The 217,638-nt window shown below is 42.8% G+C and overlaps 4 protein-coding genes across 8 annotated transcripts; all 4 read right to left on the reverse strand.

The window, feature by feature from the left end:
- Nucleotides 1-11,361: 11,361 nt before the first annotated feature.
- LOC128808704 (acyl-coenzyme A thioesterase 1-like) lies at nucleotides 11,362-20,199 on the reverse strand. 2 transcript variants are annotated; one of them, XM_053980143.1, is made up of 4 exons: nucleotides 19,692-20,199; nucleotides 18,159-18,361; nucleotides 17,255-17,707; nucleotides 11,362-11,499 (listed from the first exon to the last, which is right to left on the reverse strand). In XM_053980143.1, the coding sequence occupies exons 1-4, from the start codon at nucleotides 20,143-20,145 to the stop codon at nucleotides 11,443-11,445; spliced, it is 1,167 nt and encodes a 388-aa protein (XP_053836118.1). In that variant the 5' UTR covers nucleotides 20,146-20,199; the 3' UTR covers nucleotides 11,362-11,442. The 2 variants fall into 2 exon arrangements, with proteins under 2 accessions (XP_053836118.1, XP_053836117.1); XM_053980142.1 differs by lacking the exon at nucleotides 11,362-11,499 and having other exon boundaries at nucleotides 14,995-17,707.
- Nucleotides 20,200-21,278: 1,079 nt separating this feature from the next.
- JMJD7 (jumonji domain containing 7) lies at nucleotides 21,279-29,616 on the reverse strand. Its single transcript, XM_053980144.1, has 8 exons — nucleotides 29,546-29,616; nucleotides 28,859-29,012; nucleotides 27,695-27,948; nucleotides 27,164-27,220; nucleotides 26,759-26,854; nucleotides 24,492-24,568; nucleotides 23,275-23,434; nucleotides 21,279-21,891 (listed from the first exon to the last, which is right to left on the reverse strand). Exons 1-8 carry the CDS (start codon nucleotides 29,610-29,612, stop codon nucleotides 21,803-21,805), a joined length of 954 nt encoding a protein of 317 aa, XP_053836119.1. The 5' UTR covers nucleotides 29,613-29,616; the 3' UTR covers nucleotides 21,279-21,802.
- A 4,237-nt stretch (nucleotides 29,617-33,853) lies between these two features.
- MAPKBP1 (mitogen-activated protein kinase binding protein 1) lies at nucleotides 33,854-130,626 on the reverse strand. 3 transcript variants are annotated; one of them, XM_053980237.1, is made up of 31 exons: nucleotides 130,539-130,626; nucleotides 129,412-129,755; nucleotides 101,456-101,547; nucleotides 77,335-77,397; nucleotides 76,704-76,761; nucleotides 73,581-73,751; nucleotides 70,566-70,703; nucleotides 69,781-69,963; nucleotides 68,484-68,644; nucleotides 67,906-68,095; nucleotides 66,785-66,931; nucleotides 65,707-65,891; nucleotides 65,505-65,596; nucleotides 65,009-65,134; nucleotides 63,273-63,343; nucleotides 62,708-62,829; nucleotides 61,742-61,817; nucleotides 59,094-59,205; nucleotides 58,474-58,537; nucleotides 55,301-55,426; nucleotides 48,692-48,840; nucleotides 47,937-47,986; nucleotides 47,156-47,392; nucleotides 46,026-46,195; nucleotides 44,295-44,440; nucleotides 43,715-43,885; nucleotides 42,741-42,819; nucleotides 40,867-41,177; nucleotides 39,163-40,074; nucleotides 35,773-35,858; nucleotides 33,854-34,758 (listed from the first exon to the last, which is right to left on the reverse strand). In XM_053980237.1, the coding sequence occupies exons 2-31, from the start codon at nucleotides 129,526-129,528 to the stop codon at nucleotides 34,465-34,467; spliced, it is 4,899 nt and encodes a 1,632-aa protein (XP_053836212.1). In that variant the 5' UTR covers nucleotides 129,529-129,755; nucleotides 130,539-130,626; the 3' UTR covers nucleotides 33,854-34,464. The 3 variants fall into 3 exon arrangements, with proteins under 3 accessions (XP_053836212.1, XP_053836211.1, XP_053836213.1); XM_053980236.1 differs by having other exon boundaries at nucleotides 39,013-40,074; XM_053980238.1 differs by lacking the exon at nucleotides 39,163-40,074.
- A 17,135-nt stretch (nucleotides 130,627-147,761) lies between these two features.
- Nucleotides 147,762-205,513, reverse strand: MGA (MAX dimerization protein MGA). Of its 2 annotated transcripts, XM_053979537.1 has the most exons (28): nucleotides 205,386-205,513; nucleotides 204,616-204,731; nucleotides 202,743-202,855; nucleotides 202,537-202,651; nucleotides 192,592-193,733; nucleotides 186,440-187,373; nucleotides 186,026-186,113; nucleotides 185,764-185,859; nucleotides 183,563-183,691; nucleotides 182,071-182,169; nucleotides 180,042-180,685; nucleotides 179,061-179,418; nucleotides 177,936-178,159; nucleotides 176,945-177,085; nucleotides 176,512-176,617; nucleotides 174,621-175,141; nucleotides 172,837-173,134; nucleotides 170,484-171,116; nucleotides 169,586-169,882; nucleotides 166,481-168,177; nucleotides 160,818-160,942; nucleotides 159,421-159,472; nucleotides 157,581-157,763; nucleotides 156,782-156,893; nucleotides 155,042-155,275; nucleotides 154,232-154,408; nucleotides 153,669-153,707; nucleotides 147,762-152,696 (listed from the first exon to the last, which is right to left on the reverse strand). In XM_053979537.1, exons 5-28 carry the CDS (start codon nucleotides 193,653-193,655, stop codon nucleotides 151,387-151,389), a joined length of 9,561 nt encoding a protein of 3,186 aa, XP_053835512.1. In that variant the 5' UTR covers nucleotides 193,656-193,733; nucleotides 202,537-202,651; nucleotides 202,743-202,855; nucleotides 204,616-204,731; nucleotides 205,386-205,513; the 3' UTR covers nucleotides 147,762-151,386. The 2 variants fall into 2 exon arrangements, with proteins under 2 accessions (XP_053835512.1, XP_053835513.1); XM_053979538.1 differs by lacking the exons at nucleotides 172,837-173,134; nucleotides 174,621-175,141 and having other exon boundaries at nucleotides 153,669-153,821.
- Between the last annotated feature and the right edge of the window lie 12,125 nt (nucleotides 205,514-217,638).

Consider the following 217,638-nt stretch of genomic DNA (forward strand, 5'->3'; position numbering starts at 1 on the left):
TACCTGAGCACAGCTGTTAGATGTTGGCTGAGAAAGAAATAAAATATATAGAATAATTTATTTCAAATAATATGGAAGTCATTAAGGGTTCAACTAATGCATTCCTGACAGTAACTTGTTGTCTAAGAAGCCCTTCAAAAATAGTAAGACTAAAACAGTAGCAGGCATCATCACCGTGCTATTCTGTAGGTTGGTATTGCCAATGGTAGGCTTCTTAACTAAAGCTAGCATCAGCCAGCTAGCCAAAGCTAGTCCTGGCCTAGGTAATCTGGAAGATTTTAGTCAAGTGCAAATGTAAGAAAAACACTGAACTGAGCATAGAGGCAAGGCAAAGAAATATGGAAACAGCCAATTCAGGGAGAACTGAATGCATTCAAGTATATCACCAGTAGCTCTGGAAATATCTGCAAAGTGTGCCTTTACAGCAGGCACACTGACCACTAAGAACAAGTGAATACTGACACAGAGTGCTTGGTAAATATCTGAAAATGCTCAAGTCTTAAAAATACCTAATGGTAAAGTTTCATGCTGCAACAGGAAATCTAAGAGCTAGCTGCTGCTGAAACATGACATTTTGCTCCAATCAACCCTCAAGCTTAGAAAGCCCTGCTCCTACTTTGCAGTACTGGCTTTGGAACTCCTCTGGCAAAATGCTGAACTCAGTTGAGGGGCTGAAGCAACAGAAAACTACTCTTCTCCTTTTCCTGAGGAATTTCCAGGGCTGCCCTTCTGTGGTGGCATGCAGCCATTACCTCAGCTTGAGCTCAGTAGTGGTAATCTGACCATGGACAAGCAGCATTGTCTGTAAGAGCTGTCGAAAGCATCGGTACTCCAAGGGAAATTAATAACAGAGGTGGAAAATGCATTAGAAAATTCAGTGCACATTCCTGCAAGTGGATCATTACCCTCCACTGACCCCCACTACCAGAAAGTCACGGGGCTTTTCACCACCTCTTTGTAGGCAGTGTAGGTCTTCTACGTTTATTGAAAGATCATTCAATTTGAAAACAATTTTTTCCTTTGTTCACTTATGTCCTTTTTTTTAAATACAAAAACTCTAGACATCAACCAAGCTATATGAACAATTTAAAATAGAATAACCAGAGTTTGACTTAGTCATTAGAGTTATTATGAGCCATGCAAGCTTATTTAAAACAATTAAGAGCCCTGTGACTCACTTCTGGTGAATTATAACTTCTGACAGCAGAAGAAATCTTCAGGGGTTCTACAGAGGATTTGAATACAAAAACTCCTTCTGCATTGACGCTTATTCCTGTAGAAAATACTTCTGATGAGAAAAAACTTCTCGCTTAGGTATGTTTCTCTTCTTCCACTCAACTTGTACTATTTCAGTGACAAAAAGAAGTAAAAATTTTCCTAATACAGCAACTGGGAATTTGCCTTGCTGAAAGCACTCTCAGCTTAATTCCAGTGGTATGAAAGCAGCTTTCTGCCACCTGCTCCCCTTAAGCCAGCAGAGAAGGCAGATAAGTGTAAGCAGAGAGCCTGGCACTTGAAACACACTGAGCATCTCAGCAGGTCTCAGGAAAGCTGCTCTAATCTGTGCCAAAGCAGAGTCATCCACAGAGCCTGATATTATCTCTGAATGTCTCTGTGTATGCATATTAGGTCAGGGTTAATTCCTCTGTTTCAGCAGCACATAAAACATGACACTTGCATAACACTGCAATTTTAAATGCTTTTGGTCTAGTAGAAAAAATATTTTTGCAGGCACAAATCTTATTTAACCTCTTAACTTATATAATACCTTGGGAATTCTGAAACTCTGAAGATTTTTCCAAAGTGCTTCTTGAAACCTGAGAACCTAGAATAGAAAATCATCCTAAAGCCAAGAGAAATGTATAGCCTTCAGCATCTCAAGGAACTAGGGTGCTTTTAACTGTAGGCCTCCCACATTCATGGTCTATGTGGCAGGTAAGACGTGATATGGCCAACAAATGAAAAAAAATTTGTGTAGGTCAAGAAAAGCATTGAGTCTGTTCAGAGCAGAACATTAGATTAAGCTACCTACACTGCCTCATTTGGCAGAGGATTCCAGACCTATGTGCCAAAGGCCCAAAATTAGATTTCCTGGCCGTAGCCAGGAAGAGTCTGAGCTGGGGGAGATGCACTCACTCAGAGATTCTAACATCCAGGGGCAGAGATCTGATGGCAGACTAGATTTTAGATGATCACCGCTCCCATAAACAGCTCCAGGAAGCTCACCCACAGCCTGCCAACGCAGCAGAGCACAAACCACTGCTGGTGCCCTCCCTGCAACACGCACAATTTGTACTCTGCAACCCTTCCCCACGCAATAGACACATTGCAAAGTGGCAGAGACCCTTGCTTTGTATGATTCAAATCCACTAATTGTTGCTCTTCCCTACTGTGTAGTTACACACATACTGAATGCATTTGTCATCCAAGTACTAGCAAGCAAAGTGTGAACCACAAAAAGGTAAAATGTCCTGCACCAGTGCTGGGAACTGGAATGTTCATCCCACAGAGGAAATCATGTTGGCACACCTCCCTAAAAAGATTTCACTCCCATATATAAGAAAGATTTTGAAACATTTCTGGGTTTGTGCCTCAGCTGACATGCCAGGATCCGGCCCACACAGCTGTTTTGGCTCAGCGGCCCCCTGGGCATTCTGGGAGCTTCACAGCTAAGAGATCTAGGAAGCTGGAAGCAAAGGAATTGACAAACAGCCTAAGAACATCTAATGGGCATCTCATTCACCTGCTGACCAGCCTGGGGGGCAGCCCCTGGTAAGTGGGAGAAGCCAGCAATGTCCTGTCATCACAGAATGATGGGTAGCCAGAGGAACAGGCCAGGTGGGTCAGCAAGGCGTAGGAAAGCACAACCGCTTTCCAAGCAGGTTTCCGTGAAGCAGGAGAACCAGCCAACCCAGCAGTACAGAACCCAATCAACATTTTTAACCAGAGAACTGTTGCATCAGAAAATGTATGATCAGCTCTGTTCATCAGACACCGCTTCCTCACGTATGCTACATCTGGGAATGGGAAGTACCTGACTGTTGATAACACACTGCATATTTCCTCCTCCTCCTCCTCAGGCCTGATACACAAACAGCTGACAACATGGACAGATATGTGGAGCATGGAATGCCTTGTGCAACGACTTGCTTACAGTAAAAAGAGGAGAGAGGAAATAAGACCTAAAATGGTCTTGTACCCCCTGCTCTTTGACCCTATCATAAATCGCTCTTTGACCCTATCATAAATCCTTTGTACATCTTAGGTAAATTAGTGAGAAATTTGTTGTGTGAAATGGAAGTAGCAGCAGCCAGTTCACCTGAGATCACAGAAACTGCTGCAAGTCAGAGGAAAGACAAATAAATATTGTAAAGAAAAAAAAATATTCTGTTGTTGTAGAATACACCTTCCATTTATGAACACAAACATTGTCTACCAAAAAAATGAGTGTATTCCCCATCAAGTGTCTATATTTTGGGAGGCATCCAAAGGTCTAGAGAGCACCAAAAGGTCCACTAGTCATGGTATAGATCAGAAATGTGTCCCACCCTCTGAATTAATACTGTAAGATGCTTCTTGTTCCACATTGTTTAACCTTATGTGGTTCTGAATCAAATTAAATGAATGGTTGCATTACATTATTACAGATGCAGCTAAATGCTCTTCACTTGTCCCAAGCAAAACATCCTTCAGCTCTGGAGGGAATAACCTGGGAGTCAAAAAGCTAATTAATGGTTTCACATAGCACCAGGGACAGTCTGTAAGAAGCAGTGAGCAGGGCAGCTTAATTTTCATTCAATATACTCATGTAACTAGGAAGCCTGTATTAATAACTCCAACAGAAGATACTATGGTCTCCATTGCAAAACTAAGAAACAAAGATACTGTAAAGCAATTTGATGCTTTCCTAAATAGGAGTAGATCTTAACAGCTATTAACAGCCCCTTTCATCCCCAACATTTGAAAGAAGAACTGTACAGGTGAATCCATGCCAATCCATTTCAGACTCTACTGACAGGAATATCTATTTGATATTTTAATTCTAGTTCTGGTCATGATCATTTGAGCTCCGCTTCCTTCCTTCTGATATTGTAGTCATCACCATTATGTGGTCTGTCTGTGTCAGGACGGGGTTCAATGAAAAACATTCTAACAGCAGAGCATCTTGGGTTTTTATTGCTAGCTGTGTAGAGTTCAGCACAAGTAAAACGCTCATTCCTTACACTCTGTCTCCTGTCCCTCACCACTCCAGATTACTGAGGGGAGCTAGTCAAAATTCAGCCAGTCAAAAAACAATCCACACTAAAAGGCTGAAAGTTCAAAGCCATGTCTTTGATGCTGGAAAAGATGTGCCAGAAAGAGTAGGAGACATCTTCCTGATCTGCAGCTACTGGTAATTCACTACTAGGTCTTGTGCTTAGACAATTCCAGATTTTCTGCTATCCATTTAGTAGCTAACATATGCATTTAAAAAGCCAAAAGCTTTGATCTTCTCAGACACTTGCACACATTCCTCTCAGGAACAGTCTAATTGATATTAATAGGATAATTCACAGGTAAAGTGCCACCTCAGATGCACCAATGCTTGATGAACTGGAGCACAACCAAACAGACAAAGCAATATGCACAAAACATTAGCCCATTTTCCCCTCTCTGCTGCCTGTGAAAACCAAATGTATCACATTTTTTCATAGGTTTAATTATCGTTAAACTCCTGTTCCTTCTATTTTTTCATATGTGTTGGTGTTTGTGTTGGTGTTCATGCATTCTATTTAGACTACAGGTCCTTTTTGGAGCAAGGTCTACAGCTTTTCTGAAAACTTCTATCACTTTTAACAAATCACTTCTCTCTTGGCTTTTCGCAGTGCCACAGTGCCACAAATGTCAATAAATTCTATTTCTGATCTTGAAACCTGTGTTAAAGCTAAACTATGTATCTTTCCTCCTACACTTTCCTTTCCCATGGTGACCCCTGACTTTTCTCAGCCTCCACACCACATTTCCCCCCCATGTGATAACTAAATTTAAATCAAAAGTGGATGATTCTCTTTTATGTGTAGCTCAATCAAACATGAGGAACTTGATTCAGCATTACTGGGAAAAAATGAGTACATTGGGTAGGTCCAACTAAATATTCATAGATGCCTTTTGTTTTTAAAATATTTTTCTTCCATATTCAATGTTTTCCTTATATATCAAACTCATTTTAGAAACTTGTCGTTGACCTATATCCACAGACAGTGATGGTCTCTCTGCTTCATAAAAAGCTTCAGATGAAGAGACAAGCTGTTCCTTTTATTTCAATAAGACTTGCTTTTTAATCTAACAGTGTTAGAAACTAACACCGAAACACCCTTGGCACTGATATACAGTGCACCTCTTCCAAAAAATATGGAGTACTAGAGCTTCCCAGATAATACCTTGCACAAGACAAGACAAATGTTTCCTCAGAAGGAGCCTTGGTTGCAGGGCCTCAGGTTCATAAAACCACAAGGGAAGGAAACACCCATCCTTCCCCTGTTTCACAGCTTTCTTCCCTGAGCAAACATTTTGAAGGCAGTTCCTGGAGACAAACTTATTTCTTATTGGTATTCCTATAGCAGAGGCACCAACACTTCATTTGCATCTCATCTGTGTCAGAGGGTTTCAGTCTTTCCTGTTTATAGTTTATATACCATCATGGCAGCAGTGCCATTAGGATAATTATAGTTATGTTCGGGATTCACCTGCACACTACCAGGAGACGCTTTGTGTCTTAGATAATGAGGTCAGCAATTTCCAAGATTTGCAGAACAAGGACAAATTGTTTTGGCAATATGCCCAACTTACTCCCAAGCTTGACCTACCACCTTCCCCTACAGGAGACCCCATCTGCTCTTCTGCATTACTTTCCATACCTTTTGCTTTAGGCTCTTCCTCCAGGATGAATCATAGCATGTTTTATCCTCTTCAGAAGCTCCCATACTGAAGGCCACCACCAGCACAGAGGCCAATGGCAAATTCTTCCAGTTAAGATAATCACAGAAGCAAGGGTGAGGGGGAAATAGAAGAAATCATAGGCCAAAATCATATTTGAGTAAGTTTTTCTGAATAACCATCGGTGGAACGTACTTCTTAACTGGCTTTGCATTGCAAGTAGCAAGAGGAAAAAAAATAATCTGCTATTCCCAAATGTACACACAAATGGACTCACAAATGGTCTTCCAAACCCACCCATTGCACTGTTGCTGCCTCTGCAAAGGACAGGACATCTCAGCTCCACTGTAGCTTGCGAGATCTGACAGTCCAGGTTTTATTTAGCATTTAATCTCAGATCACATTCAAGGCCAGACTAACACACCTAATTCCTCAATTCATACCATTGCACTGGAATTCATACTGAGGCACCCAAATTTTCAGAGCACCATGCTTTATAGACCTAATAATTCTAAATATGACTTGACTGTGCGCTTGAATTGAAGATATGTCCCTCAGAACAGACATATTACAAGTGAATTCCTGGTCCAAACAGAATTGGTAGTAAAACACTAAGAAATACACATCTTAAACCAGTGCTATCGCTCTCAGCAGCTCTGCAGAGAGTAAGCTCTATACAAAGCAGAGCAGCTGGCTTAGGGAAAGCATTGCAACTACCTAATGTGCTAACCAGCAAAACAAAGCACCACGCACCCTCCGTGGGTGTTAAACCAGTGCCAGACATGTATGCTTCCTATAAAACAATAATCCACCCTATGTGGTCTTATTGGGATGTTAACACAGGGCCTGCTACCCCAGGCTCACTTGTCACTCACAGAAGAAATAATGCACCTCAACACTTAGCACTGCATGAGATTTTGCAGCCTTTTGACACACCCTGAGCCAGATATAATCTCCTTGGCTAAGGCTTGTACTGTATCTGTACACAACTGTTTGTCTCACTGTTGCTATAGCTGTACATTATGAAACCCCTTAAATACGCAATACATCAGTTTTTGACACAGCTCTCTTGAGCAGCTGTGTTGTGCAATGCATTCTTCGGAGCTAGCAGGGATTAAACAGCATTTTGTGGGTCCCAGGAGATGCATTTTATATTGCTCTGAGCACTGTAAGGCCAAGTTTGCTCTATTCAGCAGAGCCAAAGGCTGTTGCAAATTCAGATACACAAAGACAGAAGGAGAAAAGAAGAACTATGACTGAAATTTAGGACGAGTTCAGCACAGATGAATTTTTAAGTTTCTAACTTGCAACAGTTTAAGATAAAGCTTTCTATACAAGCATGTTCCAAAATGCAGACATTTGGAGAAAAAGTGCTTCTGGGCTAAAAATTTTCTGACTTATTCCAAGAAGGTGAGAAAGATGTTTTGTGTAAAATATCTTCCTAAAACTCTCCTACTGTGAAGCTTTTGTGACCTTGTCACTTTTTCTGAAGTGTCTCCTTAGATAATACCACATGGTTGGGATACTTTGAAAACTTGGAATTGCTAGGCTTTATTGCCAGATGGTTTGGTGCCTTGAAACACAGTGACACCACGTGGCCAATCGCTTAGGATGGAAACAACATGCTGATGGAAAGGGCAATGTACAATTTTCTCATTTTTCTTTGGCTTTATTGAATTTGTCTTAGGCATGCTTGAAACTATATTAATTACTGAGAGCAAACTAAGTTAGAATCTTCATCTGGACAGGTAAACAAAGCCAATGACTATTTTGGATTTCAGCACATGTTCAAAAGTCTCAAGTTAACAAAATTGTCCAGTAAAACCTACCTGTAAGTTTAGCAAGTAAATACCCATAAGAACAGTTTGCACATATGTCAAAACATCATATTCACTTGGCAGATGCAAGAAACTTGTAGGACTATGATTCAACATTCTCCAAAAAGTGCATCTGAAAGTTGCACTTAAATATCTATGGTTTAATTCTGCAGTAGTATCACAAAAAAAAATGCAATTAATTTTGAAAATGGCTTGGTTTTCTTCCAAATAGATGTAGTTACCCCCACTTATTTTACAGATATTTCTGCACTAAGTATTTAAAGTCACAAGTGGGAATATTGCTGCTAGGAATGTTCTCAGTAGGTTTGTTATCACTCTGCATTATATAATATGGTGAGTGATGTGATGAATCATCTCTCCCTAGCACAGTCCTTTCTTCCAAATGAGGTGCTGCACACTGGAAAGGTTCAGCTCATGACAAATGGTAAGAATGGGCAGATCTCTTTGAAAGACAGAGACACACACAGGCAGGCAAATAGATGAAAACTGAATACAGAATACCCCTCAAAAGAAAGAGAATAATATATTAATTAGCTCTTCACAGGGAATATATTCACTCAGCAGTACTATAAAAATATTCATGTCCATTAAAAAATGTGTATTTTGAGGTAGCGTTCAAAACACCTTGCTCTCAAGAGCAGAAAGGAAGTGAAAATACAAAAGTATGACTCCCAGTTGCACAGGCTTTGCAAAGTCAGTGTGCCATCAATGTTGCCTTTTTTGCTGATTAGTTAGATAACATGCTGGCTTCATTTTTTCTATTCCATATTGAACTCCTGGTGAGCAATTTATGTCAATACTATCACAGTGCATATGAATGTAAATGAAACAGGTTAGTTTGAAAGGTGATCTAACAGGCTTTTCACCTACATATATAATAGTTTCACCTATATACATAGCAGTTAGAGCCTAGGAAGCACCACCTAATTAGATACAGGACTTTCTGACTGTTCAAAACAGGAATTTGAGTTGAGGAGGATTACTGACCTGACCCTTCAAATTTTGTCACCCTGACTAGTGAGATGATGCTGCCATCTGGTGACCTGTAAATCTTAGCTACAAGTGACAGAATTTTTCCCCTAGACTGGGAGGACAGTGTACATGATCTCCCTGGTACAGAGGTGCAGTAATGATGCTTTAAGCAGCCGAGCCCTCTTTTATATTCAGACTCACATTGGCTCTCCTTAGCTTTCTTATCTGTCTCTCATGGGCTGCACCCTCAATGTCAACATGGTTGCTAAAGGAAGTGCTGTCCATGGACAGGCCAGAGTGGAGAGTAGAGGCAGCCCTGCAGAGGGGATGAAGCCCACAGTTTAAAGGACTAGAGGTTTGTAATAAAAGCTAAAGAACATCCCCCTGCTGCCAAGAGAATCATATGTGCTGGAAAGCAAAACACACACTTAGCCAGCAGTTGAAAATTACAGTTTACACTGAAAAAAAGAAAAAAAAGACATATTCTTTACAGCTGGGGAGCATTATTATAAATTAATACATAGTTTTGTATATTAAGGATAAAATTTTCCTCTCGCATAAAGTTTGTATATTTATGGTAACATTTTTCTTGCTTGAAAAAAAACCAGTGTTATGATTCACTGAATTCTGAATCTAAATAGCTCTGATTGTCTCACATGGAATCTCACACTGGAGAACTGGGGAGTGAACCAAGGAGAAACCATCCTTACCATCCAAAAAGACTCATCTGCTCCCAGAAGAACTGTATTTCACACACTAAGTAACATTCTATCTAGAATATCCTTGACTCTGGGATCTGTACATATGGTGACCCTCAGAAAAATCACTGGTTTTCAGGTGTAGCAGGAGGCTCTGTCCTCCAGGTACACCACTTCATGAGGAGAATTCTGCACTATTCTACAGACAGAATAGCAGGAAAGCAGCTGAGATATGCACAGGCACTGCTCAAGTCATGACCATATGTACACTGATGTACTCTGAACAGCCTGCTCAGGGGTCACAAAAGAAACACGTTTTACTACGTGAGTGCTACATGAAATGACCCTGTTGCCAAACTTGGCTAAGAGCTGGAAAAGCTGCAGAGTATACACAGGATTTATGAGACTAACCTCTGGATTCCCTCCAGAGCCCAGGAAATTGCATTCCTTTGGTATATGGACTGATGTTCATTGATAGTGCAAAATTATGTTCTTCTGCAGGGAGAAGAAAAGCAAAGCAAAAACACTGGAAAGCCAAATAGCCTTATGTGGAGAACTGAGAGGAATGAAGAAGGATAAAACAGTCTTAAAAACTTCTACTCTCCTCTCAACCCAGCTGAAGGGAGAATCTGCACATGCAAAGTGGGAGCAAATTACTTAAAAAGTCAAAGCTATCTTTCTTAAATGTGTAATTTGAAAGGTAGAGTGGTATTACCTGTCTCAGCCCATCATCATCCTCTGTGTGGTGTCTGTTATAAGGCTACTAAGGCAAACAGAAATGATAAAAATACCAGAAAGCAAATGGAACAAGCAACAAATGAAGGAGAGAAAGACAGCTGTGGACTGAGTATGACTGAACTCTCACTGTGTGGTGACTATTAGGCACCAGCATTCTCTCAGGCTTTGTAAGGAGATGAATGGGTTTAGCTTTTTCCAAGCAGTTCTTTTGCTAGTGGACAGTGATTTTTAGGCTATACAAAACATACCTTAGTAGCCAGAGACAACTGGGGGGAAAAAAAAGAGAGAAAAGTTATTTTTATATCTGGTCTTCCTCCCTCCTCTTTTGGGCACAGTATTCCAGATGAATCAAGGGAGAGGCAGACAAGGCACAGCTTAAGCCATACATCCTAAGGAAGCTGAATACCAAATTTACTAACTTTGCTTTATATTATGTGAAAGGTAACTCTTGGTAAAATAAAGCTCTCATCTCATGAACAAAACAACAAGATTTCAAAACCTATTGGTCTAATGTGGGATAAAATTGAAGCCCTTTTCCTGAACCTGTCATAAGCACTAATGTACCAATAAACAACAACCTGCTGATCAGAACACAAATCTGGGAAATGGGAGAACCTTCTCAGGCAAAGCCAAGGCATGAGTTTCAGCCTTCTAAACCCCATGGAGAGCCCCTGCTTTTAGGTTAATAGTTATTTCAAGGAGACTTTTACCACCAATCCTTAAGAGGATAAAAGTTACACAACTAAATGCTAATCTTCTCCCCAGTGGGAGAAAACCTATTTTTAAAAATATCTTTCTTACCTCAGAACTCTCTAGGAATCAGAGAACAAAAAACTACATTATTTGCAGGTCTGATGAGTGACCGGAAAATCGGAATGGAATCAACAAGAGATAAAATAAATAAAATTTGTTCCTTGGTTTCTACATTGACCTCAAAGTGAGTGAACTTGAGAAAATTTCTATAACCCGTCACTAGAGCTTCAGTAGTGGAAAGCATTTATTACCTCTTCATAAAAGCATGTGTTCTCAATGTTCCAAGACAATAAATGTACTAATAATAACTGATTGCAAAACCTCTTAGTTCAGAAAGCAAACAAAACACAGGTTTCAGTGACTTATTTATAAGGAGATCCTGTGTCCTGTGTTAGGATTCACCCTGTGGCTCAGTAATGGGCACTATGCTGAGCCCTGGAATCCTGGAGCAGGCAGGGCTCACGTATGCTCACCGCTGGCACTGCACAGTGAAACCATCTGGTATGTGGATCTGAGCCATGGCGCTTTCACTTGCACATGTCTGTCGTCTGCCAGAAGGAGATTTCTGCTGGAGAACCCACATTCTACAGAAAGAAAAAAAAAAAAAAAAATTACAAACCAGATCTTTTTAATCATATAATATCGCTACTTGGAAGTGACCCATAATCTTTTGGTCTTCCTTTGTTTTTCACTCCCTCACCTCCTTTCCAAAAGATATTTATATATGCCCACACATTCACATACTTCTCTTGATGAGGGGGAGAAATTTAACAATTGATACTCCTTGAATGCACACTTTATCTTTCTTTTCTTTGTATTCATAATTTATGTACAATTTATACCTCTATTTTGGTTAATTTTTGATTTGTCTAGCTGGGTTACAATTTTGATTTTGGGTGCCCTGGAATTGGAATGGCCTGGTTCATGGTCAGTGGGACAGAAGAAAAACTGTTAAAGATAGAGAAAAAAAAGAAAGCAGACATTATATCCTCAGGTGAGAGAAGACAGCCATAGAAAGAACAAGATTCCCTAAAAGGCTTGAAAGAGCAGAATTGCCCCTGCACATTGCTGATCCAAATGGAGCCTAGGAGGTCTTAGCTTTACAGGGAGTGGTATCAGACTGCCATGGAAGCAGTTAGTGCTGAGCTGTTTAGAGATTCGATATTTCCACCAAAAAGTACAGACCACTGACCTCCTTTTCTTCCACTACAACACTAGTGATATCCTTAGGTATCAAAGTAGTTTTCCTGCTTCAAGATGACATATCTCTGATCTGAAATAACCCAGAGATGGGAGAATAGCTGAAGTCAGAGCACTGTGCAGCCAAAAATAATCCAGTTTGAGTTAGTGCTAGATGTTTGAGGATGTCAGAGTGACACTGTCCAGGGACAGGCTCATTGAGATGGCACAGGATTATTGATTCAAAACTACCTTGCTGAATTCACAGCATATTAAAAAGATAGCAGGGCATTTGAACTTCCTCTTCTAGATGAAAGCAGAGCTATGCACATGCTCTTTCCCTATGCAGAACATTTCCTGTGAACCATCTATCCAGCTCATCTCTTATCTGACATCCATATTTCACAATTTTCCCTCTACTGTCAAATACCTCACTCCTCCAGGACCAGATCCACTGTAAACAGGGGCAGCACACAATGCTACCAAGCACTCACTTCACTGGACACAGAAATGGATCCACGATTTACAATCAGCTGGACTAGTTGTTACAGACATAACTAAAAACTGTACTAGTTTCTTATTTATCTTGGCACAGTATGGCTCACCCCTGCTTCTCTTGCTAACCCCACACATGTTCCTGTCGTTTCCTTCTTTGATCCAGCAGACCATTTTAATCTTATTTTTGTTCTGTTTTGTTTTCCACAGGATTACCTCTTAGATCACTAACCAGAAAAAGACATGACTGTCCCTTTCTGCAGCAAGGTACTCTTAAAATATTTTTAAAAATATAACCACACTTTTTACTGATTTTAATGTAAACATAAATTCCAAGTCTAAATGCAAAATGTTGAAAGTTCAGCAGCTTAAGTAATTGAAAAGACACAATCCCAAATAAATACAATGTAACTCATTTACTTATTTTTCTCTAAGTGGTATCCAGAGTCAGGGTACAGACATTTTTAAGTTTAATGAAAATTTTGCACAAACAATTTTTTAAGACTCAGCATTTCTAATTTTTGTCCTCAATAATGAAAAATAGCAGGGATATTTTGCAGTAAATGCTGCAAGAAGCATTAGATTATTGGAAATATTAATATTTCTTCTCCCTAAACTTAAACAAAGCATCTCTTTCTCTGTGCTTAATACTACATTTGGCTCAGATTCCATTTCTGAATAACATGTACATAGCATTAAAGAATGCAGAGTAGTGATTTTTTTCTGAAATGAAAGAATTATACATTTTTTAGCAAAATACTAATATAGACAAATTTTTTACTATTTGTATGTTGTCAATAAATACTGATCTTATCCCAAAGCTTGATAAAACATAATTATAACAAATACATCTGGTAATGTATTAAAGAACTGACTAAGCTCTGAATTAAAAAAAAAATAAATCTTTAGACTTTCAAACACACACAGGGAACAGAAACCAGAAATGGAGAAAAGTGACTCCTAAATTACACCACACAGCATATATTCTCATCTTTCACTTCATTCCTGTTCTGTGGCCATGAAACAACCTTGCTTGCAGAAGCCACCCAGAGACACTGCTTCACCTAAAGAAGCTCCTAGGCTTAGAGGACATTTGCATTGAAATCTCTTTGCTCAGCATAATCCTTACTAAAATTCCACTGAAGCCTCAAATACCCACTACTTCTGCAGAGACAGCCACTTTCTCAAAGATGTTTCACTTCCTCTGCACCTGTGGTTCACTTTTTTGCTAATAAAGGCCTTTTGACTACTTTCATTCTGCAGTTTCCTTCGAGTTATACTGTATGTGTATCAAAATGCTTCAGGGTCAGTTTTCAATGCAAAGATGGAAAATTTTAAGAATGCATTGGGCAAATCAGCACTCTCCATTGTTGTCTGATTCCATGGTAGCTAGGGAAATCATCCTGCCCTAAAAAAAGCATTGCAAGACATACTTGTAAACTTATACACAAGATATACTTGTACAAGACACACTTGTAAACTTATAGTAAACTTGTTCATAGCAGCTTACATGTGGGGATATTCTCAGTTCTTAAGAGGCTTGTCACAAGCTTTTCTTATTCTCAAAATAGAAATGTAGTGCAGAGCTAAAGAGTAGGTGACTAAGAATAAAGACGAGATCTTTCAGTTCAAGCTTTGATACTCTATTTTATCTGAAGCACTTTTCAATTAAGCAGATTACAAGAACAGACTTTCCCATTTTATTTCTATTAGATTTATCAGTTGTGCTTGGCAGAGGATCTCTTGCAGCTAAAGGTCTATTATCTTCAATTAAATTATAACTTTCACATTGTTCTTGAATTATGTTGTCTGTTTTCAGCAGGCCTGGAGAGACTATATAAAGCACTCTGACTCGACAGCCTGCAATTAGCAGAATATTGTCTTGAAAAAAAACCTGTGATCTTAGCCCTACTAGTCTAAATCATCTCTTCAGTAGAAGAAACATTAAGTAGTCAAAGTCTCCAGCAAAATGCTGAAGAACATGCCTAAGAACAGGCAGAAGTGTGTTACTGAAATTAAGCCATTTCCAGTTATTTTGTGTTAGTCTGAAATCAGTTTCCAGTTTCTATTTTCTGAAGATAAGCTTCAAATTTGAGTTTAATTTTAAAACTATTCTCAGTACAACTGAGTTGCCTTGAATATTTTCCTGTACATGGCATAGAGCTGCTCGGCTACAGCAGCTTTCAGTCTGTTTTGTCAGATGTCATCCAAGTGATAAATAAAGGGCTTTTAAGTGGGTAGCAAAGCTGTGACTCCAGAGCATCAAAAGAAAGAGGCCCTATATGCTGTTATTATTGATGTCAGTCAGCTCCCTTCATCCTCTATTTTCAACACTGTTTTCCATGAACCTGACTACCAAATGTGACAACATAACTGGATGGAAGCATCACTGACCACACTGTTGATTACTGATGGAAAGCATTTTTATTTGTAACAGTAGTTTCCTATAGATAATGTATTTTCTTGGAAGGTCACAATTTTGTAATTCAAAGTATAGGTCTGTAAACTGCCCATTGAAGGCTGGGAAAGCTTGGTTTCCCCTCAGAGGGGATTAAAATAGATGTGAGTTATCCCACAGGCTGGAAAACAACACACTGTTTTGTAAAAATCTCACAGTGTTCAGTAAAAATAAAATAATTACTTATACCACAGAGAAACTCGCAGCCTAAGGCCCTGAGTCTGAGGAAAATGTCGATCAGCAGCCCAGGGTTTTTTGAATGCTTCAATAAAACAGAAAAATGAGGGAAAAGAAAATGTCCCTTACTCAGATGGAACTGCTTAAATGTGTTTGATTTTCCTTGTTGTTGTATGTTACTCTGCTGCCAGGTCCCACCCACTCACTAAACATCTGCAACAACCAGTCCATGCCGGACATAGGCATAGAAGGGACAAACAGAAATCAAGTAAGAGGCAACAGCATAAAACTTGATGGATGACCAGTATGGGTGAGCAGGAGAGAGATGTCCCCACTCTAACTACTCACACCTTCAGCTATGTGGCACCCATCTAGCAGTCTGAGGAATAGGGGGTTCAGGAAAACCAGAAGTACCTGAAGGGACAGTCTGTACTGAATTTATTGGATGAGAGAGTCCCCACCCCACTGATGCCCAAAGTGCTCATTTTGAGTAACCACTGCTCCCTGAAGCAAGAAAACGAAGGGCATGGTTCCTCCCTCAGCAGGATCCAGGCTCCTACAGGGATTTTGTCTCAGCAGGAGCTGGAAACCAGGGACTACACTGTGGCAAGATTTTTCTACCTCAGTGAAATGCAGAGACTTCCAGCTCCTGCTTGCTTCTGTTGTCAGGGTGTGTCTTGACTGCTCCAGGAGGAAGGATTTGCTCCACTGATGCCATTTGATATGTAGCTGCTGTTAGCCACTATTCCACAAAAGCACAAGGTAGATTACAGCCCCCCCTTGGCATGTTTGGACACTGGTAAAGGGTAAGAAAATGCACATTCTTCCCAGAAGGTGAGGTCAGTCCTCTTGAAGAGTGGCATTCCTTAGCTGTCACTGAGGTCACAGCTGTGTGCAATAGTGGCAGGACCACTGAGGCAGCCCACCTCACTGGGTTCCTGGGAACTCAGCAGCAGTGGCTTTACTGTTCTTCCCCCAGAATGGAGGCAAACTAACTTTCACCATATGAGAGCAAGTACTTGGCACATCTGTATCACCCACATGTTAAACACTGCACAAAACCACAGACTCCATCACTTGTCTTCCCAACAGGAGGTGAGGAGTTCTGCTCATGACCTCTTCAATCAGTGAAGTAACAGCTTGTGGCTACACCAGGATTGTTCCTTAATGTATTGGCAGGTGCACAGATGGTTGAAGGTTTCATTCAGATAATCTCAAGCAAACTGTGCACACACAGATACACCGCACATTGCACTCACTGAGTAGTGCAGCAAAAACTTTAACCTAATATGGAACTTACATGGAGTCAGCAGGAGATACAACCAGGGTAACCTGGGTAAGATTCACTTCTGGATTTTGAGGTACCAGAAAAAAGAATGTTATCACGGCACTTCTGATTAAGCCAGAAGAGTGCCTCTTCCATTAGCTGAGATCAGAACTACTGCAACCTTTTTACTAATAAATGGGAGAAAACAATATACCAGGAGGAAAGATGAGTGTACTAATGTGTTGTTCAACAAAAGTGCTGTTTGTATCTACTAAACCATTCAATGGATAACTCCTCCTGTGAGAGTATTTCCTCTTATGAAAGGAGATGGCTGCAGATTGAGGGCAAAGATAGCTCAGCACAAATGTGATTTAGGTGATGGGATGCTGGGTTGTTTTTAGACTACAGCACAGATGGTGCCAATCTACTGTGATGCCGGGGTCAGAGGTCAACTGAAATTCAACTAAAAAAAATGTGAAATTATTTCGGGAATGAAAATAAACAACTATGCAACAGTGGGGTTTAGAGGAAGGCAGTCTGGGAAACTTCTGGTGAGTTTCTATCCAGTGAGTGCTGAAATATCATCCCTGGCCAGCATCTACGACAGCTTCCACTACAGCTTGCTCTTAGGGATGTCTGAGTCCATCAAATGTTGCCAGAAAAAGGTCTGTATCCTGCGCCATGCATCTTCTTGGGCTTTAGCATGCTCTCTCCACTGCCCTCCCCAATGCACCAACATCCCAAGCACCCTGTGGATTGAAACCTTGCACAGAGGCAAGTATGGTGGCTCCAAGAGGTGCCCTGCTCCAGAATAGGAGTAAAACTCCACTTCCCGGCCGTGCTGCTGAAGGCGCTGAACAGCATCCCGGCAATAGAGGTCACTTTTCCAGTTCTTGTCATCCAGTCCAGACAGGAAGAGGAACTTGGCTAAGGACCTCTCCACAGGAATGCGACAATCCCAAGTTGCTGGGTCCATGTGATCATCTAAGACATCTGAAAAATCTACTATTCCAGACTCATCACCAATCTTCATCCTCCCCAAGTCATATGGGTGGACAGGAATAGTGAAGCCATCCCCCTTCAGGGGAACGAAGGAATTAAAACTACTTCCAGATATGCTGACAGCTGCCTTGATGCCAGGTAGAAATGTGGCCATGGAAAGGGCTAGATCACCTCCTTTAGACAAGCCCAAAACACCAATGCCAGTATCCTTCACCTGAAACAGAATTATGAAAACAGTGATATTAACTACTCTTTATTTCCTGAGCTGACATAACCTCTCCAGTTCTGCTTTCTCACTCATCCAACTATGACCACTCATATTTTGCCCCTTTCTTCTCTCTGTTCAGGTTATATTACTCCTTCATCTATCCCTCTGCTGAGCCTCCAAAAGAGTGACTATGAATTCTACAGTGCTACAACTGTAAAGGATACTACTGTTAGAGTGTTTTCTTACTGTCCTGCAAAACTTACTCAGAATCAAAAGCCTGTAATATCTCAGAAACAGTAAAAAAGCCAATGGATTTTTTCCCTTCTAAAATCTTAAGAGATGCAAAACTAGTACAAAATTACTGTTTCCTGCTTAAGCAATTTTATACTTCTAGTCTAGGAACCAATTAGCAAACTGGAAAATAGTTTCAGGAAGAGCACTATAATTTGTCTCTTACCTGCTGCTGCTTCTGCAAAAAGTTCACAGCCTCCTCAAAATAGCTCAGTTCAAGGATCTCTGGCATAGCAGGGATATCTTCAAAGGACATGTAAGCAAGAGCCAGAGTCACAAAGCCCCTGCTAGCCAGGAGACTTGCTCTGTATTCAATAAGACCTCCTCCAGATCCATACAAATCAATAAGTCCAGGAAATGGGCCAGGTCCTGCAATGAAAGGAGGGTGTATACATAACCAAAAGAAAAGTTCCTCTGGGTGTCCTTTTGTGGTGCCTCCTCAGCACACATCAGGACAGTAGATACCAGAAGAAAATCATCCTTTGAAGCTTTCCATGATGAGTATCATTCTCAGGAACACAAAAAATGACTGTAAGGACATGAATTTGCACATTCCTTTTCTCTCTTAGGAACTCATTATAGGAAGTTCACATGTTGGACATCCTTCTCTCATAGTGAATTTCAGCTGGCATTGGCCTACAAGTCCTCAGGCCATTGAGGATCAATGAAGAAAGAGTGTTACTGCAGGAGTGGCTCTTCCTCAGGAACTACGCTAGCAGGTATGCCATGGAGGGAATACTTGGGTTATGAAATACTCACAAATGCCAGAACTGACCTGTGCCAATTCAGGCTTCAGTAAGATCTGAGTAACTATCCCTGAGCTCTTCAGCTCTCCCACAGCAATAGGACCTTCCTTTCCTCATGCTGGTCTGCCCATTCTCATAGCCAGATTTCCCTTACAAGATGTGATGTTGCCGCAGCTGAAAGGGACTGTTTGTTAATTACAGAGAAAGACAGCCATGTTTAAGTGCCATTCAAGGAACAGAAACAGTTCAGGCTTAAAGCAGCTTTGCACAGGATCCATTCTCAGCACTGTCTGTGTACAGAGTTGTAAAATATGGCACCTGTTTAATTAAAGACCATTTGTCTCCTACATCCCTAAGTATTCAATGCAGTCCAGCTGCTCAGACAGGAAGAGACTTCTGTCTTTGGCTTTTCCTTAGCTAAAGAGAACACAGAGACAGGTCCAGAACCTGCAGGAAGACCTGTAGGAGCTGCTGAGGGCATGGTTCTTCAGCCTAGGCTGGCTGCAGCCTGAGTCCAGTGCTCCCACCATGCCTTGTCATTCTTCACCCCATGGCCAGAGCTGTCACACATCACAGCTCTGCCAAGGACCAGGGGCCTCTTTGTCCTGTCAGCTAAACAGAAAAGCTAAGAAATAAACACACTGCTTGACAAAGCTCTCACTGCAGGAGAGGTCAAGACACTCAACTAGAACAACCAGGAGACACCTGGTTACCAGCAGTGTTACCACTGCTGCCCTTCCTGCACCACCATACCCCTGCCTTGGCCCTTGCCCTGCCTGGGCAGCACCTGCTCCTCTTTGCTCTGCCGTGACAATCCAGGTCCCTGCACCAGGCACAGGCTGAGGGAAGTGCTTGCTGAGGCTTTGCTCAGGGTGGCTGAGTGCATTCAGGGACCACGGGGAATAATATGGTGTCAGACATACCTGGAAAACCAGAATGGAATTGAAACTCACCAGGAGGGAGGAAGAGGGTTGCTCTGAGACGACCTTCTCTGACCGAAATCCTCTTCACCCCCTCTCCTAAAAACCATCGTTCATTGGTGCATTTTCCCAGCAAGCGGGTCGTGTCCCCATGGCCCTCATACACTTCCAAGTCCACACAGAAAGGGGTCAGGACGTTCCTCTTTGCCAGCCGCTTATAGGGCGTTTTGGACTGCAGAGCCCAGAGCAGCCCCATCGGCTCCACTCCCAAATAGCTGCCCCCCAGCGCTGGGGAGCGGCTGAGGTCCAGCTCCCCGCTGCTCCCAGCCCTGTAGAGAGCGTGGGATTGGAAAAGCTCCCCGCTCTCGTCCACCAGGCTGGCTCGGAGGGTGACCGCCTGCTGCGGCTGCAGACCGGCCACACGGATCTGCACGGGGTCATCGAACAGGCACCTAGGGGAAGGCAGGACGGACACCCGCGCCGCCATCCCGGCCCGGCTGCACGGAGAGCTGCGGCACCGACCGCCTGGAACTGCGTGAGACACGAGCCTCAGCAACCTGTCCCTTCTCGGGATTAAAATCTCTGCTCAAAGTCCAGGAGGAATCATCGTGAGCACTTCCTTCATTCGGCCGCACGGGTTGCTGGGAGACGTAGTTCAGAGCACGCCTCCCTCCAGACTCTCCGGCTCGGGTGGCACGGTGACACCGGCCACTTGCAGGGGCACAAGCTGTCACTTGTTCTTGGCGAGTGCTTTTACTTTTGATTACAGAGCGAGACTAAATTAGAAACCACAAAGCAGCAAAAAGAGATGTCCAAATTGCCACGCCCCCCAGCTGCAGGAAATCCCAGATTTGGAAGCTTGGGAGCCTTTGACAGGGCACAGTAAACACAGACAAGCTGGAAAGCCTAAGTAGCATGGCATCTTAATCTCGCCACAAAACAAAGCCTGCTCTTGATCCCTCTTTTTTGGACAAGCACCACAAGTTAAAGTGAAACTTTATGCTATAACTATGTTTCTTTTAAAAAGCAAAAGAAACAAAGTCAAACAATTACCATTTTTTTTCCTTCACAATAATTAATTTCCCCCATATTGATAATATTTCTAAAGAACTATTTGAAGATTTGACAATAAACACCAGCTTTTGGTTTTCATAAAGAACAATACTACATTTTTGCAATGTCTGTGTATTTAATAGCCTTCTTGTCCTACCCTGGGGGTCTCAGACACATGAGTAGTCCCATCCTATTCTGTGGAAATACAAATGGGAATTATGGCTGGTTGAACCAGCCTCTGGTTCAAACAACTTGCCTGACCATGCACTAAGCAGCAAAGGAATGAAACAATGAGCTTACAAGCTGCAGAATCACACCTCATGTCATGAGACCACAGATGATATGCAGATTGACTGCAGATCTGGCAGAGCAACTCTAAAATCATCCCTCAGGATGCAAGAGAAGACAGTTATGTTTAAATACAACAGTGAAAAGAAATAAAAAACAGCACTAAAAACGTGTCGCTTGTTATTGAAAAATAGCCAGCATTGACCTTTGCATGTCCTCCTAGATGTCCTTCAGCCATTGTTTACTTTGGAAAAAAAGTAAATTAGTACAGACATAAGCTTTAAACTGACCTATTTATTGCAGAAATTGTAGTTACTCACCATCAAAACACCACAGTCACTGAACTTAAAGAATTACAACAGGACAGACTTTTGCCTTAAGCAGAATACATACGTTGGATTGTTGCAGCCTGATGCATGGAGCAGATCCTTCCTTGTCCACTTGGGTTGTAATGAAAACAATCTGTAGATCTGAACAAACAGTAGGGCTTCCGTTTTGGGATTTTCAAAACCTGGATTGTGGATTGTCTCCCTTCACATTTTATTTTGCTCACCATCACTGAGGCAACATGCAAAGGCCTAAAAATCCTATTATCAAAGTTCTACTTACAAGCCAAAAAATCTGGCCAACTGGTCGGGACTCTGAAATCAAGAAAAATAGCCATGATGTATTCAGCAGGCACTGTTGACCACAATTTAATGTTCAGTTCTTTTTGGGGGAATCACATTTGTACTCCAGTCACAGATGCTGATGATTGTGTCACATCAGAAACAGACATCACAGGCTCGAGTCTCCCACCTTTGCTATAGCATTTTCACAGCTTTTGTGAGACAGTCTAGTAGTTGATAATAGCTGTACTTAATGTCATATTCCATGTCATACCAATAGTTCACTGAGGAGACAAGAAAAGGGAAAAACATTTTAAGGTTAGAACGTAACGATTTACAAATGTGTTCACAGACTGTTTTACACAGCTCAGTCAGTATAGGCTTTTCCTTACTACCGACTGAACTTTGAAATGAGCAAATCTAAGACTACAGCTAAAAATAACAATGGAGTTCTTCAAAAGTGCTGCAAATGTAACTCTGTCTTAACCCAAACCAACATCAGACTCTGTAGTGGAGATTCATTGGAGCAGAAGATAGCAAAACAGCTTAGGAACAGTATGTTTCTATTTAGACAAAAAAATACCAAACTGCAAAGTTTAATATCTGGATGGGAACCTCTCTTCCTGTGTAAAGGATGGCAAATTCATCACTACTTCACAGTTGTCATCAATCAGACAGTGCTTTAATTCTGCTTCTCTTGCTAATTTTGGGGTAGGTCTCCTAGGAAAATTAAGCCATACACTGTAATATTATACCAATGCTTCTTGGAGGAGGATATGCTCCAGCTTCAGACATTCACTGGACCAGACACAGAGAATATTGATTTCTCAAGTGTATTCAGACTGTACTGCAGTTAACAGACTAAAGGACAAATAACCTCAAACTCTTTGGTATTTCTGCTAAACAGAGAAAAAAAGTGGCCAGGGGCTTGCAGCTGGAAACAACTCTACTTTTTAAAAAAAAATCTTTAAGGACTGATGCAGCAGCACTGGGAAAAACGAATCAGAATTACTGCTTCACTGCTAGATTGTCTTATTATCACAGAATCACAAGAACTGAAAAAAGGGCTTGCAATACTTTCAGTATTATACAAATACTAACATTACACTGCTCAAAATACTTTAACAGCATTATCAGGATTATTCCAGACAAAGGACAAGCAAAAATTCCAGCAAAAATCTCTTCCTCAAACCTTGCAAAACTTGCATGACATAATAATAACTTGCACCATCCCCAGCCCTCCACATGTATCAAATAAGCACTGATGGAAATTCTGGTATTCACTTGGGGAGAGAAGAAAAAAAAGAGATACAGAGATGATGATAAATCCTACAAAGAAAGCGATGACAAGACTTCTGGTAAGTGCAGGGGAACAGTAACACAAACACTGTGTTACTTACTAGCAAGGCAAGAGACATGGTCAGAGCAGATTTAAGCTCATATGACAACAGACTATCTTCCATGTTGTGTCAACAAAGCTATGAATTATAAACAAAACAGGCTGCAAGAAGGCAGTCCCATAGGATCTGTCAAGATTGTTATTCCCTCCTGCAGAGAGACAGATAACCTTAAAGGAACTTTTGCTCCCACTGGTGCTTTGCTGTGGGATATCTACCTGCACACCCACCACAGTTCAAAACTGTATCTGGAAATACTGGCTATTTTACCTGCAATACAGCCATGTGATTGCTGAACATGATGGAACCAGAGAGAAGGCAGATATAACATCTCACCAGCTTTCACTGTACACTGCAAAGGTTTTGCCTGAGCATACTCTGGATACAGTTCTAGATCTGGTTTCAAGGGGTCCAGAGGGATCCAGGGCACCTAAAGGCAAAAGAGTGTGTATATGGTACTGACCCTGGCAAAAATTCCAGCAAGCTTCCAGAAAAACAACTAAAAATCAAACTCACTAGGTTACAAAACATGTACTTTGTCTAGCAAAACATGTACAGCTATACAGCTTTCCACATTCAATTGGGAATAGGTCAAGGATGCAAAGATGTGCCTCCTTCAGTGATGCATTTCTAATTAGAGAAAAGACAATAAATGTCATCCATGAAACTGCAGTCTCGTGGCATACTTTCAAAACACCTCCAGCCCCTTAAGTTGCTTGTTCCTCCTACATTCATCCTTTCTTCTTCTTAGGCTCTCTGGTGTAACATTTACTCCCAGCAGCTGAAATATCCCTCCTTTCTGGGAAGTCCCTCTTGCTTGCATTAATTCTTTCTCTGCCCAACAGAATTATAAACCTCAGCATTCCAACTTTGCTGCATTAAAGGAATGTGATTCCATGAGCACCACTCTGGAAACAGAGAACAAGCCCCAGTTCAAGTTCTATTGTAACATTACTCACACTTTACAGAGGCAAAAGGCAAGGGATTAAGATTCTACTAAGATTTGCAAAGTGCCTCCAGAGCAAAACATTGTAATCAAATAAATCAAATAAATTTTAATCAAATAAATATTGCTACTACTAAGAAAATACAACTTATTCATTCAGACAGGTATGTTTTATTGCACTGGGTGATACTACCGTGGACCTGAGTAGAGGGCCAAAAGAAAGTGAATGTAGAGGGGTCTATTTCAGGCATAATGAAATAAATTCCTTTATTGTCAATGCATTCAAAAGTTCTTTAGTGGATCTATTCAAGTCTGGTGCAAGGCAACACTTCATGATAATAATCCTTCCAAGCATGCAGTAAAAGATTTTCCTAGAATCTGGGTATGCTTTGCAAATTGTAAAATACAAGTGAAATATCTGGGCATTCTCTTTCCAGTAATGAAGGATTTCTAAATATCAATCAATATGCTGAGTTTGAGGGCTCAACAATGCCCCAAACTCCCCCTAGTGTATTAACTGCATTCTATATAAACTTTTTACCTTCTCTGCAGTCTTCTCATCCACAATTTCAAATGAACCATCTTCTGATATGTGGTAGGTGGCTGGCTGATAGAGCTCTGGAACCAGAGAAAGAATTACATTACACAATTCAGAGAACCTAATGGCAGTGAATGTCATACTTTCACCAAGAAAAATTAAGACAAAACCACTTTCAACTAACTGTACTCACTATCCTTCCCTTTTTCCATTTCAAATTTTATCCAGTTTCTTAATATATTTTTTTTTAGTCAGTCTGAATAATACTTATTGTCCTCCAAGCCCATTTGTATCCCAGTCCTATTTTGTTCCAGTAACTGTTTTCTTTCCTTTTCAGAAGGCATAAATGCACCCCTGACTTATATATCATTCTATAGCTGGGTGTTTCATCTTAGGTCAGTCTGCCAAAGAAGCACTCACAAGAGTTATTTCTAATTCTAATTGACAAGGCTCATTAATTGCTTCAGATACTGCTAGCTGCTTTTCTTTCATTGCTTCAGCACATGTGGTTTTCCGAGCCCTCCCTTGAAACAGTTTCTCTCCATTAATTAAAGTAATGCTCAAATTCTCTTTTTACTACACACTATGAAATGTAAGCATTATCTGTTTTAGGCTTTAACAGTAACTTGTTTTACAAAGCAGGACTCCTATAACACATATATATTTCATACATTCACATACATACAACACCACCTGTCCAAGAAAGGCTGAGATGGGATTGTTCAGCCTGGAGAAGAGGGTGCTGGGGATTGTGGCCTTCCAGTACATAAAAGGGGCTTATAAGAAAGACAGAGAAGGACTTTTTACCAAGGCCAGGACAAGGATTAATAGTATCAAACTGAGACAGGGTAGATTTAGATTAGGTCATGAGGCACTGGAACAGGTTGCCCAGAGAAGTTGTGGATGCCCTGTCCCTGGAAGTGTTCAAGGTCAGGCTGGTTAGAGCTTTGAGAAATTTGGTCTATTGAATGGCAGGGGCATTGACTCAATGATCTTCAAGGTCCTTCCAACCCAAACCATTCTGTGATTCTGTGACTTCACGGTTGTAAACAAAATAATAACAGTATAAATAAAATATTGTAGCAGCACACATCTAGCCAAAATTATATTTGCATCATAGAGCACTCTGCATTCACTTTGTCTGATGGTTTGAAAGCCAAGGAATGGGAAAATTCTTATGAGGCACAAAGTTAAGCTGTCCATCTTTTAGATGACACTGCAACAGTAACTACTGCTATGCACATAGGAAAGCCACAAAGAAACAGAAAACAAGCAGTGTGAAGCAATGCTGCCATAAGAATCTCTTTCTTCATTTCTCAGTTTTCAGAGATTCAGTTAGTAGCTTGAATATTTCATTAAAATACAAGTCACTTTTTAGCTTCTGGCTTTTTTCTTTCCTAGAGAAAAGCAGGTAGGCAGAATCCAAACCTGTAAAACATCAACGATTACATGCTAGAACACTGACAATATACTTAAATAATTTAAACATTCTGAAGCTGAAGAGACTGCCATAAGTATCACAGAATCAATTAGGTTGGCAAAGACATCAAGAGATGAGATCTGAGATCACGTAGTCCAAGCTATGACTGAACACCACCTTGTCAACTAAACCATGGCACTAAATGCCATATCCAGTCTTTCCTTAATCACCTCCAGGCACACGCTTTCACCATCCTCCTGGGCAGTCCATTTCAATATCTAATCACCTTTTACGTGAAGAAATTCTTCCCAATGTCCAATCTAAACCTCTAGTCTAAACAACTTGAGACCATTACCTCTCCTTCTGTCACTGGTTGCCTGGGAAAAGATCCTGACCCCCATGTGGGTACAACCTCCTTTCTGGGAGCTCTAGAGAGTGATAAGTTCCCCCCTGAGTCTCCTTTTCTCCAGGCTAAAAATACCCAGCTCCCTCAGCTGCTCCTCACAGGAATTACCCTCTGGAACCTCCACCAGCTTTAATGCCCTTCTCTTGACTCACTTCAGTATCTAAATGTCCTACCTGAACTGAGTGGCCCAGAACTGGACAAAGGACTCAAGATGTGAACCAGTGAGCTTATTACTTTACTGGACTGGAAAACCTGGCCTCAGAATAACATTTGTATTACAAACTACCTGCAGCATGAAGTAGAAGAAATTTCTGTTCACACTGGAAAGCATAACACTGCATAAGCATCAAAATGTTACCACTGCTTCCTTTTTTTCACAACTTTCAGTGTTTTAGTCTGTCCTCCTTCCAACCTTCCAACACACTGCACAGCAAAATGATGTACCATATGGGATGAAGGGACGGTCACTTGGTGGATGCAGTAGAAAATATTTCTCTCCAGATACCACACAGTACAAGTTCTCATAATGATCTTTATGCACTAGGATTGAGGGAAAAAAAGAGAAATGGGGAGAAAGACAGAAAATCATAGCTATTTCCTTCTCTGCAGCAGAAACTACAGTAAACAAAGTATCAGCTTTCCCTATTATTATCAGACTGCTTCTTCCTCCTGCAGCCAGTGGGAAAATCACAGTATCATGCTGTAGCAAAGGCATTCAATGAAGCAAATTGTCAGTGCCTTGCCTGACACAATGCCAGGTAGATGCACCCCGAGACACAGCAGCAGGAGGCTGCAGAAGGGCAGAATAAAGAATGCAAAAAAAGATTTACACCGCCATAGGATACATACAAGATGTCACAGCAGCTGACTCCCCAAGCCAGAAATTCACAGCATCAGGCTTCTTCCCTGTATGGTTAAGGAAAAGAAATATTATGACAACAACAAACTGTCATTTTAAAAAACCATTTCAAATAATTTTCTGCCAAATTCTGTCCTATAATTTACTTCATAACTATCACAGATTTCATTGCAAATAGCACTCTGTGAACAACAGCAACTGCCTTCTACACTGCAAACACTAAGCCAAAACATGACTCTAGATCAAAGAAAAGCCACTCAATGTAAAGAAGTGTTACATGACATCTTTTCAGTTGTGAGGGTCCCAATACACGCAGAGATACTGTTTTCAGAGTAATACAACCCCAAAACTTGGATTACTTTATTAGGTATTTTACCACAGCTGCTTTCTAAGAGGATGAAACCAAACAAGAGCTGTGGCATTCAGAAAGAGAACAAGTATTCACCATGTAGTACCTAGTGTGATTGTTTTAAAGCTCCATGCAAAATATTTACTGAATACAAGAGAAATTGAGGGCTTACCCAGTGCCTCGCTCATCCATGGTATGTCAGGCTGCACATCACAGACAAGTTCAGGGAACTCCTCAGTGAGGTTTGAACACTGCTTCTGCACATAGAATACGTTGGGAGAGGTCACTTTCTTCTCCACAATGTCCAAGAAGTCCATGAAAGGCATTTGGCGCTCCTCTGGCATGACAAAACGGTCCTGAAACACTGCATCTGCATAACCATTTGGTGTCACTGCCACACTCACCACCTTGGGACCTACCACCTCCCTGCAAAACAAATCAAAGGTTTAAATCCAGGCCTGCAATTAGCTCTTATATTACATACTGGTTATTTTAAAAACATGTTTCAAGGGCAGCAAAAATAAGATGCCTATCTTTCCATGGATGGGTGTCTCTAGATTAAATTTTCTGCTATCTGGTAAGGACTCCAGCATTCTGCTCCAATTGCTCCCTGCAGTCAAGGCAACTCTAGCTTCTTTTTCCTCTCTGAATTCTCTCTTAACAAGACAGTTCCAAGAGAGCTCCCTTTTCTTCCATGCAGACAGAGGGTTCTCTTTGGCCACTTCTTTTCACCAATCATGGCAGAGCTTGATATTATTGTGGCTGTTCAACTCAATCAAATTCAAGGGTTCTCATGTTCAAAAGCAACTGAGCAGTGGGAAGGAGTGGACAGAAACTGATATATACACACCCCATGAGGCTAACAGTCCTTAGCTCCATAAGATATTTAGCTTTAAACCCCACAGAATTAGATCTGACCCACAGATACTAGGTCTAACCACAAATTCTCTCTTAAAAGAGGATATTTTGTTAAAATTTCAGTCATTATTAAAATGCTCATCCTTTAGTTTTTTGAAGAAAACAAGATGTGCTCAGTCACAAACAAGTCCGTCTGTTCTTACAGCGTTACAGCCCCACTCCAGCTGTGTGGGTTTCAATAGCCTGAGTCTGTTGGTTGCACACAGCCAAAACACCCACCTTCCCGGCTGCATCGGAACTGGGAGGGCAGTATGTGTGCAAAGAAGACACACCTGACCTTGAGAAGACTGAACACCTTCATACAGAACCAGGAAGGAATCTGGGCTAATGTTACAAATAAAAGCAAAGATTAACCAAGGGGTTTTTGGTGAGGTCACCTGAAATTGAACACCAGTCCTGCTCCACAGCTCGCTCATACCTGAGGTACGCCGAGTTCCATTTCTGCAGAGCCGGCCAGTGGTTGATGGCGTTGCGAATTACACAGGGTTTATTCGGACTCACCCACTCTCGATAAAACTCCAGTGGGGATGGAGGCCTATCAAGATAGGGTACAGACTCCGGCCAGCCCAGCTCTGTCCAAGCAAACAATAAACAGTGTTACTCAGCATCCCGGGACAAGCATCTCCTGGCAGCACACAGGCTGCCGGTGCCTCACCACGCTGACACCAAGCCGTGCCCCCCACGGATCCAGAATCCCTCTGCTAACACCCAGAGAGAGTTAGGGTGGTTTCAAGGCCAGCGCCTGAGGATAAAGGGATAAAGGGCCTGTGCTACAGGAAGTGCACCTCCCATACAGAGGCGATACCGCAGGATGATTTTTTGGAAGCTGGAATAGTGCTTTGTTTTGCTACTTTATACACAGAAACAACCATTAAAGGACCGTTTTATCGAGTTTTGCTTTCTTCTTGCGGCGGCCTTTCTTCTTCACCTTAACTTCGGAACCACCATGCCGGCAGCACAGTGGGTGCCACTGATCGCCCCACGCCGCTGCCGCTCGCCGAGGCGGCAGCACCGGGCGGGCCGGGCCCCGGGGCGGCGGCGGGGCCGGCCCAGCATCACTGCCCGCCCCGGCCTCCCCCGCCCCGCTCCGCGCTCCGGCGCTCACCGCGGGCCTCCCGCGGGAAGGCGGCCAGGCAGCCCCTCACGGCCCGCAGCGCCGCGCCCTCCGCCATGCACGGCCCGGCCCCGCAGGAGGCGGCCCCGCCCGCTCCCGCCCCCCCGATCTCCGCCCGCCCCTTCCCCCGGAAAACGAACCGCGGGCGCAGCTCCCGAGTGAGTCGCGCAGCTCGGTAACAAATGGTCACGTTTTTATTGAAACAATTTAAGACACGAAGTACAAATGGATACAGAGTTAAAAACAGCTCCCCAGCTCCCGGGGGAGCCTCACAGTGCAAAACAAAACAAAACAAAACAAAAAAACAAAACAAAAAAAAAAACAAAAAAAAAAAAAAAAAAAAAAAAAAACAAAAAAAACAAAAAACAAAACAAAAAAAAAAAACAAAAAAACAAAACAAAAAAAAAACCAAAAAAAAAAACGGAATTTTTAATTCTTTCCCCAAATAATAATTAAAAAAAATACAAAGTATTATTTTACCTAAAGCCGAAAGTATAAAAACACGCATTTATAAATAAAGCAGGAAGGGTTTTTTTTGTTTGTGTTTTAAAGGAGTGAAGGAGAAGGGCAGTGCAGGAAGGGGGAACAGGGGTGAGGAGGTGCCTGCCCGGAGCGCGGGCAGGAGGGACGCGGGGCGGACATGGCTTGTTCCGAACGCGGCTGCCCCGCGCGTGTCCCCGTGCGACACGAACACAGCCTCAGCCTTTCACACGCACGATCTGAAACATGGGACACGCCGGACTTACCCAGAGAAGGAACCACCTGCTCTCTCGGGGGGCTGCTAGAAGACCTGTCTACCATTTCAATGAGGTTTTTATCATTTAATGTCCTGGATGCTACACATCCAACGGGCTGGGGGGGGAAGACTGTGTATACATGCATTAATTTACCAAGGGTGTTTAAATACCTGCATTTCATCTTTTTTTTCTTATATATAATTATATACATATTCGTTCTTAAAAAATTAAGTTGGTATGTTTCTACTCCCAGAAAGAAACGTCCCAATTCCTCTGAGTCATGATGAAGTCTGAAAAACGGGGAGGCTGGGCAGGGGGCTGCTGTAAGGCCATGCCCCAGTCATCACCTGGGAGGTGGCATGGAAAGGAGAAGACAACCTGAGAGAGGAGGTGGAAGAAAGGTGGACTCCCATACACACAGCTCCCGAGTGCTGCTGAGGGATGGGGAGGAGGAAGGTGTTACCTGCTCGCAGCAGGAAATACAAGTTTGCTGCCCTTTCAGGTTGCAGCCTTTCCTACTGTCCCAGTTCAAGAGAACCCTTAAACAAACTGAGGGGGTCCACAGGCAAAGCAGTACTATTTGCAAGATGGAAAAGAAACCTAAAACTTCTCATTTTGACCAGGAATGTTGGGTTGAAGAGAGGAAAACATATGTAAAGAGGATAGGTAGATCCAAAATATTTTTTCAGGTTTTATGTTAAACAAATAACTTATCTTAATATAGGTATCTTGCTGTGCCTATGCTAACACCCACACAAAGCAGTAAGAGGGATCACGAACCATTAAGAGGGATAGACTCAAACTTATTGCCTCCTCTGACAAGCCTCTTGACTTCCCAGGCAGTTACCATTCATTATTTCTCTACCTGGCCCAATGGACAGCCTGCAGTGAAACATGTTCACAAGGTGCAAATGCAATGCATTTATGCTCTTTTTGTTCTGTAAACTAGAGGTTTTAGGAATATTTCCTACTGCCAGCAATAGGAAGTTAGCAGGGAACAATTAGTTAGATCAGTCTTAAATTATACAGAGCAACACTATCCTCTCCCCTTCTCAGCAACAAACTTGTGGCACCAGCATCTCCTTTACTGGGCTTCTAATCAATTCAGAACATCAAAGCCTTGAATGAGCAGCTCAGGACTTTGCCATTTAAGAAAAAAAAATAGTTGCTTAGAGAACAGTTGCAAGAGAAGAAGCAAGAGGCTCAATAGAACATATTTAAAAACAAACTCCTTCCCATTCATCCTTCAATTACAGATTACCATCTCCAAGTCCTATATCTACTTTCCTGAAGCCTTTTAGTATTGTATCATTCACAGGTATTGACCAAATGGTGTTCTTCAGACCAAGACCATCTCTACTTCTACTGTTTTCCTGAGTCTCTTACATATACTATTCTAAATTTATTTTAAACTACATAACCATTCTCCAACTGATCTACTTGCCCAAACTTTTCCCGCCATCATTCTGATCAGATTTTATGTCTGGTTTCCTGTATACAGCCATGACCCCAAGTAAAATCCATTCCAGGAAACAAACCCCATTCTGATCAGCTTAAAAATCAGATTTACTTCACACAACTTATTTCCAAGGAGCTTTGTTTCATATCTCTATGCCAGCTTTGCTGGTTGTTGCCCTTTACCTTCTTAGTAATTTCATTCTCACCACTTGGCTCTTCTGTATCATCTCTGACCTTTTTGTCACTACCTCAATGTTTAAATAATAAAATGGTATAAAATTGCACAAGGAAGTTATATAAAGGACCCTCAAACCATTATCAACAGTACCAAAATATACCTGGGTTCTAGGGGCTGCTATTTTTCCTGAGTGTCTTGTGGCCCCAGTACAGCAAGAAATTCCCTGTATACTAGGACATATGTTCACAGTCTGAAAGTGGAGGAACCAGTCACCTCAAAAGCAAGCTTGACCCACACTATCTCCCATCACAGACCCAACATGACTGTCAGCACACATTCCACTCGTGGCATCTCCAGCTCACCTTCTCACTGCCAGAAACTTCCTCTCTGGTTTCCAACTTGCCTTCCTTTACAAAACCTGTCTGTGCAGGAGAAGCTGCCCATGGGACTGAGCACACCAGCTGATTCAGCAGAATACAGTGCAGAGATGGGACTAGAAAATAAAGTTTCAGTACAAGCCCATGGAAGGAAAGGCTAGCAAGGACACCTGAAACATGATTAGGCAGATTTCAATTACAGGCAGAAGGAACTGGAAAGCTCTCAAAGTGTTTCCCATACTGCCATGTCCTGAAGCACTCAGCAGTGATCAGGCAGCAAACCTGTTAGGGGAGAGACAGAACTGCAGATTATTCAGCCCTAGAGTTACTCAGGAGAAACAGGTCTGTCAGTCTGGCCAGACCAGCAGAAAAAAGGCTGCACTGCAGATCTGCAGTCACAGAAAGAGAAGTCAACAGACCACATTTCCAAGTGCCACAGGGTTTCAGAGAAACAGCAGCCAGGACAGTAAAATTAAAAAAAACCTGCTTCCACCCTGTAACCTCTGTAACCAAGTGATGCAGTCTGGCTGCCTCTGACTGACTTACACAGATGTTAGCAGTCTCTCTCCCACCAAATTCTTGTTTCTTGTATTAGTTTTATGAACTCTGATTACACTACACTGTCTTAAAATAAATGCAAGACAGACTGGAGATGGAAGAAATAAAACACTTTGTGTATTTTCCCCTGTTGTTGAAAGGAGTGGGAGTAAGGGGGAAGGTGCTGAAGAATTTCATTGGTTTAAATTTTTTTTTTTTTTTAGCTTATATCATTGACCTAAAAAACATCACTGGACAATTTTAAGCCACATGAGACACAAATTAGCATGGGTTTAGAGAAGCTCCACAGGGCAAGAAGAATATTGCACATACAAATGCAAGAAGAGAAGATTCTGTTTTTCAGACCAGAAATTCATGAAAAGCAAAGAGGCTAGAGGCAGCAGAAATGGTGATCATCACACCCCAAAATATCTCATTTGAAGTTTGTAGGAAGTCATTTTGTGAGGGGATTTGAAACAGCTTTACAAAAGGTAAGAGAATGCTTCTTGGGATGTAAATATTCTGTTTTCATGTAAAGACAAGGAGAAAACATTTTCCTGTCACAGTGAAATGAACAAATGACACAGAAGAGCCATGGCACTCAAGATCACTCAAATCCATAGTTACACTGTACGAGATGGAAACCAGCTTTTCCATGTCACTTCTCCAAAAATAAATCATAACAACAAAGTCAATATCCAATTCCTAATCATGAAAGCTGGCTGAAACAGACTTTTGTGTTGTATCTAAATCCAATTTTTAAAACATCTGCAGAAAACCCAGTCTGAAGTTTTCAAATTCCAGATTAAAAATACCACTGATGAATTCATAAAGTAATCTCCAAAGCATGGCCCAAGGGATACAGAGACTTTCCCTGGAGGTGAATGCAGATAAAATACAGTGTGAGGACTGTCTTGACACAATATGAAAGCAGACAGGGTTGTCATAACAACAGCAGGATTACTGCAGGGAACAAAACTAAGGCAGGAAAAGCAAGAACAGCAAGACAAGATCGAAGCAGAGAACAGTTCATTAATTGCACAGACACTCCAGCCTGTCTCCCTGTTGGGGATTTATAATACAGAGATTGTTTCTCGCTGGGATATGGCAAAGGGATTGACAGTTTTTTAAAAGGACAAAGATAACAGCCACAAATGTGGCATAGAACAACAGTCAAGAGAAATAAATTAATAAATAAACCCATAAAAAGTCTGATTCTTGATTCTTATGGAGTCTTGAAGAGGAAGGGATTGACTTCACATGGACTCCTTTGCTTTTAGCCAGCAGTTTCTTGGATAAACTGGATTTTCTTTGTATTTTTAGGTGTCAAACATCCTGACCTCCTGGCTATGAAGAAATTTCAAGGCAATTTCTCCACACTCCTCTTTCAAGACTTTGTTTAGAGACAGGAAGTTGAAGACCATTGGGAAACAAATATTAAAACTGTGGCCAGCACATTGCTAAGAATTGAAACAAGTTAGTTGTTGGAGCCTGAGGAATCAATTTATACAGGTATCCCCACCAGCCCTAGACCAGCTGATGGTAGCATTGGTCTGAAGCTCTCTCTGTGGTCCTCTTCTTGCAATTATTTCTGTGTTCACAAACACCTGAAAGCCACCCCTCTTAGAGTTTTTTGTCCATGCGTCGTTCCACAGCTTGCAGCAATAGCTCCGAGTACTGTTCCAACAAAGCGAGTGTCTGTTCATCTCCCAAACTCTTGGGACTCGGTGGATTGGCACCACATGCCTCATTCAGTGGGCTAGTGTTATCTTGTGGCTTCACCAGTGCCTCCTTGTCTTTTGGAAGCTCTTCTGCATCCTTCAGAGAGTCCAATTCTTTCTTCATTGAGGAGAATGTTTCTGTCAGGAGGCCTGCTATTTTATCTTTGTCAGTAGAAGATTCCGTATCGTTTAGTACCTGAAAACAAAGAGGAGGAGAAAACAAAGAATGCATTGGGGTTCAGGTAGAGCACCAAGTAAGCAATTTTAGCCCTTCAGGGAAGTAAAACCATAAAGACTTGCAGACCAATCAAGTCTACTTTTCTTCAACATTCGAGACTGCCCATTTAGACATATAGCAGGACATGTATCCAATACTCCCTAGCTGCACAAAATCCAGAGGTATTAGTCCAATAGGACAGAGATGGGAAGCACTTTTTTTGGGTAGTGTTCCCCTTATAGTGGGCTTAAGGAGGTACTGTGTTTTACTTCCTCCTCCCTGCAGTACAGGGCCACAGTCTCCTGTCCCTCCTGTCTGCCAAATGCAGCTGGTCCCAGGAAGAGAGCAATGTCAGAGAGCTAATGCAAGTGCTGTGGCCAGAGCTGCAGAGGACCATGTGGCAGATGTTCACCATCAAAATCTCACACTCATTGCAGGAGACCTGACAGATCAGTGCTAAGAAAAGGAACAAAGAGCTGTTATATTACTCTGCATGTAACTCTGGTCTGGAGGTGAGGGACAGGCAAACAGCTGCATGTTCTTTTCACAGCTGGATTCCCATGGTATCCCACATTTGCTAATCCTTTTCCCAGGCATCAAAGACAAAGAACAGATGGGGCAATAAAACTCAAAGCTCCTGTAATATTTCATATTCCTGAAATACTGTATAACCATTAATTAATTCCCTAATACCACTTTGAAAAAGAGCATACTGTTATCTTCAATTTACAGATAGGCTAAGCAGACTGAAAACTTAATTGATTTGCTCAGAGTACCATAGCAAACCATTAGAAAATCCAAGAGCTGGAAATCAGGAACTCCTGCATCCCTGGTTCAAGTTGAAGGTGCAGTCAAGTGGACAGCCAGGCAGCTTGTGTCACACAGTCAGGCACCTTCAGGCAGCAAGCATTTACACTCTATTTAAGATGCCTGTGGGCTGTAAAGCCCAGCTACTGTACCAGAGTCCGTGTGTGAGGTCACTCAGTCACTCACCCTGCGGTAAAGGTGAAGGGCTCTGCGCATGCTGTCCTGGAGCTCGGACACCACGTGCTCACACTGCTCTATGCTGATGCCTGACTCTGGAGGGAGGAAAACATAAAAGCACAAGTTAAGGCACAGACACTCCACAATCCATAACCTCATAGTTTGGTAAAAAAACGAGTTTTTTAATGCATATCTGAAAGACCATGCACACACAACTTGTCATTCAATTTTTAGGGCTGGTTTGAACAAATGATTAAATAGGCACATTCTGTATGAACTTTCCTTCATACTAACTAGACATGCTGCTTGCTTCAAACACCCCTATTTCTCCAGCCTTTAGACTCTCCAAAGTCAGCAATGTTTTTCCTCAGATTGCACATTTTTGTTACAGTCACAGATAGTCACAGATTACCCATGTGATTTCCAATTAAAGCCATGTTTGTATGAGGGCTTCTAGTGGCAAGAGGGCCTGATCCAAGGAGCCTCTAACTTAGCCTCTACCTAGTTAGAAATCTACAAGCTTCCCCTCACACATCCTTCTGCACATGTATTGAAAGCAAAGAGGATGACGGATTATACTGAATTATTGCAGTGTTCTCTAGTGAGGACCGAGTTCCAGAGGAGCTGTGACAAGCAAACTCAGAACAGAATTGCATTGCTGAGCAACCCATGACATACACTGCTGATACACCATAATCCAAAACTAAAAAATAAAAGCAAGCAACTGAAGGACAGCATCTTCTGCCTGTCCCCATCAGATATCTCCAAAACACGAGTTGAAGGCCTGCAATCTTTTTACAATAAACATTTTCATGAGTTAGACATAAACAATGAACAAAGACATAGACACACAAACACAATCTTCAATTTGCAAAGGCCTGGACAAAGGACATTCAACTTTCTTTAGTTACTCAAACCCAAAATTTTGTCACATTAGCACTGTAATTTCTGCAATTCTAAGAACGCCATCTTTGAACAGACTGGAGAGGACCTAAGCTAATTTTATTAATACATCTAGATGATGCATAAACAAATACAGCTAGAAAAACATCTACTTATACATAAACAAAAACCATCTGCATCCTTTGATCCTAAATCACCCGTGGAGTCTGAGCACAGTGGGCTTCAGTGCAATCCAAGATTCTTGATTTCTGCCCCCCTCCTTCCCTCTTTATGTTTGAAACCCAGCTGTTTCTTCTCATTTCTCTTTTCTGGATTTCTCCTCTGATCATTGTTTTTATGCTGGTCTCCAGCTCTGGGAGGCTCCAGTAAGGAGAAAGATCACAAAACCTAATAGAAATGCTTAAGTAACAGGCATTTTCTGCCTCTCGGGTGTGCAGAGCAGAGCTGTTCAGAAACTAGCAGAGAATATTAAACACAGCAACAGTGTTAAGCACATCTACAGCATTTTAACTGTAGATGTCAAAATGCTTTAATAAGAACAATTAAGTCTCTTTATTTGTAGCTGTTATACAAGTAGGAAATGGAAGGACAGAAAAATTAAGTGGAAATCCAAAGTAGCAGTGCAAGTCAGAAGCAGAAAAAGTCTCCATCAACCCTACAGTTTTAATCTAAACTGCTACATTGTGATTCCTAAAAGCCACAGTAAGTTGTTCACAGCAACAGTCAACAGCTTTTCCAGCACCTACCACTAAAAATTTGGGAAATGTGGTCTGTAAGAAGCTTAAGGCTGACAGCTCCCTACTGAGAAAAAAAACATTGCTATCCACAGTACTGTATCATTCTAACTCACTAAAGGATGCTGTTAAATATTCTGTCAGGATGTGCTATGTCTTGGGAGTTGTTAAAAAAAATAAAATCAATACTGAAAAAAACCTTGCTTTCTCTGTGCTACCTGTGTTAATTCTGCAAACTGACCAAAAACCATTTGCTATGTAGCCTGATTCACAAATACAGAAGAGAAAACTCAGCCTAAAGAGCACAGACAACTACAATTCTGCTGTAGAATGTGATTCCACAGATTCAGGCTGCATCTGGTGCTAGAAGAAACCTCACCCCTATAGGGGGAAGGTCTGAAAATTTCAGTTGCACTCACTATTCTTCAGAGCAGCAGCAGTATGATAACTGCAGGTCCCTTAGACAAAATATCACATTTCCTATTTTACATAATAGTGCTTCAATCTTAAGGTGTTTGATCCCTCTAGAAATGCAAAAAGAAAAATAACAGTGCATCAAAACTAGATTAAACCTTCTGCAATGTTTTGGTGCAGAAATGTGCTTAACCATATTGTGTTGCACCATTCCAATGAATGGTGCAGCAGCCTGGCACCACAGAAGGCAACTGATCACAGGATTACAGAGCTATCCCTTCTCAGATATGAGTAAGAACAACATAACAAAAGGGATAAAAGCTGTATAGCCCCTTAAGGTACAAGTTATCAGTGCAGTGGTTAACATTCAGCTTCCTAATGCACAACTCAGGTGTATTTCCTGTCTGATTGTGACACAAAAGAAAAACCTCAGGAGATGATGTGGAACTAAACAGTGCCACAAACTCTGCCACTGGAGATTTTCCTGCTTTGGAGGGCAAGATTTCTGCTTCAATTTTAACTTATCTGCTGGTTTTCGTTTGATTGAATTACCTTAAACTGAGACTTGTAACAGATCTTAGAGCTGTTTTCAGCAGGTGGAAGTTTTTAATCTTGTACCTTTTTCTCCACAATAGTGTTAATCCAAAAATTAACACGCATTTTTTATGTTCAAACCCTGCACATATTCAGTTTGCAGACATGCCCTCAAAGCAGTGATAACAGCACAAAGACCTGCTTGCTCTCACAAGTAAGGAGCTACAGTAAGGAGCTCACTTTTGTGAGCTTTATCTCATGAGAGAAAATTGTATATAAACCCTTCTGGACCTTGTATATAAACACTTCATATTAACAAAGGAAAGTTTGAGCTGCCTGGCATAACTTCACTGTCAGTATTATCTGGGCTTGCTTGGTTCTGTTAGCACATGTTGCCCTGCACCTTCATTTGCTGGCCAAACATGCTCCAAGAGGAGGGTGGGGGAGATGTGTCACCTACACACTTCAGGAGATTCCCAGCATATCAGCTTTTAGCATGGACCACAAAGAGGTTTGAGCCCCTAAAGGTAATTGTACAGCTAAATCACTAAAATACAATTCTGAGGTCTACAAAGCCAGCTAAGAAGTACTGTCAGACATAAGACCCAGAGGAAATGGAAACTAAAGACTGAGAAAAAGATGTTAGATTGAAGAAGTGTCTCACCATTGAGGGGATGGTTTATGGAACGAGACAGGTGCAGACAGGACGAGACAGGCCAGAAGCTGGACGTAAAGAAATGTGATGGGATCGTGAGGCGATTCACAAAGACAGGAGACAGAAGGGGGAAGATAAGAGATGGGTATCCATGCACACCTGAGACCTGTGCCGAGGCAGTTATAGCTGTAGGAGACCTCGGCCTGATGGGGTCTAGTGGGCAAAGTCCAGGTTGGCTGTCTAGCACACAGGCGATGCCGGTGATCCGCTCCCTGCCCCTGGGCAGTGTGCTCTCAGGAGACCTTAGGTGCTGGCCCTCTGACACTTCCCTTAGTTTTAGACTAGTGACCCCTGGCTCATCCTGGCAATCTGTCCTTGAGACTGGATAATCCACTGGGCTCTCCTTAGCAAGCCCTGTTGAGACTTCTCTACCAGGAACCAGAAACCCAGCAGTTTGATTCTCCCTCTTGGAGGCTCGGACCTCAGGAAAAGAGGGCTTCTTTTTAGAGGCCCCAGCAGGTGACTGTGGAGACTGTGGCTCAAGCAGGGTTTTTGTTTTGGTAGTGGGTGAGAAGGAGGCCAGTGTGGGTCTATCAGGCAATGGCTTGGGAATGTCAAGAATCAGATGTGCTCGGTTGGATGATGCCAACTTGCTGTGGAAGGACTTGGGAGATGAGCAGTTTACAACTGGCTGGAGTGCAGGTTTCACTGGAACATTTTCTTTCACTGGCAGCTTAATCTTCTCAGCATCTGGTGCGGAACTAAATTGTGTCTTCTCTGTCACTGGAGGACTAGTCCTCCCATCAGTCAACATTTCAGTGGAGCAACCAAGGTACAGATTTTCCCCTACTGATATGCTCCTTGACATCTTAGCCCGGAAGCTGGTTGTGGGGTTCATGTAGGACTTTGGTTTTGCAGCCCTGATATCTTTGGCCAGCAGAGCACCAGATCCATCCATCTTCAACATACTGGCTGATAACACCCTGCAATTGTTAGGTCTGGGATCCTTCTCAACCACCAAAAGAGTCTGAGGACGCTGCTTGGCAGAGGATATCACTCCTGGACCCTTATCTGTGAAAATTAAACAGATAAACATACCAAAAATAGGCAAGAGCCTGCAGTGAATTCCTAAATTGGAATTTAACACTGCTCAGCTCAGCCCCTGTGAGATGTGTACAAACATAACCACTAATTAAGGTTAGTATCACCAAGCCTCAACAGCCTTCTTTTTTTGCCATCCCTCATCCTGCTCAGATTGCTGCTTTCCTCATGAGAGAGATTTGTTCTTAACGTCTATGGTCAGAAGACCTCAGACCACTGTGACTCTTAAGAGAGAGGCCAGAAGAAGCAGGCAAAAACTTATACATGCTGTTGTGGTGATCATGTGGGTTGTTTTTTTTTGTTTGTTTGTTTTTTAAACAAACTTATTAACAGTTAGTGACTTACTTGTTTCAAAAATAGAGTTAATTCACACAATGGGCATGGATACAGTAAGTTCTCTGTTACTGACTCTCCCCTCTCTCTCCTCCCCACCCTGGGGAGCTTCAGTCTTAGTTTGGAGCAACCACTCACAGCAAGGGAGAATATTTTTGCAAATACTTCATTTCACCCTTGCCAGTGCTTCTCCCACAGATGCCAAACAAATATCAGAGACTGCTAATTAGAAGACCAGCATCTGCATTACAAATTTAAAATATTAAATAATATTTTAATTAATAATATTAAAAATGTTTTCCCTTGACAGGCTAGGAGTTAGAAGACATGTAAAGCCTGTATTTCAGAATGCAGAAAGACAAGCTTAATTTAAATCCTCCACTCATTTCATTCTTGGCTCCATACCATCTTTCCAACAATTGTCCTTACCCTCATGCACGAGGTCATGCACTGACTGTGCCTTCCTCATGACTGCATTCACAGGGCCTTCTGGAAAGGAGGCAATAACCCGTCCAGGAGCCATACCAACTCTGCTGGTCTCCAAAGCTGATCTGCGCTTTTTCTGCACACAGGTAGCTCGATTTGAATTTATATTCTCTAGGAGCTGGCTGTTCTCTGATGCATCACCAGGATGGCTGCTGCCATTTTTCAATAGGTTTGGTGTAAACTGACTGGTCTGGGTTGATGGCTCAATGGGCTTTGAATCCAGTGTCAGATTTGATGAAGAGAGTGACAATCGTCTAAAGAACACAATAAAGAAATCCCAGTTAAAACAAGAAAGTGTGTTCCCCTAGATAGACAGGAACATGCATTAAGTTTCTCTGGAATTAAGAGCTCCTACCTGTCTGAACTTTTTTGAGTCAAAAATGCCCTAAGCTGTTACCACTTAATTCTACTCAACCCTGCAAGCTCTGGTCTTCAGGCATTTGACTAGAGACTGTGCAATCACAGATAGCATTGCGTTGTTGTTTCCAGGGAGGACATCATAAAAAGTGAAGACAAAAGGGAAGGAAAAATTCCAGGCATAGGAAAGACTGGGCAAAGTCCGGTCAGGTCTTTTCTCTCAGCTCACCTTACTAAAATTTAAATCTTTTAAATTCTAAGATAACCCTAAGAGGAAGTAAATATGTTTTCCTAACATTATGAAAGCATAAAGACTAGGAAAGCTGGTCAGTATCTCCAAGAGGAAAGCCTAATTTCCTCCTCCTCTCCACTTCAGACAAGCACAGTGAGCTTACTTAAGAAAGGAGGCAACTTCCAATCAGGCATGTTTAAACAGCTGAACAGATTCAAAGCCCAGAGGTTTTCATAATCAAAAACTACCTCCCCCGATACATCTCTAGAGCACCAGTGACTTCCTTCACTCATCACTGCAACTCTCCAGAAGCTTACACAATAGCTACCATGGTTTTCTTCCCAAATATACATGAGTCAGACTAAGAAGCACTCCTGACAGCAGCAACAGCAGCTGAATACAGCAATAACAAACAAATTTCCCTACCATGCTGAATCTGGACACAGCTGGTGAACCTTAGAAGATATATTCAAATCTGCTTAGTCCTAGATAATGAAATTCCTTTGAGCTAAGATTTTAGGTTGTCATTTTAGAGGAATACAGGAGTATTTATTTGTTTGTTTTTAAAATTAAAAAAAACATGTTGAACCCAAATCAACAAAAGCATTTACCTAATTTATAAATTGTTTAAAAAAGTTATTTGTTTTGTTGGGATTTTTTTAAATAACAAGGAAAACAGCTTGCAGAGACCTTTTGGAGTGCTTTAGGGTTGAGGGATTTTTGGAAGAATAATAGCCCTGTGAGGCTTTTTGTGAGACACCAGAACACCCTGTGAAGGCATGGGACCGAGAAACAAGGCTGAGTAAGAAAGGACTGTAAAAGAAAGGAAAAGTTGACAAATCTACTTTCATTGTCCAAGCTGAATGAAATGCAAAAGAATAAGCAGAGCATAAACAGTGAAGAGTAAATTAGATTATTAGTGATTCCTCCAACTTAATCAACCAAGGCATTAATCATGAAACAATTAAGCACGATGTTGAAAGAGGGAAAAGAACAAACAATAGTGTTACGTTAGAATAAATAGAACAGCTAAAGTGATCCAGGATAACCTGTCCAAATCACAAGAGTCTGCAAACAGCCTGCCAAGGGCTGTGCTAACACTTTGCTGTGCCTAGGCACATCAAGGCCAGAAGTTTGTTCAGCTATTTTCACCCAGAACCTAGCGTGAGACCTACTCATATTAATAAAAATACACAGACAGAAACACTCAAAACAAGCAGAGCCATACCTGAGAGCCGGGGACTGGGAAAGAAAGCGAGAGGAAATGCTGAGGGTTTCGGTTCTTTCCAGATTCCTACATGAGCCACCTAAAAATTTTGGTTAAAGGAGAAAGAAAAATGAGCAGTTTATTTACAGAGCATTCTCTGTAAATTTTCTTATCATAGAGACTATCAAGTGTTCCCTGATATCCAACGGGATTTTTTTAAGCTAAAGCCACAGAGAATGAAATAATTGTATTTCCTTTGCCTTTAGTGTTCTACTTAGATTACTCTGCCTTAAGCTGCTACTCTCCCTAAGGGTACGCCTCCTCCTTTTTTGCTTCCCTTTGTGTCCTATCCTGCCTATAGGACTGTGAGGCACTGCCATGAAGCAGAAAACAAACCCATCAAAGAGGAAAAAAAAAAAAAAAAGGGAAAAAAATAAAAGGGAAAAAAAAGAACCCGAAAAACTCATATAGATATTGCTGCCTGCAACCATTATCAATTCTAAAAAGATATGCTTTGTTCTGGAGTTGGTCGACAAAGACAAACCAGCTCCTTTGCCACTCTGATGTCTCCTCTCATTCTCTCTCTCCACCCAGCATTTCAGCCTTTTCTTTTGTGACACTGGCTATGCCTTGATGCACCACTAGAGGCCACTGCGTGTCACCTACGCGGGGGTGAACGCGCAGTCAATACCTTCCTTTGCAACAGGAAAAACCAGTCCGGGAGCAATGTAACAGCTCTTTAGGATTCCAGGGACAATACTTAACACAAACTGACACAGAGCCCAATCTCATCTACAAAAATTAACACAGAGACCAATGAAGTTAACAGATGTCACTCTTCTTTAAGCTTCTTACACCGTTTTCCATTTTTTCCCCTCTCCCCATATGCACACATCCATGAAAGCCTAGCAGAACTTGTAGCCTGTTATGGTTTATACTGGGGAAAAAATAAGGAGTGACCTTAAAATGTCTCCCCACTGAAAATAAAGATGTACCTTTTCCATCAGTGTTGCTCAGGGTCCCAAAATGCTCCTTGAGGAACTTTTCCTGATCAGGTATCTGAGGAATTTCTCCCTCAGGCACATTAGTACCCACATCCTCCTCTCCTTCTTCTCCCTCCAGGTCTGAAACACCATCTACACTTAGAGGCTCAGTGCCTTCAGAATCTGGGAAAAGGCAAAAAACCCCCAGTGCTGTAAAAACTAAATCAGAGTAACATTAGCCAAATTAAAAAAAAAAAAAAAAAAAAAACAAAGATGCTAAATTGAACCTAGAATGTTAAAGTCAGTCAGCACTACATGCAGTAATTCTCTACTCTCCTGTATCTCAAAAACAGCTTAGCCTATGGCATAATCAGTATTAAACCTGCCTCCTTGGCTAGCAAGGTAAGAGAAAGCCAAAGGTACACAAGGAAAGAAGGAAAGTGCACCAACTCCTGCTTCTACAATGGTGTCTGTTCAAATGGCCCCAAATCTGTACAGCAGTACCAGTGTGACTAATGGGAGTGTGACCTCAGGTCAGCTCACTAAGAGCTCACGTATAAATAAACACATTTATAATGGCTTTGCATCTTACCTTCATTCGGATGGTCTGAGCTGGACAGACGACTGCTGCTGTAATCTACAGAGCAGGCACTGTCTGGACTGTGTTTGTCTGGGCATCCATTACTGTGATAACCTCTACAGGGCTTCCCATGGGGCAATGCTTTTACCTGGAACTCGCTACAAGAGAGACAGGAAGATACAGCACTATTTGTTTACATGTAAAGAAGCGCATTTTAACTTTAATAAGGCCTTACCTGTGTTAGTAACACCTTTTATTACAAATGTAAGGCTTTAAAGAGAAAAAGAAGTTGATTTCTCTCATCATTATACAGTATATTTTTTGCATTTCATTAAGCTTGGACATGGAAGTCCCAAGGGGACTGTCTGATTTTCTGGGCATTGTCAGTTCCCATGATTACCAGGCACCAGAAGCACTCTGCTCTGGCTTGATTTCCAGCACAGGTGAGGAACAAATGTACAAGTTTACAAGATGAAAAAGGGACCAAAACCAGGCCTACAGCTGCAGGAGAGAAACTCTAGTTTGCCATAGATTTAAGCTCTAATACACATTTTTCCCATGTTCATGACCTGCTTCTTTGGGCAAATTCTGTGATGCAAAATAGACAAGATTCTGGCTTTGAGAAAGACTAATTTACTGAAGAACATAATACAAAAATACAATCTTGTATAACAGGGTTACTGATTTCTGTTGTGATTTCATGGATCTTATTTTGTCAAATGTTACCAGCACTGTTCTTTTGCCTGATACCTAAGGACTTCCGTTTTCCACTTTTTAAGATACTTTGGTTTCAAATGTACTCCAAGGCAAGGTAGGATGCAGAAGTCAACCAACAGAACTGAATGGCAACTACCCCTGGCAGCTCCCATACGCTGTAAACATTGCCATGTGTCCAGTCTGTATCCAACATCACCAGAGGGTCTCCCTTTCTTACATGACGGAGCAGCACACAGGTCTACTCTGTCCAAATGTTATCATCACTAAATTAAAAATGAAAAATAAGCTAGACAAAACCTAGCAGCCTCAACTGCAAAATCTTGGCATGCACTCTTGCATGAAAGTCTGTCTAAAGCTATCAGCCCTGCTCTCTGTAACATGACAGAAGACAAAGGAAATTAAACAGCTACTAGCATCAGGTTAAGAGGGGAAGGAAAGAACAAAATTTGGGGAAGAAAAAACAAAAGGGAGCACAGAAAAATTAAATTGTGTAAAATTAAAACAGAAGAAACAGCAGAGGAATAAAAAGGGTCTCCACTGTCTCCAGTGTCCTTTTCAATTCCATCTGTGAAAGTCATTCTATTTCCCATAGAAGAGTAATCACACACTACATTTGCTAAATTCTTGCCCAATTTTCATAAATAAGTGTCCTGTCACTTCTCCTGGGTAGGCATTTCCCTGCCACATACGTGTCACTGTCAGTGAGTTTTCCAGCTTCCAAGTTTTCCCTTGCTATTTTCAACCCAGATAAGGCAGAAAGCAAAAAGGTTACTCTCAAGTTGTTTACTCAACAAAAAAACAAACTTGGAGGAGACTGTTAATGTGCAGTTTCCTCAGAAGAAAATTATTTTAATGGTGCCTTCTTAGTTTCATATTCCTCTAGCATCCATCTGACATAAAACTCTCAACTAAACATGCCTGACATCAATTAGGCAGTAAGTCAAGTCATCAAAATTACCACACAAGCTGCAAGAAAACCAGAACAGAAACATCTGAGCCATGCACAGCAGAGATCTTATTTTTAACCTGCTAGAGTCTGTGGGATGGATTTCATCTTGCTCAGGGTAGATTACACATTCCTCACTCTCAGAAGGTTCCAGTTCCTGAGAGAAAATTCCCTCTTCACAAGACACAAGCCGAATCACTTGGGGACGCACACAAGACCCATTATCTTGGGAAGGTATTGAGCAGCCAACCTGGTTTAATTAAAAAGAGAAAAAACTCGATATTACCAGTGTTTTACCTTACATCAGCAAGTGCTGTGCAGAGCTAGAAAGTATGCAATACAGCACAGATTATACTTAGCAATCTGAGATCAGAAAACACAGCAATCCTATGTCTTTTCTGTTCTTTATTTAATAAACTTGTCAGAATACTGCTGTACTTGCCTGGTTTGTTTCCTGTTTGCCATTCCCTAAAGTTCTTTGGTAAAGTACTCTTTGATCACACATGAGGAGTGTAAGCTATGTGGCAGCAGGTTCTTCCATTACCTTCTATAGACTGATCGGATAATTCACAAAACTGGGCCATTTCAGCTCAAAAACTGAATTACCACACACAACAATCTGAATCCTCTTCTCAGTCACACAGTTACAGGGGAGGGAAAGCTTCTAATGAAGCTAGGCACCAGACAGACTGCTACTGGAAAATGGGCACTAGCTTTCTGAGGATGAGAACACATTACTTGCTGTGACCCATCAATACAAAGATCAATGAGAATTTACTAATCTAGCACAGCCAAGAACTAAGGGCTTCATGTGAGCCACATTCCAGTGGTTACTGGAGTCAAGAAACTGCATCCCAGCAGAGTGAGCTAACAGGTCACCAAGTTTTTACACACCTGTATCTCCAAGCTCAACTTCTCAGCTTGTTTTTGACATAAATATTCAAAGAACTAAAAGAAAACATGAGGTCTTCCTCTCATTGAAGAGAAACCTTGACTCCATACGATCTCTGCGATAAGATAGCAGAATCACACATTGCAGGAGTATTAATTACAATAGAGTTATCTCATAAAGTTCCTCAAAAGTCATTTAGAAGACCTTTAACTATAAAAAGAATGGCATCAGGTAGTAATAAATGTAGGTAATAACAAATAGATGCAGGACAGATGCACTCAGAGTGGGGTCACCTCCTCAGAGTAGTACTGCCCTTACTTTGTTGACGTGCACAGGAAGGTCAGTGTGCTCTTCTCTGTCGTCCCCATTGCTGTTTTGAGACAGCGAGTCTCGACTTGGAGAACGGGAAACGGAGAAGGACTCCAGCTGGCGCAGGTCAAGCATGGATTTCACAGTCATCTCTATGCTGCTGGTTGGCTGGGACCAGCGACCACGCTGCCGGGGCATCTTGCTCATTGGTGCCTCTGAGCGCTGGATTGCTGCTATCTCTTTGGCCTGAAGGAAATTAAAACACAGTCTATCTTAGATACTGAGTTTGGCTGGTGGAAAAACAGGAAAAAAAAACAAAAGACCCACAGAAAAACAAAATTATGTCCATCTTAATAAAAGCCTCAAAACTGTCTAAGAGACAGCTTGAAAGGGCAGCTTTAATCATAAAAGCATCAAGTAAAAATTATACTTTTGTTGCTGTTTCTTGCACAGTTGAACAGTTAAATGTCTTGGTCAGATCCAAGTATATGAACAGCTTCAGCACCACATGAGATTCAGATCAAAAATGAAAAGACAAAAGCGTAACATCTGATGGAAAAAGACTGATGTAAAAATCCCAAGTGCAGCTCTAGACTCCAAACACCCTAGTCTCTTAAACTAGGCTCTATTTTACTGTCTCCAAACCATTCTTCAGAGAAAGGCTTCTCAATGGTTTCCCACCACAGCTGCACCTTTCCCACACATGCAAATAAAGTTTTTAATCTCTCTGGGAATTTCTTCTTCATTTTCCTTGTAACAAGAAATACAATCTGAAGGTTTAGTAACTCACCCTCCTCATTTCCCAGTGGGAAAGGCTTCTTGAGAGGGTAAGGTCTGGATCTGCAAAGGTAAAGAGATATGCACCTAGTTGACATCCTGGCCAGCAGTCCAGCTTAAAAACAACCTCTTCATCTTTCAACAAAAGCAGTATTCCTAGACCTTTTGAACCACTGTCAACACATGCTTTCCCACTGACTACCCAAATCATTGTATCAAAATTTCAATGGAAACATACAGTTTTATGTAAGATTTTCATTGAATCAGCAGACCACTGCAGAACACTTGCCATAGTGCAGTGCCCTCCCAAAGGCTTGGGAAAAAAAAATCTGCTCCAATACACTGTACCATGTGGTAAAAATACATCAAATTAGTAACAGCAATCTCTACTGTAAGTTTTATCAGACGTCTCTAAAATCCTCTCTTTTGAGGAGATCTCTTGATCTCTTTTGGTTTCTGCAGAATTTTAATAGCTCGTAGACCCCAGCCCATGAAACTAATTCAAAATTTCGTTATCCAGTTAGAACTAGCAAGAAACTTGCCAATTTAACAACTGCATTTCTACACAGAGAACTCTGAAAGGCACCCCTCTTCAGATGCAGGAATGGGCAGCTCCATATTCCCCACTGGTATCTATCCATCTGCTTCTGTTTTGGCCTCTCTCTTTCTGCCCATACCTTGTTATCTCTAAGCCAGTGTCTCTCATCTCCTCCCTTCACATCATGCCATTTTCCTCCATCTCTGCTCATGTCCCTCTCCCATTTATACCTGAGTCTCTCTCAGTGTTGCAGTTGGACTGAATATGGAAAGACTGCAGCCCTCGTAACTCATCTTCATCATTGCCTTCATCTTCACCATCCTTATCGCTGTCTGATGAGAGTGCAGGCACAGAGGCCAGGGCAGAGATGGACTCATGCCTGGAAGGGAGGAATTAGGAGGATTATTATGGTTTATGCACGAACTGCCCACCATTTCAATCCTTACACCAGTTCTCCACCTTATCTCCATCCATATTCAGGAGGCTGCCTCAACTCTCTCAAACAGCCCTTGCTCTAGCACAGCCCACCTCTGAGAAACAGGGCAAGCTAAACCCTGCACAAAGATGTGCAGACCCTGCCACAACAATGTTCTCATACACATGGAAGGCTGACAGAAATCAGAAGTAAACAAGTGTGAGGAAGTCAAATGGAATGAAACTGGGCCTTCCATTTCAGGCTCTGTCAATGGATAAGGTCAAGATGGTAGATTATATTTGAAAGGCAAATATTTTTCCCACCCTGAAGCATTTCTTCTCTGGAATTGATTTACACATCAAAAACGTCAGAGATAGTCTCTGTTTGAAAATAATTGGGTTTATGGCAAATTATCCCATAATAGACAGGTTCATTTCAAGGATTGCTCCAGGCAGACCCTGAAGGCACAGCCCACACACCATAAGAGCACCATGCTGATTATTTTAACTTTCAAGCACAAGGATCATGTAAAATATATCTTGCTCAGATCTTCAGTTTAAGGAGATCAAGACAAGTTTTACCACCCACACCTCAGAGGCACTCCAGCATAGAATTGCCCACCACCAATTAAGGACACTCAATAACATCAAATTTTACCCTCCTTCTTTCTTCTCCTCTTCCCTTTCCTCTGCTCACTCCTTCAGTGCACAGAATCAAATGAACAAATACACTTTCAGACAATAACTGAAGAAAGAAGAATCCCCAACAAATACATTTGAGTAGTCCCCACTCCATGGCCTTGAGCTAGATTGCCAAATTCATCGTAAGTAACATTTATAGGATATCACTGGTGGGTGTTGAGTGCCAAGCATTATTCATGAAATAAAAATAGCTCATCCACCAAATACGGAGCATTCTGGCAAGGGATCAACTTCTCCTGCAGCTGACAGATCACAGGCAGTATTGAAACATGGTAAGAAGCAGTTAAGGTATTTTAATCTTTTATCTTCCTGTGTAGTGGCAGAACATCAATTTCCATTTCATTAGGAGTAATAACTACTCAACCATTTCAGATGAGCTTTGAAGTGTTCTGGCAAAAAGAAAAGTGAAACTGACTGTAGCCTGCAGAGTTCTCAAGTGAAAAAGTTTCATTTTGATCATCCACATGTTCTTTTGACATTTGAGCTTGTCAGTCTCTTCATATTTTCTACTGTCTCCTTGTATACTCATCTTGTCACTCTCAGGTTCTTGTGTCTAAGCAGGGGAATCCTAACAAAGCCCAAGCACCACAGTATGCTTGAGGTTATGCCATGTTTCATCCTATGATATATATTAATTACATTTATTCATGGTAGGCAATATTAACTTTGTATCAGTAACTTTGATAGCATCCTTCTGCTTGTGTTCATCATGGTTGTTTGAGGAGTTTGAGACAAAAGGGTTGGATTATTAGACCTTTAAACATTGAGCTGATTGAATGCCTCACAATGATGAGGTGATAAGGGAAGGCAATATTATGTGTTTACCCAGCTCTTATGTGTACTGCCATTGGTGTAAATGGAGAAGGGAGGATTGCCATCCATGTGTTTTATGTTACAAATAGAAAGAAGGCTCCTGTCCATCAGATGGTGATCGAAAAAATTGGTGGGGGGGGAAAAGGTATGTTCCAGTGTCTTTAAAGTAGCAGAGTAAGAGAATGCAAAACATATTTGGAAGTCAGATGGTTTTTTTCATACTTCACAGGAAGTGATAAACAAATTATGAAGTAACCTATTTGATATAAACATAAGGTTATCTTGCATTATCCCAGCAAAAATTCATGGCCCTTTTCCACATCCTTCTTTTTAAAACTCAAGTATGCTTTTCAAACTCAGTTCTGTAACTTGAAGGGACCAGATGAATGAATGATATTTTCAAAATTATCCTAGGCCCACTGTCTTGAAACTGAGATACTCCTGAAATGAAAACTAGGTTCACAAGGTCTTGAGTGTTTTAACTGTTGTTCATGCCCAAGTCAACCCTTCTATTCAGACTTCATTATTTCTCCTCTCTTTCCCTGCCTTCCCCCATATACTGTGGATTTTCCCCTAAGCCCCCTGTTGCACACATCTCCTCAATACTCTTCCTCAGTTCTTTTTCATGCTTAGATGGGAGTAGGTGTAATGTACAGTGAGTTTTCAAGCACAGAAGCTGTTTCTAAATAAGCATAACATGAGAGCATTTTGAAAATTAAGGAGTAAGACTTCTGGGTTTTGCTGAATTCCTCCCGAGAGCCAAACCCCAAAGCATCATTATACCAGAATGAATGTTTCAGAGTAGCTATTCCAGAATAGTGTGTACAGACATGTCCAATTCTCGAGATCCACATGATTCAGAGCAAATGATTTAATTGTAATTGTTCATCTTCTTTGCTGAGGAACTATCCCGTTCTAATATCATAGAATCATAGAATCATTAAGGCTGGAAAAGACCTCCAAGATCATCAAGTCCAACATTTGGCTTAATATCATCATGACCAACTAAACTATAACATGGAGTTTCATGTGTACTCATTTCTTAACACTTCCAGGGGTGGTGACTCAACAATTTTCCCTTGGGACCCTGTTCCAATGCTTAACCACTCTTTCAGTGAAGAAACTTTTCCTAATGTCCAACATGAACTTGCCTTGGCACAACTTGAGGTCATTTTCCCTTGTTCTATTGCTAGCTGCCTGGTTGAAGAGGAAAACTCCCAGCTCACCACAACCTGGATCTTGTTCTATACAGGGCAGCAGTGTCAGTTGCTCTTCAGCTCCCAGTTTTTGAAGGGTCAGACAGTACAGGGTGAATAGAAGGGAAGGACCTTAAATTAGAAAGTTTTCAGGACACGGTATAGACTTAAAAGTTCCACATGTCATTATGGAGTTCTAGTATTCAGACATCTGATAATAGGTACTCTGTAGGCTTTTCTATGACCTGAACCCAACCCTGTTTTGCTTGCTCAAAACAAAACAAAGCAGACAAGAATGGCAACTATCCATTTAAAGAGGTATGTCATCAGTATTCCCACTCTGATCTTGTGCTACTTAAACCCTCAGCTTTAGATAAGTATTTATGAAACTGTAATATCCTTTGTGGTAGGTATCACTGGAAGATTATATCCTCCTGCTTCCCCCTCAAATGCTGAAGTGTTTTAAAAGGAAAGTTATTCTGATTTTCCCCACAGAAGGATCACAGTGCACTGACTTCAGAGTTTCCCATGTGTTATAATTGCAGTAGCTCATCACAGACTGAGGCACCATAAGGCATCAAAAGCCTGCCCCATTCTAAGCCCTGGAAACAGCACAGCTTTCCTGGGCTGGACAAGACCCACTGAGAAATTGATAAGGAGCTCTTCTTTCCAAATATATCTGACAGCACACAGTACTTCTTCAGTGTACATATATAACTTTTTAGACAATTTAATTTGGATAAATTTTTTTCTTCTGCTATTTATACTAAAGAGCCAAGGAAAGCCACAGAAAAAAAGATTTTTAAAACATGACTATAAGCCCTGCAAACATTCCACAGTAAAATCAGTTTAAAACTTGAGACAAGCTTTTCTAAACTATAAACACATACTTGGATCAAAACCAAAACCCTACTAAATGGCCTTCACATGATTCCTTCACTGAAAATATAAAAGCCTTAAAATCAAAATGTACGCAACATCAACTGAGTACAAGTTCTATTATCCTGGACTATCAAAGCTCCTCGTGTTCAGGAAAAAAAAGCATACATCTGCAATTACCACAACCAGAGGTAGAACTCAAAGGTTCTCAGGCACACTATGGAGAACTGTGGGTCATACAGGTCAGAGCAATTCCAAGGTAATACAATGTCCCATAAACGTGAGTCAGAGAAATCATTCAGAGGAGAAACTTTAGTCTCTAAAAATTTTTGGAGGGACTGAAAATGCTGGGACTCATCAGTTCAGAGAACAGGTTGGATAAAAAGAAGTTATGAAGAAGGTTTACAAAACCATGGGCACTACCAATAACTGGCTGCAGAACAAAAGATCACCAGAGCTCACAATACTCAGAAGCAAAGGACTTTCAACAAAACTGGTAGGAAAGTGCTTTAACAGAGACAAAAAAAGTCCTTCTTTCCACAGAGAGCAGTGAACTCCAGGAAGTTGTCACCAAAGCAAGCTGCAGAGGCAGGCAATATTATGAAGTTCAAAAAGAATTTATACAAACTCAGTGGACAATTGGTCCATGTTCAGACAGTAAAGGAAAAAGGCAGAAATGTACCTCCTAACATCCCTGATATAACAATGGAGCATGAGGCAAAGGGACCACAAAGGTTCATACAGCAATACTCACAGAGTGACAGAGTGTCTCACTAAATAGCGTCTTCCATTGCCACACACACAGGCAGAATACTGGGCTTTGTGGAGCACTGATTTGACCCAAAAAGGCATCTTCTGTGCATTTATACTGCTGATGTTACTCACTTGGGTCAATTCCTGCCCTGACAGTTGCAACTGGATAGACTGTCCTAAATTAGAAATCTTCATCTCCCATTGTCTCCTCAGATCAATTTTGTTCCCCCAGCATTATTTTGATTATTCATCCTGTAATACACTCATACCATGGAACTAAGGCAGAAACTGTTACTTCCCTCACCAAATTCTAGCCATACTGTTCTAAAGAAGATCTAGTAGAAGAAATGACTTATCACAAGGCAGAGAGCTTTCTCATACTACTGCCAGTCTTTTGAGATAACAATTTTATACCACAAGTTTCAACTCAACTCTCTACTGCAACCTATACAGACAGGCTTTGGAAACAATCAGAACAGGTACAGGGCACCTGGAAAACAAATCTCACTCAGTTCATTAGTTTTTCTTCTCCCACCTCAATAATGCTGTTCCAATAGGCTCTTCTTCCATTGTCAGTACCAATCCAAAATGCTCTGGGAATTACGTCTTTGCTGATCTCCAGTGTCCACAGCAGACGATCAAAACAGAAAACAAGCTTTCAAAGCTGACAAGTAGATTCCAGGCTTGCAAAGAGGCTACCAAACAAGTTTACTAAAGTTCTGGGCTTGGCGTGGCACTAGCACCGCCCTTCAGCGAGCGTCTGTGATGGAAACAAGTATCACCTCACAGGGAACAGGACTGGGATTATCTGTCACAGGCTGAGCCTTGGTAGGGTAAGGCTGCAGCTGCTGGAATAATAGAGAGACTGCTATAAAAAGCACATTGCTTGACAGATCCAGAACTTTGGCTAGAAAAAAGGCTTCCTGAGTTTTCCCAACATTGTCAGCAAAAGTACTTACTAGACAAGACTCATTTCAGGAATGAGCAGATCAAGCCTTTCCAAAACAAAACTATGTAGACAGACTTGTTACATTGCTTGCTACCAAAGGGAGTGGGCAAATCCTCGTGATACTCAACAACCAGTGTGGTAATTCCTCCAATGCTTTGGTACTTTTATATCCAGAACTCCTTATGTAATCATTCGGGACATAGGAACAAAAAAAATCTGCATTTACCCTTTTTTCCCCCGCTGTGATCTCATAACAGGTTGGTCAGGACTCTCCTCTGCATTACTTACAGTCCAACTAGTCTCAGTTACTTACAAACTACAGAGAAACCAAACACATTAGACTAATAATCAAAAATACCCTGTCACTCTTGTTCTGTTTAAAAACAGAAGCACCACTTTTAAAAGAAAGGTCACTAGATAAATTTAGATCTATTCAGCTTGTAAGCTGCAGTAATTTGTTTTTAGATATGTTGTTTACCTAGCAAAAAATAATATTATTCAGCTAGCAAGAGCTTTTCCCATTTAATTTATTTTTGTATTTATTATTAATATTATAATATTATTTATTATTATCTTATTATTACTATTCATATTATAATTATTTTAGTTGAGTTTTTTCACAGCCTCCAGAAAATAGTTAACAAAGAAACAGCAAAAGCATGTAAGGACTCTTTCAGAATTATGACAAGATAGCCAACTCATTGAGCTCACAGGTATACTTCAGTGCTGACACCACAGAAAACAGCCTTTAAGTTGCATTCAGCTTAGATCTAGAGAACTTTACTCATGAAGGATCACAGCTTCCCTGGTGGAATTCTGTGTACCATCCTCAGTATTCCTAGGTGAACTGCTTATTAAAGTTTCTGACCACATCATTAAACTAAATTAAGACACAAGAGGCATTGCATACATATTGCAATCAGTGAAGCGCACTAAGTCTGGCTGGAAGGTCCCAGTCCGGTTTCTATATCCAAAGAAGGGGGGTACAAAACCAAATTCAACAGAGGAATAAGAGAACTTTTGGAAGAACACTATCAGTGAAGACAGCAAAACCTTACAGTTGAATCCCAGTGCCACCCTTTCACATTCCACCCTACACAGCCAGCCACCTGTTCTCAGTCTGCTCTGCTCACCTCATAAGTCCAGCTGCCTTGTGAGGAGGAGACTTCTCTGCCTGCTTCCCTCTCTGTTTCATGTCCGACAGGCGCTGCCGCATGTTGATGGTCATCTCTGAGCTCAGACGCCAGATGAAGATGCAGCTGAAAGAGAGAAAGGTGAGGCTGGGATCAAGTCTCAGTTCAGTTTATTGATACTAACTCCCACTGCAGAGACAAACAAGAGCCCTTCTGTCTGTGGCAGAGACACACGCAGAAACAACTTCACAGAAACTCAATCCCATCACAAGCCTCATGATGAAAGGGTTAAACCTGCCTGTCAAAGCCTCCCTGTGAGTGAGAGCAACTGCAGAGATATTTACACAGACTCATCTCTGATCCTATACCATTTTTGACTGTCTGACCAGCTGCTGAAGGAAATGCCGTAACAAGTCCCTCCATGGTCAGCAGGATAAGTGGAGCCTACAGATGTCCCTTGAATCCTCTAACAGTGGCTAAGCTGAAGTCTCTGATTGCCTCTACCCCAAAGGCAAGGCCTTCCTAATGCCCACCATCCAGAGGAGTCTCTGTGCAGTATTAACAGTTAAGCTCATGTGGAAGTACTTTTTGCAGCAGGGTGCTCCTAATATTTTACTTGGGACTCCCTAAGGACACTTGCACAGAATTTACACAGCCATTAGCTCAGCTGGTCAAAGCACAGTGCTAATAACATCAAGGCCATGGGTTCAATTCCTGTATGGGCCACTCACTTCAGAACTGGATTTCATGAACCTTGTGGGCCCCTTCCAATTCAGAATGTTCTGTGAAATATTCTCTGAAATTTGAGTGAATTTCATCAATGAACTCAAAAGCATTTGACAGAAAGAAATCAGTGTGGTCTCATTTCATTAATTTCTTCAGAAATTCAACTTAAAAAATATTCTTCACCATGTTAAAGAATGCTGTATCTCATCTTCAGCTACTAGAAAGTAAAATGACCAGCACTGTCTTTGAAATTTAACCTCAGTGCTAACTAATTCTTTTCATCTCAGTCATCTTTCCTGTCTAGCTGGGTATACCTACACTGATGTAGAAACAGACATGGTGCTTTGGCTATCATTTATAAAATCTTGCATCCTACTTTGGAATCCAAAGAGGATTTAATTCAGTTCTTCAAGACCCATCAGTGCCAGTATACTCATGGGTACTCCAATACACAGAAGATTTTTCAATGACTGACTTTTCCTTCTTTCTTGATAGCATGTAAACATTAATTTGCTTTGCCATTTTGAACAATGACCATGAACTTTGGTCTCCCTGACCTGAGGCAAATGTCAAAAGTGCCAGGATCCTGAATACCTGAATCTTCATTTTTTTTTTCTCTCTCATGAAAAAACAATTTTAAAAGTTTAAATTTCTATATCCCACCAAAAACTCCTGATACCATCTTTGAAGTCTGAAGATTTTAAGGCAAAACTAAAAATTCCCTTCTTGTGCTCAGTGCCATGCTCAGGAGCGTCACTCCCAGCTACTGAAATCACATATACTTTGCACTGCCTGTGGACACACTCTCATCCTCCCACTGGAGCTTTTCAACCAGGGGAAAGGAGTGAGGCATTGTGTCTGGGAACCATGGCAACCCAAGGCTGTTTTCCCTCAAGGAGCAGCTCTCTCCAAGTAACAGCAACCATAATCTGCTGCTGAAAAAACACTGAAACAAAGGGAACAAAATTCTGAAAGCAAATCTGGCTTGTTCAATTATCCCACCCCCACAGTTATCATACCTAGAGACAGGCAGCAGACAACCCAAGCCTGTGACCACATTAGCATCCAACACAAACTATGCAGAAGCAAGCACCCACCTACCCCTTTTATTGGGGTTGGGGAGGGGATTTTGTTTTGTTTTTTCTTACCTTGCATTACTTTCCTCACATGAATCTCACAGTCCTTGTGCCCTTTCTCATCCCTGTTTTTCTCTCTATTCTCAGCTCTATCCTTCACACATGCTGCTGTGTGTGAACAGACTATGTTCCCTGTTCTCCTTTGAGAAAGATGCACTCTCATCTCCTTACAGCAAACTTCTTCAGGAATTCTTTCCTCACTTCTCATCCACCTCCTGCATACCCTTAATGAAGAAAATAACCCTTTTGCTCAAGGAAATGTCAACAAAAGGATGTTGCAGTAAATCACAAGGCTCACTGAGGACTTCAAACCTTCCACATTTCTGGAATTTGTCAGAAGTCCACAACAAAAGGACTCTCTCTCCTACAACTTTTGTCCCTAATCTATTTAAACACATAAAAGAGGAAAACTAAATTATTTATTTATTACTGAAAGACAGAAACAATAAACTGATGAGATACAAGGTGATATATTGTATGTTCTACAACAACTCACCCTCTAAAACACTCTTTCCAATTCAATTGTGTTTTATTAATTTGAAAAAAAAAAAAGAGAGAGAATCTGGGTTGCTCTGAATTTGCAATAGCACTCCAGGAGCCATCTTTCTCAAAGGAAAAATTTTATTCAGTTCAGCTGATTTAAGCATTCACTGATTCCAGAAATAGTGGCTCCACTCACCTGTACAATCATCATATTAGGCATGTAGTCTCCTTTTTTCCTTGGACTCAGTCTGATGACTACTTAAGCTTATAGTGAACTGATTTAGCTCACTAAATGTGCAGAAAACTCATCTCAGGGGAGTAGTGATGCAGTGACCTGAATTAGCTGAATGAGGGGTCAGCTGTACCACTGCTGACTCAGGGGAGCGGGAAAAGGACCATATGGACAGGACCAAAAAGTGAGGACAGGCCTGTCCCTTTTGCTGCTAAACAGACTCTTTCACCTCACTCACCAACAGGAGTATTGCAAGAAAATTTTTGGCACCACTAGCAAAAATAGCCCAAGATGACTTATATTATAGCCCTGAAGGCTGGTCAGGAAACAGGCTGCATGTCTGTCTCCTTTCCAGCTCAGAACAGTATTTACTCCCAGAAAAGGGAAATACTTCACATGGGTCTCATTCCATGGAAAGATAACATAAGCTCTGTGAGCTTTGCCAACAGCACACATTCAGGATTCAGAAAACTCTGAGATTTATTTGGAATTCATAAAACATCCCTAAAAAAAAAAAATTCTACCTTTCCTAAAGAGATGTTACATCCAGTATGAGATGGCATAAACCAGTATCACAAACAAGCAAAACCTCTTACCTGTCACCAGAAACAGAAATCAGATGCTTGCAGTCATTACTGAATTTCATCCCAGTTACAATCTCTGTAAGAAATAAAGCACAAAAAAACCAATATTCCTTGAATTATTCAAATGGACAGAAGAGATCATTAGCCAAATAGCCTGTCGACACTCAGTAATTCACACTTCACAGATCAATATGCCCCAATTACCACAACCATTTAACCAAGAACCTAGGGTTGACATGGAAAGGGTACTCCATGGCAAAATATACATGAAGACTGAAATCTCTTTTTGCCCATAATAGAATAGCTCCTGCATGATAGGAGCTGAAGGTATGTCATAATGAAACTAAATATACACTGAAAAAAAACCACAGACTACTTTACAGGCTAGAAAAACTGTGTAAATAAATACATGGCTTGACAGGTGGGTATGTCTCTGTGTGTGTGCTTGTGTGCAAAATGCAAAAACTGAACTTGCAATAAAATATTACAACTTCATCCAATTACAATCTATTCAAAAATAGGTAAACTTTGGTGGGGAGAAATCTTCAGAAAGCTTTGACTAGTATCAGACCCTACTGATGATATAGTCATCAGCAGAAAAAAATGAATTTCCAGAAGTTTATATGTCTTACCTGAGTGTCCATACATGGTTGCAACACACTCGCCAGAATAGAAATCAAAGATGGAGAGGTTTTTGTCAGAACAACTGGTTGCAATATAAAGACCAGAAGGATCTGTTTGCACCTGGTTTAGGAGACCAGAGGAATGCAAAAGATCTGATGAGAAACTACCTTCAAACAATATAAAAATAGTCCAAAATACCCACGACAGTCAGAATAAAATGCAAGTAGTCCCCACAGGAGTCCAACTGAGTACCAACCTATCCAGTATCCCAGGACAAATCTCTAACCTGACTAGACTTTTAAGAATCAGAGACTGAAGGCACTTAAATTAAATGCCTTCATGACTGTGAAGGTATTGCCACCAATGGACAGGTTTCTACTTCTCTCCTACTTTCTTTTAACCATTGGGGTCTTACTTTCTTCTATGTTAAGATCAAAACAAAACAACAAGAAACTCCCATCCCAAAACACACACACACCATAAAAAAAGAAAAAAACATCAGAGCTGACAGAGTTAAGTGAAATATTAAAGGATTCAAGTCTTCAGGAGTGAAAGCAAAAAAAGAACTCAACACTGCCAAGAAACTGTCTTTGATAACGATGCTGTCGCATCTCCAGTATTTGCAACTCACATTTTTCAGCTATTTTGTTTGTTGTTTGTTTTTTCATATGCACCTATTTGTTGCTTTATCTTGGATCAAATACAAAATTCCCTGCAAATGCCTCGCCAGGTCTAAAGCAGCACTACACAGCAAATAGAGTTACTGTTACCAAATGTCCTGCTCTGTCCTTTATAGAATTTTAAGAAACTGAGAGGATAAACTGTGTTTTTCAAGGGAGACACGGTATTTCAATAATGGTAATTCTTTTGTTTTGTTATAGCTCTTGTTAAGGCTCTTTTGGTTTGTTATGTTTACTTTGTTGATGTTTGCTTCCAGTGTCACTGTTTGAGTTCTGCTCATTAAACTGCAATGTGTATTATGATCTCAGAATAACATGCCAAGAAAGTTTAAATTCCAGAGACAACCATAATCCCTTGGTTACATAATTGTCTTAAAAATGAACAAAGCAACAGTAAAAGAAATTGAGATTCTCCACTTAAGATACACATTAAAAAAAAAAAAAAAAAACCACAAAAAACCATAAAGGATATAAAAAACAAAAAGTCCAGCTCACAGAACATGTCATGGTTTCTTGTCTGAGAAAAATCTAATCAAGCACCTAAGCTTATCAGCAATTTAAAGTGTAGCATCAATTTTTCATTTTCTTTGCTCTGGCTTACAAAAATTTTGTGTGAATTATAATAGCAAAGAGAAAGAACTTAACTTTCTCTGTAAAACAGAAGAGCTGGCACTGTTTGTTTCTCCCCTCCCTTTTTACCCAGTTATTTACACCCATCAATAGTTTCAGCTAGAAGGGAACTACAAGTATCATCTACTCCTGCCTGACCAATTCAGAGTTGACCAAAGATTCATCAAGCTTAGTCTCTTCCATAAGGGCCATATGTTTAAAGTTTGTTATTAAGTGCATTGATCAAATGCATCTTCAACACTGTCAGGCTTGGAATATTGACCACCTCCCCAGGACTCCTGTTCCAGTGTTTGAGCAAACTCGCAGTAAAGAAATGCTTCCGAATGTCCCTGGTGCAGCTTTGAACCATTCCCATATATCCTGTCACCAGATCCCAGGAGAAGCACTCAGCACCTCCCTTTGTGTGTCCTCCCCTCAGAAAGCTGTAGAGAGCTTCACCCTTCAGCCTCTTCCTCTCCAAACTAGATAAGCCCTAAATCCTCAGCTGCTCCTCACAGGACATTCCTTCCAGTCCCTAATAATAATACTTCTGGCCTGTGCAGCAGCAGAAAATTATCAGTGAAAAAAAAAATACAATGAAGAAGCTTGTTTGGCAACTTGAGAGATATGTTGATTTTGTCAGCTGGCTTTCCCCCTTTATAGACAAGAATGCAGTTCTTCCACTGCACTGTGAATCTTGAACACACCTGATTTACCAAGGTAAGCCCTGGATAGTGGCAGAAGCAGCTGTGCTCCCCTGGCCCAAGGCCTGGATGCACTCAGCAGGTGGGAAACTTGAACAGACTCTCTCTAAGCAGTACCATGCTTGTCCAGAACTCCGAGAGCCAGGCTTTTCGGGTCCAATATCATTTAATTTTATCAACTCAAAGAGTTTCCCTTCTATTTGCCCTCTGAAATCCACTTCACAAACACTGATCAACAGGTATTTCCACTTTAAAAATCCTAACAAAACCAGTCAAGAAAACCAGAATGAGCTCTCTGGAGTAGAAAGTAAAGGATTAAATTAAATCATCTCCTGACAGATATTGGTGCAGTTCTACTTGTTTTTAGAGCACAGTCCTGTGACTCACTTCAGAAACAGGACAGAGAGAAAAATCAAAGATCAGCTTCAGCATCCATTGACTCTTTTCCTGTTTTAGCCTGATGAAACCCAAATATATTACCAACCCTTAAGGGTGGAAGTAGGAGGAAGCAGCAGCAGGGTAAAGAACAAAGTATAGAGCAAGAAAAAAAAAAAAAGAAAAAAGAAATTACTATACTCCGATTAGTATTTCATTTTCTTGTCCCTGAGCTGCATTCACAAAAGCTGAAAAAATTGAAAAAGGAAGGAAAATAAAACAGCTTACTTTGATAAGGGTGCCATCTTCACCTTGGGATCCCTTGTAAAGCTTCTTCTGCTTTCCACTGCTTATGTTGAAAACCCTGAGGAGATGACATAAGATAACATGGCTCATTGTGCCCACTACTTGGGGCTGTTGTCACCAGGGTCCTTTTCTCTCCCTGTTCCTCATTCCATATACAATACAGGAAACAGGGACAAACTACAGGAAGTGGAGAAATTATCTCCATGAAGTATTATCATCAGTCATTTAAATGGTTCAAGAAACAACCTCAAAAGTAATGCAAAGGCAGATTATCTGAATTAAAATTGAGGTATTCTCAAGTCAGTAATCAATCAATCTTCACTGCTGTAAAAATACCTGGGCTCCTTCATATTAGAGCAAAGGATTAAGAGAGCAAGACACTTTATGTTAGAATACAAAACCAAATTACAGCCAGTAGTGATATTTAGCTATGACCAAAACTCTTAACATCTCACACAGCTACAATAGGAGGAGATACACAACTACAGAGAGATTCCTTTGCTTTCAAGCAGATAGATTGGAGAAATGGATAAAAATAGAGAAGAGAATGGACTCCACTTGTTCAATGACAGTCACATCTAGTTCAGTTTTAGGTTCCCAGGTATTCCACAGAACCTCACAGCTTTTCACTAAGTACCTTCAAAACCAAAAATTACCACATTGCAGCAGTTCTTGCCCCACAGTTCAATGATGTGCCAAGGAAGGCACACTTGCTCCCCCAGTAGAAAGCCTTTGCTCTGCAGAGCAGCCCAGTAAGAAGCCACAAGTCCCATGGGAATTGCACATATACACAGCTTTTTATCGGTGAGAGGATAGACAGAGTTCAACCTCACAGTGCCTCAGGTCTGTCTGAAAATGCTGTATCAAAGAACTTAGAGGAATATGATGGAGATGGGGCTGCTTCATTTATGACTGGAAAAATATTTTCAAATTGAAAAGGAAACTGACCTGATGTTACGATCCTGGCATCCAATAGCTGCATATTTCCAGCTGGGGTCCACATCCATGTCATAAAGTGTGGTCTTCCTAACAATGTGATGTGTTCGGGTAAACTGGACCCCTTCTCCTGTCTAAACACATGGGTAACAACTGTGTCAAAATCAAATAGTTAATCCATTATTAAAAGCAAATAAATACAGATGATTCTTCTCATACAGCCAGCACAAAACAATCTTTCCCAGGGAGATGCTGGCAGCAGATGGGACTGGAGGCACAAGAAACTCTTCCTTTCAGCCCATACTCTTTCACCAGTTTTCTCAATAACTCTGGCGGTGAAAGAAAAGCAGATATCCCAACAGTTCTTTATTTCTGCTATGAGAGGTCAGGCTGGGAGTAGCTGCATGCTTCACAGAACTAGTTCTCTGAATGTAATCTCTGCTATCAAGTCAGTGGGAGGCACTGAGGCTGAAATAGCAACAAGCTCATACAGAAAACTCTGATATCATTCTTTGAAGTAACTCCTTTGTGGAGAGATTATAAATTAGAAGTGTACAAAAAGCTGTGATAAGGTTACCTTCTGTGCAGTGCGGAAATAGATGCTCTTGTCTGCCCCACAGCTTATCATTCTCACTTTCCCATCATTGGCTGGAATAAAAAGGCAGGAGACAAAAGATAAACACATATACAAGGTGGAGGAAATGTTTCAATTTATACCACTGCTCATTTATTCCAGTCCTGATTAGATAAGACTCACTTCTCCCCAAGCAGCAAAACAGAAGCCCCTTCTCAGGGACAGCATTTGTCTTTCATGCTCAGAGAGCATGAGGCTCCAATACAGAGTCTTTTCAGAACAGATTAGGATGTAATTCTGTCTTTTCCCTCACCAATATGCTCATATCTCTGTGTGCCACAGCACTCTGTGGCAATGTGGCACATTCACACTCAGTAGAAGCTGAAAACAGGCAATAGGTACTTTTCAGACCTTAGAGTTGGACACATGTTTCTTGCTGCCCTTTCTTACTGCAGGGTCAGGCTTCCCTTCTTCCCTTAGGACACTTCTGTAACCAAGCAGTAAAGCAACACCTGATAAAACTCCAAGTAATGACAATGCATCCAACATCACACAGGTCCTTGAACTGCACCCACTTAGAGCAAGCCAGCATTTGGCTCATAGACCAGCAAAAAGGCCTTAGCTGCCAGGCCTTGAGCCCACTTCCCTCATCTCCTGGGAGTTCAGCTGGGTGCATTAAAGGCCAGCTCACTGATAAGACAGATGTCAGAGAAATTATTGCTGGCCTTGGAGCTCCTCCAGAAAAAAAAACCAAAAAAAACAAAAAAAACTTGAAAAGCCACACAGTTGCTTTGGGGAGCTCCTGCTATGAATCTTCAATAAATCCCTCCACTCAGGAGCAGTTTTCAAGCTGAAGTTCTCATCCTGCAGCCCCAGCTGAGCTACACTGCTGCAGCATTGCAGCCACAACTGTGCCTGGACATGCACCCCACTGACCCAAAGCCTGACCAACCCATGGACTCACCTTCCTGATCTGAACTACTTCTGGCCTTGCTAGTATGGACTTGTCTGGCAGGCACTGAACTATAGCTGACCCTGACCACTCCAGACTGATCAAGACATTGAATTGCTTGAATCTGTAGTCTTATCACTATGGATTTGTCTGGTGACCTGGACTACTGGCTGTATCTAGACTTGATCTGTTCCTGTTCATATCCTGTGGTACTTTCCCACAGCCAGTGGAAAAGGCCACTACCTTTGTCTGCTTTCCTGTCACCCCTGGCTGCTGGCTTCCCCTGACAGAGCAGCCAGCTCTTGTTGTTCCTGACTGGTGTCTAACCATTGGTAGCAACTGAGTGCTGGGGATAAAATGAGCTCCATTACCAGGAATGCAAAGCCTTACAGTGGCTTACAATCACAAATTTACTTCACCCAAAACTTCTTTTTTGGTGTGTTTTGGGATTTTTTTTTTTTTTTGGACAATGACTGCTCAGAGTTCCCCTAAATTAGTTCTCTCTGAGATCAGTTAGAGGAAGTAAATCATTACAGAAAACAGTTTTCCAAAGAAATGCTAAGGAGAGGTTTTCTTAGGAGGGAGGAAGGAGAGGAAATGAAAGCAAAATCAGAAAAGAAGACCAGTATCATCTTCTGCTAAGACTGCAACTGAAAAAGATGACCAAATGACCCAGCTGCAGCTTCAGATTGACCTAGTCCAGTATTCAAGTAGATAAAATTACAGCCACAAGGGGACAACAGCAGTGCTCAAATCCAGCTTTGATTGGGAGGCCATGATTTGCTACCTGCAAACTTCACTGCAGTGATGGAAGAAGAATGTTCATCCAGGGTTTGCTGCAGGCTATAGTCCTTCCCAGCATCCAAGACATGAATCAATCTATCCCGACTGGCTGAGGCTAAGAGCTTTAAACCTGAATCAGAAGTTGAAAAAGACTGCAAGATCATGACTTAAAAAGTAATTTTTAAAACATCTTCCCAAGTTGTCTTAGGAACAAAACATTATACTGTAGCTAAGTACCTATATGGACACAAAGTAACACACCTGAATTTCACATTATAATAATAAACTGAACAAATTGCAATCGCAACATACAATATTCCAATAAAAAGTAAGAGAAAGAAGACTTTCTCAAAGCCTGGCTCTACTGGCCCAACACTTGAAGCCTGCTCTGAAATCCAGGAGTGGTTCAGCATGACAATTCTAACATACCACAGTTGGACATTCTGACTTGCTCAACATGACATTCATAGGCAAAGAGGAAGCAACTCAATTGCATTTACCTGTGTCAGGTTTGGAGTATTCCAGACATAGGATCTCGGAGTCATGGGCTTCCACCTTCAGCATTTCCTTCAGAGACTGCAACTCATATATTCTAGGACATAACATGGCTCATTTCAGTATGTTTAATAAAATTAGCAAGACCTGGTTATTTTCTCATGCCTGAGCAGTCTGCAATCTGCATAAGAAGCTTTATGGGATTACCTGAGAGTGCCTATCCTGTCCCCCGAGGCCAGGTGTTCCCCGCTGGGACTCACACAGACAGTTCGTATCCCCACCTTCGTATCCAGCACTTGTGCATCAGCTTTGTCTGCACTTCCTGCTGAGTTGTAATCAGTGTCCAGAAGTACCTGAGTGTTGTCATCTACATAGATGATTTTCATCAAGTCCTGGAGACACAATACACCCAGAAATATTTACTAGTTACAAAATATTAAAGCAAAGCATCTGCCTTAGAAACTGAGCTCCTAGCCAACATAAACATTTTATTGGCAACAATGCTGTAATCGGTAGGACCTTTTAGTTAGGAGCAAGCCCTAAGCCCCTTCAGATTGCAGGATGAATGTTTCACAGCTGTGCCTCACAATCACCCCTTTCAAAAGATTCAACCTATAAACTAACAGTATCTCCTTCACTACTGACAAGTTCTGGGATTAGTGATTACAACGTATTAGGACACACAGCAGGAACATGAAAGGCTTCTAGGGATTATCTAAGTCAGCAGTCTGAGTACTGACAGAAAAAGCAAGAATTTTTTCCACCTTATTCCTGAGGTCAGGGCTGCTGTGTCCAGAGGTCTTCCAGCTCAGATGAGAACAGAAGCAAGTGTCCATATGTAATCACTGCTCTGTATGATTAGCCTCCCTCTTATATAGATGAAGTGAGTGCAAACTTTTTCATTCAGTTTCCCAAACCTCTGCTTCATTTAATGCACCTTTTCAAAACAAATCTTAAAAGTGGTTACACATCACAGAGATGCAGAAAAAGAGAACCAGCTCTCCTGAAACGTATGGCCCTTATGGAAGAGACTAAGCTTGATGAATCTTTGGGTGGTTTATGAAAACAGCAATAGTCCCTAGGACCATTTCAGACAACCTATCCTTCCACCCAGTACTCCTTTCGCATTTCTTCAGGTTCATATACTTAACCAGATTTATGCTCAGTTTACAGAAACCTGTGTTGACTTGGAGATACAAAGAAATTTGGGCTTTAACTTGGGAATCTGTGTGTGAAGAAGAGCAACTCCCAAGGACAAGGAGGTGAACCAAACCTAGGATCTTACATTGCTGAGGATGTTGCGGTGCAGGGCTGTGCCGTGGATGTTGGAGCTTTCAGTGTTCCACAGACGAATGGTGTTGTCAGAGGAGCAGGTGATGAAAGAACCAGGGGGGAGGCAGGGCTGATTGTTGTCCTTCACCTCTGGATACATCTATGGGCAAGTAAAATCAACCCCTGAATAATATTGCCTGGCATCTGGCACCCTAGACACTGCTAGCAAGTTTCAAAACAAAATGCGACAAAAGGGATGTCCTCTCTGTTTTCTAAAGGTAAAAGCCAGACAGTTCTAACAAAAACCTATTTGCAGACCAGTGCTTCATACTGACTTCAAACAAATGTTCACTGAGCTTCCTTCATCACAGAAAACCTCCTTAAGAAGCATGCAACAAACCAGTATCTTTTGTTTCTAATAGTTCAAAGAGAGCACCTCAAATCCCAAACAATGGCCATGCAATAACCACCTTGCACTGTTTGCAACTTTCATCTACTACTGTCAGTTTATAATTCAGAAGGAAAGGGTGAGATGCAATTAATAAATAAAAACAGAGTTCTCAACCTCTTCCCACTTTCTTTCTACTTTCCCCTCTCCTGACCACTGTTAGACATATTTCAACATAGTAACAATTCCATTGTTTCCTATACTTCCTTTCCTTCCCTCTGAGGGAACTAGACAGACTGTAAGATGACAGACACTTGAGAAGCTATTTCCACATGTTTGGATGAATATGTTAAGAAGGACTAGAGTTGAGATTTTATCACTTATTTCATGTTTTTGACTTTGAAGCAATTGCTCAGCACAGATCTCAAACAGTTTTTTGAGGTCAGCAAAAAACTCTTGTGGGTTTTCTAAAAGGATGCTCTGTATTCAGGTTTGTTCAATTCTGCTCCTTCTCCCACCTTTTAACTGTGAGATTTTTTTTTTCCCACTAGCACAACACATTTGGTCAGCCATTGCAGTGCAGCCAAAGAACTGTTCCCAGGCCCAGCAGCAAACACACTAACCACAGGTGAAAACCTGAGTCAATTTCCTCTACAGTCAGCTTTTGCATTCAAATTTGGCAGCTTGTCTGATGACTTTCTCAGCTGCAACTCATAATCCAATGCCTGTGAATGCAGAGAACATACCTCAATGTTCCACACACAGGAAGAGTGATACAAAGCAGAGTACACCTTGCCCACTTTCTTCGGATCTTTGACATCCCACACATACAGGCTGTGGTCATTGTATACACAGGAAAGCCACTGGTTGGTGGGGTCAAAGGTCAAGGCAATCGTGTCTGGATACTTCGCATCAGCCACACCAGAGAAAAGACGGCTGCACAAAGAGAGAACAACAGCCTGATTAACTTGTGCTCTCTAGGAGTTGGGGCAATGCTCAAACAGGAGAGCTCAGATTCTCCACGGGGTGCTGTTGAGATGAATAATGGTATCTGCAGGTAGAGAGAGTAGCTGGCCAGGAAGACCTGTCTCTTGAACAACCAAAGTCCCAAAAGAAGCCTCAAAGTCCCATGGAAGAAGTCTTTCTCCTTGCCAGACAACTGTAGTCCAGCCATACAGCGGAAGCCTGCAACAGCTCACAGAGATCTGCAACAGGCTGCCAATTTTAATCCACAAAAAGAGCATGCTCCAGATGGCAAAAGTCTGGAGAACAGTTCTAACCCCCAAAAGTCTCCCTTGCTCCCTTCCACCCTTCTCCACAGTACCTGGCCTCAGTCACACTCGCAATGTCAGTTCCCAGGAAATGTGGCTTCGGCAGAGTAGTGACAAAGTGAAGGTTCAGAGGGTTAAAAATCCGCACGGTGCCATCAGCACAGCCACAGAAGATGTAGTCATGATTCACAGAGATGCAGTTTGCCACAGTGGTCTGAGGAGGACACAGCAGATGAGACAGCAAATGAGAAATGTGCTCTCACATCAAAGGTCACCAGACACACGTAGGGAGAACAGCAAACTGACAGACAAAGGAGTTATGGTCAGAAGAGCTGTAGTGAAGTTGAGCCCTGGGAATAAGGAAAAGCCTAAAAATCCATTTTTCCTTTCTGAAGAACTTCCCAGCCAAGGTCCACTGCAGATCTCAAGCAGTTAGAAAAAAAGCCCAGTTTCTCTGCCACCCACTATGATGGGAGGCCAGCAGAGCTACACATTTGCTCCAGCTGAGTCCTGCTCTGAACATTGCTTTTATTTCTGTGACATTCAACAACACTGGCAGGCAAGCAGCACTTCACCCTGTACTAGCACATCAACACATTACCTGTCAGGAGGGATAAGAAACAGAACAAAATGGATTTTCTTCCCCTCCCTTTGGGATCTGTACAAATGGCTGAAAATGGCACAAAATGGAGTGTAGTGAAAAGGGGATGAGTTCAATGCAAAAAGGTTTTTCAACTTACTGTGAAGCTGTCTGTATTCTGAGCGAGAGTGAAAGGCAGATTTTAGAGAAGAAAGGAAAGGAAAGAAAAGAAGAGGCATTTCACTTGAGTGAAAGCGTGGACAGACTTTTCCCCTTGATTTTAATAGAATGGATCCTTGCAGGTGGGCATGTTATATTAAATTGAAAGGAAAACAAATGTGATCAAATTCTTAACTATGGGCCAGTCTGGTGGTTTAGAATAGCCAAATCAACTAGCACCTTGGGAACCTGCATTTGAGATGCACAAGCCAAGTAAGACACTGCAGAGTGGATAGAAAGCAGAATCCTTCTAAAACTCCTACTTGCCCCAGCCAAGCCCGGAGGGACCATACAGGAGTTGCCATAAGGGCATTGTTTTGCCAGTAGAGTAGTCATTGTAATGCTGAGGCGTGAGAATGAAAGAGCTTCAGTGATCAGTAAAATCCCTTTGCCAAGAAATAACACTATTTTTGCCCAGCCTTCTAGAGTAAATCACAGGCTTGCAGAGGCACAACTATTTTCACTGCTTGTGGTCAGCCTGTACCTCTGAGTGTCCTTATGATTTGTTGTTCCTGCTCTACTTGAGCAGAATAGGAGGATGTAAAACTCACCCTCAGCTCCACCCACTTGTCTAGCAGCCTTTTTTCATTGAATTCACAGAGCAGGCCTGAGGATGTGATACAGAAAGTGCTGTCAGCTTTTTTGCCCCTTCCACAAGCCACGTCCGCAAAGAAGTTGTTCCTGAGTTCTCCAAGCAATCCCGAGCGACCCAGCAAGGGGACTGTGGCATTGACCTACCAACAGAAAACAGTTTGCTACAAACACAGCAAGACACTTCAGGCAGACAGTGATTTTTTAGAACATCAACCCCCAAGTGCTGAAGTGATTCAAAGAAAGAACTGTAAACAGCCTACTTGCTGTTCATGTTTACAACTGTTCATGAGCACACAGAGAAATCACCATAGGTGGATTCTGCCTCCCCGAGAATAACACAACAGTTAAAAGTTTAAACACTTTGGCTGATGCTTCAAAATTACACTCACAACCTTTTGAGATGCTCATACCAATGTCAAAGAGCTCTCTTCACCTCTGTGCTCCAAGGTGTTAAATGACTGCAGCTCTTTTCTAGCTTATTTGTTCTTCAGTATATGTGACTACTGAAGAACAAGCATGCTGCTATGCAGCTCCAGGAGTGACATCCCTACATCAGTGCGAGATAAGACAAGCTTTTGGTGCTATCAGCCCATGAGACTTGACAGCCAGGGGTGGAAGGCTATCTTTGCATCCCAGAAAAATAAAAAAATTTCCACTTCCCACAGCTCACTGGGGCAAAATCCACCCTGCTCTAAGACAGAAATGCCTGTTTACAGGTTGGCCTTGATGCACTTTCTCTCACCTTGGAGGTTTTGCTGTCATCCAGGTACCAGAACTTGATATGCCGATTTCCAGCAGTGACAAAGTAACTGCAGTCCTCTGAGAATGACACTGCTGTCACTTTACTTGAGACTTTGTTGGCTGCCACTACGATGTTTTTCTGGAAACACAATTGTTTAGATTGCTTAATTTCTTTGCTTAGAAGCAAAGGAAACTAATTTCAATTACAGGCACATTTCCAGTACAAGCAGGGCAGCAGGGAAAAGATGAAACCCAAACTATTCCCCATTCACCTCCGTATACAACCTCCCTAGCATTAGCTGGGAACATTGATTTGGCAGACAGTGTAACTCACATTTATATTCAATTCCTCTTCCACATTAACTATGATCAAGAACAAATCAGCAGGCACTACTGCCTGCAGGAACTTGGTATCTGAGCCATGACAAACATGTGGGTTTCACAATCACCAGGAGCTCAGAGCAAACCCATTTCCCTTCCTAAACAGCAAATGCAGACGTAGGCCAGCACAAGGAAGAACTCCCCCACCCCCAGGCAGCAATGAGGGCATTGCACTCAAGATGAGGAATCGGTATTTTTCACAGAGAAAACTGTACTGGTTCTTCCATAAGTTCTTCGTTCTCTTGAAACACACCATACTTTATCAAAAGACTCAAAATACACAAAGACCGTCCCTTGTACTGGAAGAGAAAAAGCAAAATCTGTTATACCTCAAACGTGCACCTCAAAATGTCAAAGTTTGGGAAAGGAAGAAGACAACTCGGGGACAGAAAACAGGATGGACACTGCTCAAGCAGAGTGGTCAGACAGCAGCACCACACAGTGCCATTGCTCAGTTTTCCTCTCCCTGCCTTTCCCCAGTTAGAAGTGAGAATAAAAAAGTTTTCTGCTTTGTCTGTTGTGGGTTTGCAAGCATGCAGCACGCGGCTGATAACAGTGCACCCCTTTTCATTCTTGCTGTGTTTCCTTCACCCTTCCTTTCAGGGATTCAGCTGCTCCCAGTCTTCCAGACACAATGCCCTCGGCACACAAACCACATCACTCCAAGGGCCCCGTGGACTGTGTGCTGGCAGAACTGAAGAAACCGGCATGAGGGGAGTCTAGCCTGCTGCACCATCACCATGGAGGATCCCCCAACCCAGAATGAAGGAAAGGCAGCAATTATAACTTCTTTCAAAACAGTGCACAGAGAAAAGCTTAGGACTCTTGCACACCTCAACATCTGAATCATAGCTGTGGTCTTTATTTAGGGAAGCAAGGGAATCCTACGGACAACATGGATTTTCTTTTCCATCACAGTCAAATGACTAGGTCTATCAATCAGGAGAAATGGGGAAATCAAAGCAGCAGCACAGAGGATAGAAGGGTTGTGGTTAAAAGTAAAGGAAAATGCTTCAGGAGATCTGTATTCTCAGTCTTTATTGACTTTGGCCAGGTAAAGTATCTCTAGTTTTGGTGTCTGGCCTGCAAAGTAAAGGCCAGCGAGAGCTCCCATCATAGGCTGGAGCATAAGCTTAAAGTGTGTGTTCTTCAGCAGGGAAGAGTCAGACAGTCCTTACCTCAGAGGTTCTTATGTCCATAATTATACAGTGAACAGAAAAACCCGGATAAGCAGGGGAAAGCAAGACTACTTGTACTGTTTCACACATGCCATGCACTGTGACCCTGTCCAAGTCACTGCTTGCATTTGTATAACTAGAAATAATCCAAAGGCTGAGCACTCAAATTTCAACGCGGACATACACACTCAGGTTCCTTTACTACACACAGTATTTAGCTATATGAAAAAATAGCAACATCAAACTTCAGCTCACACAGAAGATAACAGTGAGATCTTAAATTACAGTGCATGTGATGAAGATTAAATTACAGCAAATGTGATGAAGAGAGCAACATACAAAATGAGTATGGCCTTAGAAGCTGCAAGAGAAGAGGAGGCTCTAAGTACCTAAAGGAGGCCTACAGGAAACATGAGGAGGGACTTTTCATCAGGAAGTGTAGTGATAGGACAAGGGGTAATGGTTTTAAACTGAAAGAAGGTCGATTTACATTAGCTATTGGGAAGAAATTCTTTACTGTGAAGGTGGTAAGGCACTGAAGCAACCTGCCCAGAGAAGTTGTGGATGCCCCATCCTCAGAAATGTTCAAAGCCAGATTGGATAGAGCTGTGATGGGGTTTCCATCTGGTCTAGTGGGAGGTATCCCTGCCCATGGCCGGGGAACTGGAACTAGGTAATTTTTAGGGTCCCTTCCAACCCAAACCATTCTATGATTCTATGATCCTGTGAGATTTAATAGATGCATTGATTTTTTTTTTCTTAAATCATATCTCTTTTAGAGAGGGTAACAGTACTTGAAGAGGTAGCAGGAGCATCTATTAATACAAAAAACTCCTAGCCTACTAAAAATAAATGTTTATTTTCTCATCTACAAAAAAACAAATGCTTAAATGCTTACTAGAGGATAAGACACAGGCTTTGTTTCTACCAAGAGTTTCCTCAATCCAGTGACAGGCAGAGCGACTTTCATCAGCTTTCACCCATTATGAATTCCCTATATTCCTCTCCTCACCCATCAAGGATGGGATCAGAGTATCAAAAACTCTGACATTAAAAAATCAAAACAAGCCAAGAGTATCCACTACACTACAAAAGAAATCTCTGGCTGATGAGAGTTTCCTTCCTTAACCTCATAGTTTTTTAATAAGCCTCTAAAAAACACAATGGTTTGGCAAGGTTTCAAAGTCCAGGCTTTTCTGGCTGGACAGAAAAATTTAACACATTTCCAAGCATAAAGAACATCCCTTCATGGAAATGACTTAGACATTCCCTAAGGGACCATAGCTTTCTCTCTTGTCCAAATTTGTCTGTGTTTATGAATGTCAAAAACCAAAGACTAACTACAGAATTTAAAAAAACAGAAAGCAAGATGGAACTGAAGTAGTTTACAGTCAGACTGGAAGTTCTTTCTGATTTAGCAGCACCATGGGGTCCACCCAACCTCCTAGAAAACTTACCTTCCATGACCACACGTTGACAATCATGTCATGCTGGTACCCCACTGACACAATGTACTTGGAGCTGGGGGAGAAGGCCACACAGGCCACACCGTACTTGTGCTCCTGGAGCTCCGCCACCTGGGTTCGCTCAGCCACGTCCCACACCCGAACTGCTGGCATGTGTCCGCTCTGGAAGGGACAAGAACGGACACAGAACAGGAGGGGTAGCCCCAAAATCAGTTCTGACACATTTGAGCATGTAAATGTGCAAGAGTTTGGAAAAAAATGTCTAGATGGTGCACTCACAAGAGGTTTAGCAGTTCCTTTGATTCTTTAAAGCCCAACAACCTAAGGAGCATATGCATTTCAACAGCTGTGCAAATTAATACCACTTCCCCTGCTTTAAACCTCTTCTTATGCTACTTACAAAATGCTAGTCCCTGTTCTAGCCAGGGACTAGAACAATACTTTTGATGCACGCCCCTGGTGTTTGTAATGGGAACTTACAGCCTCCTTGTGAAAAGGATTATAATAGATTGTTATCCCTAGATACAGTGAGTGAAAAGCTCTCACATCCTCTGCTCCTAACACAACATAGACATCTGACATATCAAACCAGGTCATGCCATACAAAAACATGACATGGCTGCTTGTGGGAACTCTCACACACCATCTGAGAGAAACCTCTGAGAGACTAGCAGCATCATTTCTGTCACAAGGTAACACACAGATGCATTCTGCATGAAAGAGTGCAGGCAGGGTAATGTCAGAGTAAAAGAACAGAGCCTCTGGTTTAATGTTTGCCCTCCAGAGAAACAGAAATGCCAATTCAGCACTTTCTGCCAGACAAATCTATTCTTTGGTTTAATTGTTTGTTATTAAACTAAATTAAAACAAGGCACACAAGATGAGCTGAAATGCTGGCCAAAAAATGTGCTTGATGGACAAATCTTACTCAAGTAACTGTTCATGATTCCACATTGAAGTCTGTCAAAACAGTGGCTTGTAAGATAACATATCCATGGCAACATGGCAGAATGGTATCTTTTTGATTGGTTTTAAGTTAGTCATTTAATTGTGTGGGAGAGTCTCATCACAAGTAGAAGTCAAAGCTTTAAAAGCTTGAAACTGTGCATGTTTTAATTGTCTTGTTCAAAAGCTCTGCTAAGCAACTGCGTGTGGCCTGGAAAAATGCCATGGTCAGGATTAACTGCAGTTGGTACAGCTCTCCCTCCTGCAATGCACACCTCAGGTCTCAAGGTGGCCGGCAAGATATTACAATGAGCTGAATCAGCTGCTCTTCAAAACAACTGCTATACTTAAACACATACATATATATATATATATATGTGTTTCCCAGTAACTTAGCATACACCCCAGGTCCTTACAAACTGAATTTTCATTTCATCTTTTAAGAAATGCTCACCAAAAGGCAGCTCTGTGTGAGCCCCATGCACAAGGACTCTACAACTCCATGCGGAGAAATAAAAAGTAATCATTAAAAGAGAAAAAAAAGAGTTTTCTTATGAATTTGAGATATGGAAAAGACATTTAATATGTATGGCAGCCAAGGACTAACCTCCATGCTCTCCTCCCTGAAAAGCCAGCCATACAGTAAACTAAGGTGTTATTAGGCAGAATTAGCATAATGCAGCTACAAGGGAGCTTGACAAAGTGAACTCAGAAAGCACTTCCCTGTGGGACAGGGGATGAACTAAGACACGACTGCTGACACCAGCAGGGGACACTGCTACACCAGACACATGGGAGGATACTGAAAAAAATAAATGGTTTTACAAAAGGGCAAGAGGAGACATGTTTTGCAACAAGGGGGAAAAAAACAATAAAAAACAACTCAAAAACCCAAACCCCCCCACCAACAACAAGAATAACAACAAAACCCCTACAAATTTCAAGTGTTAATGGAACAGCTTTCTTTTTTAATAATTTTAATTTGCCATTTACCCCAATGAATTTTCAAACAGAAAAGTTTGGTAGTAAGAAAAGTTCCCACTTCATTTTTTACCATTTTTCTTACTCCTCATGAAAAGCATCAGGGACCAGAAATTTTAAAAAAAAGGAAAATAAAAGAAGGTACCAGAATCATCAGAACTGAATACTATGAGCTATAAAACCTTGTGTTTTCACAAAAAAAAAAAAAATCACAACATCTAATGATGGAAAATTTATGCTAACTTTTTTTGTGTCATGCTAGCCTCCATCCAAAAAAACCCACTCTTGTTTCTACCATCAGTCTGATCCATACAGGATTCAGGCCCAGGTTTGGAGCCACCCTGGTGTCATGACAGCTGCCATCATAGTGACCACACTGGGGACCTCTGGAGAGAACAGTCTCCACCTTGACAGCTCCAACACAGGATAGTAACACAGTTCTCCTCCCTGTGGCTGAGGCTCAGGAGGAGACCTGTCTCACACATGCTCCCTCCCCATCTCTTACAGAAGCACAGGGACTAGTGGTAAACTGCCATTAATCACACACAAGAGCAAACTCAGCCCAACCATATGAAGGTCAGCATTTCTGTGGATTTTTAACATTCAGCAATTCCAGCCTCATGACACAGCCCATGTCTTGAACTTCTAATGTAGAACAGACACACAGTGTACTCATCCTTATTCTCCCCCTTGGGCATGTTGGGAAAGAGGAAGCAATTGTTGCCCCCAGCCAAACAAACAATGCCAAACCACAGGCACCAGCATCTTCTGTGACTATTCCTAAAACTCCACTCCATGTGCACTTTTCATTTTTTCCTGCAACACTTTCTGGCTTGAGTTACTTCCTGAAATCCTGAAAGGACAGTGCTAAGCTCAGGCCAATATTCTGGACCATCCAAGTGCTCTTCATTGATGCTAGAATAGAAGGATGTTGCGTGTCCTTTTGCTTATTTTCACTCTACCTTCAGCTCACAGATGCCACCCCAGAAGAACCAACCACCAAGCTGATGTGTTGAAAAACTCCCAGCAGGAGCACCGAGTGCCACCCATAAGCCAGCAGGTCCACTGAATAGTGAGGTAACACTGGAACTCATTTCTCTGTTTGAAAACAGCCTGTGTCTTCTAAGCCCCTCTGCCCTGCTTCAAAATGCGACAGACAAGATGTGCCCTCTCTCCTCTCACACTTACCTCTCCTGTAACCAAATATTTTCCATCTGGAGAGAAAGCGAGTGCTGTAATTGTTTTCCTAAAACAGAGAAAATAACACTGAGAAACATTTCCAACATGTGACTTCATTTCAATACATCATGACTGGGGAGTAGGTTGGGACGAAATGAAAAAATGCTGAAGTCACCCATAATAGCCTAACATAATGGTTTTGCTTTGCCATGCAGATTCCCTGCCCAAGTCTCAAACAGCAGCTTACAGCAACAGAAAAACTCCAAAACTTAAGGCTCATTGCAGCACCTTTATTCCAGGTGCAGGACCATGTCACACTGCTGGCTTCAATAATGAGGTCATCATTTTAGGTGGAGAAAAAAAAAATGTCAGATACCATGGAGCTGTAGTAAGATCCCCTCCATGTCATGACCATTACAAGTTCCTCTGGGGATCACAATGTTTATGAGGTGGTACTTTGCCAGCAATAGCACCTCATGTGAGAAGGAGCTGGAGTCAAAGCAGCAGGCAGCCTGTCCCCAAGGCGACTCTAACCGAGGGGATTTAGCCTGAAGCAACAGCAGCTCCTGCATTTAAGTCAAGCCATAAAAGTCTTGAATTCACCTCACAGAAAGCAAGTCCAGCTTAAAGCTTTACTCACCTGGAGCTGTTTAAAATATGGTGTTGCTTATTTTTTCTAGGGTTGAACAGCACAACAACACACCTAGACGGAGGAAACACAAAAACAAAGAGACTACATCACCACAAGCATAAAGATAACCAAAGAGCTATCCTTGTTGGAAAAGCAAGAAAAAGCAGCAAAAGTAGACCCAAAAAGCTGTTTTATCCCCTACTCTCAGACTGAGCTGAGGTTAACTAAAAAACAGAAAGCAAAAGAACAGTCCAGAGGGAAATGATGTCTCTCCCATGTTGAGGAATACCATTTGCTAGTACCATAAATAATTACTTTTCCACCTTCCAGGAGCCCTGAGTCTTACTGTCCAAGCTGGACAGAAAGGCTGACCATGAAAGCTTATGCAAAGCCCTAATGGATTATGTCTCCTGCCATAAATTTGACCCTGTGTGCTGGGCACCAAAGCCCTGTGTCTGATATAAGAGTAAAAAGGTAGGGAAGTAGGAAAGAGGGGATCTTTTGGAAAAGATTTCAGGGGGGATGAAGGGAAATGAAAGGCATTAAATTTCTGTGCCTGACCTTAACAATAGACAGGACAGAATCCACTGAGTATAGCACAAGAAGTGACTGGCCAGTTGAGAAGTGAGACATACAATGCCAAAAAGCTATTGCCCTAAGAAGTCTATCTGCAAAAACAGCTTGCTCAGGGGCCTTGCAGATATCTCTCAGTAAGATGAACTGCTAAAGCAAGCAATACTAAGCTCCTGGTAAGTGATATAATCAGCTCCACTGTGAGCAAAACACCTCTATTGCTGACTGGGGGGGAAGGAAGGAGAAGAGGCCCCATCTCCCACTATTCTTGCCCATAGCACATTGCCTCCGTGCCTCAGCCCACCACAACTAGACCTACAACAGTCACAGGTACTGCAGCTTCCCCATTCTCCACAAACACCCTATACACCATTTTTAAATCTTTAAGTAACAGTGCTTGTCTTGCAGCAGAGCACAGTAACAACCAGTAACAGAAAATGCTGTTATGGGAATAAAAATTGCTCTGATGACCTCGTGCCACATTTTTCTCTTCACCTCTAAAACAGAAACTGTGGGTTTTGCCTGTCCCTCTAGAAGAAAACACTGCTGGAGTTTGGAGAGTCCCAGCTCCTCCTTCACTGCAGTGTTGGGGGAGCACTGCAGGATGTCCCTGCTCCACTGCCAGCAGCCTTTGCTGCACTGAGGATTTCACTCACATACCAACGTGCTGGGGCTTGCTTGCAACACAAGCCAGGCTACAGACATCAATCACTGCGAGAAACATGCAGGACACACAGGAGAAGTAGAGGAGTTGGCCTGGAGTAAGGGAGTAGAGGAGTTGGCCTGAAACAGCCAATCAGAAGGGCAAAAAGCTGAGGCACCACAGAAATCCACTGCAGAACCTCACCAACATTCCAAGACAGGCGGCGCACACTCACACACAGGACAAAGCACTCCTTGGCACGACACTGCCTAGAGCAAGAGCCACATCATTCCAGGCCCCGCTCCACATCCCCAGCAGCACGCAGGGCCAGGAGTGCCACAGGCACAGCTCAGGGTAGACAGGGCCCTGCAATGTCTCTGGCATCTCCTCACCTAGCCCTGGCAGCTTTGGTCTTTGGTCTGACCAGGCTACACTGCCATGAGGAGTGTCAATTTTGAAAAGAGGGCAGAAAAGAGGAGTGACACACCAATACCTTAAGGTGAGAGTCCTTGGCCAAACCTTCCACGCTCCATTAGCATTGCTAGCTCAAAGCCAGCATCCAAAGCACCAAGGATGCACAGGATATGCACTCCCCTCCTTTAGACTACTCTCCAGCCATGCGATTTCATACACCCCTATCCACTCATACCTTACCCTGAAGGCCAAGGAAACAAAGGCACCAAACTTTCTTGACTTTCTTGCCTTTCTTAAAAGGCAAACAGCCATGGTTGGAGATGTAACCTTGTGGAAGAGCAGAGAAAGTGTAGATAAGCAGTTTGTTCAAACCAGAATTGATCCTTTTGCACTTTTTACCCTGGGGAACCAAACTGGAGAGTTTCAAGTCAAAGCCATGCTACATATTTCTGAGGGATTAGTGCAAAGAAGCAGGTGGTTTGTGTTCCATTAACAAGTCAGGGAAGGTTAAGCCTTGCAAATCACAAGATATGAAATAGGAAGTTAGCAGATGTGAAAGTCTATCTAATCCCAAGCTTCCAGCTAATCAGGAAAGCAAAGCAAAAACCCCATTATGGTTGGATAGGGTTAATGGACCAAAAATCCTGCAGAGTTATAGTAAGGATGAATTTTGCTTAAAATAAGCTTCAAAAAAACAGAAAGAATAAAGGGAAGACATGAAATCTTCGTAAAGACTTTCTTATGCAGCTCTTAAAGTCAAGTTTCTGTTTTATTGTGAGGAACTCAGCAGAGAAACAGAACTTCAGAAAAGTGAACACAGTTTAAAAAACAGAGGAAAGATACAAAATATAAACCACAGTCTTCAAACCAGGCAAGTAAACAAACCACTTCCTAGAATAGGGTAGTGAGCCACAAAGGTCCAGGGCTTTGCCATTATTAACTTACAGGGCTGAACTTTTGGCCACTTACAATCATAAATTTTAGCATGAATTTTAACCCAGAACAGCCTGTGTGCCAGTAGGCTTCCTCCCCCCTCTCCAGACTTTGGCCAAATCCAGAGCCTACAGAGGAGGTAAGAGCCACCACCCAGCTCACACACCAAGGCAAATCAGACCATTTCAAGATCCACACAGCTCCCAGTGCCAGAGCAGCTATCACAAATGTGGATGTTTTAACTTGTCTTAAGACAACTCTATGCTTGATTCATGAGTTTGACCCATATTAATAACTGGAGGAGCAGAGGGATAAATCACAGTATCTCCTTACAGGTGAGCAAGCACTGATTCACATCATGAAATAGTAATTTTAACTCTTAAGCTCAGCAAAATAAGACATTTTGATTTGTCAGTTAATAATTAACATAACTTAGTAATTAGTTATGACCTTCTTGCCAAGCTATTTAGCCAAGATTAATTAGTCTTCTGAACTTGTTTTCTTAAATTAACTGCTACCCAACAAAAGCTACCATACTGCAATGCTGTCCCATGCTGATTTTCCACCATTCCTCCCCTCTCTGCCACACACAAGGGCAATGAAGACTTCAGCCAACTCCAAGGACATCCCATTAAGCAAGATGGCAAACCACAAACCATCAATCATACAGTGGGGCACAGATCCTTTTCTGGGAGTCAGGAGCATCCAAGTTTGTAAACTAGCTCCCTCTCAAAATGCTTGGGAAGGTTTCTAGTCCCTTCCATCCTAAAGAGCACATTTCCACAACAGGCAAAAACTATTTTTAGTTCTTTAATCTCTTCTGAGTGTTAGAAAACAGCCTCAAGTTGCATCAGAAAGGTTTAGATTGGATATTAGGAAATATTTTTTCACAGAAAAGCTTGTCAAGCACTGGAATAGGCTGCCCAAAGATGTGGTTGAATTGCCATCCCCAGAGGCATTTTAAAGATGTGGAGATGTGACACACGGGGGCACGGTTTAGTGGTGGCTTGGCAGTGTTAGGTTAATGGTCCATGGTCTGAGGTTCTTTTACAACCTAAGCTGCTCAATGACACAGAGTGGCCTCCATTGCCTGCTCAGACACTCACAGCTCAGCTCAGTCCAGCAGAACCTGCAGCAGATTCCTAAATAAGGTAGTTCAGAGCCCATTCATACTCTGGGCGCCCTCCATTTTAGCAAAGGAAATCAGTCTAGCAAAATAAACTGAATGGAGACACTGAATGATCAGGTTACTGACCCACCTACTCCAAACTGCCTCCTATCCAGTAAGGCTATCAAGCCCTCGAGAGAGTCAAAATATCTACTCCTTTCTATTTATGCTTGCTTTAATCTTATAGCAGTTAAAATAATAAATATAACTACCATGGAAAATTAGTTGCATCAAAGAGCATACACCCATATAACCATCCCAGAGGGATAGGAAAGGATGAATGGTAAGAGAGCACTGATCTTTTTATTCACAGCTTCCAACTGTGTATGTAGACAAAGCAAAGTACTTCAAACCCAAAGTTCCACAATGGTCACATCACCTGTTCCACACATTCCACCCTTTTCCCAAACTGAAGCTTTCAAAACAAATTCAAGTGCTCAAGAGTCCTTTGTCTGAAGAGATATTTTTGAATGCTAGTGCCAACATGCAAACTAAGGCTAGCTCCAGAAACACCTCATGAGACCTACAGAGCCTGGCACACATTAGCTGTTGAGAACATCAACATTGTTAGCACTCTTGTTTCAGCACAAACCCTACCTTCTCTGCAGCTGCAGACAAGGCTTGATGATCACAGCACCTTTTTAATCCACAAGTATATTCTGATTTCCAAGACATTTATAGAAACTATTTGCTGCTGTATGGATTACTGCTGTACAAACCATACATCAGCCAGCTGAGATCAAGTGTCCTGTTTGTTTGCGTGCTGGTTCCTGCAGAGGCTGTTGGCAATGGCACACATATTGAAAGGTATTGTTTCTAGGTCTGTGGTGCCACCTCACAACTATTAAGCACACGTTCCTGATGCAAGCAGCTTTTATAAACAGCTTAGCTGGGCAATCTTTCCCAGTATGCCTTTTTCTTGTGGGACATCCAGGTAACACAAGGGAAGGACAGAATTAGCTCTCACAGCAGTGTCAAAGGTTTTTACCGAAAACATGAGCATTGTCCATCAGGGAGCCCATTTGTATCAGCCAACAAGAAGTTTCTTGCAGAGCTTTCCAAACCTCCATGAAGGTTATATGTTCACAACTGTGCATCATATATGATGGTGCAGATAAAAAACAAGGAGGGAGGGGGGAGAGGGACAAGGAGAGGAAAGGAGGGGGTAGGCATGGAATGTCACAGTAGTTTCCACCGGCTCCAGCAAAAGCAAAAATACCCACAAAATATAAAATTGAGCCATTTTCCTAGGCTAAATATCATATAAGGAGTGGAGAGGAATCAGATGTCAGTATCACATTTACACAAAGTACTTGACTCACTAAGTCAGTGGCAGTGGGTCATTCCACGCAGCTCCTCACCTTTACTTCTGACTTTTCTTCTACTGGCTTCACTTCTGCACTTACCAAATCATAGTTTCTGGACATTTTACTCTTCCCATTGTCCTCCTGTTTCCCAGAACATCCCTCTATTATCAGCTGCCTTACCCCAGCCATCTCCTTCCTCAGCAAGCTGACAAAAATCAAATTTCTGCAGAAGTCTGTTTTCCCTTCTCCTTCCTCTACAAGTTCCCCTTACAAGGGATTTGGGAAAATTAAAATGCTGCAGAAAATTAAAATGCTAAAAAAAATGCAAGCATTCCTTTCCAATCTACCAGCCAACTCAGCATTGCCCTATTTCATGGGACACATGACTGAAGGCAAAGCTCATGTGGCAAGTCCTCCTCTCCCAAATGCATGGAGCCTATGCTATGAAGAGGATGCTGTACAGAGGAAAGAGAACTCCATTAAGACATGAAAACAAACATTAGCTTTCTTTTTTTTCCCCACAATATACTCCTTTCATGCCACTACAAGAAAAAATGAAAAGAGCAAGCAGTCCCATCCCTTCAAAATTGGTCCTTTTCTCAATTTCTGGCTCATACCTTGCTCTCTTCCCCTCACCCAAAGCTATTCAAATGAGAGTGCAATAGCTTTCTATGCACTAAATGCATGGGGGAAAAAAAGACTTTGATAAGACCAAAATCTTTTTTACACTGCATTGGTTGCCATGGCAAGTTTGATCAGAGCAAAGCAGTGTCTACAGAAGCTGGTGTTAATTTTCTATGTGGCAATTCTTCCTGCCAAAAAGCTTCTTTAATTCATAGCCAGTACTGGGAGTGGGTTAACAGTGATGAGAGGATGTGCACACTGACTATGTAACTGAATAGGTATTTTCATGCAAACTGTATTAATTACGTGCATGCTGAGAAGAAAGATCTATCTGTTGAGAGGTTAAGAGCTGGGTGTCACTGCCTGAACAGAAAAGCCTCCAGAGCTCCCTGTACCAATCTGTGATAGAGAGAACTAAAAAGGTGGGAGCCTGAGAGGTGCAGCTAAATTCATGCTTCAGAAACCAACGCAAGCCACAAATACGGAACAAGAAACCCACTGTGAAAAAGAAAGTCAGTCTTATATTTAGTGTAACTAAACTAATAGGGTAAAAATTTCTGATTGCCACCAGGGACATACTTGCTCTATTTAAAAGGCTGCATGGCACCCCAATTCTGCAGGAGTGGGAGCTCAAACAGATCACAGAATAGGTTCTGGTCCAAAAAACCACAGGAAGATCTGTGACAAACTGAAGTCCAATTTCTTGCCTCCAATAGCCCAGTCATAGGGAAGAATAGGGCATATTTTAAGATACTTGTCCAGACTCTTTTCTCAGCCTCCAGAAATTTGACTTTCAGAGACATCTTTAAACACACACTGTGTGCACCCACACTGAGAGGAGAGAAAGCAGTAGAGGAAATTGCAGCAGAGCTGAACTGACAAGTATTTATAGGGATAATCCCCAAACAGACAAGGGCAGCCTCTGTTCTCACCACCATTTCAGCCTACTGAATTCACCTTGTCCATTACACTAACTGAGCTTCAAAGCTGAGAGCCCTGCAAAATCTCCACCAATACCTACATCCGGAAAAACAGGCAGCTTTCTCTCCCTGTCATCTGGCAGGGATGCTACCATCCTCATGATCTTCTGCTGCCAATGTTATTTGTGCCTGTCTACCTGAACAGGCCCTGCTGCAGATGAGGGGACAGGGCTGAGTGCCCAGAAAGCTTCTCCTCAGTTCCTGCCCTGCACAGGGAGGGCTAACACGAACTCCTGCTATGCGCAGCTGACAGCTTCCACTGGCTGCTCTCAGCAGCCCCTTTCCACCTGCCAGACTACATCTTTAAAACAACCAGCTGTGTCTCAAGCTGCAGATGGCAGAGAACAGATGCACAGATCTGAAACAGCACCCGAAACACTTTAGAAATACTTTTAAAAAACTCAACACGTGAACGGATAAAAGATCCAATAACGAGCAGAGATTGCGACTGAAACATCGATCTGCCAAGGCCTCTCTTCTTGCATACACAAGGCACCATTGAAGTTTCAGCTTTACCAGGACCACAGATGAGAAACTGCAGAAGTTTTCCTTCCTGCCTCCTGCCAAAGTGAAGGTGCTGCCCATCCACATGGGCTGGCTACAGTGATTTCTAGTAGGTCCAGCTGATCTCAGTGCAACATATCCTCACCCCTGCAACCATTCAATGTGGAAAATACTTAATCTACCATTGGAGGTTTTCATGCTATTTCAAGGTCTATTTTTAAGGAGGCAGTGCAAAAGAAGAGGAGGATTTTTAAAATTAGCAACCCTTCTGACACTGGGCAAATACAAGGCAGGGTGATGACTCAGGAAAACACTTCACACGAAATGGATGCAGAGAAGAAAGACAGCCTGGGTCCCATCTCCCACTGGATAAGTTGTACACAACTCCAGAGGAACCATACTGGAGCCAGAGACATGGCAGTAGTGCCCTCAGGAGAGTGATCTCTTTTTACAGAGCTGTCACATTAAGGAGGCACCTTTCCTGGGAGGCAAAGAGCTAAGCCAGACAAATTGTGAAAGACTTGGGCAAGAAGTGCATGTAGGGAAAGCAGAGGGGGAAAAAGGCCTCAGAGGAAAACCATGAAATTTAAACCAGCTTACTAACTGGGAATCATTACAATTGCAAGGAAGATGAAAATGTTTCCAGTTAATTGTTATGGCTCACAGCTACCTAGTCACCAATGATTCAGCAGGAACTTCACCTTCAAAACAACCCCATTCTGTTCAACAAGTCAAAGCCGGAAGAGGGGAAAAAAATCCTCATGAATGAGAAACGAGGAATAAAACCCTGTTCTAGCAGAACAAGGGACAGACCATCTCTGCTGCATTGCAGAATATTCCTGTCTTCCAGCCTGCAGCAAAGGTAGGTAGAAAAATGAAGCCACGCAAAGCAGCAGCTGTACTTACACAGACTGAAATGTCTGTCAGTCTGCACATCTGACAAGCTTCAAAAGAGACAGGGCACCGATGACAAATGCCTGTACAGACACATACACACACACACGTAGGTATATACACAGACACATGCATACATATGGCTCACGGCTGACTATAACATTTACACACACATAGAGAGTGCATATTTCTCCTTCTCTCTCTCCAAAACCACTCACTTCCCTAGGGCAGGGAAGCAATGCCAGCAATACACCTACACAAAGTGTCAAATCAACTGGGCTAGGAGTTGCAGAGCTGCATTTTATTTCAGCACTCTTGGCAAACACCCACGGAGTACTGCAGATGAGCAGCAGCCGCAGGGTTTAGAGCAATGGGCAACTGATGATAGGTAGGCTGGAGGAACAAAAGGATAGTTAATGACCAGAAAATGTGCTGATCAGACACACAAGAAAGACTGAGAAGAACTAGGAAATGGAGCCTTGAGCAGCACCTGGCTGGTTCCAGGTGTGACCAAGAGAGATGAAACAGCCAGAATACAGCTCAAAACCTGAACAGCTTCGCATGAAAGACAGAGAATGCAACTTTTTCCGGGATGAACACTACAGAATCACAGCATACTATGTTAATTCTTGGGAAAAGACCTGTTTCCATATGCTGAGATCTCCCAAAGTTGCAGCTGTCCCAGGAACATCAACAAGGAGAAAAGAACAATTATCTGTCCTGACAGACCAGCCAAGACACCTGCTTTGGGGATCTCTTGCTCCCCAGTTGTGCTCCACCCCTCCACTTGCTCTCAAGATCCAGTCCCTCTTCAATCAGTATCTGGCTAACGGCCCCAGATTTGCCATTTTCAGTAACAGTCCACAAGCTTTTTATTGAGTCTCAAAGGCCTTGGGCTGCCTGGGTTTGCCTGCTCTGAACTCTTCTTGACCTGCTTGTAGCTCTGTTTTGGTTGAGCTGTGACAGCAATTTCTGTAACTGACCAGGTGTCTATAGATGATTTGTTTTACTTCTGTTTATCTTTTGTGGAGTACAACCATAGTTCTATATAAACAACATTGACCAACAGCTATTTTATGTAGCCTGAGACGTTTACAACTAATGACTGCATAGTGGAGAAAAATGCAGACATGGTATGAGAGCAGAGACCTTGAGAAGTGGAGAAGCAGGACACAGCACAGAGGAGTACAGGAATGGGATGGTAAGAGAGGAGGCACGTGCTTGCCATTGGAGACAAACTGCTGCAAACAATTCACCCACTGTCTGTTAAAAAAACATACAGACCTGGAGCTGAAAAAACCCAACTTTTAGGGGTAGCAAATAAAACAAAGAAAAATTATCCAACATGCATTAAAGACACCATACATAGTGAATTCTAGAAGCATTGTGGAGTTCTACAAGTGCAAGATGTGAAAGTGTATTAGTAAACATATAAAAAAATACCGAGATGAACCCTGCAGTAAGGAAAAATCCAGTAAAACCCACATCATACTCTTCCCAGAGAAGGGCTACAAAGCGGAAGATTTACCCTCAACAACTGACTTTAAGATCCACAGAAGCAGCATAAGGGTGAGCATAACACCAGAAAAACCAAACAGAAACAAAGAAATGTATTACAGTTTTAATTGCACTATCACAATTATTCAGATATTTTTATATAGAATTACTCTAATGCATTATTAGTCCTTTTTTTTCTTTCATAATTAGTGGTAAAATGATTCATGAATTAGAGTGTTATGAATTAAGTTATACCAACAATAAATTCCTGCCTTTTTTTATTTATGCACATACACAACCGATATATAAGGGGTGCTTCCTCTTTGCCCATGAACAAAAAAACCCAAGGCAAATACCTCAGAGAAAAGACGCACATACAGGGGAAGAGAAAGCAATGAAAGACAAGCTAAAGAAAAAAAAAATTAAAAATTTAAAAAACAGGCAAAGAGCAGTTTAGAGGGAAAGGCAAGAAAAAGATAAAGAGAAGCAAAGTTTACAATAAAATTACTGCAGAATAATCAAATCTGCCATCACATGCTGAGCAAGCTCAGCTTTCGAGCCCAATGGTATAACAAGAGAAGATGGGAGCTCTTTGAAGGTACCCTCCTGGAATCAAGCAGCTCCTTGCAGAGATTTGCAGACCCAGCTGAGATTACACAGAGAAATCTGGCTCTACACTTCAGGTTTGCACCAACTTCCCTGCAAGAGCAGCTGACACCATGCCATGAAGCCTCAAAAGCTGAATAAGTGTCTTCCTCTAAAACCAAGTCCCAAAGGAAAAATATATCCTGCTTTCAAGCAGTTGGCTAACACTTCTGTTTCCAGCAGCATGCACAGCCAGAGTATTCCCTCATTGTGCCTGGGCAACTCAAGAGCAGGGAGAAAGATCCATACATCAAACTAATCATCTGGGGCAGACCAACATGACAGCTCATGGCTGATGCCTCAGGGCTTTAACTGTTTTACCATGAGTACAAAATGTATCAATATTAAAATGGCATCATTCAAAGAAGCAAAACAAAAAAGCAATGAAATTTAACCTTGTCTGTCAGCCGCCTCTCCACCATCACACCTGGGGTAAGGTACTGGGCAGACCCCTCCAGGGTCCATTGACCCATTATTGATCTCTCCTACATTCCAAGCAGGCAGCAAAAGCCCCCACTGCAGCAAAGAAACTGGAGCAGCTTTTCCCCTTGAATGCTTCAGTAAGCATAATCCAGGCCATATCTCTGAAACATTGTCAAATTTAAAAAAAAAAAAAACACCACCAAAAATAAACAAACAAAAACCCACACCAAACACACACACAGAAAAAAGAATGCTTCTTGGAAAGCATGAAGTTAAAGAATCACTTGCTCAAATAGCCAGTTGTTTTCCACTTCTCTAGACATGGGCAAAGATCACAGTTGCCTTGAGCAGCAGGCTGCCAGATCCACAAAAAGCCACTAAAGCCTCCTGCCAACCTTGCCTACTCAGCACCCTACAAGGTCAGGCTGGCAAATGCTGAAAAAAGGGGCAGGGGGAGCCTGCTTCTCCCCACAACTGTCCACACCACAATGCACAGGAAGCCTGCTGCAGCTCCCAGGCCCAAACATCCACAGCTCATGCCAGCTCCCTCTCCCAGCCTTGCCACTTCTCACAGAAGGAACAGCTCAGACACTGCCAGATTGGCAAAGTTAAATTCTGCCCATGTTATCTTTTTAGAAGCCTTGTGACAGCCCTGCCTTTAACAAAAGATTAACACTTACTTCTGCTTTACCTCTATCTCAGCATAATTCATAGTATTTTAAATGCACTGAAATTTTTCTTCAGAGTAGTTAATGAGCATCAGTTGTCAGGAGATCTGAAAAGACAGCTTTCCTGGAAGGAGAAGCAATCATGATAAAACTCAGTTTTGCTTTCTTGTATATGTCCTGTCCCAGAGAAATATTGTCACGTTAGAGTCCAAGACTAAGAGTACTTCCTAAAAAGTATTAGGTCAGCATTGCAAAAGCACAACAACTACAAAGGCAAGAAATTGGCTGGTATCAGCTCTGTCAGTCCTTGGCTGCCAGCTGAAAGAACCATGTTCAGATGCACAACAGACCGATGTGTGCATGCCTTGCAGGGCACATCTTCCAGTGCAGCAGGGAGGGGGCCAAGTCCTGCATCTGGTTCCTAAGCAATAGTCAGGGCATGCTTACAACAAACAAAATACACCATTTTCTTGGCACTTCTTAGCTATCCTAATACGATGCTCTTTCACCTTTAACTCACTGCCTTCTGACACTGAGTGAAACCCAAGACCATCTACAGTGCCAGGTTTTCCAGAAAGAAGAAAAGGAGTGACTCCTCGTTGTTCACACCTACTGATGGGATATGTCCTTTGGACTGTATATACTTCTTTTAACTTAAACTCTGTGATTTGTGTCAAGGTTGCCAGGAGACAGTGCCTGTTTTGAGATTCTTGGAAAGGGTGGAGCTCAGCTGAGGCAGCTGGTATCTCATTTTCATCCCAGACTTTGCTATTCAGTCCCCACTCCCCCCCCCCCACCCCTTGCTCTTATGCAAGCTCGGGACTTGGCTCACAGGCCAGTGGTGTTGCTGCACCAAGGCACTGGTTGCTAGGAGGTGTAACTGGAGAGATGCAGAGCAGGTAGAGCAGAGAGCAGGCTGCTACCTGCAGGTACACAGGCTTTTGGGCACTCGTGCTCTCTGCCACCCCCCTCCTTTCTCAGCTAATGGGCAAACCCCAGCAGGTTGCAGAGCTTCAAGCTGAGAAAAGGCCTACATGTTCCAAAATAGCTGAGGTACTGAGAGTTTTGCAACACTCCTCTTCCCTATTTCACTAGCATGCAATAGCTTTCCAAACCTGTCAAAGCTTCCCACTTGCAGAGCTCTACCTGAGTGTTTAGCTCTGTTATTAAATAAAGCAGTCATGCTTATTCTCTTGCTTCCATTTCTTTGCACATAAACTGCAAGTTTATGACCCTCACCACGAGACTGCTTCCCTGGCCTACTCCTCCCCCCATTTTTTTCTTTTCAATAGCAACTTCCCTTTAGTTCACATGCTGGTTAATGAGATCAAAGCACAAAGTAACAAACCAGCCATCTACATGGGATTATTATCAGCTTGCCTCCCAATTTAAAAATCCAATTGACACACTTTAAGATTGAGGACAGTCAGGGTTTCTCTTAAGGCAGGTTAAAATCAGAAATTACCAATACAATCATTAAAACAGCAACTGCTGTAGATATTTTGACAGGCATGATGGCACTTTCCTTTTGAGGGAACTGGAATATTTGCCCTGGAACTAGGATGGCAGCAGTAAGAAGCATGTAGTTTTCCTTAATATGGTTTGTTAGGCAACCCAAACAGCAACAAACTTGAAGGACTCCTCCAAAAAGCCCTACCTTTCCCTGCTCACAGCCTCGGGAATCCAGCACGGGGAAATTTCAAAGGCAGTTAAATGCTTTTGCTGAATGTTCATTGCAGCATTGCACAGATAACAGCATTCCCATTTCCTGCTCTCACCTTCTTCATCACTAGCATTTTTGGCAACAGCAAGCATCCACACTAACATTAATGTTCTTGAGGACTCAGCTAATACTTTTGGCCCCCCAAGAAACATTGCACAGGCAGTGCCTGGACCTGCCACACCAGTTGTGTAGGACAGTGTGGGACAGAAGCTACCTAACTACTTGCCCTACCCACAGTACCCAACTTCATTTACAGCTCACTCACACCACTGAAGCACCACATACAGAGCAAAACCCCTCTCCAAGATTTTCCATCACTGGTAGGAAGAGCGCATGCACACTGCCTACACAGACAGTGCAAGCAAAGAACCTTCTTTAGCCCATATAAGAGTCCTGCAATTCATTCTTACACTAAAAACCATCCCCAACTTCACCATCAGTTAAACTCAAAAGTTTCTTACAGCTAACACAATTGTGTGTCATGCTGTGGTACTGAAAGGTCAGAGTCCAAAAGCAATTAGTAATCAAAGAATTTGCATGTAAAAGTATTCTGATGTTTAAAAAAAAAAAAACAATAAAGGGAAAATGTAAAACATACCACTGAAGGGATGCTTATACGAACTCCATCCCATTTCCTTCTGCAAAGCATTCTGAGAGCATTTCTTTCCAACACTGCCCCATTTTGTATCCTCTCTCTAAGAACCAGGCTTGCTCAGTAATTAGAACAGGTGAAAGCAAGGACACAGAAGGAGTGAAGCCAGTAGCATCTGGGGTTTTTTTGCCATAATCATGTCCTTAACTTTATGCATGTGTACATGTACCACAGCATCAGCTGAGCTCGTGTCCCATTTGTGGAACCAGCTGTGGGATTTCAGCAGGAGAACCACGCTGCAGAGGCTCTGAAAGGCAGCACAGCCTGTCTTTGTGGGCTTTACCACCTTGAGGGAAGATTAGTGCGTGGTCTTGGGAGAAGAGTATCCAAACTAGCACAGGTAAGGATTGATGTACAACACAGTATCTTTCCCAATATCCCTTTTTTTCTTTTTTTTTTTTTTTTTAATATAGTCATTATTTAATATCTAACTCCTATTATCTATAAGGCAGAAAATAGAAAATGTTACTTTTCTTTTTTAGGAAATGGTGCAAGCTGAGAGAAACAAAGTGATTTTCTCTACCATCCAGTCCCATGACAGACTATAAATATAAAGAAAAGAAGTCTGTTCCCCATGCCCTACAATAGACTGGCTCTTCCCTATTGCAGGCTTTTTTTCAGAAAAGTCGTCCTGTCCTTTGGACAAACCCTCAGTATCATTCCCAATATAGAGCAACATAAAGAATACAGAACAACACACTTCTGGTGAGAAGTATCATTCAGTATCATTCCCAATATAGAGCAACATAAAAAATACAGAACAACACACTTCTGGTGAGACCCCACCTGATGTACTGCATCCAGGTGTGGAATCCTCAAGACATGAAAGACATGGACCTGTTAGAGCAGGTCCAGAGAAAAACCACAAAAATTACTAGAGGACTGGAACACCTCTCATTTTTTAGTACAGCCCATTTTAGTAGGAAATGAGCTTTAAGCTAACAGAGAATAGATTCAAATTAGAATTTTTTTAACAAAAAAAGTAATGTGGTGAAACACTGAAACAGGTTGTCCAGAGGGGTGATAGATGAGCAAACTGGTTTAGTTGAAGATGCCCCTGTTCACTGCAGGGCAGGTTGGACTCAATGGCCTCTAAAGGTCCCTTTCCAACCCAAATTCTATCATTCTATGACTCTCCTGGACACAACCAAATCTGAAGCAAATTTGGTGCAAATTTGAAGGTGAGAATGTGAAGAAAGAATAGTTACCAGCTCACCTCTGAATTGAATTGAGTTTTCTGTTCAACTCAAAGCAGGGTTCCCATATCCTAAGGAGATCCTCAGGCTGCTCTTTCTGGGGAAAGGTATCTGCTTCCTCTCATACAGTACCTTTCTCTACAGATTTCCTGTGAACACAGATTTCCTGTGAAATGCCCCAAAATGTTTCATTTCAGTTGGACCATTCCTTTGAAAAAGTCTCAATTCTATCTAGATATCAAAAACCAGTCTAAACAGTCTAAACAAGTCAAGGCTTCCTGTTGTGGCTTTTGGGGGTCTGGTTGGGGTTGGTTGATGTTTTCTGGCTTGTGTTGTTTTGTTTTTATAAATAGCAGTAAACTTTTACCAAGGGCCACCAGACTTCAACTTTGATTCACCCTGAGTGCAGAGAGTGGGTACTGCCTGTCACAGGTCCTGGCACTGGAAGGGCTGCAAGAGGGGTCACAGATTATGCTCCTTCTGGGACAGGAGGTTTTGTAGCCAGACAGGGATGCAGCAATGTGCTCCTACACTGAGCTCAGCTGCAAAGTCCAGCTTTTTCCAGGTGCCTGACAGAAAGGAGGAATTACAAAGGCATGGATGAGCACAAGCTGCTCCCAGATAGTGTGGGGTATACAAAAAAAAATTTAGGAGAAAGGGCTCATATCACATGGCTTCTCTTGAAAGACAGGGAATAAACAGATACATTGGTACCTGGAGGCTTGAAGGAGGATGCCATATCAGACCTATTGCTGATGCCAGATCCTCAAATAGTAACTGTAGGACAAAGCATCACATTACATCTCTATCTGTCCCAAGTTGTAGAGGCTGGCTACAGAGCAGCAACCCACCCCTTGTAACCTGAAGGCTGGATTAGTGTGTGGCACTCAGGACAAGTACCCAGAAGCTCTGTGCACAGGGGAACAGCACTCTGTGTACAGCACAACAGCAGCTTGTCTCAAAGGGACCTGGCAACACCAAAAATCAGCACTGCCCTGACTCATCTTTCAAGACCAAGAGTGACACAACATAGAAGTCACACAAGGTCTGAAGCCAAGCATTCCACAAGATTCCCACTGTCCACCACAAGAGCTATTCCACAGCTGGCAAAGATGGCATTAACCAATTCCCCATCCAGCAGCTGAGCTCTCAGACTCAGGGGCTCAGCTCCCAACATGTTCCCTCCCGCTGTCTGACAGCACCCAGTGCTGTAGTCCTCAATGTATGCTGCAGTACTTTTGGCAGACTTGACTAAGTCTCCCTCTGGTTTAGTAAGAAGCTTTTCTGCCCAGCTATTTTGAGGTTTTGTCCTATTTTTCTCCCTTTTCTGCTGGGCAACAGGTTTGCTGCAGGTCTGAAGCTTCACAGCTTCCTCATTATTTAAGATTCTACCAAATGTTATGTCCTCCGCTGGTTATCAAAGGTAAAGAATTTTAATTAATTAGGCAAGAGAGCAAAAGCAGCCACACACACACACACACACAGGGACTGGCTGGAAGTCAATTTAACAGGTTTGACTCCAATTCTGGTAAAGTCTTAAAGCAGGGGAGTTTGCCTACAGCTCCAGGTGATTTCTACTACTGCTTTGTTTGCTTATTTGTCTTCTCTTCTGCCAAACCAAGCAAGCTTGCAGCTGAACTGATCAATACACAACTGTTCAGCAAACAATTTACTTTTTAGGTGCAGTTTTGTTAGAGACGTGGATTCAATGTGGAAGAGTCTCCAGTACTCACTGGAGAGACCAAAAAGGGAGACCAAGAAAAAAAAACAATGTAGAAATTCCTGTCTAGCGGTTATGGACATGTGGAAACAGCTCACACAAGAAAGACTGCCCCTACTCCAGCAGACAGGACCTTTTCTGTCTGAAGTGTAATGATGGGGGATCCAGAACTGGATCCAGCTGCTATCTAGATTTGAAGAGGGCAATTACTCCAAACTGCATGACTGTTACTTGTGAATGTCATGGGTCAACTGCAAGAGAACAGAGGAGAGGCCATAGACCCCTTAAATCCACCTCTGATAATTAAAATATCAGTTACAATTATTTGGCCTGAGAATAAAGCAATGTTGCAAAGCATATCTCCATTGTTTTGTCCCAAGTACAGACTTCACTCTCTTGCCGGAAACTACGACTGTGTCAGCCTTCTTCAGCCCACCCTTCTTCCCTACAGCTAGTTCTTCAGCTACACCCTCCTCTCCTCCTAATCTGCATTAATAAAGGCAAGTAGTGAATGAAGTCTTGTTACACCTTGGTCTTCTTGCCCCATTGCAGATACGTTCCTTTCTCTCCAGTGGGTATTTAGCAAAGGAAGATTTGAGACACAAAGTATCCCTTCTTCTTTCTGAGAAATCTGCTACTGCTGGGGAAGGAAAGGGAACAAAGGGCTTGGCTACTTTTTATCATCTTTTTGGACGCATCTTTTTGAAACCCCCTGTTGTTCACTTTTGATACAAAGTTTTGCTTGGTCTGATTGTAACAGCCCTACTTAAACCATTCTGCAGTACAGATTCTAATTACGTTTAACAATCTCATTTAAGGGGATTCTTATCTTCATCTCTGAGCCTATGATCACAATTGTGCCAGCTGGAAAATCTCCCCAGATGGCATGGTAAGCACAGTAGCCTCACAGAAGAAACTTATTAACAACTCCAGATTGCTGGGAGATGAACGGAAAGAGGTCTAACTCTTGAAAGGCAGCTGTCCTGTTTCAAAGAGGACAAAGCAAGGTGCTTCTAATGTGACCAGATGCTGAAATCTGCTTTGAAGCACACACAAGAACTTTTCTTCATTTTACGGTAGGTTTCTACATCTTTACAACACCACAGGATTCTCCTCTACAAAAGATCATAAAAAGAAACCACAGAGCTCCTCCTTCAGAGGTTTTGGTAAGTAAACTTAAAGGAGGTAACACCAGCAGAAGTGGATTTATCTACAGGCAACCCAGCAGCTTAAGCATTTCAAAATCCCTGTACCAATTCAGGCTGCATTTGGGATACAGCCCAATAGCATTAGTGTTTATGCTAAGCTAGTGAAGGACTGTACCTGCACAGAGCAGTAGAGCTGTGCCCAAACTGCACATGTACCATGTACTGGCTCTATAAGGAAGTAGATTGCTTCTGTGCACACAGAGTTTTCTAAAGGCAACTACCATTGTGACACTCAAGCAATGTGATCAATTAGTTAATAAAAACAGGCACTGAAATAAGGCAGGAATACTTGTTAACTTACAAATTAGGATTTCATTGTCCATGTCACCACTAATTCTAAGCTGGCCAAAATGGTCATAAGTCCTGGAAAGATCCCAGTTCAGAACAGCATTTTGCCTCATTCACCATCAGTCACCTGTTAGATTTGCCTCTCAAAATTTGTTACTGCACCTCATTGACCAAAACCTTCCACTTCAAGGAAGAAAGAAGGAGCAAGGCAACATCATACCAGCTCAACTTACATCATGTTTATCCTAAGTCTTATTCTTCCACTGTGGGTTATATACAGCTTAAGGTAAAGTGAAATTTTTCTAAACTGATAATTTATTACCTTGTGCAGTAATCTATCTATATAATGATGGAAAATTATGACTAAAAGTTTCCAAGAGAAAGTTTTCCATCCACATGTGGATGGGCTGGAAACCACTCAGCCTTACAGCCTATCTACTGGAACTGGAAAGAAATATTTGAGAGCAAACCAACAATCACTTATGGAAAAGAAAAATCTCCATTCTTTCAGCTTCCAGAGGGATTTACCACTCAGCTATGTGAGACAACTACACATGTGTTGAGCAGGCTCCTAGATGGATTAAAACCAATTCACTCATTTCCTGTTCATCCCCTTCCTCCCTTTGCTGTGATAGAGACCATCATCACTGCCAGTCAGCACAGGACCTGACAGCCAGGAGGGGTATGACTCAGAAGGGCTGAGGAGTTAAGTGGCTTCCACTCCATTCTGCAAATCAGCTGAGGATGAGGGGGGAAACAGGGGAAGACACAGTGAAAAGAGATGAGACTGTGACTGGATGTTGCTACAGTGCAGGTTGGCACACGTGAAGCTGCTGCACTGACATGCAGTGTGCACAGTAAAATTGCAGTAAAATAAAATTTGACCAAGAACTGTGCAGTTTTCTGGTTTGAACACTCATACAATTATTTCTTTTGGAATATTACTTGTCCTATCTCAAAAAAAACAAAACAACTAACTAAAACACCAAGGTGACAAAGCTGAAGAAGGAACAAGACTGACTCTTCAACCAGATCATGCAGCAAAAAGTAGCACGATAAAAGACTCAGTATCTTCATTTTAACTTTGATCGTCCATCTCCTATTGTCCCTCCCTTCCTATCTACAAATAAGGATGATTCATTCCAAAGTGGGTCAGAATACAGGGGCATCCAAATCATGTGTTCAGCAAATGTACTGTGCACACACACAGAGCTAGCCAGGGACCTGTGTCTGTACTGTCTACAGTAATTTCTGAGAGAAAGCCAGAGAAACTCATTTCACTATGTCTCAGAGAGAAACTCTATATTAAACACATATCTGCCTTTAGCAAGAGCTGCTGTATGTAAAAACTATTCAAGAGCTGAAAGGAGGAAAGAACAAAAGAATACGCAAGTTGAGATTGATGAACTCGGCACACATGCTATGTATCAAATACCAGTTTTCCCAGCAAGGAACACTAATGTAAAAAATCCCTGAAATCCATCAGAGTGGCTCCAAATTGATGAGCAGAGCTAGAGGGATGCTTAAGCTGACCAGAGTATGACAGCATAGTGTTTAAAAGGCGTTGCACACTAAAGGCACAAAGTGCTACGTTCCTGCTCCTCAGAAGAAAAAGCACAGGATGCTTCCTCAAGCAGGCAAATGCCTGAAGATCAGGTTCCCAACCAGCTATCAGGATCAGCTGAGAGCCAAGAAGAACATGAGAAGTAAAATCAATCAGTCATACCAAGCTACAAGGCCTAAAAAACAACAGTAAACAAAACACCAAAACCAGATAAGCTGACTAAAGCTATCCTAGCAACTGGTCTAGAATTTAAATGATAGACATTTTACACACCCATTTTTTTCCTTTTTAATGTTAGTCATACTCCGATGATTTTCTTAGTTTTGTTTCTCTTCTTGTTTCTAGGAAACAGAGCCTCAACTAGCTACTGAAAAAAAAAATAAAATTAAAAAAAAAACACACAGAAAAAAGCCTCAAAAAACAATAAACTGAGAAGAGCAGGGAAAATGCAAATCAGGGGAATTGAAACAAAAGAAGGCCAGAGCATTGGTCCTACCATCTTACCACAAGGGGTAAAAAATTTGGAACATTTCTGTACTCCCCTCACAAGAACAACTTCATTACTCACTGCAAAACCCAAAGATCCAGTTAAGCAACTTTGGGTTTCTTTCACTTGACAATATAAAAACAGGTGAATGCAGGCAGCAGATGCAAGACCTTTGCAGAGGATACAATTTTCTCTTTTATGTTGTCTTATCTCCCAAGACAAGAGCTTTACATCAAAGTGGTAGACTGGAATATCTGCAGCACTCAGTGCCTTTAGCCCTTTACCACTGACATGAAGAAAAGGTCTCCTAATAACAAAAGCATCCCACAAAAAACATACCAGGATCAGCACAGCTGCTGTCTCACACTGCCAGAGAGGGAGCCTCATTAGGGTCAAAGCAGAGAAAGGGTATGTGCAAAAGCCATTGGGAAGAAAATGAAAAAAATAATGTAACACTCAGCTTTTTGGCACAACAGTGGAGTTGGAATGAGTTTTGTTGCATTGGGAATTGCTTCTTTCATCAGTTTAAGAAACTTCCCAAGAGATTCAGAAACTCCAGGAAAAGAGAAAACTCAGAAAAACAACCACATAAAAAAAAAAAAAAAAAACACAATAAAAAAAAAAAAAAAAAAAAAAAAAAAAAAAAAAAAAAAAAAAAAAAAAAACAACCAAACCTATTTTAGGCAAACCAGAGACCCAAATTAATATTATGCTCAAAGAATGCCAAAGCTTCGTATGCACAAGTCCTCATTCACATAGTTGCTTGTATACCTGGATGAAGTCACAATGCCTGGGGCAACTGTTTTGATCTCAACCAAATCAATCTAGGTATGTTGAAAGTGTTCTTAGGAAAATACAGCATTGTTACATAAATTCAGCTTTTAGGGGTAGGACTGGAGGAGCAAAGCATCTGCATGTCAGCATTGCAAAACCTCTGTACACGAGCAGTATGATGGGGAAATCACTGGAGTACAACTGAGGATGACCAAGTTGCATGCACAGGTCATGAAACAATCATGGACATGAGCCATGCCCAGTCTGCTACATCACACTCATATAAGTAGTTTGGTGTCCAGTAAATGCACAGATCTGTCTGAGCAATGGAACCCAGATGGTCATAATCACTGTCACAGGCTCTGGTTGGAGTCCTGTCACCAGTGCTGTCCCCCAGGGTTCAGTACTGGGCCCAGTGTTGTTTAACTTGTTCATCAGTGACTTGGATGAAGGGGCAGATGCCTCCTCAGCAAGTTCACTGATGACACAAAGCTGGGAGGAGTGGCTGATACCCCAGAGGGCTGTGCAGCCCTTGAGAAGGACCTCAACACGCTGGAGAGGTGGGCAGGGAAGAACTGTCTGAAATCCAGCCAGGGCAAATTCAGGGTCCTGCACCTGGGAAGAATAACCCCAGGCACCAGCACAGGCTGGGGGCTGACCTGCTGGAGAGCAGCTCTGCCAGGAGGGATCTGGGGCTTCTGGGGGGCAACAACTGAGCCAGCAGTGCCCTTGTGGCCAAGAGGGGCAGTGGGAACCTGGAGTTCACCAGGAAGAGCATTGCCAGCAGGGCCAGGGAGGTGATCCTGCCCCTCTGCTCAGCCCTGGTGAGGGCATATCTGGAGTGCTGTGTCCAGTTCTGGGCTCCTCAGTACAAGAGAGACATGGAGCTCCTGGAGTGGGGCCAGCAAAGGGCTACAAAGATAATTAAGAGACTGGAGCATCTCTCTTACGAGGAAAGGCTGAGGAGGCTGGGCCTGCTCAGCCTTGAGAAGAGACAACTGAGAGGGGACCTCATCAGTGTCTACCAATGTCTCAAAAGAGGGTGTCAGAGGATGGAGCCAGGCTCTGTGCAGTGATGTCGAGCAACAGGACAAGAGGCAAAGGGCAGAAACTGATGCACAGAACTTCCACCTGAATATGAGGAAAAGCTTCTTTACTGTGCAGATGACAGTTCAGTTCTTTACTGAACAGGTTGCCCAGAGAGGCTGTGGAGTTACCCCCACTGGAGATATTCAAGAACCATCTGGATGCAATCCTGTGCCATGTGCACTAGGATGACCCTGCTTGAGCAGGGAGGTTGCATCAAATGACCCAGTGTGGTCCCTTCCAGCCCTACCTATTCTGTGAGTCTGTGTAATTCAAACAGAAACAGAAATATACAAAATGAAGCCAGTGTACCAGAAAGGCCAGGATTCTTCCAAATCAAGAGACATTCACTGGAAATCAGAATGGAGAAAAAAAAAAAAAAACAACACAAAGGCAACCAACCAAACTAAAAAAAAAAAAACAAAAAAACCAACAAAACCCAAACTGAACAAGATGATTAGATTGTTAACTTGAGACTGTCTTGACTGCAGCATACCACAACAGTATCAGGCCAGCCATGGCCCAAAAGCAGCAAGTCATACAAGCCTTTAAGCTTTTAGAACACACATCTAGTATATTCCTGCCCAGGCCATGAAATGTTAGCACCAACAAGTAAGGACAGGAATTCCCCTGTAAAGCCCTAAGGAACCACATAACCTTTTAATTAGCCAAAAGAAACCCCAGGTATACTCACACTTTATTAAATCAATGTCAGGCATGCTCATCAAAGGACATTGCTATTAACAAAACTAACCTACCTTCAGCTATGCAAGAGCCCAAAATACCCATTTAGTGCACTCATTTTCTTCTCTCTCTCTTTGCTGACCTCAAGTGTCAACATATTCAGTGTCAGAAAAGATACACAGGAAGATGCAAAACACACCAGAATATATTTGCCTGGCTCCAAAGAGTTCAAGCATAACAGATGCTGTTGAACACTGATGTGGACCTCAAATTGTCTGCAGATTAACAGACTGTCCACTGACAGAAAAAGAGGCAATAGGCAGAAATTAAAACATATTATACTCCATTTGAACACAAAGGAAAATACATTTTAAAAAAACCTTTTTTTTTTTTTTATTTTGTTTGTATTACTTTGAGAGTAGTCAAACACTGGAACATGGTGCTCAGAGATGGTGGCATCTCCATCTCTGGAGATATTCAAAAGCTGTCTGGCCATAGTCCTGGGCAATCTGCTAGAGGTGACCCTGATTGAGCATGAGGGTTAACTAGATGATCTCAAGAGGCTCCCCCAGCCACAGCAATGCTGTGATTTGGTGAACTAGGATATCACCAGGTCACGCAAAAATTTCTGGCCAGTTTCACTGACTCCATCTCTCATTTTAGCCACAAACACAGAATCTTTAAATGCTGCTAGCACACTTACGGTACCCTTGAAAACATAATTTATAACTGATATGGAAGATCTTGTCTTCTAATTCCAGGTTTCATGTCTTAAGAGTGCAATATGCACTTGGAGATAATGCCCTTTGACTTCTCTTTTAGCTTGCTGACCAGCAGAACAAGCTCAAAGGAGAGACAAACTCGTATTGATTCCTGCATCGCAGCAGACCTCTCCAGCCCTCACCCATGTCCCTGTAGGTAGCTCTTTTGCTTTCCACCAAAGTCTCCTTCTGGATACCTCTATTTGAACTTAGACCACAACTGAAAGATGTGTTCCACTCCAAAGAACCCACATATAAGCAGGTTCAGGCTGTAAGCCTGAATCTTTTCTCACATTTGGCTGAGGAACACAGCAAGTCATAAACTGCAGGGCATCTACAAGAAGGCTTCTGTCAATTCATTGAAAGAATCATCTGCTCCATTAGGTATTTATTGGATTGAGAATCACACTGAGTTATGCCTATGTTCATTGCACTACAGAACACAGTGAAAAGTCCACAAAATGTATTTAACTCTCATCTTAGAGCAAGAAAAATGAGAGGAATTCCATTAAAAGAGATCTCACTAAAATTTGTTAATGCAACCCTTCTCCCTTGCCAATTACACTAACAGTGCTGAGTCTCATCCTTCTCTGGTATTTAAAGAGCAGTAAATAGGCTTCCTATAGAAGATGATAGTGGAAACACCCTGAATCTTTATGTTAATGCATCAGTCATGGTTTATTTTAGCTTTGAGGAATGTGGTTAGTGACTCACCCTGCTGGATAAGCAACGAGGCCAGTTCTGGGGTCGCAGGCTAATCCTCTGCCTCCTGATACAGTTATGCCCAACACCTTCTCCAAAGTCACCTAGTGCATACAAGAAAGAAAACAGGAAGTACCATGAAATGTGAGTGCAGATCAAATAGACCCATAACACAGATGCTGATGTTCTGGTTCCTAGAAATCCACTGAGAAGCACCAGGTACAAAAGTAACCCCATTCAACTTTCAGTATAGGCATAGGAAAATATTGCTGGGGCACAGAGAAGGAGTTAGGAACCCACTTATTACTTTCTCTATGCCAGAGCGTTGCAAGCAGCAGATAGTACTGGTGAAAAGCTGGGATGCACATTCATCAGCCACCGATTCCCGTCCTTCCAATAAGAGCAACATACCACTGTCTCTAGAGCTTGGCTCTTTCCTGAAAACAGTTTCCAGGTTGACACATTCTCTTTGTTGCCTCCATCCAGTAGTAAGTGGTTCAGCCTGGTTTCAGCCACGTATTCCTAGGACCTGAATAGTCCCTTTTTCCTCCAGTACTGGAGGTGGAAATCACAACTAGTGGTCGAGGCATCCCTTGCCAGGAGTGGTGAGACAGAACACCATAAACATTCACAAGCCTGCTGCATACCAATGACCCTTGCAAGAGACTCTTATCTAAATGTCCTCATACTCCCCTCAGGCAAACATCTTCACTATTTTTAGGAAAATAAAAGAAATGCAACTGGGAAGAGCTGCTTGAAAGATATAAAGGCCTCAGTGGTAATAAGCTGATAAAAGAAGGGAAAAAAAAAAAAAAAAAAAAAAACCAAACAAAATGGGAAGGACGGGTGACAAATGGACATGACACAATGTTTCAGGGAGCACTCCCTGGCAGAGAAGGCCAGGGAGGATTCAGCGATTACCCCAAAGCAAAAGGCTGCAGTGGGATTACACTGCACAAAATCTGGTTTGTGGCATGAAGGACTCAACCTCTGAGCACAAAGCAGTTTTCAACCCTGGGGTTATTTTGACCGACACAAAATTATTCTCTTTCCTTTACATTTGCACAGCTTCATTTTATTTATTATATATTTGATGCATACATTCCTCCTCAGCATTGCTGTCTGTGCCAAACTCAAGGATTTTACTGGGTCACAGTCTTCTGTTTTTAATTATCATCATCTAAGTTATATTTGGTTAAGGCCTTAGGGGCATGGACACAGCATCAGAAGTTACTATTGTAATAATTACTACTGACTTTAATAGCTGCCCTGAAGACGAACATCTTGCATTTATACCGAGGTGGAGCACAAAAGGCAGGGGCGGGGCAGGTTTCCCACGCCACCCTGACCACACACCTTACCAGACCTGAGGAGTTTGACTGCAGGGTGAGACATAAGGTCTCACTGAGCTCAAGGCACAGGTTACTAGGTAAGGGGCCAGAAATAACCCCACACAGAGAACCACCTTGATTCAGCAGGTAAAACAGGGCTGAGGTGACATGGCTTAACATGAGCCATCCATACTTTCAGTTATTTCAAATTTGGCCTGCCTTCAAACAGTGACATGGAAAGTGGAAGATTTCATATTCTAATCTCTGGAACAACTTGGTCTTTTTTTCCCCTCTTATTAATAATATACCCCAGGTACTTTAAGACATTATGAGAAACCACCAAATTCTCCCCTTCCCTTGCAAACTGAGAATCTCTGAAAACATGGCTTTTACAAAACTCCACTGGATTTTTGTTAAGAAAGAACATGCAATTAAAAATGCAGTTACAAATCCACTGATAAAGAAAGGAACTAGTCTTGTTTCAACTTCATATTGGAACAAGGTTGGGGAGAGGAGTGGGAAAGGCCAGGGGGATACCTACTCTTCCAGACTTGTTAACAATACTTCAAAAAACATCTTTTTAAAGCAGCTCAAAATCATGCAGAAAGAACTCAATGCTTCTGCTGCTGAGATTCTGGCTCTGGCTAATATCAGCAGTTCCCAAACTAGGAGAGGTTTAAATTCCTACAGAAAATGCATTCTTGACAGTGAAGGAGGAAGTGGAAGAGACATGTGCCATTCAAGTAGTTCCATCTAGGTAAGGCACCAATTACTTGATGCCGTCAGCAAACATCAGTTTAGCAATGCTGTGATTACACTGCTCAGTGCAGGCTTTAGTTCAGTCTGGGTGTAATTGCCACTGTCCTAAAAGGCACTGCTTGACCTTGGCTATGCAGATATCCAGCAACAATTCAGCAACCTACTTTCACCAACAGGTACGTTTTTGCTCTGCAAGGACATTTACTGAGCCCTTCAGTGTGCAGTCTTACACCACAGCTGAGCTGATCTTACAGCGGCCTGTCTTGGAGGGGACAGTTCCTTCCTCCCTCATCCTACTCAGCCCAGTGATACCCCCCTCCATTTCCCTCACTCCAGACATGTCCAGAAGGCCAAACCAGCAGAAAATCATGCTCTACTTGTAATTTTCTGCTTGTTTCCTGTTTGCCAGCCTTGAGAAAACCACAGAAAGACCAAATTCACGGGGAATTTGGGAAAAAAAAAACCCAAGCATACCCTTTCCCTGCAACTAGATCAATCTAGGTGCACATCCAAAGCCCAATTTGAACCCTCTAAGGCTTTAAGAAGAGAAACCAAACAGGAGCACTATCTGACTTGTCTTGACACCCTCAGCTCACCAATACCAAAATATTACCCTTACTCCAGTCTCCTCTCTCACTCTAAAGTCAGTGGAGGTCCTCTGCTGCTTTGCCAAGAGATTTTTTGTGGTAATGCTAGGATGTGGAAAGTCTACCTTTCTCCTATGGTCAGCATACAGCTTGACATACAAGGAGAAGCTCAGTCCTCCTGTCTAATTATTTTACTGCCAATGAGTATCTTCTGGCCTCCAACAGACCATCTGTTCCTTTAGAAAAACATAACTGTCACGGCCATACCTCTGATATTGACAGAGCAAGTGCCACAGAAACAGATAACTGTTTCTAGACTAAAGATTCATAACTGGATTTCTAAAAAAGGCTTCGCCTCTTTTGCTCCCAGTCTTAACTTCAAAAGTTTTCTGGTGTAAAGAACTTGAAAGGCAACCCCACAAAGCCTATCCAAAGGCAGCACATCCACTTGATAATACTCAAGTATTAAAACCAACTTGTATCAAAAAGGAGTGCCTATAAATTTAAAATGTGATCTTATGAGACTTGTGAGCTCCACCTCCACCAAGCTGCCCACAATACACCACAGCTTTTCCCCCATGATCAGCTTCCAGACTAGGTGACACAGGAGAAAGAGATAGTTACTTTGTCACAAAACTTGAGAATGAAAAACATTTCAGAGAGAAAAAACAATAGGTAACAACACAGTATGAGCTGGATTCTTCTCAATTTGCCAGCTAAAACAAATGAATTCTTAATGTGGATAATAAGGACCAAAACACATCAACCTTAACTTCCTAATCTGGAATTAAGATTTGTCAGCAAAGGGCAGATCAGTCGATACAGGTCTGCCATTATCCCACCCCTGAAGTTACCAGTTCCTCCTGTGGTAAGGGCAGTTACAGTCCTACACAGCCATAAACACTGCCATTCATACAAGTCTCCCAAGTAGTACTTCAGCACATCCCAGTCAGAAATACATTATTTTGCACACCTTCCCAAGTCTGATCTGAGCTAACCACAGGACCTGGAGAGTTCCCCTGCAGATCTAAGACACTGTTCATTACCAGTGGTTCCTGTGTTTGCCCAGTTTGCATCCTACAGTTGTCGGACATGTCACTGCTTGCTCAGGCCATCACAGGCAACTAATGGGCCACCTCAACACCCTCAACCAAACCTGGAAACAACTGCATGATTAAACCTATAATTTGTACTTAAATTAGAGGCAGGAGAGGAGGCTGACAAGCTGCATTTGTTACTTCATCTTGAGGCTTCTATTAATAGCTTTTGGCACTTTCAGTCAAGGTTCTCTATGCAACTTGCGAGAGTTGTTGAATTGATCCACACACAAAACACTTCTGCAGCTCATTTTGCACTGCCACATTGCTATCTGAAACCATCCCATCTCCATTCCCTTAAGGTCAACTTTTACTCAAATTTCGATGCTCAGTATACACTCTTAGGCACCAAAACCTGTGCAGCTAACACCTGTCTTGCAAAATCTGATATTCAGCCATTTTACAGGCTTAAATCTAAATTTGGTTGCTTGGAATGGCACAAATGTGTGTAAAGAAATTTTTGTGCCTAAGCAGATCCCTTATCCTGTTCCTTCCACATCAAATCCCAACACCATCAGATAGGTAGGACCAAACCAGCAGAGTCCTGAATTGCAGGACTCAAGGTACCAACAGGTATTCACAGCAGCTGGGCCTTCCCAGTAAGAAGGGTCTCAATGCAACCCAAACCCACCTGGAAGTCAAAGGGCATATCTGACAGCAGCCCTTGCTTCCATCAGGCACATCCCACACAGCACTCAGAGCAAGACCATGCTTGGGGAAAGAAACCATGTCATCCCTGCCTTCCTGCTGAGGTGCAGATATTCATTCCAGAAAGACTGATCTGAACAGCCCCAGCCAGCCTCGTCTGGCTTTTCAGAAAACTCGATGTCTGACCAGCTGCACCCAGGTCTCAGAGTGAGTTTTGTACTTGCGTGAGCTCTTTCTGTTGCTTTGAGGAAGTTATCACAAACAATTGTTTCCATATGCTATAAGGACAACACAGAAATCCTTGAAGGATCAGCCCAACTTAACCCCCACCCACAAACACTTTCCTCTTTCCCATCACTTGCATTCCTTTGGGACCATCTACACTTGCAAAGCCACACGGGAGTACAGGAGACAAACACTGTTGCCTGCACATCCAGCCAGTACTCTGTTAGAAAGAAGTAGTAAACACACCCAGAACAGCAATAATTTCCACCAGAATGGGTGCCAAAAGGGACAATCTTGTCACACTGACAGTCCTGCCTGACCTGTCACAGGCACTCTGCCTACAGCTGCACTGTTTCACTACTGAACCCCTGCTGCTAGGTAAGAGCTCCTGCATCTGTGCCTGTTTGCACACTAGCAAATTTCTGTGGTCTGCCTTCATCTTAAAGCAAAGAGAGAAAGAGACATTTTCAAGAGAAAGCCATCTTTAGGCTTTAGGTCACCAGGCATCCCTCAGAGTTTTGACTGTAGGCTGAATGATAGCCTGCTGCCACTCACCCCACCATTCTCCCCAGGCCAGCAAAAGACTATGTAGGAGTTCAATAGTATTTCAGCTCCTCATCCTCACACTCATATGCTAAAGAAATTAGAGTTTTCTGACTTGATTATCTCACCTCCTGCCTTCTTATGCTATCTTCATTCTCTTTTGGGCCCAAAATCTCATTGTTCACTACAAGCACAATTTATTTAAGCATGGAAATAAAAAAAGCAAAGCATTTGAAAGGATCAGTGCTCAAAATTACAACTAAAGAGAGAAAACTGCTGTTACTGTACAGGGCTGCCCACACACTCTAGTACCTACAGCATTAGGCAGGAAGCTACAGCCCAAGAAAACCATGTCCAGCAAGCAGATATGCCTGTTCCAGACTTCACAAGATTGGCCACCTTGGATCAGAGACCAATATCTAGCCCTGGTTTCTTTTTCCATTTGCGGTCAAAAGCAAAGGAGGAAAGTCAGAAAGAATGGTATAAAGAAATGTATGGATAAATGTTAAGATCAAGGAAAACAAATTTGATTCTTTCTCACCTCCTGTCAGTCTTCCAGTCTCAAAATAGATATTCTCCATTTTTAACTTATTTCAGTAAAATTCTCCACCATGAGCTTATCCACTCTGTCTATAAAAGCTTAGCATTCACCACATCTTTTGGCAAGGAACTCCACCGGTCTTGTATATTGCAAGATGAACCATCTTTCATTATTTGTTTTAAACCTCACTTCTAATAGTTTCATTTGACATGCCTCAATCTTTGTATGGGAAGAGACAGTGAACAGTCAGTCCCTACCCACCACCTTTAGGTGGTTCATGATTTTGTAAGGAACTATACTATCACCTCAAGTCATCTGCGTTCCAAGTATAAGAGTCTTCTTGAAGTCACTTTATGGCTCTCCTGAAAGCCATTTCATATCCTTTATCAGGTCTTCTGTGAAGCTTCTTCCATGTCCCCTTCATTGTTCCTGAGATGAAGGGGAAACACCAAGACCACATGCAGCTTTCCAGGCATGGCCACAACAAGTGTTTACAGGATAATACAAATGTTTTGTTTTCCATTTTCTCCCATTAATACCTTATTCTCAATCTGCCTTTCTGAAATCTAAGATCATTTACAGAGAGCAACAAAGAGGTCACCCTACTCAAAAAAGTCAGAGATAAGACCTGCTGCTGCTTTGCATTTGGAAATGTATCCCTCATTCTGTCCTGTCTGCTCCCCTATGGAATGGGAACTCCTATTCTTGAATTAATCATTTGATTTCAACCTGCCCCTTTCTCTCCATGCTGATGTGAGCATTTATGATCAAGAGCACCCTCAGAGAGAGTTCTTGCAGCACAGCTATTCCAATCCACTCCAGAATGGCTACTTCAGTAAATGTCCGCAAGCAGACAAGTTCTATTTTAAAAGCCTTCCCATGGGCCTATGTATAACACAGTTAACATTCAAACCCATTTAATTAAGTGGCGGCATCGAGTCAGCATGACAAGACAATATCCATCAGAGTTCTTCTACTGTCCACTCTGCAATGTGCCTGCCCTCATCCCTCTCTCCTGCTTGAAAATAAGCATATGAATAATGCATGTGCAAAGGCACGTACTCCTGAAAAAGCAAAGGACACAGAAATCCCTGAGATACATGAGCCAGGAGGGTTACTTCCAAAAGCCTTCCCCAGCACATCAAGTAATGAGTTGTAACTAAGTAACAATATTGCAGGGGTAAGGGAAGGGAGGGGAGTGGCTATATAATTATCTGTTCTTTTGCCTGAAAAAAAAAAAAAAGCCTTTACTGATCAACTTGAGACCCCAATTCTCTTTGGTCCAATACACTGACACAGGGAGCTCCAACATCAGGCCTGAGTTTCACAACAGCACCGCAGTTTGTGTGTCTGTCTCTCTACATTCTGCTCCCAGAGTTTTCAGCACCTCTGCATGCACTCCAACGTGTTTTCCATGCTGCTACGCAGCAAAGTCGTATCAATGCGCTCTGGCATCCAATACGTGAAAATGCTGAAAATGTAGCTGTACATTGTCAGCGTCAGCATTTAAGAAATAGCTGTCTATCTTATATAAGTGAAATTCGATACAGAGAGCCAAATCTCACAGCTGGCCCTGTTTGTACATCTCTGCTGCTGCCTCCGAGGCCCACCGCAGAAAAGCACGTCCAACCTCCAGGGAGCAGTGCACACGTTGTAGGCACTAATCCATCGTCTGAACACACTGTCTGATGTCCTGTTACTGCTGCAGAAAAACAAAGGCTTGAAGTTTTACATTTAGTTCTGCTGAGCTTCGCTTGGCACATAAAACACAGAGCACTAATTACAGCATACTGTTCTACTTAAGGGGCTGTCAGCATTTCCACTGCAAAGCCTTCATTTCAGGGCTTTATAACACAGATGTGAAATATTCATTTTGCACTTCAGCTTAACATGTAAAGGTCTGGCTTTGGACCAGGTTCCCCTGCCTGATTTTTTTTTTTTTTTTTTGTGAGGGGAGGGGAAGTTAGGGCTTTTATTGTTGGTCTGGCAGGGGAAGGCTGAAAATAGGTGGATGGAATTAATTGCAGGAGGTGTTTGACTTACAAAAGCACACAAACAACAAAACCACTCAGCTCCAGAGTTGGTTTCTGCCCCTCACCTACCCAATGTGTTCCCCTGCTTTTGTATATTCATACAGAAGATGCACTTTTAAGTTTCGTTTACATATATGTATTTTATATGTTTCAAAGAGGTTTTTCTATACTCTTCTCCAGCCAGTCTTTCTTCCCTCAGCAAACAGTGCTAGGAAAGAGTAATGTCTTGACAAGCCTAGAGACTGAAAATATTCCACCTACAAAAGGCTACAGTAGCAAGCCAAGCTCTAACACATCACCCATTCAGGAGGTCTCTGGCTGACAGAGCAGTCTCCATTTCTCTCGCTGCAAGCCCCCTAAGCCTTGCCCACAGCCACCATTGCATACCCACACCAACTGCCCAATTGACCCTCCAGGAACTACTGCAAAACCATGAAACTGGTTTCATGCAATCCACTACACAGATATGTTCTGATATTGAAGGTGTGTCCAGCCAGTGCCCAGTATAAAGCAGTATTCATGGGAAAAAGGATTAAGCTATGAGCAAGCCCTCACAATTAACCAATTAAAAAAAATAAAGTGAAAGAGGGAAAAAAAAAAAAAAAACCCAAAACCACAAAGCAAAACAAAACAGAAAAACACCTGACCAGACCATCACAGTATGACACAAGCAGTTGCCAACTTGATGCAATTTGATTTCAAGATAACCACTTTAAGAACATCAGGGAACAATCTCCCACAACACAAGTTATGAATGGCACTCCTTGGCACAAGAGTGGCAAGAGTAGGAATTGACTTGCTGAAAGGTTTTGAATCACTGAGTTATGGGAAACATTACCTTACATTTGTAAACCTGCATAAAAGCAGAGATGGCATGGGGGGTATTCCAATGGAAGTGCTGAGCCTCAGCTGTAATGGCTCTGCCAGGTGTGTTGCACAGGGGTTGCAACTGGGGTGTGCACACATTTATTAAAAATTATCCAGACATTTGGACAAACAGAACAAATCCGGGATGAAGGTGGGAGAAATGGAACACAAGCAACCCGGGGTCCCCACAGGCTGTCTTTCCATAGTGTGTGTGCATTTGTCCATCTCTCCACAGAGTCTCTCTTGCCTGCTCTCCCTTCCTGGCCTCCTCATCGTGCTGGCCGCCTTCAGTCCAATTCCAGCTGTCAGGGCTGCATTCCTGACCCCTCAGCCCCAGCTGTCAGGGGCTACGTGCTGAATCTGCACTCTGCCTTCTTCTTCATGCACCTGAAGAAAGGCAGTCCCAGGCAGGCCATAAATACCATTGCACAGCCCCGGGGGGTGGGTGGGAGGCTATTAAAAGCACCTCTACCAGCAACCATAGTGAGGGAACTTAGAACTGGCAGCAGAACACACCTGCAAGTGTTCCTGCAGCCTGCAAACAGGACATGTAGAGGATTAATTTCCTACCAGCTTCAACAGCACAACCAAGCCATCATTCAATGATCTTCTGTTTCTTCATTTAACAACAGCCTGGACTACCAATTTTCTCTTCCCCACTCTCACACTAAGTTCAATTTCTTCCTAAATACTGCAGGGAGGAGGAGAGGTCCATGTAACCTTAACAACTCCAGCCAAAGGCATGACAAGCAGCAGTTTCTCCTCCTTCTACCATTCAGTCATCATTTGCACTCTAAAAGCAACAGCAATTCAGACTTTAATGAGATTTCACAAAACTTTCAGAAAAACTGAGCTTCAGAGATACAAGTGTGGTGAAGGGACAGAGAAAAAGAGTGTGTAAGTTGTCCACCATTGTCAGTGTTGTCATGATGCTATTTCGCCTTTGATGTGGGAAATTCTTTTTTGTTAATATAAGCAAAGTTTGTGAACACTGAGTGACGAATGCATGAAATGAATGCAAAAAGAAAAAGTGACATAAAACAGGCTACAGGTATTCCTGGTACATAAAGAGTCAATCCTGATTTGTTCCAGACTAAGCATCTGCACATGGAGTCAATCGGACCAGCTCCACAGGCAGTTAAGCCCCATGGAACACAACAGAGACACCTCTGTGTGGGCAGGCTTCAAAGAAACCCTTCCTTAAGCTCTTGGGACCTGGAATTCTGCAGGATCACTCCTTCACAAGAACCAGATTTTTCCACTTTGCAAATGCGCATTACTTTTTCATAAGGAAAGAGAGCAGACAAGATACCAGACTTTATATAGGCTATGCTTTTGCCCTCCTACATATGCAATTTGTCCAGTGATTCTTTTTCTTTGTAATAGAAGATGAAGCCAATTCACTTTTCCCTGCATCAAGAACTACCTGTACAAATGCAAACTTGCAACACTCCCCTAATCTGTCCCAACACTGGAGATCAGTGGAAGCAACTTCTGACTTTCTGGCAGTCTTACATACTGGTCTCCTCCAAATCCATGCACAGGGGCCTGAATATAGGCAAAGAAAGTGCTTCAGTGAGAAGAAAAAAAAAATCCAATATAGCTCCCTTGGGCAGAGTTTCAGTTACTCATATAAGGGTTTGAAATCAAGCAGGAACAAACGGTTCTCTCAGCATAAGGGTCACTGTTCATCATCATTAATCATCACTTCCCAGATAGGAAAGGCTCCTTCCCCTGTTTTGCCCAGGCTTTAGCACTCACAAAAATCAAGAGACAAGAAAAATGAAAAGAACCAAGTAGGAATGTGGCCATAGGCTGGCAAGGTTGCTCCCTCTGTGGCTCTGCTGAAGTCCCTCCTCTTGTTCCCAACCCTGAGCTGAGCCTGCTCCTAAATGCAAACAGGCAACAGTTAAAAGTCCACAGCTTCCCAGGCATACACTCCAAGGAAACTGTGGCAGCACCACATAATTCTTGACTCTGAAGCAGTCAAACACAGGGGCCGTAACACAGCACTGCTAACACTGATACCGTCACGGCAAGTCGCTCCCTCCTAAATCACCTCCTGCTGAACTCTATAAACAACGCATACGTTCAAGCTAAACTTGGACACAGGGAAGACAGACTGAAAGAGAGGGAGCAGAAAGCCTTCCCCAGAGTCAACCCTGCTGAGGGGAGCCACAGAAGGAAAGCCACATCTCAGCACTTCAAGAAAAGCGTCATGTTACAATCTCCTTTCCCTTAATTTCTTCTCTGGGGCTTATTTTTGGTATAAATGCATCTGTGAACTGTTTGACAAGGCTTGGGGGGCAACTTAGTGGTTCATCTTGAGTCCAAGAGTAGAAATACACAGAGCTATGCAGGATGAAGAAAAGCCTTTTGATCAGCCTGCCTGAGGCAACACACATAATTCATTTGTGATTTCTTTATTCACCCATGACCCCATGCCAAATCAATTAATTTTCGTCCTTCACCAGTGATTTACACAGCCATTCTGCCCTACAAGTCTTCAACTGCCATATCTCATACCTGTCTTACCCACCCCACATTGTCATGAAAGCAACTATGCCTTCTAGAGAAGAGCACAGTAGTAGGAAGTCTTAAAGAGACTGTAAGTAGTGTCTTAAAGAGACTCTCCGTATGTAAAAGCCCCACCTTTTCATGCCCAGATTCCTTACACAGAGCAGGAATCTCAGAGCTCACCTCTCCTGTCACCTGAAGGATCTTGCCTGTAACTCCTGAACTGCTCCCAGACAAGACACCTTGTCCTCCTATGCATGCATCTCCCTAAGATTTCAGTGATGTTATGGGGGAAAGCACATACTTGCATCCTAAGGGAATGAGAAAACGGATTTGTTGTAAGCTGATTTAAATGATGGTAAAAAATTACATACCAGCAATTTAAAAGATGCTAAGATGGGAATACATACAACAGGAAGGACAGAGTAAGAGCAAAGCATTTATCACATAGACAACATCCCTATGGAAGGAGGCAGGAGGTAAAGAGAAGAGTATTCCATCTCTCCCTAAACATTGTCTGAACTATTTATTATTTGTTTCACGGTACTTGCAAGAAGTCCCAACAAACACAAAGCCCTCCTGTACTTACAGCAGGCAGCAACATGTACTCTCACACAGCTGGCAATCTACAACCAAGTATAAGAGGACTAGGGGGCAATACCACACAAACACTGAGGTTAAATGTCTTGAACATGCAACAAATTAGCAACAGAACTGGAAATAATCTTATTCCCTCACAAATTTCAGCAGCTATCTACTGCATAGATTATACTGCACCACTGCTGTACCTCTCTCCTGCTTGAGGTCAAGGACAGTATTTTTAAAGAATGCTTAAAAATTAATCAAAAGAAAGCATAAGAGATTTCTCTCTTTTGCCCAAGCCAATCAGTTTGTACAGAAGGTGACATTCAAGTTTCCTGTCTGCCCCCTGACAACACTCACTGCCGAGCTCTAGGCAGTCCCTTCCTGCACTCTGTCCCAAAGAATAAGCTTCTTACAGAATAGACTTTATCAGCATCTTGCCCTTCAGGCATCCTGGAATTAAGCTCTTCACATCTGTCCATCAACATGCATATTGAGCACCCAAGAGATTTGTCCTGTCAACCAGAAAGGAGACCACATCCCCCAGGGGAATCAATACATAGGAACATGGGCCAAAGATTGAGAAAGCAAACCGAAGAGAACAGCACAAGCACTGACTTCCATCATTTCCTCAACAACCCTGTTGCCACTTCCCCTCCTGTTCCAGTACAGGGGAAAGCCCTTCACCTGTAACACAGTGTCCCTGTCACGTGCCCCTGCTGCTCAACCACCAGCACAGACAACTCCAGCAAACCCCTATGGGCTCAGTCAGGTACACACCACTGAGCCATCTTTCTGCTGCAAAGATGCAAAATAGTACTCCAAGAGAAGCAATCATCATCCAACAGTCACAGCAGATGCAGAATTCAGTTTAGTCTTTTCCAAATAGTTCAAATTTCTTACAAGTTTTATGACATAGACCCAGCATCCCTAAGACCTGAATACTCCTACTGTAAGTCAGCAGCAAGAAACACCATCAATCCTCACACTTTTGCACACACACGCACAGGGAACCACCACTAGACAATAAACTACAGAGAGACAAAAGATTATAAAGGTAACTACAAAGCAATCCTAAACAAATTCATTAAGTCATTCATTCAACTTGCTTTCATTCTTCACTTACTATGCCCTTAAATCATTTATTCCTGTGATTTTTCCCAAGCATCTTTCCAGTTTATTTTCCTGAAGGAAACAAAGTCTGTAAACGAGGTGTACAGTAGACCAAGATAAGGTGACATATTTAAGTAGCTGTTAGAGTGACTTAAAAAAAGTGTAGGCTGCCATCTAAGCCCCTTAAAACCCTAAAAGAGGGAGTAGCTCTGGAAAACAATTCTCCTCTAACTTGCACTTAGGTTCAGGAGCATGGGTAACTGGTAGAATTACCAAGTGTGAGAACTGAGGAAGTAAAACCATACTCAGAGGAAACAATTTTTATCCACAGACTTTAAAAAGCCTTGGTTTTGTTACCATGTGGTTTCTGTCACATTTCAAGAAAGCAAACCTTTGCAATAACCACCATTTCTTTACTGCTCTTGTTTTGAAATTCAGAAAGCCCTAGATCCAGGGCAAAACCAACTCTTGTTGCTTCAACACATCACAAAGCACTGCTGTTTTTACATTCTTAGTTCTTAGCAATTGTTGCTGTAAAAAGCAGAATGCAAAAGTAAAGATTATGGAACTCCAGTCTTCAGCAGAGAGGCAACCCTCCCAATTTCCTAATAAATAGCTTTAGGCACATCCACCTACTTAGAAGCATTTAGCAGAATCTGTCTGGATAAGAAATAACTTTGAGTGACACATGTAGTTCAGAAATACCTGAACTAAGTACATTTCTGCAGTTTAAACAAAGGAGATAATAACCAGGCAAACACTTGAAGAGCAAAGCAACACAAGAGAGAACATCCCTGTTGACTGACATTTGTGCTGAACCACCATGCTAACTCTGGTCAAACTGTATTTTTCTCCAGTAAAAAGAGAGCTGTAAAGCTTCTATGCAGCTTGTGTGCACTCCCTGCTGTGGTGCATTGGCAGAGAAGTAGTGGGCAACTGCTGGATACAAGTTTTGTTGTCACCCCTGCACCGGAACGGGCTCCTGCATGAAGCCAGGCTGCAATTCCCATCACCGACCAGAGCAGAGGTGTTGGATGAAACAGAGCTGATGGCCTGTCAGAGTTGAATGAACGCAGCTGATGATTTGGACTCTTAAACAAAAATGCAGAAAGAAATTACTGTAGAATTGTTTGTGGAGCACTGAAACCCCAAAACGTTCCCACATGTACACAGTCTTGTCTGTCTTCTTCTAATTGCATCAGTCTGTTTAAGGAAAGACAATACCTCCACATGCAAACGTTGCTGCAGGTCGATACCTGCAATAGAGCACTCAGGAGACAATACTGTGTTACTGTTTCTGTTTACAAATTGGCTAAAGACAAAAGAAGTACTTAGAGTTTAAAGATGGAATTAACATCATCCACGAGCAAAAACTAAAACTGGCTGCTCAATGCTTATCAGTACTTTCTGCTTTTTCTACAGAGGTCATTTCCTATATTTCCTTTAGGTGAGATACAAATCTATTAGTGACAGGAAGGACCACAGAAGTTGGCACAATCTGCCACAGCAGCCAAGCTGACTGAGCAAATACTTGCACTAAACAATCTCAACAAAGAACCAGAAAGCTACTTTTAAATTGCAAGAGTTATGTTCACATACTCCCCATGGTTCAAAAGATGATAGCAGCATCCCGATGCACCCGTGAAACTGCAGATGATGCCACTTCAAAACACTGCTTCCTACAATGTGTGACATCACGACGATCAAGGCAGCTCCACAAGTATCCAAACTACCTAACAGTTTGAGGAGGAAAACGTCCAACAGTTCAAGCAAACTCAGCAACAGTTCTGGAGTCAGAAAAAACTAAGATTGTCACAGACCAAATTCTGTGGTGTTGGGCCACCAGGTTCCTGCAAACTGAATCCTATGGGACTTCTGCCAGATGTTTCACCACAAGAGAAAACAGCTGAGCAATCTTCAAGCAGGAAGCCAATGCTCCAGACCCAAGCACTTATGCTCTTCCCTGAAGGCATGCCATATGGCATTTTGTTGTTGCTTTCAGCCACCTTCCACAGCCTTTCCCACTGAAGATAGAGTATCTGGAAAGTCTTCTTGAATCAGCTGTAAGGAAGGGAAGCCCTGGGTCTACCACTTTCTTCTATTTATACCAACAACATTACTGCACCAGTTCAAACATATTTTATATATAGCTCTGTGGCTTATTTCCAGGCAGAAGTAACTCAATGCTGGTGTACATATGTTTAGACCACAGCAATTGGAAACAATGTCCCATAAACTCTGTTAACTGCTGATCCACTGAAACCAGAACAGGCTCTACAACAGCAGAAACACAAACCACTATAGGAAAAAAAAATTTAAAAGTTATCCACCCAGAAGATAAATACGCCAGTTGCCACCTGCACAGCACTGACAGACCTCCACTGTAGCCCCAACAGATTTATAGCTGTAAGTTAACAGCCAGCTCTTGTCACATCAAGATACAGTGTCTGACTGCCAAGACACCACATGGAGGTGACCAGGGTGTGGGCCAGCATAAGGCAGACATGCAATACGCAGAGCATCTGCCAGTATCCACTTGCATTTGTAAACTTAAGAGTGGACAAACAGAAGATAGTTAGATATACACAGCTCTATTTGCAAGCCTTCTACTGAAAATACCAGCAGTGTTACCATATTTTAATGAGTCTGACTTGAATCCAGTACCCATAAGCTCACACACTGAAAAGAAACAAGAATGGCAAGGAGCAGCACGCAAAGGGTATTTACCTCAGTACTGGTTGCAGGGGTCTCAGTGACACTTAGACGAGGAAGACACTTGCTAGAAAGCTCGCAGGTTACTGATGCCAGTGCTGAGCCTAGGCTTTGACACGACCTCAGGTGAGCCAAGCTGCAAACAGCAGCCCACATGCAGAAAAGCAAGAGGTGATAATTACCATGCCTTTCACCAGACTGTCCCTCTTACAGGCTTCAAACACAGCTCTGTCAGTCTTCCCAGCACACATAAAAACAACTTTTCATCACATTTTTCTCTGCAATAGCTAAGTACTGGAGGGTGGAGAGGGGGGGACAGATATGCGATTAACATGTTTTTAGAAAAAGCTTGCCTTTCTTTTGCCTGAACCCAATGGGACTGAACTTTAAAGAGGAGGAAAGCATAATCAACACTTCAGAAGTATCTAAAAAGGCACAGCACCTTTGGTTATGGGAAGTGGAAAAGTTAATGACCACCATCTCAGGCCTCTGAAGAGATAGGCGTCTCTTCTCCTGGGGTGTAAATAACCCAGCTTTATCCTGCACAAACCTGTTTGTAACTTTAGGGATGGGACTGCCCTTCCTGAACATGCCAGGTCAGTATCTTGCTTAGATCAGAGGAGGCTCTGTCACTCTCTCAGAGAGCTTCTAGATGGGGAGAAAAGGGGAAACCAATTTCACAAGTACAAAATAAAAATGGAATTTCTCTGGTCAACTGCTTACTTGGAGGATGTGAAACAGGGAAAGAGAAACAGTCTCCATTCCATGTTTCACAGGACTGGTAAGCAGCACGTTCAGGAAATATGGATTATTGGACAAAGTGCAGCTGAGCTGGTCAAAACATGATGAGGACAACTGCATGATATACATATAAGGCATGGACACAGATACAGTTACGTGCATTAAATGAATCATCACACATAGACTCTGATCTTGCAATTGGCCACAGAGACACTTATCTTTACATCCATTGGGTGAAATGAACCACTCATACTACCTCACCACACAAAATTAAGCACATGCTGAAGCACCCACAGGAATGGTGCCAGAGTTTGCATTCAGTTTTCTTTTAAACCTTTCAAGGTCATCACGACTCTAAAAATGCTACAAAGAGTTGTGTAAGACTGTGTACATTACAGCTGTAACATAATACCACTGTCACTTTGTAAGCAGGGGAAAAGAGCAGGCTGTGAGTTACTGTACTAACAGGCACAGTAAGAAAAGTGATGTACACTCAACCAGAACAGAGTATGATCTTCGTATTAAACACACACACACAGAAAAATAATCATACCATGATCCAACCAGGCCTCAGCATTTAAGTACACTCTACAAGGCAAAACCCCTTGCTTGGCAGCTCTGTACAGTACTTTCTGGGGATCTGAGAAAAGCATCCAAATGAAATCACAGTAGAGAGTGGGAGAGCAGGACATGGGACAAAACACTGGCAGCAGACCTGGAAGCAAATTCTTCTTCCAGAGAGATGGCTGCAATGCACAGGCAGCATTCCCTCTGCTGTCCAGAGACAAGACCCTCTCCCCAGCAAGGGAAACCACCCACTTTGACATTCTATGAAGGATTTTGTTTCTAAGCCCTTCTTTCTGTCCTAACTGCTTCTGCAGCTACAGAGATCACTAATGATTTATAGTTCTGCCTTCTCCTCAGTATGAGAGTTCCTCAATTCAACTAATCCCAAATGCTACACAAATATGTTTCAGGCCCCCAACTCCCTCCCCCACAACCCAGGGTAGGAACACCAGCGCATCTATGTCTGGACACTTATAGTACTCTTTACACAGCCTCCTCCTCTCAGCCAGGGCTGCCGGCTAAGGAGGGCCAGGTTGCTCTTCCCAGTACAACAGGCCCTAAGTGCCAGAAAAAACTAGGAGCAGAAAGAAAGATATTATTTTGCTTGCCAACAAACCTTTAGGCAGTAGGTGATGAGCGTTCCCAATTGTTTTAAACCTCTGGAAAATACTGACAGCAAAACTAAATGCCTTATTGCAACAAGCACTCTTATTTTCCCAGGGGAACATCACATGACTGTCCACAGCAAGCAGCATTTCTCAACCCCTGGTAACCTCAAAGGTCCCCAGGTGTCCTGTAGAACACTCATCTTTCACCAAAGAGGCAGATTTTTCCAAACTAATGAGACAATTCAGTTTCCCTGGCAGAAATGCAAAGCCAGAAGCTGCCCAGTGCACCATATCCCCTGCCATGGAGGGCAGTGTTACTACCCACAGCAACCTGGTGGCTTTTCCCAACCTTGCTGGTCAGCCTAGAACTTTGGTCACCAGAGTTCCACTATGGTGGAACAACACAGACTCCAAGTATATTATAGAGGGTTATTTTATTATAGACTGGGAGCTTGGCTGTCTCCTTTTCCCAAACATATGTTTAAACTAAGCTTTGCAGGCTTCCCAAGGGCCACAGGCCCCAGGCAGTGCAGGGCCCTCCCCAGGCACTGGATACCCACAGAGCCATAGGCAGGGTCACAGTGTCCCTTCCCAAGCACACCACAGCATGTCCACAGCCACGGGAGGCTGAAGGACCTGGAAGAAGCCAGGGCAGAAGCCGTGAAGTTGCTAGCAGGCAGGCAGACCAGACCATGCAATTGTGGCCTGGGTGCTGTGCTGGCTCTCACCCTGGCTGCAGCAGGGCTGTAGAAATTCATTAATCAGCCCCCTGGCCATTTTATTAACAGCCGTGTTTACACACTGACACTCCTGGGCAGAGAGATTCATTCCAAGGGCCTGGAGCAGCTTCGACACACAGCAGAGATAGTCCAGGCACTGCACCTTCTCCCCCAGCACCACACTCATTTTTCCACTGATGGCTCCATCAGAAAAGTATTTTTTGCAGGTCTCAGACACCAAATAGCTTATTTGCAGCCTGCTATAGAAAATGGGCCAAGAACTTCACAAAGCAAGTGCCCATAAGCCACTCACCACAACGGTGATGCAGGAGACCTGTTCTTTCAGAAGTTACAGCCAAAGCAGGCAGTGGCAAGGAAGCTGAAGAAAGCTGCCTCTCACCCAGAGCACCTCATCCTCATCCTCCCCCAGCACCAGTTATTCACGCTGCTGATTGCGTGTTAATACATCTCAACAGCTTAGCTCAGGAAGCCTGCAGAGACAGGCAGCACAAACCATGGATTATCAGGGAGGAAGATTATCCTCCCAGTGCAGAGGACAGTAGAATTCCAATTCCAGCCTCAAAAGCCGCTCAGGCTTCTAGAAACAGCTACGTTCATTGAGGCCTACCACAGACTCAGAAATATTTGTTCATGCATTTCATCAAGAACACTTTATGTCATCTTGTATCCATTCCACTCAAACACCACTCCCATAGCAGAGTTTGGGGCACACACTGGGCAAACACTCTCCTGCCAGCCCTCATAGTTTGGAAACAGAACCATATCTAAAGCCTATCTGGCCATGATTCAGTCCAAGAAAAGTAGATGAGTTGAGACAAGATGGGCTTAAGCAAAAAACGCGGATCCCAAATTTGTCAGTTCCACTTTACAGTCAGCAATGCTTTTGGACCCAGCTGCTCGAGAAGGATGATACCCCAAAGCAGGTTTGAAACAACTGTGCTCAAAACCACTGTATCTAGTTCAACACTGGGAGATAAGACCAACACAAGGAGTTATGCAGCTGTTTTAAAGCCCTGGACACTGGGACGCTTTGCAGACAGTGGAAGAGTATCCCTGTCTGTTTTACACTGAGAGAAAGAGGCTCAGAGACAGTCTGAAGTGCAGAGCACAGAATCTAAAAACTTTAACATCATTTAAAAAGAAAATTACACAGCTCTATTTCAAGGTTCACTCTAACTTTACAGAATTCAGCAGCACCGAAGCACTGATTAAGAGCATGAAAAACATCACTCTTAGCCCACACAAAGCTCTTGCAGAAAAGACTAGTATTGATGAAACATAACTGGCAGAAGTCAGTCATTTCACTGATATAGCCTGTTTCTCTGTGGGACAGGATCATTCAATAGACCCTTTTGATACTCTGTTTTGATTAAGACAGCTTGGTTTTGAATCTCAGCTTGCTAATTCTTTGTAGCACAGGTAAGTGCTTAGCCAAGTACATCCTGACACTCATGCCCCCTCAGGATACCTCTGACACCATCCCTATCCCCTCATGGTTCTAGTCACACCATGGCACAGAGCGCAGCAAGTTCTGAACACCAAGACCTGCCACCAAATAAGGAGGTGCCACCAAATAAGGAGGCAGGTCTCACAGACACTTCTTTTACCCTCAGTCTTATTCAATGCATTAGGGACTGTGCAATGAACTCAAGCTCCTTTGGTGCAAAGCCTGCTCTGAGCAATGGTGCTTTTTTTTTTTTTTTTTTTTTTGTAAATGAAAGCATCCCTAGTACACATAAGACTTCAAAGGCAAGCAGCCCCTTATGTGCTACTCAAAAGGTGAGCAGCCCATTTCAAAGCTCTTGGGAGACCTCAAAGGCTACCACTCTGAGCACAGGAGAGGTAGCTAACACTTCAATACTGGCACTTCAAACAGCTGCCCTTTGCTGGGCCTGTTTGTCAATAGGGAAGGGTTTCTGAAGAGGCAGCACTGTTTTTCAGAGTGCCTACTTGGGAGAAAAAACAGGAGGAGAAAGCTTTATAACTCTATATCCTTGAATCCACGGGCACTGCCTTATAGTTGCTTTCTCCTTTCAGAAACTCCTCAATGTGCCTGCTCTCAAGACATTTGTTAATGTTATGACTCTACTATGATGCAACCTCAGATAATCTACCTTTTTCCTGAGAAAGGAGTCTCTCTAGATCCATGATGGGGGAAATTTCATACTAACTGTGCAAAGTGTCAGGGAGATGCAGAAATTAAAGAAGCATCACTGTAAGGAAGGAACGCAATTGTTAAAATTTCATTGGGTAAGAAATCTTCTATTAGTTATTATATCACATTAGCTATCTTGACCAACTGTGAATTTTAATACTGTATTTGGGAGAACAAGCAGGTCTGACTTTTATAGCTATTGACTTGGAAACTCTGAATACACCAGCAGTTCACAGTCCTCTACAGCACTATTTTCAATCAGCTTCCTCACAGTAACTAACAACAGTACTGGTCTCCTGGGACACTAGCAAATTTACAAGGCTTACTGGGGTTTCTACAGCTCTAATTCTTATGGTGCTTAATCTGCTTGAGCTTGTTGAAAAGTCATCATCACCAGAGCTACTGAAATCATTAGTGACAATGGGACCAAGTCAGCATTTACAAAAGCATAGTTTGTGGACTTTTAAGCAAATCATCTTAAATGAACACAAGTTCCCCTCACATGGGAGAGAAACATCCCTGGTAATCTCCAAGAGGTTGGGCTTTGTGACTAAGGCTAGGCCTTGGCCTTAGAGGATCAAGATTCAATTTCTAGGTCTGCCTCAGACTTCCTGTGGGAGTTTGGAACCATGTCTGTATAGACAGATTCCATTCCCTCCATCCCTTTAGTTTTTTAAGCCTGAAGCTCCTCTAGGTCTACTTTATCCCATCTGTCCAGTGCTCACCAAAGCAAGGTAGAGAGATGGGATGCTCCTACAGTCTATGGTCATACAAATACTAGTAATGAGTCACCTTTGCATTGATATTTTTGAATACAGATCACACAGCACAGCTGATTACAACAGCTGCAGGCCTCAGTTGCATTTTCCTTGCACAACACATGAACATGCTCAGGGCAAGGATAAGCAGCCCTGTGGTGAAGGGCAATAGTAGGAGGGTTTTATGAATTGCAGTAGCCACCCTTTGGTGGATACAGCCTCAGCAGAGCCTGCAGGGTTTCAGGCACAGGGACCAGCCCACAAGTGGAGCTGGGAATCAGAGCAGCGAGCGTGCCGCAACCCTGCTACGCACATACCAGAGCCCTCAGAAACTTCCAGCTATGCGGAGGCAGGTACCTCAGGCACAAACACAAGCCTGAAGTAACTGAAACTGGGCTTGGTGATAGTTAATTATTCAGTCCTTAGCTGGGATCACTCAGCATTAATGTCAGCGCTAAGCACTGTTTGAGTGCCATGTAAGCACCATTCCTGGCACCAAACATCAAAACCTTTGAAAAAAGCCAAAGAGTAGCTAGTATGTGTTGTTTGCTTTCACTCACAGAGAAAATTGTACCAAGGCTAATCAAGCAACTTCTCCCCAAGACCTGATCAACAGGAAACAAAATATCTACTTCAATTTTCCAGGCCATCAAAATGCTGACCACCACTTTCTCAGCCAGAAATGGAGGTGGTGATCTGTAGTTTCTTTCCACTAGACACAGAGGACAGTAAAATAATACACAAGTCACAGGTGCTTACAGATCCTTGATGATGGAAAATCAGATGTTGGCCCAGCCAGGTCTGACTCCCAAACAACATCTCAATTGTTCTGCCCTTCTGAAATAGATGAGGTGATACACCACGTGAAGAGCTAAGCATGCAGCTAGTGAAACAGATGGTACACTCTGAAGGAGGTCTCTTTCCACTGTGTCTGAGGATGCCTTTCTTCACCAGCTCCCTCAGCACCACAGTGAACAATAGCTCTGACTAGCAAGCAGCAAATCTACCACCCGCAATGCCTCTGAACAGCCCTGACCTCTGCTATCTTACTGTCCCAGCCAGGTCTTTGGCAAACACTACACACTTCACAGCCCATGGACAAAAGGGGGGATTCTGTGCACAGCTCACCCAGCACAGCAGGGACAGCAGTGTGAAACCTGCTTATGAGCCTCCCCAGCCAGGTTAGCCAAGTCCCATGTGCCCTCTCAGAGGACCCAGCTAATCTGAAGGAGGTGAAGAACAACATTCAAGGCAGGACCACAGCAGCTCTGAAAGGCTAACCAGGTAAGCAGTGTATGACCATCCACAGGAAGCAAGAGCTATTAAAACCCACGAGGCAAATGACCTGGTTTGTGTTATTTATGCTGACTTCACCCCAGCACATCATCATGCTTCCCCTGCCATGAAGATGTCTTCCTGATGTCTTTCACAGTCAAGACAGCACATGACTTAGGGGTGGCTGGAAGAATGGATCTTGCCAGCAATCTTGCCTCAAGATTGGCAAAAAGTATCCATATTTTATGGATACAACTGCAGGCTACAAGACCAAATACATTGAATTGTTTTATGCTTTTATATCCACTATACTTCAAGAACCAAAGTCAACTGGCACTGTAGTTCACCAGCAGAAAAACTCTGGCTTTGATATGCTCTGTGAACACAAAGTCACATTTAACACTCATGTTTAGACCAAGGGAGCTAGCCAGATCACCCTGTATTTTCAGGACAAGGCATTTCATTCACAGAGTGAAGAATGGAACAAGAAAATGCTGTGTGTGAAACTATTCACAAACATAAGAGTCACCCTGAGCACCACATATCCAAGGATGGAATAAGGGGGGACCAGAGCAACCCAAGCAGGGAAGCATTCAACCCCTGAGTTATGACATTCTCACTTGCTCCACTGACTCGATCTACAGATACAGATATGCCACTGAAATGCAGGTCTGGCTATGGAGAACCCAACCAGCCTTTGTCCTGTGCTTTAAGGGACACTGTTATAAGCCTGACCAGAGACAGATATGAAATCCTTCTATGTCTGAACAGCAGGCCCTAAGCTGAGGAAGCAATTGGGTGTGTTTAGACTGAGCAGTGCAGAGCTGTAAGAGAGATACCTAGCTACCATCTGGGGTCAAGCAATATTCATGGATGCTGAAGCAGAACGGGCACAGTAGCAGACATCCAGACCAGGGTTACAGGCATTCCCTCAGCTGTGCCCCTGGCTGCACTGGTCCCAGAGATGGGCTGAGCACTGTTCAGACTGCAGTGGAATGAAAAGGGTGAATGGGGCAATACTGCACTGACTAGCTACTCAAAAGTACCATCATTTTGTAGAAGACCCTTCCAAATCCTGCCAAAAGAAAAGCTTACGTCAGCATCAGACAGGCTGCTCCCTACCTCACCCTCACAGTCAGGCTGTTCAGCCCCACATCCAGCTCCCTGGGAACCCAGCAGGTTTTGCTGCTGCAGGACCAAGTTGCTCCCAAAGACTTACAAAGAATTTCACTCTGCAACAAGCCTCAGCTGCACCTGAAGTGATTTAATAAGAGGTGATGATTTTTGATGCATTTATATCAGTGAACCAAACTTGTCTGACCTTTGTTTCTGTTACAGTTCAGGTTCAGCAATTCCCAGCTGATGCAGTTAAGACCAGCAGTGGTCTGATACCAATTCATGTTGGAAGACACGGCATTTTCAAACAAAAAGGACTGTGTGCTGAAGGCAAGACGCTACAGTCAGACCAGAAACATTACTCCATTCTCCTGTGTCCAGGACAGCCTGTGGTCCCAACTGAGCCCTCCAGCTTCTCAGGGGATTAAGAAGCTGGAGAACTTTTTTGGAATGACAAGACATGAGAGGTCTGAAGTTTCCATAGATCTGCTTTCCTCTTAAATCTGTGCAAGCTCACTGGCAGGACACAGAAGTACTTGTTTCTACTGGCTAGCAGTAAGAACAGACCATGCCTCACCAAAGGAGGACAGGAAACCCTGTCCCACTAGGAGCAACTTAGTCAGGGCTCATTTTCAGAACAAAAGCTCTCAAGAAGGTTTTGCAGAGCCACCCAGTCCAATTCAGCATCGTGGGGCAGGAACAGGCACTCCAGCTGCACGTGTTTGCATGCCACTTGGAGAGGGGAGAGACCACAACACAACAGCTCTCTGCTGAATGACTTCCTGCTGAGGAATTCAGGTTTTAGTCAAAGCACGGTTTTAAACAGGCAACTTAAAATATTTCTGGCTTAGAAAAAACAGCAGAGATCAAAGAAAACAGCAGCAAATTCCAAATGTGTTTCTTTGATTCGCTGGCTTCCTGTTTCAGGGAAAGCCTGTAGCAGGTTTTGTAGCAATTTGTTTCTACATTGACATTCTCAATCTGATTTGACAAAGAATACCCGCACACACCATCCCCCCTGAAACAAGCACAGCGACATCAGCTAAAAAGAGGTTTATATTTACAAGTGTAGAGCTCAACAATACAAACAACCCCTGCAGGAACTGTACTTGCTTAAGTACATTACTTCTGTCAGCAGGGTACTACAGCAACCAGGACATTTTAACAATGGGAGATGGGTCAGGCCTGAGCTTCCCCTCTGTCCTGATAGTGTTGCTCTGCAGGGTGATTCAAAGGCACTTAGTGCCCAGCCTTTAACCCCGTGTCTCTACTGGAATCACAAGCACGGTGATCAGATGCACGGCTGGATTTCTGGCAGGGCTAGTAGTCCTCTAGAAATTGAATGCAGGCCAATCAACTTATCTGAGGAAATTTTAGCTTCCAACCGCCACACCAATACATTACAAATCCCAACCGTCAACAAACCTTAGACTTAAGTCACCGTACTCTAGGTCTATATTGGTTCAACACAAAAAATAGAGATCTAGAGAGCACAGCAAAAGTGGATACAAGCCATGAATATGGGAAGACACACAAAAAAAAAGAAGTCTAAACACAAAACTACTCAGACAGCAACAAAAATCAGGACTCCCACAAAACAAAAGCTGTTTTCAAAAAGCAGTAACAAAACCAAACACCACATCCCATTTGTCAACAAGCTTTACTTAAAGCTGCCATTCCTTCCCCTCTTTTCATTTTTTTTTTTTAATTTCCATGATTATCTATTGGCTACTTAGTTTTACTTCTGTAGAGATCTTCTGGAGCTCAACAGTAAAACCATGCATTAATTACAGCAAGAAATTAGTCCTAGTGGAAGTCACAAAACAAGTTCTCTCTTGTACAGATCCCAAGTAACACCCTGCATGTCCTGCACAGCCATCATGCAAAATATCTCTACTTACCCACACTCCCCCTTCCACAGCAATGCACAAACAGGTCTCTGCAGAGCCAGCCTCCCACAGACTGCCCACGGCCAGCCCAGCAGTACACGGCTGCTTCACTGAAAGGAGGCAATTTCACAAGCCTTCTCTTCAGCATGACAAACTGCCCGAGGGGCCTGTCCCTAACCACTGGGACAGCCTGGCAAGCCTCACATGCCCAAAGGGTTCTTTAGGAAAGAGCCAGGACACTTCCCACTGGAGGGGAAAAAACCCAAATCACCACAGTTCACGGAAGTTTAAGTAGTGCCACTGAGGGTGCTTGTCCACCCTAAATTGAGCACCAGGTTGCAATAAAAAGTTGAGGGACTCAGAGGGCTGTTGAGGGCTGGGTCTTCACCTACATCTGCACATGCAAAGCACAATATCATCTTCCAGGCATTAATTTAGGGCAACAGTCCATCTCCATCCTACGTAACCAAGAAGCATCTCGCTGAGATGACCAATTTCATTGGTCCTTCCATTCTTCCACCTGACCAGCTTCATATAGCTCTTAGAGCAGTTATTTCTCAAAAAATCCAAGACACAAAGATGCCTCAAAGACTCCTTCCTGCAGGTCAGAAAAGATCCCTCAGGAATTATGTGTATGATGGTCACCATTAGCCCCATGGGTTTTTACACACAGCAAATAGCAGACTGAAACCTGATTCTGCTATTTTAGAAAAACAGAACTGCTTCTCACCTTGGAAAGCAGAGGAGCACACATGTAGCAGAGGGAGTATATCCACAGATACTCCAACATCTATCAGATCTTTGATAAAGGGCCCACTCTTTTTCACCTTGCCCCCTCCAGCTGGCCCACTGATGGCAGACCCTAACTCATCTGAGCTAATTCAGAGCTGATCACTTCAGGAAACCAACACCTGCACCTAACTCCTCATAATGCCAAACTGATTCTGCCAGCAAACTCCCCATCAGTTCCTTTGCACCTCGCTGATTAATGGCTCTCACTAATAAGACAGACAAAATCCAACCCTGAAATTTGATGGTGCAGAATGAATCCATTACATCCCTCCCCAGGGCTTCAGGCTGCACACTGGGAGACAGCATGAAGGATGAAATGGAGCTCTCCCAAAAGGCACGTGTAAGGAAAGCAAAATGAAGCATGTACCACAGAATACCCAGGGTATGTAGCAGTAGGTCCCAGCCCTGAAAAGTGTGCAGACCACAGAGCCAAAATCAAATGCCCACCATATGTGGGGGATACAAGTGGCTTTTGTCTCTTCCAGTAGAAGTCCCTGCAGAATACAGAATAACAAACACCAAAAAAGTACGTTTCACTGGCAGTGACAGGTTCCATGAAATGCACATACATGCACATGCACACACTGAGGTCAAGTACAAGCACCAAGGACTTTCCCCTAGACAACTTTGAGGAAGCCAGGCAGGTTTTTCTCTTGCTTGGCAAGAGAAGAATACTGTGTTCCTTGGTATTAAAGAGCCATCTAAGGGGAACTCTGACCTGAACCAGAGTTCTGAGAACAGGATGTCATGCTGGGGAAAGACCATTTTTAGGTACAGTGTCATTTACTTCCCCTGAAGTTTTATATCTACTCTTCACTTCAAGAGAGAAATTTAGAAGCATTACTGTTTTGAGACCAATGAATACACTTTTCAGACATGTGTTACAAGCACTTCTTATTTATTAGCAAGTCTTTGCAAAAGGGGAGGGATTAAGTTTTCTATTTATGGAGACAGAGAGCTACACAAAGGCTGAGTGATTTGCCCAGGGTTACAGGTGAATCAGTGGCAGGGACAGAACAAGGTGCCCTGACTCAGAGGCACCTGCTGTCAGCACAAGGCAATGCCACCCAGCTCTTGTGCTCCCTGAAGCCAGGCTTAAGTCATCCTCCCCTCGTGACACCAGTCAATTCCTAGTCAGTGACTGTCTGTCAGGAATTCTCCAAAACACCAAGAAGAATGATGGACTTTAAGAACCAATTATACTCAATAGAAGATAACCCCAAGGAAAGGTGGTCTGAGGCACACAAAGGAAAGCACATGCCAACCTATGGAACACAGATGCTATCTGAACAGACACCTCCAAGACATGTTTCACATCTTTCATATAATCCTTCCCTTCCCCACACGCTCACAGAACTCTCCTTTGCAGGGTAGGAGCAATTGCTTATACACAAGAGGTGTTTCTGGGTCCTCAGCTGCCAGTAATGCAGGTTAGCAGCTGGTAACATGGAGGAAGAGGCAGCACTGCATTTATTCTGTCAGTCATCTGTAACAACTCCATACACCACAGTGTGGGAAATCCCAAAAGCTTTCTGATACAGCCTGGGTTCATATCACAAAAGCAAAAAGAATGCTTCAAAAGAGGGGCACAAGCTTCAAGAAGGATCTGCAGCAAAGCAAAGATCCCAACTAAAAGACAGATCAGTCATGGATCAGTTAGTTCCTCTGCATCGCTCTACAGTTATATCAAGTCTCCCAAAGCAGCATCATCAGTACAGATGGAAACTTAGACAACAAAGTTAAAGCATGCTGCTGCACCACACAGCACTCACCTTGCTGCCTATATCTTCTCGCTTGTTCCCAGGCTTGCTTCTCCTCAGCTTAATGGAAGGGGAGCGAAGTAGATTTTTGATCCGACTTGTTATCGTAGACCCTTCGACTGACATCATCTCCAGGTGCCACGGAGGTGTTCACCCCACACACAGACTGTGCCTGGGGAACGAGCCCAGGTTTGAGGCAGAAACACCGATGTGCTCAGCTTGGCTCCCACGCATTCACATATCTCTCAGCGATTCTGCCCGGGAACTCCACTCCTGTTACACTGCAAAGCTATTCACAGGGGCTGGCAGACTTTCCTTTTGCGGATTCCAGAGGATCAAATCAGCAGCAATCTAAACTGAAAGATGCACCGTGAGTCAATACCATATTCACAGTAAATTGAATTCTTTGCAAGAAATATAAACGCAAGACCTTATAGGATGGAGGCAGCATTACTATTTTCAGAGGTTTCCACACAAATTATCATCCATTCAGTATCAATTAACACATCTACACCAATTCCCAAATCCAAAATTTAGATTTTGCAGTTCAATATCATCTTATGACAAAGACAAAAATTCCCACCCCTTGCTTTAGCTCCATACACGTCCATTCCTCCTTATGCTTCACAGCCTGGAAAGCACAATGCTGTACTTGACTATTAAACACCGAGTAGCAGAAAAACCCCGAGAAAACACACGGGGGAGTTTTTAACTCTCACAAATCGATCTCTGTTTTAAGTCCACACAATTACATAGTATGTGATACCAGATAATAAAGGCATTTGATGTTTCCACGTCCCCCCACCCCTACTTATAAAGTGAATCAAGGAGGCACTACAGCTGCTGCCAAGGATTACAGACTCCCGGCCAACACCTTCACCTTTCCCGAAGCAGCTGGTGGTGGCCGGGGGGAAGAGGGATGCACTCAAAGCCTGCAGTGAATTATCCTCCCGGCTTTTGTGCAAAATGGGGGCGGGGGCAAGAAAGAGAGAGACAGAGAGAAGGGGAGACAGAAGAGAGGAGAGGAAGAGAGAAACGTCCAAGCCAGCACAGCCGGCAGCCTCCTCCCTGCGGCGGCAGCACTGCGGGCGAGGGGCCGCGCCTCCTCCCCCCGCCCCGCCGCGCTGAACCTCTCCTACCTGGCGCCCAAGAACGGCGATCCCGGCGCCCACGGTGCCCCGCAGCGCCTGCCCATGCAGCCGGCCTGCCCCGAGGAGGGGCCGCGGCGCGGGCCGCCCCCGCGGGCGGGGCGGGGGCCGTACCCTGGGCGGCGGCGGCGGCAGGGAGGGGGTGGCAGCGAGGGGGCGGCTCCGCAGTGCCAGGTGCGGGCCAGGCGCCGGGGCCAGGCCGGGACCCGCCCGCCGAGCCCGGGAGCGCAGGGGCGCGCGCCCGCCCGTCCCGCCGCGCCCCGGCCCCGGCCCGGCCGCCCGGCAGCGCTACGGCGGCCCGCGCGGGCCAAACCGCGGCCCGGGGCGGCGGAGGGACACGAGCGGCGCTGGCGGAGGGATCGCGGCGCGGCGGCCGTGCCGGGCTGTGCGTGTGGGGAGCGTGCCGGGCTGTGCGGAGAGCCCGTGCCGGGCTGTGCGTGTGGGGAGCGTGCCGGGCTGTGCGGAGAGCCCGTGCCGGGCTGTGCGTGTGGGGAGCGTGCCGGGCTGTGCGGAGAGCCCGTGCCGGGCTGTGCGTGTGGGGAGTGTGCCGGGCTGTGCGTGTGGGGAGCGTGCCGGGCTGTGCGTGTGGGGAGCGTGCCGGGCTGTGCGTGTGGGGAGCGTGCCGGGCTGTGCGGAGAGCCCGTGCCGGGCTGTGCCTGGGGAGGCCGCCGGCGCTGGCGTGCTCTAATGGGGATCCGAGGGTGCGCCTCCCACACAAGAGCCAAGTGAGACCCGGGGGAAGGTCAAAGGCGCGTTAGAGGCTCGTTCTGCCGTGCCCGCCGCCCCTCAGGCCCCAGGGTTGTGCCCTCCGCCTCCACCGTGCCCTGTCACCCTGTCCATCTTTTCCCTGGTTGAACCTGTTACTGTAGTGTCTCTGGCAAAATGGAACGCGGGTTTGCTTGACTTCCAAACTTAATATGGTAATTCCGAAAAATAACCAAACTACACTTGCCAACAACAGCTAAGCAAATATGGAGCATCCCTTGAACAGCGACGCCAGAAATGTGGAAAATTGGCCCATACATAATACAAGAGGTAGGACAACAGCAGATGTCATGTAACCCATCTTGGTGTCTCACACAGGTTGAGTTGTTGGTGTGAATTAGTGTGTCTGCAATTCAGCCGCACTGTTTGCCGACCCTCTGGCTGTGGTTGTTTCTTTCGAACAAAAGCGTTTACAAATCCTGGGTGCTTCCTTCCCCTTCAGAGTGGGTCGGCACACCACGCCTGGGGTGTTGCTGTCACTGGGGGTGTCACGGTGTCCTGACTGCCCCACACACCTGCTTGGCCATTACTGGCTGATCACCACATCCTGCCTGTGCCACAACAGGAGCCTCCTGAGGAATGACAGGGCAGGGGACCGTGAGACTGTGTCACTCTGCTGCTCTGGGGTGGGAGAGGGGACAGAGGATGTCAGCTTGTGGCCCCATAGTGTGGGACGGCTGACACTTCACATCTGGTGTGTTTTTACTGGGGCTAGGATGTTCACAGAGGTGGTGTGCAGGCTGCTGGCAAAGCCATACCCATAAGCAGCTCAGCTGGGTATTCCTGGATGACCACAGGAGCCCACAGCCACTCAATGGCAAGGAAGGGCTCCACTGCATAGGTTCCCAGCTATGAGGAAGTCCTGGAATTCCTTCTCCCCTCAGCTCTTCAAAGTTTTTGTTAGGATTCTGGCAGCCCACTGGCACATCAAGACACCAATGGAGTCAAAAATTTGGACACTTTTGTGCTGGCTCCTAGCAGGTGGGAGCCTAGAAGCAAATACATGCCAGGCAGCAAGAGGGTTTTGCCCTGGAGCTGTCTAATACCCATTCTCCAAGGAAGAGTTCAGAAGCCACTGTGCTAATTCCTTTGCTTCCCAAGTAGGAAGACAGCTGCCCTACCATGCCATGGCAGCTACTAACCACATGAGAGGAGGTGGAGAGGCAGATTTCACAAGCCAGCAAGCCTGAATTGCTGTCAGAGGGCATACATTTAGGATGTATCTCTCTCTCTCTCAGCGCAAAGAGACGGTGTGTATCAACACTGGTCACACCACAGCCCTAAAGGGGGAAAGGAAACCAGCCTTTCGTAGCATGAAAGTCCTGCTAGCTCCCCCCTCCTTAACATGCCCTGCCATTTATTGCAATTTGTCCTACATCCTTGGAGTATCTTTCTGGCTCCCTGTTGCCTACTGTGGGTAACCTGCTCTCTTTTCTGTCTTTGGTGACTCTCCTGTCTTCAATGACTAACTCAAACCCAGACTACTCATAGCAATTGGAGATTATCCTTCCAAAAATACAGGCTGTGAAAATTTGCTGAAGTTCAGGCAGAGATTTACAATGACAAATGATCCACAATGGGTTATGGTCTGCACACTGCCAGCATCACAGCTTGTGACTGTGTGAACCTTCACCACCAGAATTTCAGGAAAAGTTTGTTTGCATTCCAGGTTGAGATTTGGAGCAGGCCCAAGGGCTTGCAGGACTAGGATCTTAAGGCTTATCTGGTCAGAAACCTGCATAAATTGATGAAAACACCCAGAGGTATAATAAGGCATGCTTCTAATCTCTATCAGTAACTTGCAGGAAGTGAATTTAAAATGTCAGTGTCTAACCTTTGACAGCTTTTGTTTTGGTACATGTGCCAGAGAGAAATCCATGCTTGTTGCTGCGTCAGAATGTCATAAGGTTCTGGGAACTATGGCGCTTTGAAAGATACCAAATTTCGTGGGATTTATAATAAAGTTGCAAGAGCTGGTAACATTGCAATTATTTCTAAAATGGAAGTAATTGATGTCCATGGAGCTAAGAGTGTATATATAGAATCATGGAGTCATACAAGTGTCTTAGCTTTCAGCCCCAGACACAGTCTACAACCCCAGAGGTGGCACATAAGAAAAGGATTCTTTTAGAAAACATGAATATTGTCCATTCCCACCAAACTTGTTGTCTTATTGCTCAGTAATAGTGTCTTTATGTTCAGGGTGAGGAGAAACTCATGAAGGAAACCAGGCCTGCTGTTGCAGCAAAATTAAAATCCCTCTTCTAGGAAAAATTTACACATATGCTTAGCTTAATCCAGACTATCAATTCTAGTGAGTGGAACTACTCACAGAGGATATGGAATTTGAAAAGGGCACCAGCCTGTACAGGACTGGGACCTGGCACTGCACAGGAAAAAAAAAAAAAAAGTAGTCAATAGTTCTTAAATTTCTGCTGCTCAACACTAAAACCTCAGAGTCATCACATTTGGGAGAAACATGTATACATTTGAGAAAGAACTGAGGGATGTCTTTGAAAACAAGGGACAGCTGAGATGTATGCTTGGGAGATGCTGTTAAATGCAAGTAGAATTGTTCCCCTTTTGTTGGAAGCTGAGCACAGCATAATGTGATTTGTGATTACAAGTCTTTGTGGAGTGACTGAAGAGACAGGCTAACTCTGAAACATCACTGGACTTCTAAATTCACTGAAAAGGAACTGGGACAGGGAATGGATGTTTCTGATTTTCAGACTAAAGCATACTACCTTTCTACTTATTTTTGAAGCAGCATGAAATGTCACAGTTTCTTCAGTTTGTTCTAAAGAGAAAGATCTTACCAGTGGTTTTTAAAGAAACTTTTTCTATAGTTTCATTAATAAAAACACTTGCTCTTTTTTCCTTTGATCTCAACAGTACAAAAGGGAAACAGGCAGGAAACACCAGTTTCCTCTAGGTTTTGCAGTACAAGACTTACCACACACCTGTTTCATTGTTAGAGGTATACAATTTTCCAATTGTAATATCAAATTTATGAAAGGTTAGTGTAAAACCCTTGCACTGACTCTACAACCACCAGAGCTTTAGCTGGAGAGAAACCAGAGCAGATGATGCTGTCCTGCCTGGCTTCTGTTCTCCCAGCCCTATCCTCCAAGAAATACCAAACCACCTGAAATGGAGAAACTGCTTTTCATCCAGTGACGTGACTAGAAGCAATTGGTAGACCTACTGCTCCATGACAAGCTTCCTGATGTTGCTCTTGCTCATGGTGTCCAAAATAAGCTTTCCTATGGCAGCAGTCAAGGTAATCTGCTGACCAGTCATTGTGTCAAAGTTCATTAAAAGTGCATGTGTGGCTTGTGCTGGGGCAAGTGCTTCACTCTGTGCTCATTCACCCCAGCACCTGCTGCTGTTTCTTTTTTGTGCCATTATTGCCTCTTCACTATTGTCACAGATTACCTTTATTTCTGAACAAGGCTTGTGTTTTTACAGTATCTCCCTATAGGGTCCATCTCCACAGGGCAGCACCTTCACTGAGATCAGTTAATGATAACCAAAAGCAAAAGGACTTTCAGCTTCACTCTGGAGTCATGAATTCTTCCTTGACAGAAAGGATAATGTACCATGAATAAATTATATCATTTATCTTTGACGTTTCCAGCATGTGGTCTTGAATTATGTGTTCTCAAAGAAGTCTTTCTGAGGAATGCCTTAAATAATGAAAGAGAGATGCCTCAACAAATTAAATGCCATATGTTTAAGCACTAGGTAATGAAGTATCTGAAAATGTTTTTCTCTGCTGCAGAAATCCTCTGTGCTTTTCTAAGAGATAGCATTTTGCAATAGTTCTGTAATCCTGTAGGGCTCTGAGCAAAAGGAACATTTTGGAAGTGATTAAAAAAAAATATATATATATACTTTCCTAGTTAAGAATATAGTGATAAAATAAGAGCACATAAAAGAAGACACAAAACAACAGAGCAGAAGTGCTACATGAGCCCTCTCAGTGTGATATTAAACATTTCCTTGAATTTGTTCTCCTTACAAGCTCTTCTCACTACCTGTGGCCAGGCAGGGAACATGGGGTGAGTCTCCAGATAGCTGTGCCGACATACTCAGAGCAGATGTAGTCCCATGACTGGATACACTAAGTGCTTTCCAGACTCTCTGTGTGATGGGGCTGCAAGGTGCTCTGTGCCTCTGAAACCCTGACGTGCTGATACCATGTCGCAGCCAAGCCCCTGGGTGGCAGCTTCGTCAGCTTGGGGTTTTGCCATTTTAAATTTGTTTTCTTTGTCAAAGAAACAGATCTAAGAAAGGATTTAATTTTTTCAGACACCAGTGTGCTGGAGCTGACCTGCTCTCTGGTACTAGAGGGAGCTCCAAACTGGAAGCTGTGGCAGCCAGCATGAGCAATTGAGGCCAGTTCAGTGACCAGGTGAGTTAGTCAGGGAGCAGCATCACACTCATGCGGATTCATAGCTCCCACACAGCTCAGAGGATGGGTTGACCACCTTCACATGTGCCTGCAGAAATACTGGGGACAGACATTTTGCTCCATACCCTCACTGCTATGTTCCTGAGCAGCTTTCAGGCCAAGTGAAGAGCAGAGAACACATTTTTCCCACAGGCTTTAAACTCTGTGGAAGAAAAGCATTTGGTCTTCTTCTATAAGAGCTGCCTACCCTCCAACTTCCAAAGGACCATAGTGCTGCTTTCCAGTTAGGATAATGATTGTCATTTCAGCCTCACAGGATGTTGATTCAACAGGGCCATTATGGCTTTTTCCTCATGTTGACTTCTTGTTAGAGTAGTGAAAAGCAGGCACTCAGATGTGGAGAGAGGGTGAAGGAGGAAAGATAAACAGCTTTGGTCTAGTCCAGAATAAAAATAACATATATGTACAATATATGAGAAACTAGACAAGTAGAGTGTAAGAGAAGAAAAGCAGCTACCAGGCAGTATATAGAGGGCATTTCAAGTTTAACTTTTCTCCAGCCATGAAAATGACTGTGAACTTAATAATAATTTCATTATTAGCCTCTTAATTAGATATGAATTTGCCCTGGCAAAAGGCACCAAGAATTCTTTTCTGGACATACAGGGGCCTCCAAAGCTCAATGTACAGTGTGTCAGGTGATGAAACCCAAGCAGAGTTAGTTGCTTTTGTTGCCTTGTTTGCTGGCAGTGAGCTTTGTCCCTTCCTCTCATTTATTGCCACAGCTACAAGGGATAAGCAGAATAAATTTCTGGAAATTGTTTCCTACCATAGCTTACACCTTTTTATCAGGCTCCTGATACCTGACTTGAAATGTTTAGAATCCAGCCAGCAGTTACACAGGATCTTTTCTTCATGTGTTCCCATTGAAAAGCCATGTAGACATCTATGGTTCATAACACATCCAGGGAGAATGTGCTTATATCATAGATCCCAGCTGTGCTTTAAAAAAAGAAAAACATACATGCATGAATGCCATTGAACTGGTTGCTAGGAAATTGTGCTGATAAAGAGAAACTATGGGGAATGCAAACAAAATGTGTAGTATAGAAAGTCCAGCTGAAGACATAAAGTTACTGCTTAGAAAAGGCTTGTATCCACTAAGGACTGATAGTTTCTGGAATAAGGCAAAATGTGTAGAGATGTACTTGTAAATCCCAGGCACAGCTACACTCATTTTTTTTCTGAATTAGAAGAATGTCCCCTAAACTGAAGGAAAAAATTACAAATCCATTTCAGTTTTGACTCTGTTATTGTAACAGGTGAACTAGACTGCTTATGTCTCACTCCTGTATTTCAAGGGATCAGCAAAACCCATGTCCTCAATTAAAACAATTTTTAACATAATTACCAAAGTGCGCACAATTGTCCATTCAGCTGTCAAAGCAAGGCCATGTTCTGACTCACCTGGTGCCTGAGGCACACGTGCATCCGGTGCACAGTGAGGTGTGCTTTCAAGCCTGCTGTGGTGTGGCAGATGTGACTGATAAAAAGAAGTCTGTGCTGGCTGACTGAAGGCTGGAGGAATGGCTGCTGGGCTTCCCACAGCCACCTTGGGCAGCACATGTGGTGAGCGGTGCTCAGGAGAGCCTCACCAGCACCTTAGTGCTGCAGGGGCAGACAAGCCTGGCAGGGCAGTGCAGAGGCTAGTGGCTCCCTAAGAGGAAGGCCACAGCCCCCACTACTTCTGTTCCAGCCCCTCCACTAGTACAACACTAGTTGTATGAACAGCTATTCCCACTAGCTCTGGCCTGGCCCACACATTCGTGCATTAGCCAGCTTGTGAGAGATAAATGATGTTGTTACAACTCTATTAAATTTGCACCAGAAGCAGGACCTGTCTTTGTTGTCCATTTCTCTGGGGCTGGGGATGAGAATGCTATGTGGTAGCATTAATGTAAATGTGAATGAGTGTAAATGTGTTGTGCTTCCTGCTGGCTGCGTGGAGGTTACAAGGGAGGATAAACATTGAGTACTGAGGCAAAACTCAGCTCAGACACTGCCTAGGCCAGTGAACTTGGCATATCACAGCTTTGGCTGGTCAGACAAGCCATGACATGGTACCCAGGCTAATCCACAGGGTCCTCTCAAGCTTAGATCCAGCAGAGTCAGGCCCCATTTACACACAGGACCAAATGGCTTGACAGTCTCAAAAGCCCTCGGTGGGACTGCAGTGTTGCATGAACTCTGTCACTTTTAGACCGCAGTTATCTGGGACCTCAGATGTGGGTAGAGACAGGAGCAGCATCATACAGATAGGAGAAGGCTGTCTCCCATTGATTGGACAGGTGCCAGGGCTAGCAGGCACACAGAGATTGGATGTTGGATACTCCTACTTGCAAGGGGAGTCCAAATCTGAAAACCACATGATAGGAAAGCATTTGACTGAGCTGGTACTTAAATAGGGGATGCCAAATCCTTGTTCCCGTTTGTAGGAGTTATTTGTGTTCCATTGTTCTCCCTAATTACTGCTCTCTGGAAATATCTACCACAGGTTGAAATTACCATTGAACTCTGTGAGGAGGGATAAAGGCCTCCCTTAGAGCAATCACTTTATACCTCTCCCAGTTTTGGGCCCATAAACTTCTTGCAGTGAGCGGGGCTGCAGGCATCTACACACTTCATCTTGTTGGCAGTGGGCTTAAGGTGTTTGTGAAAGGTAGTCAAGAAGAGCTACTTTCCACAAATGTTTTAAAAATACTTGCAAGGGCTCGCTGAGAAGAGACTGAAAGCTGCTGCTTGACTGCTTTAAGATCAGCCAGAGGCCAGTTCACTGTAGAAAGGGTTGAGTTGAGCTATGTTATATTGGGCTGGGTTAGGTTAGAGAGAGCTCCTTACTGTTACAGTCACAGAAAGGGGTCACAAGATAGGTTTTCCAGCATGTGTCTAAACAACTCATTGTCCTTCACTTGTCCTCCCTCTGGCAGTGAAAGCAAGAGCAAACAAACTAACCATCTTCACTCCCAGACTGTTCTGCAATGGAAAGCAGTTATTTTCCAGGTTCTGCCCTCACAGAAGAGGCCATGCAGCTTTCTATAGGACTAAACATCAGACGGGAACAATGCCACTGCATCACTTGGCTGATGTCTGCCTGAACGTTCTTATGTGTTTAGGCCAGCTCTGCACACAGACTGCACGGATGGCACTCAGTACAGAGGCTGGCCCTGGCCCAGGGACCTGAAAGGAGAGATGCTTGCAAACCCCTCTCTGCTGAGCTGGTGCTCCCAATGGCCTGCTGTCTAACCTCCCCCCACTCCCCAAGAGAATGTAGGTCACTGTTCACATTGTTTTCCTCTGAGCCTCGACCGTTCCTGTTTTGTCACTTTGTTTGCAATTAGCCCGTACTTTTGTAATTGACCTAAATAAGCCTGTTTGTTTCATTTTCCTCCATCCCATGCCTTACGTTTCCAGAGAGTTGTAATTAATAAGAACGATGCAGCATGAATATCTTCTGCAAGCCCAAAGCAGGCAGTGCCCTGGCTGGAGTTAGTCTGCTCTTGGTGCTCAGCAGCAGCTGACAATGTAAACCAGAACTCAGGCAGCTTTGAGTTTTGCCCTAAGAAAGACAGCATGACAGATCTTACAGCCTGACTGTGCTATATGGCCTTCACAGATGCCTTTTATTGTTACTACTGTTAGCAAAATTAAAGAACTAGAGCAAAACTGTGAACAATCAAATAAGAAATCCCTCCGATAACAAACTATGTCCAAGCGCTATATTGCAAGCCGTGAAACCCACCCATTTGAATCAGTTTTCACAGCTGCTCACTTTACTCCCCCAATCACACTTAGCACAGTGATGATGCTCTAAATTTCCTCTGATGTCACAACCCTGCCCTCCCCATGAGGTCTGAAGTGTGAATGCTGGAAAATCAAATGCAACAGAACATGGAAGTTATCCCACTAAATCTCTCATGCTGTTGGGCAATACTCAGCTGGATGGGTTTCAGGCACTGCTTTTTGCCTCAGTTTTCCCATCTGTTCTCATGAACTCCCGCTTGGAGAGGAACATTTCATGAATGTTTCCTTTATTTTGCACTACTTTTCGCCCTTTGCATCCTTAAAAGACAAAAGTAAACATCAAAATAAAACCTTGCAAGAGAGCTTTTCCCAAAACTTCCTGTTGTGTTCCAGACCCTCCCACAGAGATGTTCTGCTGCTTTCCTCTGGGGTGCCCATCTCCGTGTCCCCATCCTGCAGGCAGGGCTGTGTTGGGGTCCGTATGTCAGGTTGGCACAGAAGTCAGTACTGAGGCCCATGTGAGTCACAGAGCCTGTAGAGGGCTTAGCACTGTGGCATCCCTGAGCACCAAGCTCCAGCCTCCCACTTTAGAGATGCTGGAGGAAGGCACAGGGAATGAAATGCAAACTCTATGTCATGCTGATTGGAAACCAAATACCAGAAATGCTGGCACTGCATCTATTTGTAGTTTACTGACATGTAGCCAGGATCCTTCCTAGCAGTATGCAGTCAATGCCTGTCCCTTTGCTTGTGCTTGGCTCTCTAGAAAGCCTTTGAGAGGACTTTAGTAGGTGTCAGACGCAAAGCACAACTTGGACCCAGGGTAGACTCTGTCCAGCAAGCCGAGAGATGACATGGAGATAGGCACAACAAGAGCTGTGGCACAAGGTTGTGGAACTGGGGTTTTCCAATAAGCCTAAATTTTGTACCCAACTCTAACTTAATTTCCTTGGGAACTAAGGCAAAAATTACCCTAAACCCCTTTTAAAATCCTCTCCATTTAACCTCTTGCTCCTTGACACAGACTTTGATATGCTGGTTTCCCCCTTTCTCTGTAATATACCTTGGCTTGCAAAATTCACCATTCAGAATGAAATCTGAACTTTCCACTCCCCATGGCAACCATAATTCAATTAAACAAGACAAACCTTGGACAACAGTTGGTCCTTGGACTGGACATGGTATACTAAATACGATACCAGCAGGAGGAGAGTGAAACACAAAACTTGTGAAACAATCCTGTTAAAAGAGAGTTGGCAAGTGGGTGACCTTCAGGACAAGGACACACAAATATACACCCTCCCCTTTCTTTAGTCCAGCACACTTCACATAGATGACAACAAATAAGAAGGACTGGGATTAATGGCAACTTTTGCATGCTTGCAAGTCTATCTGAAGAGCACCAAAGCACACATTTAACTTGTATGGATGGATGCATTTGTTCCCTTTTCTAATGTGCAAATATAGGTCTGACTAGGGATGCTTTCCTTAAGCAGTGCCAATGTGGGCAGAAAACAAATGTCAAATACAAGAAGATTGCACACAGCCCATTAGTCGTCTGGCAGGACAACTGACTGAGAGGGAAATATAAAAGTATAACTTAGATCACACTCTCATGGTGGTGAAAAAGAGAAAACACAGTGACTAAATACCAAAGTCACAGCAAACCCAAATATTATTCTCAGAATGACTAGAATTAGGAAGGCTAGAAGGCAGGTAGCAAGAGCCTAGAAATATTGCCCAGGAAGAGGCACTATCTCCGTCCTTTGAGGTTTTTAAGTCCTGGATGGAGAAAGACCTGACCAGCTTGGTTTGATCTCATGACTGCCCCTGCCCTGGACAGAAGTCTGGACTATAGATCTCCAGAGGGCCTTTCCTATGTGAATCTTTCTGTGATCCTATGTGTGCCTATGATTTGGCATACAGAGAAGGCAACTACTGACATTGCCATGATAACAAACTGGGTTTCTGCTGGTGTTGCAGCTTCCTGCAAAGAGAAGAGTGCACACTTCCTTGAGAGAAATGCTCACAACCCCCCCAGGATTTATAGCACTAGATTCATTGGAGCTTTGCTTTCAATCTAATGAAAGAATTAATAGGTTATCAGCTTGTTGCACAGTTCATTTCTGCTTCTGCTTCCATTTTCCTTTTTTTTTTTTAAGATAGTGAAGAGAAAATTACATGCAATCTTGCAAAAAGAAGATAATTACATCCTCCCCCTTGGGGAGACAACCAAAATTACTTCAGCAAATACTCCCAGTGCCAATGGGAGGCAGCCAGTCAGCAGCCAGGGCCAGCTGCATGTGGCTCAGCACAGCCAGCCCAGTGCTGTAAAACATTTTCCTTCACCATTTGCCCTGTGGTCTTCCTAAATAGAAGCACATGAAGCGAAACGCTTCCAATGTTTTGTTCAAATACTGCAAATGAAATCTCAGCTGCAGCAACCAGGAGCTGGAAACTGGGAGCTGGGCAGATTCGAGGCAGTTGTGCTGCTGTGGTCGGTCACACACCCGGGGGTGATGGTAGGGCTGTGTGACCTGCTGGGGTGCTGGCCTGCCCGAAGCCCCTGTGGGCTCCTGAGACTGCAGGCAGAGGAAGGGGATGTGGGACTCTGCTACACAGATTCTGCCCTGGCAATGCCCATGGGGGAGCTTGGGGACATGAGAGCACTGGGGTCTGAGGCAATGCAGCTGCAGCAGCAGCTCTGTCCAGCCACACAAGGGCTCGGCTCTCTGCCACGTCCATCTCGCACCTGCGTGCCGGCAGCACAGAGCACCTTCAGAGGCAGAGGAGTGCTTGTATTCCTGCACTCTTCCCACTCGCTCTGTCTGCCTCTCAGCCCGAGCCAAGGATCCAGCCCCCTGGGACTCACCTTCAGCCAGGAATAACTTCTGACTTGAGGCAATTTTAGTAGGTCACCAACGCCACTGCCTTTTTCCTTTGGCAGTTATGATTTTCTTCCTCACCCTATGAAAATTGAGTTTTCTTTCAAACATGAATGTGCCCCTTGTAAGCTGATCTGCAATATAATTATTTTCTCCCTTGCTCAGCAAACTTTGCGAAACTGGACATTTTCCCCACCAAAGCCAGACAATGAGGCCTTGTCTACACTGGAGCACAGTAGTAACAATTCCCACTGTGGCTGCCATCAGTTCAGCTCGCTTGGTGGGAGCCGTTTATTAAATTTTTTTCCTGAAGACTAAGCCTCCCGGTTCAAGTTGATTGCCCCACATGTCAGAGCCACAAAACATTTGTGGGGTGAGATTTTTTTGCCATGGACATTCAAAAGCTAAGGAAGCAAATTCAAAGCTTTGCAAAAGCAGTCACAAGCTGCAAGTCTGCTTGAGCCATTTTTTAAAACCAAGTAGCCATTGTAATCTAGAAGAGCAGACACTGATCGGGGAGCAGGAGTTAATCATTGTCCTTGCAAAAGGTTTGCCAGCACCTCCTTTTCCTGTCATGGTTTTATATCCAGTCACCTTAACAGAAGTTAAAACACGATCACATCAGACCTACACCATTACAAAAGGTATCAAAATAACCAGAGCAGGAAAATTGTACAGCTGTATTATCCATCTCATATGCAGAAACCTTCACATGTGCTTGAAGTTTGCTGAAGCTTGGCCCATCTGAAGTTATCCAGCCCCATAACCTGTCCCCCCATCAGAGGCCACACCACCACCTTCCACACAGCCCAAACCCAGCCAGCCCCAGCCAATCCAGCAGCTGCCCCCACCCTGAATCTGAGGCACGTGTGGGGCTCCCACCAACCTCCATCCATCCCAGTGTCCTGCTCCCACACAGGGCTGCCCAGGCAGGGGGACCTTGTCCAGGCCTGCTGCCTTTCCAAGGCTGAGCATACAAATGTGGCTCCAGCCAGGCCCCAGAGGGAGCACTAATGATTGATCAAATCATGTTTTACTATAGCTACATAACGTTTTATAGTAACATCTAGGTCCAGCACGTCTCCAAAATAAGGCACAGCATTAGTTCACACCTTCTCAAAGCTCAGCACTGCCCGTGCCTCCAGCTTAGGCAGGGACAGACAAGGCTGTCTTATCAAGAGCTGTGCCCCCATGGGGCCACAGGGGGCCACGGGGGCCAAGGGCTCGTGGCCAAGGACAGCACAGCTTCACCCGTGCCAGGCAACAGCTCCTGCAGGAAGAGGCACTTTTAGCTGCTGTTTACACAAACAGCTCCAGCCTTCATTGAATACAAAAGAAACCAGACACCTTGTCTCCATTGAGGTTTTTCCTTCAGGAGAAAAGAAACTCAGCAAGGAATTCCATGATCCCTTCAAAAATTTTACTGCTGTTTTAGGACACCTTAGGTTGGAACATGTTTTGTGAATAAAAGAGTATAGCTGGCAAGCCCTCAGCCGTGCAGAGGGCAGGGCGAGCCAGAGGGAAGCAGAAGAGGGCAGCGGGATTGGCGTGACACTGCTGCTCTTCAGAAGAGAAAACCCAGCACGTGCTTAGCAGTTGACTTGGTGCCAAAAGGCGAGTGTAGCCACAGGCCTGGGCTTTAAGGTGCTGGTGTGTGTGTGTCATGGCAGGCCAGGGAGCAGTGTGGGAAACAGCAGGGTCTAAGCCCCTTTTCCTTACACAGAGGATGAGGCTCAGGAGTCCAGGCCTGAGCAGGCAGAAGGACTGGTGGAAGGAGAGAAAGAGGAGCACCTGCCCCTCAGGCCAAGAGCAGCTTGTGCAGCTCCCGCAAGGGGCTCTGGCACACAGGCCACTGTGAAGGCAGCAAGGGATGGGTGGTGCAAGCGCTGGCAGCAGCTTCCCCAGCTGCTTCTGCCAAACTACTGAGTCAGCTCCAGTGCAGACCCACCCTTCTCCTCTCACTGCTGCATGAAATCCTGGCCAGGCACTGAAATGGAGGCTACAGCAGCACGTGCTGCTGCAACAGCCTTCGGTGGACAGTAGTGTGCTGTCCTAAAAACACCTGTAAAGCTCTTATTGTCCTGCTAATGAGGTTCTTGTTAAACAGAACAGTCAAGCTGCTACAAATCAAACAAATCTTGATCATACTTTAACTCTGAGAAGGTCCAGGAGAAGGGGAGGTGGTCATCAGTCCCCATCCCCATGGCCTGAAAATACACTGTAGTGCTCCATAAACCAGTGAGCTTGTGTCATGCATTCATCCTCCCTTTTGGTTTTTTATGTAGATTAGATCCAGCACAATTTAAAAAACAAATTCTGGCCTCTTTTTTTTAAGATGATTGGTATTAATACTGGGGTTACTTTACATTTTTATCTAAAAATAATCACAGATCACTGGATCTGAAAGTTCAGGGCATCAAAGTCCATTTTCCAGATCCAGTGGCACCTCAGAGGCATAAAGAGTTTTATATTCTTGCAATGCTCAGTAGCCTCAGTTGCAAACTGGAGCCCATTGCTTGGGTAAGCTCTGCAAACCCACGTGAGCCTACAGACCGTGCCCAGAGGCTTTGTGCCCATACAGCCCCATGCCCTGGAGAAGCCAGGGAAGAGCTGCACCCCCACAGTTTTGCTGCTCTGCTGTGGGCTGCCACAGCCCTGCCCTAGCAGGCCTGGTGTTTGGCCAGCAGGACAGACCAGGAGGAGCTGGGCAGGCTGTTTCATACAGCTGCTGAGGAGTTAATCGGTGCTGAAAGCCGCTAAAAATGGCACAGCTTATGTCTACGTATCTTTTTTTAGCTGCTATTTAATTGCCTGGTTGCAGCCCACAAGGCACAGCACGGGCCCTTGCCAGGGGCACCGCTCTGCGCCACACAGGGGAACTACAGGGAGCCCTGTGCTCGGCAGGGACAGGAAAGGAAGTCAAAGGCAGCAGGAAAGCCTGTCCCCTCCTCCTCAGAGCCGGTCCCAGCAGGCTGGCAGAAACACTGAGCCCTGCTCTTACAGCACAGCAGCCTGCCTGCTCACACCCACGTAGCTGGGACTGCCCCTTGATACACCCCGCTATCACATCCACATCTTACACAGACAGGGATCCTGGTCCCTGGCAGCTACTCCCATGCTGAGAGCTGAGACAGCTAAGGCGAAATGCTGTCTTCGGGTTCAATCCGTCCACTCTGATTTCCAGCATCTACCTTACATTAGAGAGCCAGGGCCAACAGCTGTAACAGTGAGGAACCATAGTCCTGTACACTGACAGCCCTACAAAAAAACAGGGAACCCTCACAAGAGCAAGATGAACCAGGTAAGTGACCACCATAAAAGCAAGGACAGGTCTTTGCGCTTTGTGTCACAGCAGCTCTGCTGGCAGCCCGGGGCTGCTGGAGAGCGGCCCCACCCAAACAGGGAGCAGCGGGGACATTCCCGAACACACCAGCAAGGTGAGACACCACAGGCTGCTGGGCTGGATGCATAATTGGATTAGACAGACACAGGCATAGGTCCCAAAGGCCTCCCCGGCACCGGGATGTGCTCGCGCTGATGAGCGTGCGGGAGGTGGTGTGGCTGGAAGCCTGGGGCAAAGGGCTCTCCAGCTGCCTCAAACACTGCACGGGAGGTTCATGCTGGCAGCCTGCAAGGCCCAGGCAGCTGGTCAGGAGGATATACTGAGGCTTTCCTCTTCATCAGAAAAGACCCAGACAAGTGGAGACTGCTAGGGGTAGAATCTTCTAGGAGTAGAACTCTATTAACAGAATGAAGACAGGGACACCTCCAGAAGAGCTCTCACCTGGTCAGATGCCTCCAACTCCCAGGAGACACAAGATGGACAACTAAAGTGCAAGCTGAGGCAACACAAACTCCAAATGAACAGGAACAGCCAAGTACTCTATGGTGAAATGATGCCTTCTTGGTCTGTGTAGCAGCAGTTAAAAGAGCAAATAGATGAGGCACTGAGCTCAAGTGACAACAAATGACATTACAATTCCTCCACTACCACGACCCCAAATGACAGTTACTTAGATTCCATTAACTGCCAATTATGGACAAACTGGTCCTGCACATTTCTGGATTACATTTACAGGCTCAAATGTGGCTGTAGCATCAGTTACTGCACAGGCTCCTTGTAACTCTGTATTGTCAACAGAGTTTATTTGTACCACCATCTGCATCTTCAAGAACACAATGAATATGCTGGAAAACAGATCCCCAGCAGAGACTGTTGGCCTCTATTAGAAAGTTCTTTCCATTGCAAGGCTGACTGGATATACTTCCTGCTTATATTTCTTCCTATTTGAAGAAAAAGCTTGGAACTTTAGCCCTTAAAAAAAAAAAAAAAAAAAAAAAAAAAGCTTTAACTTTAGTCCTTAAAATAAGGAGTAATAGGATGAGGCCTGGCTGAAGGGTTTAATGAGAAATTTCAGAAAATATGTTGACTGTGTCAACCATTTTTCTTAATTCATTCCTCTAAGGTCTGATGTTTCTCTTTAAATAAAAATAAATTCCATGACATGTCTTCGCCAGTCAATTGCTTACCGTCATGTGTAGTTGTTCTCTTAATTGTATTTTCTTTTGTCAGATCTGTAAGACTAACTTCTCATTTGTAGAAATGTACTACGTAATGAAGAAAAAGAATACCACCAAAAAAAAGGGGAAAAAAACTAAACAAAACCAACCAACCAACAACAAAAAAAACCCCACCAAAACCCCCCCAACCAACCAATCACCAAAGAACCCCCACACACTTGCAAGTGTTATCTTCCAATTAGTGCATGTGGAAGCCATAGACAGCTACTTCTTATGAGCATTTTATCTATTTCTTTTTAAAAAGCTTCCCTCCTCTGACACTTCACTTAAAGGCAGATCTGCAAAGCTGTTCCCATTAGGACAGCCTTTGTGTTCAACTTTTCTAAAGGAAACAGATAAAAAGGATAAACCCAGGCTTGGGATTGAGGTAAGGAATCTCAAGAGCGCTTTTCTGTGGGCCTAATCTCTCAGCTCTCATTTTTTTTCTTTTTGTGCCACAACCAAGTGTTAACCCCCTCGGCTTCCTACTCAGGGTACATCTTGTAGAAAAGAAAGTCCCTTTGGTGCCTTTTCTGCACTCAGCAAGTGAAAATTCCCTCTTATAAGGGATGACATTTCCTGCATACTGCTAAGACTAAAGGGAGAAATCTCTGAGTTGTCTGGTCACTTGAACCAAAACCCAATGTTTGCGCTGCCAAAACTTGGGCCTCAGAGCATTCATGTACCACTTGCTCAGGTCCAATGCCACGTGTCACCAACAGCCCACCACCACATCATTTCTGCTTCCTCTCTCTCCCTGTAACAAACTTGCAGAGCCAGTTTCTAGTTGACCTTGATTGGTTTATTTTAGTTTTACACTTTGTCTCTCACATACAGTTAAGAGTCTTGTACTGTTAGATTTCTACAAAAATATCAATTTTCCAAAAGCAAAAAAGAGGGAAAGATATATTTTAATATATAAAAGGAAAAAAGCTAAATCTGACATTTCATTATATTCTTAAAAACATTCCAGTCTATTTACAGATGTGTAAAAAAACAAAGAAAATCTCCAGGTCTCTTGGTCAAGCAAGAGCGTGCACCTTGCAGGGGTTTCCTTGTTTCTCCTGTTTCCAGAATCTTCTCATGAAGTGTTATATTCTATGATTATTGCCTCAAATGACAGCATGTGTAATTTTTAAAATGGTTGGGAGCTTAAGGGAAGAGCAAAGAGTCAACATTTAAATTCATAGCAAAATAATGTGCTGCAGACACAAGACAGTGACACGAGCAAAACCCAAGAGCATTTCAAACATGCTTTGTTGGCTGGTAGAACCCATCAAAGATCTTTCTCGGAACCACACCAAATGCCACCTTTTACAGACAGACTGGGGGGCTGTTCTTAGTTAATTTACCAGTAACATTTAGGGACCAAAAGGTTTTGCTGTCATCTTGACATCATTACATTTTTACTGCAGTAAATTTTTTTTTACTGCCCAGTGTCAAACAGTAATTCACACACAGAAATTTTATACTCCCAGATAATAAACAGAACATCCTCAAATGTACATTATTTCTTTTAGATCATGTGTGATCAGTTATCATGTTATAGCCTCTCTGTCCCACAGAGAACACACAATTCCATGTGCTAATTAAAACTGGCTGTTGGGAAACATAAAAAAGTGAGGTGCAGAAACAAGGGTTAGTGATTAGGAATTTAAAAGTAATCACAGCACAAGTCTTGCTGCTGTTTCTCACACAGGAGGAATGAAATCTATTGAAAAAACAAACGACTACAAGTTAAAACAATAAGCAATTTCAGCCTATTGGAAATACTCAGAACCAGATTCCCAGGTAAATAAATTTGAGTCTAGTATTGCTAGTAAAATAATTTAGTTACTCCAGATTTCTACTAGTTTAAAATAAGGTTTAAATCCTTAATAATAAGCAACAATTGTTTCTACTAGTTTAAAATAAGGTTTAAATCCTTAAGAAGAAGCAGCATTTGTTTCTACTAGTTTAAAATAAGGTTTAAATCCTTAAGAAGAAGCAGCATTTTTTTCTACTAGTTTAAAATAAGGTTTAAATCCTTAAGAAGAAGCAGCATTTGTTTCTACTAATTTAAAATAATGTTTAAATCCTTTAGAAGAAGCAACATTTTTTCTACTAGTTTAAAATAAGGTTTAAATCCTTAAGAAGAAGCAGCATTTGTTTCTACTAATTTAAAATAAGGTTTAAATCCTTAAGAAGGAGCAACATTTGTTTCTACTAGTTTAAAATAAGGTTAAAATCCTTAATAATAAGCAACGTTTGTTTCTACTAGTCTAAAAAAAGGTTAAAATCCTTAATAATAAGCAACATTTGTCTAAGTACTTACTAGGATTGTAAATCCCCTTTCCTAAGGCATTAAGTGACAACTCTAAGACTCTGCAGGACTCTTCTAATGACCTAAACTCTCTTTTCCAAATCACTAATACTAGACTTGTATGAAATATTAAAATAGTAAATATGCAAAAGGCAATAGAGAGTTGTATGTAACTACTTTAAAACACACTGTTTAGAATGGCCAGGTGAAAAATCTTTTTTAACGTAGTCTCTGGAGTAACTTTACACACACTGAGCTTGAAGGGCTTCTCTCCTCTGTGGCATAATATAAATAATAAAAATACTGAGGAAACACACAAGGTATGTTTATTCCCTGATGGATCTAACCTAGACATGGATCCAGAAGATGCAGGGTACTGAACAGGGCTATGGTTGTACAAACACTGCTCCCTCACTGTGGAAGAACATCACTCGCAACACCTGCACAACCTCAGTGCTGGAAGCATGAAATTCCTGGATTACTGCATCACCGAAGATGGGCAATTTGGAGGGCAGGGGGTAATCCCAGCTGCTGTTGCTGGAACAGTTAAGACATGAAATTACATTCCTAAACATAAAACAAAATGCACCATCGAAATTCTGTATGATTTTCAATTTTCATGGCAACATTTTTTACCGTTTTGGAGTAGTTAAGAAGCTCCCCAAGCGCACCGTAACTTATATTTACAAACTTGATAGGAAAAGATTGTGTATACTCATTAACAAATCATCTCTCTGAGGCTGAAAACTTCATTTGTCAAGAAAACTATGAAAACAGAAATTGTGTACAAAAATATAAATATCTTTACAGTCTGCAGGCCCCTCACAGTTCAACAGCTGAAGAGTGAAGAGCATCTACAGGTTATTGAGTAAGCAGTGGCAGAGAAGAATAAAAAATACATCTTGTGATTCAATACTGCCCTATTTCCCTGGTAATGAGCATTTTTGTTGACTTTTTTGCTATACACAGCTTGTGCAAATGCAGTGAGAAACCTCTGAGTACCTTTCCTGAATTTATAAAGAAATGAAAGGTTTGGAAAGCTATACACGTATTTTCATATTTACATTCACATGTACACCTCGCTCACTAATGCCAGGCTACAAGACTCCTGAAAGCATTCTGTGTTTTCACAAAGCAACACTTGATATTAACATTCCCAGCCACCACAAACATCTTGAAGAATGACAGAAGGAAAGAAAATAGGACCTGGGAAAACACTCGAGCTACTTCAGCAATATATTTAAAGACAGAGCAATAGGGTGTACATTTTCTTTCAACTATCTGCAATTTTTCCTTACGGATGTCCTAAGCATCAGAGGGGGAAGTATTTGTGTGAGGGCAGGAGGTGGGAGTGAGAACAGTATTATTAATACTAATTTTCTAATTTCAGTATTATTAATACTGTCCTCCTTCTAATTACATTAGGAAATGTGTTTTTCTTCCCCAGCAATGAGAGTTATAAGTGTTTATTACAATTTTCTGTGCATAAGCTCCTAAAAAGTCTCTGCTAGAGAACTATCTAGCACCAAAGAAAAAACCTTTTCACTTCAGCCCTCTGCAGTCTCAGATTTCTCTTCTGCTGCTCTAGGTATCAACTTTGGGAGTAACTATAACCTGATTTCTGCATACTTATCATATTCTGCAAATATTAAAACAAGCAAATATGAACAATGCCATTTCTGCATAGATAATTTGCCTGGTACAAAAACAGATAGTATTTTTTTTTTCCCCAACAAGACAGCTGCCTCCCTATTGGGGAGAGAAAAAAAATCTCTTTCAACAGCCTCAGTTTCTCAGTCCCTTGATAAACTATTTCTGTGAAGAACCCAATTTTGGAAGGGTACCATGTGCCCAGCAATGGTTACAGATCATCTTTGTTGTCTTGAGAAGGGAAAGGAGAACACCCAGAATACAACAGTGAGGTAAAAGTACATCAACATGCTTAACGTTTCCTAACACTTACTTGACAATTTGGGGCCTGCCCCTCAGATGAACACAGTACTGATGCTATACAGAAAACAAGTGTTGCAGACAATGGAGGCTGCTGAACAATGACACTGGCCACACTGCTCTAGATCTCTGCTCCAGTCCGATAAAAAACATCTGCACTTATTTGCCTGCTGAACTTGAAGGCAAGGTCCCAGTAGTATTCAACTTCACAACCAGAGGGGCTAATGTGGGCATTGCTTTGTTATCTTGTCCTTCTTGAAGAGTTGCAGGTAATGAATTTTTTACCCCACTAGATGCCAGTTTTGCAACTACAGGTGCCAGTAAGGGCATCACTTTATTACTCTGCCCTTCTGAGTCCACTGGCACACTTGCCACTTTTAAACCAAGTGGTGCTAGCTTTGGCATGGGCCTCCATGACTTGTCAGCATTACTGGCTTCTGGATTAGTCTTCATCTGCAAAACTGGTGGAGTCACATTAGTGGCATCTGACAAGGTTGTTACTGTTTTACCATTCCCACCACTGGTTACAGACAGATTGGAAAGTGGATTCTTCATTTCAGTACCTATCACTATCTTTAAAACATCTGCCTCAGATGAAGGCTCCCCAGAGTTCTTGTCCCCATCATTAAGGTCATCATCTTCCAGGTGCAGCAGGAGGGGGCTTAAAGAGCCACCACCTCCTGGAACTTCAGAAAGCTCCTTAAAACTGCCTCCTAAATGGCCAAACTGGAAGGAAGACCCATCTGCAGCCAAGAGATCATTGGCTGTTCCCCGACGAGCTTCTGCATCTTTATGAGAGAAATCTGAGCTGAGGGCACCAGGCAGCTCAGACATGGCTGAGGCATCATCGTTCAGCTGCTGGTTGAGGAAGGTAATTTCATTGAGCAGCGAAGTGAGGGTTTCATCGGTGTCATCACTCTCCTCAATGCTGCTCAGTATCTCACTTGTATCCAGGTCTGCTTCCTCCATTGCCGATGCTACTTTCCTCAATTCCATTTCTATCCTGGAATCTTTGATCTGCAGCTTGCGGAATGACAATTCTTTGGATTTTAATCTTTCCCCTCCAGAATCACCATCTTTCCTCCTGGTTTGGCTTCCTGCAAACTCACCAATGCAGAGCTTTTTGCTGAAGGACTCCTTTGCTGAAGGAGGTTCCTTTGTACATGATACGTTCCAGAGCTGTGGAAGGGCATCTTTATTTTCAAAGAAAACTTTCTTTGGACCTGTGGTATTTCTTCCATCTCCACCACTGTCTCCCAGACATGGTTTGGCTTTTTCTTCTGAAAGGACATTGTCACTATTTGTAGTTTCAAGGGGTGCTGCAGCCAAGGATTGTTCAGAAGCTGGAGTACCTGCAGCTGCTGTTGCATTACAATTTTTGTTTCGGTTCAGGTTTAGATTCATGCCTGCTTCAGCAGCCAGTGATGTTACATTAACAATCTTTGGCATCATGAATGAATCTTCACTTTCTGCAAAACCACACAAAGCAGTATCCATTAGGGTATGTGTTAACTGTGAGGTAATTCCTAAGTAAGTATAATTAGCTCACTTTCAGGTCTTCCTCAAGTAAATTGCAATTTAGACTGCTTACACAACTCTGGTCAACTGAAGCTTTAACACACCAATAGCATAATTTTCAACTTGTAGAACAAGAGCAAGCTCCAGTGCAACCAACTGCAATGCCTACAGTTCAGATGGTGATGCACAAGGCAAACAAAATGAGAATTTTCCCTCTGCTTTTTTATGCTTTGTTTTTATGATCACATCTTGCAGTACTGGTTTTGTGCACTACAGAGACATTCCAGGGACTAAATGATTACCTATTTTCTGCCTCCAAGCCATGCCCTGTTAATAGCACTCCGATTTTTCCTTGCCCTACATCTGAAGTGAACTTTCCTTTTTCATTATGACCAAACAACTACAAGGAAGCAGAAAGTGAGTGGCTTGCTTTCAGCACAACAGATGGCAAGCAGAACCCTGTTGCCAGGATCCACCCCACACCAAGATCCAATGTACAGCATGAGGTCCTGAAAAATAGCCCTCCCATAGGCAGCAGAGCTGGCAGGGTATGGGAAGGGGCTGTGCCAAAGTCAGAGTCTGGATGTTACAGGCAAAGATTTTCAGCAGCCCCACCATCACTCTGAACTGAAGTTTCCCTAGGAGGATGCATTACACCACAGACACATCCCTGTATCTACTTATCCTGACTTTCCTGAGGGGAAGCAGGCTCAATGAGATGAAGGAAAGTTAAAAAGCTCTAATCCATAATCTCCTAGATGCCCCCCTAAACTGTTCAAAACATTTAATCGTGATTTTCTTTGACTACCCACACAATAACACCTATGATTACTCCCTAGTGAGAAAACAATTTACCTTCAGCTTTGCAAGGATAATGTTCCCTACATGCAAGCACAAAGATCCATGAAAAATAAAGAGCTTACCTGAATGGGGTGCTGTAGCTGATACCACTGTTGAGGGCGCTGGATTTCCAGCAACAGATGACAATGTAATAGGAATGGTAGAGTTAGTAAGGATTCCTTTTACTTGGACAGGAACTGTTGATCCTGGCAGTTGAATCATCACAGAAGTAACACCTTACCCAAGAAAAGCAAAACAGGGGGTAGTGGAAACAAAAGCCTTTCAGATACTCAGATACAGTACTTTGAGATACTCCTGGAAAACAGGAGCAGTGCATTTCAAGGCAAGACTTCAGTAACATCTTAAAGTTGTAAAAACAGAAGTGCAGAGTGGTTGTGTGATTAGGAATTCTTCTCTATGTTTCCCTAATTTCTGAATAACAAAATTTTAACACATTTTACTAACCTGTTGATAAACTGACAGTTCGAGTTACTGACATCTAATCTCTCTTATCAGAGTCAGGTCCTACCTCAGCCAAGTTGCAAAAAAATCCGAAATATTAAAGCAAAATGTAGTAATTTCATAAACTGCTCTGTAGATCTATGAACAGCATTATACTGATTACCATAATCCCACGTGATCCTACCTGGCTGTGTTGTCATGGTAGTACCAACCCCTCGAGGCTTTAATTCAGCCTGCAGCAGCGTGGAAGGAACAGCTGCCACCTGCCCTGGGACCAGGGGGCTCTTCAGCGTAAGCACCTGCCCCTGTGGAGTCATCACTACGCTTGCAGCCGTCAGCGTGACAGAGGCTGAGGAGTCGTCTAAAAGAAAAGAAGTATGCAAAACACTCATTTATTCTGGCACAGCACCCTGTAAGCCAGCATTAGGTACAGCTCTGGAAAGAGTCATTCTTTTGTTCCTTTGTACATTTATGACATGAAGGTCTCCACAAATGTTGAACACTTCTCTACAAATTCTCAGCTACCAAAAAAAACTCTCCAGTGTCTGACAACTCTGCCATTTAATTTAAGAGCAAACTTCCACCATGTTGAGAGAGGGAGGAGGGAGGTTTTAAAGATTCTGTTCTAGCAACCCCAGCATTCTGGGGGTTGAACTTCAGGTTTTGAGTCAGCAGAAAAAGAACCACATTAGAAATTACTGCTGGATTGTAGTGAAACTCCCTGAGATTAAAAGACAACTTATTAAGAATTACTTCCCATCATTCTGAAACTCTGAAGTCACGTTCACCTGAAGACCTCAGTCGTAGTGGTCTCATCCTTACTGAAAGCAAGTGGTTTCCACACCTATCATATGGACATTTCCCAGTCCTATGCACAATTCTGTTTCAGGAGTGAGGCTGCCTGCACAAGCCAGCTGGCATTTTGCCTTCCCACAGGGTGCAGCTTCAGTGGCTGTCTCCCCTTGTTGCAGGACATGCACCACTTGTAGCCCACCTGTGGCCCGGACTCCTCTCCTGGCAAGTATCAATGGCTTGCCCCTTCTGCTGGTCATTGGTATCAGGGTTGGCTCTCTGGGGGCAGCAGAGGATCCTTCTTGCTGGGTGCTAGCAGTGGAGGGTGCAGCTGATTTCTGTGGCTCAGGTTCTTTCTTCTTTTTTTGTGCTTCTGTTGCTTTTTGTTTAGCATAAATATATTCCAGCTTCTTCAGGACAACCTCTTCTGTCTTTCCTACAGAAAAATTATCAGAGTCACCCTACTTTCAAATTCTCTTTCCAAAACTAAAATGCTGAAGGTAGAACTAATAATGTGTTACACTGACATTATTCAACTCCTATAAAGCAGATAACCATCATCCTCACGAAGTAAATAGTATACTTAATATCAGAGTGAAGCAATTTCCTATTTATTCCAATGGTTTTTTTTCCCTTCAGAAACATCCACACATTTTAGAATTTTTCCGCTACTTTGATAAGCAGAAATCAGCCTGGACAAGTACAGGCTCTTGCTGAACAAGTACTAGTAAAAAACACCCATAGCTATAAAAAATCCTCCCACATCTCCTAATGATAAATATATGACTACTGGATAAAATGTTACCTTTACCTGGAATGAAATTTCTTGGACTAATGAACCCTGTTACTCAAATGACATTTGAATGTAAACTCACATACAGTTTACTATTGCCATGAAAATTCTAACCTTGGACAAACAGATTTCATAAATTATTTGTTTTCTGCATATACACACAGTTTTATATGATCCAAGTTCAAGTGACTATACTAGCTTGTTTTCTGCTTAGTGTTTATGTTCTAACACCATGGTATGTCTTTAATTAAGTCTATATTTAACTAACTGTCCTGAGAGAGGACTTTTTCCTCATCAAATCTGAGGTCTCACTAGGAATGCAAAAGATCAGATAACTACTTTGTGAAGTTATTTGCTTTCATTTTCTGCTCAATAGGCCTCTCATACATTTCTAGATTACTAGACTTCACTACAATACCTTTTACTTTTTATAAATCAAATACATGAATGGATTGATGTAAATACAAAAGGTTTAAGTATCTTTCATTTCTACTTTACAGGTATTCCACTGTTTATAGTCCCAGACTGTGAGATTAGAAGAATATTTTGTTTGTTCACACATTTTGACACTGGTTGAAAATGTGTTACAGCTTTCCTACCCTTCCAAATGAGACAGAAAGACATAGTAAGTACAAGATGTAATGTCTAGATGAGCAGCAGCTTAGAATCTACTGCAGTTTTGTTCTGTGTACAGAGCTGACACCTAGCCCATAGGAGCACTGGTTCTTGGGAAAGCAGGACAAGGAGTCTTTTGCAAAGCTCTGCAAGGAACTGGAGGTTTCGGTACTGATCCGAGATAGCTGCATGTGACTCTGAAGGGCTGAGCAGAAAAGGCATTTCAGGAAGTGACCAGTGACAGAGTGAAGTGACCATCAGCATCACCCCACCCTTCCAAAAAAACCCAAGCCTGTGGCTCCCAGCACAGAGAGCGTTCCACATTTTGTTTAGGCATGCAGGAAAACAAAAGCCATTTCTATCAGCATGATAAGCCTATCACTGATTCAGAGCACAACTTCGTTTGGCATCACACATCTGAATTTTCTGTGAACTAATGACACACCTGGATCCACCAATTACTCCATATATTCTCACTCCTAAAAGCCTCTTCTTTCATTATTACAGCTAATTTGCATCCAAAACCAGTCTCACCTGAAAGCGTGGATACTTTTCGGATCAGACCATCTCGTTTGCGTGTCAGTAACGTCTTCTGTCCAATAAACTTATCTGCCTGATCTGTCAGTCCTTGGATTTCCTCAAAGGCCTAAAATAGTATCAGGGAACTGATTTATAAACCAATGACACACAAAATAATTTTCCTTCACAGAAACCTTTACAAAATTTATTTTCAAATTTTTGTAATCCTGAGAAAATAGGATTGAGAGAAAGCATGTGAAGTACCATGAATGCTAGCTTTCCCTAAATGCTAGTTGAAGACTGATAAACATCTTGTTCGCCCTTCCTCCAAAGGTCAGCAATTTTTAAGAAAAACCCCAAACTTTTATCTTCCAGTTTCTAGGTACAGTTGAGAAGCATAATTACATACCTACCACTCATGTTTCATTTCCTGTCATTTACATCTTTACAATTAAGCTTTTAATGTCTGTATAATGCCTAATGGAATGCTATCTTCTCAAGCATGAAAAAAGTAATGGATTTAATGGATGAAAAAATTTCCTTATGTACACAGTAAACCACTAAAGAATTAAGACATAACGTTCCACAATTCACAAAGAATACAAGGGGAGGGCCAATCCAAAAATATACGTTCATGTCATCAAGACTAAGCTTTTCAGAATACAGATTCTTCTGGGTATTGTTTTGCTCTAGAGAGTCCAGCAGACATGACAGAAGTTCCCTCTATGGGACTCACCTGAAGAGTTCATACTAGCATAATTACTCTGTCCAGATTAAATGATTCTCCTGCTCACTTAAGCTCCAGAATACCTACCTGCTTGAGAATGTAGCATTTGGAGACCTTGGGAAGGTTCAGCAGCCCCAAAACTTTCTTCAACTTGTCAAAGAGACCTCTAATTTCATTACGTCGCCGACGTTCATTTGCCGTGTGCGTCTGACGATAATGAGCAAAGGCTTCAGCGTGGGACTTCAGCTTTCTTTTCCAGGTCTGATGCTTCTGCAGGAGGAGCAACCAGATTGACCAGTTTAAGCAAAAAAGGCAATGTAATGGCAGACAATGTTCAAATGCATGTGAGATTTACAGCCTTTCTACAGACACCTGAAGATTCCACGTCAGGCTATCCTGCTACTATGTTTTCCTGAAAGTTCAGAATTAGAAGGACACAGAGTAAGAAATGAAATGCTGACCAAAGAAGTGACCAACATAATCACATCAACCCTGACGGAAAAGAGCGCGAGTCCCTCCAGTTCATGAGCTTTTATTTTTTGCAACACAAGGCTACTTAGATAGAATCACAGCATTACAACAAAATCATGTATGTTTGAGCCAAGTATTTTTTGTTTGCTTGTCAAGAAAGTCTACTAATGAATGAAATAATTACATCAAATACAGGAGACCTGAATATTTCCCTGGAGTTAAACTAGTTTGATTTCCATTTTCTTTCATAGGTTCATTATGGGTTGGTGACAAAGAGACATTGTAAGTCAGAATGTGAAAGATGGCATTGATATTTATCACCCCAGACATCCACCAACAAACCGAATGCGGCCAAGATTTGAATTTGCTTAAGTTTCTAAAAAGATTGCCAGACAATAAGCAAAATGACTGATCTCCACAGATTTAAAAGTTTGTTATATCATCATTACTCTTCCAGGTTTTGTACAGCTATGCTATTTATTTAACGGGGAAGTAATGAATACAGCTTTTTAGATAATTTTAGGTCTGCTTCAAACCCCAGAGCATCAGCGGAAAGACTCGTCAGATTTAGCGATACTTTTTTTGAGCCTGCTGGACTAGGAGGAATCTGAAGACTTGTCTCCTGGAATCTGGCTCTTGAGAGCCGTTTTGCTCTCCCAGTCAGACTTGAGCACAGCACAGCTGCAACTGCTCCTGTGTTGGCCATGGTTGCCAAGGGAGGGTTTTACAAAGTAAATTCAAGGGCAGAGAGGAGGACACATGGAAAAGGTGAAGCAGACAGAGCATCCTGGACCCCATCCAGGGGTCTCAGGCAAAGGCATACATCCCATCCAGCTCTAATAGCTAAGACATACACCAGGTTCCCACTGCACTCAAAGCCCCACCCCACCACAGCAGGAAGCCCTAGAGCTGATGTCAAGTATATCACAGACAGTTATGGACAGAGAAACTGGCTTCAGAGCCACCCAAAAATACAGCACAAGATTCTGAATGACTGCAGTGAGTTTTGGTTTGAAAGGATTCTGTGATATCTTTAACTTGCCTAAACACATATTCAAACTTCTGTTTTTAGAAATCCTTCATCCAGTGCTGTGCCTACATAATTCTACATACTGTCTTCAACACATGAAAATATTGCTCATTTATTATTTTAAGTGTGCTGTAAAAATTATTCATGCTAAGAACACAAAACCTAAGCAAATGCAGTCATAAATAAAAGGCAGATCTTCCTCCCGAGGCTAAAGCTGAATCTGAAACCCACTGATGCCAGCACCAGCCCTTTGGCCTTAAAGGAGATTTGGACTGAGCACATCCCCCCCAGTACGTTTGGCTTCTTGCATTTAATCACAAGTATCCGCAAGGTAGATAAATCACATTAAGAGCTGCATGTGAGATGAAAGTTTATCTTTAAAATGGAGGTGTGATACTAAAAGGAAAGAGGAGAGCAAACATATACCTTTGAATGTTTTTCTGATAATGTTTCATCCGAAGAATTACGAGGATGGTATCTGGAAGAAAGGTAAAAAGTTTTTCCCAATGCTACTCATCTCATATACTCTATCCTCATTAACTACATTCCAACAGTCTAGAATTGCTCATTTTTATGCCTTGAAATTAGCTTTTCTTGTGTAACTGCATAAAAGCACGATACTGTTGAGTTTTCTCAAGAAAGTGAACTCTTATCTCCAATGCCATTATTCTGGAAATAACTGAGCTGTTCTGAAAGCTGTGAAATTATCTCAGAGTGCAAAAGACAAACTATTTTACTATATGTCAAAAATAATAAATTTAGCTTGTGACTGTTAGCTGCATAAAGTATCTTTTTAAATTATGTTTTGGTTCTGTTTATAATAAACACGGATTTAATATAGATGGCAGAGCAATCCCTCCCCCACCAAGAACCACCAATCAAAATCCTCACATTTATGACTATCCTAATATATAACAACAGCAGCTTTCTCATAATTCAGGAGCTGCAACAAAACAAAGAAAACACACATTTGAAAACTGTTTTTTACGAAACATGACATCTGTTTTTCTCTCTCACTGAAAGACCTTCAAAATTTAAAGCAAAGTCACCACCTAAGGATAAAAGTTGTGCTGTTATCCTTAAAGAGGAGGAAAAAAGAGGTAACTGTCTGGTAGACATAAAGTAGCACCAAACAGTTTTTTCAAAGTTTCTAAAAAAAAAAAATCTTCAAACAAAAATGATAGATGCAACATTCCCCATTCTTTTGTTTGATGCAACTGAGAAACAGCCACGACTATCATTATATTCCTCAAGTAAGCCATATTTTTATTTTGCCTTTGTCATTATAAATGCAAGGGCAGAAACAGTAACAAAAATAAACCAACCAAAAAACTTAAGCCAAGCTATTCAACCATGGCAGACTATATGACAATAAGAAAATACTTTCTTTGCTGGGGCAGTGGTCCCAAAGAAATCTTTTATTTACAGTGTCAGGAATTAACATAATGACTGTTCCTATTCAGAAGTGCACCAGCAAGAATAAACAAAGGTTGCAAAATCACATTTAAAACAAAGACAACCCTACTAATTTTCAGTTTGCAGGAAGGGAGGCTATTCACTCATTAATTTTACATTACAAGATGCATCCCCATAAACAAATTAATTAGAGGGGAAAAAGAAAAAGGCTAAGACACCTTGAAACTACTCTTAGTGCTGCCAGCACCATCCTTACAGACACTGGGAAGCACCAGTGCTGAGGAAGGCATGACAGAAGCCTTGCTTTATCTTGTCATTGCATTACACCTGCTGTTTAATGGGATCACTCGACGCCAGCCCAGCAGTAGGATACACAACTGCGTGCAGTGCTCTCCAGGAGTGCTTACTTCTGGTCGGAGGGATCGATATGAGCAGCTGTGGCCTTCAGACGGGCAATGTTAATCTTCTCTGAAAGCTCCTCCACGGTCTCAATGTCCACCTGCTCGTCATCCTCTCTGTATTCACACGCATCCTGGAACAGGTTTTGTTTTGGTTTTTTAAAATGAGTATCTACTCAGAAATAGCACTCAGGCCAAAACAGTTTGACTTCAGTCTCAAATGAGATTACATTGTAACACTTAGAACCATCAAGGAATCAACATCTCCAGCTACACTGGCCAATAAACAGTGCTAAGCAGGGGGTTACTTTAACTGTCACCTCCAAGAATTCCTCCCACTAGCAACTCTGTAAAATGCGTTTTCATAAGGGCAGAACCCATCTCTGTCCTTAATGTTCTTATTGTGGGTGAGAGGAAAGCTTTCACGGGGCAGAGCTTTCCTGCCACCGTTTTCAAGTAAGATTAAACTGCCTTTACAACCTAATACCATAGACTCTTGCTAATTGACTTTTTTTTTACAGAATTTGAAACAGTTATCACCTTAGTAATGGTCTCTCATACCTAACACAGCAGAAGTCAGGATATCATACAGTCAGGCTTCTTTGGATCACATAGTAAACTGCTTACATGATGAAGAATGAGATTTTGGCTCTTTCCAAAATGCTGCCCAATCATTTTACATGTTTATTATATTCTGAAGAGTACATCTTCTCCATGCTTGCCGGACCAAGAAAACTTGCTAATTTGTGAAGAGAGAGATAAGGAACAACTGCAGTTCTGTAGCAACGACAAGAGCTAAATATCAATCTTGTGGCCATCTGTAAGTCCAAGTGATACCCCTCTCCCAAGAAAACGTGCATATTCAACAAATTGGTTTGTATTACAGTTTTTAGTGAAAATTTTTACATTATAATCTTTGGTCTGATTACAATGAAGAATGAAGAACTCCTTCTCCTTAATCACGAAAATGTAATTACACTTCCATTCTCTATTTCACCCAGTTCCGTGAATTATCCCGACTAAACAAAAACTATTCAAACAAAGATACTACTTAAATCACAGAACTACTGAACAGATACTGCCATTATGAAAATACTGCCTATACAAGAGGTACTGGCAACGTTTATCTACTTCTTTATACAAAGAGCACTTCACATTCTTGCCTGGTCCCCATGGTCATTCATAAAACCACCTTGATGCTGAAAGCCTCCTGATACTTCCTCTAAGCTTTTCCACTTTATACAATATCATTTCTGTGACGCTTATGTGCAAAAGATGCATACTGGTTTTGTTCAGTGGGCAGAACTACCCTGTCTTAACAACATTTGGACATCATTACATTGCAGGAAACATGGTCAGGCAGGGTAGTTCAAAAAAGATGCTACAATCCAGAGAGAAAGAGGAAAAGGACCCCAGGAAATTAGCTTACCATTAGCTTACTATATAAACACTTGTCATAAAGTTTTCCAAGTGCTGGTTAAGTTATATTGGGCTAATCAAATTTTGATAGCAATTATCCAGGCTAGAGCTGCTCTAGCCTGAAACAGTCTGCATGCTATATTAGAAAAATGGCATTCAAAACCTTCAAAACCCAATATGTGGCATCTTTTTCATGAAAGATGGGGAAAAAAAAAAACAGAAGTAATTCATTTTTTCATTCTTACATCTAGCAACAAAAGGGAAAATGCTTCTGGTTGGTAAATCTTTCCTCTCTACCCTGAATTCCTAGCAACAGGAAAAATATCGCAGTCTTGAAGATCATCAGAAGTAAGTAGTTCTGACGTTAAGTACAGCTATTCCTATAGAAGTACTGCCAACCTGCCATAGGCTGAACCTTATCCATAGTTCAGCATGATTCTTGAAGATGCTTGTGGAAGCCCTACCTTTCTAGCATCACTCAATCCATACTACTTTCAGTCTTTCCAAACTACTTCCTGTAGTTACATAAATTCTAAATGCCTTTGAGTAAGGGTAAAATACCTTATGGGATGAAGACACCAGAGGAACAATATCACTCTACAACAGAGTTCTGAAGTTGTTATGGAAATTACTGCATTTTTTCCCTCTCTTCATTTCAATGCCTGTTTCTAAGCCCTCTCCTCTGATTTTTGTATTTTCCAGGCAGTCTAAACCCCTATTGCTGATATCTAAAGAGCAAATTGCCTGATGGTAGAGGACCCTCAGCAACAGTGCTGAGGAGGAGGCTACATGACAGTAATGACAGGATGCCATTACACACTACCCCAGTGAATGTGTAATTTCTCTAGCTGCCTTCTATGAAGATTTCATACGTGCTCTGAACTAAAAGCTGACAATATGCAAGAGATTGTTAGAATTTATATTGTCTGCAAAATGTATCACCTGCACTTTGTATTAAGCTTACCATTTTATAATAACTGGTAACCGTCCTTATAATTTCAATATTATTTGTCTCAGAAAAAGAATGACTGAAAAACACTTTTAAACAACACTTACAATGCAGTATCTTGCCAGAAGAAGATGTTTTTAGAGTAGCAAGCTGAACTGTGGGACTCTTACCTGTAGCATTACAATACCAGAACAACCCCGGCATGGTCTTGGCTTACGCCAACAAGGACTCGTGAACAATTAGGAGCCACAGCCTGGGACTTAGCCCAGGCCAAGCAGTCCTTCTCAGCAGGAACAACGTGTGCAATCATCATGCCTTGGAGATCAAGAGTTTAGCATTGCCTCCCAAACCATTGCACTTGAATTTGTTCAGACAGCAGATTCTGATACTCATTAGTCTGCTTCTACAGATATTCCCAGAAGGTTTTATTCATATCACCAAACCCACAATGATTAACCATCCTAAGCTTCTCTTGATGCAGCTCAGGGTAGGAAATGCAGAAGGGCAAAAATACCATCTCAGGAACCTTTCTGTTGAGCAGGGGAGACTAGAATAGTCTCTACGTCAAGGATACGAAGTCAGCACAAGGTAGGAAAGTAATCTGAGGGGCATTGATGTGCAAAACAAAGAACAATTTACCAGTGTGGGAAAATGTGCTAAAAAATAAACAGTAATAACTACTACAGGTAGGCAGCAACCTTCCTGACTCTCACTGGAGTTCTCTAAGGTTTTAAATGGCCATTTGCTGAGCAACCAAAACCAGTCGACATTCTGAACTAATATAAGAAGAGCTGTCTTAAGTATTTCCACTAAACAAAACTATTAGTGGACATGCATGTAGTCTTTGTTTCTTTGTTTCCACTCGTTTAATGAAGCAGATAAACATCCTCTATTAGCCTGTTTACATGATCTGACTTAATCCAGTCTGACAAACAATACCAGTGCAGCACTACGATGAGAGAAGAGTACATCCCAGAGAAAAATAACATGTTTAAATACAAAACTGATTTCTCCATTAGGCACTGACATGCTAACTCAACTTGACGGCAACAGCGATTAACAAATCCAAACTCCAGACAGGTTTTTGCAGTCCCCTGAGACTCCACTCCTCAGCTTTACTGCTCTTGAACCAAAGCTACCTTATTGTATTTGTGTGAGCTTGCAGTGAAGACATACCTTAGATGGCTTTCCAAACCATATTAGTCAAAACCTGTGCAATATGTTTCTTCCAAAACAAACATTTCTTATAATCTCTAATATTATACATTTGCTTCATCATCCTTTTGCAGGATGAAAGAAAACAGAGTTTTCAAACATCAACCTTGATAAAGACTACTCTGTGACCTAAACACTATTGTTGGTTTACCAACAAATTCCTAAGACTACCATCAGGCATCAGGAATGAATTAACAGTGGTTCTCAAAACTTGATGATAACTCTGCTCAAGTTATTAAAGGATACAGGATGTATGAAACTGCCACCACCCAACTGAAGGCAAGGCAGCAACAATTCAGTTTTCCACTTAAAAGAACTTCCAAAAACAACATCTGTATTCAGTTTTTTTCACCTTCATCAGCTGAGATGCTATCATCTTTTCTGAGAACAGTGAGATGGAATATGAACTGATTAGTCAATTTTTCTGGAAGTTGAAGAGATTCTCCAAAAGCCAGAGTTGTCCACTTGGCTATCATGGAATAACAGAGTATCCTGAGTTAGAAGAGACCCACAAGGATCACTGAAGTCCATCTCTTGGCCCTGCATAGCACCATGTTCAAGAATCACACCACGTGCCTGAGTGCATTGTCCAAGCTTTTCTTGAACTCTGTCAGGCTGGTGCTGTGACCACTTCCCTGGGGAGCCCTGCAGAACCCCACTAGTGATCAGTCACCAGTCTGATGCCACCCCATTCACTATCAGCCTTCACACCTGACCCATGATCCAGTTGCTCACCCATCACTTGATGTGTTTATCCTGGTGAGTGCTGGATATTTTGTCCAGAAGGATCCTGTGAGAGAAACTATCAAAAGCTTTACTGAAATCCAAGAAGATTGAATCAACTGGCTCCCACCAGTCAGCTAGGTGGGTAACCTCAGGGACCTTCCTAACTCATTACTTGAGCAGCCTGAACTCTGCTCTCCTCATATCCAGGGCTGAAATCTTGCTGGCACGTTTCCTCCTGTCACCAGAGATTTGAACTCGATTGTTTCGTGTCTGCTGTCGCCACAACAGCAGCCATTTCACTCACAGGCCCCTCCCTGTTACCAAGCAGCAGTTCAAGGAGGGCACCTTTCCTAGCTGGCTCCTGTAGTACCTGTACCAAGAAGTTATTGTCCAGATGTTCTAGGAATCCTCTAGACCTGTTTGTACCAAAGAACTCTAGTCTGATTTTCAACTGCAAGAGGACTACATTAACACAAAAGGACTAAAAGAATTCTATCCTGAAGACACAACAATTCTCTCCTATTTTTAATTTGTCTGTTTTTCAACTCTTCTCCAGTTTAACCTTTCTCTTTTCACTTGTATTTCATTCCAAGAAAAGGCTATCTTAGTTCATACGTCCATTTGACTGATTCATAAAACAACAGCTTCATAATTTTAAGTAACAATGCACTGTTTCATAAGTCTTGTAGTAATATGTAAGAAGTAAAGGAATTATACATTGGATTACTTTATTTTAAATTTTGGGTTATATTTGATGGGGATTTTATGAGCATTAAAATCTAAATGTATCTTAACTACACTAACCACAAAGTTTTACCTGTTTCTGTGACTTCTGGAGCAATTTGCTTTCTATCAAATATGGAATGACAGCTCTCACATACTATTCAAATGCATTATTAACTTTAAAAAGGAATTCAAGGATGGATTCAAATACTCCTTCCAGAAATAAATGTTAACTAAGGCTACAAAAACTAAATAGAAGAAAACATCTTAAAGTAACAGAAATACTAGATTGGCCACTAGGTTTTTGGATCATTAAGTCACAATACAAGTAAGCAAATTATTTGAGTAAATACTGGAGGAAGACAACCTGCAACAGTTCTATTACAAATTTTTCAATATAACTCCTGTTGTCTGAAAAACAGGCAATTTCTACAAGGCCACTACACTGCTACCTAAAAAAATGCAACTAAGAATTAGAGGATATTTTCACTTGGAAGCCCAATTTACACTTCCTAAGGAAACTGAAGTCCAAAACACAAACATCATACTCTGTCTTTCAAATCCATGGGTTATGACATGTTAGTTGGTCAATTAAAACAAAAAAGAAAAAATATCCCTTCATAAATAGCTAAATGCTTACCACTTTTTCAACATCAATTTCCTCTTCACTTGGGAAGTCAGAAGCACCATCCAGCATCTCATCAGCAGAATCATCAGTTTTTTCATCCTCTTCTTCCTCCTCCTCCTCATCTTCGTCTTCATCCTCTTCCATATCATCAGAAGTTATATCAATAGTGGGCATGTAACCTTTTTTGTGTGCTCTCTGTTCTGGTGCTGTCAGGAAGTCACTTTTCTCTGATGTATCAGCTTTGTTATCTACTTCACTTCTATTTTCTAAAGGGGGTACAATGCTAGATATTTTGCTCCAAGAACTGTTAACATGTGTTAGAATATCATGGCCTGTTTTAATTTCTTCCACAGAATCACAAGCACCTTGCTCTTTGCTGTCACTGCCTTCCTGCCTAGCTATGTTTCTTTTGCCTTCCTCCCTATCAACTGTATGCTCTTCTCCTGAAGCATTATCCCATTCTTTTGCAGAACCAATTTCAGACCTACTTCTTGTTTTCTCACCTACATTTTCTACTTCTACAGAGCCCTTGTACTCCCTCCTTTCCACATCTGGCTGTGCAGCATCACCCTGGAATTCCTGTTTGTTCTCAAACAGTTCAGTCTCACTTTCTTCCTCCTTGATCTTCACCTGTATATCTTGATCTTGTTGACTGTGTAGCTGCCCAGAACTTGCTGTGTTGTCCTCGTCCATCTGTGTCTGAGCATCTTCCTCCTCAACTTTTATTGGTTTCTCCTCCCATTCAGCATTTGTTTGTTTCTGCCCATGGTTCTTCAACTGTGCAGTCTCCCGATTCTCAAGAATCTGTGAATGTGCATTATCCAGGGGAGCAACTGAAGACTCATCTGATGACCCACAAACAGAGTTAGCTGAAACTGCCTCCACAACAGTTTCAGAACTGACAGAATCCTCTTTCTCTTCTGAAGCCCCTTTTTCTTCCTCATCATTTGGCTTCTCACTGATGTACGAATGGTCAGATGATATGACATAAGCAGAAACATCTTGCTGAGGAGGAAAGCTGTCATCACAAGAACTCTCTAGCACCTTCGAGTTCTTCTCCACTATCTCTAATGTAGTGGAATTTCTATCACTGCTAGGTGTGACTGTGCCAGATGCTGACCCTTCAATAGCATTTGACTGGTTAACTGACAACTCATTTTCTTCTTGTTTCCCATGTGGCACTGTGACACCAGACTCTGTAACTTCCGTGTCACTTGAGCTTGGAGTCTTCCCATTCTCCTTCTGCTGAGCAGCACCTGAGTCCTCTTTCTTGCATATTTTCCTGTAGTCCTTCTTCATCTGAAGAGATGCAAAATGATGAAGAATAGAGTTTGGTACAGTCTTCTGTCCTGGGAGCTGAAGTAAAGCAAAATTTCCAGACTGTAAAGGTATGAGATTAGCAGTGGTGGCTGACAGACCACCCGAGCTGCAGGTTATTTTAGACTCGGAGGCTGTTTGGTTTGTGACACTGCTGACAGCAGAGGAAGAGATCCTAAGAGTCAGAGTGCCTGCCTGTGACACAAAACTTGTTACTGAAGGAAGTAGAGAAGATGCTTGAGTGGCTGGGTTGGATGGAGGGGACAACTTGGGTACTGCAGTTTGTACAGCTGAATTTGCAGCAGGAGAAGTGGAAGACACAGAAGAAGTGGGAGAAACAGGTGATTCAGGAGGCTTGGAAGGTGCAGGCAACCGGATCCCTACAATAGATCCTGCGAGGAAAACAAAACATCAAATGAGACTTTCTCAAAGCAACTTTTTTCTTCCATTTTTAGTATTTGATTCTGTACTAGAAGCAGACTTCACTCTCAATGATCATAACAGAATCAGGTTTTTGACCATAAGTTCTCAGTGGAAAAGTTGGTCCTGCATAAAGACATATAAACTTGAATTTTTTTAAGTAACACCACAAGAAAACACATGAATTGCCCACTCTAAAACCACAGACTTAATGTTAAGTTCTAGCATTAAGCTTTTTGATGAAAAAGACATAGCATTGAAAGTCTTGCACTCTACTTTCCCATTTTACATTTATTGGAAAACAAGACAATTGGGTTTTTTCAAAGTAAAAAAGAAAGTTAAAAATAGTATTTAATTTTAAAATATTTTTGTTTTTCTCTCAGAAAAAGACTTCTAAAGAGAAAAAACTATGTCAAAATTACTCAATTACACCACCATCTTTTTTTACCTTTATGAACTCTTCTGCAGCATTTTAACACCCATAAACAAGGGGGAAAATATTACCAACCAGCAACTAGTTTATTTTGTTCAGCAAGAGCCTCAAAACAGAAAGAAATTAAATAAACTTGTTGACTGATTCTTTACTATACCACATGCTCAAACCTCAATTAAAGTGTTTCCTCTCCTCCCCATAGTTTTATCTACTGTGCTTGCTTCTGCTCTCCCTTCCACCCCACTCTATCACCCTGTCTTTGAGGTGTGTTTTGAAACAGGGAGAACAGAAGAAAAGGTCTTACTACAGAGCAAACCTGCATTTTAAGTACATTTGGGTCAGAATTTATAAATACATACAACAGCATACCCAACCTGCAATTTCTAACTCTTCCAACCCTGTCTTCAACTGTGTACTAGAGAAATAGCTGAAAATCTATTTTCAGCTTATTTTTCATCTCACACTCTTAAGGAGGAAAAAACCTGGCAATTTTGTACTGTAGTGTAACATTTCATCTGACTATCTTCTGTGTACACACTAACCAACCTGGAAACCTAACAAAAACAGAGCAGTACATCCAATGAAACATGAGTAACAGCTCATTCTTTTAAGAGAATCTCCAGCAATAATTGTTTTTGAATCACCAGGTCGAGTCTTGTAAGTTGCGACAGTACAATGGACATGACTCCACTGCCACACATCCATATAGGCTCTTTTACTTGCTCCCAAATTTTGTTGAGTTAGCTATTAACTGCACTTTCTGAATATTATACACATGGTATTTAAGTTGCATTTCATCTGAATAATTACACTATGTTCTTCAACTACTCACACAGAACCAAATTAGACCCTGTTCAATTTCAGCAGGTGAAAGCAACACGTTTACCTCATTGTTCATTTCTGAGTAACACACCAGTCAGTAACGAAAGAAGCACTGGACTTTGTACCTGGATTGCGGAGCACCACTGGCTGCACACTGGGCTGAGCACCCGCAGTTCGAACCTGCTGCAGGGGAACAAGCTGAATGATCTGCCCATTGGGATGTCTGAAGAGGTTCACAGCCCCAGGGCTCCTCAGAGGCTGAAGGACCATCTTCTGCCTCTGTGCCACCTGCGTGTTCAGCGGTCGCAGAGCAGAGGCTGTCTGGTGCACTGGAATCAGCAGCAATCGAGGCCCAACACGTTTGTCTGTTCCAGGAGCTATCTTTGGGGGAGTCTTACTTGCAGCTTGTGGAATAGTATCTTCTGAAATATTTTAACAAGTTACAAAAAAATCACTTTAAGAGACTGCCTACAAATCAGGCATTATTCTTAATAAATACAAGTGCAAATATTTTGGAAACAACTGCATCTCTTTTAAATTTATTTGAAAGCGAGTTTTTATCTTTTTATCCACAGAATGCATGGAACCAACCAGGTCAGAACAGTTTTGGGTTTTTTCTGTGTAGCTCCACTGACATTTTTCAACCACAACACAGAATGGTAATTCCCTACCTAATTCCTGAACTCTGGGCCGACGATTAAATTCTAGCAGTCATAACTGTGCTATGTATTTCTATAGCTCAAAGGATGATGTGAAGCTTCCAGCTCACTTCACAGCAGTCACTAACCAGATAGTTACATTTTTTCCTTTCCCTACCAGTTCAGTCTGGAATGCAAAAAACAACTTAAAGAGATGACATTAGGGGGATGAATAGGGTTTTTTATCCTGTTTTGGAAAGGGGGGCAAGGCAAATGAGTCCATATTTAAATTGAAACCAGATGCAGACTGTATTATAGTTGTGAAAAGAAGCAGAATTTAAAAAACAAGTGTTTGCAGTAATAACCCAAAGCACCTAAGCATTACCTCTTTTTGGATTCTGTGGAGGACTTGAATTAACTCCTGATAGTATCACTGGAACAGAGACAGCAGAGGAAGTCAGTGTGGTCACCACAGGTGTAGCTGCTGCAGCTGTTGTCAGTACAACTGTGGAAGTGGATGTTGTGACAACAGCACAAGTAACGGTTGGTGGTGTTACTACAGTTTTTGGGAATGACGTAGTTGCTACTGCTGCGACAATCCCTGTTGTTTTTGTTGTGCTCACAGTAGCAGGAGGAGTGGTGGATGGAGTAGTACAGGTGCTGATTCCAGGTGTTGCAGGAGCAGTTGTAACTGCAATTGCAGGAGGAGAGCAGGGAGGTTCACCAGCTTTTGTCTGGCAAGGAGTGGTCACAGTAGATGCTGCTACACTGGTACTTTCCACAGTAACTGGAGAAGTGGTGGTGGCTGCAGTGACCGCAGGACAGACTGTGCACAGAGCTGGAGATGGCGTTGAAGGAACCACGGGAGCAATAACCGTGATCGGTGTGGGCTTGATACTGAGTAACTGTCGCCCTGAGGCAGCTTGGCGTGTGCTCGCTCCAGGAATCTTCTGCTGTAGAGCTCCCGATTTGTTTATCACAAACTGGGCAAACACACCACCAGGTGAGGGTCGGGTAGCTGTAAATAAAAACTTGCACGTCAAAATTTTAATAGATTTCCTCTTTGCCTTTCATGAGGTGCTACAACTGTAATTTCAGCATGAATTTGAACTTCCTTTTTCTACATACCTTGTAATTAAGTCAAAACCTTTATGGCAGTCCTGGATATGCTTTACATGTTAGAAAGACCTCTGCCTTATTCCACTAATGTAGCTTTTTATTGCATTTCTTCCCAGATACACAAAAGAATCAGCTTTTGAAGGGCTGCTCTTCATCATGCATCTATGGACAATCCTAACTAACAGTACAGGAAAACAAACATCTAAGTGAAATAATGGGCTCCAACTATTTTCTAAATCTCAAATTCTTTGTGTAACAGTTTGTGTTATCTTTCGGTTTTTACTGCTTCTTGATTTTCATCCCCCTTCTACTGTATTCATCTTACACAGGCACAGGGGAAAGGGATGGGAAGGATACAGAGCTTCCGCTTCCAACTGCACTGACATTCGTGCAACTGCAGACTAAATGGAACAAATTTAACCAATGGAAATTAATCACTGTTAGGAAGATCCTTTACCTCATCCCTTACTCTCCAAGGGACCAGAACACTGCATTTACATCACCCCAGATGCCTACAGATGAGTACAACAGAATAGAGATTATGGAACAAGACCAACTTAAACACTGCAGTTACTTATGCATACAGCATTTTTAACCCAGACTATGCTAGAACTGGTACTTTTTACTTAAATCACATATGCTGCAATGACTTAACCCATCAATGAAACACAACCAGCTCTTTCACACTGCATAAACACACAAAACAACAAGTTTTATTACAGGACAAAAAAAACAACACACCCATTTATGCGGCAAAGAAAATTTAGGCAGAAAGAATAATAGATAATCAATCAGAAATTAAAGTTTTTCCAGGACACAGGTAACATCCTTTTCCCTTGCAAAGTTTCAGATCTTTAAATAAGGTGTGGGAATATGTGGATGGGTACTGGATTTCTCTTTTTAAACTCATGCAAGATGTAATAGTTAAGGGCAACTTCCTCTCCTGCCACACTGGGGTAACCATTTCAGTACCAACACAGATACACAAGTAACTCATGAATCTTCCAGTTTGGGTTTGTTTTTTTGTTTTTGTTTTTGTTTTTTTTAACTCAAAGTGCTGTCTAAATCCAACCCTGTTTAGCTTGTGAAAGTCAATGAGATTAGAGACTGGCGTGGTTATTGGCTGCACACCTGTTGGTTCACTAATCCAGATTTGGACCATCTCGTCTTTCACTGCTGCTTCATACATCTTTGGCAGTCACAAGAATTATGAGTGCAACATCAGCAGAAAATCTAATCAGTGAAGAACCACGTATTAGTTATACTTTACTAATTTGAAGTTAATCTGTGTTTGAGGAAAAGCAATTAAAAATTACAGTAACGAAACTCCAAACAAAAATTCCAGTTTATATTTGGAGAGTCTCCATCCACTCTGGTCTCTTCAAAATATGTTCTAGTAGCATTGATAAAACAACTAATAGTCAATATCTGCAATCTTATTCTGAAGTCAAAATAAAACTTTCTGCTTTGAGGACGTTATTTATTGCAGAGACATCTTAGGTGGGCAATGCAGCCAAAGGCAGCATGCACTGTTGCACAGACATCAACATTAACGCTGTACACTCACACTGTACTTCAGCTTCACGCAATTTAAAACACAGTAATAAGTTCCAACCTACCTATCTGTCTCTGTGCTGGGGCATGGGTTTTCAGAGTCGTCACAGTGGGGGTTGAAGTAGTGCTGGTGGAAGATGTAGTTTTAGTAGCTGATGTTGTGGGCCCCTGGACTGATGGTGTCCCAGAAGCAGGAGTTTTAGCACTGGGTGCTACCTTGGAGATCACAGTACTGAGGGCTGCGATATCAAGTACTGTGGGCTGCAGCCTGCCTGTGATATAAGCTGCTAGCCGATTGGCAGGATGTAATGCCCCCATCTGTCCCAAAAGCAGTTTGGCCTGAGGATACCTTTTATCATTAACCTGAAAAAAGGGGAAAAGGGAAACTTTGTGAAAAGAACGCTAATTCACCACTTCTGGAGAAGTGTTTCATTCCGTGGGACTTCTAAATGTCCTTTTCAAAAAAACATTGCAATTCCAAATGGGAATTCCTAATTTCCTCATTGCTCAGGAGAACTTCAAATAAGTCTTGTTTTATCTTTGTAATACAGATTTTAAATGCTGCTCAGACTCTTGCATAAAACCAGAGTCCAAGGAACATGTGAAATCATTGAAATTAGGTAAGAGTGAAGCTAGCACCTGTTTTTCCTGTCCCATGCTTATGATGTAGTCCTGAATAAAAAAAGGTTTCCTAATTAAAGGACAATTTTGGATAAAATTCTCAAACCTAATTAAGACCTAGCATCACAAAAGAAAGAATACTGCTGACAATATACAGTGAGACAAAACTTTAAAGAGCTTGTAAAAGCTGCATCAACTTTTTCCTCATTCACACTGTTGTCTGATACTGTAATTAAGGTATGATGAGCTCCCTAACTTCAAATTCCAAGCTGTAGTGGTAACGGACTGCATGGGAAAAAAACAGAACATCTTGCTGAATGTCAGGCTTTATGCCTAGTGCATAATGGGAAGTTCTGGTAGTGCAGCATTTTGCTTTCACATTGTTCGATAATACCTTCTAAAAGCCAAATGTATTTAAGACACTACTAAATAAACAGCAGTTTTTATTGATCGACTTTTATTGAAGGTAAGAAATCTCCTCATCTTTTTCTCTCCACTAGCTTCTCTTTCTGAGTGTGTCATATCCACAAAGCATCATGAAAGCATATTTTACTCTCATTTTCTAATTCATATGAATTTCCTAAAAGTGGTTTTACTATAACCACAAATAGCTGTGATGGAAAGAAAAAGATCTTCATCCTAATCCTGTAGTTCCTACTATTAATTCTTAACATCATGTCAGCAACATAAAACTGCAGGGAAAAGACCCTTTGAATTTAGGATTATGAAGTCTCTTGATGAAAAATATATATTCTACAAAGAGGATTCAGGCTGTTAGTGAAGATTAACAGTAAACTGTAGCAAAAAGCAATTTAGTATTTCCATTTTCATTTTAAAGTTTTGTCCCAGTGTATAATTCCCCAGAAAATATTCTTTCTGTGGATTCATACAGTCATTCATTTAGAAGAATTATATGTCAAAAGCACCTTCAGGGGGGTTCCAAAAGAATTAAAAAGACCTTGAAAGAGATTCTGCACTTGGGTCAACAAGACCCAAATTGCCAAAAAGACAAGTTAAACCATCAGATTTCAGGATTCCAATCAGATTTCCTGTTATTGAGTAAATCTTGAAAGGGATAAGCTTATGGAGAGGAATGCCACCAGATATCAAGAACTCTTGTCTGGACAGGCAAAAGACATATTAAAGAGTGTTCTCCCCTTCAAGGAGTTCTGGGATAGTACTGGATGAAACTGCATCTAATCTCCCCAGTAAAGGCAGAGAGACCCACCTGAATCGAGCCCGAGGGGCTCGTATTAGCATTGCATTTGTAGACAACCAGCTTTCCCGCAGGAGAAACCCCTGCAGAAAAAGGCAAGCCTTTGCCCCCATGCAGCTTCTCCCGCAGTTTGTCCACTGGGTCTGCCCGCATGACCTTTATATTTTCTGAGTTACTGCATGATGCCACTGTGCTATCAGGAGTCTCCAAGACAGGGATCTCAGGCTTCTCCTCCTTGTCCTGGTAGGACGGCACTGAAATTTTCACTCTGGAGGAGCTGACAGAAGGATGGTTCTCATCCTGGGCCTTGTATTCCGAAGCCAATTCAATAATGAAGCTACCCACTTTGAGGCACTGTGGCGTGTTATTGTTGATATGCTGTGATAAGATGGTCAAGATCTTATTGTGATCTTCCTCCAAGTTGCAGTCAGAGATAATCTCGATAAGTTTGGTTGGTTCACCTTGAGTGGTGTGATGAACATAGGAGGTGGAGAAAGAGTCCCCCTCACTACGGGAAGAACACGAGCTTTTCTCTGAGAAAGAATTGAAATAGGTTTCTGCAATACTATGGCATTTTAAGCACCTGGATAGTCAAACAATTTCATTCTGCCCACACCTCCACCCTTAGCTCAGCTCAGCTGCTGGCCAACAGCAAGTAAAAGAACTGTTCAAAGCATCACTTTCCCTTGCAGAACTTCACAAACACGCAAAAACTCACTGCAAAACTAATGTAATTATTTCTCATGGTTCAATCCCTGCAGCCATACCACGTCACATGGTCTCCCATTGCATCACAAGCTAAACAAAGCTGAGTTGTTTCAATACATGGGTGAAAATTCTCCAAACACACCAACACGGTAGAAAACATCACTGGTTATTCAAGAGATGGCACTTTTCTCTGAGTCAGAAAAGCACTCATGTCCTACAATGGCATAAGTGGAAATGCCACTAGCAGAACTGTCTTTTGCAGAAGATGTGTAAACAGAAGCGTGACCTTTTGTTGTCATTAGAGCTGCAATGCCCCTTTTTGCAAAACTAAGGATGTTGAGCCCTGTGTCCTGGCCATTTTAATTTCACCTACCAATGCACCAGCATTTTCAACTAATTGTATTATTTTTCCATTCCCAGCCTTAAATGTAGCATGTGCTGTTGTATACATTAAACAGTAAAAAGATCAGCTCAAAAGGGCAGATATGGTTCATTAGTGGATGACACAATGCCACTACAGTATATGTCTCATTTATAGCTTGTAACATGATTTGGGCCGCTTCAAACAGAAAGAGAACATGGATGTCTAGCCTATTTCTTCACAAGCTAGAAACTCAAACCCAGTATCACTAACACAGCAAAATTTCAATTTTTCAACGTGAACTAAACAAATTCAACATCAAACAATTCCAAATATAGCATAGGCACTTCCTTGTCCCAACCAGTTCTATGTGAAGAACACGAGGATCCCATCCTCTCAGTACTACTTGGATATTTAATTCTTCAGTAACTACAAAATGGTAGTAAAGAAAAAAAAGTGGGAGAAAAAAATACCCAGACAAAGCAAAGCCATTCATCTCCATTCCTTTCCAAGTATCTAATAATCTGTCTTGAAGACAAATCTGCTGTGCAGTTTTATACTTTATTGCTAAACAAGCTACTGGTAGCACTTGTCATTTTACACTTAGAGCAGCAGCACGCGCTGGATATTTAGTCTGCTGTATCTCCATGTGTCCCCCTCCAGCTGCTCAGAAAACAGGAAACTGTATGCATGTCGTAAGATTTTTATTAACAACTGTAACAACCCCCCCAGCAAACACACTTCTGTTTCATCAGTAGCTACTTTTTTTTAAGAATTACCACAAAAACATCTAACTACCAAGAAGTGGAATTATACTCCAGACTCAGCTCTTACCTCTTGATGTGTCTTTGTCTTTGTCTTTGTCTTTGTCTTTGTCTTTGTCTTTGTCTACCTCACAGGTTGCCTTCTCAGGAGACTGAAGCTCTGGTTCATGCTCCTGCTGGAGGAAAGAAATGCAAGAAAATACTCACCCTATACATCTTACTTCCACACTAAAAATCACAGCACAAAATTAACTAGGTCACTGCAAATCATAGAAATATGTTCTCTTTGACTGTGTTACAGGCTTCATCTTAGAAAAGAAAATGTGTATCACAGTAACAGGGTAAGTTTACCAGCACTGCAAAGTGATTTAGGCTCCACCTTCCACCACCAAATGCAAGTCAAGCCCTCATGTCATGTAGTTTCTGGGGGAAAAAATTACTTCACTATTTTCAACATTTCTGCCTATTTTATAACATACACTAGTTACAGTGTGACTTCTTACCTTTACACTACAACTCTGTGAATCACTTTTGTCTTTTTGCTGCTTTTTTTCCTCTCTCCTGTGTTCATAGGCTCGCACCCTTGCACAAGTCATTAAACTTTCAAAGTACACGTAGACAGGATCCTTGTCCTCCTCTCGAATCTAAAAGAAAAAATAAAGAGACAAAACTCTCTTTTCTCTGTTCTGGATGCACATCAGATTCACAAAACAGCTTTGCTTTCTAAAAGAACTTCAACATAAATGCTTCAATAGTAAGGGTCAAAAGAAAAGTCTAGTATTTAAAGCTAGATCTGACTTCTCAGTGTCATCACATAGCCACCAGCAGCGCCCTGAAATTCAAACCCATTCAGATATTCTTCTAAGTGAAGAAACAAATCCTAAGTGCCATGCATTGTTTAACATTATCTGGTATACATTAAATAGCTAATCTGGTATGTTTGTTCTTCAGATATAAGTACGCTCCACTCTACAGCTGTTTTTCCTCTACTGCTGTTGTTGCTTTTGTCTGATACTAAGGTGAGGGGAGACACAAAGCCAGATTCTTAGAACACTGGCAGTGAAACATGAAAAAAGAACAAAAAAAAAATACTCCAGAACTACACTGAACACTCTGTATCTCAACATTTTTTGCAAGTAATTCATACTTAGATAGGCTACATTATGTAGCTAATAACTTTTACTAACATTACAGGACTAAAAATAATTTTGACAAAAATAGCATCTATTATTATATTTTTAAATGAGGCTATTAATGAATCATAATCACCTTCCACCATCTCCATATTGCTATAATAAATTCTCAACAGAAGAGGGACATAGTAAAGATCTATATACAATCAATCCATCCTAGCTTATCAACACACCTATAGGCAGTCAGTCCTAGGCTTTCACCTCAAACTTCTCTACAATTGCCTAGTACAGAGGCAGTATTTGTTTTAATTTTCAGTACAAGGAAAAACATGCATCTCTTTTTTTTTTTTTTTTTGCTTACCACGGGATTGGGTCTAGGAGTATATATTCTGCCTGGTTTTGTTCCACTGGAAGGTCTGTTCTTACTAGGAAGCCACACTTCTGGGTTGGGCAGTACCATAGATTTAACTGGTTCAATAACGGATGGTGTTGGGACATAAATTGGCTCTGGATCTACTTCACCTTCCACCCTCACCCACAATGGACAATTCCTAACAGGTTGTTCTGGCTCTGAATCACAGATAGCTGAAAAAAAAAAAAGAAAAACAAAAATTACTTACAAATAAACCACCATCTAACACAGCAGTAACAGAATTTTTTGTTTGAGTCTGAGGTCTAGCCATGCAGCAAGCACTAATCCAAACTGCCAGAAAACACTTCTGGATGCTTTTCTTGCTTCAAATTCTAGTCAAAAATGATTGGGATTTGTCTACAAGGAAGAAGAAATAAAAATAAAGATGTTTCTATACTAATCCTCATTTCTCACTTTTACTGTGAGATCTGCAAAACCACTGAAAATTAGTGACCTCCGCTGATGCTTCTTACTGAAAAATCGCAAAACACAAAAAAAAAAAAAAATCCCAGACCTGTATACTGCAGATATATGGAAGAATTGATTTATTCCAGTAGAACACCGGAGAATACTTTGTGTTAGCTATTGCTAAAAGTATTGTTAGGAAGAAACTGAAAATGTAAATTCATGGGCAGTTTCTACCAATTTGGTTTTCTGAGCATACCTTAGGCCAGACCTAAAATTACTACAAATAACTATACTTCCAAGGAAGTCCATGAACTCTACAGCTATAAACAGCAACTGAAAATGCAGCTCTAGATACTGACTTGTTTACAGGGAAAGATAACAGCACTGTAACAGTCAACATTACCAACAATGGCAGCAGTAATTATCCCATATCCATCACAGTCTTTAAAGACATTTGGAGAGTTGAAGAGTTTAAACTACCAAGAAGAAATTCCACCTATTTGATTCAATAAATAACTACACAGACTGATCACATAAGAATTAAAAAAAAAAAAAAAAAAGTTATTTCCTGTAAGTAAGCTGGATTTAGAAATGGCATCCTACATACTAAAAAAAATGCCCACCATGTTTGGTGGTTTGCTATATGTAATCTCCACCAATACTCACTGTATTCCACCCTTTTTCTCTTCTTCCTATCCTTCTGCTTTATCTCCTCTTCTTCCCCATCACCCTCTTCTTCCACGTCTTCATCCTCTTGCTGCTGTCCTTGTGTTCCGAACAGTACAAGATTTCCACGCACAGCCTTTTTCATCATTTTCTTATGTTTTGATCCTCCCTTCACCAGCAAGACCCTTCTCTTGAGGCAGGTACACCCAAACATGCAGTCTGGCCTGCGGCAGTGGGTCGGCTGACGCTTCTCCTGTGCCAGACTGGCACATATGCAACCCAGTCGGCAGAAATCATTGTTACAAGGAGGTGCTCGTCGTCTTATTATCTTGTGGATAGGTTTGCTTTTAAGAGATGCCTAAAAAAAGTTTTGAAGAAGCATGAACTTCAAATTTTAATAAGAGGAATATTTTGGTAAAATGTAATCAAGCATATGCAAAATTGCTATTCAAAGTTCATTTAGAAAAGCTCTCAAGCTACATTGTTTACGTACAAAACTTGTCCCCTATACCACAAAAACCAAAAAAAACCCCCACAAACAGAGTTTGGATTTGAAGTCTTTTGAGAGGCAACTGGAGACAACAAAACCATCCTGGTAATAAGTAGTATGTGAAAAAAGCAAAAGTTATTATGTGACAACCAAGTTACATGACCAGAATTTTCTTGCAGTTAGCTCAACTGAAAACATACAAATGAAAATAGCAAGGAGATGCAATTACTGAATAAGAATTGTTTTAATCCTAATTTTAATTGTGAGAATTTTTAAAAATTCAAATTATTTATAATTTCTATCAATATGCTATTATCACAATTAGCTTTTTCTCATACTGCTAAGTCAGCACTCCTCAAGTTTCACTGCAAAGACCACACCACAAAGGAATCTCATGATCCTTAGAAGCTTCAGTCTTATCTTCTGCTTCACTATGCAACATCCATAAGTGGGCAGATTAAAAGAAAAGAAAGAAACTATGACAGATGTACCTGAGCTGTAAGTAGGGTTACCAAGGAGATGTCAGCTCGCTCTTCTGTAATATAGGTCCGTGGTTTCCCATCCCAGAGAGCAGAGTCTTCCAAGTCCATTAACTTCACTTGAGATTTAGACAAACCTGGTGGACGAGGTGCTTGGTGATGCTGTGGTGCTTGACGCAAACTGATCTGTTTTGGAAATGTATTTTCATCCACAGTTGGCAGCACAGAACCATCTGCTTGGTTACTCAAACTGCTAGCAGACTTAGCAGCCTTTTCCCCTGATACTGATGAGATCTGTTTCTGCTTTGGAGGAAAAGGTGAAGGTAAAATAGGTTTGTAAGATGATTTTACTCTACTGTTTGTAGATGCCTGTCTAGTTTGAGTCTTTGTTTTCCTAGAGGTAGAGGATGGAGGGACAGGCTTCAATGTGTAAGATGTTGATGGAATTACAGTGGACTGCTTCTTTAGAACACTGTCCAGTGTTCGAACATAGCTAGTGCTCTTAGTGGGAAGCTGATATACCACAGGAGAAGTGGGAGTGTTAGACGAGAATCCCATACTTGTTTCCATCAATTTCCCTTCATTTTCCAGGTACTCATCCAGCTTGTCACTACAGAACGCTGAGCGATTCTTCAATGAACCTTCTGAACTGCCACCTAAATAAATAGAGAGTACTTTAACTCCTGGAGTTAAATTTTATAATAATCAAACATGGTAGATAGGTAAATACATCTCTCAAAAATGCACTCTTCTACAAGAATAGTATATAATATACGCACACCAAATATAATCCATTCTGAAATACAACCAGCAGCCTGCACAACTATTTTTGTGGAGATCTTGTACATGTATTTGTGGTGGGCTGGCCTTGGCTGGACTCCAGGTGCCCACCAAGCCACTCTATCACTCACTTTCTCAGCAGAATTGGGGGTTAAAAATAAGCTGCAAAAAACCTCATGGGTCAATATAAGGGTAGTTTAATAAAGCAAAAGAAAAGGCAGTGTGTGGAAGGAAAGGGAAATAAAATATTTACTCTCTATGTCCCATCAGTAGGTGATGTACAGGCACTTCTCAAGAGGCAGGGCTTCAGAACAAGTAGTAGTTACTCCAGAAGACAAACATCGTAAGTAACAAGTGTCCTCCCTCCTTCTCCATCCTCTTAAAATTTTATTGCTGAGCAGACATACAGTATGGAATATCCCTTTGGTCAGTTTGAGTCAGCTGTTCTATGTCCCTTCCCACCCACTGCTTACTGCTGAGGGGGGAATGCTGAGAGGCAGCCTTGATGTCTTGTGAGCACTGCTCAGTAGTAGACCAAACACTGGTGTTACCAACACCTTTCCAGCTGCCAGTGCACAGCGCAGCACTGTGAGAGCTGCTGTGGAGAAAACTAATTCCAGCCCAGCCAGACCCCACATAGCATTTATTCACAAAAACACTACAAGCCTTCTCTGCTTCTATTCTTACTTTATTTGTCCTAAACACCTGGCCTACCTGGTATAGCACAACATATATTCCAGATAAGTATAGAAGTGCAGAAAGCACAATACAAACATTTAATCTAAAGTAAAATATTGACAAATTTTCAACAATCCATTTGAGGTATGGCAAAGTAATCAAATATGTGAGGAATACGTGCTCTAACTGGAGTTAAAAACACACCAATATAAATGAAAATTACTAAGGTTCATTAGGGTCCCTGAGGCAACAGAATTCTGGAATTACCATACTTCCATATGAACTCAAAACTCAAAAACAAAACCAAAACTATTACAGCTTTGATCTTCACTCCAGCCTGCTATGTAGAACAGAACACGTATTTTTATTTTACTCAAAGTTTCTCTCTTCCCTCATTAATCTCCATTCTGATTATGGAATCAGTAGTAAAAAATTCTTTAATCATAACAATCTCAATATTAAAAAAATGCATCTCTTATTAAGACAGACACAAATATCAAATAGCAAGGTCTGTGAAAGGTCAGGAAAATGACCACATGTTGGAAGTATGTACATTGATCTCTCTCTTTTTACTTTTTTTTACCTTCATTTCTAGAAGCACCATGAAGCTTCCCTCGCCAGCCTTTGATTTTTGTGAAATCATTTGTCTTTCCTGTCCTGGAAACAAAAGAAAATCCAGTATCTGGAAAAGAAGAAAGCTAGCCTCAGTTTATGAACCAAGTTTAATTGCATCAGTGCCTTAGCAAACTCTGCTTATTCCTCTTCAGGGATAGGTGAACAGTAGCAAAATCAAAAGGTGTGAAGCAACTTAATTTTTCCTATGTTTTTTTTAAATTAACAGAATACTTAACAAGAAGGCCAAGTTTCCTGTAGAGTTCTGCTCCATGGCCAAGCATCTGCAATCCCACACAAAAAGTGTTTCCTTTATTTTCTGTTTTAGTCTCCTTGGCAATGAGCAAAAGCAGTTGGCTCCAAAAGTTTAATGGGCCAATCAACTAATGAGTAGGCTAAAACAGAAGAGGCAGACTTTGAGCTCATACTACAGCTTAACTCTGCAAAAAGAGTAATTTGATTCTCTCCCCTCAGTTGGGCCAATGACTTTTATAACACCTGCAGAAACTTCATTTAATGTTTACTGCTCTGTCAAATTCAGATGAGTATCTATCCGGGACATGGCCAGTAAATAACCACAAAAGGCAAACAGTTACATCTCTGTCAAGTTATGCATCAACTGTGGGAGCTAAGATGGAATGTAAAAGTATTAACAGGGATCTGTGTGGCAGTTTAACATATTCTTAGGCTAGAAATAATTGCATTGGACACTAAGCTGACTGAGGTCTTCTGAATTGAATCTTCCTCTCCTGCAGTGTAAACAATCTGAAATTCAACGTCTGCCTCTACCAGCTCCTAAAAGTAGTAGATTAAGAAAGACATAAGTAATCAGAATATTACAGTGGGAGAAACAGTTAAGCAGAAGACAAATAAGCATATAAGATAAGCTATACTTTGTTCATCCAGTTCACTATTGAAAACAGTACCTACCAACAGTATGAGAATCATAGTCACAGTGTGATTCACAATATGAGAAACACACTTGTTTGGATACCAAGCAAGTTTAAAAAAGAACGATCAGTCACAACTTTTGTAATAAATAATTATAGTGAAGTTATAGGGTAGCCCCCATGTGGCATCTCAAGGCCTTCTTCTGGAAAATTCTGATACTCAGCTCTGTGAAAGACAACTTTTTTTTTTGTTTGGTATGTGAGCAACATCAGACAAATTCAGATTGTTTAAGCTTTTTCTGAGCAATTTGAGAGGTCAGTATAAAATAGACAGATACTATTACTGGATCACAACCATCACAAAACAGGAACTCTCAAAATAATCCAACCACAATTACTCAGGACTCCTTGCCCAGTAACCACAAAATGATCTATGGAAGTTCTCCTATTTTGTCATTTTAGTATCATTTTAATCTCTTTAGATACCAAGTTGAACTAAATACCCATTCTCTCCTTCTCATTGATAATAAAAAGGCGACACTTGAGGTTACAGCAAATTCATATTCCACCCACCTGGAGAATTGGGGTTGGTACCTGGATAGCTCCACAAAGAGTAATTTGAGTAGGAAAGAGGAAGTTGCACACCCAAATATTTCAAGTCAATGCTCATTGTTGGGTCCACAGAATTCAGCTTCAGTCCCACTACAAGAAGCATGTAACAATAAATGTCTCAAGGAAGCAAGATGTTAGGAAAATTAAGATATTCACTAAAAGATAAACCATTCAGTGACCATGGGCTTTTCTGGCATTTCCCCACCATTTTAAGAGACCTGAAAAAAAGCATTAGTGCCATAACAGTTACTTACATTGGATTTATAGCAGGTATAAATTGAAGAGCGTGGGAATTTGAGAAAAAAACTTAATTACTTTTCATCAGTTTTTTGACTGCTACTGAAGTTTTCACAGAAATTTATTAACCACTGTGCCAGTGTTGTAATAAATCTCAAAACCTTCTGTCTGTTTTTCTGAATGAATCACCATTTACATCTTTGAAGGCTAGAGTTACTCTCTGAACCCAACTCAGTTGGTTGACATTTCATATCCCTAAGTTACCAAGCCTGCCAGCAGTAGTTACACATCCCCTTTTGTACTGAGCTAAACTCGTGCAAGAACATATATCACTCATACATCAGCTTCAACCAGCAATAAGAGACAACAAACCACACCTTAGCTCTGAAGAATGTGTGTGTGTGTGTGTGTTTGACTGTTATGATACAAGTATGAGTTTAGACAGCAGTTTCAGGACTCATTTGGTCTTGAAACAGGGGGGGAAATGGCTATAAAGAAATTAAACAATCTGTGTCATTAAAGGCACTGAAGCATTTGTGGCAGCATCAATATTTTCCTTCATTATCAATCCCCAATACTCAAATGGAAAAATTTACTTGGTAATAAAAGCTATTTTTGTCAATGGTAGAAAAAATATAGATACAGAAGTGATGAGAAAAGAAAAAGCTAGGAAAATTGATATTGCACCTTTTCAGGAAATATTTTTACACTGAATTCAAGAAACCATTGTCAATAAAATTCAGCTCACAGCTGGGAGCTGAGAACTTCTCTTTTGACTTTTAGCTATAGAAACTTTCAAATGTTGCTCCTGTTGCCCGCAAGTTTGAAATGAATACATTAAATGTATGCATCTTGAAACTGAGAATGTACGGCTTGACAAGACTCAAGAAACAAAGTCGCATTTGCACATACAGTAGAAACCTTGTGCTGGCCGTAGACATGCATGTTCACAAGTGGAAACACAGAGACCAGATTACCAGCAGCCTGAAAACAACTGACATGAAATAAATCTCAGGCATGGTTATTGAAACAGATACATCCAACATTGGATGTATCAATCAATCAAGAAAATAAAAACTCTTCAGATGTCCTCTTCTTAGCCTAATGCTTGCCATTTCTTTTCCATTTTGTAGTATCTATGAACTGCTCAAAGCCCTGCAGAAGGCACCTCACACTTCAGATGGAGAAAAACCATGTGGGTTGTACATGTTCCCAGCTTGCAGGATCATCTCGAGTAAAACAGACCTCGCCAGTGCTGTAATAGCCAATGTATCACACAGCTGCCAACACAATGTAATTTTATACTTTTTTTGGGTAAAGGTAACACCTAGGAGGTCCACAATAAAATCCTAAAATGGCTTAACATTGCTAGTTCTCATCATACACCATGCATAAACCATTCAAGACAATCCAATGTTCTTCACCACAGAAGCCCTGTGAGGGCCCAGAACAGCTCATATCAGAGCCAAGATCAGTATTTGGAGACTCAGTGCCTATAGTATTACAGTTATGTGTTTGAAACATTCAGGGTCACAACCTCAGGAGAATGAAGTACAATGTTTCCATGTGTATCAATAATTTCATCACCTGCTCTGATGCCTACATTAATGTCATTGGTCTCATGACTACCACTGCTGATGTCTTTCAACATCATCAGAAAAGAGAACTTGACTTTCCTCCATTACCTCAGGATAACATTGTATATAAATAGAAGATCACAAACTACAAGTACCCTACTGGAGATTCAGGAGTCACCTTTTGCCACCTTCACATTTTCTAGTTTGCAACAAAAACCTGTGCAGATGAGAAGCCACGTCCCAGCTGTATTAGGCATACACAGTGTTGGCACCAGTAGGAAATTATCAGCTGAGTATGACTAAGTGTAATGATCAATCAGGCTTATCAGTATGTACATGACCACTTACCTTCCTGAAGGCTAGGATGTATTACTTGTTTATGCCTCAAGGTCTTTAGCTCTTCCATCAGCTCCTTTTCCAGTGCTTGTATTCTTGCTTGACAATCTACTCAAAAAAGAACATATAAAAAATATTTGCCATGCAAAAAAACTGACCTAATTACTAATTTTTCAGTGTGTCTTTACAAATTCCCTTATTGCAGGAAAGAGCCACTCACAAAAAAAAAAAAAAAAAAAAAAAAAAAAAAAAAAAAAAAAAAAGAAATATGTACCTGGATCACTTGTAGTCAACAGGGGAGCCTGAAGATTCTGTGACTCTTCTCCACCAGCTCTATCAACAGTGTTAATGTCAAGAGCTTCCTACATACATGAAGAGCCTTGAGTAAGTTAAGATACCTTAAAACAGTTATATACAAAGTAGGCCACATCAAATATCACCAAATTATTCAAAACATGTTTTGTAAACAAGCATGCATTCTTTTATACAGAACTCTAGATTCCTCTACTTTTCTCTAAGCTGCAAGAAGTAACACCATGTTATGAATAACACAGGGTCAAAATAAGAACAGATTTGGAAAGAGGCCACAAAACTCCAAATTCAGTTTAAAAGAAAATATAACTTCAGCTGTAAGCACAAAGGCTTTACAAGGTTTTTGAATTTTACTCCACAACAATGAGATTTTTACCTTTGATGCAAAGGACACAAAAAGAACACCATCAACATCTTCAAGGTCCGGTTTAACATCTGGAAGGATATTCCCAGGCTCCAGAGAAGTGTTCTTGCTGGCTACTACATTTTTCCCTATACCTTTAGGTGGTCGACCAGCCTTGGAAATTTTCAGTTTCCGGGGCCTTCCTCTTTTATTTGTAACTGATGATAGGGTGCTTTGATTGTTACCAGAGCCTTTGAGGGACATAGGGTTCTTCACTATGCCAGGCCTTTTTCTGCCACAGATCTCTTTATCTGGAAAGTCACAACTTACTGAGCCCCTGAGATTAAAATTAGGTGATTTGGATAGAGCCCACTGGGCCTCTCTAATTGAACAGTATTTCTGTGACATTTTACTCCCAGGAGATTCTTTCTTCATAACTAACTCCTTGGGCACAGTGACTGTGCCTGAGCAAGAGTCTTTGTGATTTTCGAAACACACAGGGGGCAAGGAATCCAGGATTGCGCTCAAAGGGGATTTATCCTTCTTGCAAGAGGAAAGCATGGTCTGCGGCAACTCAGATATCTTCACTGTGCTCTTTGTGACTGTACAAGGCTCCAAATAGACCACAGGCATCTTACCACTGTCCAGTTTTAACATTTTTGCTTTGGCAACACCTGAAAGACTGGTTAGCATACGCTTCCTAGATGTGAATTCTCCATCAATCCCATCTGTTTCACGGCGTCTCATTAGGTGTTTTTGTACAACAGGATCATCATCGTCAGTGTTGGAATATTCATCGGTTTCTTCATCTGTGTCTTCCTGTTTCACAGTTATTCCTTGTGTGCAAATATTTGACTCGTAGTCATAGTCATCTACTGGCTCCTCTTTAATGACTACATTAAAGTGTCCATTTGGGTCCAATGGAGATGCCACATGGGAATTGCTTTCATAACTGCTAGCAATGGGACTGGGGTGATAGGGAGGAGACAAAACCAAAATACAACATAAGATTTTTATTTTATCAAATTTCCTTACCCAAAATTGCAACACCTCCCATAATTCTTGGTTATATTGTAAAAAGCTTCTAAAATGCTCCCAGACATAAGTCTGTTAAATAAGCTGACATTTACAAGCTTACATTTTTAGAAGTACTCAAGAAACCCCAAGAAATTGCCATTATTAGGAATAATCCAACTTCTTATCTGAAGGCAGCAGCACAACTTCCTTCCCTACTAATATCAGGGTGACATTTGCACTTTTTCCTCTTTTACTCAACATGAACTCATGCTAAGCTGTCATAGTTTGCTGTGTATCTCGTTAAAACACTAAAACCATTGTGCTTGCAAATAAGAAGCCAAGTGAGCCCTTTAAGCACCAAAATTTTAGTTAATGCACCCTGAAGCCACATACAGAAATTCCTAAATTCAACTGTTGTTTGAACAAATACAGAATACTAATATCCTACTGAATTCTGCTGCATTTCCACTAGGTCTAAATCCTAACTTAACCAGAATTCAAAATACCATGCATTAGATACTGAAGACTAAAAGTACAGGCAACTCATAATGGGCTTCTTTGAGGGCCAGACCCATTAGTCAAAGAACTACAGTCACCAGTTTTCTTCAGTGTACCAGAACCAGGCTCCTTGTCATAAGAAAAAACTGCTAAGGTGTGAAGCCAGAAACTCATATCCAGAATAAAACTCAGGAAAAAAAGTCAAAACTTATGTACTCAACATATCACATAGTATTCCAATAACACCTTTATACTTATTATATGATGCACTATGTATAATTTAATTATATTAAATTATTGTTGTCAACTTTGTGTCATTAAAATGTTATTAGAAGTAAAATTATTTGTTAATGACAACAATTTTGAGTAAAATTTAACATAATTGTAGTATTAATATATTATATAGAGAGTAAATATTGCTTTATATATACTGGAAGTATATATGTATGTGTGTCTATTTTATCATTAATATTATCATCTCTACCCCTTTAAAGAAGTGCTAAGCCCCTTTGAACCCACAGCTGGGACTGAGAAAGGGAAAAAGAAGTGGAGGAAGAAGCTGCTTCCTTCTTGTGTAGACTGAGGACATACTTCACGGAGAAGAGCTGGGACACACAAGAATCACAATATGGAGCTGGGAGTATTCCCTCCATGAAGAAATACTGCAGTATTAAAACAGGGAGCTGACAGTCAAGATACAAATGTATATATTTACATATAAAATTCTAAAGAGAAGCTACCTAGAAAATCTGTTGCAACTCATAAGGACACTAAGTAGCCAGCATTAAACTTAAAGCAAAAACACTACTCCTGAGAGAACAGTAGGCAGTAGGAGACTGGAATACCAGTCCTGTTTTGTCTACTGTTTTCTCTGGACAATGAGTTTTCTATTGGAAATTTTCTAACTTTCACGTAATTAATAATGTGAAATGTAAGATTAAAAAGCCTTTCTCAGCCAGTGAGTTACTGTGAAAGTAATGAGAAGACAGACTACTTATAAGTTACTGGCAGCTGAGAATCCTGCCACAATACTCAGCTAAGAGACTGATTCAGCACAGCTCGTCCACAATTAAAGGGAATATTATTAAGACTCATCTGCTCTGCAACTTTAAAATTCTTGAAAATCAAGAGGCATAAAACCCTAGCAAACTCACAGGCCGGGATCTCTATTTGATTCTATTTGGGATCTGGAACTAAAAAGCCTTGCTGTAAAACTGAAACTTCTAGACCCAAATATTGTTTTATTCCAGATAATGCAACCATAAGCCGGGTGGTGACAAGAGTGAGGTATGACCCATGCATGTATATGCATGAGAAGATAAAGGATTTGCACAAAATCCTGTTTTAAGATTTTGATGCAATAACCAACTTCTCAAAGAATAAAAAAATTACTTTTAAGCATTGAAGCAATTTCATCTGGCCTTAGTTTCTGACGTTACATGCAACATAGGTAGTCATAGAAACTTCTCTTCCTCTAATTATGGGAAGATGAATCAAGGAATTTTGTCCTCTCAAAATCTTCAATCGAAGATCAGGTAAAAATGGTGAAATAGTGTCTTAACTAGCTCTTTCTTTGCCTGATATTGAACAGCACATATTTAAACCAACTTTCTTATAACCCAAGTAATGTATTTGGCACCCTTGCAATATAACAACAAAAGCAGAGAGACTGCCTTTTTGGCTTTTTCCAGATTAAAAACCATTAAGCTGCTCATTTTTGAAAGTACCAAGATATATATATATATATATTTTTTTTGGTACATTAGTTTAAAATACACTGGGAAGAAGTTGGAAGGGGAATCTGATTTCTTGTGGAATTAATCTAGCAATCAATGGCAGAGGTTTGAAGGATAATCACTTGCCTTTCTCCCCCAAAAGACAAGAAAGGAAAAAAAACCTCAAACTATCAAGACTAAACACAAGACAACTAAATTACAATAACAAGACTAATGGAGCATTAAAAATCCCACAGATTTTTTATTTTTGAAGGAGGAAATTTAAAAGACCTTGGAAAGGAGGAGAAGTACATTAGCCTGTAAGACTTAAGAACCAGTAAAGTTTGTTTGTTCCATGGCCTAAACATCTGAGTATGTCCAGGGATAAGCATTTCTACTGAAGTATCCACAACTCAAAAGACTTTTTTTCTTTACAATACACCTAATTAAACTAATCATACTATCAGGCCACAGAAGCAGAAGGGAAAAACTCACATAGTACCATGGATAAAAAAACCAGTCCTTTATTTCTGAAGTCCTCTAATAACTCAGGATTAAAATTACTCTTAGGTATAGATGCAAGCTTTTACATGGTTCTATTATCAAAAATGTCAGAAGAATTGAGTATGGGTGGGAAGTATCACCCTCAACAGCACTAGGAACTCCACTGCTTTTGCAGAGGATTGATTATCTGAGAGGTAGCAGCTCCCAACTTTGCTTCTCAAATCTAAGCACAGCAGAAATCACTACCATGCCTAAAAGCAAGATAGTGCCTATCAAGTACTACCTTGTCCACCACAAAAACAAAAAACCAAACCAAACCAAACCAACAAAACCACAAAAAAAACCTCAAAAACTACAACACAACAAAAAACCCAAACAAACAAACAGAAAACCCATAACTTCCCAGTCTTCATTAATTTGTAAATATTAATGTGTTTCGTTTGATTAAGAAAAATGTCATACTCTCTCAGTGCTGTCCTTGAAAGCTGACATACCTTTAAACTCAACTGTATGGCATGAAAACACTGTGAACAGATCAGAATAAAGGAGAACTAATGTTCTGAAAAACTCCAGCACTTACAAAGATAGTTTTGCCATTTCTTGGATAAGATCAATTTTCTCTTTCCAAGTAAAGAATTTGACTTTTTCACACAGATTACAAAAAAAAAAAATAACAAAAAGATGGCCAATGCTTTAAAGTAGTTCTAGGACAGTGGCAACTTTTATTCATCAATTAGACAGGTGCTTCCAAGCTGGACAACAAAAACTTTGCAGTCTTTTCCAGTCTGCACAGATTTTAGCATATTTCAGAGATCAGCTGCCTTGGAGGCAAAACCAGAAAAGGAATCTAACATGCTCTGGACTGAAAGAAATCAAATCTGCCAATTTGCATCACCTATTTTTAAGGAAGGTCCCCGAGTTGTTGAAACATTTTTTGTTCCTTGGGAATAAACAGTTCTCAACTAAATCTGCTTCAATGACCCTCTCCAGGCAAATGAATATCACTATGAAAGCAAAATAAAGCTATCAATAATTATTTTCTGAGTTTTACTTCTAACATGTAAAGTATTCTAAACTTTTCTCCACGCTCTTAGGAACTAAAAAAACCCCATCTTTTCTGTAATCGGTGTATTTTCAGTATTTAAATTGGGTTAGAACAGCGCTTTTTTGAGAATAAAGTAAGTCTAGAAGACCATTCTTCTAATAGACTGAAACATGAAAATACTGCAAAAGAAAGGTTTGGGCACTCTAGATCTCTGAACAATTCTAGTACTCTCAAGAATTACTACAAATAAATTCAATAAAGTGTCAAAGTATGAATAACTTTGTAATCTGAAGTTTTTCAGTTACTCAAAAGGCAAAGAGATCCTTCTTGCAAGACAAAAAACAAGAGGAAACCTCTGTCCTCTCTAAAACACAATGCAGTTGTATAGTAATACAGCCTTTGTATAATACAGTTGTACAGTAATACAGCCTTTGTATAAATACATCATAAATATAACTTTTCTCCAATAAGAACTGACCTCTAATTTCAACATTAACCATTAACATCATCCTGATATCCTGCAGTTAAATAGTTTTCTTGTGCACTGGTCTACAAAGGTTGCTTTAGTCACTAAATCTTCGGCAGATTAAGCCTGGTATTAACAAACTGACATGAACCAGCATGGCAGAAAAGAAACCTCTGTGTTTTTTAAAATAATAACTTCTCATTCAAAGTATCTCTACATGGACATTAACTATTCACTAAGTCTGCTCTATGCTATTGCTTGGATTTTCAAAACTAAGTAAAAGTGCAGTAAAATAATAGGTTTTGCCAGGCTTGCTTTAGAAAAACCAAGTTGTTCTGAAGTACTTCCTTTACCTCAGAGCAAATACGACAACTGACTACCAACAGGCAGGCTACCTCAAACTTCTTTGTGGAAAAAAACAATTCACACCAAGAAGTTATTGACAAAACAGTGGCTTGTTGCCAATTACAACTGCCTTGCAGCAATCCCTACACATATGCAACCTAAATACCCACACATCATTCACTTTCACAAATGAAAACTGAAGCTATAGATAGACAGCATGTCAATGTGGTGAGCAACCCTAAAAGCAAAGGCATCGTTTTGATGACTGCAATGTGCTCTGCCTAAAACTCTGAAAAAAATTATTTTAGCCTTTTAAAATGCTAAGAGGGTTAACAGAAATCCCTCAATGCTTCTCAACAATGGGAACTAAAGCAACACAGAAAATAATACTGAACTCTTGCATTCCCCAGACACGTTAGAAAGTCAAGACTGATACCATGACTGAGCAAAGAAAAGCTTTTAGTAATATTAACTGTTCTGCCATTTCAGGTCATGCAAACTTTAGCTGCAAACCTCTACACTGAGCATCCTGTTATTTATTTACAAAACATCCCACTTAACCAGCGGTTGTATTGAAAATGCAGTGTTAACCCACCTTTCAGAGACTTCTTGTTTTAGCTTTGGCATAACACCTGAAGGCAGGTCACTGTCCAGGAGACCCAAGAAGTCTCCTTCTGCATTAAAGGACTCTTTATTCAGCTCAATGTCTGATGGGTTTTGACTAATGAACGAAGTATCTAAACTTTTCTGATGCACATCTAATGCGTCAACTTCAGCAGGGCGACCACAAATGCCAGGAGTGCTAAAAACATCACCTCCTTCCAATTCTGAGTTGTTGTTCTGTTTCACATCACGCTGAGGCCGAATATTCGGCCCGTCATCTCTGAACCCTTTAGCGAAAGGATTGTAGTCTATTTTCAGCTGGGTAATCTGGATGTTCTGGTAGGCTGTAACTGCGAAGAACTCTGTCTGTGGAAAGGTAAATGTATGGACATCAGGGCCGTTAAGCTGAATGACTTCTGTGGCTTTGTTTGCAGGCACCAAGTGAAGTCGTGGCAGATATCGGTGCATAGAATGCAGGATTATGTGACCCTCCTGGTCCAGGATATTGTTGGTAAGTTTGAGTTTGTAGAAGGATACTGGCTGGTGCATCCAGAACTGGCCAGTGGAAGGGGATTCTGGATGAATAAACACTCGTCCTAGAACATGTGGTTCTGCCTTCCCACTGGGCTCCCACCAACGGCCATTCCATTTGTATCGGTGGTTGTCCACAGGGGATATGTCCATGACTAGGATGTACTTCTGACTGGAATTCAGCCCTGTAATCCAGTATCGGCAATACGGAAACATCCGCCTCCCCTGCTTCGTCAGGATCATCTCTGTGCTGCGATGGTAGAATTCATTCCACATGTTGTTGTTATCTAGGGTGACAGTGATGCCCCCTGAGACACAGTCAGCTGGGAGGCAGGTCTTCACTCTGGGTTTGACTGGAATTGCCACACTGCTGGCGAGAGCACAAGCATCACGGTTTGCTACTAGGATTCCTTGGTCAGCTTTTCCATTTCCCTGCTGTTGTTTCAAGATGACAAAGAAAGCAGGCGCTGCACCAGACACAGTCCCACCATCCCGGCTAGTCAAGACAATCTGCTGTTTCTCCATGATGAACACTTTCACAAGCTCTCAAACCAAATGCAAATTCTACAGAGTTCTGATAATCTTCTATGTGTGTTCACCATTCTGGAAGAAAAGGAAAACACAGTTAAAATTATTCCAATACAGTCTAAGAAAGTAATTAAGTCACATGACACATTCTTTTTGCAGTAGCTCTACGCATTATAAACTTAAAAAGATAAGCAGTACTATAAAACAGAGCACAATCAGGGTGTAACAAATCAAAGTTGCATGTATGCATACAATTTTGACCTTATAGACATGAGGGCTATGACGCCTTTAAATTGCTTTTTCATACAGGCTTTGCCCCAACAGAACTCCTTGCTTTGCTTGGTATTTTTAAACACTTTGTTCAGACAGTCCCTCTAGTCTGCAGATCATTCACTTAACAACATCAGGCAGAACATGAAAAAGTTTTCAGGAGAGCAAATGGCACATTTCTGATACAAAGCCAAAAGTCTTGCCAGAAAGAAAGACACAGTTCCCTGAGGTCTGCAACTTGCCAAAAATTTAAAGGAGGAAAATTTTCTCTTAATTTCTTTATTGAAATCGTCAAAGTTTGTGTGTTTGGAGTTTCTTTACTTACAGTCCCCAACAATCCCAAGAACTTATAACTGTCTGTCAAGGGCAGAGAGAAAAAGAAGGGACAAAATACTTCAAATGGATAAGCTCTGAAAAAAGAGACAAACTAACCCCCAAAAGACCATGCAGCTAAGATTAAATGGATGAATGTGAAGCATTGGGCAGCCTCGGTTTCCTTTATCTTCTCAATTATGGAAATAATTTAAATCAAGCAAGAAAACATTTGTACTGTTATGATTAGCATAATCATTGTTTAGGGAACTAAAGAAGTTACTTTTATCTGCATATACGCAATTCCACTTTTGTGTGTCTACCTCCCAGGTTAAGGATTATGTCAACAACTGTAACGAAAGATCATAAACTACTTCATTTTTCAAATAGCCTGTATATTCTTCTCTGTGAAAATTTAAAATATGCACTTCTGGTAGCACAAAAATCCTATTTCCACATCCAGATGTTTGTAATTTGATCCTTATTGTATGTGGAACACAACACTGACAAAAAAAATTATTGATTCTTGTATCAAATATCTAGCTGATGGGAGCCAGAGTCCAGAATTAATCACCACTGCTAGAAGCTGAGATGCATCCCCCAGAGTCCTGAAGGAATTGGCTGATGTGCCAAGCCACTTTCCTTAATATTCAAGAAGTCGTGGCAGTCAGGTGAAGTCCCAGGTGATTGGAAAAGGGAAATACTGCACACATTTTTTTAAAAAAGGGTAGATAGAAGTATTCTGGGAACTACTGGCCTGTCAACCTCACCTCTGTGACTGGGAAGATCATGAAACCGGTCCTCCTACAAGCAATGTTAAGGTGCATGGAGGACAAAGGTGATTTGCCATCACAGTTTCACCAAGAACAAGTCCTGCTTGCCCAACCCAGTGGCTTTCTCCAACAGTGACTGCATTGGTGGACAGTGATGTTGACTGGTGACAACAGTGATGTTGTCTATCTGGACATCCATAAAGCCTTTGAAATAGTCTCCCACAAAGTCTTTCTCTCTAAATTGAAGAGAAATGGATCTGATGGCTCATCTGTTGTGTGGATAAGAAAATGGTACAATGGTCCCATCCAGGAGGTAGTGATCAACAGCTCTGAGTCCCAGGGGACATTCACGACAAGTGGTGTCCTTCATGGGTCCATACTGGCGAGGTAAGTGAAGCTAACATGCCTGAATCATGCCCAAAAGGACCTGATTGATGCTTGATGAGAAGTTTGACAAGTCCAAGTGCAAGGTGATACACCTGACATGGGGCAACCCCCAGTATCAATCACAGGCTGGGGGATGAAGAAACTGAGTAGTCCTGCTGAGAAGGACTGGGAGGTGCTGGTGGGTGAGAGGCTGGACACAACCCGGCCATGGCACTTGCAGTCCAGAAAACCAATTAAATCCTGTGTTAAATCCAAAGCAGCGTGGGCAGCAGGGCAAGGGATGGGATTCTGCCCCTCTGCTCTGCTGAGACCCCAACTGGAGTGCTGTATCCAGCTCTGGGGTCTCCAGCACAGGAGACCTCTTGGAGCAAGTCTAGAGAAGGGCCACAAAGATGTTGAGAAGCATAGAACACCTCTTCTGTGAAGACAGGCTGAGAGAGTTGGGGTTGTTCAGCCTGGAAGAAGCTCTGGGGAGAGTTAATAATTGCAGCCTTTCAGTACCTAAAGGTGACCTACACCAAATCTGGAGAGTGACCTTTACAAAAGCAGTGATAGAAAAAGGGGAAATGGCTTCAAATTTCAAGACAGAAGTTTAGACTGGATATTAGGAAGAAACTCTTTACTATAAGGGTGGTTAGGCACTGCAACAGATTACCCAGAGAAAGTGTTGAACTTTCAGTGTTGAAGTGTTGAACACCAGGCTGGAGATGGGGTTTTTAGCAACCTGGTCAAGCAGAAGGTATCCCTGTCCATGGCAGGAAGGCTGGATCTAGGTGTCCCTTAAGGTCCCTTCCAACCAAAACTAATCTATGATTCTGTGGGGTGGAAAACACCCACATCTCTTTCCAGAGAATTAACTCTTAATTTACAAGTTTTAAGTGAACTGGATATTTAATAATACATCTTTATTTTATTAGGACTGGGGTACTGTAGGAGGAAAAACCCCCCCGTGCTAACAAACTGTCATGCATGTTGGCAAATGATGTCAAAGCTCAAGAGACAATTTATACTCCTTTTATCATTTATATGACAAATGCTCTTAACAACTAGGAAATATGAGAGATCTATTTCTACCCCTTACACTTCACACTTTAAAACTTAATGCAAAGGTTAAATTGGAGGAAATAAACCGAAACTGTTCTGCACAGATTTTGATACCTGTGAAGTTACAAGGTCTGGTTTTCAGTTTAACTTTGCAGAGGAAATTCTTACCCACAAACATACTCACAACCACCTACCCACCAAGGACTCCTTAGAGTCTAGGATACAAAATTAATTCAAGTATATTGCTCTGCTTTTTCAGTAGATTACACCTCAAGTCCCAGCAACACAGAAAGTTATCCCCAAGAAATGAGCACTTTCATATTCACCCACAAGAACAGAACAGAAATAAATCTCAGATATACAGAGTGGTGAAAAAGGAACCACGTAAGATCTATGTGATTTTCCACCAACTTTGCATATACACATATAACACATTTATATGTATAGTAAACATACAGCTGGAAAGTGAGTTCACATTAATGCTGTGCAGTATGCACCAAAACTGTACTGGCTCATAAAGGAAGCACACTATCAAAGTGGCTTCAGATCTGGTTTAACGTATGCAGAATGCACGTAGCTTTATATTTACTTGCTTCCTTTAAAGTCATTTGACTGAATTATCTTACTTAAAACACACCAGAAGAAAAATTACAAAAAAAGGTCAACAACCATGCACTCAGCAGTTCTAGGCATATAAAGACCTATAGAGTAACAGTTTCTGTTCTCCAACACTCAAAGTTCTTATGTTGTACTGCAGTAGCTATTTCTACTACAAGCACCACGCACAGTATCAAGTCAGTCTGAGACGTGCGTGGTTAAAATGTGATTATGGGCAATTAAAGTAATAAAAATCTATGTTATTTCAGCACTAGCAAGGTCAGATACCAGAAAGCAATTTCATACATTTTATTACATTTGGTGACACACAGGAGCCTGTTTTATTATAGCACATAGACTCTAATCCAGTATTTCAGGGGAAACACGTGTATTTGTGGAAGCTGAAGTTCTGAACAGCGTCAGAGATTTCCCCTCTCTACACAGAGACCTTGTATTTGAGAAGCAGCGTCCAAGCAGGGCACAGCGGCCAAAACCACTCACAAGTCGCACTAAGACCCGCCAAAAGCAGGACGACAGTCAGATGCGAAAGCGTCCTTCTCAAATAAACAAACCAACCCAATTCCCCACGCGGCGACCGGGACGCGGCTCGGCGCACGGCGCTCCGGGCCGGGCGGGCACCGGGAGGCACCGTGGGAAGGGAAGCGACGGCGGCGCGCGGGCCCCGGGGCTGCCCCGCCCGCCTCCACCCACCGCGGGCTGCCGCCGGGAGCCCCACGGCGCGCGCCCAATGGCAGCGGGCACCGCGCGCGCCGCGCCGCCGTTCAACACCGACCGAGCGAGCGGGCACCAGGAGGGGCCGCCCCGGGAACGGCGGCGAGAGACGGGGGCCCCGCCCCGGGCAGGTGGCGTCACGGCTGCGGGCCGAGCGCAGCACCTGTCGCTTTGAACGCCCTCCTCTCCCGCCCGCCCCCCGCTGCCCTCCCCGGCCGCGCCGGACGGACCTCAGCCAGAAGCCTCGGGACGGGGAGCGGCAGCCGCCCAGGACCAGCGGGAGCCAGAACGACCGCCAGCGCCAGCTGGCTGAGGGGCAGTGGAACGAGCGCACGTGGGGAAACCGCGCCGCTCTTCGCCGGGACCCGGCACGGCCCTGCCCGGCGGGGCGCGCGCTGCCGGCGCTCCCGAGGCGGCCCGCGCGCAGCGGCGCCTCGCGTGGCCGCCGGGGCGCGGCCGGCGGGCCCGGGCCCGGCCGCCTCGTGCCCGCGCCTGGTGTCAATTTTCGCAGTTCGGGCGGCGGGCGGAGGGCGCGCGCAGAGGCGCGCGGGGTTCGCGCGCGACGCGGCCACTGCTCCCGGCGCGGCCCCGCCCCCCGGTTGTTACCGTGCGCGAAGCGCGCGCGGCCTCCCGCTTCCTTTCTCACGCGGACCGTGTGTCCGCCAGCTGGCGACAACGTGCGTGCGCACCGTGCTGACGTCATGGCGCCGCAGCGCGCGCAAGCGTATAGCAGGCCGGCATCCCCCTCCCTCCCGCCTGCCCATCACGTGCCCGCGCCGCGCGTAGGGCCCGGTGCCCGGCCCGGCCCGGCCCGCGCAGCGGCGCGCGCGCGGGCATCTCTCGCGCACCGGCGGCCGTCGAAAGCCCCGGGGCTCCGGTCGCGCGGCTCCGCCTCTCTCCGCGCCAGGAGTGCGCGCGAGGCCCGCGGCGCACGGCGCCCCCAGGCGGGCCGAGCGGGGCGGCACCGCCCCGCCATCCCCGTGCCCAGGGCAGCGGCCGCCTCCTCCGGGAAAGGAGCGCCGCTCTCTGCGCAGGAAACGCACACCGCGCCTTTCCACACTTCACAGCGGTACTGCCGGCAGGAACCGGCCACCTCCCGCAGAAAGCCTCAGCTGAGGAAGCAACCAAGTCAGCGGTATTTCCATCGTCTGAGCAAGCTCTCGCTGACCGGCCAAAGCACGGCGCAGACTCTGACCACCGCAGCTGTGGTGCCTCTGGGCGGGCAGACACAGACCTGTCACACCGCGCCCCCTGAGCCGGGCCCTGGGCGCTGTTACCGAGGCGCTGACAAACTGAGAGCCCGGGCACGGCCTCGACAGAGCTCTCCCGCCCGGAGAACGGCACCGAGCAGGTGCCGCCCCATGCCCAGCCTGGCAGGACTTCACAGACACCAAGGGAATTAATTACATGTAATAAACCTGGCACTTCTGACAATAAGCCCACTAAAACAGAATTCTGAACATTAAGGAAATTCACATCAAAATGCATCACGGCTGCAGGCAAAAACATCTCCATGAAGCCCCCCATCCCTTCCCTTTTCCCATTAAGGTTATTTATTTTGCAACACAGCATCCACTATGAAACGACAGAGACTTACACATGGTGCTAGAAGGCAGACATCAGCTAGTAGGGTAACACAAAGGTCCAGGCAACCAAATTTTGCACTGACCGTTGCCTACCACAAACTATAACTTCGTCAGGACTGCTCCTCAATCTGTCAGGGTTTTTTTTGTCTTATTTGAAAATGGGTAGAAGAAGAGCAACTTCTACAGCATCCCTTTAGAGGTTTCTTGGCAACATAGGTTTATGCTATAGGAAATTATCTCAGAAGCACATAACTAAAGAAAATACATTTTTAAGAGACTTGACCAACATGCATCAAAACATTAATACAGGTGGAATACCACCAGCTCTGTGCGTGTATGCACACCTCTGTCTTGAATGGGCAGTGTCTTCTGGGTGGAGGGGTGTTGGACATCACATAAGCAGGGCAGTCTGAGCCACCTGAGAGACAGAGCACGTGCAGCACCAGGAACAGCACTGCAGCCTCTGGAGCTGCTGTGTCCACATGCCAGCAACCAGGGAGACTGGGATTCAGGAACCAACAGTGTCTGAACTCTGCTGCTGCAGGGTATCTACTATACATATAAATACAGATATATATATATACAGACACACACACACATATATATATATATATATATATATATACATACATGTGTATGTGTATGACCTCCTCCTGCTCAGACAGGGAAGGGAGCAGGATATGGCTGTCTCTGTTGTGCTCCTGCATCTGTGTGTCTTCCTGATTGGTGTGGCCAGACATGTTTACATGTAAATGTCATGTGTGCATGTGCTCTATGGGCTTGTAGCTACCAGCAATATATTTTCAGCCTTATTACTGGTCATATTTGGGGCATGGAGTTGCAACAGCCTCAAGGTGTTGGATCCAGCATAATATTTTTCTTGTAACAAATCCAGTCAGAAATAATTACACCAATTCCAGGGATAGTCATTTTATACCTACAGCCATCACATTTTCTGTAGAGCAGTCATTGAGTTTTAGGGCCACAGGATAGAGATGCTGTTTTGTATTAACCAGTTTGCTTCTGAACAATGACAATACAGAAATAAGTGAGGGTTTTTTTTCAGGCAGAGTAATTTGTAAAACTGAGAACAGACACAGAACTAAAGAACAGACAGCGCCCTATGTTCATGGCCCACAAGCCACATGTTCCAGTCATGATAAAAGAAACAAACCAGAGACTGTTGACATTGGCAGAGATTTTCCTACAATTTTAGCTGAGGCAGGTAGACAGGCTTGCCTGCACCAAAATTGAACCCCCGGTTTATCAAGAGAACAGATTCATCAGTAGAAGTCACAGCAGTACTGCAGACTCCCACCAGCTTAAGTAACCCAATTCTAAGCAGCTTAAAGCTGACAAGAAACAGCAGTGCTGCACTAAAGAACATCATCTCGTTTAGATCACTATGAACACCAGTTTTAAGGACTTGTTTGTGCTAAACATGAACTGGCAGCACGGAAATGAACTAGCTTGCACCTATTGAATCCCTGATCAGAGGGAGTTACAACCATCCCATTACTGGCTAGTATAAGGTATTTGAAATGCTCAAGTTGACTACCAAGATGTAGACTCTTCCCCCAAATGCTTCTTTCAGACATATTCCCTTGAAGGTATGAACTACAGTCTTTACAAGCTGCATTTCAGCACCCCGTAAATCACGCTCCTGTTTTCAGTATTGCCTACACGGCGCTATGAAGCGCCCATTCAGGCCTACCTGCTACAAGTAATAAGAGATGTAACTGTTAGAGCTGCAGCAACAAACTGTTCTTCAGCCATTCTTACGTTTAACCTGTGGTAAAGATTCGGTAACAAAGTAGGAATTGGAGGGTCACAAGTCCCAGGCTTCGCTACAGAGAACAAAATACCTTGTAGAAAATATACACATGTAACTATACATAGTTATGCAAAAGAGACCAGCTGCCAACTTGTGAAAAACACACAAGAGGTGTTGATTACATTTTTGTTGGCAATCCCCTGAACACAAAGATTGCTACTACACAAGGATAGGACATTTCTGTCACACAGCATAGTGTGAAAAACAGTACTACAGAAGCATTATTGGAGCATAAAGAAGGCTTTCAGCTCTTAAATTCACTTGCCAAAAACAAGCACCAGCTGAAACTACTCACTACCTGCAAACAACAGCTATCAAAACCAGCTATGCCAGTGTAACACACCCACAGCAGCAGTCAGCAGTTTATTACAGCAGTCTAAAGTTTACCACTAACTACAACCAGACAGCCCTGACTGGGCTCAAAAATCCCATGTTTTGGACATTAAAAAAACCCAGAAACCAACCACCAACCAAGAAACCAAAATCCACAAGCATTTAAAGAGCTGAAAACCTAGTGATGCTACAGCCAGAAGTGTTGTGCAACGTGCACACTGGAAGAGTTAAAACACAAAAAAACATTCTTTCTTTAGACAACGTTTTGCCACTTTGGAGAATGATTAACAGTAGCAACCCACAGGAAATTCTGATAATCTAACCAAAACTCTGGATTAAACTGCATTTAGGAAGGTATCTAGTCCCATTTTCTATGCCATAACCAGCCCCACAGGCCTCCAACTCCTTCTCCAGACCAGCAGTAGTCTCCCAGAACTTAATGTTTGCTGTGCACAGATGTCTCTAAAAATTAGCAGCATCTATGTCAGCTCCAGATCTCTGTCCTTAAGCAAGAGAACCAGCCCAGATTTACTTTAAGAAGTTTATGTAATGTTATTTTTGATAGGAAACTAGCTTAAATTCTTTTCTTAGCCTTCGTGAGGAAATATAGTTCAGTGCCAAGAAGACAAAAGATTGAAGTGGTGGCAGAATCTAGACAAAAATTGAGATTAAGAAAAAAAATTATTGAAAGAAATGACCTGTTGCAGGAAAAAAGAAGTTTTTCAGACATTTTAGAAACGTTTTTTAGCTTTCTTGCTGATGCAAAGATTCAAAAGCACATGCTCCAGCTGCAGTCAGGAAGCACTTATGCCCACAAAAAGTCTGACACAGCTTGTGCACTGCCAGCTTTCAGCCCAGAGCCTTGCTTTATACTAAAAACCAAATTCACGTCACACTCAGAGTCCCAACTATTGCAGGATGAATAGGTGGCAGTTCAGAAAGTGTTTCACCAGCTGAGAGCTACATGCCTGCAAGAGCAGCAGCTGCTTTTGGAGGAACAAGGCACATACCTGGGAGGGCGGAGGAAAGAAACTCCTGCTTCCCCTCTCCAATAGCCATACCATGCCACGGAGTCCAAACTTCCAGCTCCCCATAAAGTCAGTCGTTTGTCAAACAGCATTAATCCTGCAACATAAAATATACAGTATTTTGCATCTCTCAAGAGTTACCTGAACTTTCGGGAAACACTTCCTAAACACTGAAAATGGGAACGCACCCAATTGGATGTGGCACACACAGTGCCATGGTCTAGTTGACAGGTGGTGATGGGTCACAGGTTGGATTCCATGATTTTGGAGGTCTTTTTCAACCGAAATGATTCTGTGATTTCTGTTAAGAATGAACCACTGGTGAGAGTCCAGGGGAAAAAGCCAAAGTTAACTAATAATAAATGCTCTTTTTTATCTGTATACAACATGTTATAGTTAGATTAATGTATTTTACATTACTTCCCATATTTCATCAGTCAGTGATATGCCCATTACTCATACATTCAATGAATGCTGTATTTTTTAACATACTATTATTTCAACTACCAAAAATCACAAAATAAAACAATAAAGCAATGCTTTATGCTTTTTGCCATGCAACACTGGCAGAAACAGCACCATTTTGATGAATTTCAATCCCTTTATGGCCATCACGAGGAACTTTTATCACATACATGAATCTGCAGCTGGGGTCTTGTCCACATCATAGAAACAAAACAAAACAAAACAGAAAACAAAACAAAACAAAACAAAACAAAAAAAAAAAAAAAAAGACAAAAAGAAAAAAAAAAAGCCCTCACCTGAGTTCAGGACTATCCTACTCATCCAGCTATTTTATAGCAATACTCATTGCTACAGAGTCACCAATGGCTCAGCAAGTTAGAACTGCCAAGGAACCCTTTTAAGGTGAAAGTGACGCTAATTCAAGTCCAGACTGTTGGCGATGTGCTCCAGGTTTATATCCCTCTTCATTACCGTTTATTGACTTATCCTGTGGTCAGGCAGACCACACCAAATTAACAGAAAGCACTGTACAAGAGTTAGCAAAACAGCACAATTCCAACATCGCAAATATTTGTTTAACAGTATCTGGGTCACAGTCTTGTCATTCTCCAAATTGGCTTTTCCTGGCATTGTGATTGGAACAAAGAATGCATTTTTATAGTAGATAGGTTGTATCTAGTTCCCATTCATTTTCTCTCTTTTATGCTGTTCACATTCCTTTAATGCCTTTCTGTTTTGGGCTTGATTAAAAAAAAAATTAAAACAAAAGAGCTTTCTTCTGGTTGCTTTCTTCTTATGACACACCTTCATCATCCTTCTCTCACATATCATTCTCACTGCATTCTTCCTTATCCAGTTCTGCAAAGGATTTATCCCAGGTACTAAAACTACCCAAAATCCAACAGTGAAAGTACATTCCACCTTTGTGTGGAAAGAGAAGAGCAACTCCACCATCACCATGATTGATTCTTTGTTCTAAGGTTACCCAGTCTTAAGAAAGATTAACAAAAAAGCAAACCAACAGCACAACACATCCTTAGTTATGGAAAAATAAGACAAGAGGAAAGCCCTCCTGATGCCACAGCTAATGACACTGCTCCCTATGCACATGCCATGACTGTCTTTTTGTAGACCCTCTGCTGTCTGTGAAACAGCAAACAGACAACAGCCTCCTCACAGAGAAGAGCTCTTTCTCACTCCAGTAGGCAGAGACCTATTTCGTTGTGTTTGTAAGGAAAATGTCTTAGACTTCCCATTTCTTAAGGTCGTTTTTAAAAACAACCACAAACTTCACAAACTAGTGGATTTGCGTATAAATGAAGAAGCAGCCTACAGTCAAAAAGAACTTCCTTTTTTTTTTTTTTTTTCCTGGAAGGTAACCAAACAAGTTTATTCACAAGTGGTTTTCTCCAGTTGCACGTTTTCCCCCATGGCAGGCACAACAGCGTCTGCACCAATACTGAGCCAGCAATGGGTGAGGTTAACAGCCATCTGCTGTTAGATGAAATACAGAAGTGAACGAATGCTGCCCATCTCCACCAGACCTAGGAAATAGGGGTTTTTTTTCCCTACAAAAAGATGTACAAAAATGCTCACCTATGGCAACACTTTTGAAGCAGAATCTATTTCCCTTTCCGGTTCTCTGTACAGATTCACAAGGCACTGTGCCCGAGGGCACTGAAAGGGTGCTGCAGCTGCATCGGGCAGAACACCTGCAAGCAACAAGACCAAAGCTTCAGCCTGCCCCTCTTCTTTAAACCACCCTCCGTTTTCAGTCTGCAGCAACTTCAAATCTTCGGGGCTCTAGCCCATCCCATCAAGTGCGATTACACACGGCCCATGCCTTCACACAGTTCACGTCGGGAGCAAGGCAGCGTGACTGTTGTGCAAGATTTGACATCTTAATGAGTCAGGCAAGACGCTCCAACCACATACTGGGAAGCCACTCATCTCCCCGGGCTGCTGAAACAGCCGCTGGCCCTCGTGCCTAGCTACTCCTCACTGAGCTCGCCTTCGCGCTTCGACTCCCTTCCAAACTCATCAGCTCGGTACGAGCAGTCCCAAACAGGGCAGTACCAAGGGCCACCAAGGACCGCGCGCCCCCGCGGCCGCCCCCCGCGACGTGCCGGGACGCACGCGCGTCGCCTGCGGGCCGCCCCGCCCCCGGCCGAGGGGCCCCGCTCCGGCCCCGCCCAGCCCGCCGGCCTCTGGCACCCAGGGGGCACCGGGGCCGCTTCCCGGGAAAGGCTCTCTCGGCACTCCAGCCCCGTCTCATAGGTGGCGCCGGCCACGCCCCCACCGGGGGCCTGTCCCTCGGAGCGCGATGGATTAGGGAGCAGCGGCAGCTGCCCAGGGCCGGGCCTCACCCGACCCTTCCCGGCTGGAGAGCCCGGATGCCGCTCGGTCCCTTTAAACAATCCCCCCCGGTCAGGTGACCGCCGGCCGCTACCCACGGCCCGCGCCCCCGGGTCCCAGCCGCTCGCACCCCTGAACAGAGCGGCGCGGGGGCGCGCGAGGGGAGCGAGCGGCCGCCGGTCCCGTTCCCGTCCCGCGCGCGGCCCCCTCGCCTCAAACGCGGGCGCGGCGGCAGCGCGCGGACAGGCGGCGCGCGCGCGGGTGATTGGGCGGCCGCCGCGCTCACGTGACGCGCGCACGCCTCGCGCCACCTCGAGTGAAAAACTTCCAAGGAGGGAGGGGGGGGGGGCGGACGGCTCGTACCTGACTCCGCGCGCCGCCCGGCAACGCCCCGGCCCACGCGGCCCTCGCCCGCCACGCGCGACCTCCTGCCGTCCTCATTGGCCGCCGCGGTCCATCACGTGGGCTGCGCACGTTCCCGGCCCCTTCCCCCGGCTCGTCTCCCGCCCCCGCGAGGCCGGTGCCGGAGCGCGGCCGTGCGGGCGGAGCGCGGGGGGCGGCGGGGTCCGGCGGCGGCCCCGCGGTGCGGCTGCCTCGCGACGCCCCGCCAGCGGCGCGCCGCCGATTGGCCGGAGCCGCCCGCCGACGCAGTTCCGCTCCCAGGGCGCCGCCGGCCACGCCCTTCCCGCCCCTCCCGCCCCTCCCCCGGCCGTGCGCGAGGGATAACACGCCGCTCGCGCGTGGGGCCGCGCGGTAGCGCCTCCGGTGGCCGCGCCGCGTGCGCGCCCTTCCCGAGGGGCATCCGCGCACCGGGCGCGTTCCCGCGGCCCCGCGGGCGCGCTCCTTCCGCGGCACCGCACTGTCTTCGGCCGCCTGCAGCGCCTTCCCGGGACTCCTCGTCTTTCCTCCGCCTTCCGCATTTGTAAATCACGGAAGAGGGGCTCGTGTGGTGCGGAGTGCGATTTTCTGGCGGTAGCTGGAGCTACGAGCGAACGCCTACGGAGCGATGCTGGAGTTCAGAAGGATTTCCCACGCTGTGGGTGCTTACTGCCGCTGGGACAAGGCTCTCGGACCCGGCAGGGCTCCGGGGGACGGGAGTGTTTGTCGAGCACCCACGGAACTGCACTCACACCAATCCCCGAGTTACCGGGAAGCTACGTGTGAGCCGAAAGAGTTAAATAAAAGCTCGTCAGCATAGGGACGTATTCGCTAATACCTCTAAATATAACAGCCCTGCGTGGTTTAGGCAAAAGGTGATTCTGGAGACTCTTATCCAGAAACTCTATATTTGGTATACAATTAAATAATGGAACAAATGTTGATTGAAAAAAAAATACAGAAACCCCCATGAGCTCTGGGCAACATGGACGTGTGCAGGTTGGCTGAGTTGTGTGGCAATTGTAACCGAGGGCAGCGGCTGCATCAATGAGGAAGGTCTCCTGTGCAGTCTTGAAAAATAACTTCAAGTTGTCTAAGGTAAAGGCAGGTAACATGTAATGGGAACTAATTTAAAATTTAAACAAAAGCTGGTGGCAAACAACACCATAATGTAGCCCTGGGCTGAAATTTCTGCGTTGGAGGTCTTGGCCTTGAAAGGTGCTCAGCCATCACAACAATCTGCATTCCCCAGGCATTGTGACATTACTGAGAATATATTACAATATGGCTGGGGAGTCCATGAGGGATGTAAAAAGGGAAGTGTCTCATTAGACAAAGATTCATATTTCTGCAAAATTGAACTTCGTGTTGAATTGATACCGAATTGAGTGGTTGGTTCTCAGATCACTGAGATGATCAAAGATATCTTCCCTCACGTCTTAGATTATATTTGAGGAATCTGTATACAAAGGTTACAGATACATTAACTGGTACATAAAACTTCTGTTGGGCGTTTACAGTCTTCCAGCTGAAGTTCAGAAGGGTTTGGATGTCAATGGAGAAAGCACTGGTAGACTTAGGACCTGTCTTTTTGGAATTTCTGGGCTGATTGAGGGATAACTGCTTTGAAATTCCTGCTGCTATAAGGGATTAAGTGCCCAATTCCCAGCTGCAGGATCTGTTTTAGTTAATAGGCCAAACAGAGGAAACACCACCCAAATAAAATATAGTGTTTGACATTAACTGTAATGATGTTGCAAACATATAAAAGGATAAAGAAGTAATGGCAAGGCAATCAAAGATATTGGAGTTGGAAAAATAAAGAATAACACATGGAAGGGAAGTAAGTCTGATAATCTCTCAGGGGGAAAAGACATTATGACTAGAGTAGTTTTGAAGGAAACCTGATGGTGTTTGTGAATATCAAAGAAATGAGCCAACTGCGTGTTACAGCTGAAAAAAAAAAAAGAAAAAAGAAAAATTGTTGTTTTGGTCTCTAAGTGGAAAAAAATATCCTTTATTGGAAATAGGTAGATCTCACAACTGCTGTGTTGAAGAAGTTCCTATGCAAGTTAGATTGAGAAATCTTAACTATAAAAATGTACACATCATTTGAAACAGAGATGCCCAAATTACAAGTGAGGTTTTGCAGAAAAAAAAAACTTTTGTGTGTTGGCTTTTTTTTTTTTTTTAAGTTAAGTATTGGGAAACTAAAGTTCATTAGAGATTGAGGAACCTTAAATAAGCAAGAAAAATAATTATCCTCCTCTCCCCCTCCTTTCCCTGCTGAATAAAACCTTTACAAGGGGGAAGTGGAGAAAGAGCAGTCAGTACCTGTTCTTCCAGGGGCCTGTTTGCCCGGGGACCACACTGCTCCTCAACATCATCTGTTTACCCAGAGGCTCCCACTCACTCTCCCATTTCTCTCCACCTTCCTCTTCACACATTGTTCACTGTGGGCCTCTTCACTTGAAATCAACACCCAACTTTTTCAGCTCTTCCATCCTCACCCATCCCATTAAGAGTGATAAAATGGGCCTGGAAATCCAATAGGACTGTTCCCACCGAGGAGTATATTTAGGAAATAAAGGCTTTAAAAAAACTGAGCAGAAACAGGCATATCCTTTTGTAAGAATAAATTATACAGGTTTTGAGTGGGCTGAGCTTGTGGGAGGAAGGAAGTGTGATACAAAGAGAAAGGGTGGTGCTAAATCTGGTCTATGCCTAAGGCTGGCATTTTATTGCCAAACTCATTACCTGCTCTGTTTATTCCTGATGACTGTAAAAATCAAACCCCTATAAACAAATTTTGTTCTCCCATTAATAATATCCATTTATAATTAATCAAAATTTTAAAATAATTACATTTAAATGACAATAATTGCATTTAACAACCACCACAACCCTCATGTTTGAAGTATGTTATGTAAATGCTTTAATCCATCACTCAAAGCCTGCAAAATGTCAGATTAAGGATGCAACTTCCTGGGCACTGAGCAAGTCAGGATCATATGAAGAAAATAATGTGTGAATTTTTCATTAAATCAGTGTTACACACATGGGAACCAGCTAAAGATTGCTGAGATAATTGTGAAGCTGACATTTACTAGCTTTGCAGCATGGATTTTGCATTCCACATAATGACCTTCTTAATACACGGAAAGGGTTCATTGACGATGGTTGCTTTCTGAGAGTTTCCCTTGGTTACATTGGAGCTGCTGCTATTGTGCATCCTTGTCACAATTTAAACCGGAACCTTCCCTTTATACCGGTCACCAGAGCTGCACATTACAGTGCAATTGTACAGCAAGAAAGGTTCTTCTTTCCAAAGCCAGAGACCAGGAATCAGCTACTGGGACTGGAGAGGGAAGGTTGGGAAGAAAGTCTGTCCAGGTTTTTCTTAAATAATTCGACAAGGAAAAGTGGCAGGCAAAGCAGAAGACGTGCCCCTAACTTTATTGCTGTTTTTGCTTCACAGATGTGATAAAGCCCCCCAAGATCTCATCGAGGTCTCCAGACTGTTCCCCCTTGCAGCCTTCCTTCTTAAGTCTTCCTGTCTCTGGACACTTGCAGGAGCCTGTGCTTCTGAGGCTGGGCTTCTGCTCTCGCTTTTACACAAGACTGCAAGGTGGCCGAGTCCTCTCCTTCTCAGGGATCGTCCTAGCTTCCCTCCACGAGGGTCAGGGACGGCTGCGACCTCCAAATTCCCAAGCTGTTGCCTTCCCCAGCCCAAAGAAGGCAGGGCTGAAACGAGGCTGCACTTTAGCTCCTCACTTCAGTCATTCCACAGAGAGCTGGGAGACCTGCGGCAGCGCTCACAGGAGGGGAGCTGCTGGCGCCGGCGCGTCTCTGCAATTTACTCCCGGCACGGTGTTTACCGAACACAAAAACCCCCTGGGAATGCATCAGTGATGAGACGCTGGGATTTGGCTTTCTTGCTGTAGGCGAGTTCCTAACGGGCACAAGGTACCTTTGGGATCTGGCCAAAGGCCATCGCTCGCCGAAGGGAGCAGCCCTGACCACCCCGGCGGAGCTTTTCCAGCCTCTCTGTCTTTCCCAACTGCTTTGTGTGCCGCAGTTTTGGCTCTTCTGCTGCCACAAGCCTAGCCGAGTCCAGTCTTTTTCCCTTCCTTTTCCCGTTTTGAAGGGACCGCAGCCTAACAAACCCTTTCCTGCCCGAATGGTTCAAACCCACCGTCCCCAGGCCTTGGGCTGTCCCTTCCTCACGGTGACGGGCGACACCGCACGCGAGGGGTTAAACCTTCCCCCACGCAAGCCCCGAGGAAGGAGGCTGCCGGCGCAGCTCCCGGGTCAGATCGCTATCGCAGCGCCATCGACCTGAGTCCCGCTAGTAAATGGGGGCGGGGGCCGGGGCACGAACCTGCCCTGAAGTGCTGTGGGGGGCACGGCGTGCGAGGGGGGCGGGGGCTGCCCTGCGCCCCAGGGTCCCCCGGGCGGGCGCGGCCATCGGGTGCCTCCATCCCCCCGCGTCCCAGGGCTCCTCCACGACCGTACTCGCGCCGCGGGAACCCAAACGCCGATCGCTCGTCATCCACGTGAGCACGGAGCTGTACTGGAGCCCTGGCAGGAAGCTCCAGCTGCAAACCGCTTGCACATGTCTGCCAGCAGCGGTGCGAAAGTAGCTGAGGCGCGGAGGCACCTGATGCCAGCGCTCCTGGCTGAACTTCCCGACAGCACCCAGCCTCTCCCTGGCTCCTAGAATTATTTCCTTTTAAACTGAAAATGGTGGTGATTTCTCAGATATGTGAAGCCAGTAGTTCTCATGCTGCAGCATCCTCATTTAAAGCAGATTTGGGAGCCCCAAACGATATTACAGATCTAACAGACAGACTCTACCCGTGCCCTGCAGCCTCTCCTGGTGAGAGGAGACATGAAGCAGGCACAGCTCGTCCCTCCTGCAAGAGGCAGAGCTCTGTCCCTGCAGCCCAGACTGCTACTGGCTTACTGGGGTCAAGGCCTTCGACTTTCCCCAAAGCGGGAGGCCTACCTGGTGGGTAACAGGGAGGAAGGAAAAGGGAGAGAGAGGAGTAGGGGAAAGGGACGAGGCAGGCATCAGGCCCTGGGGTACTGCTCAGAGGCAGAGCAGTGGGGTCACAGGTTTTCTGGGTGGATTGGAAACCATTCTTAGACCGTTGCGGACCATCTAGAGGCTCCCACGCATTGGCAGAATTTTGCCCTCCCCAGTGGTGTCTGAGTGGCAAAATTTTTGCCCTCCCCAAGGGTGTCTGAAGGGAGCTCAAGGTATCAGCTGTCCAACTTGAGCATGAGGTCATCCTCTCCCCTCCCCTGTCTCCCAGCCCCAGCAGCGCTGTCCTGGCAGGACTAAGCAGCAGGGTGGACAGTTTTGCCATTCAAAGCAACTAGCTGCCCTAAGCACTTGTTTACTACCCACATCCTACCTCTGAGGCTGATGCAAATGAAAAATAAAGCTCCTGAGGCAGGCATGCAATGCAGAGACCAGCTCAGACACCCAGCAGCAGAGCACCAGCTCTCAAGTCTGGCCTGAGGCAAGGAAACTTGCTCAAAAAGCTACAGCTGCATCAGTGAGCAGTGCAGTCAGAGCATGTTCACAGATCAAAGCCATTAGCATTAGCAGCTTGCTGCTTGTGCTGTACCCATTTGGGCAGGGATGGTTTCCTCAGTCCAGCTCCTCACCAGTCTGGGAACTGGCAGCCCTTGGGTAGCCTGTGATCAGTAGATGCATTCTCACAGCCCATCTCCCAGCATTGCCTCAGTCAAAACTCCCCCAGTCAGTGTGAGAAGGGACTGTCCGGACAATCACTATGAATGCAGCATCCTTATCTAAAACAAGGACATGCTAAGGTGTCCACTTCAAGTCAGTGTTTTCATGTTATATATTTCACTGGAATGCTTCCAGAGAAGCTACTAAAAAGGCACAGACAAGGCAATTATCAAATATGCATAGATGCTGCTGATAAACAACATAACCACATCAAAAAACTGCACAAGCAGCTTAGGCCACAAACAAGCAACAAACTCTGTATGGTCTGAGAGCTGGCACTTGAAGATGTTTCTGCATCCCTCACAAGCCTGCTTCATAGGGCAGCTCACCAAATCTACATCCAGAAATCTCATCAGGTTTTGCATGCTGAATGTCAATGCAAGCAAAAATTACTAGTTTGGGGCCAAATTCTCATTTCAGTTACTTCCTGTAGTTTTGCAGGAGTCAATAGATATAACTGGCCAGGAAAATCTCCCAACTCTTAGACTGTATGAAGCTAGAATACAGAATTTTCTCTCACTCAGCATTCTGCTACTCCTTCTTGACAACTGAATCACGATTAAAAAAATTCAGGAACATAAGCAGGATTACCCTTCACTGTTCACCAGCAAGGTCACTAAGCAGAGTAAAGCACTGAGGCCATTTCAAGAAATGTGCCTGCTTCCAAGGACCCTTAGAACAATTCAGTGGCATGGTGACAAAGATCCTGAATTGGTCAGCAAGGGGAAGGATCCGGCTGGTCACGCACAGCATCCTTGTGGGTGTAAGTGTTACCGGGGATCAGGGGCTGCCCCAAGCCAGGCAGGATGGCTGTTCTCAATCTGAATTGGGGCAGGGACAGGAAGGAGAGTGTGGTCAATAGGGAGGTATTGAAATTGCCTTTGTGGGATGCAAAATAGGATTTCATGGCTGAGCAGGCAGCAGGGAGAGCTGCAGGGGAAACAGAACCTGCTGGGAAAGGTTTCCCCTGTAGACCTGCAGATCATGAAGTGACTTCAGCTTTCTGAAAGGCCTATGTTCAACTGCCTTTTTGGGCATATTTCTTAAGATTATAAAAAAACGAATGTGAGGGATTTTAAAAATCAGGCAAAGTCTGCTGTTATACAAGTCCCAAGAGCAGCTCCAATTTGCTCTGTAGGAGAGAAGACTGGCATTTCTGAGACACAAATGTCATGCTAGAGACTACAAAATGTCCCCAACTGGTACGTTATCACATCTCTGCCCTCTCTGACCTCTCTCTGGAGCAGACAACACTGGCTCGCTGGCCCTGCAGGGTGCAAAATGGATTCGATCCCCGAACTTCCTCAGGATTGCTCACTTCAGGCTTCCCTGGGCTCTTCTGTGCATGAGGGACCCCAAGGCTTGCTCCTGTTTCCAGCATCCTCCCTGCAAGCAAGAGCTTAAGTGAAAAGAAACTGCTGTAACAGAAGCCATTGTCTGTGGGTTCATCTGCACTGAGGGAAAGGCATGTTGTGCCCTTTGACCACACCTGGTGAAAACAAGGCAGTGCCTTCCTTCCATCTGTGCTAGCAGGTTCAGGAAAAGAGTTGTAGAAGAGACACAGATACACCTCATCCTGCTTCTGTATGGCAAGACCACAGAAAGCCTTGTCTTCTTTAAGATTTAATGCCCGTTTGCTCTAATGTTGTGTTAAGAACAGCTTTTTCTTTATTTGCAAAATTCAGTGTCAGTGATGTTCTGTGAGATGTTTACTGAGAAAATAAATCCATTAATTTTTTCTCATGAAATTTTAGAGCCTTCCTGGAACAAAGGAAAGTGCATATTTTCTACATTCACAGATTTCTGATAAACAGGCAAGCTGCAAAGCACGATGTTGAATTCTTGCCAGCCTTGTGACGGCATCATCCCCTGGACTTCCATGAGCTGCTGCGCAGTGCCCCTGCTGTGGGATCAGCATCAGGGCTCAGCAGTGCTACATAATGCTTCAGCAGCTGAACGGGCTCAAGGAAAAAAATCAGCGTCATCCCAGCAGATCATCTTCACCCAGGAGAGGTCAGGGCATGGTGTATAGGCAGACTGGGTGCATTTCCAGGTAACATACCACATCCTTCCCTCAGTTGTGCTATTTTCATGCCAGAAATCTGATCTGATGATCTCAGTGCATTTCTCACAGATTTACACCACTGCTAGCAATGGGTGGTTCAGACCTGCAGTGCAGGAGGCCTCTGGGATGAGAGGTCTACCCCACTGAGAATACAATAGTCAAGTGTGTGAGCATAAATCCCCCAAAAAAGTCCCTGTGGGCCAACTGTGTCTTTAGTTCCAGCACTGCACCTCCCTACCCTAGAGCTCAGCAGACTGGCAATATTTTGTGGAGTATATTATGAAAGGAAAGAGAGAAATACCAAGCCGTGCTAATTTCTGCCATAAATGAATAGGTTCAGCCCCTCTCATTTGGATCCTCGTCTGATGATGCCTGCAGAAAAACCCACTGGCCAGTTGGGCAGCAGCCCTGATCAATTTCAGTGGTTACCCAGGGAGACTTGATCAATAGGTGGAAAATATGGAAAAGGTTTCACATAGTGAGCCTGATCGTTGCCTCAGGTACAGCCCAGCATATCAGTTTCAATGGAAGTGCATTGGCGTAATTGTGAGTGTTGGCAGACAAGCTGGAGTGAATCAGATGGGGGGAGGGAGTGTGAGAAGTCACTGGCTGTTTGCTCTGCCAGAGATTTCCACCCCCTCAGCAGTGCTGGTAGAAACATGTGCCTGTGCTTCATCCATTTCTGTGCATCATCAGGTATATCTTCACTACCCTCAGCAATACCAGCACTGCTGGCCCTGGCTGACGGGGTCCCCAGTTACAGCAGATAGAGAGCAAACAAATATTGGGGAGAGGGTCTTAAACTGCCCCAGCTGTGTGATGAAATGCTAAGGCTTGAAGTTCAGATTTGACATGGGATTTTTTACTTTGCAGGGCTTCTGGCAACAGCTAAGTGTCTGCTTCTTTCTGGAATGCAGTTTGGGTCCCCTGCATAATCCCCAAGTCTCCATCTTCCTTTGTCCTTACACCCTGCAGCTCAGGTACAAGGTTCATGGTCACCAAAAGGCTGTTAAAGCTCAGTCCATCCTCCTATACTCTGCTGTGGTGTTACATTCACCCTGCCACATGCCTGCACAGTATTTCTGCTCCTCTTGCTCTTCGTGTATTTTTGTGTAAGAAGAGGGATTCTGTAGACAAATAATACCAGGAAATGTATTAATTAGCTCTGAACCTTGCCTGACATTGAGGAGGCATGCTGCTTTACATCATCTAGCAATGTGAACCTTGGGGGCTTTTAGCTTCTTTAAAGGTAATTTAATAAGAAGGAACAGTGAGAGGCAGCAGCGAGTGACCAAAGGGCTCTCTGCTCTGGCTAGCACCGTGTCACACAAGCAAAAGTCGCCGTCGCAGAGGCATTCATTGGCAGAAGTAGAGAGGCAGCAGCAGTCTCCCACGCAGCTCAGGTAATGACAGGGTAGCAGCCAGGATCATTGTCTTATATATTAACTAAGAGAGAAGGGACCTGAATTTGCTGCAGTAACTGCCATGTTGCAGTGTGCAGTCTGCTGCTCTTCAATGACCCGTTGTTTCTGTCAGCTCCCCCTTTCTGTCACCTTTTACTGGCACTGTATGTTGATCAGTATGTGCTTCAATCTCCTGTACTCCAGCTGGATCATTTATGCATGCAAGCCCTCTTTCCTTGTCACGAATCTGTGCTTCCTTACACCACATGCTGGCAAAAGCCAGCTCCTACAGACTCTTCTGGAAACTAGTCCAGTTCTATAAAATCTATACTGAACTGAGCATAGCTTAAATCAACAAGTGCTATCTATTTCCTGGGGTCTCACATTTCTTTCAGATCTATTTCAAGCCAGTGAAAAGAAACTGGAGGAAACAAAAGCTGTTGAGATACTTTCTGTGCTGCAGAAATACCTGTTACCTAATTTCAGTCCTACTGTCAAATATAACCAAAAGATGTTCCGTTTCACCTAACTGCAGTTGGAGATGGCTTGGCATGCCTCAAGCTGGAGGATCCATGGAGTAATTAGGAAGTGAGGAGTCAATCATCTTTGTTGTTGCTAGACCTCAGTGCAGTGACTGAAGTCTGATTCATACTGACACTGAATTCCCTTTATATGACAGAAAATGCAAACAAAACCCATGTCCATCAGTCTTTTCTCTTCTTGGACTAAGTAATTGATTTCTAGCTCTGTTTCCCATGGTAACAGGGCTCTCTGATCACCAGCTGCACGTGTTGGCCCTAATAGCTTTTGAATCCACTGCTTTATTTCAGCCAAATGCAATGGCAAGATTGAGGTCTGAAGGATAATTAAGTTCCTACAAGTTTTCTGAAAAAAGTCTGCATGTGGCAGACCTTTTTACTTCCACATCAGTACCTTCACTGCAGATGGAAATTCAATGAGTATTAGATGCCAGACCCCCCACCAAGGGAAAAGGTCTTGTAAGAACCTTAACTAGGGGCAAGCTTCACCCAGAGGTTGCAATCACCCATTGGATCCAAATCTACAGGAATCCAGTGTTTGTAGAACAACTTGCTATTTTAAGGGAGCGCATCAGGTGTGAAATAACTAATTGGTATAAAATTAGGACTGTCTATGAGGGTTCCTTACAGAAATCCCTGGTAAAAAATAAGACATTTGCAAAAGTTGGTGATTGCTGAGCATCAGGGGAGGATAAATACTACCAGCAAGGTATAGAATGTAAGTCAGGAAAACATCTATGTGCAAATATTGTTCCTTTCACTGGTCAGCAAGACTCAGATTTTTACTCAAAATTAATAGCATTTCACTTCTAGGGAGTGTTTTTACAGAGTCAAGACTTCAACACTTCCCTCCAAACACAGATCAAGAAGGAGGGTGGCTGGTTCCAGTGTAGCTCTGCAGTAGTTCCAAAATATATCCATGCACTTGCTGCAAGCATCTGCTGAGCTGCCAGCCCTGAACACACCATTCCCCACACTGATCAGGTATCAGATCAGGCTGCAGCATCCCTGGATCGGCAGGCTGAGCTGCCAGCACAGCCCAGCTGAGGCTCATCAGTCAGCCCTGGCACTGGAGGTGACAGGGCCATGTCTCCTCCTGCACTAACTACTCCTATATAACATAGGCAGTGCTGTGAGCTTCTGCTGTGCTCTTGCTAGGTGCTGTGGAGTCATGCTGCCTCACAACTTAGCTGGTAACTGTCCCATGTGGCCCGAGCCTCTGTTAAAAAGAAGGAGATCCTATCTCTCCCTGTCTCAGGGAGATATGGATGAAGGAGCGTGGTCAGGCTTACCCATATGGGACAGAAGTTGCTTCAGCATAAACGTGCAGATGTTGGATATCCCACTGCCCCAGTAGACCGGGTGAGGGCTTCTGCTTGGGAAGATGGGAGGGACTGCACTGTTGTACTGGGATGGTGGAAAAAGAGAGTGGCTGTGGGAGAAACATTTTGTTTAATTAGGAAAATAGTGTGCCAGGCTGGTGACTAAATCAGAGCTGTTAGTCTGGAGCTTCCCTGGGGTCAGGATCACAGTGCTGTCTCCAAGCAGACGCAGGGCCAGGGCAGCTCTGTACAGCCTCTTTGTGATTTGAGAGCAAAATACTGCAGGGCACCTGGGCTGGACCAGAGAGAGCACCTCATCCTTTACCAAAACACGCAGCCGACCCCCACCTCAGACAACTGCTTGGTCCCAGCTGAGGCAATGCCATCTCTGTTCTGGTATGTCATATATAAAATTTCACATTTCTGCTTTATGACTCCCTCTTGACAGCTCATCCCATCTGTCCCCATTTTAAAATCTCCTTCCCTCCCTCTTTTTTCACTAGTTCTTCTTCTGGTGTTGCTTCTCCCACCCACAACACAGCCACATTTGTACCTGGTCTGTCCAGGCTTTTATACAAAAGGATTAAATCATTTGAAACAGATCTAAGGGACATAACCGGGCACTGGAACCTTAAAATATTAACGAAATCAGCTGCTTCATGCTTTGGAAGTAGTTTTTCCTGCATTGCAGATGGGGGGTGAGCGCTTGTGCCGTTTCCCATCATTCTTCTCTCTGTGTGAGCTGCAGGCAGAGGGCGTGCAGCGTGCTGTTTGCTTGTGAAGAATAAAAGCG

Source organism: Vidua macroura, chromosome 6, assembly GCF_024509145.1.
Source record: "Vidua macroura isolate BioBank_ID:100142 chromosome 6, ASM2450914v1, whole genome shotgun sequence".
Classification (NCBI taxonomy): Eukaryota; Metazoa; Chordata; class Aves; order Passeriformes; family Viduidae; genus Vidua; species Vidua macroura.

Excerpts from the sequence above, each read along its gene's own strand:
- LOC128808704 (XM_053980142.1), bottom strand. The coding sequence starts at position 20,145 with ATGGCGGCGCGGGTGTCCGTCCTGCCTTCCCCTAGGTGCCTGTTCGAT. Across the intron at positions 18,362-19,691 it reads AACCCTCTTCCTCCCTCCTG|GACCTGGCCCATTTCCTGGA; the intron begins GTGAGTTTCAAT and ends CTTTCATTGCAG. Across the intron at positions 17,708-18,158 it reads TTTTGCAGAAGCAGCAGCAG|GTGAAGGATACTGGCATTGG; the intron begins GTAAGAGACAAA and ends ATTCTGTTTCAG.
- MGA (XM_053979537.1), bottom strand. The coding sequence starts at position 193,655 with ATGGAGAAACAGCAGATTGTCTTGACTAGCCGGGATGGTGGGACTGTG. Across the intron at positions 183,692-185,763 it reads ACATCCTAGCCTTCAGGAAG|TGGGACTGAAGCTGAATTCT; the intron begins GTAAGTGGTCAT and ends TGCTTCTTGTAG. Across the intron at positions 155,276-156,781 it reads AAAAGTATCCACGCTTTCAG|GAAAGACAGAAGAGGTTGTC; the intron begins GTGAGACTGGTT and ends ATTTTTCTGTAG.
- MAPKBP1 (XM_053980236.1), bottom strand. The coding sequence starts at position 129,528 with ATGATGTCAGTCGAAGGGTCTACGATAACAAGTCGGATCAAAAATCTA. Across the intron at positions 68,096-68,483 it reads GCGAGTGTGACTGAGGCCAG|CCGTCTTTTCTCTGGTGTGG; the intron begins GTACTGTGGAGA and ends CTCTTTGTGCAG. Across the intron at positions 35,859-39,012 it reads CATAAACCATCCCCTCAATG|AGTCAGGCATCAGCATAGAG; the intron begins GTGAGACACTTC and ends TCCTCCCTCCAG.
- JMJD7 (XM_053980144.1), bottom strand. The coding sequence starts at position 29,612 with ATGGCGGAGGGCGCGGCGCTGCGGGCCGTGAGGGGCTGCCTGGCCGCC. Across the intron at positions 27,221-27,694 it reads ATGGATGAGCGAGGCACTGG|GGAAGAAGCCTGATGCTGTG; the intron begins GTAAGCCCTCAA and ends TTAACCATACAG. Across the intron at positions 24,569-26,758 it reads CCGTCCCTTCATCCCATATG|AGCTCTATCAGCCAGCCACC; the intron begins GTACATCATTTT and ends CTCTGGTTCCAG.